General features: G+C 40.6%; 1 pseudogene; it reads left to right on the forward strand.

Moving 5' to 3' along the window:
- Positions 1–9,772: 9,772 nt before the first annotated feature.
- Positions 9,773–141,668, forward strand: LOC143400518 (putative ATP-dependent RNA helicase DDX5; annotated as a pseudogene).
- The last annotated feature ends 118,347 nt before the right edge of the window (positions 141,669–260,015 follow it).

Here is a 260,015-nt window from a genome sequence, read left to right on the forward strand (position 1 = left end):
CTGCAGATCTTCTCAGAGATTGGACAGAACAAATGTTTTGTGGAGGGACAAGAAAGCTGAGGTATTCATCCACCCACTTCTATGAACCATTAGTTCAGGAACCCGGCATACTACTGAGTTCAGAGAAGAACCTTAAGCAGAGAGACATGCAAGTGCTTGAGGGATGAAGCTTCAACCTGTCTGGAAACTGTCTGCTGCAGCTGCAAAAGGCCTGGGGGGTGGGGGGGCGGCTGCTGGAGGTATATGGGCGGGGCTTCCTACAGAGGAGTCTCCCTAACACCAGAAGGGGCCCAAAGGCTCACTCCTGCCAACGTAGTGAGGGAGGGAATGGACAGGAAGTTGGCAGCCCTTCCACTCTGCTCTGCTAGACTTGTATTGAGAAGGGGTAGGAACGGGACCCCAAGATGGAGGGGGACTGAAGGGAGAAATAGTTATGAATCTCTTGGCTAGCTCCTTCTTCTATGTGACTCTGCTCCCAGCAGATTTGGGAGAGATGGTGTACCTACTTTCACTCTGTTGGAAAGAGCAAACCAACTGTGGTTCCAGAACTCTCTCCCAAACCCTCACACATTTTTCTTTGAAACAGAGGATTCTGTGGCGCCACTAAATCCCAAGGGCTGCTGCTGCCACTCCTTCCTCACACCTGTGTCAGCCACAGAGGAGCAGCAGAGCTTATGGAGAGCAGCCACGCGCCATGTGTCTAGGCTTTTGACTCATCAAGTAAATGTTTGCTAGTTCTTTATCTTAGCTGGCAATGCCCTTAGCCTGGCGAAGGGCAAGACGCCATCTTTAAAAACTGAAAATAAAAAAAATAAATAGCCCCACAAACACAGAAAACTTTAGCAATTGGCTGAGGTCAAATTATTTAAATGAAGATCAGTTTCTCTATCATGAAGAAGAACTGAAAATTAAATCAGCCTAATAATAACCATTTGTTTCTCCTTCCATACACACTGGTTGGCAAATCTGCCGTCTGCTTCCAATCAGTACATTTTATTCATTTCTGGTTGCGTTCTTGTCATCTTAGTTCAATATGGAGATTGTTGGCCTGGAGCTAATTAGTTTCAGCTGATATTTACACAGCTTCAGATTTTTTAGAGATAAATGCAAGTAGAACATCCAGTTGGGGCAATGTAGTCTCTTCTTCTGTGTAAGTTTGTGCCATCTTTATTCTCTTATTTTTCCACATTTTTCTAAAGAATATGACAAAGAAAAGAAAACCCTAATCTTATAAAACCTGTCAGCATAAAAGCACAAGAGCTCCACAAGAAAGATAAGAGAAAAAAAAATCATTTGCCAACCCTTAGGGCAGGTTCTGAAGGAAATGTACAGCTTTATATCTATTGCAGGAAGGTGTTGGATGAATGAAAAAAAAAAAAAAAAGAGCCTTCTTTGGCATAATGGGCTATTTGCAGCTGACAGCTTGAGGTATCTGCACCAGAGACCTGAAGAGTTGTCAGTGTTAATAAAAAGTTTTCATGATAATGGTTTTGGTGCACTACAGTGCTTGCATATAAGCATGTGCTATTCCTAGAGCTTGGTTAAAAAGAGACTATAATATGGAATGCATTATACAGAAGAGCCAAAAATAACATCTGTCTTGCAAAGAAGGGGAACGATCTGATTTCATATCTCTTCTTATTTGACGGCATCTTTTTTTTCCCCCTCTTTACTGGAAAATTATAGTTTTGTATGGTTTACAGAAATAACATTTAAACATGGCATGTGATTTTAGACTCAAATGGGATCTACTTAATAAAACATACAAGCAATTAGAGAACTTCTTTGTAATCACTTCTGAAACCCCAGAAGTTTCCCATCCACTGGGCTGAGCTGCTGTCTTTTCAGCCTCTCTCATTTGTGAAGCTTAGTTAAGGAAATCATTGGTCCCCCTGTTATGTACACAGATCATCTTTACCTCGCAGGGCAGATGTTTTTGAACTTCCTCCTGCTACTGCTTGGGCAGATTTCTCATTTCTAGAATGAAAATTATATTCAGCAGGGAGAAGACTTGTGTGGACATAGAAGTTAAGCACGTTTGGTAACTCATCCCAGAGATGATGTTGGGGAGAAAGACAATTAGAAAAGAAATCCATTTTTTTTAACTTTATGTAACAGAGGAGTTACCTGTTTCAGCAGTAAGCTAAGGAAAAAAAATCCTCCTAAAGATATATACTCTTCGTAGGATTGTGATTATGTGAATTTGGCTATTTTGGCAAATGCCTCATGACAACCATGCTATTTACATTAGGATTTGCTTTGCTCTTAGACCCCATTCTGTACTTCAGCTGTTTTGATCAGATGGGCTTCCATCTGATCAAAGAAGCTGGTATTTTAGAAGAAGCTGGTATTCCCTGCTGTCATGTCTGTGCTTGATGAACTACCAACCTTCAATTATTATATTGTTATTGTTTGGTTAGAGGTCCCCAACTCTGATTTCAATGGCCTTATCCATTGGTAGAGTCATATCTTTAAATGCTAAGGAGGAGTCTATTTGGATAAAAAAATAATTTGTCATTTAAACAACTATGGTGGACTGTAATGGGCATTATTGAGGACACACAGACAATAGTAGTATTAATGATGATGGTGTTGGAGATGTTGTGATAGTAGAGCTAACAGTTGTAACAGAAGTGGTAACAGAGGTGGCAATGGGTTTGATAGTAATGGAGATGGTCATGGCAGCAAAAGTGATGGAGATCATGGTATGAATGGGGGTGATGGTGGAAAAGGTGGTAATGTGGTGATGAGATTTTTCCAGGCTCAGTCTTTGGAGGGATTTATAGATAAGAGGCATTGAAAGTCTATTATTAATGATAGTGGTCAAATCTTTAATATTTGAAGTGTGATTCATATACTAGTGACTTTGTCCATCACCCTGAATTCTGTTAGAAATGTAAAAGCCCAGGCTAGATCCCAGACCAAATTAATCAAAATATGCATATAAAGAATATTCCCAGATGATTTGTATGTACATTAAATTTCCGGAAGCAGAAGTAGTAAAGAAGAAGTAGTCACAAACACCTGTGATTTTTGTGGTCCCATATTCCTACCTGGTCTTCTCTCCATGAGGGAATCTCAACCCTTACCTGCTTGTAAAATAAAGGAGGTCAAATTTAACTGGCAACTGATGGTGATCTGGCCTGTACTCCAGGGTCTAAAGTCAGGTTTAAGTATTGATCTAAATGAAAGCTATTCATACTTGGAAATGTGAGATTCCTCAACTCTCTAATCTTCTTTAAAGATTGCCATATGCCTGAAATTCTCATTTTCTTCACTTCTTAAAGAAGCCTAGCCCTTTAACAAGAACAAGACATTTTATTACCACATTGTAATACTAATTATGATATCTGATAAAAAAAATTAGTATCAGGATGGAGACACTCTCCATATGGGTTCCTTAGAGAAGTGTGCAGAAGGTTTGCCTATATACCTGACATATAGCAGCAACAAATGGTGCATGCATACACACACACATACACACACACACACACACACACACATACACACACAAAATCAGAATAAGCATATTACTAGAAATTCCTGGATATATTTATAAACAGTGTGAGGGAAGTAAAAGTTGATTTCCACACATGTAATGGTATATAAAAATTACCCCAATCCTTACAACAACAAAAATCATTTGGACTAGGCTCAGTGAAGACAGCTTATCTCTGCTCTACTTCCCATGCTCTAGGTTGGCCTGATTAGGCCTGGAAGGTGTGCTTCCCAAATGGCTATCCCACCTGATTGATGGGTTGGTGCTTAGCTGGGACTGACAGTTTGGACTGCCAACCAGGTCTTTGATTTCTCACCATATGGCCCTTTTACTTGGGCTTCCTCACAACATGGTGGTCAAGTTCTGAGAGGAAATGTTCCAAGAGACCTGGGCAGGACAGGAGCTGTAGAGTAGCAGGTCCTCCTCCTTTTCCTTTTTTCTCCCTGTGTATTCTTTACTTTGAGACTCCATTCAAGTTTCGCCAGTTTCCATGCTGATGTCCCTCACAGCATAAGTAACCAAGATCACATGTCACAATCATGACTTTTGTATAGCTTCTTATGATCTAGCTTCTGAAGACCCGGTTGTCACTTCTAGTGTGACAGTAGCTAAAATGTCTTCCTCAACACTGACGCTATAAGACAATTTTCAACCTCTGCTGACCAGCTTGCCCAGGTTCTGTAAGATGAAGGTAAAAAGCACTGTGCATATAATAAATAAATAGGATGAGCCATAGAAAACTCTAAACATAGGACAGGCCTGTGAGGAACAGGTTAGTCTGAGGTCAAGAGGGGAAAGATCATGGTGGTAGTCTTTGGCTCAGGGTGAGCTAACAAAGATCAGGTTCCTTTTGATCCAACGACATTTGATCTCATGAGGAAATGACATGGAAATAGTGACCAGGTGAGAGGTTAAGCAGCAGTTCTCCTTGAAGGTAGTATTCCCCAAATGACCATTCCCCGCTCCCCCCACCCCCTGACCCAGCCTTCCCTAGCATGAGAATCTATAATGGCTTCCTACTCCAGGCCTGTCTTTCCAAGTTCCCCATCCGCCGACCTCACAGGAACCGCTCCTCCACACTTCCCACAGTTTCCCAGCATCTTGGGCCCTAACCAGCCTCTCTCTTTTCAAGGCTTCGTCTTATCAAGCTTCCCCATGCCTCTTGTCTTTGCTTATGCTATTACCCCAGACTGAAAAGCAGTCTCTGACATTTTCACCTAATCGAAACCCATTTCTTCGAGGGTTAGCTTCAGCGTTCCTCCTTCCACAAAACCTTTTCTGATTTTCGATAATGGAGCAGTTTGTCCTCTGAACTCTGTTAGTCCTATAAGAAATAACATCAAGAATTGTTCTAAAATCTCTCAAGGTCCATTTCCCCCACTTGAGAGTGTTCCCTTTTTCTTCATTCCTTCTTCTCAGGACTAAGTCTTCCTCTTCGACTTTTCTCTATAGTTCTAATCCAAACACCATAACAAGAAATACCACTCAGATGCAGGTATTTAATAATGCAAAAGGCTCAGAGTATTCTCTTTCTCAGGGATGTTTTCCTTTTAGCTAATGTTTGTACCCTAGTGTGACCTACGTCAAATCAACACACATTTATTGAGTAACTCCTGTTTGGAAGGCCACATTAGAGGTTGTGGAAGTGTGAAAGCAGCATGGTTGATTTCCTCCAAGGAACATGAATTTTATCTGAGAGAGGGGCCTAATCTACATTAGGAACGGGAGAAGACAAGTCAATGCTAAACTGTTGATTTTGAATGCAATGTGTCTTATGAAGGTAGACTCACCTCCAGAAAGAAATGTATGGGGCAGCTGGAAGGTTATTCTTCTGTCCCTACACTGGGCTCCTCGAGACACTTTATGAAGACCCTTCAGTGTTCTGCTTATATAGGCAGAGTGGTTGCAAGGACTCAGAGAAGTGGTGGCAGAGAGATGTTTAGGGGAGATGGCCCTGGCGGAGCCTGGTGGGAGAATTGGTGGAAATTTGGACTCACTCTGCTTGCAGATGCAATCAGGTGACTGGAGACATCCATAGGAGGTGCTAGGACATCTCCTAAGACTTTTCACCTGTAGTGAAATGACCAGGTTTCTCAGATTTCTTTATCATGACAATGTATCTCCTCTCTAAAGCTTGAAGGCAACAGCTCTTTTGATTTTCAGAGAATTGCAACCTGAATGGGTTTGCAACCATATGGGTTTCAATATTCTGAAACCACTGAAAGTCATATCTTCTCTTTGATTCTTTCTGTGAAAACAGGACATATTGTGGTAGGTCAGGAAAGGAGGAAAGAAAGATGGTAGCATGGGGAATCTAAGTAAGAGAAAACAGATCTATAGCAAATGGAAGAGAATAAGTAGGAGAGGAGGCATGTGGCTTACATTTAAACGAAAGTTCGCTATCTTTTAAAACAAACTCTACCAGCTTTTCGTGTCTACAGAGAGACCACACAATGTTTGAAATCCATTTCACCTAGGATATATTTCTGGAGTTCCCAACTCCCTCTTGTTCCCACCCTCTCAAAGAAACAAAAAGAAAGGCAAATTTGAGGGGTGGTGGGCTAAACAACTACAGAAGAATGCCACTAACTTAACGTAGAGCTGCAACTGTGACATTTAACTCCAGGCCAGGCTTGCTGCCAAACCCCAGAGAAAAGCAAATGCACACCCAACATTTTAGCCACAAGTTAACACTGAACAGAGTCCATTAGTGACTTGTGACTCAGTGTGCCTCTTGGTACACTTGCTACCTCTCGTGGAGCTAGGCAGAAGAGGTTCGAAGGGGGCTTATTTATAGCATTGCCAACAGTGGATTCATTCATTCACTTATTTAGTCTTGTCTTTGCACTAAGTCAACGCTCTGTACATATTTTTCTTAAAGCATCTTCACATTCTGTTGTTAGCTTCACCAAATTGACTTTCTTTTCTTCTTGAGAACATGCAGCTAGACTAAATTTTCCCATCGTTTTTTGCTCTTAAGTGGAGTCATCTCGCTGAGTTCCACCTAAAGGGTATGAGTGGATATAGTGTATCCCATCTGCAGTCCTGGCCTAGAAGAACACCTTCCACATAAAATCATTTCTGCTCTTTCCCCCATTTAGCTGGCTGGAATGAAATGAAGCCCAGTGAAATTTTGTAATTTTCTTTTTTTATGGTGTCTTTATTTAGTTTGGGTATTAGAGTTATGATGGTCTCACAAAACAAGTTGGGAAGGATTTTTTTCTCCTCCATTTTCTAAAAGACTTTGTGTAATCCTGGAATTATTTCTTCCATAAATATTTGATAGGATTCACCAGTGAAACCATCTGGGCTTGGAGTTTTGTTTGTAGAAAGGTTTTAAATAGTAAATTAAATTTACTTAATAGCTATAAGGCTACTCGAAACTTTTACTGCATTTTTGTGTCAGTATTGGTAAGGTCCCTGCCCCCGCCCCCCCTCCCCCCTATTTTCTGCTTTCATCGAAGACCTAAATTGTGGAATTTGTTGTAATAATGTTTATCATAATGTTTACCTATTATCTTTTTGATGTTTGTAGAATCTATGGGAATCCTTCATTCATTCCCTGCATTGGTTATTTGTATTCTTAGCGTAATGTTGGAAACCAAATATGGAGATGTTGAAGTCACAAGATAGATTGAAACTAGGTCCTTGAATTTCCTTTTAGCAAAAAGCTGCCAATGTACCAGAAACACCTATGGTTATATGTGCAAGAGATGCCCATCCATTTTATTGTCACTGAGATTTGGAGGGTTTTGGTTTGTGTAACAACTGGCATTATTTTATTTAGAGATTGCCATTGATTGGTTTGTGTGTTTATATTCTGCACTTCTGGGAGCTCCTGGAAGACAGGAGCCATGATAATACTGCCCTTATAATTTGTTCCAATGCTTAGTACAATACTAGGTGACTATTAGATTCTCAATAAGTGTTCTTGAATATAAACGAGTGATTGAAATGGTTTCTACTTACTTGGAATCTAGTTTGCTTTCCCTGGAATGGATGACTCAGTTCCAACCAAAAGCTTCTGAGAACACTTAGTACCCATATATTTTTTTAAGTACCATATTCGGTTGCTTTATTTTTTCTTTCTCTTTTTCCTTTCCCTATTTTTCTCCTTCCTTCTTCTTACTAGTTTCTTAGTCCTGTCTTTATTCAGAACCATGCCTGAGACCTTTAATTAAGGTAAAAACTCTTCAACTCTGATTCCACTGAAAGGGAATTCAGAATTCAGACATGGGCTGGGCTTTTGTATTTGCTTTTGCTTTCTTGACAAAGCATACAAACAACAAACTAACCAAGCAAACAACAACAATGCTCAGAACTCTTTGCAAGTGAATATATAATAATGAATCCCGAGGAAGAACATTGTTGACATTACTTGAAAGAAAAATTTTTATAGGATTCTTCCAGTGACATCAGTTTAATCCCTTTGCATATAAACAGACTAATTACAAATTATATTTTAATTCAAGGATGCAGTGGGTTCATATTTTGCTATATCTTAGCATATATTCCTGTAAAATAATTATATTACAGTATTTTCTAATGCAGACCTTTAATAAACTGGACTAGTTCTCTCAAACAACCACATGGCCTTGATAAGGGACTCGGGATGTTAAGTAGCTATCTATCAACTGAAGGGAATGCCTTTTGCAAATCTTTCAGTTCCTTGTAGGTGTGAATGGAAATGTACCAACAGAGACAATTGGTGAGGCTTTGGCAACCCTTCAAGTGTTTTTCAAGTAATAACAATTGCTTAGAGCTAAATTTTATTTTAATAGTGCTTCTTGTTAATTGCTTGATGACAAGTTTACTACTCTGTTTGAAGCAAATAGATACCATACTAATTCTTATAATATTTGTTCATTGTCTTGACTAATCTACACTACAGCATTTCTACAATGCTCCTTTTCATGCTTCACATACATCCTTTGAAAAGTATACCTGCCTCCTTCAAAACACTCTGCAAATACAGTCTAGCAATGTTTATTATAAAACTAACTTGATATTTCATTACTAGCTGGAGATTTATTCATCTGGATAAAATCTCCCACATATAAGCTGGAAGGGTCTGGCAGGGAGTGTGCTAAAGGGTGCCCCTGAGTGGCATAGGTGGTACCCGAGGAATATAATTCACTTACTCAAATGGAATGGGTCAGAGAGCAGATAGATAGCACAGTAAAACCCTGCCATAAATATTTTTGCTTTAATAATGATGATGGCCAAAACAACTATTATGGAGTATTCACTGTGTTCCAGGTGTGCTGCTATAAGCACTTTTTGACATTAAATCACTGGATCCTTATAATAATCCTATTAAATAAACATTATTATCATTTCCATTTTGTAGATGAAAGGACCAAGGTACAAAAGACTGTAAGTCATTTGTTGAGTGTTTTATACACTGTAATGGTGCTACACCATATATTCCAATATTTCTAGTTGAAGAATCTTCCTTTGTTCAGAGAGTAATGCATATTATATCTATTTTGCTGTGTTAGAGATAAATCATTATAGTTATTCTTGTCTGTACAAGGCATTCACATAACCTGGTCCTACTCTATATTATACAGCTATACTTAATATGTTAACAGAATATAATATTTTACCCAGCACCCTAAAATAATAACATTTTGGTTTTTTAGCTCCAAATGCCAAATTTTAAGTTCTAACTTGATGGAGTATTTTACAAATTGAATTTGGGGTCACCACCTTGATCATAAACTCAGCAGGATTGCTTCTCATTATAACCAGTGTGCTCTCACTTCATAAGGGATATATTACAAAATCTGACAGCAAAAACTTTTGCTAGCATCATGCATGTCGTAAAGAAAAAAAAAATTAAGCCTGCAGATACCAAATGGATGCGATTAGAGAAAGTCAGACTAGAGACATGTGGGCTTTTGAAATTCTCACTGTTATGTCTTCTTTCTGAGAGTTAAACATAAAAATGCATATGGACTCACTTAGAAATGTTAGCCCCTAATCAAATGTTAATAATTTAATTTTATGTTGTATTATATTAAGCACCCCCAAAGTAATATGTAAGCATATTGATTTTTCAGGGGTTCTTGTAGGTTTTTTATTCATATTTGTAAGAGATTAATTTTTTTGAGGTTTAATTCTGCTACCCCTATAATTTTGAATATTTCTATAGTGGATTAATTGCATAGATAACCCCAATTTTTCATCCCTCCTATATGGAGGATATTTTGACCCAACTCTTACTTTAGTCTCTTATTGCTGTTGCTTCTTGGTTCAAACCTCAAAACCATGACCAGACTAGCTGCTGAAAGACTGAGAAAGATGTATATGGAAAACATTCAGGACCTTCGGATGTATCTGCGACTGGTTAGCCTCCAGCCAGCCTACCAGCTAAGTCACACAGGTGAGCCAGGCCAAGAGTGGCTGATCATCAACCAGCAGCAGATCATCCCAGATGACCTACGGACTGCTGAGAAATACAAAGTAAGTGTTATTTTAGTCCATGATGCCTTGGGATGCTCTATCATACAGGAACGGCTAACTGATACAACCGCAACTGAAGCAATGATGTTTATTATGTATGAATAATAATGTTTATTATGTATGGAGCCTCCTCAGTATAGTACTGTAGGTTCCAGAACTAACTGCCTAGGGCTTAAATCTCAGGTTTTTAACTTAAGTGATAACAGTGCCTGGCAATGAGGAAGCCCTATAGACATGTTATGTAAAATACTATGTAGCCAGCCCTGTAGCTATTGTATACACAAATGATCTCTTTCTATCCCTCAGTAACTCTTTTTTTTTAAAAATTAATTTTTATTGTAGGTTGTTCAAAACATTACATAGTTCTTGATATATCATATTTCACACTTTGATTCAAGTGGGATATGAGCTCCCATTTTTACCCCATATACAGATTGCAGAATCACATCAGTTGCACAACCATTGATTTACATATTGCCATTCTGGTGTCTGTTGTATTCTGCTGCCTTTCCTATCCTCTACTATCCCCCCTCCCCCCTCAGTAACTCTTGAAGAGGATATTACCCATATTTAGTAGATGTGGATATTTGGCCTTGGCTCAGAGAAGTTAAGTAACTTGCTCACTCACTGTCACCATCCGGAAGTGACAGAACTGAGGTTATGAACCCAGACCTGACCATGCATTCAGTCAGACTTCTACAGCATCTGAGCCATGGTGACCTTCTTTTGGATATTTGGCTCCAACTTCAGTTTTTTTTAAAATTTTGCCTGAAATAGAATTTCAAAAACTAAGTTGAGAAATCTAAGTGATAGGAGGCAGGAGAGGATGTAATGGAGAAAAACATGGGCTGTGCAGAGTACTCTTTTACATGCCAAAGTGATCTTGACATTAAAAACTTGTTCATATACATCAATTTTGGTCATGAGAAATGAAGACAAATAAGAAACACAATGGTGAGGGTCTCCTTCCACCGTCCATGGAGACCCTCATCATTACACAAAATACATGTATGAAGATGTGAATTTGGTGTCAATATACCTTGTATACAAACAGAGATATGATAAATTATGGTATAAAGTATATTAAGAATTGTAATGCAAAAAAAATAATAAGAGAGCTCAAGTATAATGGCATAATTTGGTGTGAACATTCTTTGTATACAGAATTACGAAAAATTGTGCTTTGAATAGATAATTATGATTGTAATGCATCCTACTATTGTCATGTGTGTAAGAAATAAAAAAAATTCCATTCAGAATTAAAATAAAAAAAGAAAAACACAAAGGTTAAACATCACTTATTTAATAAATTAAACACCTCATTAAACCAGTCTTATCATTGGATGTGAGGATAGACTTGGGGAACAAACTTAATGGAACTTGTAGCATTTGAGTTATGCATTTATTTTTCAAAGAAATGCTATTTTATTTAGGTAAATAATATTTCCATGGCAAAGTTGTTTATAGATTCCTCAGAGAAAATATATGATTATAATTTATGCTCAGCCTTCTTTTCTTCCCTATCCTTTTCTGAAAAATATGGAATAAATTGTTTAAACATAGCTTTCTAGTCTTTTTTCATTATTAATGTAGGATAATCCTAGCTTCTGGATTTCAGAATCTCTGTTTCTTAGACTTTACTATCCATTCATTTTTTTTCCCAAGTGAATACAATTTAATGATATAACCTTTCATGGCTTAAATGAGAAAACATTGATGATCCCAATTGCAACTAAGAATGTGTCTTCTGTAGTAGGATTTTTTAGATACATGATGCAATGAGAATATTTTTTTCAGCACATTTAAAATTAAGATCATTTAGGGCTGGGGATGTGGCTCAAGAGGTAGCACGCTCGCTTCGCATGCGTGGGGCGATGGGTTCCATCCTCAGCACCACATAAAAATAAAATAATGTTGTTGTGTCCACTGAAAACTAAAAAATAAATATTAAAAAATTTTTTTCTCTCTCTTTAAAAAAATTAAGATCATTTAAATTCTACTGTCAAATAAATGTTGATTTTAAAATCATTGTAACCTTTATCAAAAGCATTTTAATAGATTTTTTTTTAAAAGAGGTAAGTCCTGTTTCCTATAGGCAGCCAATTTGCTCTTTGTACTCAGAAAAACTAGAATAGTAGTTAGAAAATGGTTATTAAGGGATGATCAAAAAAATGTCAAGGAAAAGTTTGTATTTTCCCCCAATGATGGTTTACCTAAAATCATATAATTTCCAATTTCTTTTTTGGTCCTTCATTTTATTTTTTATTTTTAAAATTATTATTAATTAATTAATTTAAATTAGGTATATATGACAGCAGAATGCATTTTGATTCATTGTATACAATTGTAGCACAACTTTTCATTTCTCTGCACACAATGTAGCATTGCACCATATGGGCAGTCATACATGTACCTAGAGTAATGATGTCCATCTCATCCCACCATCTTTCCTGCCCCTATGTTCCCTCCTTACCCCTCTTTCCCCTTTGCCCAATCACACTTCCTCTATTCCCCACCCACCCACCCAGTCATGGATTAGCTTCCCCTTATCAGAGAGAATATTCAGCCTTTGGTTTTGGGGATTGGCTTACTTCGCTTACCATGATTTTCTCCAACTTCATCCATTTAGGTCTGTATTCTTGATAACTGCCATTTCAACTGGCATGAGACAAAAATCTTAGAGTACTTTGACTTTCATTTCTCTAATTATTAGAGATGTTGAACATTTTTTCATATATTTGTTGATCGAGTGTATATATTCTTCTGAGAAGTGTCTGTTCAGCTCCTTAGCCCATTTATTGATTGGTTTTTTTTTTTTTTTTGGTGTTAATTTTTTTGAGTTCTTTATATGTCCTGGAGATTAGTGCTCTATCTGACGTGCATGTGGCTCCCAGTATGTAGGCTCTCTCTTCATCTCATTGATTGTTTCTTTTACTGAGAAGAAGCTTTTTCGTTTGAGTCCATCCCATTTATTAATTCTTGATTTTATTTCTTTCACTTTAGGAGTCTTGTTAAGGAAGTTGGGGCCTACTCTAACATGATGAAGATTTGGACCTACTTTTTCTCTGGTCTAATTCCTAGGTGCTTAATCCACTTTGAGTTGAGTTTTGTGCATTTGAGAGACAGGGGGTTAGTTTCATTTTGATGCATATGGATTTCCAGTTATCCCAGCATCATTTGTTGAAGAGGCTATCTTTTCTCCAATGTATGTTTTTGGTGCCTTTGTCTAGTATGAGGTAACCTATTTATGTGGGATTGTCTCAGTGTCTTCTATTCTGTACCATTGATCTATATATCTATTTTGGTGTCAATACCACGCTGTTTTTGTTACTATAGCTGTGTAGTAAAGTTTAAGGTCTGGTATTGTGAGGCCTCCAGCTTCACTCTTCTTGCTAAAGATTGGGGTCTCTTATTTTTCCAAATGAATTTCATAGTTGCTTTTTCTATTTCTATAAGGAATGATATTGGGATTTGAATTGAATTGAATCTGTATAGCACTTTGTGTAGTATGGTCATTTTGACAATATTAACTTTGCCTATCCAAAAGCACGGGCGATCTTTCTATCTTCTAAGGTCTTCTACAATTACTTTCTTTAGTGTTCTGTAGTTTTCATTGTAGAGCTCTTTCACCTCTTTTGTTAATTTGATTCCCAAGTATTTTCATTTGGGTTTTTCCATCCAACATTTGATTGCTGTCACTAACAAGCAACAAACTGAACATGGTAAATTCCTTCCTTGTGTTATCACATGTGCATGTTATAACAAGTAAAAAAAAACAACAACAACAAAACACAACCCCCCCAACCAATAAACAAACAAAAAAACCCAAAGCAACAATAACAAAATCCCTTGGAGTTAATTCTTTGATAGCAGACTTTGAAAAAAAGTATCCTGCATAATCCACAGGCTGAAGAATATGCTTTTGCTCTCTGGATTCTGTTCAGAATGTTCTTTTCCAAGTGCTCAGTTTCTGTTTTCCCAGGTTCTTCTGTCTTTTGTCATGTACATCAGAATCATACTCAAAGGTTTGAGAGCTTTAATTCACCATAGGAATTCAAGATCACTGACTTAATGTACATTGTGACAAATGTCTCAGCTTAGTGGTAGACAGCCTTCAGTGTTGGACCTTACTGTCTGAGAATAGGCTGTTGTTGTATGCACCCAAATTCACATCCCCAGGGATAGGCCAGTGCCAAGTCCAGACTCATGGGCAGATAATTATTATCATAGTAAAAAATAACTTCAAAGAAAGAGTGAAATTCTGTGGCTGTGAGATCACGGTAGATCTGAGTGTAACTTTTGCAGCATTTCATTAGTTTTTCCCTAGACTAGTCCAGGAAGTGGCATGCATGAAGCTTTCTGGCTCACAGATTTTCTGTGCTTCTGGCTGAAAAAAAATTTTGAAATCTCAAGAAATATGTTTATTGTGCCCATATCTTAAGAAACTCTTACTTGATCTTGGCAGGGCCAGTCACTGTTTAAACAATTGAAAACATCTTTTTTAACTGTTTCCAGAAAACATTTGCAAACACCCCAAAGTAAAGTTACATACTTACAATTCAGTTCTAAGCCTCAATTAAGGCTGTTGTTGTATAGCATTTGCTGCCTCTAATAGCCTGACACCATAATAATATTATACAGTATCCCAAGATAATGAGAAGAATGCCTAACATCTGCTTATACTCAGAGAACAAAGGAGAATTGGAAGGATGCATCCTGCAACCCTTGCAAAGCACCGCTTTGGCTTGCTGGAGAGCCAGGGTGGATTTTCCCATAGATTATTTCTCTGCCATCCAGGGACAATGGCATAATGTTTTAGAAAGGTTGGAGAAAGCTACTCAGGTTGGGGGCTCAGCAAGACAGCTGCATTAAGGCAACTGCTTTTGAGCCCCTCTGAGATATTTGTATTTTTAAGTTAGTTTACTAAAATAGAAGGAGCTGGTTTCTGGACACTGAAGAATGTTGTTGAATATGCCCTTTGATACTTTTAGCAGTAGACCCACTCAGAGAGAGATTGAAAATGGAGTTGCCTTATGCCATGCTGTTTTCCTGCACTCATACTTGTTAGGAAACAGGATCTTTGTTCTCAGCCTACATTAAGTGGGAAATTTTGACATGGTGAAGAGAAATAACTTGTAGGTTAAAGAAGAAAATAGCAAAGATGGAAGCATCTATGTGTCCTGATTTGCTAGGCAGTGCTGTACTCTTGTCTGTTTAACAACACAAAAACAAAAACAAAACCATGATTGACTGACTGACTTAATTGAAAAAGAGGAAACATTAATTGAATATGGTGGACATTTATTGGTTAACTTTCCAATACTTTCTACTCTTAATCTTTCTAATAGAACTCTAAACTTCTTCCTTTGGCAACTTATTGAGTTTTGTTCTGGTTTGGATACCCCTGGAAGCAAAATTGACACAAATATTTAAGTAAAAGTAGCAGTTTATTTGGAAGAAATACTGGAGGGAGTGGGGCAGTAAGACAGGGACACGTAAAAGTCAATACAGTCTCTAAGTCTGGGTATAGACAGAGGAGGGGGATAGCTGGGTCAAATGATGGTTTCATTCTCAGTTTTCCAAGGAACCTCCATACTGCTTTCCATATTGGCTGCATCAATTTCTAGTCCCACCAGCAGTGTATAAGTGTACCTTATCCCCCACATCCTCACCAACACTTATCGTGGTTTGTCTTCATATTAGCTGCCATTCTGACTGGAGTGGGATGAAATCTTAGAGTGGTTTTGATTTGCATTTCTCTAATTGCTGGCAATGATGAGCATTTTTTTCATATATTTGTTGATTGATTGTATATCCTCTTCTGAGAAGTTCAGGTCCTAGGCCCATTTATTGATTGGGTTATTTGTTTTTTTGGTATTTAGCTTTTTGAGTTCTTTATATACCCTAGAGATTAGTGCTCTATCTGATGTGTGAGGGGTAAAAACAGCATACTACAGGGACACAGCCATATCAATGTTTATAGCAGCACAATTCACAATAGCTAAACTGTGGAACCAACCTAGATGCCCTTCAGTAGATGTATGGATAAAAAAAGTGGCATATATACACAATGGAATATTACTCAGCAATAAAAGAGAATAAAATAATGACATTTGCAGGTAAATCGATGGCATTGGAGAAGATAATGCTAAGTGAAGTTAGCCAATCAAAAAAACAAATGCTGAATGTTTTCTCTGATATAAGGTGACTGACTCATAGTGGGGTAGGGAGGGGGAGCATGGGAGGAATAGACAAACTCTAGATAGGGCAGAGGGGTAGGTGGGTAAGGGAGGGAACAGGGGGTTAGCAAGGATGTTGGAATGTGATGGACATCATTATCCAAAGTACATGTATGAAGACATGAATTGGTGTGAACATAGTTTATATACAACCAGAGATATGAAAAATTGTGCTCTATATGTGTAACAAGAATGGTAATGCATTCTCCTGTCATTTATTTTAAAAAATCAATTAAAAAATTTAAAAAAGATTGATTTTTGTTGTAAAGATTACTTTAATCTCAATAAACAGAGAATAATGTATAACAAAAAAAAGTCAATACAATCTCAATGTTTGTTTACCCCCATCATTCATAGGTTGAAATCCTAACGCAAGGTGCTGGTGTTAGGATGTAGGACTTTGGGGAGAAGATTAGGTTGTGAGGTTAGAACCCTTATGAGTGGGATTATGGTCCTTATTGAAGAAGCCCCAGAGAGCTCTCTTGCCCTTTCTTGCCCATGTGAGGGTGCAATGAGAAGACCACTGTCAATGAGGAGGCGGGCCCTCTCCAGACACTAAATCTGCGGGTAACTTGACCTTGGACTTCCCTGCCTCTAGAAGTTTAGAAATAAATTTCTATCGTTTACAAACTACTAGGTCAATGACATTTTGATAAAGATGCCTGAATGAACTAAGATATTGTCCTAACCAACCACCATGGGCAACTGGAGCTCAAAACCCCTGGGAACTCTAGGATACTTTGCAGAACACCTCAGAGTTTTTCCAACAAGGAGTGAAGCTGTTGAGGTATATTTATTTGCCAACTTCCTGCTATCCATTAGTTGAGGGCTGCTTCTGAGAACATTGATTCTGGAGCATCTAGCTTGCTAGTAGGTGTTTGCAGTAAGCAGCCTTGGGTGCATAGATTGGGTGCTGAGGGGATGTGTGTAGGCACCAACAGTCATGGCTGCAGTATTTGGCTCTCCCCCATCTCCATAGCTAGGCCTGATTAGCTTAAAGTAATAGTCCTTGGTCCATCCCCTTGGACACTGCCAATGATTTACTGATTGGTCATGTGACTCAAATCAATTTTGGTAGGGAACAATACTCAAACCTCAGGCAAAAACCAACTCCCTTTTCTACCTTAGACACAAAGAAGCTTGAAGTCCTGGAAATTGCTAATAGCCATCTTGGGAGCACATGGGAAGAACCTCCTGAGTTTGCAGGCTGGTAGCCAGGACTGAAGACAGAGAAATGGTCCCAATCATAGAACTCAAACCCTACATGAAGGCCTATCTAAAGCTGCATCAGTTTCTCAGGGCTGCTGTAACACAATACCAGAAAGCTAGGTGGCTTAAAGTAGCAAAATTTATTGTCTTATAAAGGAAAGGCTAAGCTCTCTCTGATGGCCCCGGGGGGAATCATTCCTTCCCTTTTCCAAACTCTGGTGCTTGTGGGCAGCCTTGGTATTCCTTGGCTTGTAGCTGCATTGCCCCAGCCACACAGCAGTCTCCTCCCTGTGGATCTTCGTGTTGCTTCCCTGTGTGCATGCCTGTCTCTTTGTGCACATTTTTCTAGGGTCACCAGTAAGATGGGATTAGGGTCCACTCTCATGACTTCATTTTAACTTAATCACCTCTCTGAAGACCCTACTTCCAAATAAGGCCATATTCCGAGGTATTGGAAATTAAAACTTAATGTATCTATTTCAGGGACAAAAATCTAATCCCAAAGCAGAAGCCAAATCTATTCAATAATGATAGGAAAACAGTTCATTTTTTGACTTAAAGGCACTTGGGTTGAGACTTTCCATTTCCTTTTATGACATCTTACTAATTCCTCGACCTATGGTTATGCATGAAACAAATCTAGTAAACAAACAAACAACTGAAGTAATTTCTGAGGGATCGAATGGCTGGCTGATGACACTATGAGCAACCAACAAGATCAGAATATGCATTGCTTAGGTGCTTAATGAAAATGTTCAAAAAAGGCACTTTCACTCATTGATTCAACAAGTATTTTCTGGAATCCCCTCTCACTGCCCTATTGTGCCAGGTACTGTTCTAGGTGTTGGAAAAAAAACACTAAACAGAAAAGACACACTTTTTTGGCCTCATGGAGCTTATGTCCTAGTTGGGCAGGACAGATAACAAACCAGAGAATGTTGTAGATTGTAGACTATGCTAGATAATAAGTACTACAGGGATGGGAAGCATCAGGGAGACTTTGAATTTTAGAAAGGGTGGACCAAGCACGCCTCACTGGGAAGAGGATATTTGATTTAATAACCAAAGGAAGTGATGCAGCCATTTATGGAGATGAGTCCTGATGGGGACCTGGAACCCGCTGTGAGTCCAACTGACTGAGTTAAAAGCAAGAGAAGCTGGTCCACAGAGGAGAGGCAGTTTACTCCAAGGGGATGCTAGATAGCAGTTTTTGTCTTTTCACCTGGCCTATCTAGGACACCCGGAGAATTCTTCAAACCACTGAGTGTGCAGGAAATCAGCCATGGAAAATGCCAAGTCCAATTCAGAGCCTGTGATGGGCTAAATGTGTCTTTAAAAGCTTTAAAAGATGAGATAATCCTTGCCAGCCATTATGAGTATTCTTTTTAACATCAAAGTTTCAATACTATGAAAAAAGAACAAGAAGGACCAATCTGTTGTAATGTACTCTGGGGCTTATTACTTTTAACAGCAAAATATTGACTTTCTAAAAATTCAAATATACAAGGTGTGACATGAAGACCCAAGACTGATTCCATAATCCCCTACATGAAAATAAATTGTATTTCTTCTAGTTGTAGCCTCTAAGTTCTTATGAATGAATAGCTAGTATTAAACAATGCTTTAGGCCTAGTCAAATATACTGTTTACAGTAAGGACTCTTCATGCTCCAAAATGATGTTGAGAAAGACAGTTTGCTACTTTGGCAATAGATACCACTTAACACAATTTTGTTTTGCAATTCCACATTAAGATAGCCCTCATCATTGAAGAAAGCATTTACTCCAGTGCAGATGGTAAGCATAGTTATACTCTATAAAAACCATTCATTCTTGCTGGATAGTAGATACATGAATATAAATAATCCAGAGTTTCCTATATACATAGTGGTGGTGGTGATAAGTGCTTGGATGCTTGAAAAAGAAATTTTAAAAATGTCCCCTTGTAGGCAAAGTTAAGTTATAGGAATTTTCAATTGATGAAATTATTAAAGTCAATGTTTTCAATTGATGAAGTTAAGGCTTATGTTAGTATGCTAAATAAGTAAAAAAAGAAAGAAGGCAGGAAGGAAGAGGAAGAGAGAAAAAAAGAGAGGTGGAGGGAGAGAGAGGGAGAGAAAGATGCAGAGAATAAACATGAGATAGGTTTGTGTCTCTCTGATTTAACAGTCTGGTCAGATGTGCAGTCGGGATAAACAGGTGGTTCTGCCTTCTAAGGTCACCCAGAAACTAGGTTTTCTTCTGTTTTGTGGTGGTATGGCCGAGTTGTCAACCCAAACTCCTGGAGTTCAGCTACCAAGAATTAAGGTTAAAATAGATAACATAAGACATTAGCTTGGGTAAAAGTGTTGTGGTTTCTCTTGTGAGATTTGGTCTCTAAGGGCTGTTAAAACCTTGGGCACGTAGTCAGTTACTTAACAACCAACAGGTTCTGAATACATGATGTTTTGTTTATAGTCATACAGTTCAGTTGAAAAGATAGGCAATTAAATAGAAATTAATAATGAAGTGTGAAGATGAGATATGGAGAGACATAGAGTACTGCGAGAACACAGGGCAGGAGAACCTAACCTAGTCTAGGGACAAAAGGATCAGCAATGGCTTCCTGGGGGGATTGATGCTGGACTGAGAATTCCGTGGAAGGTCTTGGTCTCATTTGGGTGGAAAGTAGAAATCATTCCAAGGGTGGGAACAGAGACATGGTGTAACTTTAAGGAATCTTCCGAAGACAGAAGTCATTTACAAGCCTGCTGCAAAAAAATCTTAACCCAAGGCAGAAGCAAAGGGAAAACTATGTAGAATCTATCCAGAAAGGAAAAAGGATTACTGAGCTGGAAGGAAATATTCTTGGCACTGGTCTTGTAGCAAACTATAGAATCATGATGAGCCCCAGATTCTGGGTCATCTGCAGTGATTTGAAACATGGACCTGGTTATTGTTTGGCTATAGGCACCAATAAATCGATCAAGCTTTTCAACAAGAATTAGAATATTCCTATAATTCTCCATTAATCACGTCTTTTGGAAAGGTATGAAGTGGTAGGAGTCACATCTGTTTGGTTGTTTGGCACCAAAGTATTAGCTCTCCTAGTGTTTATCTGTTGTTTCTTTACTAAAAAATGTTGTAAGTTGGAATCATGATGAAATCTATTTTATTTGGAGAGTTGCTTTGAGAATAGATAGCAAATAGTCCTTAGAAAGAAGAGTCAGGAAAAAATATTGTAAGATAATGATTGGATAAGAGTGAGGAACTAAATTGAACATTGTTGCTAGTTTGGAATGAAATGTCTTCTTCCTACTTAGGAACAAGATGCGTCCTTTCTGGTATGTGTGTGTATGAATATATGTGTATTTCAATATATATTTCTCTCTATATGAAGTACATATATATGAAATATGAAAATATGTTTTAAATCGAGCATTCATCTAAGTACAGGTTCTGAAGTGCTGCATGATTTCAATTTGTCCTTTCAAAAAATCATTCATTTATAAGCACTGGTGAGTGCCTGCTGTGGTGAAGTGTTGCTTGGTATCGCCAGGTGTTGCAACAATACTTCTGGATGTTGCTAGGTGACAGGCATGAAGTCTATGACAACAAGAAAAGCCAATCCAGTTCATGTCAGAAAACAGGGTTGGAAACTGAGGCACACCACCCTTCATCTTTACTTCTGAAATTCTGGCTAGTTATTCAACCTTTTCCTATCAAATCTCTCACCTATAATATGAATGATATTAGTATTTTTCTTTCCTCTTTTACTCTTCACTCCTACTCGATGGCCAACTCTATCACTACTGGCTCCTTCACTGTGGCTCGGATTTGATACATGTTGGATAAAACCAAGTATAGAACACACTAAAAGATTTCATTCCAAGACTATCTCATGAAAGGTGATTCTAAACATATTTCTCAGGAGGAGGAATTGTCTCCCCATTGTAGATCCTCTAGGTTTTTACTCACAAGAAGCCAGCTTAGGTATCTCTTAGAATTAAATCAAACTGAGGTCATTTCCATGGTCCACTCTACATCAGAGACAGGTTAGACAGAAGAGTAGAATATAGGAAGGTAATTTCTTCCAGTATTTGACAGCTGTAGTGGCATGGAGTGGTTCTTCACATTTATTGAATATTAGTGTGTGTGAGGTGCTGTGTTGAATATAGTCCCTCATTTGGTGTAAGAAACAAATCAGTGGTCATATTATTTTTCCCATGATATGGGAAAAAGGTTGAGGGTCAGAGAGACTGTGTAACATCCGTTCTAGTGTAGAGACAGGATCCAAACCCTTTTCTCAGACTCTAGTGTCCACTCTGCCTTTAAAGTTTTTCCTTGAGCCAGTAAAATCTAGACTCCTCACTGGTCTGGTTGGGTTAGTGCTTTGAGGAATTCAGGTGAATCCCAGCTGTCTCCTCCAATACTGGGCAAAAAAGGATAGACCGAGATGAGAGAGGAAGTTGGCTGGGATATTGTGGCTCAGGCTGCAGTCTTCCTGGCAAGAACAGACCATTTTTGTAGAGCAAAATGATTGGAGTTCATCACCCTCCTTCCCTTCAGTCTGGCCTTAAAAATACCAATAAAACATTTCCATTTCCCCACCCCTGCCCACCCAGGTATTTGGAGTTTTGGAAACATGATTACAAATTTATGTCTAGACCTGGTGTGGGGAGAAGGTGTGACAGAAGTTATCCTTGACCTGTTCGTTGTGTTGTCATTGTCTCCCACGTTGGCTTCCAGAGGACAGGGATGAGGCTGATTCATTGTGGAATCAATTCCCAGCATCCAGCCTGGTGTCTGGCCCACGCTCAGCAAGTGTCCATTGAAATGAATGGGTACTCCAGTGCATCCTGTTTCTAACTGAAGGAATCAAGTTTCAATTAAAATAGACAAATGCCAATCAGGTCAGTTCCAACTGTCTCTGTTCCTTGGGAAAGTGTGAGCTTGGTTTACTTTTAGTTTTACGGGTAGAATTGACGTTGTCTTCATGCCACATCATATTTTATTTAAGGGAAAGCCCTTTAACTGTGACACATGGATTCCAGGGCTACAACCCCTGGTGGTCCACCAAAGAATTTTACAAGTGGGTAGTAACATTTTTAACATGTCCATTTTATCTATGAAAATAACTGCCAACTTTTCCAAGCAAAAAAGTAAATTTGGAGAGAAATTATGGGAAGCCTGTAATGATCTTGCAATATATTAAGTTTGGAGAGCTTCTAAGAAAATGGTTAAGTTTCATTAGCACAGGAAGATCAGAAAGCAATGCATGAATGAGGACAGCTGCTCTGTGGACTGAGAGGGTCTATTTGCATTTTTGCTGCAAGGGTAGCCCAGGCCTTTTTACTAATGTTGGTAATGCTCTGGTGGTTAGTTTCAATGATTTTCTTTATTGTGACTTGCAGATCAATCTTCTACATTGTTGTTTCATTTAACCTCTATTCCCTAGGTTATTTCTTAAAGCAATTTATTGAGCATTATCTTAAATTGAACTGCATTTACTCTCCCTTGACCCAATTACTTAAATGGTCCACATCCATTTGATTTTGATTGTCTGTTCTCTTGCTATTTTCTTTCCCTCTAATTTTACTATCAGTTGCAAAAGAGACTATCTAGTTGTGGAGTCCCTTCCTTCCCAAACCACTCTCTGTGGGAGCAACACAACCCAGAAGGCAGCTCTTCTAATTTGAAAAATCCCAGCTCTTGCATCTGAGTACCGTTCATTTCAACAGTTCAATTCTACAAAGATTTATGAAGTGCCTACCTTGTGCTAGGACTCAGCTAGGAGTCATCTGCTTGCCCCTTCCTCCTCGGAGTGAAGTTGCTGGGCAGAGGTCCCTGATCTTTGAGCAGGGTGTAATAGCTCTGGATCTCGTCAGATTGTTTTCCAACACTGGTTTCAAGTGCTCTGGGTTCCTTTCAACACTCCTCTCACAGCACACAGCAAATGTCCTGCAGGTTAGTTGGCTGTGATCATTTGTGTGTTTGTAACTTCCAATTCATGAAAAAGCCCTGTTTCTCCAGGTGTCCCCCTATTACAGTCCTAAGAGTGGTTTCTACTCCTTTTCTAATAATATTTGTACAATGTGCTTGGTCCTGGTTCATATCTTGAATTGTAAAAAAAAAAAAAAAAAAAGTCAGTATCAATACAATTTGTCATTTTCCATTCTGAGGATTTTCTCTTTAAACTTCTGAACTCAAGGAAGATTCACCATCTTCCTTCCTTTCTCCCAACCCTTGTAAACTGTGTTTTTATTGGCCTTCAAACTTGTTTAAGTAGAACTAATGGTGGGAATGGAAATGACTTTTTCTGGGAAACCTGAATATTTATATTGCATGAGTAAAGACACCTTTAAACAGGGCTCCTTTTTGTCTTCCAGTTTCTACCCTTGTGTGAAAGTGACATTTTGTTAAGCTTTCCCATTATTTGTTAATCCTCACTTCCATCTTGTGAGGTCAATGCTGCTGTTGCCAATTTGCTGTTTAAAACCCTTTACCATCAATTCCCTATTAACCACTGAGAGTGCAGTTGGGGGTGGAATGCCCCTTGCTTGAGGTATCTGACCCTGTAGAGTTTTCACCAGTACAAACAGGATTTGCCCTGTTCTCATGAGACAGAGGAAAGATCTCCTTTAAAGCCACTTAGCTGCTCAATGACTGCAAAGCCAGAAATTCCAGATTTGGGGGTATTTGCCCTGATCACTCAACCATACTGTAGTTCAAGCCACGGGTTATATTTTGAGTGACAGCAATTTGATTCAACCATGACATTGAATAGAAGATTGAATTACCAGGGTGTTGAGTTTACTGAAGGGAAAGACAAAACAAAGTAGGAGAAATGATGGCAGAGGAAAGAGGCAGAATTTGGTGGCAAATTGAAGGAAATGGAATTAGTCTGTTATCTGAAAGAGCTGTGGTCATGAAGATCACGCTCATGGGCCCATGAAGTATATTTTAAAAGCCATGTGCAATTTGGGTTCTCCATGAAATGTTGTCTATGTTCAGCCCAAATAAGGCACTGATTCCGAACCAAAAAGAAAACAAAAATAAAAACTTATATGCTTAAAAATATGACTTGTGGTCTTAGAAATGCTTCTCCTTCTCTTTCTTGTTGGACTTATTCTATGGCAAATGAAAGATTTGACTACTCTCATTTTATCCCTGCCCCCTTTACTGGTGGTGACTGGATTCCACTTGACTCTTAATGGTGTGAGGATATGGCCATTTGGCAAATAACTGAAGAAATAGGGCATGATCTTTGTTTGTTTGTTTTCAGCTGTATTATAGTCCAAAAGGAAAAGTGGTTCTGTTACAAGTTTGCTATAATTTTAACTGTCTGGGTTGTAATACAACTGTGTACAAAAAGCTGATGGGCAGGCAGGGTCTTTTGAACATTAGATGGCAAATATTCTTCTTATGGAATAAGCAGGTTCCCTCCATTGGAGGTTCAAAACTTTGTGTAAAAATGTACTTCTTTACTGCAGAAAGTTTTTTTTTCTTTTTTTCCAGAATTAAAGAGAAATTTCTAATGTAAAGAGTCTAGTGTGAATAATATCATCTTGTCTGTACAAAAATTCTGAAATAGTTCATTTGAAGGTTTTGAGTTTATTTTGTGTGCAAAATACAACATCTCAGAACTTTCCAATGTTCACATTGGGTACAGTATATTTGACGATAAGAGATCAATTTTCCCTGTTCGCTCTGTCAACTGAACACATTTCCCCTTCCATCTATAAGCTTCAATAGAGAGAGACTGGCTACTTTCGGCATTTGGCATTTGTTATAATAGTTTGTATTTTTTCCAGATGACTTTAGTGTATATGTCAGCGCTTTGAATGTAGAGCTCTAGGTTTTTTTTTTTTTTCCAAGCAGAATTCAGTCTAAGTTTTCTATATGGATGAAAATAAAGCCATATGGAAAGATTTCATTTTTCAAATGTACTTTTACCAGACAGAAAACTTTGAATACTACTTTTGTAGAAAGCAGGTTGAGTTTGTTTCGTGTCATCCTCACTCTGCTGACTCTGAGTTTGCACTCAGAGCATTACACTCTTTCTTGGCCTTGCACGTATCTCCTGCCCTTGTTTAGACAGATGTGGAGAGTGAGGGGGACTTGGGCAGATATTTCGGACAGCCAGACAAAGTCAGACATTCTTGGAAGCTGATGCAATCTAGGTTTCAGAAGAGATCACAAAGCCCCAAAGACCTTTATCTGTTCCACAGGGAGGCATTGGGGAGGTCTCAAGCCAAGCAATGGCATCTGCGGCCCCTGCTGGATTGACACTTACAAGCCAACTAAAATGGAAAACGCTTTCCTGAGATAGCTGGACTGCCTTCATCTGGAGATCTTTGTAAAATTTGAAGAAAGTTCTCACAGAATCACGGAATAAAGATACCAGCCAAGAAATGTCCTGGAAGACATTATATATGTCTTAGGCAAGTGTATAACAATCAGCTGTTCAAAAAACAAATATCATATGCAACGTAGCTTGTAAACTATACTTTTCTTGAGAAAGATAATGGTCATGAATAGAAATACATCTGGGTTTCTTTAAAATACCAAGCACCCCACTCATGTATGAATATGTAAATTTTGGTTGCAATCAGCCACAATTGGGTGGCATCTCCTCTCACCTCCAGAGTGGGCGGAAGCAGGTTGGGGATTCTGAGGATACATTATGATGGGTAGAAGACCTAAGAGGGAAAACAGATTCCAGTGAGAAAACCAGTTGAAAAGACAGCCCATAAAAAGGAGCTTTAGAGGCATTTTCTTTACCAGTGAGATGCTCCTGGCTATTTCAATAAGGAGAGGTTGGCGGCTCACACACTATGGAAAAAACTGGCTAAGCATATTCAAAATTGTGTTTCTTAACAAAGTGATTGGCAGTGAAGTATAGATTAATATGAAAGATTCAATAAAATTTGAATTGAAAGCAGCTGTAAAGTTATTAAAAATCAAGTAAGAAAGCACAGTATATTCTTGGTTTTAGCTGTTCCATTTTTTTTCTGGATTCTTTTTATTTTGGTGGTGTCTAATGGTACATAAATGAGACCTGAATTTTCTACTTAATTATTGTAAACAAAATTTAAATGTGTTTTATGTTCCCTTGGTGCTTTTGGTACCTGGTGCTATGCATATTGAATTGTATGTTGCAAATGCTTAGTGAGTAGGAGAATCTGCTTTGGTGGTTTGTGGCCAGTGTGTTTTCTCTTAATACTAAATTGAAGTGTGGTCATGCATTGCTTAATTGTGGGACACATTCTGAGAAATATGTCATGCAACTTTGTCATTGTGTGAACATCACAGAGTATACATATACAAACTAATATGGCTTTGACATCACTGGGTGTTATTATCTTATAGGACACAATTGTGCATATGGCCCGTTGTTGACCAAAATGTCACTATGTGGCCTATGACTGTGTACTGTACACACAGAAAAGTGCATCTATAGTTTGATATACTTTCACTAATTGAACATATTTGTATAACTAGAACCCTAGGGCCTACCTCAGGACTCCTCCAAATCACTACCTCTCCAAAGGCCACCATTGGCCCAACATCTAGCAGGACACATTAGTTTTGTCTGCTTTTGAACTTAGGAAGAATAAAGTCATGTGATACCAACCTCTTTGTGTCTAACATAATACATGAATTAATCTATTTGACTGAAAACAATTGACTGCTCCATTTTATAAATATGTCAGCATTTGTTAACCCATTCTACTTTTGATGAGGCCTTTGGACAGTTTCCAATATTTCATCCTATGAATGTCATTTGTATTTATATTGTTTTTGTAAACATTTGAAAGAATCCCATTGGGGGCCACATGCACTCATTTCTCCTGAGTATATACCTAAGAGTGAAATTGCTAAGTCATAGGATATGGTATGTTCAGCTTTAGTAGATCCTGCCAAAGAGTTTACCAAAGTGTTTATATTAATTCAGAAGCAAATAGAATAAATGGGAAAATAACAGAGTAGAAGGCAAAGGGGGACAGGGATGGAAGACATCATATACCATAGTGACTGCTATAGTTTCTTCAAATGTTTCTTTTAATCACATAGATATTTATATTTATATTAGATCTCAGTATGAAATATACTCCTTTTCTAAGTTACAATAAAAAAAGGTTAAGAAATAATTGTCTAATCTTTAGGTCCAAGTCCAATCCATCATATGGACTGTCTTGCTTCAGTGAGCAAGTGGTCCTGGTGAGAGTAAGTAATGGAATAGGCTTAGTCTGGAGGAGCCAAACCATAAGCTCTTTGAGGATCTGGACTAACGTTGCACAATGCTAATATTTAAAAACAGCCTGTGATAACTAGACAGAGAAATGAGAGCATAGTTTGCATGATGATTTGAGATTTGGAGACAGTCAAAGCAGCCACCTGGGTGATGTCATACCATTTATCTCAGCTGGGCCTGGGCACTGAAGATGAACCTGTGGAGTGTCCTGTGTAAAGGGCAAATTTCATTGTAATAAGGGAAACAGTTCAAATACAACACATATTTGCCTGAGTTTCTGGATCAATCACATGGAATGGTTAGGACTCAATAAAGAATATACCAGGGGCTGGGCAGGTGGCTCAAGCAGTAGTGTGCTTGCCTGGCATGCGCAGGGCGCTGGGTTCTATCCTCAGCACCACATAAAAATAAAGATGTTGTGTCCACCGAAAACTAAAAAATAAATATTAAAAAAAAAGAATATACCAAACCTCATGAGAGAGTAAGCACAGGTGACTTCCTGGAATCATGTCCTGGATCCATTGCTTCCTCCTCTCCTGTGCTCTTTCCTTTTATTTTTCTCCCTCCCTCCTTCTTTTCCTAAATTCTCCCTTCTTTCCTCTTTTATTTCTTTCCTTTTTTCCTTCCTTTATCTCTCTCTCTCTCTCTCTCTCTTTTATGTTAAAGTTCTGATTATAAAAGCAGCACTTATTACATAATGTGTTCTACCTTCCAGGCTTATGTTTCTATTAAAAGTGTACGTCTCATCATGTCATTCCCTTCTTAAATACCCTCCAATGTTCCCATTGTCTTTATGGAAACTTCTTCACACTGCTTTCCAGGCCTGGTGCCTCCTGCTCCTCCTGCCTCTTTGGCCCATTTGTATTTGCTTTTATTCTTATCAAGCTCCCTTTAGTTCTTTTTTGAATGTGCCAGACTGTATTTTTGAGGACTTAGCCTGAATGTCCTTTCCCCTATTTTGTGGCTGCCAATTTCTGCCTGTTTTCTAGGATATTTTCTCCAGCTTTTTCCCATAATGTGACTGACTCATTTACCCTTGCTCCCACTGATTCTTGTTCTTTTCTTAATATGCTATATTGTCTTTGCTTATTCCATTTTCTTCCCCACTGGATATGGACTCTGTTTGAGCAAGGGCAATGTCTCTGAATCTTTAAAACTGTATTTATCAAGTCAATCATAAAACCACAGGCATGTTCTCTGATCAGTGAAATTTCAGATGACTTTATTTTCAACTTCCTATTTTTATGTTGTTACTTATTTTTCTACCTGTGTTGCACAATTATGAAAATGTTACAATGAGTTAAAATATCAAAAATCAAGTAACTGTAGAAAAGAGGATAAAGGAGGTAATGAGTTCATAAATCTTTATCAGTGACTAGTATTTAAAGGGTGATAGAATCTAGGGTTCCTAGCTGCTCCTATCAAATCCATTTTTTGTTAGTAAAATTTAGTGTGGGGATTGCAGGATCCAGCCTATTAAAGGCAGATAGAACCAGAGAGGAAATAATTATAAAGAGGAGGAGGATCGTTTGAGAGAGATGGATGGAACCCTCTGTGAAAGTTCTTTGAAAAACTGGAAGAAAAAAAGAGTTTCAAGAAGAAGAAAAGTAAGAACTGCAGAACTTAGAAATAGGAGGAAAAGCAAGAAGAATAAGATGGAGAAAGTGCATAAAAGAGAAAAGAAGGATAAAGAAAAGAAAAAAAGAAAGAAAAGGCATTGCTTAATAGGGAAAATATATAGGTATCAGAAAGATGTTGGGGAACAGGTCAGGATGAGATGGAAAGTAAGAATGTGGATGGGTCCTACTCAGTGCAGGATATCTGGTCTCCTGCAGGAGGTAGGCCTGCCTCATTCAGCCCTCCAGGCAGGCACAGCCACCCCAGCCACAGGGTCCTGCGGAGATCCCAGAAAAGTCCCCTTTGGGTCGCTTTTTCCTTGGGGAGGTTTTGTCTTCCCAACTTAAGTGCGCTGGGCCTCTGGCGTGAGCCATGTATTTACATTTTGAAACGTGAGTGTGCAGTGTGAACTCTCCCTACCCTGCTGTATCTGTGTGCCTGGGACAAAAGACATGACTGAGCTGTCAGTGCACGGAGGTATGCAGCCGGCTGCAGGTCAGGTCACAGAGCAGAGCTGTTTAAAAAGCATGGGGCTCCTCTCGGGAGACAGCTGTGAGTCCATGCCGCATTTGTCAGCTGTGCTAAAGACGGAACAGAGGACAGCAGGGAACGTCTAGCACAACACTACATGAGTGGAAGGACGCCATAAAGTGTTTTAAACGGGTGTGAAGTCAGGTTTGAAGTGTTGGGGTCAGAGGGTAAGCTCGTTTCCCCCTGGAGCCTCAGTCATTCTCTGGCAGATTTTCAGAAAACTAGTTATGGTGGATGCAAAGTGGCTCCATTGAGGCCCATAGACCTCGAGGCTTCCTGCTAGTTTACCAGGATCAAGAAGATAGATGGAGGTTTTCAGGTAGGTTTTAACTCAAGTACCAAGTCCCACTGATTGACAGAGGCTCCCTGGGGCACTGTGTTGAGAACAATTCTAGGCCAGTGTCCAGTAGTGATCATATTTCCTTGGGCTTAAGAGGGGATAGTGGTCATATTGTATCATTTATGTTCTAGTGCTTCCATAGCTTCTACTTTAAACATCCAACAAATGGTCTTCGAAATGCATAATGTTGACCACTGTCTAGTAACTCTGCCTAATAAAATTGATCTTGAAGTTGAAAAGGCTAATGCAGGTAGTTAAATTGCTTCTGTGATTCCCGGGGAAGAACTTAACAGTCGTGAGTGATGAAATACAATACATGGGACAGCACAGGTTGAGCAGCTTGAAATTTGTTTTACATTGTGGACTTGAATTTATTTATAAGGTGATAGAGGTTATTGATGAGGATGGTTGTTGAATTTGTAAACAATCACAGAAAGTGGGGTTTGACAGGGCTAGATTGACCCACTCGCTCAAGGGACTCCTCTTTTTCTGTCTTTAGCATGCATTTTAGGCAACTGTCTGTTTGCTTTCCCAATTGACTGATTCATACCCAAGGTTATATTCTCCACTTTGAAATCTCAGTATAATATTTTATAACCTATTGTGAAAACTATTTGGCTTGCAGATACATATACTCAAATGAAAAGTATTGAGGAGCATTCACACCTCTGTCTTTGGGAAACTGTTAATATGCTTTAAATCTTGCATGGGTTTTACAGCAAGATAATCCTAGCTTCAATCTGAGCTCAACCACACATTCGCTGGAAAATTTGTAACAAGTTAATTGAGACCACATAACTTCAGTCTGTTTTCTGTAAAATGAGGACAATAATGTCTCCTCATGTAATTGTTGTGAATGTTAAATAAGAAAATGCGTATCTGTTAGTGTTCTTAGTTGCAAGCAACAAAATTTGCTTTAGCTAATTTAAGTAGAAAGGTATCTATTAAAAGATATTAGCTAACAGAGATAAGGGGAGTGCAGAAGGAATGGGCTCTAACCTGGGCTTCCAAAAAATCACACTGTGGACCTGCCTGCTAAAGAAGTGAATCCCAAGTGACTCAGGTTACCTCTGCCCTAATCAGAAATGGATAAATCAAAAGTAGTTCATAAATGCATTCTACTGCCATGTATGACTAATTAAAACAAATAAAAAATTTAAAAAAAACTTATAAGAAAAAGAAAAAAGTTGTCCTTGCTGTTGGCAGTTCTGGAAGAGTCTAATGCCTCCATCTTGGTGCTGACCAGAAAGTCTGGACTCCCTGAATGGCTGGCATATAATTGTGTACTTCTTTCTTTTCTACCTCATCCTGCCATGTTGCTCTTCAAAGTGTTGTTCTTTCTACAAAGATGACTTCCAGATGCTTCGCATTTGGTCCTCCATTGTTCTAGGCAAACTTGCTACCCAGATGACTTCTTTTCTGCTCTCCATTCCTTAAAATCTTAGTAATCTTGAGGACACAACTTAAGTTCTCTGTTCAAAGCTTTCTAACCTTCAAAATTTTGAAATGATCTCTTATCTGATGAGCCTTATTTCTTCCAGTGTGGTCTTTGTCTGTTATCTTAAAATGTGTCATGTGACATTTTTTTTTTTTTTAAAGTGCATCGTAAACTGCTTTCCTCAACTACACTGTACGTCTCTTGATAGCAAGGATACCTGGGTCCATTAGGGACCATGATGGATGCTGTGACCAGCTATCCAGATCTCTCTGAAAATGAAGGATTCTTCCTCCAGCAACTTTATGGCGACTTGGGACAATACCAAAGGGGCCTTCCCAGATTCCGCGCTCCCAGATTCCTCGTCCTGTGGGGCTGGCTGAGGTGTTTATTGAGATGACACTAGCTCAACTTCTCTCTCTTCTTAGCCCTCCTCTTCTGTGCCTTTCCAGCCTTAGATGCAGATCTCAAGGGCTTCCTCAGGCCCACCTAAGGGTATTCTCTTGGGAATCCAACCTACAACAAGAACCTTCTGATAAGATAAAAGCAATGAATAATTTCAAGGTTCTGAGCTTGAATAAACATGTTTGAAAGAAAAAAAGATGATTCAAATTCCAGCAAGGCTTTTGATACCTTGTATTTGAAATCAGAGCCATGAAATTATTATTATCATTCACAAATGAGGATCCTAAACCAAATTAATGAGTAAGCTCATTATTGACAAAGGTGTGTCTTTATATTCAGGTAGGATCTATCACTTTATTCAGAGACTGATGCCCAGATTCACAAATGGAACAGTTTTAACATGTTTGTCTTATTTCTTACATGCAGAAACTATCTGAAAACTACTAGTGAGTCCTTCATGATGGAAACTGAACAAATCAAAATGTTGTTTATCGGAGTTTCCCAAATAATTTCTAGTTTTGAGGCAAAACTAGAAATAAAAATAGCCTAAGCAAATTTGTTTAAAAATTGCATTTTCAAATTTACCATCAATTTTATGTATGTGTGTATATATATATATATATATATATATATATATATATATATATTAGCTTTATTATTTTATAGTGAGAATTATGCATTTGGGGATCCATTAACTGTTATTTTGTAACACTTCTATTTACAAATGGGACTATATTTCTTATGGAATTTGTAATCATATCGCATGTACAAAATTGCTGTTTTCCTTCCTCCATTAATCAAAATCATTGGGCTGGGGATGTGGCTCAAGCGGTAGCGCGCTCGCCTGGCATCCGTGCTGGCGCTCACCTGGCATCCGTGCGGCCGGGGTTCGATCCTCAGCACCACATACAAACAGAGATGTTGTGTCTGCCGAGAACTAAAAAATAAATATTAAAATTCTCTCTCTCTCCCTCTCTTTTTCTCTCACTCTCTCTTTAAAAAAAAGTCTTAAAAAAATCGTATAGTTAGAATCCTAACTTTAGATTCCCTCTGATTAGTCTGTGCCTCTTAGTTTACACAGAGGGGCATAGGAGATGAAAAACCTTGTCCAGACTCCAGAACTGTCTAACAGCCTAGTCAGGCACCTAATCCAAGACTTTCAGATCCCACCTGTTGTGCGTGGTGGTCCTTTCCCTCTGTCTGTCTTAGGGGATTATCTGTGTAAATCATCTCTCCTGCAGGCCTAAAGGATTTTTTTTTAATGCCATGCCAAATAATTTAGGTATTCACAAATCAAAACATTTAAATTCTATAAAATGACAAACAACCAAACAAGTTTAATTTGGCCAAGGGATTAATGTTTGGGGCCTCTATGATGCCCAGCAGGTGTGTAGACAGATGCATTGACTTCTCAAATTACTGTTATACCTGCCGTAGTGACATGTGGTGGCTTGACATGAGCAAACGTGTGGGGGATGGGTCCATCTCCTTCTCTATCTTAATGTAATTAAAACCAGCTCAGAGGTTTGGGCATCAAGAAAGTACATTTTTTAGTATCTCCCCTTGTTCCCATAATAATCTTTACACTCCTACCTTCTACACCTCATGGAAATTGGTGAAACTGTGGCTTGTGCCTTTCAGTTGAGGTTGAAAAAAACTTGGCTGGTTTTGGGCCCTTTGCAGGGCTGTGTGTCTGTCATCATTTATAAACTTGGAATTGTTCTTCAGTCTTCTAGTGGGAGAGAAGTGTGTCTTTCAATTTAGCTAGGAACCAAAGACCGAGCTAGTGTTGAGTAAGTTGTGATTTAACTTTCATTTGGTCACTTTGGTTCTCCATTGATAACCACAGGAGTATATGCAGCAGAATAAATATCTGGGTTATATTTGGCTGTCTTTATGAATTAAATCCATTTGAACAGCAATAACCTGTTCTGCTACTCTGAAAAAAGTGAGGCCTAGCCCCAACTGTTACACAGGTTACCTACAACCTGTGTAACAAAACAAAACAGCAATGACCATAAAAAGATAGGAGAAAAAATGGACATAGTGAATATGTGCACCCTTTATAAGAATAAACCAAACATTCAGTTTCAATAGTATCAGTATGCAAATTTCTTTGTTGGGGTTGTAACATATTTTGGAAAAATAGTTTAGGGCTTGCCTAAAATTATTATGCATCAGATAATGGAAGCTTGGTTTCTGGATCCTGATCCTCTAGGGGTAGCTACCTCAATAAGCACAATTATTTCTTTTGGGTGGAATAAAATGTCAGCTTGAAACTGTGCAGTTGCAACCTGTCTTGGGAAGAGCTCCTTCCCTAGTTCTCACGCCATGATGTTTACAGTTAACCCCATTTCCCAGCACACTGATTACTGGCAGATAGCTCATCCCTGACATGCCAGCCAGATTGTGCATGGGTCTCTGTAGATATTCTTTCAGCCAAATGCAGCCTTCAAAGTTCTAATTTTTACCAATAATACTCCATTATATTAAATGACTATCATTATGCATAGTGGGGTTTTTAGTCCTACTTTTGAACCTCAATGTTATACAAATCACATTTTTAAGGCCAGCTCTTTATTCATACCACTAATACTGCTGTAAACACCATTCATTGACTGTTAGACACTATGATAGAGGCTTTACCTATTTAATTTCTCCTGTAACATTGCAAACTAGGTAATATTATATCCACTTTAGATACATATATTAAAAAAAAAACTATCTTGTGAGAAGTGAAATAGCTTACCTGGGATCCCACACCTGGTTTGTAAGACTTGGAATTCAAAGCCAGTTCTGTTGTATTCAAGCTTGAGTTTTTCATTTTTTTAAATTTTCATTAGGAAAATACTATCTAAGTGATGCAAATAATTTTAAGGTGGATTAACCTGCTCGTTTCTTATGTAATAGTTGAATACAGAAATGTTTTGTTTTTCTGTTTTCTTTTTTTCATGAATGTTGTAAGTCACTGCTTTGCAGGTCCTAACATGGTGGTTGTAATACTCATATCACAAGCCATATGTAGCAGTGATAAAGGACACCTGGGTTTGAATCCCTCTCAGTCCCCTACAAGTCATGTGACCCTGGGTAAGTCATTCAATTGGACCTACAATATGCTGCAGCTGAAATCCCACTTCAATTTTCTTCTGCCCAGAAGCAGGAGAGCTGGCTCCCTCATCAGCCACTCACTGGCTAACTCTCACAAAGTGGAGGGGCAAGACAGCATGCAAAGCCCAGGCACTTTCAGCCCTCTGCACCTGTGACAAGTGGTGCTGCCCATGTCAGCCACAAAAGCACAAGAAACTGGAGGGGATGGCCACAGCATTAGCAGACTAGCTCTGAGCAAAGGACATGCAGAACCCTTGCAAGTCTGAGAATCATCTTGCTCTTTAGATAATGTATTACAGGCATATCCCTGCCATTGGAATGGCTTCTGTGGACCCAGACCTGTGACTTCTGCCATTCTTGAGGACACCTGGAAGCCTTTTCTCTGTGCCTCCTTTTTCTGCCTTGCTAAGCAGTGGTCTGGTGCCCAGACGCCAAGTGTGTGAAGAGGAGTAAGGCAAAGTCTATGCCACTTGCAGAGCCCCATCCTGTGAGGGAAGCAGCCACGTATACAGTTGGCTAACTTAGTTCCTAAAAAACAATGCCACTGAGGCCATCAAGACCTAAAAACACCTTGTTATGGGAGCACAAGAAAAAGAGTAGGGAAGTCCTATGGTGGCTGAGAGGAAAAGCTCCGCCGCAGTGCTGGCATGTCAGCTGATCCATGAAGACAAGTATAAGTGAGATTCTGAGATGAGAAAGAAAAGAGAGGGCATGTCAAATGGAGGAAACAGCATGAGCAAATGCCACGAGAAATGAAGCATGTGGTTTCCCCGGAGCCTGTGACTATGCCCTTCACTACCAGGGATACCTCAGGGGGCTGGGAGCCAGGGGAAGCAGGGCCATAGTGCTGTGGAGACTTTTCACACACAGGGACAGTGCTTCCGAAGCAGTGATTTGATCACCTTGTGCTGGAGGTGTTCTTTGGCAAACCATCCTTATAAATGAATGTAAGAGGAGATTCTAATGGAAGTTTCTATTACAACCCAGTGATGATGGAAGCAACATTCTGCACCAAAGTGCCAGCCCAGGATTTACAAAGCCGGTGGCCAAGCACTTAAAACCTTGACTTCTTCATGCATATTGAGAGCATGCAACGGTTGTTCAGAGGAGCACTCATGAGAAGGATTTGTCAAGAGCATTTTTGGGAAGAATAATTTTCAACCCAAAATAGTCTCCATTTTTCATTCTTTTCAAATAAAGAAGAGGCTTCTAGGGCACCACTTGGAGTTGTATGTCCCCTTGAGCTTAGGAGGTACAGTGGACTCATGTCTGACATCACCCAAGATGTTCCAAATGCAAGAGATCGGTGGCTGGGCACTGTGACCTGAGGTGCTGTGGCTGTGGGGTTGCCTGCACTCTTAGGGTTGTGGGCACAGATTAATGGCGACTCAGTGAGCGATACCTGCCATGGCATTTCCTTAAGTCCCAACCAAAAGGGCCTCTCAGAGGGCCATTCAGACTTTGGCAGAGGAAAACTTGGAGGTACAGCAGGGTTTCTTAGGCTCAAGGAAGGAATAAGCTACTAAATGGAATAGAAATACTTTCTGCTGGTTGCAGATCTGTCCTTATGGAGATCTTCACGGCATCTGGAGACGTGCCTATGGAAGATTCCTCTGTAGACACCTACCAGGTCCAGAGAGTGGCCGTACTAAAGCATCACAATGCCAGTCGAGTGAGAATGTCTCTGCCCTGTTTTCTTTGTTTCTTCCTGGAGTCTAATTCAGAGGCCTCAGGAAGCACATTTAGTAAGCTGGGGAAGGAAGTGCAAAGCTGTGGGCTGTGGCAGAGAAAAGGGATTGTGTTCATCCCAATTTCTGACCTTAAGCTTCTTGCCTATAGTATGTCTGAAGTGTGGGGTAGGAGTGAAGGACAGAGGAAGAAGTCTTAACTTTGTAGCAGGATTGAAGTTTACATGTGATTGTGCATTTTAAATAATGAAATAAGAGTATTTATATTTCCTAAAGGTTATCAGACGAGTCATGGGTCCACCCAATTTTTTTTTTAATCCAGGTAAATTGATCTCCCAATGAGATCCCACTGAATAAGTTGTTTCTTGGGTAAATCCCATGAGTTAGGCTTATTTAATGTAATGGTTACTTTACTAATTTTTCCTAAGATTGTTTCCATGGGAAAAAACTTATCCCATCCCTCAAAGATGGAATATAGCCCATGGACACTCCCTTATCTGATACCATGATGGTTTTAATCATGCCAGCCAATACATTCATGGTTGTCACTTAAGAACCAAATGAATGACTTTGAGGCTTCTAGGTTCATGGCTAAGGTAGAGTGCACTGAGCTGCTGTCTTCAGTGTCCTGCCTACATTGACACCAGCATCATTTCTGTGGCATCGAGTCCAGGGCTCAGGCCCTCACCTTTCTATCTTCATGCTTGGCCATAGACCCTCATTTGGGGGTCCCTTACAGGATACTGATCCCACAGCTTCTTGTCATAGGAAAGGAAAGTGATTTTCCCTGGTAGAGACTTGAGAGACTTCTAGGACTTGGATCAAAGCAATCTAGATGCTAATGCCAGGGGGTAACTGTATTGTCTGAGCTCTTCAAACAACTATGTGCTAAACCTTGCTCAAAGAACCTGAACTTTCTATTCAATTATGCTTAAGTTTTGTGAAGCAAAGTTTTTTTTTTTTTAAAACCAAGGTTGATAAAATTTGTCCATGGAACAAATCCAGCCATCTGCCTATTTTTCTGTGGCCTGGGAGCTAGTAATGGTTTATTATATTTTTAAATCAGAGGGAAAAAATCAAAAGAAAAATAATATATTGTGACATATGAAAATTATATGAATTTCACATTTCAGAGGCCACAAATAAAGTTTTATTGGAACACAGCCACATTCTTTCCTTTACTGATTGTCTATGGCCTACAGTAAGAGTTGTAATACTTGTGACACAGACCATATGGTTCTCAAAGCCTCAACTATTTACTCTCTGGCCATTTCTGGAAAAAAAGCTTGCCAATTTTTGACCTAAACTATTATGATACCTCCTATTCGAAATTTCATTTTGTTCTAAGATGTTCTCTTTTGCACTCATTAACTGTTTTACTTTTGACTTTGATGTTTGGTTAATAGTAATGAGGGGGTTGCTGACCTGGAAAATAAATCTTCTCCTGTTATTGCAGTGTAGTAGAAAGAATAGAGCACCCAACAGGACTGGGACACCAGGCTTGGTTTTGTCATTAACTAAGAGACCCTAGCAAACCATTTGACCTTTGGGGGCTTTGAGAAATGAACCATTTCACAGATTTTCAATCTGTGCCTTGAAGAGTTCTAGTCAGTCTTGGAGTCCTTTGAGGGTCAAAAAGACAGGGGCTTCACTAGCCCACTACTTGATATTCAACCAGGGTCCCCCCTGGAGTGTGGATTTTACATTCTGGTTATTTGCATTTAATGGATAGAAAGGATTGACTGCTAAGCAGGTTTTGAAAAGCTGCAGAATCAGATCAATCCCCAGTGTTCCTCACAGTCCCTGGAGGCAAAGAGGAAGGAAGAGCTTTTGGGATATGATACTACTCAGGTTTAAGCCATAGGCAGGAGATGCTGACCTTCAAATTCTAAATCCAGCTTGTTGGCATGTTATGTAACAGTCCACCTGTTTCAGTTTTCCCATCTGGATAACAGAAGTAGCACATAACTAGGTTCTTTAAAACATGGTGATTATGGCAGAATATACCATTCAAAAAAAGAGATGGTGGCCTAGATGGCTTATTTCCATCTTCAGCTTACTAAAACCTCACTAACGCAGATTCCATCATGGAAACTGAATGGTGAGGAAGCATATTATTTCTTTCATATCAACCTGGAGATTGACAGAGCTTGGATAAGCAAGGGATTTTGATTGGTAAAGTTCATTAGAAAGCCTTTGAATAAGGGTGAACACAATAAGACACCATTTTCCCTACTCCCTAATGTGAACATGAGTGGGTATTTTTAGATGCATTATCGTTGAGTTGATAAACATCTTCAGTTATTATTTCAAGAAGGCAAACTTAACGGAATTTGCACTCCACATCCCTGTGTTTTTTCCCCATTTGCAAATGACCATTCATCCGCCCACTTGAAGTGATTAATGACAGAGGGCAGGCAAATTGCTTAAGATACAGATTTGATTTATTTTTCCTGAATGTTGCTTAATGGTGGTTACATTGGGGAGATGGTACTGATAATTTTTTCTACAGTCAAATTTTGTAAGTATGAGTGAAAGAGATGTTCAAAGGAACAAGGGAAGAACACATTAAATTTTATTTAGATAGCCACACCTAATTTATATATTAAATTTATTGACTACCAAATGCCAATCAGTGTAGTGGATATGACCAATATATTGGACAGAGTCTGCTTGCAAGGGACCTACTGTCTGTAGAGGAGTTCAGGGGAAAAGAGGGGACCCTCTCTGCTTAGCTCAAATACCCCAACCCTTCCTCGGGCCACTGGATATTAGTGATTTGAAACTCAGCTGGAGGAAAGGGTTGAGCTTGATGGAAACATTGCATGACGTGGATAATTCTCTTATCTTTACAATCCTCTTCCCCAACTTTTGGTTTTGACAGCAATGATTTATGTTTCAGATCATCTTCAGATAGGATTTTTGAAGAGGCTACATGAACAATTGCATCCATCTAGCATGAGGTTTGGAGCATTGTCTGCATGGAGCATTTGGGAATAGAATTGTGGATGCTCTGAATCCAAATCTTCCAAATGTGATGTTTTACTGCCAGGGTTCCCCCCAGGACATCCTGGAATCTCATCCTTGGTCTGCAGTTGAGACTGAATTGTTGGCTCTGTCCCTCATTCTGTCACTCCTGGCCAATCACTTGACTTCCTTCTCAGGTTCCTGGATGGGGCTGGGGGCTTGCCCTCCCTCTACTCACTCTCTCTCATAGCATTGTTGGGGTAATTCCCTGGAAGATTGCTCTTAACCACTTGGTTGTCACTGGAAGCTTCCATGACTGTATGTGATCAAGACCGAGAAGACATGGAATGAAGTATCCCAAGATTTACAATCACACTGGGGTGGCTGGAGGAATGAAGGGTGTATTTCAAAGTGTGGTTCAATCTCCTGAGCTGGGAACTTTGAAAGGAACTTGGACTTTGGGGGGTTCAAATTTGTTAGTTCTTGGCCAAGCACAAGTTTCCATTCCTAAGGAAGAAGTCTATAAAAAGGCCATTTGGACTTCAAAGAGATGATATTTTGATGCATTAAGTGTACATATGAATCAGAAACATGTGGATTAAATTTCCCGTTTGAACACGTGGCCTTGAAAATTTTCAGGGGAAAGTGTCTGGCAAAGTGTGCCTGGGATTTGGCTAAGGACAGAGCTTTTCTCATGTTTGGGAAGTTTTATCTTCTTCACATGCCCCCTGTGATGTGATTGACACAGCTCTAATGTAAACCCAGAGAGTGGCAGTGGAAAAATTACCTTGTGATGAATATATATTGAGTTTACCAAAAAGGAAGAGGATATACGAACCTTCACTAGAAGGGTGACTGCAGTTTACAGAAACTCCAAACCCACCAAATAATTTTTTCCTGGAATAAGGACATGGGAAAGCAAGACACCAATTACACTGGCGACAAGTGCTGGGGAACGGTTGGCTCTGTTTAATGACTAGTGTCCTGCCCTTTCAGTCTAAGGCCACCATCAATATTGATGTGACCCTTGCTAGGCAGCTCTTAAAGATCTTGAGAGATAAACCAGTTCTTCTGAGCAGTTCCTTAGTAGCTGGTCTCTGCACAAACTTTGGTTAAGTGTTCATCGGCAGCTCACTGTCTGTAGGATCTATAGGATGCCTTCCTGGGTTCCTCTGGAAGAGACTGTCTGCAAGCAAGAGGAGCTAGAACACTGCATTAATGTCAGCTTCAGTGATACTCTCCAGGGAGCATGAATGAGTCCAAATGCAAACCCGTTCAAGTACAAAAATATTCTCCATCCATCCTTGAGAAGGGTATGGAACCCAAATCATTGTTTGGCTGAATGTCAGGCATGATGTATATTTTTCCTTTTTGTTCAATAAGAATGTATTATTTTCTCTGGACATAAATAATTTTTTGTGAATTGTACCAATTTGGAAAACACAATTATACAGAACAAAAATCCTTATGCCCTCATAATAGTCACCATGATCATGGACAGTTTTTCAGGACATCAACTATTTTCCAAAACATGACTTTTCAAATTCCACAGAACAGATGTCTTAGAATCTACCCAATCTCCAATTGTTGATATTTAGTTTGTCCCCCACCATTTTTTAAGTTTTGCTATGATAATGTGGCGATAAACATTCCTGAACAAAAATCTGTGTACTTATTTTTGATTATTTCCTTAAGGTAGATTCCTAGCAGGAAGATTTCTGATTTAGATGGTGTGAACATTTTTATACATTTTGATATATTATGCCAAGGAGATTTCCAGGAAGTTTGCGTTAATCTATACTCCCATCTGCAGTGTGCTTCAGGGTCTCATCCATTCTTTGAAAGGCGTTGCAGTGTTGCAGACAGCTTCTTTATTCATGAGTAGCCTCACAGATGGGGGTATTTTTGAATCTTTTTTCCTCTAATAAGAATAGCAGTGACCATTGAGGACATGGAAGAGGTGAGAGCCCTGCAGAACATTCAGAAATATCTTGCTGGTTTTAGAGTATCTTGGCTAACATTCCCTTCAACCCAGCCCACCAAGACTCTAGTTATGCCCTTTTTGAATTGATCTAAGATTCTGTCTGGTTGCTTCCCTACAACTAGCTCAGATTGGATGCACAGTAGAGGTTTCTTTTCCAAGCTTACAGTACAGTTTATCTTTGAAAGACATGAGAACTATACCTCTGACTTCCCAATCAAAGAGGTTAAATGGGAGCCAGGATCTAGGAAAATGAGGCAGTATGTGGCCCCAAATCAGGATGCTATTCTTTGCATTGGCTAAGAAGGGTTACCTACTTTTTGACAACTAGACTAGAGTTGAATGAACTGTAATTTCTTATTCATTCCTCCTACCTGCAAAAGTCAACGGGTCTCCAGGAGGATGGCACTCCATATGTATAATAGTCTCTTCATTTAAGTGGGGGATTATCTTCCAGAATCTGTGATCCCAGCTCACTTCTGTGTCATCTCTCCCTTCCTCCATGGCTTAGGAATTCAAATTAGCATTAAAGCTAGGTTAAGTAACATGCACTTTGGGAAAGAAAATTTTCTGTTAAGCAAGCCATCAAAGCCAAATACACAGATTTTGAAGTTATTGTGTTGAATTATCCATGATAAAAAAATCCACTCTCTTCATTAGTCAAGTACTTAAAGTAGACTATGTGGAAATAAAAAAAAACAATAATTTTTAAAAATTTAAAAATTAAAAGGAAGGAAAGAAAAAAGAAGAAAGAAAGAAAGAAAAAAAAAAAGAAAACCCTAAGAAATATTCAATTACTTTGGGTCACATAGCATCTTGACAGGTATAATTAATGATCTAATTTCCTGAGTGTCCATAAGACCTTAAACACACAGACACACACACAGACACACACACACATAACAAAAAACCAAACAGGTAATTAAAGTGCTTCCCATTTTTAACGAGTAAACCCTTCAGAGACCTGGCAGGCAGTATCCGGACTCCACCTCCCACTCTTTATTAACTGACATGTCAAAGAAAAAAGCCATATTATTTTTATGTTCCCATGGCACAGAAACTAATTTTGGGTATTTTAGGCCAGGGAGATTTATAGATCAGCATCAGAAACTTTTCGTGGGTTCCTAAGAGAGTAGTAACATTCCAGAGTTAGATGGATTTAGTATCCGCCTGGTTTAAAATACAGGATCCTGTCAAACCTATGGGTATCCCTGAGTAACCTTCTATTATGGTCCAGCTGTTCCTTAAAAGAGGCCATGGAAAATGTCAGGACACTGTGGCGGGTCTCCCCTCCATTACTGGGTCACCTTAGGGAGGATTGGGTTGAGCAGGAGAATTCTGTGTCTCTCAGGAGAATTGCCTGCCCGGTGCTATTGGTCGGGGCCCCTGGGCTGAGCAGCCCAGGAAAGGGAGAGAAAGTGTACCTAGGAGCAGCCACAGCTCCTTCTCTAGATCAGCCTTTTGAGGGAGCCCCAGGAAGAAGCCAATTGATGTTAAGAGCACATTTAAAAAAAAAAATCATATAAAGCTAAGCAGAGGATTAATTAAAAAAAATTTTTTGGTGTTAAAAAGAAATGTTTGTTGCTCATTTATTGGCCAAGGAGAAAGAAAGGCGTGATTCTCATTTGGCAGGATTAACTTCTTTTCCATAGGCTCCAAAGGAAGGTTTTAAAACTTTATATCCACCTGCAACATTCTCCTCTCTATTCTAATGGAGGTGATAATGAAATGCTTGTGGCTTAAGACCCTTAAGCTGCACAATTGGGTCGGCAAGGAACACAGCACAGTGTAGGTGACTTTGGAATCTGAGCAACTTGCATCTGAATCCTTCCAATCTGTACGACCTGGGACTCACAAAGCTGGGGAAATTTTAGCCTCTCTGGGCTTGAAGTTCAAGCTGAAAGTGAGGATAAGCACACTCATGTTATAAGGTTGGCTCAGGGATTCAACAAGAGAGAGCAGGTGGGTGTTCAGCAGTGTCCGACACCACAGTACATAGAGGCCTTCGGATGATTATTGAGGAACACCAGGGGGAAGGACCACGGATGACTGACCAGATGGAAGCCATGAAAGCTGAGAGCAAGGAGGCAGGAACTGCTCTGTTAAGGAACTTGGTGAAACCTGCTTCCCTCTCTGCTAGCAAGCTCACAGCTGGCAAGTTCGGTGTGTTCTTTTTTCTCCACCATATTTTCCCCACATTGTGGTGCATAGGGTGCGACCACTGGGGGAATAAGAGAGTCAATTAATAGTGAATGAAGACAAAATCCTGGCTTAAGACCCATGATACAAGGAGATTTCCCTAATCCACTTTGATTTTCTCCTGCCCCTGCTTGTGTGTGTGTGTGTGTGTGTGTGTGTGGTGTGAACATTGTACGACCTTGAGTAGATTCTAAACTCTGGAAGGCTGGAGTTCTGTCTTATTCTTCTGTTCCCCTGGAGTGTTCCCCTGGCCTCTCCTCCCCTCTCCTGAAATCTCAAACATCACCGTTGGGCACACATTGGTGACTAAATGTACACACACTGAATCAAATTGGAACACTACGATGCCGTAGTGGAGGGGGAGAAGCAAATGGAGTTATAGATTTATGGGAATTTACACGGTCTGCAATTTGAGTGGAATGTTCTATGCTTCTGTCCCATTCCAAAAGGCTCAGGGTTTGGCCTCCTCTGCAGAATATCTCCACCAACCTGAGCAGGTTTGTCATGGGCTTGAAGTTCCCTTATTGACATCCATGAAACACACTTTCTCAGAAAGGCCTTACTTTAACTTTAGTTGACGCCAGTTTACAAATCTTTGCCAAGAGAGAAAGTCCTCTCTGCTTTACAATCACTGCAGTCTTCCAAGAGGCAACCTGGGAATACGTTCAGTTGTTTCTCCAGGACTTTGGTTTCAAAGTTGCACAGGTATGAGGAATATGACTCCTGTCTGATCATATTTCATGGCCACCACAAGTGGCTGCTAAGAGATTCCGCTTAAGGCTGCAGCTGGGGCTAGTTGGGTGCCTGCCAAGAGTAAGGGCATGATATATTTGTTGGCGTATATGGATGTCTGTTTTCATAGGTATACTATTCATATATATATATATATATTGCTTTGGGGAGTGAGGAGGAGTGGTGAATACTCTGTTTCCCCCCACATGGTTTGTAAGTTTATTCTCCTTTTGGTCTACCTGGCTTGTAACAGGGTGCTGAATATGACAGTGTCCTCAGAAATGGCCAAGAAAATTATTATCCATTGATGGGGCTAGGTAGGTATTGGGCATAGGGGTATTAAGACTTGCTGCTACACCCTGAAGTCATAAATCACCACATAGTTTCCGACATCTTTGCAAGAAACTTCAAGTGCTGTTTTACCCCCACCCCGCCCCTTTATTTGGGGAATGGCCTAAGGCCTGTAAGTCTGGGTGTCTGCATCAAGGAAACAGCTCATGGAAGATTTCCAGCAGATTTCCTTCTTATTTAAGGAAAGTTCCATGGCAAAGATAGGATTTCAAGTATGGTTCAAATAAAGAAAAAGAGAGGCCTTTGTGACTTGAGCTTTTCCTCCAATTCTGTTGCCCAGTTCTTCAACAAAAGTTTGACTTTATCTTTAAAGCACCTGAAAGTGTCTAGCTCAGTTCTTTGTATATATCGAGCACTTGACAAATATTTTTAAGTCTTCATAGGCTTTAATAAAATAATTATATATTGTCCAGAGTTAAACATGTATACTTTTCACAGAATTAGAGTTTACAGGATAGAAGAGACTCTCTCTCTCTCTCTCTCTCTCTCTCTCTCTCTCTCTGTGTGTGTGTGTGTGTGTGTGTGTGTGTGGTGTGCATGTACATGTGACCTAGAATTTGAAAAAACTGTGCATAAAGGAAAGACAGTAGAATAATTTGGACATAGCTTTTCTATGTTCATATATGAATACATGGCCAGTGAAACTCCACATCATGTTCGACTTCAAGGATGGGATCCTAATATAATGTATAATATATGTATAATATAATGTATAATATATGTATAATATAATACACATATTATACATTTATGTATAATATATAAAGAGATACTCTACTCTTATCTAAAAACAAAAATTTAAAAGGCAGTAACAATCATGGTACACTGAGCACTTACTACGTGCCAGGTCTGGAACATGCGTGGGCTTTTGCAGCATCGTCTGATACGTTCTCAAATCCTCACAGTAGCGACAGCAGGCACTATTATGACTCTCACTTTATAGATGAGAGTCTATGAAGAGTCTATTTTCTGTGAGTGTGTATGTGTGGTGTGAACATTGTATGACCTTGAGTAGATTCTAAACTCTGGAAGGCTGGAGTTCTGTCTTACTCTTCTCTTCCCCTGCAGTGTTCCCCTGGCCTCTCCTCCCCTCTCCTGAAATCTTGAACATCACCATTGGGCACACATTGGTGACTAAATGTATACACATTGAATCAAATTGAAGTACTACTTTTGATATTTCAAAAGGAAAATAATCTGTTCAAGGTCAAACAACCAGAAGGGGCAAAGTTAGGACTTGAATTTGGGTTTTTCTGGCTCTAGAACCTGAGCTCTGCTACTGTTTCTGTTTTGGGGTCACTGATAGAGCAAATTCTCTCACAACAGCAACAGCAAAGAGCTGGGGATTCAGGACTATTCACTGAGCCTTTGGAGATGTCCCATGGGCAAAAGCTCCTTGGTGCAGAAAGCCCATGTGGGGCATGATTGAGGACTCATGACTTGGGTTGGCTTTGTCCGAGTGGACCCGCGAATCCCACAGCAGTTGAGCAGCGTGCTCTTTCTCCATCAGTTGGAGTTGTTAGCAAGCTTAAGAGCCATGTGGTTTTCTGGGGCTGCTCTCCTGACCAGTCTGCAGGGACCAGTCCATTATCAGATTCCTGGACCTGGATAGTGGGGGCTTGCCGTAAGCTGGGACTCCCTGAATATCTCCTTGTCTGTCAGTCTGCCTGGTCCTGCAGCTGCCCTCAATCCTTGTTGATGGAGTGGCTGTTTAATGCTGAGCACCCTGTTGGCAGGGTGTCTCTTGAGTGTTTTGGAAAGATGCATCTCCTCTGTGGTGGATGGAGGGCTAGTTGCCTGATAGTGCTTGTACTCTTTCTCATTGTGTCTCTTTTAATTTTCCCTCAGAAGTCTACAGAGCCTGATTTGTTTTTGAGGATGGTGTCTATAGCTCATGGACCACTGATCCTCCCTACTCTTCTTATGCAACCTTATTTACCTGGTTATTCTAGTCCCCTGTTCTGGATCCCAGAAGCATGCCTATAGTCCATATATTTAGAACTTAAACTGTACTGCTGGCTGTAATCATCTTAGAAATAGACCTGGTTCTCATGTTTAGCCTAGAGACAGGAAGCCAGCTTAAATATCTCAAAGAATAGCAGTTAAGTGATTAAAAAAAAAACAAACCACACTTTGCAAACTGAGATCGATATCCCAAGCTCAACTCCCACTTAAAGTCAGACTACCAATATAATCAATTTCAGGAGGCATTATCTTGCTCCATCAAGGAGAACCAAGCCATGTTATCTTCATGTGGGCTGCATACATGATGCGTAATAGGGATTTAAGTAAGCAGAATCTCAAAGAGAAGAGGAATTCCATAAATAGCTCGTCCATCAAAGATGACAATAAAATGTCAACTAGCTTAATGGAGTTGGTCACCTGCTGCTTCCAGGAAGCTGGTTAATTCAATTTGTCAGCTCCAGGAAGACACTAGGGACCCAGCGCATCCCTAGAACTCTTAAGGACCAGTATTGAATTCTGATGTCTTTAGTTTCTTAATTCCTTTCAGCAGCATGTACAACAGTATCCATTGACCCCAAGGTGGCTGCTCTGAACTGGCTAAGAATCAGCTTAGTGCTGAAGAAAATGGGTTAATAGAGGACATGGCATGGTCACCTTGCCACCCTCTTGCAGTTTTGGAGCACCAGGCTTATCAGGCTAGAAGGCTTTTGAGGTGTGTCTGTGTAAAGGAGCCACCAAGGAGTGACGTCTGATCCTTGTGTTTACTTTAGAGAATTAAAGATTCATCTTGCCCCAAGTTATACCACGTTTTTCTTTTGTCTATACCTAAGTTCCTCAGGAAGTCTTCCTTGATTGTGGAAGAAGAGGTAGTAAATTTCCTCCAGAAATTATCCATTCTCAAAAAAATTAATTCCCCTGCTCTTCATGAATACACAATTCCATGGTAACATTTGATTAGACATTTGCCTCTGCAGGATGCTGAGCTTGTGTAAATATCGTTTAGGGACATTGAGAAGATGTAGAAATTAAAAAAAAAAATCAGGCTATATTATTCAATTTGAAACCCAGACTAATGAGCCTGAGCATTGTTTCCTTTCCAGAGGTAGACCCCAGTGCTAATGTGGGCAGCCTGACTTTCTAACCAAAAAAGTGTAAACTCCAGACTGCAGGATTACTATGGGGAATGTCCAAGTCATCATCTGTGAGCACCTGCCCTTTGTGAATTGACCCAAATAGTCTTCTTGGGGTTGCACAGCCACAAGCAATGGTCTAAAAAGCTACCTCTGAGTGCTTACAGCGAAGCAGGGTTATTTAAGAACTTTCCTGAGGCCCTGTGGCACTATTGAATGTCAATAGCCAGTTCCAGGTTGGGAGTGAGGGCAGTGTACAGTTACAGAAGGAGTTAGCATGGCCATTTTACATGTCTGGCCTGCCATCCCAGCAAGCTGCTTGGATAAACAACATCTAAATTTTACAGACTTTTGAACACGTGGCACCATACACATATTGTATGATATTTGAATTGACTGGTAGTTTTGGATAAGCAGGATTGCTTGTTGAGTTAGAATATCCCTGTCATATGTTTTAGATTTTCAAAGCAGTGAACCAGGAGGCCTAGAGCTTCCAGTATTAGGAACCAATCTGAACAATGCCAAAGACCAAAATCTTAGAAAATTAAGTAATCTATGTAACATGGGTAATGCTTATCACTCTAGAGGCGAAGTCTTACTGTGGGACTCTTGGGCAAAGATAATTGGATCCAGCCGCTGCCCTCCTCCTGGACTGGTCACAATCTCAGTAGTGGTTTCATTTCTCACCAGTCTGTAGCATAATTTATTTTATCTTGTTTTAGAAAAACCTATCTTACTGTCATCTTGCTTTTACAATTCTCCAGTTAAATTTTAAAAAGAAAGAAAAGAACCGAAGAAAGAAAGAAAAGAGAGTAATTCCCAATCCCCTCTAGATTAGCAAAGTGGGCCCCCTGTAGGTTTGACTTTATTTAGAGTTGGCAGTAGTTCAATTAGAAGGTGAATCCCAAGCTTTGAAAACCAGGTCAATGGAATGTGGAAGGTTTAGAATTTTCCCATAGTAAACGAAATAAATAATTAGCTTAAACAGCTCCCACAGGCAGTGTAGGATCAGCACAGTACAAACGTGTCTACAAGTCTTTGTACATAAGACGCATCCTAGACAGTCTTGTCATGTGCCTTTCCTCATCCTCCGTCTCCTCCCACAGCCAGTGCCCTGGGCCCTTGTCTGGATTCCAGCAGGACATCTAAAGTTCACACGTTTAGACCTCACACCATCCCTGACTTGTTTTACCACGTTAGGCTTTCTCTTCAACCCAATCACAAGTTCTTCTCTGGGTCACTGACTGGCGTGAGGGGGCCACCATATTTTATCTACTTTTCTAAATCCCAGGGGATCCAGTACCTTGTTGAACACACGGCCATGTGTGATAAATATCAGCTAATTCAATTTGTACCGTATAGTGCAAAGGGACAGAAAGAGGGACCAAAAGAGACCAAGGTTCTGGTCCTCTGGCCTCCATTTTCTCATCAGTGGGATGAGGCAGATGGATTAGGCTCAGTGGCTTCCCAGCTTTATGTTTTGTTTTGTTTAAAACAGGGGGATTCTATCTTCAAGTGTAGTTATTTTATCTAAAGTACCAATAGGCGAGAATTTAACAAAAGTTCTATTTTAAAAGTTTACGGCCATCCTGGTTACCTTTCAGCTAATTGGCATGTGCAGTGAGACTTTTCTAGGAACAAAAACTTTGGAAATCAGGTGCTGTGGTGACAGCTGCTGTCTCCCATCAGTCTCAGCACCCGACTTGTCACTGGGTCTTACAATATTGAGGTTTTACAATAGTGAGAAAGTCCCGATGGACACCGAGGCTATTTGTTAAGGTAGGAGGAGTTTTTCTTTTTTAACAGGTCACCTGGTTGTTGCAGGGAAACTGCCCCTTAAACTATCCAGAAGATTTGAAGAAGGGTGGAAAGACATTTTTAATTTCATATGTAGTCACCGGTATCTTCTAACCCTGGCCAATATTTATTGTCTCAAAAAGGTTAGATGAAAAAGCACCCATGTTTTATGATGTGAAAACTGTATGATTTTAATTCTTCTCATTGTTTTATCTGCTTACCTCTTGGTACACAATCCACAGTAACATTGCAGCAAGACATGCTTAGGACATGTGAATTAATGTTAGTTTTATTAAAATATACACACAAGCAGAAAGTCATTAGAAACTCATGAGAGGTATACTTTGGATTTGTATATTTTATTCAATGCAAATTTAAACTAAAAAAAGGAACAGTAAACAAATATTGATTCTGGTTTAAGACATACATACTGATGTGCTCAGGGGCAAAGGGTACTGATATCTACAATTTACTTTGGAATATATTTAAAGGAATTGAATGGGCTAATGTGTAGATGGGTCGAGTAGTTGGATAGTTATATGGCAAAACAAATTTAGCAAAGTGTTACTTGTTCACTGCTCAAGTCTCTCAAATTTTCTGTGTGTTGACAACTTTTATAATAAAATATTGTAGAAAATGTAACTCAAAGACAAGTCTGTATTTGAAATGAAAGTGTGCATTTCAAACATATGCCATCTTATATTGTCTAAGTTCACATCCCAATTTGAAGTTTTCCTGGTAAACTGATTCTCCAAAACCTGGGCGACTTTAAGCTACTCTTGAGGTTGACAGCCATGCAGCTGCTTCTAGGGATGGCAGTATCACGGGGGTCCCATCACTGTGTGGCATCAGCCAGGGGAATTGGCTGCCGTGTGTCTTGTGGCTCCTGGCATTCCAGGCTGTGTGGGGAGAGCTGTGCTCCATCTCCAGGTCTGAGGTCTCCAGTCTATCTCTGTGACCACCTTTTTTCTTACTCTTACTATCCTTAGATCCCTGGGGGCAACTCTTCTGTCCCCTTGGAAAATGTCAAAATGCTCCCAGGAGGAAACATTGTCTTTCTAAATCCTAGTAGAATCAGAAGGGAGAGATTTGAGATTTTAAAATTCATGGCAGAAACAGACCCATTCATTATACCTTCAAGGGCTGAGATTTCGGCTAATGAGAAAATAGAGTAAGCATGTAAGGGTGGTCTATGCCTTCCTCTGCTGAGTATCAAATACATATTAAGCAGGGAGCAGGCTGGCTCTCCCCAGTGTCTTCTCAACTTCAAACAGTGTGATAATTGTGTTCACATAGATGCAGATGATCTTGACAAACACAACCAAAACAGGGTCAATGCCATCAGGTCTTCTAGAGCTAGAATGCAGTGTCCCTGCTTCAGATCTGAAGAGATGCATCTAGAGGCCATCAAACGGTATGCACAAGTACTTACAACCTGTGTGAACCCCAGGAGAGTGTGTGTCTGGGTGAGCCAGCTCCTATTCACAAGCAACAGTGCAAAACCCCTTTCTTTCTCTGCCCTGTGGCAAAAAGTGAGTCTGTTCTATCTGTTTACAATGACTGCTTTTACTTTCCAGTATAACCATAATCTTGTTTTGTAAATCCTGTTCCTGGCACACCTCAAACCATCTGCCTAGTCTTTCTTGGATTAGCCTGGGGCTATTTGGCAAATGTCTCTCATTACCTGTTAAGTGGAATATTTTTTAGTACAGTACATGCCCCATCTAAAGGCATGTTGCCATGGAGGCTAGGTTTTCTAAATACTCTCCTTTGGTTCTTCCTATAAACCCAATAGGCCTTTAGTAATTTTAAGTATGTATACAATTAAGGTCCGGAGACAATCGCATAAGTGCAATCACGTGGGTTAGAGATTTGAAGTAAGTTTGCACTTGCTCTTAGTCAAATACAAGGAATGGGCTGAAATTTTACTCATATATATTATGTGTTAGTTTAGGAGAAGACAGCCTGTTTCAGATTCAGACTTGCAAAGAATTTTGGAAAAAAAATAGTGATACAATCTAAACAGCAAAACTTCCACCTTGTCTTGTCCTCACAGAGCTGGGCCAGGCTTCCCACCAAGCTGCTATAACCTGTCTCTCCTTCATCGTTTTGCCATGGTCCTCTTCTTTAGAACTAGGGGGGCCTGAGAAAGACCCCAGATCCTCAAAATTCAAAGAGCACAGACATAAATGACAAACCTCAGAAGTGATGGCTCACCTGCTTAGTCATCCAGACCATACAGAATGAAACAGCAGTGAGTTCAGTGCCAGCCCCCAAAATGGTGAAGATTAACACAATGAAAATATTTAGTGAGGGTGTGGGGAACTCTCATGCACCTACTGGTGAAAGTAGAAATTTGTATAACTCTCTTAGAAGAACTTTAGAGGTATCTAGCAAAATTTTTCTGGTCTCATAACTTTGGTTTCACTTCTAAGGCTCTATTCTAGAGAAATACTAGTATGTGTGTATACACAGACACACACAGATATGAATACAAAAAAAATCAATTTATAGCAACATCGCTCATAAGAACTCCCAATTGGAAACAGCCTGTCAATAGGGAAATGGTTTAACATAGTTTAACCATCCAAAGGAATACTATGTGGTCACTAAAAGGAATAAGGCAGGCGAACATCCTCTAACATAAAAAGATTGCTAGATATATTGACAATGAAGGCAATAATTTTCAGAATATTAATGTTCCAATTTATGGAAAAACAATGAGGTCTATAATAAGATGATACAATGAGACTCTTTCAGCTTGGTCCAAGTTCCCCCATATCTAGAACAAAGTAGTTGGCAAGTAACTCATTTCCAAAATGAGCTGCTAGATCCCTTTGACAGGACCCCTTTGAAAAGAGGCATCAACAACAACCATTAGCCCATCACCCAGGTCAAGGACGTAAAAAGGATGAAAATGAAAAAGATTGAGAGATTTTCTTTGTAATACTATGTTGGGATGTAGTGCTGTTTCTGCCTTTACCTCAATCTAAATAAGAGGGGACTCAAGACGATCTCTCAGAATGCAGGAGTTTCTGTTGGCAAGAGATGCATCAAGTTGCAGATGGAAGAGGCTCAGCACTGAGGGAGCTGCCTCAAGGCAGACTGCACTTCTCCTAGCAGTGGCCACAAGAGTAGATCCGTGTTGTCCCAGGGCAGTAGCATGCGGGTGGGCAGCAAGGATCATTTTACAAGGGGCCCCACCTGCAGAGGTGCTGTCAGTGCTGCGCTCATATTCTTCCAATCCGATCTCGTGATCATATTCACACACCTGCTGGAGGTGAGCTTTTCGTCTGGGGCCAGCACCTGCATCTTTTGTCAAAGGATGCCCTCAAGATGTGGGAACCCAGCTTGTGCACAGACAGCCTGGGGACTGCGCAGAGGAAGGAACTGGGAATTATATATATATATATGATCATCCAATGGAGGTAGAACAAAACTGCCTAGCAAGTTTGTAGGAGAATCAGGAGGAAAGTGTTTTCTACATGTACTCTGGGGAGCCCTGCTCTTTCAATATAACGTTGATAGTTACACATACACATCAGAGAAAAGGTCTGGAAGTTTATACACAAAACCAGTTCTGATCTCTAGAGAGCAGAGTGTGGTTAGGGGCTGAATGAAAAGAACTTGGACATTTTATTCTATGCACTTCTATATGGCTTGATTTTTAAGAAAACAAAAGAAAATACTTTAAAAAAAACCAAAAACTTAAAATGCACACACACACACACACACACACATTCATTGTCTAAAAAATCAGAAAAGGAAGAAAAAGAAAACACACAGACTATAAATGTAATTTCCCTCTTCCCAGATCTCACTTCTGTTCATATTGGGAGAATTTTCATTCTTATCTTTTTCTATAATTTGTGTGGAGCAGGCAGACTCTCACTGGGCTCCACTAGCCTCACTAATTAAACAAAGAAGCATCCTAAGGATTGTTTACCACCTTCCCCACAAAGTTCTGTGGCTTTTTCAGCCATGTGAAAATTTGGGTCTAAGTGCAAAGAAAGCTGATTTGACACTTGTGGGTCTCCCTTACTTAGTTCAGAAGATTCACAAAGAAGCTGGAGGTAGCAATCAGCTTGACATTTAAACACTTCCTCTAGACAGAAAGCAAGGCAGAAGGCTAGAAGATGACCATTTACTGCTGCTCTTGGGAAATCAGAAGTTCACCTTCTGGAAATGAGAATTAACATCAAACTTGCCCAGACCCACCAACTGTGTCAAGAAAGCCCATCTGAACCTCCAACACTTTAAAGAAAATTCAAGGGGAGACTTTTTCTCTCTTTTGAGATTTATATAAAAATTGAATCTGTTGCAAACCCATCTATTAATAACCCAAATACATAACTTGAGACATTAGCCTATCAAGTGGTTGCTCTGTGTGTAGAAATCATACCCCTTTTTCGGTCTCCCTGTTTCTCCCGGAGCAAGTGAGAGAATCTGTTTTCTAAACCTTGAAGCAGCATGAACAATGGGCAATTGTTAGCTTAGAAGCAGCAGATGAAGCTTATTACTACACAATGGAAAGTCAACTGCATTGTCCTACGGTTGTGTTTACTATATGGGTTTGGTGGGTAAAATGATCCGGCAGAGGGGGAGGCTGCTGTCCTACTCAGTAGAAAACTCTGAGAAACCCTCTACACCCAGGGCACCATCCAACCGCTCCTTTTTTTCCTCTTGTTGAGTATAGGTTTGGATAATTATATGTAATTTCCTAAGTCTGTCTTCATGAATGAAACTTCTCACCAATTTCCACCAAAACCCTTTACCAAATCAAATGAAGACAAGGTCAACAGAAAGCCAGTACCATGCAAATATATTGTAAAAGGTCTTCATTTTTTCTCATTTAAGTTGGCAAACCTAAAATCTTGAAGAGGCAATTTCATGATCCAGTGAAGTAGCAACAGAACATAAGAACATTCTCTTGGCTTGCAATATAAAAACTTTTTTTTTTTTTTACCCCCAAGAGTAAATTAAATAAAGCTGAAATTCTAAAACCAGGAAAAGCAAAGTGTATTTTTTTTTTATCAGATTCATTGGAAGCCAGTCATATGCTAAGAATAAATCCAAACTTAAATTGATGCTCAAGTCCAGTTTCCTTATGGCATGAAGGAAAGAGGAAGAAAGGAAGAAAAAAGAAAAAAACTTTATACATTTCAAAATGTAGCTTTTAGAACAAAGTTCCTGGGATATTAGGATGTTGGGTGGTGCTTACAAAACAATGCTAACTAGTTGTACATAGTGAATCAAGACCAGACAGGTTCCATTTCCTTTCAAGTAAATGGGTGTCTGGGTGTGGTGGGGGATGCTTCCCAAAGCGTATTTGAGTTTGAGTTTTAACTAAACCACAGTGTTCTGAATAAAAATGGAAGAAATGTCTTATGAACTCAATCTGGGCTTGTTTTCAAAGAGGTGATACTCAGAGTGTCCTGCATCAGGCTTTGGGCTTCAGGAACACTGCATTCATCCTCACTCTTACCTTCACAAATGAGAAAACGAAGCTTGGGGTGCCTGAGTCATCTTCTCCAGCCCATTTAGTCAGTAAGTGACCCTGCAGGGTGTCTGCAGGAGGAAACAGCAGACTCTCACTGTTCTGGGGCTCTCGCTACCTGGGGACCACTGATTACTTTAGCGTGTGTGATTTAATGAAAATTAGGTAAGGCAAGGTGGTGTATGAACCTGATTTAACTTAGGGTCACTTGAAATTCGTGTCATACCTCGAGGTACTCAACTTTGTGGCAGGTCTGTGACAAGTGACCAGCATCACCGGAATCAACTCCTTTCATCTTCACAACGGCCCTGTGAGTTTTGTGACATTTTTGTCCCTGTTTCATAGCTAAGAAACCAAGGCTGGGAAAGGCTAAGGAAGAGGCAGTGCCCTGATCCTAACCCAGCCTGTGTGACTCCTCTGGGACCCAGGCATATGTTCTTACCCACTTCATCAAACTGAAAGTCATAGCCAAGTTCAGGATGGCTACAACTCTGGACCTTAAGCAGCTATGGCTTTGTGAACATCCTTGATGGCAACTTGCCACACATCCAGTCATTCACTCAACAAGTACTGATTAGGTATCTTGATCTGGGAGAGAGAAAGTATATAAAGAGGTAAAAGATGTGTCAGCCCTTGTCCTTAGGAAATGTGTGGCCTAACTTCAAGTCATCCACATCTCTGGTTTACTTCTGGATTTTCCCCTGGCTTTCTCTCTGTTGTCATTTATCCTTTGGATTTACTTAGTATTATTTCTGTCTTTTGGATACACCAAATTCATGGCTGAAAGTAGTTTTCCCCAAGACTAGAGAACCTCATTTAGAGACAAAGAGCTGGGTACCTGAGATCCCAGTGACTCAGGAGGCCGAGGCAGGAGGATGGCAAGTTCTAGGCCAGCCTCAGCAATATTTTTACAAAACCCAACCTGTATGTTTCTGGTTGGGCTACTCTTCTCCAAGTGGTAACAGGTGGGGACCCAGGCTTCTTCCATGCCCTGGCTCCACCATCTGAACAAAATGTTTCATGATGTTGGAGGCTCCAATCAAACAGCAGACAGAGGGAAGAGAGAAATTCAGAGAATGTATGCTCACTCCCAACTGCCTCTGCCCACCTGAATGGCAAGTTAGTCACATGGCTATCTGGTATGTCAATGTTAGCCAGTTTCCAGAAGGAATAAGGAGGCTTAGTGAGCATGCACCCCATATCTAACATACATGCTAATCTCACTACCACTGTGAAGGTGAGGAAACTGTGCTACAAACAAACTGAATGAGCTGATCAATGTTGCTAGCAGACCTTTTCCTTTCACTGCAATACTCTGCCTAAAACATTGATACATTATAAAAATACATTTGCAGTTTTTATTTGCTATCTGATACTTTTATAGAAAGTTTGAAAAGTACAGAAAAACCTAAAGAAGAAAATAACAATTGTTTATACTCTTCCAACAATAGCCATTGCTTGTATTTTGCTAGTCTCTTCCACATGTGTATGTTATTTATCTGTATAGTGCATTATGTTATATATTGTAGTATATGATGTTTATACATAAAATTTAATTGTAAGACATTTCAAACATACAGAATGTAAAATAAAAAACCTATATTCAAATCTCTTAGATTTAACAAATGTTAACATTTAACCATATCCGTTTCAGTTCTTTGTATTTAAAAACAAAATAGATATAGTTCTTCTTCCTAAGACTTACTAAGATTTACTAAGAAGTGCCATCTGAAACAGTGTATAATGCTATGCCTGTTTATGTGTTTTTACTATCTATAAGTAACACAGAAATGTATAACAATGTATATTATTCCTATTTTGCAAAAGTAGATGGTCCCTGCACTTTCGACTTAAAATATTTTCAATTCCGAGGAGTCATTGGACTATCAACTTAAATTAAAAAGACAATTAGAGATTCTCCAAAGAATACTGATGCTTATTTGGGAATAACAGAGTAACACAGTGGGAATACTGTTCCATGGTAAACTGAGTGTATTCCAGGAGGTTTGGGCAGAGGAAAGTTTATAAAGGCAAAAATGAGGACTGTATCAGATATTTTGAAACAGTAATCCTTGGTTGCAACTATTAGTAACAAGAGCAACCTTAGGCTGAGGTTGAACTGACAGGTGCTGGGCAGATGTCATTTTGTGTAATGCTGAGGTGGTCCCTGTATGAGCGTGTCATCTGGCAGTCCTTTGTGATAGTCACCATTAGGCAATCATGCCTTAGAACACTTCCTTTGTCATATCCTGGTTTTTTACTTGTTTTTGCTCAAGGTTGACAATAACAGGTCCATTTTGATTCTGACAGCTCTCATATTCCCAGTAACTGGGAGTTAGTGTCTTGACTGACTTTGAGAAGAAAGAGGTCCTGAAGGAGTAGATCTCAAGGGGAGGCTCACCTGGAGTCCATTGTTAAGTCCCGTTCTATCTGTTCTATAGGTGTTGGATATCATCTCAAAGCCCTGGGCCAGAATGTGTAGTTAGGAGTTGTAGTTCTGCAAAATTTTGACAGGGAACAGCTACAAAGTTTAAAAGGAAAATTCCAACCAAAAACAATGAGAGGATGATTAATCAGAGATATTTCCAGAGAAAAATCTTGTTGGAAAGGAGGGAACGTGAAAGAAATGTAGATTGACAGAATGTAACAGCATCACAAGGCAAGGATTGCATGTCAACCTTTTTGTACCTTTCTTCTTTTAGACAACATTAAGACTTACCCATATAGACACTTGGAGGTCACATTCATTCAGTTGAACTTGATGTAATATTCCATGGTATGACTGAGTGGTATTAATTTACTCATTCTCCTACTCACTTACAGTCAGGTTGTTTCTAATTCCTTTATAATGTAGGCTTGGCACTCCTTATTTGAAATGCTTGGAAATTGAATGTTTTGGATTTCAGATTTTGGGGGACATTTGGAGTATTTGCATATGAATAATAAAATGTTTTGAGGAAGGGGCCCAAGTATGGATACAAAATTTATTTATATTTCATATACACCTTATGTACACAGACCTGAAGGTAATTTTATGCACCATTTTCAGTGCACCTCATTTCAACTGTTACTTATCACAGAGGTCAAGTGTGGGATTTTTCACTTACGGTGTCACATCAGTGTTTAAAAAGTTTTGGACTTTGGAGTTTTTGGGATTTCAGATTAGGGATGTTTAACTTGTAGTTTAAAAAGCCAGATAGGAATGTGTATGTGTGTGTTGGCGGCGGGGGGGGGGGGGGGGGGGCACACCTGTAATCCCAGTAGCTCAGGAGGCTGAAGCAGGAGGATCTTGAGTTCAAAGCCAGCCTTAGCAACTTAGCCCTAAGCAAGCCAGTGAGACCCTGTCTCTAAATGAATTATACAAAAGAGCTGGGGATGTGGCCCAGTGGTTAAGCTTCTGTGGTTTTAATCCCCAGTACCAAAACAAACAAATAAACAAACAACCCAAATTGTCATTAAATTATACATTTTGGTTTGTTGTCTGCCCTTTCTACTTATTGCTAGTGTTTATACATATTCTTTGAGAACAGTATTTTTAACAGCTGCATAGTGTTCTCTCACATGAACATTTACTTAACCAATTCCCTCTAGTGGAACACTTAGGTATTTTCTAGTAATGTACTATATAAATTATCTTCCCACAGACATCCTATTCAGTGGATTTTTGGCACAGTGACAAATAGAAAAGACCAAGAGGTACCCGTAGAAAGGTAAAGTGCTTCAACACTTAGCAGTTATGTTCTGACCTCACGGTCCCTGACTCAAATCCTATCAATGCCACTAAGTAGGTGACCTTAGGTGAATGCCTTATTGTCTATGTGTTTTATAAAATGAGGATGTTGGTAATATTTACCTTGAATCCCATGTCAAGTGGGTTTATATGTTTTGTGTCTTATTATTTCTTTAAATTCTCTTGTAGGTAAACAAGGGCAATCCTACATCTGAGAGTCAAGTTTGCATACATAAAGCAAAGCCTCACTCAACAGGACAGAAAGTCTCATGAGATTTAAATCACCTACTGCAGAACAGGGCCCAGTGCCTGGTAGCATTCCATAAGAAGCAGGTAACATTTCTTTACATATGTGGCAAATATTCATTTGTACACATATGTGCACGCACTCACGTCCACACACACATCTATAACCCCATTATGGTGTGGTTATTCGACGTAGTGCTGTTATGCTTCTTTATCTTCTCCTTATTGTTTTTATCTCATCTGGCACGTTTTCCCATTCTGTTACCTGTGGCTGGTAATTCCTTAGACCCTCCAGCAAGCCCTCCCTTGATCTGACACATTGTATCCCCAGCAAATGTTCCCAAAGCCTGTGATGGACTTTTTGAAACCCTCAGGCCTTCCTTCCAATTCAACCAGGTGGTCTGTCTATCCCAGTATTTTTAAGTGTCACTTCCCATAGTCTTCCCCTCTCTGTTTTATGGATGGTGCCCCACTTCTCGTGGGATGTCAGTGGGCTAAGACCTCAGAGCAGATTACCTTTCAAAGGGTATACAAAGAAATAATAAAGGTCAGAACAAAGAAACTCACTTGATATTTTTAGTCTTTCCAGACATGGCTCAATAAAACTTCACTGGTCACAGGAGACTTCTCCTAATTCAGCTAAACAAGCATTCTTTCCTCTTCTTCTACCTTTAGGAACACTGTGGGACAATCTAATGGGCTTTGAAAAACCTCATAGATTCCTGGACTGGAAAGAGACATGAAAGAGAGCCATGGCTGAGCCATGAAGCTGTCGATCTCAAAGCCTGGCCTCACCTCTGCCATCAGCACTCTCCCAAACTGATGACTACTCACCACACAACTCCTTACTACAATTTCCAAATGATTTAGGATGTTCATGGCACCATAATCTCTGCAGAGCTCAGGAAATACTTGAGAGGCTCTTAATTGTTGAACCTCATTATAGTTAAAACTATTTCCATTACCAAAAATGAGTTCAATTAGCCTCAAAAAAAAAAAAAAAAAGACGTTTCTATAAGATATTAAAACACACATTCAACCATACCACTATGTTGTCAACCCAGTCAAAATGGGGATTAGGTACCAACTCTTCTTCCACAGAGAAATCTAGTGTCTTACTCTCTAGGTATGCGATCTATTTTCCTTAGATACAAGCTTAATTACTCTTCTAACTCATTGGTATTAATTCCTTTTCCTATATAGAACTTGTTCTATTCTAAGGAGTCTCAGCAACAAAATTCAAATAGAGCTTTTCTCTCTGGCCTGTAACAATTGGTACTACTCCTATGAGGCCATGTCTAGACTCTTACAAAAGTTAGGAAAGATGCTATCCTCGTTGTTTGTGGTGTTTTTGAACTCTGGGAAACTAGATGACTCTGCTGCCCCTTTTTATACCCATGGAATTCCCAAATCCAGGCTCAAAATTAAGACAATTAGGAACAAAGTCGACATAAATCTTGTCTACTTCATGATCATGTCATCAAAGATCACACTTTTCTCATAAGTATGACTTTCAGACCTGAAAATTTCATAACCATAAGCAGATGCCTACATATGCCTATGTCATCTTACCTTATTTATTTTCTGAGGTTGAATTTTTTTATTTGTTCATTTGGGGTTTTTTATTTGCAGGCAATTTGCCTTGATTGAGCCATACCCTACATCATCATCCTAACAATTCACTCCTGACCACTTCTTTATCAAAGAAGGAGAAACAGAGAAGGAGGAGGAGATAAAGCAGAGGAGATAGAGAAGGAGGGGAGAGGGAGGAAGAAAGAGAGGAAAGAGGGAAAGGAGAAAAGGAAGGCAGGCAGGCAGGAAGGGAAAAAGTGGCTCATTTGCCATATTATCTGAAAGAAAATGATGTATGGGAATAGAAAGACTTCAGTCTGTACCCAGTAAGTTCTCTGCTCTCTGCATGTTCTTCTTAGAGGTATGGATTCACAAAGTCTGCATCACCCTTAGGATGCTCCCAGGTCCCTCAAATACAGCAAGACTTACAATCTTGATAATGAGTGAAAAGAGCCCCACAGAGCTCCTCAGAAGTGACAATACTGCCTAACATTTAAAATTAATGCAGGCTTACATTTCTAAGCTCTTTTTAATATTGAGAGTTTGGCTGGTACCCAAACAAAATGGATTTCTCTCAACTGAAATTAAATTTACCTCATTGTAACTGGTATAAAGTAGAGGACAGCCTGGGAGCCAGCACATGCCTCCAACCGACCGTCTACCTTAGACAAGACAAGCCATCTGACAACTCAGAATCCAGTTCCTCCTCCATATGATTTACTAGATGACCTGTCAGTGATCTCCCAACACAGAGAAGTCCAGTTCAGTCTTGATAACTAACTCTTAATATTTCCTTTATTAGTAAAACTGAAAAAGAATACCATTCGAATAGCACAGTATGTAGAATACCATAGAAAGTAAAATCACTGAAAAATTATGAGAGAACCTTTACTTCATTCTACCTGGAGGTGTTTAGTCACAAAGTCTGTGAATCACCAAGTTTCCAAGAGTCTATGGTTTGTGATTGTAAGATCCAAGATTTTGCTTCAAGAGAATTAATTACTTGGGATTCAAAATGAGAACTCACTTAGGTTAGACTCATAGTCTTTCCAAGGTAGTTGCCAGCCTTGTCCCAGCCTGGTCCCAGAGGAATCTGCCTTTCTACCCTATTAGTCAGCCTGGATATATCAAGATTTAAGATGGATGGGAGCAGGGAGATAGGGGTTGGATAAAATGAGAGAAACTGGGGAGTCTCAGGACATTTCTACCCTTAGCATTATTCCCACACCTTGACTGTCTGGGACCAGCTGGCTTCTTTAGCATGCTATTATTTGGAGGAACACAGGACAGAAGGCCCCAGAATGAGACATTTTCCTATTGTGAACTCCTGTCTAGCTCCCCCAACCAACTTGGAGGTGGAATGGCAGTGATAACACTTTTAAATAGACTGAACAGAAGAAGCAGAGGACACATCTAGAAATGCAGCCAGAGGTTGTTGTGATATAGACATCCCTCGTGGCATGTGAAACCAGGTAGCCTTAGACAATAGCAATGTGAAGTATGATTCTGAGAAATTGTGACCTACCCTATGTGTGATGGATGTTAGTCCTCCTCCAACATCATGAAAAGGTGCATTAATTGTCGGCTGTCAATTTGTCTTCTGAGGTTGGTTTCTGTCCTACAGGTCAAGTGAGGAGGGGGCAGAAGAAAGGCTGAGAGCAAAAGGGGAAGGTAACCCATATCCACAAGAAATATATCCCATACTGCAAATAACAAAAGAAGACCTGAGTTTTCATGTTGGCAATGGTTGAAGAACAGAAAAGAATGGCCAAACAGATTTGAAATCTGTTTCCAGATGAATTGCACATCATGGAAACACATTTGTTATAGAAATGATAAATATTGCAGTCAGCCAAGAGATAAGAATATCTGACCTATGACCTACAGGCAAATAACACTGTATACAAATTGTCATATTTACAAAAAAATGTTTTTTTCAAATTAGCATGCTGCACCGTTTCTTTTGGGTGGGTGTCAAAGTTAAAAGGTGACTGATACGCAAAGGGAAGAAATACCCAAGGAGGGAGCCAAGCTTCTGAAGATTTAAAGCGGTGCTTCCATTCCCCTCTTGTTAATGCAAAGTTTCTCTACCAAGAGCAAAATTGCAAATTGACAATTGGCCTTCACTTAGGTACTCACAGTCCTACAAGAGCTAACAAACTCATTGAGCCTGCAAAAGTCTTGTCAGAACATTGTCAGATTTCAGACCACAAGGCCTGGGAGAGGTTTGGGTGAGCCACTGAACCTGGGAAGCCAGGCCCATGAACTGTCAGAAGAGTCAACATTTCCTATTGGCAAATTGCTTGGTAAGTCACCCATGGTGGAAATCCTGAGTAGGTCTATGGTGTCATCCCTAGTTTCTGGACCAAGGAGTGAGAATAAAAGTTGAATAAGTCATCCACTTATCAACTGCAGCATCAGGGAGTTGCAGAGCTGGGCCTCGGCCTTGCCTTGTCTCCCAGGCCCACACCCACCACCTGCTCCTGTCCAGTCTCCTAGAGACTCCCTCGAGATCCCAGTAAGCTGCTTGAGCTTCCCTCTGCATAGGTTCACCTCTGCCATCTGTCCCTGTCCTCCCCACCCATAAATGTCCTTTCTAAAAGGAATGTCTCTTGTGCTCCCATCTCAGAGAAAATCCAGGATCAAAAAGCCTGCAATTTCCCTAAGAGTTCCTCTTTGAGGTACCATTTTAATCACGGGTTGTGTGACATGATTTAAAATCTTGATTTCAGACTTTATTACAGAGAAGGGAATGATTAATCATGAATCTCCGACTCTCCCATCTTGAAATAAAAAATTCCAAGTGAGGAATTTCCCAGAAGCCTGAGGAAATGGCCAGGAAAGAGAGAGGTTGTTTGGCTGGGGAATGGAGGTAGTTTTTCATTGTCCAGTTTCTCATTCTCTTGTCCCCCAGAAAGTATCAGAGTGAGGAGTGAGTGATAGCACAACTTGTCCCTCTTTGCCATCCCATTTGACAAGCAGGTGTGGCCAGGAACCAGAAGGGTCTCATTGTGGAGATGGCCCCTTTCCCCAGCACTGGGCTCCAGTGGAAGATTTTCTAGGGGAGGAAAAACTGGAGTTGTTTGTTGTTGTTTCAACTTTTGAGGCAAATTCATATTCATTTTATGCTTTGATGAAATTCTTAGGAAAGAGATGATGAGGACCAGGGCTCCCAGTTTCTCTGGGAGCCTGGATAACAGTCAACTTGGCCAAGGAAAGGTGCTGGTATTGGGCTCAGGAACATACATACACACGCATGGCTCCCTTCTTTAGCCACATGGGTCAAGTTTTCACTTTTTACAGGCACTTTTCATGGGAAAAGGATGAAGGTCGTTCTTGAGCTTTGCTACAACTTAATGAAGTTTCAGAAAAGGAATCTAATCCTTACTGTGACGCTTGGATGTAGTGTCTTGGTAAACAGTGTGGCAAGGGTCCTTATGAGATTTATAAGAATTGGCAGTTGGCAGAGCAAACATTAGCTCCCACTCTGGCCCTATAAAGCTACACTGTTGGCTTTGTATGGCTCTCAAATAATGTTACTGAAAACAAAAGTGAAATCAACACCGTTCAGCCCTGGGCCAGCCAGGGGCCTCCAAAGTTTATCAGCTGGGATTCTCTTGCCTCTCAGAAGACAGAATTTGAGTATGTGTGAACTCCAGCTAGACTGCAGTTATTTTGAGTGCTTCCCCACATCCTTGGAAGGTCATCCCTGAAATTAAAGGTTTGCAAAATTCTCTCACTTACAGATGGTGATGGTGTGGAGATTTTTCTTTGGGAGCAGAATGATTTTAATGAAATGCTCGTTTTCCACATATCTTATCGTGAACTTGATCCTAAGGCTTATTAGAGCCCACACAGTCCTACAGGTAAGTGGAAGCGAGGCAGCTCCACAAGGAGTATCTCCGGTTACCAGGAACCAAGTAATTAATAGGTGGTGGCCAGCGTAATTAGGAGTTTGGAAAGGAAAGAAATTCCTTAGGAATGGGGTTTTGTGTAACAGAATTTAAAATCTTGATTTCAGACTTTGTTACAGAGAAGGGAATGATTAATTATGAAACTCTGTCTCTCCCATCTTGAAATAAAAAATTCCAGGTGACGATGATCTCGCCTTGCTTCTAGAACCTCCTGTGTTCTGCAGGTTAATGTGCCCATGAAGCCTCCGGGGGGCCAGGCCCCCTCAGCACTCCTCACTGTGGGAGATGTGAATGAGGAGCTGTGCACAGGGTTTTGCTGAATAAAAGAGAGTTTGTGCTTCTGAAGTTACAAACAGTGGTCCCCTCTTCCCACCAACCCCTTTAATTGAAAGTGGCTTGTCCCTTCACCCTGTTGGTCTCCCAATGCGTCTCCTCTAACGGTGATAAGGAAATGTCAAGAGGGAGAGAAGTCTCTCATTTATGCATCTGAATGTACTTGTCACACAAAAGAGCCCCAGTGCTGATTTCTTCCAATTGACTCGGGGGGGACACCCTCTGGCCCTCAGTGCCCTGAAGACAAAAGCAGGCTCACAGAAACTCTGCTACAGCTCCTGCCATGGCCCCGTCAGGCCACACACTCATGCCAGCAGTGTGGAATTTCCCTGTCACATAAAACCACCGCAGGGTCAGGAGGCAGATACACTCATCAAGGAGCAAAGCGAGACCTTTCAGTGTCTTCTCTCTGACTGTGAAGATGGGGGAGGCAGAGGTGGTCCTCTGGCAAGTTTCAGGGAAATGAAATATCCAGGAAAGTAACTTCATCCTACTGGAGAATCTCTCAGCAGATCAGCGAAATGATTAATAATAAATAGACGTGTCCTGAAAACCTACTCTGTGTGAGGCACTGAGATAAGAACAGGTGAGGGACACAAAGAAGTGGAGCAGAATGCGGGTGACAGTGGCATTACTAGGCCAGGCACTTATAATTCACCATGCCTGGCAGCACATGCTTGTCCTGTGTGTGACAGTTGTCTGTCCAACCACTGTGCCCTTCTCTCCTGCTAAGAGAACTTTGATTTTGTTCAAGTATCATGTGGATATACATTTTTCCCAAGGTTGAGCTAAGAGAACTTTGATTTTGTTCAAGTATCATGTGGATATACATTTTTCCCAAGGTTGAGCTTCATCACATCCCTAGGGGGTGAATATTGATTGAAAGCCAGTGGCTCTAAATTCTTCCTGCACGTTAGAATTACCTGGGATGCAGTTTAAACATTCCCCAAACTGACCACCCAAACTCTGTATTGGCCAAATATGGGTGCCAGCATGCAATAGTTTTCAGAGTTCCCCAGATGACATTAATGTAGGGCCAGGGTTGAGAACCACTGGATTAAGTCAATAAAATGACTTCAGTCACTCCTTAGGGACTGGCTTAGGGTGGCTCATGCCATTTAGTTCAGGTCAAGGATGTGGCAAGGTTTCTGTTGGGCAGCCTCCAGGAAAAAATTTTGTTTTGAGACCAAAATTTTGTGTGTGGCCTTGTCTCCTCTCCAAGCTTTGGATAGATCATAGGAGGTGCAATTTGAACAGGTATAAGCAATTTGAGACAGGGAAGAGAAAAGTCAACCAGGGCCAACACCCAGAAGAAGGCAGGAGAGAAATGGGGTCCATGGTGACATTGTTTGAGGACACAACCCAAAATGTAGCCTCCCTATCTCTAGACCAGCTGATCTGAAACTTGGTTGTACATTGTAAACCCTTGAGTAGTCTTAAAAATATTGATGCTGGGTCTTACTCCCAGGATCTGATTTAATTGGTAAGTGATAAGGTGTAATTGTCAGGATTTTTGAAATAGTCCCAGTTGGCTATATTGTGCAGCACTGCTCTAAGTTTCATGAGACAGTAAAGTTTTTATGGTGTAAGCCAGTGTTTCTCAAAGTGTGACTCCCTTGACCTACAGCTTCACCTTGAAAAACTTGGAAATGCAGATTTTGAGACCCTACCTCAGAAAATTTGAGTGTTAAGAGCAGAAGTCTGTGGTTTAAGAGGCTCTCTGGGGGTTTCTGATGGGCACAACAGCTTCGGAATCACCGGTTGAAGATTCTTCTTTCCTCCCTGATTAATTTTCTAGCAGCCCAAAGCAGCCAATCTGACACAGCAACTCAGAAGACAAAAGGACAACTTCCGCTGATAAGATTTGGATACATCGAGTGGAAAGGAACAGCACATGACAATGCATCTATGTAGAATTTTTACAGCATGTTCAGAAAGTGTGAGGCGTCGAGGGAGTCAGTGACATTTCAATCAAGAGGGGGCAGGAGTTTCTGGAGTTGAGAAAATAAAATCTAAAAGCATAGATTGGTGCCATATTCCTCAGGACTTTGAGTGAGAGTTTAAAGAGTGTATTTTATCTTGTAGGCAATGGAAAGCCATTGAAGAATTTGAAAGGGGAAAGTTTAAGTGTGTGTGGGTGGGGGAGACCAAAGGTTTATTTTAGGATGATTAAATTGGATGTGTAAATTGGAGAAGTCTCAGTTGGAAAAGGGAAGTCAGGTTCTAGGAGGGTAGTGGGAGACTATCAAGCTGCACCTAAATTCTGGTGTCCCTTTTCAGCATCTGAGATATTCACTCTGAAGCTGAGGAGGAAGATGCATCATCAAGTAGACCCTTGACCTAATTCTGCCTGGAAGTGGGTCCTGCCTATCAGCCTCCATTTGCCCAGGAACCTGAGAAGAAAAGTAGTGAAGAGTTTCCTCCTCTTCACTTGAGTGTCAGTTACCAGCAAGGTGCAGCCTCACTTGTTCCCTTGAGGTGATAAAGATGAGGTGTGCCATGTCTCGGAATCAGATACCTAGTGGGGACAGATCCAGCCTTCTTGGAGTATTTTCCCCAAGATGGACCAGAAATCACCACAGAAATAGAGTTATCTGTCCACTTGCAGGCTGCTATGACTTGTTGGGAGCTGTCACTGTACATGTGAAAGGTGGAATTTGGCCTTTAGATTACATTTCCATGAGCCCTGGAGTTTGACAGCCAGTTCCCAGTGGTAGCCTGCTGCAAAGCATGTGAAGTCTCCAAGTTGGCAAGGCTGATCTCTGACTAATGGGGAAAATGACCCAACGAGAATTAGCAATCTCCCATTGCTGATCAGAATTCTTACGTTACCTTTCATGTGGGGAACAGAACAAGTCTTCCAAAAGGAGTTGGGACTGGTTTTAACATGGCCTGTTGGTCACTGAGATAGAAAATAGTCTACATGACTCAGATTCATTTGGCATATATTTGACTTGTCTTGAGTGTAAAGTTTTCAGGTGTGGGTCTTCTTGATCAGTGCTTTAGCTTTTATATATTGAAAAATAAAATGTGCCCTTTCATTGCTCCTGGGAAAATACCATTGCCTTGATTTTTGGCTTTGTCTTGCTCTTTATTTGGACCAGATATTTCAGCTTAACACTTTTGGAGAAGAAGGGTCTCCCAAATGCTAAGCTAAGAAGACCAGGCCTAGAAGAATATTCCAAAAGAACAGTGTTGCTATCATAGGCTGAATTGATCCCAGATGGGTTCTGGAATGGGAGGATTAATAGTTATGCAAAATGGTCTAAATTAGCATTACACAATAGTGACCCTCTGTGAGACAGCTTGATCCATAGCTACATGTGTTCTTGGACTTGGTGGCTACATGCCATTTATTTTGAACTTTGATTGGCATGAAGTGATTGAAATGATTAAAAAAATGTTAAGTTCAGCTAGTGGTAAAAGATGGCATAGTTTGAGACAGAGTAAAACAAGGTAGTGAACTTGCCTTTCTCATAAATGATGTCAGGAAAGAGAAGCTGAGGGCCACGGTCCAGGACAGATGCGACTTAACTTCTTTATCTTGTCCTTTTAGACTGTGTTGAGAAATCCTCCTTTTGTGTGTATGCTACCATGTCATTTTGGTAATAATAATAGCTGGGCAGAGGAAGATGTGGTGGTGGCTTTTTGACCCCTCTCTAACCAGAGCAATAAATATAATGACAATAATGAAACACTCAGCATGCTTCTTTATTTATCTCTCATGGGAAGTTATAAGATTGGATGGACCTTTCATCAGCAGATTCAACCAGTGGGAAGATACACAAAGAGCTTGGAACCCCTGGGATCCATCCTGGATCAGAGTTTCCTTGTCCGACCCCAGGTAACTAGGATATTTTAGTTTGAGCAGACTATGTGCTTAGGTGGACAACTTTTTCATTATTCTGTTTTTTTTTTTTTTTTATTGCATATATGCTTTTTTAAGGACACAGTTTACAAAATAAGTCAGCTAAGAAATGACTAGGAGCTAAGGTCAGAATGGGGGTGAAATGAGTTCCAGTCCTTCAACCAATCACACTGCAAGCTCCAAGTGGCCAATTTGAGCTGCTCCATGGGATACAGGAAACCTGGGGCTTTGGTAAAACTCTCTCTCTCTCTCTCTCTCTCTCTCTCTCTGTGTGTGTGTGTGTGTGTGTGGGTGTGTGTGTGTATGTGTGTGTGTGTCTATTTCAGCTTAGACCTAGCCATTATATGAATCAGGATTTTGGGGGGAAGATTTCTCAGCCTTAGGTCAGTGGTTCATCTTAGAAAAAAAGACTGCACATTAGGATTACTTTGAAAAAAAAATTTTTTTTTTTCACAGGGGCAGGGTCAGGGGTGAGGAAGAGACCAATTTCTGAGACCAATTGTACCAGAATCTTAGGGTTCTGATAATATTTTAAAGCTCCCCAGGTAATTTTAATGTGTGAAGCTGTGGATTGTTTTCTCAGGTTGTATCACTGAGTTGATCAGGCTGGTTTGTATCTGAGAGGAGACCTGCCCACTCACTACCTGGGGGCCGGGGGAGAAGGTTGACAGATATAGGATGTGCACTTAAATTGGAACTCTAGAGAAACAATGAATCCTTTTTAAAGGAGACATATGTCCAGACAATGTTTGAAGATGCATTTTTGTTTGCTCAAACTGGCAAACTTACTCCAGGGTATCTTCTTGGCCTTGTATACTTGTAAAATGAGGAATGTAGGTATCAGAGATTAAGCAATTTCATTTGGAAAAAATTAAGAAGCAGGTATCACTTTTAGAATATGGTCATTTTAAATTAAAGTTTGGCAAATTCTTCTTCTCTATTTAGGATTTTTAAAATAGTCCGAGTACATATAATTATGGCCAGACCAGCAAACACAATGGTTATTATAAAAGTCCATTTAATGATGTTTATTTGTATTTAAAGGAACTCTTTCAGGTTATATAACAACAGGATGTGGTCTTAGTTTTTGCAGAGATTAGAGCTACTTGATTTTGAAAAGTCCTTCTCATCAATTAATTTCTGCATTTCCTGGTATAGTCTAGTCTGGTTGATTAAAACATTTTCTTTACTCCACAAACACATGGGAATTTGTGTATACTTCAGCATGAAACTTATTACTGTGTATGTGTGTGTGTGCATCTGCATTTGTGTGTGTGACACCACCATAATCTGTAATCCTGGAGTTCTAATATTTTATTATATAGTATACACACATACACAATTGCCCAAAGCCAAGGTAATAGGAATAGAGTTTGCATCTTAAGACATTTTCTGTAAATTGAAGATTCATTAAAGTCAAGATTTTCATGCTTTAAATTCTATAGAATAGAATGAGTCAGATGTCCAGGAAGGTAATTAGTAGTGTTCTTTTAAAAACAATAACATAACTTTTGCAAGGTGAAGACAGTCCTGGTTTTACCCAGCATTAATAACTTGGGTTCTGGACAGCTGTCATGGCTGGTAGAAGTTCTTATGGTTACTAGAGGAAAATTTTAGGAGTTTTTAGACCAAGGTGAATGATACAACACAGTTGATATTAAAAATAGGAGAAATATTAACATTTGAGTATTAAAAAGTGAGTTCTATAATATCTGAAAGAATCTGCCATTTTCTGTGATTTTAATGGCTTGGACAAAGAGAAAATAGAGGCCACTGAGTCTATGGGTTGAAATGCCTTTCTGGTTACCCAGTCTCCCTTCCCCCTTTCCCTTACTGAGTACCACTCTCTAGTTGTTCTCCTCTAGCCAATGGATCCCAGGTGGAGGATGGTGTGTACCAAGCGCCCAGGGTGTTTCCCCTCCCTCAAGTTCCTTGGGACCAGATACCCCAGTAGACTGTAAGAAATCTGGTGGGGGCCCCTCTGGAACCTGGTCCATGAGCCTCTCAAAAGATCCTACTCCTTTCCATTTGTTTCTGTTTCACTATTTGTTTTTCCAGCAAATTCTACTCCAGAAAAATGTTGTTATACAATTCTATGTGACAAGCATTATGCCAAATGTTTTGTATCCATGATCTCATTTAACCTTCAGAATCACCTTAGGAAGTAGGTCCAATTATCTTCAATTGACAGATGAGAATTCTGAGGCCTACAGAAGTCAAATACCCTCCCCCAAGTCACACAGGTGGTAAATGACACTAGTAGAATTTGAATGCAGGGCTCTGACCTGTTTGATTGCTATGCTAAGATACTAGTATTTTAATGAAAGCAGCATCATTATTGACATAATGATGGTTATCCTATGGCAACATCTACTGAGCCCTTAAGTGTGAGGCATTGTGACAGGCGCTTCATCAAACATCTCCTTGGGTTGGGGTCCTATCTGTTCTATAGATTGGCAGGGAGGGATGGGGAGGTGATGCTCAAAGTATATAATTTGGGGTCAGAGAGCAGAAAGGAAGCAGATTCAGGAAGCCAATCCAGAAGTTTTCATCTCAGATCCTTGTATTCCCTCTTTTTTCCTCCTCTTGGGGAGTCTTCCAGCTATTCCTAGTTACAGCATGGAAAGGTTTGAATCCAAAAGGATCTTCCTCTCATTTGCCTTCTCGCTGCCCTGGGTCTTCCCCAAGACTGCAGTGTGGCCGTCCCAGTGTGTCTGACTGTTACTGTTCAGACCTGGAATGTCCCCACAGGCTCACAGGGTCCCCAATGCAACAATGTTCAGAAGTGGGGCTTTTTGAAATGGTTGGATCATGAGGCATCTGATATCATCAATGATAGATTCCTAGCTGAATGGACTGCCATTAGGTGGTAGAAGATATGAGAAGGGGGGCCTACTTAAAGGAGTGAGAGGGAACTATGTCTTGTCCTGGGCCCCTTGGCCCCACTTTCTGCTTCAAGGCAACATCCATGAAGCAAAAAGCTCTGCTGTGCTTTGACACAAGCCTACAGCAATGGTAGCCAACCTGCCATGGATAGAAACCCTGGACCATGAGTCAAAATACATTTTTCCTCTTTTAAGTTGTTTTTCTCAGGTATTTTGTCATTGCAACTAAAAGCTGACTGAGACGCCATCCATCCTGTTAAACGCAGCACAAATGCACCCTGTCCTGAAATAAACTTGGACTGCATATTTAAGTTGGCATTTGCTACCCTTGGAATGAAGCAACCTTTTCCTTGGGCTTCTTGACTGAGGCCTTTGGCAGTGAAGGAATGCTGAAAGAAGCATGTTCCACCTTCCTGGAGTCTGCTGTTATTGACCTGGATGAAACTGTTCTACGAAAATATCAAGTCAAATACTTGAAGAGAAGGAACCTGGTTTTATCAAAAGGAAAATGGTTCTGCAGTTGGTGGCCAAAGATGTGAATCTTGTGAACTTCATTGTTAAAGATGGGAAATTTAGACAGAGATGTCGTGTGTACTGGCCACATGCTCTGGTTTAGGCCTGTTTTATCACAACATAATTAATAATTAGCATTCTCTTTCACCCTCAGAAATGTCCTGGTTTGGACAATAGATCATACACCTGCCTTACCTGGGAGACCCTGAGGTTTGCTCTGAGGTTTGCCATTCTGTCATTTCATTACTAAGGGCCTCCTGAGTACACATCAGTCCACTGGAGATGAGAATTTAGTAGGGGAGATGAACAAATAGCAAGTAAAGGAAGCAATGAATATGCTATTAGACCTTGTTTACAAAGGAGGATGGAAATAGCTGAGAAAGAGAAAAACATGGGAGAGGTGGCCTCCCTGGGGAAATGTCAGCATGGGATTTGGGGTCTGGGAGGAGCCAGCTGTAGGGTGGGTGGCTTAGACTCAAGAGCACGCTGGCTCGCAGGCTGGCAAGTGGGAGAGAGCTCGGCGTGTCCCCAGATTGCAGGACTGAGAGTCAGGACCCACTGTGGGAAGAAGGGGAGGCCTCAGGGACAGGAGAGTTTATCAGTGGACTCCCGAGAGTGCTCAAGCGACCTGAGTTTCACTGGGAAAGAACGGCATGAGCAGGGTCCAGGTGGGTTTACTGAGCAGCAGATCTTCTGTACAATGCTGTGAAAAGGCAGTGGAAGAAAGAACGTTCTGGATGTTGTGTGGGGCTTGATTGGGGGTTGCCATGGTAGTTTCCACTCTGATACTTCTTAGAAGATGGCCTGGGTCTGAAGCTTTGCCTGTGCTGAACCCGGAACTCTGCTCCTTGGTTTTTTATGTCAAAGATCTAATGGGCTAATTAACAATCAAAACTGCTAGTTTGGAGATAGAAGCCAATAGATTTTTCCGACGGGAGAAATGTCTTTATTTCATGTAAGATTCAAGGTCAGAGTTGGGGGTAACAGGAGGATTCATGCCAAGGTACCATCTGATTTAATGCTCTTAATTCTAGTTTGGGCATTCTTTAAGGTATGAGAAAAATATTACTCACATTGCAGTTGCTAAGTTCTGGTCTCCTTTTCCCTGAGATCTTATCAAATTACATGTGGATTTTTGAACCAAATTTCTGATCAATACGTTCTAACTGAGTCTTATGACTGCATTTCAAATGTGAGGTGAGTTCATGTAGATCTGGGTTAAGACTCGGTTTTCTGCATTAAAATACCAATTTATTTCATGGGAGCACATTGGTATTTAGGAAGAATTGAGGGTAGTTTGAAGTATGATGGATCTAATGTCTGTTTCATGCCATCTCTCCCCATTCCCAGGGTTCCTTCACTAACCCATTATGGTGCCTCAGTACAAACTTGAAAAGGCACTGCCTCCCCTCTAGAAAGAAGCTGCCCTGCCCCACAATGCACTGTGGTCAAGAGGAGTGCAGTCAGGATCTCGGTCTCCAGTTATCCTATTGGCTGCAACCTATACAGCAATATATAGCAGTCATCACCACCCACTGCTATGGTCCTAAACATTCAGAAGATCTTAGCTTTTAGCAGAAGGCCTGATCTACCAAGGAAACAGGATTAAATTTTTTTGAGGTCAATAAAAGCCCAAATTCTCTGCTTATAAAGCTCCAAATTTTATCACTTCAGTTTTGGTTTCTTGGGTCACACTTTTCTTGCTTTAGTTTCTGTCTTCAGTAATGGTTTTGTCCTGGGGGGAATGTACAAATTTTCCTTCTAAGGGAATATGTTCAAAAAACCCATATCAAGTTGGAAAAATAAGAAATAAACTTTATGGCTCATGATAATCCTATTTGTGCTTTGCCGGTGTGTAAAGAGCTCCTGGAGACATCAGCTGCACAGACTCTTTGGAGAACTCAAACTTTTCGTTTGCTGTTTGGATGGATAATTCTTTACCAGTCTTCATTCTGTGTGAAGCGCGACATAAAAGAGCTCATCACAGGTTTGGTGCCACTATGCCTTGACAGAATGTTCGGCTTGTCTGCAATCCTAGTAGAAACTCATCTGGTCGTCTGTGATGCACGGCGGGTCTCCCTCCAATGACGCTCATCGCATAGCAAACGGCTGGAGCAATGTGCAACTAAAGAACCACTCACTTATTTCTCCCATGCTCTCGTGTGAATGGAACAGATTCAACTCCAAAATATGAAAACTGTGGCACCCATGGAGCATTCTGACTGGCTTGAATAAGTTGAGACCTGTAAAACATTAGGGTATTTCCTTCCTACCCAGGTTTACAAATAGTAGCCCACCTCCCCGGGCAAGGGTGTTACAGAGAAAGGTTATTGTACTTTTTGTAGAGACTTTCAGCCACTCTAATTTTGGACACATACCTTACAACATACAGGAGGCATGCAGGCATCAGTGCTCAGAAATGCCCTGGCTGACATGGCTCATGGCTTAATTATAGCAAAGCATACGCACAGCACACCAGTGTCTTGAATTATTTCCATAGCAATGTCTACACATTGGTGCACCTCGGGCTTCTAGGCAATTCAGCTGAGAGGTATGTGTAATGTACTGTACAGTGACTACCAATTGAATTTAGTCATCTTGTCAGTTGATTTATTTAAACTCTTTGAGTTGTCAATAAAATTATCTAAAAGTACTACACCTTAACTGTAACCATGGTTTTTTTTTCCTCTCAAACTCCAGCTTGCAAACCATTAGTATATTATAAAATGAATTTGATGGATCATGCTGGTATTTTTGGAAGAAGTAACATTAAATAGAACCATACTAAATATCAAGGTAGATTGTTCATAAGAAAGGTTAGTATAGCTGCTTGAAATTTTACCTCATATTTTTCCCATTTTAAGACATTTTTTTTCATTATACAGTAAATCTCCGAAATAGAGCTGACTCTTCCAATTATAATAGACAACTTTTTTTTTTCTTTCTCAATGATAAAATAATGGTATATCTTGCAACCGATGGTGCCTTGGTTCATGTTGTGTTGCTACAACAAAATACTGAGGCTTAAAACTTTATAAAGAAAAGAGGTTTGTTTATTTCACAGTCCTGGAAGTTCAAGAGCATATGCCAGCTCAACTTCTGGTGAAGGTCTCATGGTGGATATCATCACATGGCAGAGAGAGAGAGAGAGAGAGAGAGAGAGAGAGAGAGAGAGAGAGAGAGAGAGGTGTCACATGGTGAGAAAGAATATAAGAGATGGAATGCTATTGCAACAACCTGCTTCAGGGGACCCAACAACTCTGAGAGACCAGTATCAGTCCCTTCACAGTGGTGGCCTTGACCCCATCACCTCCCACTCTGTCTCACCTCTTAATGGCCCACCACCTTTCAATACCATTGCACAGGAATGAGGCCTTCAAATGAGTTTGGATGTGAATGAACCATGTTCCAACCACAGCAGATGGCAACTGAGTTTTGGCGCATGAGTGCAGTGAGTTTTGACGTAAATGCTATTTATTTTGTGTGTGGGTCTTGGCTAAAAGACTGATTTAGTGCAGCCCTTCGGGGTCCCCTTCTCCACTGGAAGCAAGATGGTTGGTCTTTGGCTGACTGGAGGCTTCGTGCAGAATTTCTGAGCCTCAAATGTCACCCTGTTTCCTGATGCGGAATGGCTGTATTCCCTGCACAGGGAACAATGCCTTCAAAAACCAGTCACCCTTATGTGTTGATGATTCAGCCAGGATGGCCCCAGTGCCTGAGGGCTTGGGCTTCTCTGGTGTTGTCACCTGGTCTACTGTTCCTGCCAGTTCTCCTGGGAGAGACTCCTGGAGGTAGCAGGCTGGGAGGTGGCCTTTTGTGGGTACTGTCCCCTTAGCCTCCTGGGGTTTCTTCTCCTAGCTAGGACTTCCTGTGGCCACTGTCCTGGGTGAGGGTTCACTGGAGCAGTGACCTCCAAGGTCCTTGTTACTTCTCAAGTCTCAGGTGGCTCCTGTTTCTCTCTGAGGCTGGCCTCGCAGCACCACCTGCAGAAGACAGGTTCCAGGTCCCTGCTGGACCCCCTTGCTCAGATGCTGGTTCCCAGATTGAGAAGGGGACTGGCGTGCATTGCCCCAGAAGAACATTTCCACCTCTCATCAGCTGTCCAAAAAGGGAGGATGGATGTTGAGTGTCAGTAGATTGTACAAATGACCTTCCTCATTTCAGCCATCCTGGTAGACATATAATAGTATGTCAGGTGATTTAACCCAAAGAAGTGATGCACTTATTGGAAATTCTAGATTCTATGGCAATTGAGAAGAGGAGGTCTATTTCCCCACCTTTCATTAGGCCTATCCTTACCCCCAATCCTCCCCTTTAGACAATCATCTTATTATTGTCCCCAAATACTACAAACTTACAACTAAGATGCTGCCTAAAACCCTTAAAAACTCTGTATATAACTCAAAATTCTAAATTTATTTTCTGTCTGTGAATCCTACCTGCTTTCCCTGAGTTCAACTGTTACCCTTTTCAAAAGGAACCTCTATTCTGATTCCCAATAAAATAGATTAATTCTATTTGCCTTTGTACTTTATGTGAGATTGTACCAGATGTGCATGGGTATGTGGCTTATTTTATGCAATTGTGTTTATGAAGCTCATCCACACTTTTGAACAGTTTTGCAAATCATGTATTCTCATTGTTCTATAGTTTTGAATTTTTGTGAACTTATTCCTTGTCATAATTCTTGAGGGTATCAGGGTAGTTACTAGTATTTGGCCATTACAAATACAGCTTCAATGGACATTCTAGAACCTTCTGGGATGGGTATCTAAGAGTGGATTGAATGAGTCTAGGGAATGTACATTGGGGTTGGTAGACTTTCCCAGTGAACTTTCATTTTAGTCATTCTGGCAGATGAATAATAGTACTTAATGTGATTTAAAATCTTTATTTAAAAATAGATCAATCTCTATTTGTCTGATGGCTAATGCAGTTGAGAAGATTTCATATGCTTATTATTTGGAGGGTAACTTTTTTTGTGTGTGTGAATCATCAATACCTCTTTCTCCTGTATTCTCTGTTAATTTCTTGTTCATCTGTAGGAGTTTTTCAGAAAACTCGGTAGGTGTAAGCATTGCCATTTCCCACCGAGTGGGCTGTCTTTTTAATGCTCTTACTGAGGTCTTTTGATGAACGATGTTTCTAACCTTAATATCGTCAAATTTATCAATATTTTATTATTAACATTTTTGGGTCCTCTGGAAGAGATCTTTGTGTACTCTAAAGTCATGGGAATATTCTGTATATATACTTCAGCAATTTAAAAACAGAAATGGGTCCAATTCCTCTCTTCCTGTGTGTTTTGTCTTTGCTTTCTTGACTTTTCTTGCTCTTCCCTTTTTCCGTCTCTTCCCTCCTTGATTCTTTTTTCTTTTTCTAGTCCTCTCTCCAAATAAGCATCATACGAAAACCTTTCATCTTTCAATTATGAAAATCACATTATTCCTTTGCTTACAATAGTTTCATATCCCACCAAAGCTTCCAAGGTAAAGCTAAAATTTCTTACCTTAGATTGTAAGGTCGCTAATCATCTTCCCCCAACCTGTCTTCCCTGTTTCCACCCCAAACATACTCTTGATTCTGATCATACAGCAATGTTGAAGTTACTGAGTGTCCTGCTTTTTCATGCGTCTGTGTCTTTGCATGAACTGTTTTGTCTGCCTGGAATACCCTTCCTCCTTTTCCATTTAATTCCCATTCATCCTTCAAAACTCAGTTCAGGGCTGAAGTGTGGCTCAGAGGTGGAGAGCTTTCCTAGCCTGCACCAGATTCTGGATTTAATCCCCAGCACAGCAAAAACAAACAAATCCCAAACCAACTCAGGTCAACCAACCGTTCTCTGGCAGTGTCTCTTGCACACATCTGGTTGAGTTGTATTTTGTTCCCATGGCAACTTGGGCATATCTGGATAATGACACTTATCACATTTCACTGACATTATTGATTCACCTGTCTTTCTATCTCAATGGAGTTGTGAGATGCTTGAAAGGACCATGTTCTATTTGACTTTCTGTGTCCAGTGTCTGATAGGCATATAGAAGGTGCTGAACATGTTGACCAAGTGTATTTAAGGAGCAATGCCTCTCTGTTTTATGGATAAGGAAAATAGAGGCTATAAATAGAGGCTATGATAAACATACCAAAGTACATGATGAGCATACCGAGGTACATCTGGCAGATATGTATTGAAGATGTGATGCACCAGCATTTTATGTTACTAGGACCTCTGGATCGAGAGCTTTTTCATTGTATATTCGTTTTGCTCATAAGCTTTGAACCGGTCCTCTTTCTTTTCTATGGAAGTTTGTGCTTCTTTTTTTGAAACTAACTACCCAATGTGTAAATTCCTGCAAGCATCATTGCATAGGTCTCCTTTCTGTACTCGGTATCTGGAGAGTAAGCTATCCATTCATCTTTATGAAGGAAAGGTAAATGAAACATTTTTTACCATTATTTTTATTATGTTTCTTGTAATGTTTCAGTTATTTGATTATGAATAGAAAGGATACATTTGTATACATGGTTTCATCAGAAGGTACAGAGGGATATAGAGTAAAAAGGTTCTTGCTCACAGTCTCCCTTTGGCAACACAACATTTTGGCACAGATGTTGAGCAGCCAATGGGTACTCTCATATACAGAGTGATGGCAGTATATTTGTACAAACATTTGGGAAAACTGTTTGAAGTAAATATGTATATCTTTACCTTGTGATCTAATTCTCTCCCTGAGAGAAACCTATGTTACCTTTTTTTTTAAAGTTAATCCTTTTAAGGATATTTTATGCTTAAACAAACACATACACATGTATATGTGTGAATATAAACATATGTGTACTTTTTCTATGTTTAAAATAGAGAATAACTTTTAATATAATACTGTTTTGTTTGCTTTCTTTCCCCAACAATCTTGGAAATTGTCATCACTTTTAGGTACATTCATTTTGTTTATTACAACATAAGCAATAGTCTAAAGCATTCTCTACCCTGAACAGAGGAGAACATCATTAAAAAGAGGAATTGATGATGCAGGTGGCAACCAGTGAAGTCATCCCTTAGCTCACTTTCTCAGTGTTAATATACTACTGCCCTGGAACAAAAATAAAAGGGAGTTTAGATTTCAAGTTGATTGACAATTTAAAACCTAACCATTTTAGAAATATCTAATGTTCTAGTCAGAAGGTTTATGTCTGTCATTCTTAAAATTGAAACATGGAGTGACATCTTCATTAAGAAAGTAAAAAAAAAGAGAGAGATGACAGAGTGGTGTCCCAGGAGACACTGCAGCACTGCACAGGGGTCTCCTGACTTTGATAAATTTGCAAATGTCTACACCCCATCCGCAGAGATTTTGATTCTGAGGGGTCTGAGGTGGAGAAGGTATTCTTTTTATATTTTTTTTTGCATGCAGATTTTAAAAATTTTATCCTAATTTGTTATATATGACAGCAGAATGCATTTCAATTCGTATTACACCTATAGAGCACAATTTTTCATATCTCTGGTTGTACACCATGTAAAGTCACACCATTTATGTCTTCATACATGTATTTAGAGCAATGATGTCCATCTCATTTCCACTCCCTTTCCTACCCTAGTACCCCCTCCCTTCCCCTCCCTTCCCCTCCCTCCCCTGGGAAGGTATGTTTTTAACAAGTTCTCCCAAGTGCTAGGTCCATCTCTTGGTCACTGCTGTGCAATTTAGAGTTAGTTTCTTAGTTTCATTATAACAAAATGCCACAGACTGGGAGTAACTTAAACAACAGACATTTATTTTATCACAGACTGTACACTAGATATCCCAGATCAAGGTGCTGGCCAATTTGATCCCTGGTAAGAATTCTCTTTTTGCTTGTAGAAGTCCACCTTTTCTGCTGAGTCCTCATAAGGCCTTTCTTCTGTGTGTACATGAAGAGAAAGAGAGAGGAAAGAGAGAAAAAAAACTTTTGTTCCTCTTCTTCTAAGGATCCCATTGCTACTGGATTAGGGCCCTTCTCTTTTGACCTCAATTAACCTAAATTACCTGCTAAAGACCTCATCTCCACACATATTGGAGAGTCCATCTGTAAATTAGGGGAGACACAAGTGTGTCCACAGCGGTTCCTAAACCTCTCTGAAATCTTATTTCCACATGGATGAAATGACGATAGCTTTGTTTAGTGGAAGAAGAATCGACTAATTATACTGGTATGTCCAAGTGTCTGGTGTATTTTGTTTTTTAAATATTTTTCCTCTGGAGAGAATAATGAGGGTGAAGAATGTTTTGAGGCTGTGGTCCCGTGTTGGTCCTAGTGACAGAATCCTCAAGTCAGAAGGTCTCACAGAATCTGAACAACTCACCCAAGGTCACCTGTTGAACAAGTTACAGAAACTGGACTTCGCCCTTGGTCTCAGGACCCGTGGGCCTGTGGGATGTTTCCCCAGTTGACAGGAATGGGCGGACTGCTCAGCAGGCTTAGGCGTGTCTTGGGTATTTCACCGCAGTGCTGCTCTGAGGCACAGGCAGGCATTATGGGCTGAGTGGAACGCTATGTGACTGTGTAAAGCTATCCACTCATTGGATTAGTGGGCTGGGGCGGCCTCCTTTGCTATGCACAAGTCTGGCCTCTCAGTGTCTAGTTTCAGAAGAGCATGGTTGGCCAGCATGCAGGTCAGGGAGAAAATGTTCTGTGGGGGTCACCAGTGTCCTTGGGGAGAGGGGATCGTGCCTCTTGCTGGGCATGAGGCTCTGCACCAACTGCATTATAAAGAGCACCAGCTGAAGCAGCTGAAATAATTTGTCCTACAAGGGATTTGGGTTTTTGAGGGGCAATATCGACCGTGGAATGACTCTCTCCAAGTGACCTCCACAGGGCTCCAGTTGCCCTGATCATTCCAGCCTGCATAAACATTCTCGCTCCAGCCAGGGGTAGCTGGGTACATAATACCAGCTGGCAGGTGAGAGGGGGAAGAATGTGCTGTGTCCCGAATAATAGGATTTAAGGGGCGATGGCTGGGGCCTTCGTCCTCAAAGATTTCTCCGATGGCATGGCTCTGTGCCTGAACTCCCAGGATGAGCAACAAATTTCTTTGTGTGTTGAGGCCTTTGGGGTCATGGGAGTCCCTCTGTAAGACTTCAGAACCGATGCTGAGGATGGCAGGAAGCCCCGTTGTGAGTCTTTGTTACTCAGGGGCTGGAGGAGACTGTGTGGAGGAGAGACAGAAGACACTGAGCAATGGTATAGGTGGGAGGCACCCCTCCAGGAGGTCATCTAACCCCCTGATTAACAGTCAAGGAAACCAATGGAGCGAGCGAGCATTGTCTGATGTCACATAACTGGTTATGGTAGAACCACGTCAGAGACTCAGACTTCTGGCTTCTACTTCTGTCCTGTTTATTTAGTATAAATGGGGATGAGGGAAACAGATCTGCTTCAGAAAGGCAAGCCCCAGCACACAGGGGATGGGGAGACAGAGTAACCACCTCCCAGCTGTGCCCAGGGCCGCCTGGTGTCAGCTCTCCCCGCAGGAAATCCCCTCTTATAAACAGTCACATTCCGAAGGTTCACTCACATGTTTACTTCTCAAATTGTGGGGTTTGTTTTTCTGTGGACATAATATTTTAAATGTTCTAAATGGTGGATTAGATTCACCAAGATCCACCCACAAAATTCTGTGTCACAGAGAAAGTGGCCGACGAGGTATTAGTGTCCATAGGAATATTGCAATTAACCGTACCTGGTGCTTACTATATTAATCTTTATCTGGGAGTATAATAGAGAGTTTTAAATCATGTTAGGAGATGTTGTCACCTCCACAGAGCAGGGTGGCTGTCCTGGAACAGAATCTGAAAGTCAGGACAGGTGGGAATTAGGAGGACCAGTTTGGAAGGTAGACACCCTCTCTGAACCTCAGCTCTAAAATAAAGACAGTAGGAATAATCACCCTGCCTGCTTCCAAAGGCTGTGAGGACTGAGTGAGGTATCTGGGAAAGTGTTTGAACAAGATGTAAAGAAAATATTTGTTGAAGATAAGCCCTTTCCTGGTCGAGCGCTCCCTCCATGATTTGGTGGGAGAGCTGAGGATAGATGCTGGGAATCCTGGAAGCATTGTGTGTGTGTGTGTGTGGGGGGGGATCTGCTTTATTCTAAGTAATATGGAGTAAAGCACATCAACATCTAATCAGCCGAAGGCCTCAGGAGAGAAGATGGAGGTCCCCAAGGAAGATGGACTCCTGCCTCCCGACTGCCTGCAGACTTGACCTACAACCTGAACTCTTCCCTGGGTCTTCAGCCTTCTGCTGTGCCCTGCAGATTGCAGACTCGCCAGCCCCAGTGACTGTGGGAAACAATTAAAATAAGTTTCCTCCTTCTCTCTTTCTCTTTTTCCATCCGAGCATGTGTATGCGTACACACACACACACACACACACACACACACTCCCCCAACTTACAATGTTTCCACTTTTATTTTTTCTGGGAAAGCGATATATAGTACAATGCTCTCTCATGATACCCAACTGTAGGCTGATGGCAAATGTAAGCATGTTTAAGGTGGACTAGACTAGTTATGATATTGGGCAGGAGTATTAAATCTATTTTTAACCTAAGATGTTTCCAACTTTTGATGAGGTTACTGGAGAACAATCCCACTGCCAGTCAAGGATCATCTGTGTACACATGTACACACACACACACACACACACACACATACACACACATACCTTATGGCTGTATTCCTCTGGAAAGCCCCATTTAACAAGAGAAGAAACTAAAACAGGTTGAATAAATAACTTTCTCAAATAAGCTGCTAGGACTGACAGAGGTTGGCCAAATTATTTCCCTTTTCCTTCTGGGTACAGAGCTAAACTACATTTCCCAGCCTCCCTTGCAGTGGGTGAGATTATCATTACTGCTGGGTGAGTGATAGACACCCCCAGTCAGCATCACTCTTCTCTGATCCAAGGCTCTGGGGGCCGGCAGGGTCACAAAATGGCAAGAGGTCATTTGTGTCCCCAAATGACAGCATGGAGCAGAGCATCTCAGCCTCAAACATGCTGCCCAGGGCCCAATGAGCATAATGTGTGTTACGCTTAGTCTCTGAGGCTTGAGGGTCCATGTTTTTAATTACAGCACTTACTCTGACAAACACAGTGATGGAGTTAGATCCAAATCCAGGCCTCAGTCTCCAGAGTCCAAATACCTCATCTCTGTGCTGCCAACCATCCCTTGCATTCACTATTAAGAGCTGGGAATAGGAATTCCTATTCTTTACCTTGTCCTGCTCCTTCTGGAAACCAAGGCTCCCTGAGCGGGCAGAGCCCCACACCTGGGAGCTGAATGTTAAACACCATATTCTTGGATGCCCAAAGCCACAAAGAGGAATGTGTGTGCCCTGGGTGTGTGAGGAGTCGGTGAGGTGTCCTTGACGGGGCAGGAGAGGAGGAAGGTGGTCCAAGTCTGCTTTCAATCTCTTTTCCCTGGATGTGGCCTTCTTCTTCCCCAAGCAGGGTTCCTGGCTCTTCCCCGAATAACAAGTGTGGTCTGTTTATGCTGGAGTAGACTGTGGAAATAAATAGACAGTCCATTCCGCGGCTAACTTCAACAAAGGAGGGAAGCGTGGCTGCAGTTCTGTTCACAGAGGCTGGCGCAGATGCATTTTTCCACATAAGGGGTGTTGTCTGGGCTGTGGTTGGGGGCCTATTTGATTTTCTTTTCCTGTGCATTTTGGACTGTGTTGCCACTCTTACTTGTGCCGGCTACCCTGTTCTGTCCAGGGCAGTTATCCTCTTGGAATTTGTCTAGGGTCAGGAAAGCCTAGGTTGAAAGATAACAGATTGAGCCTGTGTGATGGAGTCCACAGAACAAAGAAATTCCTAAGGGGAAATTTTGGATTAGAAAGGGATATGTTGGTACCTGTGTGCTTCCATCAGAGCCAACCTGGAAACTCAGCATGCACTAAATTCTGTATCAAGAGATCACCTTGTATGCAAACACAAGTCAAAAAATCCAAAACTTGATGTATGTGTTAGACTGAGACTGTAGGAAGAATGTGTTTGGTTTAGGAAAACACAAAGTTAAATTCACTATATCCAACACTATGTGAGGTCAAAAGAGTATGACAGATTTTCTTTTCTTTTCTTTTCTTTTTTAATGTTAAACAAGTATCAGTTTAACTCCAGCTTCTGTTTGGACTTTTATTTTAAATAAAAAATTGGTCTTGGTTTAGGTTGAGCGCTTAGTTTATTTTTATCTTATAGAACACTGGCTACTTTTGTTTAAGTAAATCAGGGGTTGATTTCCTATGGTGTAGCAGAGCTTGAATTTTCAAGCCAGTATGTCAGAATTTTGGGGATGGGGTATGTGGTTTGACAAGGCTCCTTTGGTCCTGCTTATCTTTCCTACTCTGCGCCACCTCCCCGCCCCCTCCATTAGAATCCCTGTGTGGGGATGAATTGCTGGGCATTCACTGGAGACAATCAGGTTTCTTGATTGCAATCAACAGAGGCAGATGCTAACTAGCATTAGGTAATCAGAGACTTATTTATTTTATTAAGAGTCACCAGCTTTGATAAGAGCCTGGCAAACTAGGCTGGGGAATGAGAAGAACCGGGGAATTGAAAAGCAGAATTCACCTCTGGAAGTAGGCAGTGGGAAACACAGCAGTGTTTCTAGCAGAAACAGAGGGACTCTGAGCAGGAACAGAGTGGTTAGGGTGTCATTGCCATCTCTGCAATGAAAAAGATGGCCGGGTGCCCTGCCTGTGGCAGGCAGAATTCAACAGAGGCCTGTAGATTCCTCTCCCTTGTTTAGTGAGTACCACGCTCATCTAGGTACTGATGTGGAAAGATTTTGAAAATGTATTTAAAACCCAAGGTCAGTCAACCTTAAGATATGGAGACTGTCTGGATGGGCCTCTCAGGAATGAGCTTGGAAGAGGAGCCCGAGCATCAGATGAGAACCCAGCCAGCTAACATCTTGTGAGACCCTGAACAAAGAACCTAGACTTGACATCCCAGAATTCTGACCTACACAGGTGAGCAAAGAAATGCGTTCTGTCTCAAGATGCTAAGCTTGGGGTGATTTTTAATAGGTAATTAGTACAATAGGTAATTAGTACACTGTGTCCTGTGTCACTTGGGAGATACAATCTAGAAGACAGTGTCCTATTGAGTGACCTTAGGCCACATATTGGCCTTTGTACCAGGGGAAGGCTCCTGGCCATAACTATACACCATGCAAAAGAACTGGCTTCACAATTTATTTAAGGTGTGGTTAAACAAAGGGACAGGTGGCAGGTAGCTCTGATAAATGTGTATTGTAAAATTCTCCTCAGTAATTGATCTTGTGTATCTCCTGCACCCATGTTCTAGTACATTTCTTATTATTTGCAAAGAGTTTTTTTAAAAAAAAAAGAAAGAAAAAAATGAATGCTGCATTTTGTCTTACATGCTGAAGTTTTTGCTTACGAAAATTTAAGAGGTGGAGGCTATAGATTTGGGAGTATGGGCATGTTGATTTTAATGCTGGTGTCAGTCTGTTGCTATCACAAAATACTAGAGACTGGATGATTTATAAAGAAAAGGAATCTATCTCTCACAGTTCTGAAGGCTGGGACGTCCACTATCAAGAGGCCAGCATCTGGAGAGGGCATTTGTGCTGTGTCATGTCAGAGTGGAAAGTGGACAGGCAAAAGGCAGAAGAAGGAATCCAGTAGCGTAGTACATGCTTGCAATCCCAGGGACTCCGGAGACTGATGCAGGAGGCTCACAAGTTCAATGCCAGCATGGACAAGTTAGTAAGACCCTCTGGTCTAATTCCTAGGTCCTTGATCCAGTTTGAGTTGAGTTTTGTGCATGGTACTGACAACATACTTTTATACTTAGAGGATCCAAAAAAACACCACCAGAAAACCTCTAGAATTAATAATTGAATTCAGCAAAGTAGCAGGCTACAAAATCAATACCCCAACCCTCTGAAAGAAATTAGGAAAACTACCCCATTTACAATAACCTCAAAAAAAAAAAAAAAACCAACTTGGGAGTCAATCTAAAAAAAGAGATGAAAGACTTATACAATGAAAATTAAACAAAGAATACTAAAGAAAGAAATTGAAGTAGACTTTAGAAGATGGAAAGATCTCCCATGTTCTTGGATAGGAAGTTTCAATATTGTCAAAATGGCCATATTACCAAAAGTGTCTCACAGATTTAATGCAATTCCTATTAAAATTCCAACAACATTCCTCATAGAATAGAAAAAGCAATTGTGAAATTCATTTGGAAAAATAAGAGACCCAGAATAGCCAAAACAATCCTTAGCAAGAAGAGTGAAGCAGGAGGCATCACACTACCAGACCTTAAACTATACTACAGACCCATAGTAATAAAAATGGCATGGTATTGTCACCAAAATAGACACATAGACCAATGGTACAGAAGAGAAGACACAGAGACAAACCACATAACTACAAGTTATCTCGTACTAGACAAAGGTGCCCAAAGCATACATTGGTGAAAAGATAGATTCTTTAACAAATGGTGCTGGGAAAACTGGAAATCCATATGCAGCAAAATGAAATTAAACCATACTCTCACCGTTCACAAAACCCAAGACCTCTTGAAGGACCCTTCTCCCAACACTGTTGCATTGTGATCAAGTTTCTGACACATAAACTCTGGGGGATGCAGTCAAACCTTAGTACCTAGTTTTTCTGCTGAGTCAGTTTGGGCAGTCACTAAAATCCTGTGGCTTTAAGTTGTCCTCCATGAAGGGGGAAGGGGCTGGGACTAATGACATCTAAAACCCCTTCCACCTGAGAGAACCTCTGTGATCTGTCTTCAATTTACTCAATTATTGAATAAGCATCGGAGTTGACTAGTCAGATTCTAAGGATGTAGCCATGAGTGAGGCCGGCAAGCCCCTGCTCTCCTGCACTTTCCATCGTAGTGATGGAGAGAGTTGAGGCAAGTTTTGATACATGCTACAAGGAAAATAAAAACACAGGATCAACATTACCAACCAATTAAGGAAAATCCCTAAAGGCAGCATCTGAATGGCCCTTGGGACCTGAGATTGGGTCTATTTCATTCCGGACACCTACATTTTTCCTTCCCTCCACCCCCCATATTACCCCTTCCTCTCCTCCACTGGTCTCCTACTTTCATGAAATCCATTCCTGTCTTTTTTCTCCTTCTTTCTCTCTAGTTTATACATAGAAGAGAACACATAGGACCTTTGACTTTCTGAGTCTGGATGATTTCACTTTGCATGAGGTTCTCCAGTTCCATCCATTGAGCAGTAATGACATAATTTCATTCTTTTTTATGGCTGAATAAAACTCCATTATGTATATATATATCTGCCACATTTTCTTTATCCATTCGTCTGTTGATGGACACCCAGGGTGTTTTCATAATTTGGATATTCTGAATTGTACTGCTATGAACATGGGTATGCATATGTTACTATAGTAAGATGACTTTAAATCTTCAAGATAAATACTAAGGAGTGGTACAGCTGGGTCTTATGGTGGTTCCAAGCCTCGTATTTTGAGGAAGATCCATACTGATTTCCACAGGGGTTGTACTAATGTACAATTCCACCAATAGTGTAAAAATGTTCCTTTTCCCTCATATCCTCTGAAGCATTTGTTGTCAATTGTATTCTTGATGATTGCAAATGGCTACATTTTTAAACAATAATATCAGTCTCCACATAGTATCTTCAGGTTTGGCTCCAGACTCACAAAGTATTTTCTCTGTGGATCTTTAGTATAAAGTTTGTCCCTCCTGATCTAGATCTGTGGCTCTGATATTTTAGGCTGCATCTGTCACTTAGAGCTAGCCTCGCTCTCAGAGTTTCCAGAATGTTCAAGTGCTACGGATGCTGGTGATCTAAACAGTGTTTCCCAAATTTAGGTCCTTGGAGCTGCCAAATCACCTTGAAAACTTGTTGATAGTGTGGGTTCCTGAGGCCCCAGACTTAGTCAGAATCTCCAGTGGTGAGGCCCAAGATAATTCTAATATGCAGCCAGCTGGAGGGAGGAACTATTAGTGTAGTTCAATTATTTTGGTCAGGAGAGCAATTGATTTGTGATTAGATTGATTACTTGAGCCTCACCTATCTGTGGGAGACTCTGGCAATTGGAGAATCCTGTTGGTTTTGTCAAGACTTGTGCTGAAGGAAAATACCATCAAGAAATGTATGGTCTGGATCCTTCCAAGGCCACAGATCTTTGTTTAGGCTGTTTCCCAAGTAATATCGTCAATAAAATGGCTTAGTAGCTCATGAGGAAAAAGAACATATCAACTGTAAACTCAGTTGGAGCCAACAACAATTTGAGACATCTGCCGAGAGACTTCTGGGCTGCCTAGAGAGTCATTTAATGTCCAGAATTCAGAAGGTAATGTCCCTTGTACTCTGGGCCCCATGGACTGGTGGCCAATTAAGCACACTTTAAGAGGGATACAAATTGGAATATTTCCAGGGGAAGGAGATGAGGGGTCTGGAAACTGCGTTCAAGGAAGAAGGGTTGAAGGAGGACTTGTAAAATGCTGGCCTGCAGGCCCATCTAGCCAGTCGTGCTGTGCTGGACAGTCCAGTCCTCGTGGCGAAGCACATTTTGAGTTTGAGTGCCTCTGGGCAAACCTGAACTTCCTCCAGATGGGAAGCTGTCTGCTTCCTTTCACTTTATACCAACCCAGTTCACAGAGCTTTGTTATCTGCTTGCTCGCTGTATCATCTGAACACTTGGAAGGAATAAAGATATATATTCAAGAAACAGAAAACTAAGAAGAGAATACTTGCTATTTTTAACCATCTGAAGGCATGCGCTCACATATAATTGGTTACATTTTTTAGCTACTAGTATTGTTAAATGTGAACTAATAAGAAATACATATATAGGTATCTGCCTCGGTTCTTACACAGAGCTCTTGCGACCCTCATAGACGGGGGTGCTCCAACTTTTGTTGCGGTGTTTGGTCTTGGACTCTGGTTCCTGACATAGAACTCCTAATGTCTTGTAACTTCCATAGTGGTGGGGTTATCTGACGGAGCTGCTAAATCGCTGGGGATTTCCTGGCTAGTAGAAAGTTCTTTTTAGATGAGGGGACACTTGCATGGTGTGCTTCTAGATGGGGTGGGGTCACTCAGAAACACCAAGACGTACATGCGTAGAAGCTTGGAAACTTTCAGTACTACTCCTTTTTCCTCCCGGGAGGGAAGAGAGGCTAGAGTTGGAGTTAATAATTAATTGTGCCCTTTTGATGAAAGAATCCTCCAAAGGGTTTGGAGAGCTTCTGGGTTGATGGACACATCCATATGCCTGAAGAGTGGCATACCCCAACCTCACAGGGAAAGATGCTCCTGTTCTTTGGACCCTTCCAGAACTCACCATGCACATTTCTTTGTTCATTTGTACTTTTTAGAATATCCTTTGTAATAAAGCAGCAAGAGTAAGTAAACTGCTCCCCTGGGTTCTGGCAAATTATGGAACCTGAGAAAGTGACCATGGGAACTTTTGAAAATTGTAGCCAAGTAGGACAGAAGTTGTGGCTAACCTGAGGAGGGGGGGGGAGGGGTTGAGCTTATGATGGGTATCTGAAATGCTGGCAATCTTGTGGGACTAACCTCTTAAACTAGGGGTCTGTGCTAGTTCCAGTTAGCATCAGAATTGAATTCTAAGATCCCTCAGCTGATGTCAGAGAATTGGTCAGAATTGAGGAAAAAACCCACAACTCCACATATCTTAGATATCAAGATGGTGTGAATATAGAGGAAAACTAGGGTGTTTTTAAAATATCTTATATGAAGCATAACATGTCTGAATCTGGATTGGGTTTGCTGTGTTTTGAATGCCATAATGTGCCAACTATGGTGCCCGTTGCTGAGGATGTAGCTGTAACCAATTCAGATCAGTATGGCTCCTCTTAAAGCTAACAATCTCTCATTAAGAAGACATACATCAAACAATTGAAAATCGTGATCAGCACTTTGAAGAAAACAGCAAAGGCTTAGGTAGAGAACAAAAGGGGACAACTTTGGATGGTGTAGTCAGAGAAGGTGCAGGTTCTTCCAAAAGTGGGCTGTGGCATGTTCCCAAGTGATCCTCGAGGTGCAAACTTGGTCCTCAGGGTGGCAACGTTGAGAGGTGGAGGGACCATTTAGGGGTGAGGCCTAGTGGAAGGTCACAGACTGCTCTCTATTTCTCATGCTGGCTTCCTCTCTCGACATCTGATTTCTTCCTCCTACAACTACTTCTGCCATGGAGGTGCTATCTACCATGAGGGGACGCAGCTAAGGAGGTCCTCATCAGAGCCAGCAATCTTCTGTTGGAACTTTCAACCTCCAAAACTGTGAGCTAAATAAACCTCTTTTCTTTATAAGTACCAGTATCAGGAATTTTATTGCAGTAATGAAAAAAAAAAAAAAAAAAACCCCAATACATAGGGGAAAATCTATCAGGTAAAGGTGAAGTGTATTGTCTTTAAAGAATATTTAAAAAATCCTGAGGGAAGTTTTGAAAGGGAGATTTTAGTTCAATATAAAGGGGAAAAATATTTGTAATTTGAGCTCTCCAACCATGCATGAAGGGGCCTGGTGAAGTAATGAAGTTCATGACAAGAAAAGTGACGGAGCTAACCATAGATTTCCAGTGGATGGAATTGTGAAAGAAGTGTCATAAGAGGATTCCTTCATCTCCAAAAATGATTACTTGTAATTCTGAAATTCTCTGAAGTGATTTGATCACCACAATTTAAAATCAGAAAAATCTTATTTTAGGCTCCAATTATTCATAATCTCTTTTGGGGTTGTCTTTAGATTCCATAGGCAAACCAAACGCAAACCTAAGGAAGGATATATGCTCTTGTAGGCAGAGAGCAGAGTACGCAGAAGATACAATAAGATCTTAACTTGGAAAAATCCTGAGACGCTCAGGTGATGTTAGGAAAGTGATCAGGAATAGTCAGTGCATTGTTACTATTATCATTACTCTAATTATGGTTTTTCTGAAGGAAACGAATGTAAAATGCTCTGGTGATGGTACAATTTCTCAATTTCGATTATCCTTAAAAATCATACATTGAGCCATGTCCAGCTGATGGAAAATTCCGATAGTCATTCTGAGTTGCTTGCTTGTTTGTTTTGTGGGTGTTAAGGCACCTCTCAGAATCAGACCTCTGGAGCCATGGAAGGGTTGCATTAAAACAACAGACAGCGTCGGAGGTCACAACCTTCTGCCAAGGTGCTCCTGGGCTGGTTGCTTGGCAACACTAACACCTCCCTCTGAAGAGACTTTAGCTCCCACCGGCTCCCACTACCTCCCCTCAGACAGTCTCTTCCCTAACAGCAACCAATGCAGCAGCTGCCCAGGAGGGCTGCTTTGAGCCAGACCTCAGTGCTGCCATTTTCTTTGATGTTTCATGTCAATTCCTTCTCCTTTTGACTGGTGAGGAGATTGAGGCCCACAGAGTGAGGGATTACAGTTCCAGCTACAGAGCAACTCACAGCCACCCATGAGCTTTGAATTTAGGTTTGCTGGGCTTTTCCATCAGGCTGCCTTTCTTGACCTTGAAGGAGGTTCACTGAAACTAGATTTCACTGTGATCAAAAAGTAAGAAATCCCCCTCAGGCTGGCTCTGACAGAAACCAAGTATACTGAGAGGCTAGAAGGAGAAAACTCTCAGGTTGTGTAAAAAATTTATTTCTTAAGGGATCCTGCTGCATTTTCAAAGTAAAACTTTGAGAGGTTACTTAATTTCATGTTGCCTTTTGTTCCCTTGTGTTGTGATGTCATGTTCTCATAATCAATTCAATATTCTGGATAGAAAATAGAATCTACATTTTAGGGTGTATATTTTCCTTCATGAGGTTGGATTTTTTTTTCTTTTTTCCTGTTTTCATTATTGAGATATAATTTGCTTATGGCAAAATATAAACATCTAAGTGCACAATGCAAGGGCTTTGACAAAGGTATAGGTGCAGCTGTGTTACCATTAATTTTTATGACCCAGAAAAGTCCTTGGTACCACTTTATAATCCCTTCCCTTTTTCTTCCAGAGGCAAATTCTGTTCTAACGAAATATAATAGGTTTGCTGATCCTTGAGCATACTGTAAGTAGAATCAGTATGTACTCTTTTAAGCCTGGCTCTGGTCTCTCAAAATATTCATTCATGGTATTGTACATATCTTTAGTTCTTTTTTATTACTATAAAAACTCCATTGTGTGACTGTACCACAATTGAGCAATTGGGCATCTGGCTTTTACAGCTTTGGGTTATCTTGACTAAAGCTGCCCTAAATATTTGTACACAAGTCTTTTTGTAGGCATATGCTTTCATTTCTCTAACTTATATTCCTAGGAGTGAAATTATTGTGTCATAATGTAGGATATGTATAAAAACCTGCCAACTGGTTTCTCAGAGTGATGGTTTCTTTTTACATTCTCAACAGCAATGCATGCGAGTTCCGGTTGCTCTACATCCTCACCGACATTAGATATAGTCAGACTTTCACTTTAGCCAGGTGGTGATATCTTAGTATGGTTTTAATTTCTGTTTCTCTGATAATGTATAATATTAATCACCTCCTCAAATGTTTATTGGATATTCATATACTTTTTCTTGGGAAATATATGTTCAAATCTTTCTTCCTTTGTGATTTTTTTAAAAAAGAATTATTGATTTATAGAACTTCATATATTCTAGAAATGAATTTCTTCTCACATATATATAATGTAAATATTTTCTTATAACCTATAGAGTTGTCTTTCTTCCCCTTTCTTTTTAAAAATTATTTATTTATTCTAATTTGTTATATATGATGGCAGAATGTAATTCAATTCATAGTACACATATAAAGCACGATTTTTCAAGTCTCTGGTTGTACACAAAGTAGATTCACACCATTTGTGTCTTCACACACGTTCTTAGGGTAATGATGTCCATCTCATTCCACCATCTTTCCTACCTCCATACCCTCACCCTTTTTCTCCCTCCCCTTTGCCCTATCTAAACTTCCTCCATTCCCCCCATGCTCCCTCACCAGTCTAAGGAATCTCCATACTGCTTTCCAGATTGGTTGCACAAATGGGCTGTCCCACCAGCAATGTATGAGTGTGCCTTAGCCCCTGCATCCCCGCCAACATTTACTGTTGCTTGTATTCTTAATAATTGCCATTCTGACTGGAGTGAGACGAAATCTTAGAGTAGTTTTGCTTCCCCTTTCTTAATGGCATCTTTGGTGAGCAGAAACTTTTAACTTAGTAAAATTAAAATTGAACTTCACTTTTTTCACTTAGTGCTTTCTGCATTGTGACAAATAAAGTCTTTAACTGTCCAAATCATTAAGATATTCTTTTGGGTTTCTTTCTAGAAACTTTATAGGATTTTTGTTTTGTTTTGTTTTTGCATTTAGATCCATGATCATCCCAAATAATTTTTTTTTTGCATATTATATTATAGGGGATCAACATTAGCTTTTTCCCATACAGATGTTCATTTGTTCCAGGAAAATTTGGTGTTACAACATTATTGTTATTTCTTCATTGAATTACATTGTATTTTATTGAAAATAAATTATATGCATTTGGGTCTTTTATAGACACTATTTGCTTTTTCTCATGTTAATATACTCTTTTAAAATTTTTATTTATTTATTTTTTATTATTAGTTGTTCAAAACATTACAAAGCTCTTGACATATCATATTTCATACATTTGATTCAAGCAGATTATGAACTCCCATTTTTACCCCGTATACATATTGCAGATTCACATCGGTTACACTCTTAATGCAACTTTATAAGTCTTAAAACCTGCAAAGGAACATGCCAGGATTTTGATCAAAGCTATGTTTAATCTATATATTAATTTGGGAGAATGGATATGATGAATCCTCCAATCCTTGAACATAGTATATCTTTACACTTATTTAGATCTTATAAAATTTTTTTCTTTTCTTTTCTTTTTTTTGGTACTGGGGATTGAACCTAGGGGCACTCAACAGCTGAACCATATCCCCAGCCTTTTTTTTGTATTTTATTTAGAGACAGAGTCTTACTGAATCACGTCATTTACATAATTATACTGCTTGCAAACAGTGTCATTTCTCCTTAATCTTTATGCCTTTTGGTCTTGGTTTTACATCACCCTTAATTTATGATACACACATTTAAAGCTATAACTTTCCCTCTAAGCACCACTTCAAATATATCTCACAAGTTTTGATATGTTCTTGTTTAATGATCATTCAGTTAAAATTATTTTAAAAGTTCTATGTAATTTCTTCCTTGACCCAGGACTTATTTACAAGTGTGTGGCTTAATTTATAAATATTTGAGATTCTTTTAGTTATCATTTTATTATTGATTTCTTACTAGAATGCATTTTGAAGAAAGAATATGCTTTGAAAGTTCTTGTTACAAGTATGTTAGATCATTTGCTAATTACCCACATGTCTCTGATGCCATATTTGATATCTTAATTCTTTTTCTTTCTCTACTTCATTTTGGCTCTTTTATGTTGAACTTTCTTGGCATTCCTGGTCTTTTTTTGTTTGTTTGTATCCCCTGCTCTTAAAAGAAGTTTATGGCAGTCATCAAGAATGCAAAAAATAATAAATGCTGGAGAGGATGTGGAGAAAAAAGAGCACTTTCACGTTGTTGGTGAGACTGTAAATTAGTACAATCACTAGGGAAATCAGTATGGAGTTTCTTCAAAAAGCTAGGCATGGGACTACCATATGACCTAGCTATACCACTCCTTGGTGTTTATCCTAAAGAATAAAAGTCATTCCACTATAGGGATACATGCATACCCACATTTATAGCAGCACAATTCACGATAGCCAAACTATGAAACAGGCTTACTGGTCTATAAATGGATGAATAGATAAAGAAATGTGGTATATTACACAATGGAGCTTTATCCAGCCATAAATAAAAATAAAATTATGTCATTTGCAGGAAAATGGATAGAACTTTAGAACATCAAATTAAATGAAATAAGCCAAACTCAGAAGGTCCAGGGTTATGTTTTCTCTCATCTGTGGAAACTAAAGTAAAAAGTGAAAGCATGGTGGGGAGGAATCTTATGAAAATCAAAGGGAGATTACTAGAATAGAAGAAGGGAACAAGGTGGAAGAAGGGAAGGAGGGAAAAAATGCTGTGGAGTAAAATTGACCAAATTATATTGTTACATTGTGCTTATGTATGAATATGTGACAAGAGATCCCGTCATTACATTCAACTATAACGCACCATTAAATATTGTGGAAAAAAATTTTATTCATTGCATTGTTTTTTGTTTCAAAAATATCCTATTTTTACTATTCTGGAATTTCCCTGTAGGTCTTGTTTAGAGCTTCAGTTTCTGTGATGACGTTCCTCTCTATTCACCCATTATGTTCATCTTTACTTCCAAATTCTCTAGCATATTTTAGAGAGCTCACCTATTGACTACAGATCTGGTCACCAGGGGCTCTGCCTCTATTGGCTTTTTATGGTTTTGCTTATGAATCACATTTTTATTATTGTTTGTGTGTTTTATAATTTTTATCATATGTCAAACATTTTAAATAACTTACTAGTAGAGAATAAATTAGATTCTATATTTTTATTTTATTTTTCATAGAAAGAGTCTTCCCTTTTCTAGGTCCAAAACTTGGAATGGAGATTTTTATTGAGATCCTAGCCTGAGTCTAGCTGAGCCGGAATTGCAACAAAACTTTAATTATCTTCAATTTGCATCTTTCCAGTGATATTATGAAGATTTCTTTTGGCCTTTCATCCAACCCCCAAACTATTTCTATTGTGATTATTAATGCACATAAATTGTACATATTAATGGATTTCATTGTTATTCCCACATATGCATATGTCATGCTTGGGTCATACTTACCCTCCATACTAGCCTCTCTTGTCCTCCTCTATATCACCTTCCCTCATAAAACTAAACTTATTAATTATAATTTTTAACACATATTAATTGTGTAACTTAATGGTTTCATTGCAACATTTACATACATGCATTTATCATGCCTTGAGTGTACTCACCTTCTCTTCTACTATGTCTTGCCCTCCCCTCTCTGCCCACTTCCTATAGTCCCTGTCTTCTTCCCTAATAGTCCCTCATCTACTTTCTGGTCATTAGTTTTTGTTGTTATTTGTCTCCACATATGAGAGAAAATATGTGATACTCGTCTTTCTGTGTCTGGCTTATTTCTCATGACATGGTGTTCTCCAGTTCCATCCATTCTTCTGCAAAAGCATGATTTCATTCTTCTTTACAGCTTAATAATATTCCACATTTTTTTAATCCATTCATCTGTTGATGGGCAGCTGCACTGATTCCATATCTTGGCTATAATGAATTGTGACACAATAAACTAATAAACTTGTGTTTAAACTAATAAACTTGTGTCTGTTTAAACTAATATGTTTAAACTAATAAACTTGTGTCTGTTTTGTATGATGATTTCATTTCCTTCTTGTATATGTACCAAGAGTGGTATAGCTGGATCACATAGTAGGTCTTACTTTAAGTTTTTTCAGGAACCTCCACTCTGTTTTCCATAATGCCTGTATACTCTGTTTTCCATAAAGCCTGTATAGTCTGTTTTCCACAGTGCCTTTCAAAAGTGAACTAAGGGATAGTTTTTCTCCACATCTTTGCCAGCACTTGTTATTATTTGTTTTTTGACAATAGCCATTTTGACTGGATAACCCCCACATTCTTGCTTTACCTGTGGAAGGCAGATCTCTTTGGTCTTTTCAAGATTTGCCCCAGAAGATATTTGGTTGCAGCTCTGGTTAGTTTGATTTCATCTTCACATTCAACTCCAGAAGGAGTTGTGGAGCTGGAGCAGCACAAGGCCTGGGGAGACTTCTCTCTCCTCCTAGTTCTGTCCCAACTGCTGCCGCTTTGGCAACGTTCCCAGGGGGAGAATTGTTCTGAGAAATTTATTTTTGTGTTTGGTACTCTTCCAGATTCCAGCCTGTTAGCCCACACTGTTGTTAAAGTTCAACTGATTTCTCCTCATCCTAACAAATTCTTCTGCCTGTGTCAGGGGTGCTTTTCCACCTGTTTCAGACTGGGCACTTTGTCCCAAGTATGAAAATAGTCACCACCTATTGCTTTTCCTTGTTAGGCATATTCATCTCTGGAGTTAGTTTATTTACACTGTGTGTGTGTGTGTGTGTGTGTGTGTGTACTGATCTTTAATAGCTTTAAAATTTTAATTTTAAGCTTATATACTATTTTCTTTTGTTATAATGCAAGTGACTATCTTTAGGCCTTTCTGTATCTTAACCAGAAACAGAATTCTATAGTTTCTCAGAGGTTTGTCTTAGTTTATCTCTACGAGTCAAGTGTGAGACCTCAGAGCAACAAAAAAAATATTCACAATTCTGGATTTAGACTTAGAATACCAGTTGCCTGAGTCATGAGAATTATTTGGTCTTGTGAAGTGAGTGTTGTTGTTGTTTTAACCCTTTCTCTCCCCCAGTCCAAAGCAGTTATTTTTATTGCATATGCCCCTTCCATATGCCTTTTTCCTTTTTAATGGATTCAAAGGCCAGTAGCTTATCCTTTGATCTGTCTCCACTGGCACCACCATTGTCAGATAACAGCAATAGCCGATTCCTGATATTCTAGCTGATTTCCTCTTTTAATCAGCCATTTCACTGCTCTGACTAAACGACCCGACTAGCAGCACAACTGTGGGGGAGGAAAAGTTTATTTGAGGGCTCAGTTTCAGAGGTTTTAGTCCAGAGAAGGCCAGCTCCGTTCTTAGGGGCTCAGGTGAGGCAGAACATCACGGTGAATGGGTGTGCAGAGAAAAACAGCTCACTTCATCAGGAAGCAGAGAGAGCCGTCTCTCCACTTGCCAGATACACATACCCCCAAAGCCACGCCTGCAGTTCGCGACTCCTCCAGCCACTTCAGTTACCACTCAATTAATGCCATCGGGTGATTAATTTATCGATTGGGTTTCAATCATTACTCCTTCTGAACCTTTTTGCGTTGTCCCACACTGAGCTGCTGGGGGACACCCCATGTCAACCATCACATTTCACCACCACCCCTCTGGCCTCGTTCTAGTCCAGTCCCCACACTGCATTCAGACTGATGGTTGCAAAACGAATGCTGGCAATGTCACCCTCCTCCTTACACCTTTGCGATGACTTCCACTGCTCATAGGAGGCAGACAAAGCCGGACATACATGTTCTTCAGCTCTCTCCTGGGCCTTCTCCTGCTCCCCAGCGTTCTCTTAGCTGTCTTTATTTCCTACATCCTTGTATGATACAGTCTTTGGACAGGCTGATCCATCTCCTGGGGATATCATTTCATCCTCTCCTTGGTTCATTCCTTGTCCAATGTCACCTTAAGAATCACTTTTTGGAGAAGGTCTTTCTTGACCTCCTGGGCCATTTCACTTCCATTCTGTTTTTTCTCTCATTTATAAGCACTTGATTCATGATGAATTTTATCATGCTAGTAATCTAGTTATTGGCATTCTCCTCCATTTGATTAGAAGCTTCAGTGAGAGCAGAGAAAGATATTTGTTTTCTGGATCATCATTTCCTCCCCAATGCTTAGAACACTGACATTTAATAAAACATGTGGAATGAATGAGTGAAAAAAATTAATGGATGTGAAAGAAACAAATGTATTTTCTTTCTTTAACCTGGACTCTACTCTTAGAGGGCCTCTTTGTATGTGCCTGCTATCTATCTATCTGACATCTTCATCTATTTATTTTGTTTTCTAAAATCTTTAAAAGAAGGCCCTTGGATAGGAAGTTTCTTTTATCAGATTTAAGCATACGGCTACTAAGTAGGAAATATTCCTACTTTTAAACTCTGAGTTGACAGTGCTGCAGGTGTCATTTAATACACCGCAGCTAAGGAATATGTCTCAGAGAGCAATAAAGGGCTTCTCTGATTTCTCCCTTTGCTGACTGCATTGACATGTTTGTTTTTCTTGACCTAGATAACTTGACTGGATGGGAATTGAACATTTGCCAATTAATTTAGCCACTTAAATCACTTGTGAAAATGGCTGTAAAAACCAATTCAAGCTGACATAGCTGGCTCATCAGACTCCATGTAAACATGGTGGTGTTTTCTTTTTTCTGTGGTTGTGTCCAAGGAATTGTGGTCAAGATTTAAGATCATTTAAGACCTCGCCCATAAAGCTCTTCTCCAAAGACTGGGTTTCGTTACCTAAGCTATTCTTAAATTATCTCCAGGTTTCCAATTCCATCCTCATCAGTCTTTCGATGCAGGGTGCAATTACTGGTATTGAAGATGGTGGGATGGTAAAGGATGCATCCTTCCTCCAAAAGTCAATAGGATTGAGTTTCAAACTCACATGGGAGTAATTTTAATGTTTTGGCTCCCAATAATTTGTTGGCATAACGTCTCAAAAGCCACTGTTATCGCCATGATGACTCAGGGTCCAGAGACTCACAAGGGTTTTTCTCTGTGGCCTTGCCCTAGAACGGGAAACCTCAGGGAAGGCAGCACACGTGGCTCTACCTTCTCTCACTAGGTTCCGGATCCTCTACCCCCCTGCCCTTTTATACCTAGTGGAGAGTTTTGCTCGAGTAAAAGCAGGAAGACATAATGAGACTGTCTGGTGAAAGGGAGGAAGCAGTCAGATGCTTCCTGCCATATCTTTTTTTTTCTTTCTTTTTTTAAAAGAACAAGTAAATAAGTTCAGGAAGGACCAGATTGCATCTTTAATACTTAATTTTCTTGACATTTTAATATGATTAACTGAAATTGAGCCAATCTGGAATGGTTTAAAATGTCAAGAAATGCTTGTTTGTGGTTTGTGTGTGTGAGTGTGTGTGTGTGTGTGACCACACATGAATGCATGTTAGACATGCTATTAGAGGATAATTGCTCTGTGGACGAACATGTTTCCCAAGAACACAGATATCAAGAAAATAGGATTATTGCTCTGATCGTCTCCTAATTTGTAAGCATTTGCCCTCTTTTTTAGCATCTCTCTTTTCAGCATGTATATAAATATGTGCTGATCATAGGAAAAATGATAAGCCAGGAATCATGAATTAGAATTTTAATACTATTTTATTATTGCTCTCTTCCTAAGGAATATTATTAGTGAAGTTTCAATTCCAATATTCACCTTACATTGAATCCTCAGACAGAAAGACAATATGATTTCTTTATATGCACTTATTCAACAATGTTTTGAGCGTATGCTCTGTACAAGGTATTATGTTGGTGCTATTGATTATTTAACATGGAAAAATTATAACTTTACTTAAAAAATACATTTAGTTTCCTTTCCCCTATTTTCCTTGCATCCTGATTACTCCCATTAGTAACTACTTGGCCTTTCAATGAAGGATAGACTTTTGTGTCTTATAATATTATGAAAACAATAATAAGACAATTACTAAAAGTTATGTCGTTTTATATGCTATATAAAGTCACTATGCTATATGTAAGTCACTATGCTAAGTGACTTACATCCATTATCTCATTTTGTCCTCATAGCAGCCCTATGAGGTCATAACTATTATACCTATTTTACAAATAAAGCCACTGAGGCAGAGTTCAGACAACTTGTCTGAGTTTACACAGCTAATAGGTGGCATAGCTGAGACTGGATAAACTGATGTACCACCAAAGATACCCATCAAACCTGTTGAGGAGATCTAGTATGTACAAAACAGACTTACAGTATATAGGACAGGAATGACTTCTAGAACTTCTAAGGGCAAGAGACCAAGGCATCTTTAGAAGTCCCAGGTTTGTTCTGTTGATTCTAAACATTTATATGAACCTTTTAAAAATAAAAGTAAACTGACTGGTCAGTAGGAGAAAACAAAAATTCTCAAAACAGATCCACAAATAGATAAATATTTAGAACTTCTCAAAAGGTAATATCTCAACAAGAGAAATAGTAGATCAATAAATAGTAGTAAAAGCAATGTCAAACGATTACTATGTGTTGGACACTATTAGAATTCTTTTTTTGTGTTTTAATGTGTCCTCTTTAAGCCACCCTACAAAGTGGGTACCATTATTTTCATTTTCAATTCTGTAGATGAGACCTGGAAAAGATGCCTAATTTTCAAAGGAATAAATCCACTAGTCTGTCTCCAGAGCTGGGAATTTTAACCACCAGATTATACTACATCAACATTAGGAATCCTACTTAGCCATTTCAAAAAAGTAGAGTTATGGCCTAATCTCACATGTTAGAAGAAAATAATTATATATAATTTAAGTGTTTAACTAAAGTAAAATATAAAAATACTAAATATACTGGAAGAAAATATAATTAACAACTGAGATTATTTGGTTTGTGAAGGTTATTTCTAAAAAGAAATACTTTATAATTTTGATCACGCCAAAATTAGAATATATATATGTGTATATATATTATATATTATTCTATATTCTATACTTATATATATGTAGAGTTGGAGGGAAAATGAAAAATGAGGAAAAAATATGACACATGATGGACAAAATTTTAATGCATAAAGATGAATAGCCAATTGAGAAACGAATCATAGCTTGTCAACAAATGAGTAAATATTAACAGATAAAAAAATTAAAATATCAGTGGCTAACTGATGTGAGAGTAATATTGCCTTAAATAGTGCTCAAAAAGACATACATTTGAATAATGAGATGTCGTGTGCCCATTGAACTGGTGCATGGTGTTATTTGTTGGTGAGGTAGGTGATGGAAAGCTACTGTTGCTCTATATTGCTGCTGGAAGTATAACTTTGCTGAAGGGCAATTTTGCAAGATATGTAAAACCTTAAATTGTCTATATGTTCTTTGATTTAAAAATTCAGTTTTTAGTAATTTATTCCAAGGTCACTTATTTTGTTCTTTTTCAGGACTGGAAATTGAACCCAGAAATATTCTACCTCTGAGCTACATCTCTAGCCCCTTTTATTTTGCTGTGAGACAGGATCTCACTAAGTTTGCCCAGGCTGGCCTCAAACTTTGTGATCCTCCTGCCTTGGTCTCTTAGGTAGCTGGGATTTCAAGTATATGCCACTATGCCCAGCCTTTTAAAATCATCTTATGTGCAAAAATTGATGTACAATTGTGTTAATTGAAGTTTATTCTGATAGTGAAATGGTGCAAACAGCTGGAAAAGCCCTAAGAGGAGAATGGTCAAATAAATGAAGTCAAATTATAGTTGCATTGAAATCTGTCCATAAAAATTTAAATCTATCCATGAATATTGGAATCATGCCCTAGATGTCATTTTATGATCATACTTTATTTTCCAGGGGCTAGCATGGTTCCGTGTTATGGCTTACATCTATTGTTTGCTTATAAGCATAAATTTCCCCTAATTCTTGATAATGACATCCCTTTAACTCTTCTGGGAAATCACCTCTTCCCCATGTGGGTTAGAGGGGCTAACCTTTTCCTGCCTCCACGGATGGAAGCTGGTTGATTCAAGCAAACAACCCTAGGGTACCCTCCTGTCCACAGAGATGAGTTTGGAGGTGGACATCCCATAAGCATACTCCTAGGAGGGTGTACTTCATGACTTGCTGGGGACTGCTGGGACAAGACTATCTTGCTTCTTTTCTGGATGTTAATGTGAAAGCAAGTGGCTACAGAAGCTCTTGTCTGCCACCTTGGATCATAAGAAGGGAGCCTGAGAAGGGGGCTGGTGGACCTCAGAAGCAGAGCTGAAAACCGGTGAGAGAGAAACCAGGTCCTCTCCACATCCTTGAAGATTCTCCACATGAACCCTTGTCTAAAGAAAGCATTATTCACCTCATCAGACTCTTTGGTTTGAGCCACTAAATTCTCTTACCCTACATGTGTTTTAAAGGCAAATTTGGGTAGGGATGTCTGATCCATGCAATTGAAAGGATCCTAACAGATCCACGTTTCTTTGTCTTTTAAATACAATCCATATACATTCAGGATACAATTACTACAGTCCTGACTAAAATGCAGATGGCTGAGGATTAAAATATGTTTTCTCTTCAAGCAGAGATGATAGTCAAATATCATATTTATTGAAAGGACTGCTGGAATAGAAGTCTGAAATTTTATGCAAATATTCACGTTATTTTAGTCTCAGTATTAATATCTAATAGTGTAAACTGGAAATTTTGTCATAGTGTTAGAACAGTAAAGTAGTTTCTCAGAGCTTTCAACTGCTAAATAGTTCTTGTAGTTACTATTCTGCACATTTTCATACTAAGAGGAGAGTTGCTTTCAACTGGTATATTTAATAATGGCACTAAACATTTGTGTACAACAGAATATAATTCAGGAAAAGTTTTCATATATGTGTTCTGAAAGGAACTTCATACTCAAGATTCATAGCTTTAGCAAATTTCAAGAATTGTTTATCTTTAACTGCCAAAAATGACTGGTCGCTATGGAGATAATTTTAACCAAGCTTCTTTATTTACGATAATGATCATTAGGTTGAAAGTTACTAATAACTGTCATTGTGGAGAGTACTTATGAAGTTGGTAATTTTGAAATTGGATTAGCAAGGATAAAAATGTGTCATATGTGTCAATTTTCCTTTAACAATTTGTTCTATGATTTCTACGTTTTATTTCTAATTATTTCTGGCTAAAAGACCATGATTATGAATATAATGGTCCATGATTGAGGATTTCTTTTTCTTTTTTTATTTGTTTGTTGTTTTTAGATGTACATTATACATACATGAAGTACAATTCCAGTTAGGATCCCTATCTTGTGGGTGTATATAATGTGGAGTTATACAGGTCGTGTATTCATATATGAACATAGAAAAGTTATGTCTGATTCATTCTACTCTCTTTCCTATTCCGTCTCCTTTCTCTTCACTCCCCTTTGACTAATCCAATGAACTTCTATTCTTCCCTCCCCTACCTACCTTTGTTATCAATTAGCATCTGCCTATCAAAGAGGACATTTGGCCTTTGGTTTTGGGGGACTGTCTTATTTCACATAGTATGATATTCTCCAGTTTCATCCATTTACCAACAAATATCACAATTTCATTCATATTTATGGCAGAGTAATATTCCATTGTGTATGTATACCACATTTTCTTTATCCATTAATCTGTTGAAGGGCATCTAGGTTGGATCTACAGCTTTACTATTATGAATTAAGCTGTTATAACTGGGTCAAATGGTGGTTCCAGCCCAAGTTTTCTAAGGAATCTCCATACTGCTGACAGTTTTAATTTGCATTTCTCTAATTGCCAGAGATGTTAAGCATTTTTATTATATTTTTGACTATTTATATTTCTTCTTCTGTGAAGCACCTATTCAGTTCCTTTGCCCATTTATTGATTGGGTTATTTGTTTTTTTGTTGTTAAGTTTTTGAGTTCTTTGTATATCCTGGATATTAAAGCTTTATCTGAAATGCAGGTAATAGAGATCTTTCTCCCACTGACCTACACCCATAGCCCCTTATTGATGGGCTTTTTATAGTATCTTCAATTTCATTGAAATTGAAACTGTTTGAATGCTTGAAATTGAACTGTTTAAATTTTCTATGTCCTCCTGATTCAATTTGTGTAGGTAATATGTCACTATCAATTTTTTTTGTATTCATTATATTCTATATTACTGAAGTATAGATTTTCAAAGGAGTTTCTGATTATCATCTGTATTTCAGTAGTGTCTGTGGTGATATTTCCTTTTTCATCATGAATTTTAGTGATTTGAATTTTCTTTTTATTTGTTACCTTGGCTAAGGGTTTATCAATTTTATCTATTTTTTTCAAAGAGCAATTTTTTTGTTTCATCAATTTTTTGTTTCACTTTTATTAATTTCAGCTCTGATTTTAACTATTTCCTGTCTTTTACTATTGCTTTTGGTGTTGATTTGTTCCTTTTTTTTTTTTTTTTAGGGCTTCATGATGAATGCTAGTTAGGTCATTTATTTGTTGACTTTTTATTCTTTTAACAAATGTGCTCAATGCAATGAACTTTCCCCTTAGCACTGCCTTATAGTGTTCCAGAGATTTTGATAAGTTGTGTCACTATTCTCCTTTACCTCCAAATATTTTTTAGATTTTTGCCCTGATTTCTGCTACTATAATTGGTCATTCAATAGCATACTATTTAGTCTCCAAGTGTTAGAGTAGCTTCTGTTTTTAATTTTATCATTGATTTATAATTTCATTCCATCATGATCAGATAGAATTCAAGGCATTCCCTCTATTTCTTTTGTTTTGCTAAGAGTTGCTTTGTGACTTAAGATATTATCTGTTTTAGAGAAAGATCCATGCACTGCTGAGAAGAAAGTATATTCAGTCATTAATGGATGAAATATTCTATATATATCTATTAAGCCTAAATTATTAATTGTATTTTTTTATTTCTATAGCTTCTTTTATTTAGTTTTTATTTGGAGGACCTATCCAGTGATGAGAGAGGTGAGTTAAAGTTACCCAGTATTATTGTGTTGTGATATATTTGATTCTTGAAATAGAGAACGGTTTGTTTAATGTACATGAGTGCTCCACTGTTTGAGGCATAAATATTTACAAAGATTATGTCTTGTTGATGTATAATTCCCTTAAGTAGTATGAAATGACCTTCTTAGTCCCTTCTGATTAACTTTGGTTTGAAGTCCACTTTATCTGATATAAGGTTAGAATCCTGCTTGTTTACTAGATTTATGTGAATGAAATGTTTTTTTTTTTTCTCAGCCTTTTACCTTCAGTATGTAGATGTCTTTGTTTATGAGGTGAGTCTCTTGGAGACAGCATATTGTTGGGTCTTATTTTTAATCCAATCTTCCAGTCGGTGTCTTTTGATTGACAAGTTTAGGCCATTTACATTCAATGTTATTATTGAGATATGATTTTATTCCCTGCCATTTTGACTTATTTCTGCCTTTTAATTTGAATTGTTTCTCCTTTGATTGACTATCCTTCTAGTGTAGTTTCACCTTTGCTGGCTTTCGCTTTTACTTTTTCATTTCTTCTTCATGAAATATTTTATTATATTTTGTAGTGCAGGCTTTCTAGTTGTGAATTCTTTTAACTTTTGTTTATTGTGGAAAGTTTTTATTTTGCCATCAATTCTGAAGCTTAATTTTGCTAGGTATAGTGTTATTAGTTGACATCCATTTTCTTTCCAAGCCTGATATATATATTATTCCCAAGACCCCGCCCCCCAACCCCCAGCTTTGAAGGTCTGTGTTGAGAAATCAGCTGAGATCCAGATTGGTTTCCCTCTAAATTTGACTGATTGATTTTCTCTGGAAGCTTTTAAAATTCTATCCTTATTCTGTTTGTTAAGTATTTTCATAATAATGTGCCTTGGTTTGGATCTGTTGTAATTTTGTATATTTGGGGTCCTGTAAACCCCAAACCTGTATTTGGTTTTCCATTTTATTCTTAAAGTTTGGGAAATTTTCCAACATTATTTCACTGAAAACATTGTGCATTACTTAGGTTTGTATCTATGAGCCTTCATCTATCCCAATAAATCTTAAGTTTGGTTTTTTCATGCTATCCCCTATTTCTTCGAAGTTCTGTTCATGGTCTCTTAACATTTTTTCTCCATGGTCAACTTTATTTTCAAGATTATATATTTTGTCTTCATAAAGCCTAAAACTCTGTCTTCTACCTGGTCTATTCTGCTGGTGATTCTTTCCAATGAATTTTTAATTTGGTTTATTGATTCCTTCATTTTGAGGATTTATAACTGATTCTTCTTTAGGATCTCTATCTCCTTGTTGAAATGATCTTTTACTTCTTGTATTTTCTCTGATTTCATTTCTTACATCATCTGTTATTTCATAGATTGGTTTAATCATGAACTTTCTGAATTCCATCTCTAACATTTCCTCCACTTTTGTGTCAATGGAGTCCATTGTTGAGGTATTCTGTGTTTCGGGGAAGGCTTGTTGCCTTGCTTGTGTGTGTGTGTGTTTGTACTGGGGATTGAACTCAGGGGCACTCGACTCCTGCACCACATCCACAGCCCTTTTATGTATTTTATTTAGAGACAGAGTCTCAATGAATTGCTTAGCACTTCACTTTTACTAAGGCTGACTTTGAACTCTCGATCTTCCTGTCTCAGCCTCCCGAACCATGGGGATTACAGGTGTGTGCCACCATGCCTGGCCTTGCTTTTTCATATTGTTTGTGAGTGTGGGTGGATTTGATGCTATAGAGTTTCTATTTTATGAGTTTATAGAGTTCCTCTATGTTACAATACTTCACAGTTTTGGAAGGGAGAGCCCAATGATAGCAACAATTGATGCAAACAATATATAGCTATAGTATATATAGTATATATATGTAGTCTAGTTCCTTAGTTCCTGTTTTGATATCTAGTGTTAGTTGGTACAACATGTAAAAAGTAGGATCAGCAATTTCCATCAGTAGAAACAGTAAATAATCATGCATTATATCTGGCTTAAAATCAAAGAATAGGTGTTGTCTATGACTTCTGCTGTATTAATTATTGCTGTGACATTGGTGGTATGGGCAGACATTGTATACCTCAATTAGTATCTTGAGATGCTAAGGATAGAGTTAAGTATGAGGAAAACAGAAGACACAGAAGAGTAGAAAAGTGTTTGCACTTTTAAAGGGTGAATAGGGCAGATGCAGTGGTAACTTAAGATATATTGTGAATATGAAAGGGGAAGAAAAAATAGGAGAATATAAAGGAGCAGAGAGACAAGGGAATATGGGTGTCAGCAATAGAAATAAGAGAAGAAGGCAAAGAAGATAGAGTAAGATGATACAAAACAAAATCAGGACAAACTGATCAAAAACCCTAACCCTCAAAATACAGAGTGTAGGAAAATAACACCATGTAAAAAGGAAAAAGAGAGAAAAAGGGCTATAAATGAGGAGAGAGAAACAAATGTGTATATGTATAGGAGTCCTTGAATCAATCAGTACACAGTCAAATGAAACAAAACCCAATATGGAAAACCAAAAACAAAAAGCAAAGCAAAACAACCACCACCACCAAAGGAAAAATCTGGGTGAAATGTTAAGAGATTAAAGAGTCATTTCCACTATGGTGGACAAAATAGTCACTGAGTATGTGTTTTCACAGTCTGTGCCCAGCTGACTTTCTTTCCTTTTCTTCTTGAGGTAGGAATATATACCGTGGGTTGTCGAATCTCTTCTTTTTACTGTGTTGTTCACCAAGTTGAGGGTTGGGGTTTAGGACTTCCCGATTTCCCTTGTTGGGAGATTAGTGTGGGCAGGCTGGGGGTGAAACCGCTGGCTTGGTCAGATGGGCCTGGCGGTGAAGTGACATGCCAGCTGACTTTGATTGTGGGTGTGTGGCAAAGTGGCTGGCCACATTCAGGGGGCCTGGCTTGTCACATCCAGGGGGCCTAACTGGCTCAGGTCAGGTGGATGAGGGGTGGGCACTGGGTCCTGTGGGCCAGCAGCAAAGTGGGTGCTGGGCCTGGTAAGCCTGGCAGCTAAGTGGCGTGTGGGGCAAGCTGGGTTGCAGGCGGGCGGCAAAGCAGCTGGCCACATCTGGGGGCCCCAGCTTGCCTGGGCCAGATGGATCAGGGCCAGCTGCTGGGACCCGTGGGCCAGTGGAAGAGCTATGTCGGGTTTATTTTTCTTCTTGTGAAATTTTTAAATGGTTCTTTTTAGTTATAAATAACATTAGGATTTGTTTTGACATAATTATAAAAGTATGGAATATAATTTGTTCTAATTCAGTCCCCAGCACTTCCCCTATTCCCTTCTCTCTGCTGCTCTACTGGTTTTTCTGCTATTTACTTTTAATTTCTTTTCTTTTCTTTCTTTCTTTTTTCTTTTCTTTTTTTTTTTTTTTAGTTAATGTCTTGTGGATATTCGTGAGAGTGAGATTCACTGTGGCATAGTCATCTATGTGAACAGGAAAACTAGGTCAGACCCATTCCCCTGTACTTCCCTTCTCCCGGCCCTTCTCCCTCCCCATCGTCCCCTTCTTCTAGCCACTCATCTTTCTTCTATTTCAATGGAATCCCCTCTTTTCTTCTCTCTCTCTCTCTCTCTCTCTCTCTCTCTCTGCCCCTTATTTTGGACTGATTTTCTAATTCCACAGAAAACATTCAAAGGCTCAGACCTTTGGCTTTCTGAGTCTGGCTTATTTCACTTAGCATGATAGGCTCCAGTTCCATCCATTTATGTGCAAAAGACATAATTTCATTCTTTTTTTTTTTTTTTTGGCTAAGTAATACTCCATTGTGTATTTCTTGCGAGGTTTTAGGGTAGGGGGGTATACATGATAATTTAAATTCATTCTCTGAAAGGGTGAAAAATTCTAAAACATAACTGTTTCTTAAAAAGAAAACCCTCAAAGTCAAATAGAGTAAAACAACAGAAAACTAGTCTGTGTTATGCTATCGTTTAAATTTTTATAACTATATTTTAGTTCAAAAAGGATATTATGGTCTTCTTCACCTATTTAGCTAGTGAATGTGTCATGGATATTTATGTCAATAGTTTAGTATCAGCAAACTATTTTTTTAACCTTTGAAAAGTTTCTAAAGAACATTTTAATGCAAAAAATTAATAACTTTTGGGGCTGGGATTGTGGCTCAGTGGCAGAGCACTTGCCTCACACATATGAGGCACTGGGTTTGATCCTTAGCACCACATAAAGAGAAATAAGTAAAATAAAGGTACTGTGTTCATCTACAACTAAGAAAATACCTAAAAACTTAATAACTTTTGTAATCATTCTGTTATTGTAGCATTTTACTCTCAAAAATAATATATACATTTTTTTTGCAATATCTGTATCCTTATATAATTTCAATATATAAAGTGCATAAGGAGATTTTCAATTCAAGTTATATTTATGATCCTTATGTGTATTTTAGGAGCACATTCAGATATCAACTTGGAATCTGACCGTGTCTTGCATACAATACTGACATGATTGCCAGTTAGATGTGAGAGTGCACTGCTCCCCAACAGAACCACAGAACAGGTTCAAGACTGACAGATAGTAATGAAGTTGGCATTCAGCAATTCCCCTTGCCAAGGCCAAGGCCAGAGATGAAGCCAAAGAGCAGGTTTCAGACAAACAGAGAGGTCAAGGCCCAAAGACGGTGCGTCACAGGTACATCATTCTTAGTGGCTACATTTCATGACTAGCAGCAGTTACTTAACCAATCCCCTGTGGAAAAATGTCTAAAAACATGTGCCCCAGGATGATAAGCAGTGCTTATCTCTAGGTGGTACAATTACAGAAAACTTTTGTCTGTTGCTTATCAGTATTTTCCATTTTTTTCTACTATAAATATTTGTTCATTACTTAGGTAATAGAGAACACATGAAAGTCTAGAACCTTGAAAATTTAGGATGAATAATACTACAACAATAAACAAATAGACAAAGAAACATCACATTTAGAAAACCTTTGGAGGGCTGTGTTGTAGCTCAGTGGTAGAGCACTTACCTCACAGGCGTGAGGCCCTGGATTTGATCTTCAGCACCACATAAAAAATAAAGAAAGAAATAAAGAAAAAAAAAAAAGAAAGAAAGCTTTTGGAGGGGCATACTGGGTAACCCCATCTGGTGTGAATTTGCATGGACCTGGGAGAGTCAGAAAGTTTTTCCCAAGATAGATCCTTGATTAACCTTGCCGTTAAGTAAGCCCTTTTAACAACACAGGGCAACTGCTGATCTTCATCTAAATTTACCTCCACATAGATGTTCTATTTCCATCCCTCTGTCTTCACATTTTTTTATCCTGTCCTTTATCTGCACAATTGTAGAACTAAGAGTCAAGGAAGAAATTTCTCCTCCAAGAACATGCTCCTGTGGCTTCAAATATCATCGTCACAATAATTTTTAAGAAAAGCTTGTTAGGCCAGGAATGGTGGTGCACACCTGTAATCCTCAGTGGCTCAGGAGGCTGAGGCAGGAGGTTCAAGAGTTCAAAGCCAGCCTCAGCTAAAGCAAGGTGCCTTTGTCATTAGGCTTAGTCCAAGAGACTCAATGAGACCTGTCTCTAAATAAAATAGAACAAAAGTCTAGGAATGTGTCTCAGTGGTCAAGTGCCCCTGAGTTTAATCCCCAGTACCCCCTCTACCCCCTAAAAACTAGTTACTTAGAAATAGGTCTTGAAGCTCCAATTTCTAGAAGAACCTAGCAAATAAATGAAGCCAGAATGATTAGCACCGTTCTATTCTCCTCTATTTTTGAAAGCTAGAAAAAGAGAAATTCATTTGAGGTGGGGGGAAAAAAACTCCATTAAACAATTAAACATAACACACACACACACACACACACACACACACACACACAGAGAGATTGTTTTCCAAATATATTTTTTTCCATGTTCCCTGCCCCCAAAATGCAGGAAAAGTCATTGTCAAATCATGTTGAGCTGCTCACTGCAAGGAAGCACAGCCTTTTCTTGGGATAGAAACAGACAATGAGGACTATGGGGTCTGACATATCTTTACAAGAAAGGTGGTGAGTTATTCATGGTCTGATCTGCAATGTGGGTTCAAATGTAGGCACAGTGGCACAGGCCTGTATTCCCAGTTGCTCGGGAGGCTGAGGCAGGAGGATGGCAAGTTCAAGGTCAGCCTGGGCAATCTAGCTAGACCCTGTCTCAAAATAAAGAGGTCTGGGGGTGTATCTCAGTGGTAGAGCACTTACCTAGTATGCAAGAGGCACTGGGTACAATCCCTAGAACTACAAAACAAAATCTAAAAAGCAAAGTAAATTGGGAAAAAAAATTCATCATGAAAGGTGACCAATACCTTTTTTACCAATGCTGTTTTCAAGTGTGAACTTCAGAGCTGAGCTTCAGGAAGGAACTGTGGATCCCACACCTGATCCATCCAGACAGCTACCACAGTGGGTATTTGTGATGAATTCCTCTGAGTACACACAGTCTGCAAAGGAACTGTAAAATTATTATAGGTGTTTCCTTGGAGTTTGCCTCTTTGTCAAATCCCTGATCTTACAGAGACAGATGAAAGTTTGGCCAGCAGGTAGGGGGCTGACCAAAGACCTGCTGATACATTCCTGACCTAACTACACGGAGAAAGTAAGAAGCAAATGCCAAAGGAACAGTCGAATCAGTGACCCTGTAACTGTGGAGGGGCATCAGGTTTTGCCAATGCATATTATGCTTCTACTGATGGGGTTATGAAATGGCTGCGGATCTAAATCTAAGTCATAACTTTATTTGAAATATTAGAATAAGCAATTCTAAAGAGAAGAATCCTGAGTGCAAAAGTTACACCAGAGAATCCCGTGAGTTTGCTAGGCATACACACTGGGTGACTTCACACCAAGGTCCTTTCCTTCTTCAAAACTGGAATCGGAAACCTTTGAACACAACTTTAAAAGAACTCAGAACCCTTCTTTCCAGTTCTTCCATACATTGTTGTTTTTCTAAATTTATGGGGAAAGTATAAAATGTATTAATTTAAAGCTGCAATTTAATAGATGTAAGCCAGCTGTTGGGTCTTGGAAAATATAGTATTCTGAGCTTTCTCCTTTCCTGAAGCTTCAGGCTTGGTGCAGAAGCAGTGGGAGTGGAAAGGAAGATGGATTCATCCCATTCATCGAAATTTGATTACCATTTTGCCCAGAACCTTCTCTCCAAATGAATGCATTGGGTTGTCATCAGCCAATGGGTTTGGTCCCAGGATGGGCTATGCCCAAAGATGGAGCTAAGGGCTGAAATCCAAAAACACAGTGGGATGGTAGCCAGGAACTGAGCTCCTCATGCCCCTTGAGCTGGCATTGTGACAGCTCTTGTGGTAACTGCTGCTGTCTAGGACCCTTGGCTTATTAGTGCGACCAGGGCTGAGCAGAGCAAACTGTTTGTGCCTTTGCCAAGAGCGAGGTGGTTGCTCTGGGAGAGGTAGCCTGAGGAGGGGCTCCTGGGCCTGGCTTCTGCAGAATCTTCTGAGGGAAAGCTGATTAGAGTCGACATACCATTGTCCTCTGGAAAACTAATAGGACACACATTTTTTCCAATAAGTGAAACAGTTTACAGAATCCATATTCTTTACCTACTCAAAAGGGGATCTTGCACACATGAGAGAGTAAACTCATAACTTATATCCCTTTGGGGGGGAAATTGTATTTTCAATTACCATACTCACATGGTCTTTCACTTAATGTTGAATACTATTGTCGGAACTGGGCTGGAGGCCAGTTCTCAAAATAACATAAATGGGAAATATTTAGGCAAGCCTTGTGATTAACACTAGATATGTTTGGTTATTGTAACACGTCTCCTTTTAGTGCTTTCGAAATATCCATGATGGATGCTGGGGTTTGAGATCATTAGGGTAGGTGTCACTTCCCTTAGATGATGTGGCAGGGCTGGAGGCCACAGGAACCAGAACTTTCTACTAGCAAATCAGGGTGGATAGATCTCATTTGAGAAGTGTCCTCAAAAATAATGAAGGCTTCCAGTAGAGTAGGACACATAAAGACACGTCAGCTGTAGAATAAGAAGCTTGATCTTCAAAGCTATCTATCAAAAAACAGATAAATTTCCAACCTGTTAATTTCAGATTGTCTGTGAAACAGGGAGTACAATGCTCACTACTTTGGGTACCAGCCACAGAGTCAGCATGAGATCGGATGAGCAGTCTATGATAATTACCCACACTAGTGCCTGGTACTTAGGAAGGTCCAGACAGAGCAGAGGCTATGACTGCTGTTTTTATTGATATGTGTTTTGAGATGTCCTTAAAACCAACAGTGATGAGCCTGTGCTTTCCATTCTACCCACAGAGTTTCACCGGCAACCTAACAGAAAGTAGAAATTTCTTTCAACAATGTTACCATTGCTCAGCTATCCCCAATTTTTCTCTCTAGCAGGGGGACAGTCACTAGTAGAATTAAAACCAATTGGGAAGATGTTTATGAGCTAACATGTAAACAATAAAGGGCCGTTTGAATATCCAGCCCAAAGTTTGGGGTTGGCTGTTGCTAATATAGATGCTCCATGTTAAAATCTCCCCAATAGCTATTCATTTTAAAATGTAGGTTTTGTTCCTATCCAGTGTGGCGAAGACAGCATATCGGTAGGTCGATGCTATTGAAAAGATGGCTTGTCACTCACAGTCCCCAAGAGGAGGGGCTCACCATGCCACCCAGGAGGCAGGAAGAATGAGGGGAAAGCAAGCACAATGGGCGTGTGTGTGTGTGTGTGTGTGTGTGTGTGTGTGTGTGTGTGTGAAGGAGTGGGCGGGGCACAGTAAACAGGCCAGGCAGGCCTGGATTGGCTGGTAGGAACTGCCTGTGGTTGCCTGGGAACCTGGTGCTGGGTAAGGGGACAATGAGAACTTCATAAGGAGCCAGTTAGTGGACATGGGCTCTAGGTCCGTCTGTTTGCCTAGGAAAGTGGACTCACCTCTAATCTCTTGGTTTGTTTCCTTAGGGAAGTGTGTCTCTGGGAGGAGCAGCCTCTCCAGGATGGCAAGACCCCCGATGCCAGGGCACAAAGAATGCAGATAGCAAGAAAATATAGGAAAAGATACCAAAATAAGAAGACACAGTCTGTATGCCCCTTCCTGTGCACAGGCCAGGGGAGTCTGGGTGAGGACGGGAATAGAAATCCCCGCTGGGTGAAAGGCCTCTGATCCTTCCAGTCTCCTGCACTCATTGTGCGCTCCCTGTGAGCAGAAAGGATGAGTGGCAGTCAGATGGAACTCCCCTACCTGGTCCCGACAGGTGCTCCCAGGCAGCCCCCGGGCCTCTCCACAAGACTCTACCTGTTCAGCTTCAGGAAGGGTGGGGAGCTGGAGTGTGCAGGGCTGTGACCTGTGGCACAGTGGGCACTGGTGCCCTAGGATGGGCAATGGCAGTTCCGAGTTTCTCCCCATGGCTTTGAAGGCAGGTGTAAGAAGTGGGGACCAGAGCAGAGTGAGGACAATGAAGACACAGTGAGGAATCTCTCTGGGCACTCCCAAGGGCGATGTGGAGGTCCACCCGAAACCTGTGACCTTACCCTGAGCCCGGAGACAGGCCATGCCGCAGAAGGTGGCAGGGCTTTATTTCAGGACTTAACCATTACAGCATCCGTTACAGCAGAAAGTTTGTCTTATTTTATAGCCCCTCAAAATATGGATCAGTCCCCCAGATTCTCCCAGATCTGGTGCTGATGCCTGGATCTGCCAGACACCAAGAAAAGATTAGATGTGCAAGGAAAAGAAAGTCAGAAAGAGCCATTGGACTGAATCGCAGGTCTGGCTCTTGTAGAAGGAGAGAGAATTTGGGAGAAATGGCTGGGAAGACGGAGATGAGAGCACCAGTCCCAGAAGGGATCAGCCTTCATATCCCACCAGGCTCAGTCATGGCTGGAAGGCACATGGTGAAGTGTGGTGCAGGGACAGCAGCTGGGGCCATCTGTCAAGTATCCTCCCAGTAATAGGAGATTTGAGTGACATATTTCCATTGCCACCACATCTGGGATCAAAACAATTTTGACTGCTTCCCATATCAAATTTGGCTTGAACATCTGAAGATTTGCTACCATGGGAATCGTTAATGAACGTTCCATAGGATTTGAAGGCAATCCCAGAAGAGCCGTTGAAAAGAGATCACTTGGGATTAGCATAGATCTAGTAAGGCCACTGAGCATGGTGGAGCAGGTCGGGCACTACACAGAGCAGCTGAAGAGCGGGCTGAGTTCTGGCCCTTGGTTTGCTGATTAGGCTGTGTGCTCTCAGTCAGGGTTGCCTCTGCCGAGAGGTTGCTTTATCTCATTTGAATAAATGTTAGTCCTGGCACCTGGTCCCAAGGCATTTGTTCAAAGTCCAGCCACATGTACTATAGAGACATTTGTAGAAAGCAGGACATCTAAGTCTACTTTATGGAAACCTGTTAAAAACTTCTCATTCACCCACAAGATCAAAGGCCTAGGCGCATCCATGAAAGAGACACAGGCCTCTCTTTACCTACTTCCTAATTCAGAACTTTTCCTGGCTGATGGAACATCTCCCATGCCTACTCCATCACATGCCCTCTTCCTCTTTAGCTCACAGTCGCCCCCCTGCTGGTCTCATATAGAACTGCTCTATGGCATCAAGTTTTCTGGACCAAGACTTGTGTTGCAGCCCATCCTGCACCAACCTGGATAGCTCTGCACTAGAGACAAATGGGACCAATAGCCTCACCAGGGGGCTGAAGACCGGCAACAGCTGGCAAGGGAATGGCAAGAGACCACGTTTATCCAGTGTACTTTGTGCGAGGTGCTGTGCCAAGGGACTTCATTTCAAAGGCACACAGTGGTGAAGAGGTTTTATTGTCCCCATGTTTTCAGGAGGAGAACCGGGCTGGGGGTTAAATACCTGCTCAGTAAGTGGCAGAGCTGGGTATTGACAGGTATTTTCCCTGTGGATTCCTGTTAGTCAGTGGGCAGACTGCTACAGCAACGGGACCTCTGACAGCGCCCTTTCTACACATCCAGAAAGAGGAAAAACTTCTGGAAAAGAGTGATTTTGCCCGATGCGATTTACATGATGTCACATAAATCAGTATTTTTCAAAAGTTGTTCAAATAATATTTTTCAACCAATTGAATTGATCATGAGCAATATTTGAAAAATAAAAATACAAGTAAAAGAGATGAAAAATATGGGAGGAAATATCAGAGGGCTCTGCATATGCAAAAGGTAAATGTTGTTGCCTGCAATTATCTGTTTTATATTTGTGCATGCATTTGCTGGTGTATTAGCATACATATTTGTGTGTGAGTACCGAGCTCTGTCAAACTGCGCGGATAATGTATTCTTAACCAAGGGTCAAGGTCAAATGAATTAGTCTCACACCAACATGGGTGGTGGAATAATCTGCTTCCTTATTTATCTGGCCCTGGTGAGAGAAGAGAACTACATGGATGGTTAGCCTGGCTGGAGCTCACCCCATTCTGCTTCTGGTTGCCGTCCTGCTAGGGGAGCAGAGATTCTGCAGGCAAAGTAGTGCTCCCAGCAATATTCTCTCCCTTTCCTCCTGCTTTCTCCCTCAAGCACAACCTGAGGGCAGTATAGAAACTTGGACCAGACTAACCAGGCTTTATCCCTGAGAGCTGCCACATTTACAGTGCACAAAAAATGAGAAATCGTTCCTTTTACAAAGATTATGTCAAGCACAGTGGCTCATACCAGTAATCCCAGCAGCTCGGGAGGCTGATGCAGGAGGATCACAAGTTCAAAGCCAGCCTCAGCACCTTTGTGAGGCACTTAGCAACTCCGTGAGACCCTCTTTCTTTCTGAATAAAATATTACCCTGGGTTCAATCCTCAGTACCAAAAAAAAAAAAAAAAAAAAAAAAAAAAAAAAGATTATGCAATTTAAATATCAGTAGGATTCTCATGTTGGCAGGCAGCATGGAAACCTCTTTAGGAGATAGGAACAGCTATGTTAGACCTAGTTAGCAAATAGAATTAGTTAAATAGAGCACAGGATGACATGGTCATTATATCCAACCAACCTGTGAGCAGTAAAGTAAGTTCCAAAGTAAATTTGAGGGATCATGAGGCACTTCTTCTCAAGCATCAAACTCCTAGTTAGCAATGACTCCCACAGTGCTGTGTCTGGCCAAAAGTCACGAGGACTAATATTGGTAGTACACGGTAACTTAAGAAAGGAAAATAACTTACCAAAGGAAAGTAAGCTCTTTCCCATAGATAGATGCATGTATAATTCTTATAACAACCTGTAGGATTTTCTTGTCATTCCCATTTTGCAGATAGGAAAATTGAGACTGGTAGGTTAATTGAATAAGTTTGTCATGATTGTGCATCTAGAACAAGCCTATAGCAAGCTCTGTAGGTTGCTGTGAGGGTTGGACTGGAAAAATGGCCTTGCTTCTTCCTCACCTGCATAAACACTCTGCATGGTGTGACTTTGCCACTTTCCCATAGAGGGGTGGGGTCTGTTTCCCCAACCCTTATATCAGAGCTAGACTTGTATTTTCTCTGGCCAATAGACAGGATAGAAATGACGGGGGGAGGTGCCTAGACCCTGGCAGGTTCTGCTTTCTCCTAGAGTCGCTACCTCCAATGCAGGAACAACCCAGACCTAGACTGCTGGAGGACTGGACCGCACAGGGAGCTGAGAGGAGGCAGCCCAGCTGGGGCCACTCTAGACCAGCTAGTACCTGACCAACCCACCAACTGACTGACTGCAGACACCTGAGCAAGTCCAGACAAGACCGGCTGAGCCTGGCTCAACTTCGAATAACTATCCATGGAGTCATGGAAAATAATAAATTGGGTTTTTGACCATGGAATTTTAAGGAGATAAATTGCTCCTTATAGGAACCTATATAAGATTGAGTTGCCTACCATGGTCACTTCTTCTCTTTTCTTTGAGGACAAGTCTGCTGCTCATGACAGAGGTTTAGTGTCCTTTGTTAACTCGTCAAACTTCCTTTGCAGTTGGAATGACCTAGCTTTTGCAGATATACAGGGAAGAAGTCAGTCTGGGGAAGGTAGGGAGGTGGAGTAAGGTAGGGGGTATCCAACACAGTAGGAATGGCAAATGGAAAGCTGAAAAGAGCCTAGATTTCTGAATACATCATTCACCTGTGGAAACAATTCTGGAACTACTTTACCTTCTGACTTCTTCACTATTTAAGCTATCGTGTGGTTATTCTAAGTGACAAGGTACAGTAAACAGAGTCCAATCCTATGCTATCTAGTTTATATCCATTATGCTGTGTACTATGGAACTCTGAGTTACCATTAAGATGAAGATGAACAAAACTCTTGTAGAGACCCAAGTGAGTCTTGATTGTGGTCATCCACAAGGCTTAGTGCTGGTGAGCCCAAGAGTAGACTCTACTGCTGGCCAATCATGGGCTTGAGCGGTTATTGGCAAGGAGCCTCAGTCTCCTGGATGATGGCAGATCCAGAGCAGGACTTTTCAAGAGGGTGTCAGAAGGATCCCAAAGCTTTTGTAAAGGATCAGAAACAGCAGGGTAGAGGGGATCCACAAATGCATTATTCATGCCCCAAGCCACCCTAGTCCCTCAGCCTGATTTCCAAGGATTGCAGAAACTGTTTTAAGCTCATTTTAAATTTTGAAATTTCTTCATATTGATTTGATTCATTACATTTCCATATTTTATAATGTTTTTGAGTTATATAGACCTAATAAATTATGAAATGCAGACACTGCCTATACTCAGAAAAACCTGAATTAGACTTAGAACTAGGTCTCACGCTCACTGGTTTTACTGCCTCTTCAGATGCTTTGTCTGACTGGCACTGTTCTGTGTCTCCCCTAGTTTTTGGGGTCCTGTGGACCAGGATCCCTTCTTATTTCTCTGGAATCCAGTTTCTAGTGACTCAGCCCCATCTATTCCACACAGACACCTGTCTAATCCCCATTCCTTCTTGATCCCCTCCAGTCTACTCTGTATCTGACAACCCTGGTGTTTCTATTAACCGCCTCCCATCTATCTCTCCTCTTGTTGCTAGTGGGAGGAAATCTTAGGTGGATGGAACATAGTTTTTCAACTTAAAACATAGCCCTTCAATTCTCCTTCTTTCTCATGCCTGACCCCACAACATGCACAAAACTCCAGTGTGAAGATTAGAGGCAGAGAAAGTGAGAGGATGTCCAGATGGATGTACATTTTTTGGAAAATGCTTAACTCCCTATGTTTATCTTCTAGTCAGCCAAAGGACTTCAGAGTGCTGTCACACACACAGATATCAGCACCAGAGATTAAAATCGGAGTCTTTCCTACAGACTTTCCACCTGCCTGGAAAACCCTTGTTGATTTAAGTAGGAAGGACCTCCCAGACCCTGAAGAGCTCCTGTCTTGTGGCTGGAAGACCTTTCAGGAGTACGACTTGGGTGGGCATTTGGAAGGGATGGTTCCTCTTTTCTGTTAAATGCTAATTGGCTTGCAGAGACCAAAATGCTCGATTCAGAGGCTTCAGCTGGAGTTTTTCTAAAAAGAAAGAAAAGAAAAAGGTGGGAGGAACACAAAATTGCAGACTACTGGCTCCCCAGTGGCTGCACACATGCTATTGACTCAATTTTGGCATTGTAGTCACCCTGTCAATCACAGGGCATTTTCTCTTGTAAAAAGGGACTCTACTCTCTGGGGCCATGTGTAGGGCTTGGGAAGGACATCCACAAGGCAAGTCAGCGTAAAACATACCTGACCTTTCCAAGCTGTTACATATTATAACAAAATATTATAGATAATACGTATAATACAGAATATATTATAATATATAGTATCATATATACTACAAATTTTATGTAAGAAGAATTGTTGTGGTGGTGGTTGGTCTCACCAGGGAAAGACCAACCTGTCATAGTTCATTGTCTCCCATGAAACTTAAAGGACTGGTCGTAATGCATGTTGCTCTTCTGATACATTGTGTATTGATTTCAAATTTCAAAATGTTAAGAACACTTTGATTCTGGTCTTTTTCAAATTTTTGGAGAATACCGAGTACTTCCAACTGGTCATCCTCTGCCTGGAGGGAAACACGTGGGCTGCTCTGTCCCCTCATTCTAGTATTTTCCTTCTTTGTGGTTCCATTTTGTTTTTGAGTCTTTCCACAAGTTCTGCAGATTCATGGAAAGATCCGTGTCTCTAATGCTTCAAGAGCTGGTTGAGATTTTCTACACCCACATGCAGCTAAAATAATTCAAGGATAATCAATGGATCCACCGGCATTTCATTTCTATCCTTTCTGCAACTCAATAATTAATCTTATTCAAGTCTTGATGCTTTTCTGTAATATTCTTCTCTGAACAGTTTCCAAACACGTTCCATTTTCCTCTAGCCCTCAAACCAGCTTCTCTTCCTTCCTCTCTCATTGGAATATTAAAGGATTGAACAAGAGCTTTCATGTCCATAAATTTCCATCATCTGTCCCTTCCCTTTATTCTCAAAGGAAGAAGAGTCCCTCCTCCTTCCAAGTACCAATCCCGCAATTTGTGCCCTGGATTCCATATTTTTCTTAGTTTTTCCAAGACATTGTTTTATTATTTGACTTCCCCCCTCATGAGTTTTCCATTACTCCTTCCTCAGGGGCTCCTATTCCTCATCTTACAAATGCAGGTCTTTCCCCATTTAAAAACAAAACAAAACAAAAACAACAACAACAACAAAAAAAAAAAAAAACACAACTCTTTTTTTTCTTCACCCTTTTCTGTTTTGAGTTAGCATCTTACCTCTCTATCCCAGCCTTTCAAAGTGGGAGCTACTTGCCTTGCCCCATCCCCTGCCTGCGTTTTCTTCCTTACCACTTTTGGTCTGCCCATCATGCCGTGGCTCTTCTGATTTGTTCTCTTGAGGAGCGGAAGAGGGAGAAAAGGGGGAGACGAGTTTCATGTTGTGTTTAAAAGCCAATCTGTCGGAATCACAAATTTCATTTAGAAAACAGGTTTATGAAGAGCAAGGTAGGACAGAAAGTTCTGCTGCGTAGTGAGCTGGAGGACACAATTAGTAAGTTCACAGGGTGAGACAACCTCAAAACTGCTGGATACATTCAAATTTATGAGTGTAGCTTCCCCATTTACTACACCAAGCATATTCTAGCAAGAATCATTTTATAATAAACATAATGTGCCCAGGTATAATTTTACCACAAACATGTAGAGGAAGATCTGCACTTACCGTAGCTTTGTAGTTGAGGTTTACATTCCAGGGGAGAGAACTATAAAACTTGTGGTTAAGGGTAGAAAATCACAGGAGGGCTCCTTGCCTTTTTCAATAAACAGTTTGATTTTATGATGACAAGGTACAGAGTATGTATAGATTTAACTTAAACAGGAACTTTCCCCCACCTGCCTGATACTTATTCTTTATGCCTGATGGTAACTGGTGTGTAAAATTCTCTGATTGGACTTCCTTATTTTTACAACCAAAGATAATTCTAATCCAGGACACTGAGAGCTTTAAAGCATTTTGGTCAACAGTCTTCTTCTGACTTTCAAATTACTCTTTATTATTTCCTACTTGTTATTTTATAAACAAGCTCAGGTCTTGTCAATTTTCAGAAGACAAAAAATTCTGTTTCAAGCCGTGCTACCTCTGTCCTTAGCGTTTTTGCCCACCTTATTAATTCATGGAGTTCAAGGCTAGGCCATTGAGCTCCACCCCAAGGTTTCCTATAAATTACTGTGGTCTGCAAAATATAGATGAAACAAGAATTTTAAATGCGACTGAATCGAAGTTTTAGGCACTCATATTTTTTTTTTTTCTTTTATTTTCAAAGAAGTAACTTTATTCAGCACCAACAGCATATCAGTTTCTTTGTATATGCTGTATTGCTAAATAATCATACTGGTACCATTTCTTTCATTGAGTAGTTTAGAGAGAAGTTTTGTAGGACAATCCATGACCTGGTGACAGTTGTGCATCTAGCACTGTGGAGATGGGGTTCAACAGTCGGGGTCCCAGCTGCAAGCAGTAGTAACAGGGCCACTGACTGCAGTAGGGAGCACTGGACTGTGTTGTCAGGTAGTGCTGAATCCCAGGGAAGTCGAGAGACATAGATTGAGCTGTCGGTGATCCTCAGTCAGCCAGAGGTGGACAGGTGAGGGCGTTTCTGGCAGCCCTGGGCTTGATAGCTTCCATCCCAGCACTGCCAGATGGACCCTGGATGCCCTCACCACATCATCACACGGTCCTCAATTCCTGCCACCCCCAGGGAGAATCCCTTGACTTCCCTTCCCTGAGGTAGGGTATCTGACTGGCAGGGTCCAGCTCACGGACCTGCACAGAACCTTAGCTGAAAGCAAGTTTCTGGAACTTTCCATTTCTTTAGAGGAAGATGGGTTTTGTTTCCCTTTGAGAATCATAATGTTTATGTGTGTGTGTGTGTGTGTGTGTGTGTGTGTGTGTGTTTTATGGGAGACAGTGAATATTCATTGTCAAATAAGGGAAGCTACCAAACAAAAACAAAACAATAGACCAATAGCCTTCATGAACATCAATGAAAAAAATTCTGAACAAATACAAGCAAACCATAACATTTAAAAAGATATATATTGTTATATCAATATATAACAAAATATTCAATAATATCCATCTTTTTATATATCATGACCAAGAGGGTCATGAATATTTGGTAGAGTATTCAAAATTTAATCAATATAATTTACCACATTAAAATAAAAAGGAGACCGCATTCATTTCCAGCTGTCTCTGGTCATACAGCTCCAGCTGTCACTGCTGTCCCTCTGCTGCTACTGCCTCTGCAAGTCTTTGTCATAGCCGAGGCTACTGATAGCAACTAGTTGCACCCAATTCTCTTGGTTCCCCCCCCCCCCAACCACAGCCATAGACTCTCTGTCAGATTATTCTAGTGACAGAGACCATGGCGGGATCCAAGGTTTAGTGCATCATGATATAGAAGAAGTAGGGCAGGGGTCCTATCTGGAAAGATGCTTGGAAATCCTTGGAGAAACTGGTTAAAAAGAAGTAGAATCTTGATTAGTTGCCCAAATTTAAGAATGATTTTTATAAGGTACACCCTGATTTGGTCAGTTGCATAGCACAAGAGGTAGAGACATACAGAAGAAGCAAGGAAATTATAGTTAGGGGTCACAACTGTTCAGAGTCAGTTCTGAATTTCTATGAGGTGAACTTCCCTGCAAATATCATGGGTGCGATGGTGAGGCAAAACTTCACAGAACCCATTGCAGTTCAAGCTTGGGAATGTCTCTAAGTGGAATGGATGTGGTTGGAGTAGCACAGACTGATCTGAGAAGACATTTGTTGCCTGCCATAGTCCTCATCAATCATTGGCTATTCCTAGAGAGAAGGGGTGGGCCTATTTGCTTGGTGCTGGAACAGGCCAAGCAGGTGCAGCAGGTAGATACCAAATACTGCAGAGCTTGTCACTTGAGGTCTACTTGCATGTATGGTGGTGCTCTGAAGGGACCACAGATACGTGATTTGGAGGCAGATGTGGAAATCTGTATTACAACACCTGGAAGATTGTGGCAAAAACAACCTGAGAAGAACAACCTACCTTGATGAAGCAGACAGATCCCCAAATATAGGGGAAAGATTGTGGATCAGATAAGATATGATAGGCAAGCCCTAATGTGGAGCATGACTTGACCAAAAGAAGTAGCACAACTTGTTGAAGATTTCCTGAAAGACTATATTCATAGAAACATGGGTGCACTAGAACTAAGTGCAGATGACAACCGTCTTCCAATTCTGGATGTATGTCATGACCCAGAAAAGGATGAAAACCTTCTTTGTCTGATGGCATCGATCACGAGTGAGAGGAGAATATAAAACCATTGTTTTTGCTGAAACCAAAAGAAGATGTGGTGAACTTACCTGAAGATGAGGAGAGATGGGTGGCCTGCCCTGAGTGTCCGTGGTGACAAGAGTCAACAGGAACATGACTGGGTTCTAATTGAATTCAAACATGAGAAAGCTCCTACTCGGATTGCTGTAGATGTGGTTAGATGTGGAAGACATGAAATTTGTCATCGATCATGACTACCCTCACTCCTCAAAGGATTGTATCCACCCAATTGGAAGAACTGCTCACAGTACCAAAACAGGCACAGCGTACATAGAGCAAATGAGCAACCTTATCTCTGTGCTTTGTGGAGCTAATCAAGCAATTAATCCCAAGTTGCTTCAGTGGGTGGAAGACAGAGGAGGTTCAGGTCATTCCAGGAGTAGAGGAGGCAAGAGGAATGACCATCAGGACAGATATTCTGTGAGTAAACATGGGTGGATTTAATATTTTTAGAGACAGGGAAAATGTGACAGAGGTTACTCTAGTCTGCTTAAGAGAGATTTGGGGACAAACACTCAGAAAGGTGTTTGTAGTGCTTCAAATTATCCCAATGGGAGCTTTGGAAGTAATTTTGTGGCTGCTGGTATACAGAACAGTTTTAGGATTGGTAATCTAACAGGGACTTACCAGAATGGTTATGGTGGCCCTCAGCAATTTGGAAGTAATGCTCCAAGTATGTGCAATGGTATGAACCAATAGGCATATGTATATCCTGCTACTGCTGCAGCACGTATTATTAGTTATCCAATGCCAACAAGATATTCTCAATAAGACTCTAAAGTATACATAAATGTCTGTTTTTCACAGTTGCTCTTTATATTGTGTGTTATGGACAAAATAGTTATTTAAGAAATATGGAAAATGCAGAAATGGTTGCAGTAATTATGGCACAGCTTTTCACTATTTATGTTCCTGAAACAATTTTTAGGGTGTGTGTGTGTGTGTGTGTGTGTGTGTGTGTATATATATATATATATATATATATATATATATATATATATATATAAAACAAGCAGTGTTTTCTCAAAAGTAACTGTACAATCATTTGAAATACAATAAATGAAGTCAATGCATGTCCTCCCAGTAAAAGATATTTGAAGACTGAAAAAATAAAACAAAAAGGAAAACCTATGTGATGATACTAATAGATGAAGAAAATTAATTTTATGAAATTCAACATTTGTTCATGATAAAAAGTCTTTGCAAACAAAGAATAGAACTTCCCCAAAACTAATAAAAGCATTTACAAAAAGACCTAGTGCTACTATAATGTATAACTTGATAGGGAACTATTGAGTGTTTTTCCTTTAAAGCAAAAAAAATATTTCATCTCTTCAACATTGTACTGGTGATGATTGAAATATTCTAAATCTTGCTCAGGGTGATGATTGCACAAGTCAAAATTCATTGAGTTGAACATGAACATTTATGAATACTCATTTATACTAAATATGAATCAGGTACTCCTCTCATCAAAAATCAAAATAAAAAAATTTACTAAAAAAACCTTCATTGTAATATTTCTGAAAAATTGTATTGAGGTATAATGACAAATAAAAACTGTATATGTTTAAAGTGTACAACTTGATATCTGGAACAATTTTTTTTACATATATTTGAAGGTATCTGGCTACTACCCAATGCCTTGCCTGGATCTGATATTCTATTTCTTTTTTAATTTATTCTTTGTAGATGTAGAAGGACACAATACTTTTATTTTATTTATTTATCTTTGTGTGGTGCTGAGGATCAAACCCAGGGTTTCACACGTGCTAGGCAAGTGCTCTACCTCTGAGCTACAACCCTCGATCTGGCATTCTTGAGAAGACTTGTTACTCTTAGAATCTTACAGACATTTTCACATTATCTCTGGCATTGATGTTGGTATTGTGAAGACCAAGGTTAATCTGATATTTCCTCTCATGAAATACTGGTTTTGGTTCTGTTTAGATACCTGAGAATTCTATCCTTTATCCTTGAAAATCATTGTCTTAGCAATATAAGTGGTCTCCACTAATTGTTTTTTAAACACAGTGTAATATGGTCTGCAGGTTGGATTATTTTCTCATTCCAGTTAAATTTGTATTGTATCATTTATCATTTTTTATTTCATTTGTGAAATTCATTTAAGAGCACTAATTATTATATAGTATCAATTTTGTTTTATCTATTAGTCTCTGATTACCTACGTCTCTTTATGTTTTATTCTTTTATCTTTTGAAACTGCACTTACTTTCTTATACATTGGTAAGTTTAGACTTAGATGATTCTAGTCCATTTCTTATAGTCTTGAGTTTAATCACTGAATATATTTGTTTTCTTAGTTCATAACTTTCCTATTTATTCTATTTAATCACCTTGATAATGGGCAATGGGCAATTATTGAGCTTATCCACTTATTAATTTACCTTTATGTTGTATTTGTGAAGAATTTTCATCTGATTTGCAATTGCTTTACATGTAAATTGTTTTTTTTTTTGCCTTCTAGGTGTGTGTGTGTGTGTGTGTGTGTGTGTGTGTGTGTGGTTGCCAGGGTGCTAATTTTCGTCTTGCACAACTGTCTTTGGGTCCAGACTTATTATTTGACCTGAGTAGTGTAGGTATCTGTTTGTCTTCCTTGTCTTTGGGACACATTGATTTTCCTAATAAGCCATAATTTTAAAGCCTGGTTTTCATGTTCTTTCCACTTTTTAATACAGTCTGAGGGCATGGGAAAGCAGGGCAGAGAGAGCCCAGCTGAGGAGGCGTGCAGCTTTGGTAGAGTAGCAGGACTCAGTCTCCTTTCTGAAGTTTTGTAGGAGGGCTTTCTTCCCTAGTTGGGGTTTGCATTCTGGTCCTAGGGGACACCCTCACACTTTGAATCTGCTTTCAGTTTCATGTTTAGTTTGAGGGGCTTCAATGCCACTGGAGGGGATGTAAGCCATTGTTCATTTCCCGAATGTTTCACCATCTTCTAGGGCTTTGTTTTGGAGAGTCGGCTTCCAGTGAGTTTCTCTCTCAGTTTTGGGATATCGGTCTGCTGTTCCTGGATTTAGTTGATACGCCTCCTGAGGATGGAGGTAGAGTTAGTCACTTGCCATGGTGAGCTGTGCCTCTCCACTGCAGAATTTTTCTGTCTTTCTTGAGCTAATGCTTTTTTTGAAGTTAATGGCATAGGCTGTGCCTTTCTCTGCTCTGGTTTCTGCTGCAGAATTTTTTTTGGGGGGGGGGGGGCTGTGTTTTTAGAAGTATCATTTTGTTATTTGGGGAGTATGTAAGGAAAGGGCTTCATCTTGCTGGGGCCACCTGGAAGTCCCACCTCCTCTTTCCTTTTTTAGGCTTTCTTGAAAAGTTATTTTCCTGCTCCTAATGGCTGTTTCTCACTGTTCTCATCCACTAAGACATTTTCAGAATCATTTGATCCACTCTTATTTTCCCATCTCTTCATTTCCCTTCTCCTCCCATCTCTTCTCTCAATATACTCTTTTATAACCTCTTAATTCAATTCTATGCCCCATTAGTAGAGTTCAAGCAGATATTTCCCAAAATTTCTACTTTGGGCTCTCATCTGTCTTCTATGAATGGGTCTTACTCCCTACTCTCTTCTGGATGTCCTAGTGGGTGACAATCCCACCACAATCTGAAGCTTGAAATGTCAAAAGCTTCCTGTCTCCCCATCCAGGCCCAACACTTGGAGTCTCCTATGATTCTTTCCTTTCTTCACCCCTCTATCCAATTAGTTAAGTATGGCGCACTTCTTTGTTTCCACACAATTCTCTAGAATACATTTGTATTTTTCTCACTTGAACCTAGTAATAGACTTTCTTGGTCCCCACCTTCTTCTGCTCAGTGCTTCACACAACTCCCAGAATATCTTTCTCTAAAACCTTCCATGGGGACTTAACCCCTTTTTCTGGTATTCAGGGGCCTCCATATTCTGAACTTGATTTATAATACAATGCTTTATAATACAGTGTTTTCCACTGAACCCCTTCAAAATGTCCTAAATTTCAACTAAAACCAATTGCCAGACAACTGCAAAGCATGCTGTGTTCTTTCCAATCATGAAAGAATATGGAATGCTGTCACCACCATCTTAATCTCTTAAAAACTTTGCCAGTTTTCCAAAATCTAAACCTAATTTTGCTTCTCTATGAACCCTTCCTAATCTACTGAAGTGGTGGTGCCTACTCTGAACTCCCTTTATTCTTTATCTCTCCACATATGATCCTTTGATCATTGAGTCTTAACTTGCCCCAAGTCTGTCAATTCCTTATGGAGATGGAAAAAGGTTATGGGAAGTCATAATACTTACAAAAAGCTGTGATGTAGTAGACTTTGACTTAAGATTGGAATTCATGATCAGTTTGCCACTTTGGGAAGTGAGGAGAGTCATTATTCACCCTCTCTGAGATTTACATTTTGTAGGGGGGCATCCCACAGATTGAACCATGTGGGGGTGTTAACCACTGAGCAACATTGACAGCCCTTTTTATTTTTTTGTTTTGATTCTGGGTTTTGCTAAGTTGCTTAAGGTCTTGCTAAATTGCTGAGGCTGGCTTTGAACCTGCAATCCTGCTGCCTCAATCTCCTGAGCCATTGGGATTACAGGCATCTATCACCATGCCCAGCTGTTTAAAGAGGTTGTTATAAATGTTAAATGAACATGTAAGAAAGTGCTTTATAAGTGTAGATTTCTGTATACAAACACACACATATGCATATGTATATAAATATATAGGTAAATAAAATGTCCAACAAAGTATAGCTTGTTTCTTCAAATTCCCCACAGTATCAAGCTTGATAGTTTAAACATAGCATGTCAATAAATGTTTATATGTAGCTGCAGTGATGCCTGCAGAGCACAAAGGAGATGCTAATGGGTAAGGATAAATGTGCAGGAAGTTGAGTTTGTGTGGTTATGCCAGCAATTTGCGAAGCTGGAGATGATTGTGTACATAGTCTTAAGATTTCATGCATGGTGCAGAGGCCTGCCTAATAGAGGCAAACAGACTCGATGGTTTGTGCCAGTACATCTAGCCCTTGACATCTAGTCTTTCGCAAAACAATAAATAATAGATGTCATATGTTAAAGTGTTTATCAGTAGCTATTCTATATACATGCACACACACATATATACATATGCAACTTCGTATGTAAGTTTATGCTAAATGTACTTCATGTAAATATCAACTTTTATCTCCTTGAATGTTTCCTTATATGGTCTTTGTTGCCATTCATTCAATCACCATTGTTGATGTTTTCCAAACTCCCAATTTTCCAGAAGAGCTCTGTTTATAATCAAAGGTACCAAACTGGTGTATCCTCATCAAAGTTGGATAGGGAGTGACAAAACAAGTACATAAGAATGGCCATTAGTATTTCCCTTAATAGTTGAGATCATCTGGATTGAATCCTGTGTATGTTCAGATTTTCCATGCCAGCTTCTGCTTTTTCTCCTGAGCCACATGGTCAATGTTTTAAAAATATTCCAATTTTGAATTATTTAAATCAAATTTTTGTAGAAAACTGTCCCCCTGAGAGGCGTCTTAATAAAAGCCAAATATGTATTTTGAGACTCTGCTTGTGAGGTGATAGATTTAAGACCGTGTTTGCAATGTCTAACTGAATATTCACATTCATTTTGCTTCTGAATTGGGCAAAAAATGTGAGCAACATTTCTTGTCCCGGGCTGAATACCTTGAACTGTGCCCCTCATGGCACTATGTGCATAGGAGATGAGGAACATTATTTCCTGAGAATTTATTCTAAGGAGAGAATGAGGCAGGACAAACGTGGTCACTGAGAAGCCTCCTCCTTTAAGTGGCTCAGTCCCTCTGTGAAATCATGTCTAAGTTCTGGGACAGAAGAGACTGGGAGTCAAAATTCTGGGAGACAGTGGAGCGAAGCCATACTGTGCTGCAAGGGCAATGTTTGGGAAACCTCACCACAGGGAAGCCCTGCCACCTCCAGAACCTGGCTGGCTGTGGAAGCACCCAGCAGGAGTAGCAGCAGCACCATGTGGTGGGAGCAGCTCTAGCAGGAGCAGAGTTGTGTGGGGAAATGCTAGACCCAGCCAACATGCACAGACTCAAGTGTGTGCATTACAGGGACAGGGCTCTGTGCACTGGAGGTGGTGCGAGGTGCTGTAACATAGTGGCCTCAGCAGGGATGGCAACAGCAGTGTCTGAGTGGTAGAAGAGAAAAAAAGTGTCCAGAAATGCATATTGCTTAGAAAAGCGTCCACAATGTCTGCCACAGATGTTTGTGAAAGTTTATTCGGGGACAGGAGAGAACACCATTAATAATCTTTAAAGAAGTTCATCGAATGCTTGATGATTTTCATTTCATTTATTCTTCTAAACAATGCCCTTGTTGAGAGTATGAAGTCTCCCATAAGGGCACGAGTTGCATGGATTTGTTATTCTGATTAAATGCACCACAAGCTATTTATTGAATGTTTTCAATGAATATTAATTGAAATTTAAAAAAAATCAAGTTCTTGACTTTGAATTTCCTAAGTAAAAAACGGGTTTTTATTCAGAAAGTTGCTATTAAAGACATCTTAAATAATTTCAAGTTTTAAAGGAAAAAAATTCTTACTGTTGTTACCAAATTATAGGGCTGAATGTGTCCAACCAGGAGTGAGGAGAGGTGGCATGGTTTATGGGGAAACAGAAGGGAAAGTGAAAACAGGGGAAAAATATTATCAAGATGGACAAATAATAAAAGAGGAGGGTTACTACTTCGAGTTCTTCAGTACAGCAACTGGACAACCTCAGTCTTCTCCAGGTGGTACCACTTATCTGTGTGACCATGACCAGTGGCAGTCCCCATTCTTGGGCTTTAATATTAATCACCAACTCTTTGTCACTAAGGACTAGTGGAAATCCTTGGCCAATTGCATTCTGGTTCACTGCACAGAAAACCTGAACAGGTAACATGAACAGGATGTGTGAGGGTTAGGGTGATGGGACATACAGGATGTTCAGGAAGACAGAGGAAGGGTGCTGTATGAGGTGGGAGTTCAGCGTGAGTCTTACAGGGTGAGTGGTGGTTAGGCAGGCAAATAGAGGTGGCAAAGGCATTCTGACTACAAGAAATAGCAAGAGCAAAGCACAAGTGCCTGGAATCTGACGGTGAATCCCAGGGTCAATAGATGCCACCGAGGCTGAAAACACATGCTGGAAGACAAACGAAGGGGAGAAAAACTACATTTGGGTTGACGGTGTAATGTGCATTAAAGCCTGGCAAGTCACCTACTTCTATATTTGTCTCATTTTTCGTGTCTCTCAAGAAGATGTATATACAATGTATACATATAGTGATATGAATCTGTATCATGAAATTTTGTGATTATATATATTTATATATTTGTTGATTTTATATATATATATACAATTATAGATTATATATATGATCACTAATTTTATGACATATACTATATACCTTTATGCTTATTGCATACTTACATATATAATCACTAAATTTGTCAAATTAACTTATTTTAGGTATGGAATAGAGCAATGGGCAGCACCCTATTTGCAAGTCAGTAGTGTTACTTTTTTTATGTGTTCTTTTTAGATATACATGACAGCAGAGTGTTTTTTGGTGTAAAATATATGCATGGAGTATAACTTATTCTAATTAGGATCCTATTCCTCTGGTTGTACATGATGTGCAATTACCCTGGTCGTGTATTCAAATATAAGAATAGGAAAGTTATGTTGATTAATGCTACTGTCTTTCCTATTTGCCCCCTCCTTACTTCCCTTTGTCTAATCCAATGGACTTCTATTCTTCCCCTTCCTACCCTCCCTGTTGTGGGTTAACATCCACATATCAGAGAGAACATTCAGCCTTTGGTTTTTTGGGATTGGCTTATTTTACTTAGAATAATATTCTCCAGTTCCATCCATTTACTGGCAAATGCTATAATTTTATTCTTCTTTATGACTCAGTAATAATGTTTCATTGCATATATACACCACATATTCTTTATCCATTAATCTGTTGAAGGACACCTAAGTTGGTTCCATAGCTTGGCTATTGTGAATTAAGCTGTTATACATATCGATGTGACTGTGTCACTGTAGTATACTGATTTTAAGTTCTTTGGCTATATCCTGAGAAGTGGGATAACTAGGTCAAATGGTGGTTCCATTCCAAGTTTTCTAAGGAATCTCCATACTGCTTGGAAGAGTAGTTGTACCAATTTGAGCCCCACCAGCAACATATGAATGTACCTTTTTCCTCACATCCTTGCTACTTGTATTCTTTCGGTGGTGTACACCTGTAATCCTAGCACTCAGGAGGCTGAGGCAGGAAGATGGTAAGTTCAAAGCCAGCCTCAGCAACTTAGTGAGACCCTAAGCAATTTAGCAAGACCCTGTCTAAAAATAAAAAATGAAAAAAGTGCTGGGGATATAGCTCTATTACTTTGTAATGGTTCAAGCAGTGTTTTTGCTTACATGGGCCTCACTGTTTAAACACATACATGGATTATGTTAAGTCTATGTTGCTTTTTGTTTTTTGCTTTTGTTCTTGCATGATTTTTACTTCCTCATGTATTCCTTCTTCTGGAGCAGCAACTACTGTTGGGAGGTCAGAAAGCCTGGTCCTCATCTATGCTCTGTCCCGATAAGTCATGGGCCTTGGAACAGTCTGTGCCTGTTTTCTCATTTCTAAAATGCGAACTTTGGAATTAATGGTCCCTGAGAACCCTTCAAAAGTGGCACAATCTGGAGTCTGGATGATGTGACCAGGACCTAGGACTTGTAGTTGTCAGGTGTGACTCTCCCCACTGTGACAATTGACATGTGGGTTGGGACTCAGTTGATCCTCTGTTGAATGGCAATAATGACATGCAGGCAGGAGGAGCACAGGTGCCCTGCTTGCTTCATCATGAAGATTAAAGAGGTCGTGCCTGGGAACGTTTGTTAGTAAGCAAGTACTTTGCAATATGAGTTAAGAATGGTGCTACCCCTTTCTAAAATTCTGATACCAGATGCCCATGAGGCTAAGTGACTTTCCCAAAGCCTTGCTGCTCTAGTTCCTTTGCTTCTTTGAGATGAATGGTGTTAATACATTAATATGTATGTAACATATATAACAATGTTTATATAGTAACATTCACTCTACAAACTTATTAGCAAACCACAATGTCCAACACCATTTCCAGGAGTTGACGGGGTCCTTCCTATATCAGTTGCAGTGTGGTTTAGTCAAAAAGACAAAGCACAACTGTACTTGCTCTAGGTAGCAAAGCAGAAGAGCTTTAGTAGGGTCTTTTGTGGTAAGAGCCACCAGAATAAATAAGTGAATAAATAAATAACATGTCACTTTCAGAATAAGGGTCACCTATGTACCCTTGGACCACATGAGTGGGGAGAGGTGAGACTGACTCAGGAAATTAAATTAAAAAATAAATAATGGCAAACCTTGATCCCATCATCATTTCTCACCAGACCCAATAAGACTTTGAAAGGAGCCGTCTGCAGAATTCATTTTGAGTCTTGGAGAAACAATATGGAATTTAAATATCTGCACATAAAAATGCTGAAGTGGACGGGTGGGTCAGGAGATGTCAGACAGCGCCGGGATCACAACCTCGCCCCCCAGACCTTTCCCTACTAAATACAATTATATGTGGTCAGCCCTGATGGTGACAGTGCTATGATTGGCAGTTCCTGGAACTACCTATTTGGGGAAGCTTTTTCTTATGGAAGTGGCAAACCAAGCTTGTCAGTATTTTTCAGAATTTATTCACCTAGCAGAAGAAATTATATTATGTTTGAGTTTGACTGTTAGTACAAAGACTTCAAGTGAAAAGCTCTCTTTTAAAAAAAAAAAAAATAAGTGAACAAGTCCCAGAGAGGTGAAGAGTCCTATCAGACCACCCCACTGACTAGGAGCCGAGTGGAAAATTGAAATGCTAGGTGCCGTTGGTCGTCAGTCAGTCCTTTCTTTCTTCCTTCCTTTGGTTCTTCCTTTCTTTCTCTCCCTCTTTCATTCCCTCCCTCCCTTCCCTCTTCCCCTACTGTATTCAGCTCCTATATTATGGAAGGCACTTTATCAACCCTACAGGACATGGGCTAACAATAAAACTCCTCAAGAAGCCTCCAGTGGAGACAAGTGAACGAGTAAACCATCCAGGGCAGGTAGGATGGACTCACTCCCAGTCACCCAAATAGTCTACTGTGGAGCCTAAAGGAAAGAAGGAACCCGGCTGGTGAGGCTTCATGGGAGAGAAGAAAGGCATTTCAGAAGAACCTAGAATGGTGGCAGAATTGTGAAAGGTAAACAGGGCTGAGTGGGAACTGATAATAAGTACAGAGGTGTGAAGGCAACTCATCTTTCCAGTTCAGCCAAAGAGTGAGAGATGAGTCTGGAGGAGCAAGGTGGGACCTTCCTTTCTTCTTTGTTTGTTCTTCTTAGTTATACATGACAGTAGAGTATGTTTTTACATATGTACACAAACATGGAGTACATCGTATTCTAATTAGGACCCCAGTCTTGTGGTTGTACCTGATGTGAAGTTTCACTGGTGGTGATTCATATATGCACATGAATTCTCATCCCCTCTCCCTTCCCTTCATTACCCTTTGTTTAACTTCCTGAACTTCTATTCTCCCCACTCCCCTTTGGTGTGTTAGCTTCTGCATATCAGAAAGAACACTGGACCTTTGTTTTGGGGGATGGGCTTATTTCATTTAGCATGATAGCCTCCAGTCCCATTCATTTACCGGCAAGTGCCATAATGTCATTCTTCTTAATGCTTGAGTAATACTCCATTGTGTATATGTACCACATTTTCTTTATTCATTCATTCATTGAAGGGCACCTAGTTTGGTTCCATAGCTTAGCTATTGTGAATTGAGCTAATATAAACATTGATGTGGCTGCATCAATGTAGTTTGCTGATTTTAAGTCCTTTGGGTATATATCGAGGAGTGGGAGATAGTGGAGTCAAATGATAGTTCCATTCCAAGTTTTCTAAGGAATCTCCATACTGCTTTGCAGAGTGGTTGCACCAATTTTCAGTCCCACCAGTAATTTATGTGTATACCTTTCACCCAACAACCTTGCCAACATTTATTGTTACTTGTGTTCTCGTTAATTGCCAATCTGACTGGAGTGAGACGCCCTCTCAGCGTAGTTTTGATTTGCACTTCTCTAATTGCTAGAGATGTTGAATGTTTTTTCATATATTTGTTGACCATTCATATTTCTTCTTCTGAGAAGTGCCTGTTCCGTTCCTTTGCTCCTTTATTGATTAGGAATTTTTCTTTCAGTTGGTGGCCAACTAGAGGCCACTGAAGACTTCTGGGAAGGGTTGACATGATTGCAGGACTGAGTGGAAAGGGTGAGGTCAACATGGGAATGATCTGGGACCTTGGTAATGGGAACCTGAAAGGAAGGGAACTACTTAGGATCGTTGTGGAGACCCAATCACCAGGCCACGGCATATTGGTTAGATATATTGGTAGATAAACAAGAGGTGTATTTAGGCACAAAATGATAACAAGAGAACGGCCAGACATAAAAGGAATATACTGACAAATTTTGAGTGCATTTGGAAAGTGCTGCAATAAGAAACCCCCGAGAACAAGGCAGATGCCAGGATAGTGAACCACAAGCACCGATACAGACTCGGTTTTCTCTGTGAGACTCAGCATCCCTCAAAGAAAAATGGAGAATAAAGAGTCTGGGGATTTCCCAGAATCAGGAATTAGGACAGGACCATGGAAGATTCTAGAGAGCTGGGCAGGACTTTGTTGAAATAGAGTTCAAGCTGGACAGGGATAGAAATAAAAGCTGAAGGCTGAAGAGTAAGAATGGTGAAACAGGCAAAGGTGTGGTGGGGAGGCTGGGCTCAGGGGGATCAGAAAGATGGCAGATGAAGAGGTGGTGGTCTGCAGGGAGAGCCCCGGGGCTGGAAATCCTGGTGGCGGAAATGGTTGGAGGGATGAGAGGAACCAGGGTGGCACTGGGCTGTGTTGCCCTGTGCAAAAACCAGAATTGTGGGTGTCAAAGAGCTGAGGCTGAGTTTAAAAGAATAACCCACAAAAATTTCATTAGAGTTTGTAAAAGACACATGTGGAGTTTATGTGTGTGTGCACATGCTGGGGAAGAATTTCTGTATTATATTGTCTGAATTGATTGCTGCCTCCTTAGTTCTTTATGAATTGGACCAGTGTGCAGTTGACTGCTATTGTATAGAACCCATGTGTTTATTCATGTCTTTGAAACATGCTGGATGTGATGTTTTTTTTCGTTGTTATCGTTAATTCTGTTCCTGGGGAAACATCTTTTGTGCTGTCTTCTGCCAATTTATACATTTTTTAAATTAATCTTTGCTATGTCTCTGAGCTTAATCTAAATACCTTCCGCCTGGCCAGAAATGTCCAATGTGACGTTTATTCCACTGGCTGAAATAGTGAAGGACAAGGTAGACAAGAAGGAGAGGCTTCAGGTGGTGGAGGTGAGGAAGAAGGCAGGGGAAAAGAGTTAAGCCATGGTGGATGTCTTGCTCATGACTGCAGCATTTTAGAATTATATCAAGCCCAGGGTTGCTTGGTTTGTATTTGGTTGTTTTCTTCTTTTCTAAACCCCCTGCCCCTGAATGATCTTATGGGGTAAAGGCAGAAGTTTGTCTGGACAAGGATGTAAATTTTTAAGAGGAGAAAAAGAAAAGCAAAGACTTCTTGTTTTGCTTTGGCTCTCCGTTGCTGAAGCTGGACTCACCTGCTGCTGGACTAGAAGCAAGAGATGAGCACCTTGTCTAGGTAAACAACATGAGGAATCCTGGCACCTCCCAATCCCTTTTGAGGTGGTTTCAGACCCTCTGCAGCCACTTCCTTCCCCCACTTCTGTAGTTTTCCTGGTAGCAGTGGTGGGTGAGAGTTCAAGAAAGCCCAGGACGATTAATGAAGCCAATAACCATACTTATAATAGCAAGCTGGCCTCACTCTGCTCAATTTCTGAACTCGATCCTATTCTAAATCCCCTGGGATGATTTTGTTACCTACCCTTGTGAGAAATAGAAAGTTCAGTGGTCCATTTTCAGAATGTAGAATTTAGCCTTCATTGGGATATAAGATCCAATTGTAGCCATTTTAACCATAGCCCACTCTGCTTTTAAATTTAGCTAATCACACAGATTGTAACCTAAGCTCCTCCTGTTAGGGATAAAATCAGGTGCATTTCCCCACCCAGGTGCGCTTTCTTGCTGAATTTTCTTTGGTATCATGCGCTTATGCAGAAGTCGTTTGTCTTGCTGAGCTGCGTCCAAGCACACCTTTGATTCCTTGCACATCAATGTTTATAACACCCTCCCCGGAGGTTCCCTTGTCACTCAAATCCAACAGAACACACTTGAGTGGGGCAAAACAGTGCAGAAACTTTACTCTGTGGGTACAAAGAACAGAGAAGGGAGAACTCATACTCTAAAGACACCTGCTTCTCAATGTGGGTCAAGAGGGGCTTCTCTTATGGGGGAAGAGGCCCATGGCATGAGTCGGGCCAAGCAAGGAAAAGGAGAAGCGTATGCAGATCCTCTTCTTTTGCTCTCAGGGTCTAGTCACACAGGGCCACTTTTGTGCTTGCCTCCCAGCTGCCACCTTGGATTTTTATGGTTTGGGATGGTTTTTGCAGGCCTTCCGCCCTGGTTCCTGTCGAGCAGGCACAGCTAGGAGAGCAGTTAGGCATGGCAGAAGCCAAGGAAGAAATTCACCAGGAGCTGTTTAGGTGACAAGAGGGGAATTAGAATGACCGTAGGGTCCCACTCTCATTTCTCCAGCTTTGTCCTGGTAATGCCCGAAGGGTGAAGCTGTTGATTCTTAGCAAGTGACAGCAAAGGAGTCCCTCCAGAGGGTGGTGGAAGCATTATTGCTAGAGCTGCCGTCCCAGTACAGCCTTCATCAAGTGGGTGAATCACTGGCTGAAAGCAAAGAAGCAAACTGATGAGAGAGAGAGAGAGAAGTGGTTTCTAATGAAGAGACCTTGGCAGGTGGAAACACTCAAAATCTGGGCCTGGAACTTCCTGTTTTAAACTTATATTCTGGCTTTCACAATTAAAGTCTTAGCTTTGAATGCAAGTAAAAATGCAATGCAATTTTTAACAGGGTGAGGTGCATGGAGGCAGAAGCTAATAAATAGCTTCTAAAATATGCAACAGGACGCGGACTTAAACCTCATTGTTTAAATTCTTTAAAAACAATTTCCCCTTACTGAATCCAGGATTAGGTGGTGGGGGGGGTGGATATTTTGTTTTCTTCTTGTGCTTCACGCTAATGAAATATCTTTCTATTTATCTTTCGTAAGACCATGTTTCATCACTTGTAAATGGGATTTACTTTGGTCAGATGAATTTGTATAAGTTAGCCAACCTTTGAAAGGTGGAGAAAAACCTTTTTTTTTTTTTTTTTTTTGAAGAAAACCTGTCCTGGGCTGTACTTACACATGCACACATGCTACTTTTCTTTTACCTGGAGACCACCAAGATTGTGTAGATGGTGGGGAGCTGGTCTGGTTTTTGTTTGGATTGGGTATTTTTATTTTTAATATTTGTCTTCTGAGTCAGAAGTGGTTATCTCTTAAAAGAAAAATTTGAGGGCTTGAAAGCTGGGTGTTTGCGCTTTCCCCTCTGAAATGTTAACATTTAGGTAGCCTTCCCTGTGCTTCAAAGTTAGCACCCCACTAAGATGAATTAGTGACCTGCCCCCCACCTCCTCCCTCCCCCAGGCTGGCGTGATTACCTCCCTGTGGCAGGCTGCAGCCCCCTCTGGCCTGACATGGGCAATTCCGTAGGAGACCTGTTGGTCAAGCTGGGTGGCATGAATGCCTGGCCAGGACAATGGTGGCTTTTCATGAAGATTTAGTAATGTGAAGAATGCAGCAGCCTGTCCTTGAGAGGAACCTGCTTCTGTTGATATGTTTATGTGGTTTCCGGAGGTGGCGGGAAGCAGAGGGCCTGGGAGGGGAGTGGGGAGTGATATGTGGATTGCCTGGAAATTTACAAGTCAGTTTGAATCTGATTTATTGAGATTTTATGGAAACTTTTTTTAAAAGTCACTTATCCAGTTTCCTGACACATTAAGTTAAAGATTGATGAAAACGGGCTTTTCTGTTGCAAACACTGACCTTGATTACTGCAAGACCCCACTGCTGTATCCAGTATACAGGAGTTTGAGCATCTTTTTTGTAGAACTAACTTTTCTTTCTCAGTTCTCTGCTGATTTAGAATTCCTCTTGGTGTCTATTCTGTCATTCTGGATGTTTGTGGCTTATGTGGCCTATTTCAGCAATGGTGTCAATGAACCAAGGCTAGTGTCTGTTACCTTCTTTATCTACCACCAGGCCCCCCTTGTCAGGGGTGCTGTAGAGAAGAGAGTGAGTGACTCTGTGCACATCTATCCTCGCTGCCTAAAGTGCAATTCAAATCAGATGACTTCTTAGGAATGACTGCAGCACTGTCTCTATGCCTGCATGACTACACTTGTCTCTGCTATCCTAATACAGCACAAATCAACATGCGTGCTATTCCAGGCCACCGGCGGGGACATATTTACTATAGGAAGCTGCAGGCACTGCCATCTCATGGCCTATGGAGCTGGAGAGAGCTGGGTTCAAATTTCAGTTCAGTCAATCACCTTCTCTGAACCTCAGTTTTCTTACTGAGAAAAAAAATGGAGATGTTTGTATCTCATGAAAGAACTGTTCTGAGCTTTAAGTGTAACAGGGGTTTCTTTAAAATTGGGGATTTAAAGGAGGATTTCATTTTTGTCTTAACTCCGTTTTGTCTCTCTAACCTTTTCTCTCTTTGAATCACTTCTCCTCCTCAGTCTATCTCAAATTCTAGGAATAGTTAGCTTTCTAGGGACCCCCACCCCTGAGTGGTGACCAGAAGTGATACGTGTCCTTCAAGCAGTAAGGCCCCCCTGTCCCCTGCAGGGTGCTATGTAACCAGAGCTGAGATAATGATCAAATACAATACCTTTTGACCAAGACTGCTTTCAAGGCCTGCACTTCTTGCCCCCTGCCCTGGTTCTTCAGATGTGTCAGTACTTCAAAGACAAATCTCAGGTTCCTGGAACTCTGTTCTTCCCAGTGTGGCCACACTGATATGAATGCTTTTTCTGCTTCACCTCCACTCATTTTCTCTGTTGTTTGGATCTTCTGGGGTGAGTGGCTGGACCTGGTCTTTTGGGATACCCATGTGCCCAGGCCTTTGGCCTAGGACTATAGTGACATAAGTGAAATAACAAAGTGACTCTCCTAGCATAACTCTGGGCAAACAAGTAGGTGCTAGGTAAATCTGAGACCAGCATGATTTGTAATACATTCAAGGCACAACTTTACTTTCGCTTTCCATGGTGCTTTGAACTTTTGGGGAGGAGATGGAGCTAATGAGTTTCCCTTGGCCCAGATGGAAAATCAGGCAGGCCGGTCTATGACTTTTATGCTCCTTCCCAGAAAAGTAAGAAGGTGAGTCTTTCTAAGTCATATAGTCTTGAATAAGAAGATAAAATACCTACACTGATAACAATAAATATTCTACCTGTGATCTAGCAGTAGATCTCCCCTCCACCTTGATGTCCCCTGTGGTCCTGTGGCCATTCTGGCCTTGCTCTCTTGTTCCTCCACTCCCCAATGACTTGTTCTTTTCTCTTGCCAGGTTGGTGGAGATGGTGAGGATGGAGAAAGAGGTAGGAGGCAGGACAGTTCCTAATCAGATTCCTGGGGCTTGGCTTTTCCTCGTGAGCATGTTTTTGGGGGATCTGTGGTGGCTCCCTGTGGGGCTCCTCTTTCCCTCAGGTCCCTGGACCCAGATGGCGCCATTTGTGACTGGGTTTTGTGCTGCCTTCGTTGGTCCAGGGCAGCAGGCCGCCCACCTTGACCTCCTTCCTCCGATGCCACCTTGCTTCCTCACATCCTCCTATGGGCTCCCTTTCCCTGTGGCCCAGAGCCCACCCTATTTGCAGGGACACATCAGCGTCTAGGAAGGGAGTCCAGGAAAGACCCTTGGGAAAGTGGAAAGATGTGTTGAAAGCAGATTTCTTCAAATCTCTCCTTACAAAATTCTCTTTTCTCCTGTCTCTGATCCCTGTTTTATGCTTCAGATTCTTAGTCATTCCTCTGTGTGTGTGTGTGTGTGTGTGTGTGTGTGTCTGTGCGCATGTGAGATGGTGAGAGAATCTGTCTCATATCTGCCTTGATATCCTGATATTTATCATATTGACACCTCAGTCTAAATTGAGGCAGGAAATTCACCCCTTCCCACATAAACACTTTGGTCATCATTTATCACAAGGGAAACTTTAATTGATGGCAGTGATAGAGCAATTCGGGACATTAGCAATGATTAAAACTCAGTGCCCCTAGAGGTGACAAAGCACAAGTTTAGGGCAATTGAAAAGAAATTGGTATTTGATATTTCAAAATAACATCAAAGTCCCAATGATGAAAAAATAGAATTTGGTTGGATTTCCTGTAATTCATTGTCTAGTTTTGTTTTTATTTTGATTTCCATGAATGCTGAGGGAGAAGCACAGCTTGGAGGATCTGTTCAGATGCTGAGTGCTTGAGAAGGTTCAGGAACATTTCTGGGGGAGGTTCTACTCGGCCAGGGACTTGGTTCAGGTCAACCACACCTGCAGAGTATCAAGTGTACCAACCACGTGGTTAGTGTGAGGAAGAGTGAGGCAGGAACGGTCAAGCTGTCCCCTCAGCGCGTGGCTCATAGGACACTAGAACCTTAGCAGAGATTCCAGGGGGCGTTGAGAAGGCAGTGGGTTCTCTGGCCCTCACCGCAGGGGATTCCAACCCGTTTTTCACAACTTCCCCCAGAATGTTTCATCTGTGTTCACCTCTCCCTCTGCTCTGGAATTTTCTTTGTTTTCCACAGTGAGTATCTGCTCTGGTTTAGGTAAGGGAAACAGCTGGAGTAAGAATATGTAGGGTCAAACTCGGGTTCCGCCATGGACTAACGGTGTGTACCTGGGGAAGTCATTCGCCTCCCTGGGCCTGTTTTCCTTGTCTCTAAACTAAGGGATATTAAGGGTGCTGCGGCCTCACGGGTGCTGGGAAGATCCAGTGGGTTTATATGTACAAAGAGCATAAAGCAGGCTGGGCGTGCTGAAGTCCCCAAATGTGTTAGCCACTGTCAGGTCTCCTTATTTGGGGAGCATTTATACCCTGAGGATGTCTTACAAACTATTAACAAAAATTTGAATTCTTTTAAAAATGATCTTCATTAACTACTTATTTCTTAAGTACAAACCAGAACTATGAGCAATCCAAAACTTCAGAATTGTAATAATTGTTATATTTTAAATAATTGCACGTCAAATACTAACAATTATGAAGCAATTTAAAAATCTAAAACAAGATGGAAATTCCTGCTCCAAGTAGCTCTCCGGTTCTTAGCTTGCTTTCCCCTCATTTAAACTCTTTCACCACTTCAGCATAAGTCTTCTTTCTCTGTCTTTAAATGGTAGCACCTATAGGTTCATCTTTAAACCTTTTTAATGTTACCTTTTAAGTTTAATTTTTACTAGTCCCAATTTAAAACATAATTAATTCATTTTTTTTTTAATTTGAAGGTGAAGAAAAGTTTTTTTTTTTCCTTAATTGTTTTGGTTATACTTTCCTACAAAAGCATCATAGAGGTTACAGAAGAGATTTTCACTTTAGAGTAGAACTAAACAGGGCTTAAACAATGCAAATGATTTGCTTTGTTAGGTCTTTTTTGCTGCCCAAATCCATAAAATTCTAACAGGCTGTAGAACTAAGTCAAAGTCGATTTATAATTGAGTTTGGTGTCTGTACTTGGAATCCACAGCCTGAATTTAAGATGCTGTTATAATTAAGAATAGTGAGCATGTTGATTTAAAACATCTTTGCATATTCCCTTCATTATTTCTTTAAGACAAATAATTACAAGTAGAATTACCAGATCAAAAGTTATGTCTTCTATGTTTATTGCATATCACCAAATTGCATTCACAAAAATCAGAACTTCCAAACTGGTTCACACAGATGAATCATTCTGGGGGAAGTTGTGAAAAACAGGTTAGGCCAGAGAGCTGCGGTGAGGGCCAGAGAGCTCACTTGCCTTCTCAATGCCCCCTGGAATGTCTGCTAAGGTTCTAGTGTCTCCTACGAGCCACGCACTATCATGCCCTCACTAACAGCGTGGAAGACACTCTTACACTCTCTAATAACACTTGCTAATATCATTTGCCAGCTTTTATAAGTTAAAATGGCATCATGTTGTCCATGCACGAGGTTGAACATTTAAATCTATTCCTTTTCCAGTTTTCTTACCTTCTGACTTCTGTCTTCGTATCCTTTGACCTTTGACCATTTTTTTTGTTTTCCTTTTTTAAAAAGTTTTAAAATTCTTTGCATATTTAAGAATTAAATAATCTCAAACATCACAAATATTATTCTTATTTTCTTTTCTATCTTTTAATATAGTCAATATCTGTTGATATATTGTTTTCTGGATATTTAGAAAGTTAGACACATTTGTAACTTAAAATTTTCCTAGCCAGGCACGGTGGTGCATGCCTGTAATCTCAGCAGCATGGGAGGCTGAGGCAGGAGGATTGTGAGTTCAAAGCCAGCCTCAGCAATTTAGCAAGGCACTAAGCAACTCAGTGAGACTCTGCACAAAAAATAAAGTACAAAATGGAGCAGGAAATGTGGCTCAGTGGCTAAATGCCCCTGGTATATATATTTAAAAAACATGATTTTTTAAATGATTTTTTCTTTTATGAAAGGCCTTATTACTAACCTTCAATTTGCTTAAGTATTTTTAAAAAATATGTTAAAATTTTTTTAAAATATCAAACTCTTTGCTTTTGTTTGCTTTGTTTTTTATTTATTTACTTTGATCTTTCAAGTTGCCAAACACTTATCTCAGTATCATGTATGAATCATATATGTGGTACATAGTAGGAGCTAAAAAATGTTTGGAATTAATACATAATTCAGTTACCATTCTTTTTGAGGAATTATTTTATTAGAGTTAAATCTAACATTTACTTATATTTAACAAATGAAGAATAAACTAAAATATTCCTGTATGTGCAAAAGATCACTAACCTTGAGGAAATTGTCATGTATGCAGAAGAAACTAGAAGTAGATAAATGGATTTCATGGGGTCTTTTGTTATGTGACCAGAGCCACCAGCCATACAATACTCTACCCCCTGTTACAAATGCTAAGAAAAATGGGACTCTGTTGACCGGGATGGCAGATCCTGTTGTCTGTCTGTCCAATGACTACTATTCCCTACATTTCCCTTATTAATAAAAACTCTGAGTTTATTTAGGTCTGGATCAGCAACATGCTCAAGAAAGGTGGTCCCAGGACAAAAATCGTGAATTATCTAATCATATAATGGAATTCTTCATTAATCTTTTGCAGCAATTGGTTTAGCAGTGGGCATGGAACTCCATTCTGACTAATGGGGAGGGAAAGCCTACCGGTGGCCACGAGGGAATATTTACTGTGTGAGTGTGTGTGTGTGTGTGTGTGTGTGTGTGTGTGTGTGTCCTTCTCATCCTGCTTTTGGATATTGTCACATGAGAATGGAATACCCCGACCTTTGAGCAACCATCACTGTGACGCAAGGGAGCTCTGTGTCCAGACTAGCGAGTTGAGTTTCTGAAATAGTCCACCATCTAGGCTTATTATGTGAGAAAATTACACTGTATTTTAAAAGTCATTTTTAGTGGTTGTGGTCTTTATTTTTTTAGTTATGTTTTCCAATTCTGTTCTCAGCCTTTGGAGTCTTTAGTTTCCATGAAGTAGTGAGCTAGAGGGTTGCCATGGTGCTCTCCAGGTTGAAAATCCCACAATTCCTGTTAATTTCTAGTTACCCTTTGGAAGTCTTTCTCATCTTTATTCTAAGAGAGAAAGTCTTTAAAATCCTGAAATATAGAGAATGATAAAACCTGTAGAGTAACATTTCACGCACTATCTCTCGTAATCTTTGAAAACAGCTCTGAGAAGCAGGTATACCCATTTTGCAGACGAGAAAGTCAAGGCTCAGAGAGACTAATGACAAGTCCAGGGTCATCCTGATGGATACGTTGAGCCAATACTTTAACTCCACTTCTCCGGTTCCCTTCCTCCTGGCCCTGTGCCTCCCAGCTGCAGACACCATTATCTCTGGTTGGTTTATAGCAGCAGACAAACCTCTAACGTGATTAATTTCTCCCTGCTGTCCAGAAGATCACTGATCACTCCAAGAACAACTCCACAAACAGCCAGAGAGTTGAAAAGGAATGTTACCACCCACTAGTGGATTCTTTTTTTTCTCTTCTTTTTTTTTTTTTTTTTAATGAACTTACAGGGTCAGGCTCTGATGTTTATATGAAAGGAGATAAAGCACACCTGTTCTTTTGGGAATATACTTTAAGGAAAGGAGAATATATGACTTATTTTGGATAGGATATTTATAACCTACTAATCTATAAACTAAATGATGGATTACTGAAAGTCAGGGGCCTGCAGGTCCAGGCAGAATGCAGTTTACACGGCGATCATGCAGTCCCAGCCCTGAGTGGAAAAGGAGAGAGAGGCTATGACAGGTGGGGACCGGCTCTGGGCTCACGGTGACCTGTGGCTGATGAGTAACTGCTGCGGAGGCTTGAGGACATCCGCCTGCCGTCTGTCGCCAGCAGGAAGGTTCACCTCCTCTAGGAAATCACCTTTATGGTTTATACCCTCAACATCTAGCTCAGAATCTGGCTCATAACAGGCGCCTAGTAAGTATTTTCTGCATCCTGTTGTTGATTAATGAAATTGAACTCTGAAAAGGTGAAGTTACTTGTTCAGACTAAAGTAACCAATAAATGACAGGGCCCAGACTTCTGGTCTCCTCTCATCTAAAGAACTTCACTTCAGTAAAACTGAAAGTATGGACTCTGTTGGGAGGTCAAAAATATCGCTATACATGGGAAAATCATTTAAAATTCTGCCTCGGAATATCTGGCTTCCAATATAAATAAATCTTTCATTTAAAAGAGAGGCTACATTCTTCTTGAAAATGGGCAGAAAGACTGCAGTAGCTCTGGGAGCATTTGGTCATGAAAATACACCTGTCCCCTGGGGCCACCTAGAGGGCCCAAGGTAGTCTCTGGTCCACCTGAGCAATCTTTTTTCTATGGCTGGCATGGCCTTGGCCACCCTTAGAAAGATGCCTGTGGGTGATAGACATAGCTTTCTTACCAGTACTTCAGTCGCTAAACATGTGTTAAAGGCTTAAATGTGGCACAGTAGGCCATCTTAAAGGAGAAGCAGAGGAGCTTACTGGAAGCAGATTCTGAAGAGATTGTGTCAAAAGGGAAGGGAGGGGTTCTGACACTTTGACTTGGTAATGAAGGAGAGGTAGAAAAAAAGGAAAAACTATTAGCTCCTTGACAGCAAAGACTGAATAATGATCGTTGTAGCATAGCAGGCAAATATTTGTTAAGTAAATGAAAATTGCAGCCATATACTTTAACTCCATATATATATTTATATATATAAATATACATATATATTCATATATCAGATATGCATGTATAAATCATCAATTGATAGAGCATAGTTGATCTTTCCTACTCTTTACTATCTGAGTTGCTCTCCCATTGCACTGGTTTTCATAGTAAATCAGGGCTCCCCAAATATGGATCCTGTTGCAACTGGCCGTTGGTCCCCTTATTTGGCACTAATAGAGAAGATAGAATACATAAATGTCACAGATGTTTTCTTAGGACTACTGGTGAAAAAGTTTCTTAACTCTTCTATAGATACCACTTGAAGAGATTCTTTCTGGTAGAAAGAGCCATGGCTTTGTAGAAATTCAGGAGGTGAGATTTGTATCATGTGTAATTCAATTCAATGATTGGTATACCCTGGAGCTGTGCAATATGGTGGTCCTGTCATATGAGTGAACATGAGTGAGGAAGTATGTATTCCCTAGAAACTTCTGGCAGCTATTGTACAGTCATCGGGAAGCCAGCTTTAGATCTCAGTATAACATGTGGACAACATGTGGACAACAGGGAGGAAATAACAGACTGGAACTGGACCTATGGTGGCATTGTTGAGCAAGTGGAGCAAACCTTGCTGGACCATCCTACTTCATTGCTAGGTGGTACTGCATTTCTTCCATTGTCAAAATCTGTTTCATTCTAATTTTATATTTATTGCAACTAAAGCATTCTGAACGGATACACACAGAGCAATGGATATCTCAGATCTGTAGCATTAGTGTCATCAGTGTAGACGCCCAGGTCAGACCACTTGGATCTCGGGGACTATTTTGTCCTGAGTGTCCAATTTCACACCCTATTTATAGTCCCCAGATAATTACCAAGTGTCTATTTCAGCTTGGAATAGACATGAGAGCATCTGTACACATTTACCAATTCTCTTCAATAAACTTTTGCAAAATTTCCTTCATACAGCAGCATTTTGTTAAGTATAAGTTCATAACACATAAATTAAAAAGGAAAAAAAAAACCCTAAAAGAACCTGTCCTTCAGAAACATGTCATTTCCTGACAATCAGGGGTTGTCAGGAAGGTAGGAGAAAAGAGGCCATCGGAGCCTCTTGTAACATAAGGCCCATTGTTCACTGTTGAAAGTGAAGGTCAAATACCTCAGCCAGGAGGGAGAAAGTAATTCCAAGCTGGGGCATCAGTAAAGGGGTCAAGAATAAGTTTGTCTATGAGCTGGACTTCAAGAATTCACAGAATTTCCACAGCCAGAAATGGGGATAAGGGCATCCCAGGCAACAAAGAGTAAGCACAGGTCAGGAGGCAGGAAATTACAGATGTATGAACTGGAGCAGCCTATGCCGGGGTGTGGGAGTGGAGTACTAGAGGATTAGGCCAGAAGGTGGGAAGGAGCCGGGGTGTAGCTGGAAGAGCTTTCCAAGGAGTTGTACTTTTCCTCGTAATAGAATATTTTTAACACAAACACAAGTAGTAAACATTGATGGTTCTTATTTTGTTGCCAGGATCCAGACTGAGAAGTTCCTATGCATTAGCTGTTTTAAATCTTTACAAGCACGTGACGAAATTAAGTACCATAATAATCACTCCCATTGACAGGGGAGAAACCCGAAGCACAGGGAGGCTGTCTAACATGTCCAAGGTTGACTAACACCGCTAGAAAGTGGTGGAGGTGGGCGTCAAACCCTGGGCAGACTGGTTCCAAGAGATGAGTACACTAAGGTGCTCCAAATAGTTACCGTGCGGTTGGTGGTGACTGACACGACTGGGGAACAAATGGCAGGTGGCTGTCTCATAGCTGAGGTGAGAAACAAGGGTCTGGTGAAGTCAGAGGCAAAAAGAATAAAGGAGATGGAGCTGAGAGAGACACAAAGGAAGGAGACGCCACCACACAGGGTGATAGAACAGGACATTGGCCTGTGTGGTTTGCTCTTGAGTCTTTTTAAGAATTGAGCTTCTGAATGCATTTTGATGGCAGACACACTCTGTTTCTCCAGGATCACACCCAGACTTCCACCATTCCCCTCTCAAGCCTGACTTTCAACAGCTAATACATGTATGAGCCCCGTTCCATAGGATCTGGTGTTAGAGATAAATAAAATGAGTCAGTCATGTCTAGCTTAGATGATGGGACAGTATGGCACAGGAAGAGGCCAGGAGGGACCAGAAAGATTTGTAGATGGCCAGTAGGATCATGGAAGTATGGCCTGAAGCTTGGGATGAAATAACAAGGAATGATCATAGTCAATGGGGTAAAGAAACTAGTTAAAGTCACACGAGGGCTGGATCTGCAGGCTTGAAAAGGCTGAGTCTTGAGCATAGACGGGAAAGTCTTTTCTTGAATGATCTATGTCATTCAGTTAGAGACTATCAGACTCAGCAGGCTTTAATCTACAGATTTAGTCCTTCACAACTCTAGCCCAGTGGTTCAGATCAGCCTGCACTTTGAAATCACCTAGGGAGGCTCCCCCTCTCCCTGCACAAGAATTAAATTAGAATCACCTGGACCTAGGTATGATTTTAAAGCTCCCACGGTCCCAACAGGCAAGCTGACAGGTTAAACAACACCTGGAAAGTTTATCAGTGGGTCAAAAGCTTTGTGTGTGGTACAGAAAACCGAGTGGTGGTGCAGCTGTGCAGCCATTGTCTTGCCTGGGGCAAAAGGAGCCCGACTTCTGGCAAAGCCAATCTCTGGGGCTGAGTGATGTCTGAGATGGACAACGGGAAGGAGGATGGCTCAGATCCTAAATGCTGCACGGGGGACCAGTTCAATCCTTTCTTCTAAATCCAGGATGGGCCCCAGGACTGAAGTGGGACGGACGGAGCTGCAGACTCCAGGCAAGGGGTCTGCTGTAAGAGGAGACGGGAAGGAGATGCCAAGAAACTGCTGGAACATTCATGGTTTTTAATGAGTACATGGTGAACTTCACTCATCTTCGATATAGAAAAGTTAAGCCAGCATCAAAGTAAAGGCAAATAAAGGGACAAATAAATAAGAATGTTCCTGGTGATGTTAATGTGAAGCCAGGTGATAATTCAGAAGTTGACAAAAATGATATAAAGAAAATAAAAATACTCCAAGTCTTGCTATGTGGATGGTGGTTGTGTCGTACTCTTGTTTCGATCTCTCCACGGTTGACCTCCTGCTCTTTATAATTTTATATAATTGTACTTTTCATTTGACATCATGTAGCCTAAGTACTTTCCGAGTCTTTGGACACTTAATTTCAAATGACTCCATAATTTTTAATTTCTATGGCTGCCACATAGCTTACTCAATCACTTCCAAATCTTTGAGCACTTAAATCTTTTTTTTAAAAAAAATATTATAAGTGGTCTTGATATATTATTTGTGCCTAAATTTCATATTAATTCCTTAGGTTCGATTCCTAAGATGGAAACAGCTGGTCAAGGAGTATGAACGTTTTAAAGATATCATTATTGTTTGGATCTCAAATGTCCCCCAAAGGCTTATGTGTGGAAGACTTGGTCACCAATGCAGCCATGTCCGGAGGTAGGGTTCTTGGGAAGTGAGTGGATCATGAGGACTCTGACCTCATCCATCTCATTCACCGATGGGTTCATAGCTGATGCCTCTTGGCGGGTGCTGGAAACATTGGGAGGCGGGGCCAACTTGGAAGAAGTAAGTAAGTAGAGAAGTGTCTTTGAAGGGTGTATCTTGTTCTTAGTCCCTTGCTCGATCTCTCTCCTTCCCTTTCTGGCTTCCTGGCTGCCATCAGGTGAGCAGCCTTCCTCTGCCTCACCTTTCTGCCATGATGTTCTGTTTCACTTCTGGCCCAGGTGGTGGAACCAATTGACTGCAGACTAAAACCACTGAAACCATGAACCAAAATAAGTCTTTCCTCCTCTAAGTTGATTTTCTTAGGTATTTTGTCACAGCGATGAAAAGCTAACAAAGACATTTTTGCAACTCCGACTAGTTATGTAAAAATGGGGATTATTGGGAGGGGCGAGGATGCTGAATCTCTGTAAGTAGAAGAACATGGTATATAACCAAACATTAGGGAGGGGGAGTCCAGGCAGCCCTTCAGGCTGTCTCCCCACTGCTAGGAAGGTCACAGTCTGGACCAGTCCACACATGAGGTTCACACGCAGGGCCATCAGAGAGGCACTGTGAGCAGAGCAACCACCTCAACCTGGGTCCACACAAACATGCCTGGAAAGGGAACCCCCTAGATCACAAGAGTGTGGATATTTTAACAGTTCTTGCTAGAAATGTCCAAATTTCTTGCCAATTTAGACTCCCACTGGTCTGTGTATTGCATCCTTATACCTGACATTGTTTATTTTATACACATACATAAATTATAAAATTAAAAATGCATGTAATTAAATATATATTTAATTCCTCCAAAATTTGATAGGAGAAAAACTCAATCTTACTTTGTCATTTTTAATTTCCTTATTTTTTTTTAATACTAGGATATCTGAACATAGTATTGACTAGATAGTTGTATTTGCCCTTCCGTGAACTGAATTTTCATTTAGATCACTCGTGGAGGCTGGCTATATTGTTATTATTTTTATTAAATATTTATTTTTGAGTTATAGGTGGACACAATATCTTTATTTTATTTTTACATGGGGCTGAGGGTCGAACCCAGCACTCCATGCATGCCAGGCAAGCATGCTACCTCTGAGCCACAACCCCAGCCTGTCTTTCTTCACACTCTTAAAATTTCCTTTGGTGTGCAGAAGCTTTTTAATTTGATGGCATCCCATTTATTGATTCTTAATTTTGTATCTTGAGCTTTAACGGTCTTGTTGGGGAAGTTCATGCCTGTATCAATATGTTGGAGTGTTGACCCTAGGTTTTCTGTTAGGGTCTATAAACAAGTCTGGATGGCGCCTGGCATTTTGCCAGAGGGAGTGGTTTGTGAAGTAACGTCAGAGAGCCATTAAGTGTGGAGATTCCTTATTGGTTGACTGCTGTATCTAGTTTATGCTAATTAAGATAAGCTGTGTGTAATGTATAAATACCTCTGTTGTCCTACAATAAAGGGCTCCCACTCCTGCTGTATCAATGTACACAAGTTCAAGTTGCTCATCAGCCCCCCCCCCCCGCCCCCGGCTATTTTGCCCAACCATCTGGGCTGTGGCAGATGGTGGCCCATACCGGGAGCCCCAGGACACTCGGGGGTAAGTTGACAAAGAAAAGCTGCCCGTCCATAGATAGAACGGGAGCAAATCTGCTCGTCCCTAGATAGGGCCAGAGGAAAAATGACCATTTTGAGAAAATGGAGAAGATTGATACAGTATGTTTGTGTCTTGTTTTCTCAGTGTATTGTATTGTCTTTGTGATGAAAATATGGAAGGGGTGTTAGGTAAATTGATAAGGGAAAGAGGCACCCCAGTGGAACCAAGAATAGTTAGGGCATGTATTGATGGAAGCCCAGGAACTCTAGTCAGAAAAAAAAAAAAAGTTCAGAGGAGGAAGGATTATCAGGAAAAAAGTTGCAGCAAAAGGCTATTACTGAAGACTTTTTGTTACCAGAGGGTGCGTGAATCGGCATGGCGGCTGCCATGTGCGTGAGCTGGTCATGGCACAGCAAGGACTTTCCAAGTGGCAGCAGCCGGCTCTTCCCTACCCCCCGCCCGGGGAGCAGGATGCCACTGCGAGAGCCCAAATCCAAACCTGACCCGGAGGCACAGTCTCACAGGCTTTTGCTCCCCTCCCTGTGCCCAGTGGCAGTCGGAACACTCCCGGACTCTCCCTGGGGCCATCTGGGGCTGCCCAGACGCTGTAGGAGGGAGACAGCCACGTCCCTGAAGTTTGATCATTTCCAAGGCCAGTAACTACAATGGTTCTCCCACACCTGGAAGCTAATGAGTAATGAGCGCCATTAAGGCATATTTCAAATGCAAAAAAACCTTGAGATAATGTAGTAAATTGTTCAGAAGGTTGTTTTCTTAGTGGAATGCTACAGGATTTTCTTTAGCCAGCATTGCCGGAGTTCCTGCCTTGTCCCAGTGCCAGTGAGGACGAGGGTGGAAGAATTTCCAGTGTTGCTGAGAACCGAACGAGACTTCAGATCAAGCTAGCTGCCTGCAGAACTTACCTGGACTGTGAACTTACCTGGACTGTGATTTACCTGGACTGTGAGTTAATCTACTGAGACACTGCTTTATCTGGACTGAGACAACAAACTGTAATCTACAACAAATTGTAACTCAGTATCTTTGCTAATGGAATCATTGCTGGTATAAGTTTTCCAAGGGCTTCTTGCATGGAGCCATCAATTGGCTTGGTATTGTGGCATTTTATAGCAGATTATTTATGGTGTTTGTGTAAAAACCACTATGGTTGTTATTTAAATTAAACAAAATGGGGAAATGTTAGGGTCTGTAAACAAGTCAAGATGGCGCCTGGCATTTTGTCAGAGGGAGTGGTTTGTGAAGTAACACCAGCGAGCCATTAAGTGTGGAGATTCCTTATTGGTTGACTGCTGTATCTAGTTTATGCTAATTAAGATAAGCTGTATGTAATGTATATATACCCCTCCTGTGCTACAATAAACGGCTCCCACTCCTGCTGTATCAATCTACACAAGTTGCTCGTCACCCCCCCCCCCCCCCCCCCCGGCTATTTTGCCTAGCCAGCAGGGCTGCGGCAGTTTTCTTCTAACAATTGCAAGGTTTCTTGTCCAAGTCTTATGTTTTTATCCTTTCTAATTTATCTTTTGTGCAGGGTAGCTATGTTATTATTAATTGTGAATTATTCCAAAGCACTTTTCTGTATTCGCTCACACCAGAACTCCTTACCAGGTTCTGAAATAGCCCTATCATTGGGCAAAAGCATTTGTTTCCTTGAATAATGCAAGTTTCTACTCTGTGTTTGCCCCATCAGTGAGCCAAAGATTCGAATCTTGTTCCAAATGAATGTTTTTGAAAACTCCAAAGCTCCATATAAAACCTTAAAGTTTCCCCACTATTAAATGTAATTTAAAGGACTTGGATTTGCAATGTCTTAAAGATCCCTTTGACTTGTTGTGGGAGTTAGGACCTGAATTTCCCTAGCTGCTGGCTGTTTAGTACTTGGAAAAGAAAAACACCTCCTTCATGTAGGCAAAGGAATAAACCTATCAAAGACTGGCCATCAGAGTGCACGGTCGGGACTGTTTAGGGTCAGGTCAAGGAAGATATCACCATTATGGGTTTTTTAATGATCACTAAATAACTCTTGCTTTGCCAAGTGGGGTCTTCAGTTTTATGTTTTTAAAGAACAGTCATTAGAAGCTAAGCAGCTTTTGGCTCCTTAAACTTGAGATCACCACCTTAATCAGGGTAAAATCTGTTTTTTTTTTTTTAAAGGATATAATTAATGATTATTTCATTATATCAGCAAAAGCAAAGGGAGGCATTAAGCATCAAATGGAAACAAGACCAAGAGATCCTCCCTGCAGACCCTCTCCGTCGGCTTTTTCCTCCACACTTACTGTCAGGTCCCATGGCCAGATGTTTCTAATCCCTAGTGCTTATCGCGAATGTCCTTTCTGCAATAGGTTTGATAAGCCCCGACGAGGACCCAAGAGCATGGAGTCTGAAGTCTCAAAACTTCCCTGGTGGAGTCCTGATGAGCTGGTAAAAGGCCTGGCCTTGTGGGGAGCATCAGAGACCCAGGCTCGTGTCTGTCAGGTCCCAAGGGTGGATATTCCAGCTTTTCAGACTGGAGCAGGGAAGAGGAGCAGAAGGAGAGACAGAGCTACACTTGGGACTTGTCCTCATTAGCCTGGCCCACCTGGACTGTCCTAAAGATCTGAGGTGGGGTGAGTCAACTCCATGGACATTTTAATTTGCAATATTAATAAATTTGAATTAATATATTTCTTGTATTACATATAAGTAAAAAAAAAAATAAATAAAGCCTTAAGGAAAGCTTCAGTGGCTCAAGGATATCATTGAGTATGCATGTTCCTCTGTTTTTGCTCTTTGCTACCCTGTTTATGAGCTACATTTTTCTCATGGCCACAAGATGGCTGCAGGGCCCCCCAAATCATGTTCTCCACCTGTCAACTTCCCAAATGGAAAAAAGAAAGAGTGAGCAAAAGATTTTCCTTCTATGCCTGGCAACTGTCTATTGGGGGCGGGGGCGGGGGGTGGTGGAAATCTTTCCCAGAAATCCCCAACTGACTTCCTCTTAAATCTTATTCCAGAACTGGATCACCTAACTCTCACTGGCCTCACAGGCAAAGTTGAATAGTCCTGCCATTGTCTCACTTATCTTCAGGGCTGAGTACATTGCTACCAGGACAAAACCGAGGCTCAGCCAGCAAGCATGCTGAAGGACTGGCTGCTGAGAGGCAACCTCCTGGGACAGTCCTGGCACTTACTGTCACACCTTCCACTGGTAAATTGCTTTTCAAAGCAACCTCATTGTGGCGTGATTTCATGTTATACATTCAAGAGCAAACTAGGAGAGAAAACACCCCAGAAAGCCATGTGTGTGGCCTTGTGGGGGTAAGGCTAAGAAAAGGGAAGGTCTTGTGGATCAACTCAAAATAGAAACCCAAATTTTCACTAAGTATCTGTTTTGTGCCTGGCAGAGTGCTGGGCATCTGTCAGCCCTATGAAGGTGGAATGTGGGCTAATCGGCAAGGAAATTGTAACCAGTAGGTAGGGATAGACCGTCCTGCTATCAGGGAGAGAGCCAAAAGAATGAGAGCATTACTCGGGGCCAAGATGTGAGGTGGAGAAAATAATACCCAGGGGAGGTGGCAGAGCGCAGATATTATTGCAAATTGATTTCTGGCGAGGGCTTTAAGGAAAGCTGAATTTGGGGTCTTGAAGGGTTAGAGGAGCAGAGAGGAGAGAAGTGAAGTGGAAGAACACTGCAGGCCTGGGGGCAAGGCTCATGCAAAGGCTGGACCAAGAGCAACTGCTGTGGAGACTGAGAGATGTGAGTTCACGCCTGTGATCCCAGTGGCTCAGAAGGCTGAGGCAGGAGGAACCCGAGTTCAAAGCCAGATTCAGCAACTCAGCGAGACCCTGTCTCTAAATAAAATATGGAAAAGGGCTCGGGGTGGGGTTAAGCACCCCTGGGTTCAATCCCTGGTACACCTGCCAAAAAAGAAGTGAACCTCAGAGCAAACTGGTGTCTGACAAAATGAGTTTTGCTTTGTGAAATTTCCTGAGGGAAGAGTGATGTCTTTTTTGGGAGGTGGGGGCAGTCTCTGATGTCCTCGGGTACGTGCCCTGCGTTCACTGGTAGAAAACAGTTCTGGTGGGGGTGGGGCCGGGCTGCCTCCTGCCCAGGACAAATGCCCATCGGTAGGTTGCTCACAACTTGCACAGATTCAGATATCCCTGCAGTTTGGTCCTTACACGCGTTGCTTTCAGAGAAACAGACATCCTGCTGCAGCCTTCCTGGCAGGGCGACACTCATCTTTATTGCAGACTTTCTTAACCGGTGCCTAAAAACTTTTAACCGTCCTGCCTTGATCCCAGAGTTTCCTCTTCTAGGAGCTGAACAACCTCACCCAGATAACATGTTCCTGTCCTGTCAACACCACCCATCGCTCCTGCCCATCACAACTTTCCCTGGAGCCCACTGCCCCTGTGTGCATATGAAGATCCTTAAGTATAGACCAGACCCCACAAAGTCTTCTCAGGAAAAAAGAGTTGGATTCTGGCCTAATAGGGCTGGCTGCAGGGTCTGGGGGTGGGAGGGGTGACCATAGACTCACATCTGTACACGCACACACACACACACACACACACACACACACAATATTTTGCCATGTTCTTCCCTGGTCCATCAACCTACAGATTTACATTTTTAAAATATATGTAAAACATAAAATATTTGTGTATACATAGAACATAAAATGTTCCCTTTTGACCATGTCTAGGTGTGCAATTCAGTGACATTGGTTACACTCACACAGTTGTGCAGCCATCACTACCATTTCCAAAACTTTTTCATCACCCCAAACAGAAACACTATACTCATTGAGCAATAGCTCCCTAGTCCTTTCTCCTCCACTCCCTGGTCCCCTTTAAACCATGTTATGTTCTATGTATCTGAATTTGCTTATTCTAGATATTTCATATAAAGAGACTCATACATGATTTACTCATCTTTTGAGGTGGCTTCTTTCACTTTCATCATGTTTCTAGAGTGCCTCCAAACTACAGCATGTGCCATAGCTTTGCTCCTCTTCATGGCCAAATAATATTCCATTGCATATACATACCACTTATTGTTTATCCATTCATCTATTGGAGGACCCTTGGGTTGCTGCTATTGTAAATAATGCTGCTGTGAACATGGGCATACAAATGTCCCTCCGAGTCCCTGTTGCCAGTTATTTGGGGTATATTCCTAGGATGGAATTGCTAGATCATATGGTGATTCTGTTTAATTTTTTGAGAAACTACCAGATTCTTTTCCACAGGAACTGCACCAGTTTATGTTCTCACTAGTAACATTCAAGGGTTTCAATTTCCCCATGTCTTGACTAACTCTTGTTTTTCTGTTTTTGTCTTTTTTTTTTTTAAATCATAGCCTTCCCAGAAGATATAAAGTAGTATCTTATGGTGTTTTTGACTTACATTTCCCTAATGACCAATAATGCTAAATATTTATTGAGTTCTTGTTGCTATTTGTACATCTTTGGAAAATATTTATTCAAATTCTTTGTCCATTTTTAAATTGTGCTATTTATCTTTTTGTTGTGGAATTACACTTTTTTTCATATTATGGATATTAAACCTTTATTAGATATTCGACTCACAAACATTTTCTTCCATTCTGTTGTGTCTTCACTCGCGATAACCCATTAAATCCCAGGTTTTCAATTGTGTGAAACAAAATAACAAATATTCGGATATTATTTTGAAGTTTTCCCCTGAGTGGTGTAGTTGTTGTTCTATTTTTACAGGTGCTCCACATCTGGGCTGATGGCACCACATGGGTTTAATAATCTTCTTTGATGTACAAGAACTTTTGCTTAAGTCCAATTTGTCTTTCTTCCTTTGTTGTTTGTGTGTTTGGTGTCTCATTTAAGAAACCATCGCCAAATCCAGTGAAGTTCTGGTTGAAGTTTTCCCCTCCATGTTTTTATAGTTTTTAGCTCTTAAACTCAGGTCTTGGGTCCACTTGGGTGGGGTACGATGCGAGGGTCTGATTTCATTCCTCTGCAGGTGGCTACCCCCGTTTCCTAGCACCTTTGGCCAAAAGTCCATCCTTTTCCAATGGAATGGCATCAGTGCCCTTGACAAAAATTAACTGACTGTGGCCGTGAGGGTTTATTTCTGGGCGGTCAGTTCCATTCCATGGGCTTCTATGTCTTTCCCTGAGCCAGTGCCACTCTGCTTTGATCACTGTAGCTTTGTAGTGAACTTTAAAACTGAGGATCTACAGGCTCAAAATGCAAAGAGCTTCTCCGTTGGGGAGTCAGTGCTCTCTCTGCTTCTTAGGAGCTGTTCCCGCAGCAAGTGTAGACCTGCCTGCCAGCCTGCGGTCTCTCTTCCTGTTCCCAGACGGGTTCTGGTGGCGGTCACCATCCTGGCAGGAAAAGCCCTTAATTTCTAAATGTCTTGGCAGGGGCAGGACTAAGTGAAAGCTCAAAATAAATGCTTTGAGGTCTTTCCAGAGAAGCTAGGTTCCTTGGTTTGTGTTCCCAGGCAGGGTCAAGGAGTGGGGAACTCAGAGCCATCCCAAGTAAAGAGCGGATGTTAGGGAGTCGGCCTGAGAGTCGGCCGGTTCTAAACAGGACTCTAGACACCACTTCCAATGTCACCACAGAAATAATGAATTCAGGGAACAGACACAAAGGGATGGAGAAAAGGAGAAGAACAAAGAGACAAAAAATAGAGACAAGCCAAAGATGGGAAAGAACAGGAAATCCACTGGCACTCCCTAAGGGACATGGGCAGAGGGAAGAAGCAATGTCACCAAGACCTCTGGGCCAAGATCACCCTGCGGAAGATGTGAACCGTCTTCTAGATGGCAGGAGCTGGGACCCCAGGAGAGAGGGGGCCTATGCCAGCACTGTGCCCCCTGATGCATGGACAAGGGAGAGTGGCCCTGGCTTCTCCCTCCCTCCCCTTGCCCCCTTACCACTGGCTGAATCACTATGAAGTCATCTGTCCTGGGAGCCCCAGGAAATGCAGTCTCCCCATTCATTCTGTCTGCCTTCTCTTCCCACCGGTGATGGACAGTGGAACAGAGGAGATGGAATGGAACTCAGGCCAGCAATTATACACAAGAAAACCAGAACACCACTCACGCTGGAGTGCAGGTTTGAGATGGGCCTGTTAAAAATTCAGTAATGAAGCCTGGCAGTGGTGCACACCTATGATCCAAGCAGCTTGGGAGGCTGAGGCAGGAGGATCAAAGCCAGCCTCACCACGGTGACGTGCTAGACAACTCAGTGAGACCCTGTCTTTAAATAAAATACAAAATAGGGCTGGGGATGTGGCTCAGTGGTTGAGTGTCCCTGAGTTCAATCCCTGGTACCTGCCCCCTGCCCCAAAAGAAAACAATAATGACCACAGAAATACAGCTGTGAAGACAGGAATGAGTGAGAGGCCAACATGTTATGAAGTTACGCTGAAACTTTCTGAGAAATCGAGGCAGCGCAAAGACCTCCTCTTCAAACTCTGATTCTTGCCATCAAGTCAGAAAGATTTCACATGTTGCTCCGAGTAATAGGGATGAGTTTACTGAAGGAATAGGAAAGGGAAAAGGAGACACTCTCACGGAGAGAGTGGGTCCTCTCCTGCACTCCAGTCTTATTGGGGAGCCCAGAGAAGTTTCCAGAGAGTCCCACCCGAGTCCACCTCTTGACGTCTGACCCACAGCAGGTGACATTAGAGTTTCAAGTCCCCACTGTCATTGTAACTCTAGGTCACCGTGGCCCAGGCTGACTGACTCTAATTGGATTCCTAACCATACATTTTTACAGATTTTAGTGTTAGGAGGAACTATCCTTATCTCCCAGAGTTTCAGGATCTGGTCAGAAAAGTCTCCTGGGTCCCTCCCAGTGACATTATCTTGGGCCTGCCTTTCTCCTTACGTGAACAGCAGTTTGCTGAGGAAGGTGGCATATTGTGTCTACTTAAGCCAGGCAGGGCTGCAAGTAAATTGCTTCCTGGAAAAGAAAGTATGTGGGGGTCAGCACGGTGCGCCCATTTTATAGAACTGTTCTTTTAACCTCATGTTCCCACCACCCTCATCTCTTCCTTCACATTTATGTGTTATCAGATTTGAATTCTTGAAAAGGCCCAGAGAGAAGGAGTTCTGTTAACTGGCCAGAAAGGGCGATCTGGGTTCATCTTTCTCCCCTTAGTCTGTACTTCTAACCCCGATGCTTGCTGCTTCTCCAAAGAAAACCACAGTCTAAAGTTCTGTGAGACGACTGAAAGAAGTCTGCCTGTCACAGCACCATTTCCCAGCTGCCCGTGACCCTGGAGGGCCATGGGAATGTGTGATCTTCCCTTAGCCAAAGTGCCGTGGAGAAGACGGGAGGAAAGGGGTCAGGAAGGACAAGAACTGCTCCCAGGAGAACCCCCCGGTGTCCCTCAGGACCTGGCACCAGGCTGCAGGTGTAGAAGCTCTGAGGGGTCCTGAGGTGCCCTACATGGTGCTTGTCCCATCTGCTTGGCTTCTCCATGCCCATCCCTCTGCGGTCAGTCCCCTATGTAGAATTTTCCTGGATTCCCTCAAGAATCGTTAAGGGATGAGATGAGCAGATTCATCAGAGATGCTCAGGGCAAAGGGAGAAGCTCTTGTCTAGTGAGGATGTCAACTAGAGACCACTAGATCCGCTACCCACGCCCAGCCCTCCACCCATCTAACTTCATTTTCTAGCACTCTCTCCTGGTTCACTTGCTCTAGCTACACTGATTTTTTGGCGGTTTCTTCTACACACAAGGCATGATTCTGTCTGGGGGCTTTTGCTTTTGCCATTTCAACCACATAGAAGAATTTTAACTTATTTATCTGCTTCTTTCTCATCCTTCTCTCTTTTGGATGCTGCCTCAAAAGTCACCCGTATCACTAAGACCTTCCCTAATTACTCTATTTAAAATAACGAACATCCTTCTCTATGACAAAGTTCCCACTTCCCTGTCTTCTCCACAACTCTTACCACCTACACCAAATCTTTCAAACTCCTGCAAGTAGCAGAGTCACCTGGCATGGGGTGGGGGGCAGTGGAATATGTTAAAACCCAGATCCCTGGCCCCATCCCCGGCATCTGGTTCCATAGGCCCTAGGAGGGGCCTAGGAATGTGCATTTGCAGAAGTTCCCAGGAAATACTTGTGTTCCAGAATCACATTTTAAGAGCCAGTGCTACGTAACCATCCATATACAAATTATTTATATATAGTATACACATAGAGATCAATTTTTGTTGGCACTTAGTAACTTTTTTTTTACATTTTTAATACTAATTAAAACGTGCTACTTCTACAATTATATTCTCTTTTCTTTATATATTTGCAATCACTCCCATACCTGGTAATGAGTTATATGAGCTTTTTATAAAAAATACTTTTTCATTATCCACTTTCTCCTTGTATTTACATCCTTTGTCTTATTTTCTTTCCTCTTGATACCTTATGTATGCTGCATCATTTCTTACTTTTGTAAGTTCAAGAGTAACTTCATTTTCTATCTTTCTTGGTTCACTTAACATGTATTTAAAGTTTTCTGTTGTCTTCTTGACTCTTTGGTAGAACTCCAGTGATTTTGAAATGGCACACTTTCCTTTGACAGAGATCTAGATTTTTAATAGTGCTTCTGATTTTCTTCTGAAACCAAATATTAACTTATTTAGGGTTTCCAGACAAGGAATTTAAAAAAATACTATCATTTTTGGGGATTCCTAATTTTATGGCACTGTGGTCAGAGAACTTAGTCTGAATGATGTTGGTGTCTTTCAAGGTCTTAAATCTTTTCTGTAATGAAGAGCATGTCCAATCTTTGCAGTTTCATATGAACATGAAAAAAAGATAAATTTTGTTTGTTGGGAGTGAAAGAAAATATATATATAACAGCACTTATTTATCATGTAGTTCAAATTTTCTAACATGTGGCTGTTGGTTGCTGTCTGGTCCACTATTTTTTTTCCATTCATTTCATTCATTTTTCATGGTACAATATTTTTAAAATATGTTTTTGTATGCAATTTGGCAGAATTTTATTGAGAATTTTTGCATCAATGTTCATCATGGATATCGGTCTGAAATTTTTTTTCCTTGATGTATCTCTGCCTAGTTTTGATATCAGGATGATACTAGCTTCATAGAATGAATTTGGAAGGGTTCATTCCTTTTCTATTTCATGGAATAATTTGAGGAGTACTGGTATTAATTCTTCTCTCTAGGTCTTGTAGAGATCAGCTGTGAATCCATCTGATTTCAGGCTTTTCTTGGTTGGTAGGCTTTGATGGTGTCTTGTATTTCCTTGCTTGAAAGTAATCTGATTAAATTGACTAAGTTTGGGTTGATAATATGCATCTAGAAATTTGTCAGTGTCCTTGAGGTTTTCTATTTTACTGGAGAATAAATTTTCAAAATAGTTTCTAATTGTCTTCTGTATTTCAATAATGTCTGCCATAATATTTCCTTTTTCATCACAAATTTTAGTAATTTGAGTTTTCTCTCTCATTCTATTCATTAGGGTGTCTAAGGTTTTGTCAATTTTATTTATTTTCCAAAGAACCAGCTTTTAGTTTTGTCAATTTTTGAATTGTTTCTTTTGTTTCAATTTCATTGATTTTTACCCTGATTTTAATTATTTCCTGTCCTCTACTAATTTTGGTGTTGGTTTGTTCTTCTTTTCCTAGGGTTTTGAGATGTAATGTCAAGTTGTTTATTTGTTGACTTTTTATTCTTTTAATGAATGAGCTCCATGCAAAACAAAACAAAACAAAAACCTTTCCTATTAGCATTGCCTTCATAGTGTCCAGAGATTTTGATAAGTTGTATGGGAGTTTTCATTTACCTCTAAGAATTTATTTGTCTCCTCCCTGATGTCGTCTGTTATCCATGTGCCATTCAATAGCATATTAGTCTCCAGATGTTGCAGTAGCATCTGTTTTTAATTTTATCATTGATTTCTAATTTCATTCCATTATGGTCAGATAGACTTCAGGGTAGTATCTCTATTTGTTTGTATTTGCTAAGACTTGCTTTGTGGCATAACATATGGTCTATTTTGGAGAAGGATCCACGTGCTGCCGAGAAGTGTATTCGCTTGTTGATGGATGGAATATTCTATATCTGTCTCTTAAGTACAAATTATTGATTGTATTATTGAATTCTATGGTTTCTTTGTTTAGTTTTTGTTTGGAAGATCTATCCAGTGGTGAGAGAGGTGTATTAAAGTCACCAAGTATTATAGTGTTGTGGTCTATTTGGTTCTTGTAGTTGAGAAGGATTTGTTTGATATACATAGATGCCCTATTGTTTGGGGCATAGATATTTATGATTGTTATGTCTTGTTGATGTATGAATCCCTTAAGCAGTATGAAATGTCCTTCTTTATCCCTTTTCTCAGTTTTCCTCCTAGAGTCTTATTAGAAAGATTGACATCTCTATGTCTTTCTTCTATATCTCCTAACTCTCCTCTCCTTCTTTTCCTCTCTTCCTCAATACTTGGTATCTATTGGGATAATTCTTCAGCCTGAAAACCCAGCTTGCAAATTCAGACCTGGTATCCCTCCACTCACCATTCACACATAGAGACTTTGTTGTTTCCTGGCCCACAGTAAGGATGAGGTAGGAACTGTGTCAAAGAATGTGGGGGAGAGAAAATGATAAAAATTATAAATTCTCCCCCAGAGGCTGTGCCCTAGGTTGACCCCAGTGCAAGGTTATTATCTCCCTCCCCTCTTACCCACCCCTTCACCTAACTGGGTTCCAATCAAGACTGTCCCTTGAAATGTCTGTGTTACTTACTTGAACACACTTATGATCCATCCATCTCCCCATCTTTTCTATAGAATCTGCAGCCCTGGATTCCATATGAGAGTCAGTTGTCTATGAATAATCATCCTGGTTTATCTGTGGGTCCCAATTCTCAGTTTTTGTAGCCATTGCTTGTCTTAATTTTGTTCTTTTCAAAACAATGCAAGGAAAAAAATATGAAAACGTTTGGGATCGTTTTATTAGCAACAAATGTCTGTCGATATTAATTTATCCCATGTGTGATATATGAGTGAGACAAATGCCAAACTCTTAAATTCAACTTAAATAACAGGAATGGCAAAGAATGAACTGAAATTCTTGGCTAACAGAGTCTCCACATTTTCCCAAAAGACCTGACCTGCTGAAGTTCAGAGGTCAGAAGTAAAAAACTTTACAGAGCAACATTGAGACCAGTACTGAATCTGGGGGAATAAATTTCTCAGGAAAAATTCTCCAGGGTTTTAACAGAATGACTTCTCCATTGGGCTGCTTAACTTAGTAAATAAAAATGGAGGACACCCAATTAAATTTGAAAAGTAGCTCTAACAGCCACAGGTTTCTAATTTGTTTTTTTAAAAATAATGGAATGCAAGGACATCTGACAAAGAGAATGCATGACATGACAAAAATCACTAAATACAGGGCTGCTCCTGTCTGTCCACATCGCCTGGCAACTCCACTTCTCCACTGACTGGTGTTACTAGACTTGCACAGGCCTAAGGCTTGCTCACAGCCATTAGGAGACAGGACTTCCTTCCAGAGTGTGAACCATGACCACTAAGGGAGAGCATATTTGAAATTGTGACTGTTCAGGAAATTCCAGAACAGGTATTTGCATTGACTCTACTTAGTGGAAATACTCAGTCCTAGATGTCTACTAGCATCACCTGGAATTGCTAGGTGAAATACAGGCTGCTCAGTTAGATCTAAACTTCAAGCACAACCATTTCTATGCTATGTATAGAATATGCATAGTGTTTATATATCCAGTAAAAATTATTGTTTATATGTAATTCAAATGTAACTGAGAATTCATTTGTTGCCAGCTCCTACATGGAGAGTTTTAAAAACATATCTCCACCTGGGCCACACCTAAGATAAATTAAATCAAAATCTAACATCAGGATGCACTTATTGGTCCACTTCAGAATTCCTCTAGATGATTCCAATGTGCCACCAGGGTTGAAAGTCCCTCCTTCGATGTTCAGAGCTTAGCTTCCACATCCATAGGTGTCAACTGGGATTTGTTTGAGCTCAGATTCAACACCCAAGGTGAGCCTGCGTGTTTCTAACAAGCTTACAGGTGATGTGGTCCTACAGGCCATAGCACTGTATGTTGATGAAATATTTATGAGCACCTATGGGTAAGATGGTGCTAGGCAAGGTGGCAGAGAGGCCCTCGATAACTGGAAGAGTATAAGCTCCCCTTTCATCTTTAGACTGCCCACAACAGGTGTTTGGTGAATTTTTCAGACCTTTTCTTTACTATCAGTGTAGTGGAACCTCCTGAAATGAGCAAGCCCTTGGTTCAACTTGTCTTGTAAGCTCCAAATGGTCCTTTTTCTGTTGTTGTTGTTATTGGGGATTGAAATCAGGGCACTTAACCACTGAGTCACATTCCCAGCATTTTAAAATATTTTATGTAGAGACAGGGTCTCGCTGAGTTGCTCAGAGCTTTGCTAAGCTGCCGAGGCTGTTTTTTTTTTTTTCTTTTGTAGTTGTAGATTAACACAATACCTTTATTTTTATTTGTTTATTTATTTTTTAATGGTGGTGCTGGGGATCAAACTCAGTGCCTCACACATGCTAGGCAAGCTCTTTACCACTGAGCCACAACTCCAGCCCCACTGAGGCTGGTTTTGTACTCACAGTCCTCCTGCTTCAGCCTCCCAAGCCACTGAGACTATAGGCATCTACTGCGCCCAGCTCCAAATGGTCTCCTTTCTGAATAAAGGATGTCCCTCAGGTGCAGAGGAAACCTAGTATTTGTCTTGATTTGGGTGTGTGTATAGTCCTTGTCCCTGAAAGCTACACTCTGGGAACAGCATCTCCCAGGAGGCAGAACTGACTGGCATGGAACAGCAGTCCCCTGTGGCAACAGCTGGCACGCATCTTCTCTCTTTGGGCCTGCAGGAGTCTTCTCTTGGCCTGATGGAAGCTGAGGTTTAATCCTAGGAAGAATCTGATCCAGAAAGTGTTTTAGACCCCCTTACAGTAGCCACCATACCCCTCCAGAAAATCATGAGCAATCATGGTGCAAATATGGAAACAGATGGTGCAGGGTGGATGTAAATATAGCCATGGCAGGGGAGCCTGTGAAATAAATTAGACGGGATCTATGGCACCAGGGAGTGCACTTGAACTTTATTCAGCTACTGAGTGAAGTTCCAGAGGTCTTTTGTTCTTCTACCAGCCAGCTGCATCTTCATGTTCATTGTGGAATATCTCTCTCTCTCTCTCTCTCTCTCTCTCACACACACACACACACACACACACACACACACACACTTTCTTAATTCAAATCTTAGGGAAAGTCCAAAAGCTATCACTGTTAAGATCACCAGGAGCATGCTGACTTGTTCTTCAGGGACTGTTAACCCAGGTGACAATCTTGAAAGGAATTTGTAGGAGTTGGTTGATCGCTAAGGCTGTCAAGTGTGGAAACTTTCAAAAATCATCCTGCCAGCTCTCAGGTGTCACCCTGCACCAAAGCCACTCTCAAAATACTCTGCAGAAGTGGCACAGAGTGGGCTCCTGCTTCGCTGTGGGCAGATTAGTTGGAACAGTAACATTGCTTCTGGAACGAGAAGGTCTGCTTCCCATTTCGGTTTTGCCTCCTAATGGCAGAGTGACTTCAGGCAAGATGCTTGAGTGGTTTGATCTCAGTTTCCTACTCTAACGATTGGACCAGTACACTCAAAGGGGCTCCTGGGGACTCACTGAGACAAGATGCATGACAGCCATTGGCACAGGGGACCACTGATCCATGTCAGTCAGTTCTGCCTCCTGGGAGTTTCCACTACAAGGCCATGATCTTTGCCTCTCCAGTTTTTGTTCCCAGACACTTGCTCTGTGTCAAGAATCAGCAGAAAGCAGCAAAAACTGCAGTTCAAAGAGAACTGCAAAGCCATGCGCAGCTTATGTTTATAAAGAATGGCATTTATAGCTGAGCATTTTCCAGGGTAGCATATTTCAATAACACAAAACAAATCACACAAAAATACCAGCACACACACAAACCCCTTAAAGAAAGTATTTACTATTAATTTTATGAGAAGTTGACTGAACTGTTGAAAGAATGTTGAAATGAAAAGCCACTTCTAAAACACCCTCTCATGCTTTGAAACATTTTGGTATACTGTTAGTATTATTCTTTCTAATCTGGAGGCTCTTGGCTGCCCCCGCCTGTGTGACTGAAGGAGGAAATGGTCCAGTTTAATGATCAGGAATACTACTGGTTATGTTCACTGTGAACATTTGTTGATTTCAAGGGAATCATCACCTGTGAATATCTAGAAATGCCCTTTACCTCTTACACCCAACGAACTGTGTTCAGTGAACTATATTATTACATAAGATGCAACAATTCTGCAGAGATCAAATTGTTTTCAGAGACTGGAATGCCCTGATTTTCATATTAGTTTATGATTGAAAACATTAATTCAACTTCTTTTTTAAAATGCTACAAAGTGCACACATCAAGAAGAGAATTTTATTTTCGTTTTGACCAACATGATCAGACATAGATTATGATGTTTTTGTAAATAATGACCAAATGCACCTTAAATATATTTTGGCCTGTGTATACACATACATAGTTATACATGACAATATAAATAACATATATGCATGTGTTAAGTACCTCATAATATGTATAGTTTCCCTGTGTGTAAATATGTATGTATGTGTGATTACTATTGTACAACACCAAAAATTGAGGCAATTACAGAATATTTGATAACTAAGCTGAAAAAAGTTATGAAACAATATTATGGTATGATTCCCATTTTGGAAAATTTATATGTGCACACACATATGTAAAACATATGTACAAAAATTAGTATATATAACAATGTGTAACCAGTGGCTTACATATGAGTGGCTGGATTACTGGTGATTTTGTTTTTCTGTATTTTTTTTCAATAAATACATGTTGTTTTTTATAATCAGAAAGAGATTCCCACAACAAATGTTATTTTTAGGAAATGAAATCTAAAGGTCCTGGTATTGGCTGGGGATGTGACTCAGTGGTAGAGCACTTGCTTAGCATACACAAAGCCCTGGGCTCCATTCCTAGCACCACAAAAAATAAAATAAAAATTTTAAGAATCAAAGCTCTGATTTCCTCTATGGCTGCCTCCTTGCCTTCTTGGTTTTCCCGCTGAGGCTTCATGAATTTCTTGGCTGGGCTGGCAACAGCTAAAGAGAAAACCCTTCAGCCAGATGGCAAAACTTGGAAAGTGACCCTGGCAGCCTTGCTGCTTCCTTGGAGGAAAAAAACAGGCCTAACTGCCGAAGGGTTTGTCCCTGAAGCAAAGCCATCCTGAAAGCCAGGGGTTATGCCCGCAGAAGGTCCTGCACTTGGCCAATGCTCCCTTCCACCATATTGAAAGTCTACCTAAATTTTGGACAAGGATCCCTATTTTTATTATTCACTGGGAATCGGAAATTATATAGCTAGCGTTGCCTAAAACACTGACCTCTCAAAAGCAGCTTCAAAAACAACAACAACAACAACAACAAAAAAAAAAAAAAAAAAACAGTATTATAAGAGCTTAGCTTTCTTCTGCTTCAAGTATCCCATGTGCAAAAACACCATCTAGGTTGAATTCACCTGGAACATTTTATATCCTCCATGGCGTTTCACACTCTATCTGCTCACAAAAATACAGCAAAGCGACAACCCCAACCTTGCTGCAGGATGGTTGGCATTGACTTGGACTCAGTTTACACATCAACTTTTTATCCTTTTAAAATTATGTCTGATCCCTAGAGTTCAGGGGAGTTTCCTGGCCAAGAGTTCCCCTAAACGGGGCTGCCATGGCATGTATACATCCCTTCTCTCTCCAAAATGCAGTTATTTCCAATTTGCTTGGGTTTTGGCAGCCCCTGACAAAGGGTCTGCTGATTTCCAAGCTCTTTGGTCCTAGGACTTGGGCCCTGAGACAATGTTTTCTTTCTTTTTCTAAACACACCTATAGAAAGTACCATCAGTAAAATTCACCTGCCTTGTTGAGTTGATGCATACTTTTTTAAAAAAATTAAAAATTAAATAAGTCTGCATTTCACTCTGAATGACTTAAGAAAACCAAAAATTTAAAACAGAAGACAAGCAACAGGAACATGTTGGCTCTTTCATCCTTTGGAAAATAAGAGACAGCCATTTGTAAACACCGCTCCCCCGCCCCCCATGTCTGCTGATATTTTTGGTTTGCTAATTATGTAAACCTGTGCTTTAGATTTTTTTTTTTTTTTTTTTTTTTTATGGAACAAAACAAAAGCCTGCAGCATTCAACATCTTGCACTGGTTGCTTTCTGATGTTGCTCTGTTTAGCTCCAGGTGTTGGGTTCCTCGCTGAGCTGAGGTCTCCTCCTCCTCCGCCTGGGTTAACCTGCTGGGAGCGCTGGCCGCCCCGACTAGTCTTGGTCTCCCTGGACCCTGTCTCAGGAGCAGCTTCTCCCATTTCAGTGTCATCCTACCTAGGCTGTTGAAATCTGGTCATTTCGCACCTGCTTCCATGAATTCTGAGTGCCTGTGTTCTTGATGGGCTGCCCACTTCATAAATTCTCCCCTCTCCAGTTATCAGCACTCGGTCTCCACTCAGGCGCGTCTCCACGCAGCCTCCTGGGCAGCACCAGGAGGAGGCTGTTTTGAAAGCCTCCGCTTCCCTTAAGATGACCAACTCTGATGTTCTTTCTGTCTGAAAACTTGCAATGACGTAATTGACAGAGGATGAAAATGAGATCCACAGCTTGATCCCTGTGTGCCAGCAGGCTGTCCAGATCCCGCAAAGTGTAAACTCAACTTTTCCTGAAATTAGCATAAAAAACTCTCTCACCTTTTCGACCCTGTTTAGGGGTTTGCTTGGTTGTCCTTCCTTTGTGAACTCATTGCCAGAGGGGTTTTTCCCCCCCTCGTTAAGGGTTTTTTAAATTTTTTAAGTTGTTGATGGATTTTTATATATATATATCACCCAGGGCCTCCTGTGTGCTAGGAAAGCACTCTATGTTGCTCTGCTATGTTGCTCTGTTTAGCTCCAGGTGTTGGGTTTCTCTGTTGCCCTGGGTTCCTCTGTTGCCCTGGCAGCATAGTTCTCCTTCTGGTTCCCCGCTGAGCTGAGGTCTCTCCTCCTGTGCCTGGGTTAACCTGCTGGGAGCGCTCGCCACCCTGATTAGTCTTGGTCTCCCTCCACCCTGTCTCAGGAGCAGCTTCTCCCATTAAAGTGTCTCTACCACTGAGCCACAACCCCAGCTCCTTTAAGGGTTTTTAAATGCCCTGAATTGCTGGAAACACCACAAGGCCAGGAGCTTCTGGGCCCTTCTAGCCTTTGGGGACCAGCTCACACCAGGAAATACTTTGAGTTTGATCAGGCAACCTGATCTCTTCAGGGTCCTGGACAGACAGCTTTGGTACCTGAACCCTCACTGGAGTTCAGAGGACAATGCCCCTTTTTTTCTTTGTGTCTTGCTGAAAAGTAATCTGCCCTCAGGTCTGATTCAAACAAATTCCTAGCCACTCAGAGAAGCGCTGGCCATCTCTGTGGTCTCTGGTAACTAATGATTGATGATGTGCATCTATCGGTGGGTGTCTGTTTATCTGTGTGTTCAGGCTGCACTGAGTGTCTGAGAGTCTTGCAAATAATCACTCCCTGGATTTACACCGTTACCCTACTGGGGAATTCAGAAGGTAAACAGTAACACACCCTGGACTTCTACTGATTCACAGACCCAACCATTAAGAGCTTGGGGACTCCTTCTGTGCCTCTGAGATCTTTTGTCAGCTTCTTCCACAAAGAACCCACTACCTGTGAGGAGTATGCCCGGCTTGGTAAAAGCTCAGTCCAGAGTGCCTCTTCCCCAGGACAGCCCTAGAAGCACCATGGAGCAGTCTCCCCAGGCCTGGCTGTGCTTCACCCCTTGCACTGTGGCCTCACCTGCCAATGACTAGAGTACCCATATATTCTTGGATTCACAGTCATTGCCAGGGGATCTTCATTTGTTCAATCTCGGCTCCCTCTGGCTTCTGACTCATGTCTCTGACCATTCAAGGTCCGGCATCTGCCCTTTAAGGATTCAACCTTCTGAACTTCAATTTCTATGGTGGGATTTTAAGCTCAGAGTCACCTCACTGGCTTTTTTTTTTTTTTTTTCAGTTGTAGTTGGACAAATACCTTTATTTTATTTATGTATTTTTATGTGGTGCTGAGGATCAAATCCAGTGCTTCACAACTTGCTAGGCAAGCGCTCTACTGCTGAGCCACAACCCTAGTCCTCACTGGCTCACCTTTGGAGGACCACTTTGGGAATTCTGAATCCGTCCTTGGCTATTGCGCTTGGGACAGGATTTTGGTCACTTATGCAGGATTCAGAGAAAGAAGATTAATTCCTTCTCCAGTATGAGAAAGAACTACTCTCTTCTTATTACTGCTGCTGCCAAAGGTCACTACTTAGGAGATGATGTCCTCCTGCTAACAGCTGCCCAGTTATCTTCTGCCCTACTGTGGCCATTCCCATAGGATACTCTATAAGGAAGAGCTACCTAATGACCACGATGGCTCCGTTGGTGGGAAGTATAATGTGAGCTAGCAGAAGTGGCCCCTGGCTGTGATTCCTTTCAGGCCTCTGTTGCTGTGGCCAGAGCAACAGTAGGGACATGTTGGCATGTCCCTACTGGGGAACTGAACATAAATCCCTGAGGGGCACTTGGGTCTATGAGTCTTGGAACTCCAGAGAGGAGACCAAGAAGATATTTAAATGGTTACAGCCTGACTACATGAATGAAATTAAATATTATCACAGCATGCAAAGATGAGATTAGTTTTTCCAGACTTTTTATGTTTGGGTGGTCTGGCTAGGATATGTACAACAGCCACTTTGGAAGCCCCAAAGAGAGGCCATCAAGGAGGTGGACAGTCATCTTCCAGATACACTGACATAAGTGGAAGAGCCAACTGGGGGAGAAGTGCCATTTCTATTAACTTACCATGGACAAGGTGGACAATGACAAGTGTTGGTAAAGAGGTGGAGAAATTGGAACCCTCACATATCACTGGTGGAAATATGAGATGGTGTTGGTTCTGTGGGAACCAGTTCAATGAGTCTCCAAAATGATAGTCCCAGAGTTATCATACAACCTAGCAATGTACTCCTAGCTACCCGCCAAGTAAGGTTAAAAAAATAATACCAAAGTCTTTGATGTGAAGGTTCATAGGGTCATATTCATAACAGCCCCAAAGTGGAAATGACCCAAATGACCTCCAACAGATGAATGAATAAAAAAGTATGGTACATAAAAAAATATGGTACATAAAAAAATATGGTACACTCAAACCACATTATACCATATTATTTAGAAATGAAAGGAATGAAAGGAATGATACCTTCTACTACCTGGATGAACCTTGAGAGCATTATGCTAATTAAAGAAGTCAGTTACAAAAGACCTTAAGTTGTATGATCCATTTATATGAAAAGGAAAATCTATGGAGAGGGAAATATTTGGGTTGAGGTCAGTGTGGATGCAGAAGAATTGTTAATGATTGGGAGGTTTCTTTTTGGACTGATGAAAATGTTCTAACTTTAGATAACAGTGACAGCTGCATAATTTTGAATAAACTAAAAACCACTCAATTTTACTTGTGTGTGTGTGGGGGGGCGATGCCAGAGATTGAACTCAGGGGCACTCCACCACTGAACCACATTCACAGACCTATTTTGTATTTTATTTAGAGATAGAGTCTCACTGAGCTGCTTAGTGCCTTGTTTTTGCTGAGGCTAGCTTTGAACTCGCGATCCTCTTGCTTCAGCCTCCTAAGCAATTGGGATTACAGGCATGCGCCACTGTGCCTGGCTAATTTTACATTTAAAATGGGTAAATTTTATGATATGTAAATTGTATCTCAATAAAGCATTTTGTTTAAAAAAAATAGCCCAATGTAAATCCATGATTAAACATCCACATAAGGGGACACCTAAGTAGCAAGTGTGGGTTTGCAAGTGTGGAGCTGGGTCCAGTGGTCAGAGATTTGGCCAAGTAATCAAATTCACAGCAGGTCCAGGAGAGTAAGCTATCTGGTGAGAGTCTTCCTGAACTGAGAGGCTTCATGTCCCTGAGCATTTGGACCCAGTGTTCCTGTGCATAACTGCAGCCCCAGCACACACCCCAGGGTGGATTCCAGCAGTCCCCACTGGAGCCTGGAGTGTTTTGCCTTTGGCACAGGGAGGGAGCTATGATCCAAAGTGGATCTTTGTGAAACTACATTTCTTGTATAAAAACCTTTCCATTTTGAAAAATAGTTCCAGGTCCATCTGCATTTGTATCTTTATTTGGGTCACTTGGCTGCAAAATGGACAGAATTTTTCAACATGACCATTTTACAGCTTGAATGATAAACTTCTTTTTTTTTTTGTCTTGCTTCAAATATTCTACTTGTTGCTAAGATTCTGTCAGAGGAGGTTGAACTTCGCCTTTAGGATTGTTTACACTGTCTTCTATAACTCACTCTGGATATTGTCATAACCTTAGACATGGAACTTCTAATTCAGCAACTTCAAACTCAACGGAGGTGTAGCAACTTATTTCTGTTCCATCTCATGACACTCCCATACTCCTCACCAAAGAATCTGGAATAAGGGTCTGAGTTCTTAGCCACAACCTTATCACTTATTGAGAAAACAGTCAATTAATTTAGCATAATTAATTTACAATGAAATCTCAGTACTGGATGGGATGTTAGGGAACTCATGATTTAATATCCTCACTCTACAGATCAGACCAGGTTTCTTTGGGAAGTTGTGACCTAGTTACAAAGCTCGTTATTTTAGGCCTCAATTTCTCCGTTTGCTCATCTCTAAAATGGGGTGGATAATCTATTATTATTATTATTATTTCACTTGTAGAATTTTTGTAAGGTTGAAGTAACAACATCTTTGTAGATGTGTTTTTTTAAAAAAACTTTACATTTGCTAGATAAATAGTACCTTTAATAAACACATACAAACTCAAAGCAGGGTCATGTTGCTGGAGAGGGCACATATTGCCCCTGTGTACAAAACATTGTCTGACGAGGACAGAGAGTTAAATCAGTTTCCTTGGAAGGAGAGAGGAAACACAATATGCTGTGTTCACACATATCTTTTAAATATTAATCAACTCTGTAATTTCTCACTGAGATTAGTTTATAAGAATTGGAGCATCGAGCAAAGGTTTGATGTGATTTCCTAAATAAGAAGAGGGCTTGGAGGGAAACTGCATTGATTTGGTCAGGGTCAGAGCTATCTTGAATCAATCACAGGAAAGGGTTTCAGACAAGGCAGAGAGTTGGTTCCAGAAAATGCTACTAGAAAACTGGAAACAGATGCAAATTGTTGATTTGAATATGGGAAGATGGGGCAATTCAGATGTTGTTGGTTTTGATTCTAATCAAGGATTGTATGAGTTATGGTAGCAATGACAGATTTCCAAGCCAATGCTGTTATCTAAATGTGTCAAAGGCAACCATAACTGTGTGAGGTGATGTGTCTTAGGAGGGAAATCAGGCTGGAAAACTGTGGAAATAGATAAACTCCGAGGTACAGTGTATGCATTAAATTGATCATGATTGCAGAGGAATGCACTCCTCTTATTACATCCCTGAAAAGAAAAATCAGGTGCTCTGCCATGCTCACCAAGACTCTTTTGCCTTAGAGGATCAATCAGGTCTCAGAATGAATGGCAACTCTGCCTCCAGCTTTACAGATAAATGCATTCATTCTGGTTTGTTTCTGAAAAACTGAGTCGGTTCAGGACTGGAATATTGTCTTTAGAATCACATTTGAAAATGTCATATTTGAAAAGCTCACATTTCAAAGTGCTTTCTGTTTGGTACAAATGAAGAAGAATCTTAGTGTTGTCTGCCCGATCCTTGGTTTCCATCTCTGAGAATGTCCTCTCCCCATCCATAGGAGCAGGCTCTTCTGGTATCTCGACTCTGTAACTCTCTCTCCTTCATTGTCAAAGCGGATTGGATCGCTGGTGGTTACCCAACCCAGAATGAACCAGTCAAATCTTTTTCCAGAATTCTCAGATGCTGACTATATCCTGCTGAAATTTTGAGCCAGACCATGATGCAAATTAGACCTTTGGCCATCATATGCAAGATAAAGCAGAACAGGCTGGTGTTCAGAAAGGAACAAAAGAGAAGGATGTGGATCAGAAGACAAACACAGAAACAAGAAGCCACATGGCCTCAGAAAGATGGAGGAATACTGGATCTAGCTTTATAGCATCTGGTCTAATATGAGGCCCAGATACACTTTCTGTCCTGAGATGCACACATGTGCTTAAGCTAGTTTCAGTGAGTTTGTTATTTTTTTTAATGTAACAAATCTTAACCAAAATCTCAGGGACATTTGCAGATGAGAAAAGATTGGATGTCTCTCTTTCATTACCTTCTTGACCTTAAAATAGTTTTTCTTGATATTTCGTCTTAGGGAACCTAAAGGTAAAACACATTTACTTTTATATCATTTTAAAATCATCCACATTATTATGTACAAATGCCACTGTAGCCAAGGAAGGCATGATACTTAAATTTCAGCATTGTAGCTGCTCACTAAACAGTGAATGAATGTTTCTTTGAGAGATGTTTACCAAGCATTGTTCAAGTATTGAGCTAAGTACTACATTTCCCAAATTAATAATTAATGTTCTTGGAAGATTGTTGTGCCTTTCATCAAAGCATAAACGAAGCATTTTTATGGATTTGCTAAAACACATGGCTTACATATGCCATGTAGTTATATCTTCATTATTTTCATATAAATGATTTATGGCCTCATAATAGCAATTAGGAGAGGAAAAATGGTGTTGGGGCTTTGAAGACATAGTTTATACAAAGAACCAGTGGTTGAATTTTTACATGCACAAAATTTAGTGTGAAATCTACTCATTTCCATGACTGAGATACTCTGTAGACAACCTAAATGTAAAGTAAAATTTCTATTCCTTTATTTTTTCTAGTCAGACCTAGAGTCAAATCTTCTTCAGTGTCTGGGGAGAGGAATTCACTGCTTCTCTAAATTGCATGACATTGTTTTCAGAATTACCTTGAAATTGTTTTGAACATACTATTAAGAATGATCTAGTCTGCTCAGGAGGAGAAAATCTCTGTCTTCCAAATATTTTACATTAGCAAGGACTCCACCTTAGGTCAATTTATAGGGCTGTGGTTTATGAATCCTTACTGACTGAAGGAAATCACAAAGACAATTTATTTTGCTTTTTCTCTAACATGCAGTTTCAAATTCTTATTTGGTCCTGCAGATCCCTAAGGAAATTGGTCTGTATTTTAGAGCTAGTCATGGCACTGAAGGTGTGTATGGAAAAATGTGGAGAATTTCTCTGTATCAGGAACTGTTTCAGTTACAAGTAACAAACCTCCCAAACTGTGGCTTATAAATACTAGGGGTGAATGGTACAGGTTCCCTAATTCTTTCCTCCTTTTAGGGCCACCAAGAAAATGATTTTCACTCCTCTGGGCCACACTCTGTCTGTGGGAGGTGCGGGAAAGTGTGTTGGATTTTCTGCTGGTCACACTGCACTTCCCCACCAAGTTAAGGTTGGTGAGAAGGTGGAGCAGGTGCCCAGCAGGTCGGCCCTACTGTCACCCCCAATGGAAGGGAAGGAACAATGTCCTCATACCTCTTGTGGATGTCTCACCCTGAACACACCTGAAACTTGCTTGCTTGAATTTATTTATACTTCCAGCCAATTTGCCTTTTGAGGGAACAGTCAACAATGTTAGTAATAAACTTGAAAGTAGTTATTTATAATGTCAGATGAGGAAGAACACCGTTCCCTGAGAGCAACAAGGGGATGGGTAATACTTGGAGAGCCTCCCTCCCTACCTGCTCCTCTGTCCTTCACACACAAACCAGTCATGCACAGCAAACGTCCACCAAGCACTCTCTGTGCACCTGGAATTGTATGTGCATGTGTGTGCATGCACTCATATGATAGTCTCTGTATGTTATGATGTTTTGACATCTTAAAAGTTCTTTTGGCTGGGGAAAGATTGCTGGCCTCCAGATTAGTGGATTCTTAGAGATAACACAGGGCTCCAGGGCAGGGAGCATGCCTCTGAGATGTGAACTACTCGATCCAGAGCCAGGTCCTCTCTCTGGCTCCAGCAACCAGGAAGCAATATCCACTTGCTTTAATCATCCCAGAGCCACGCGCCAGACAATGAGGGACCACCCCTATGCCTCACAGCCTGCTGGAAATTTTCAAATTAGCCAAGCCAAAATTATTCACCCTGCCTTACCGGTCTTCCTTTGGAAGCCCCAGTGAAGGCTCCTGTCCTCTGCCTTCTGACAATCCTCTTGTCTTTGCACGTGGCCCTGTGTGGCCTGCTGTCTCTAGGACCTGTGAGGATAGTAGACTTGTTTCCCAAAGCCTCTTCTGAGTCTCCTCCTCTGGCTGTACGGAACTTACCATCACATGAAAGATGCACAACAACCAGACTCTGTCCTGGGTCCCTTGACACTCCCATTAGTCAACTTTCCTAGTTTCAGCTCTTCTCAAATTCTCAGTGTATGATAATTTGTGGTTGAACTGAAGCAAGAATTTAAATCCTACATATGCAGGAATGAATTATTTTGCAGTGTTTCTTAAGTTTTTTTTTTTTCCATTGGCCACCTGCATCAAATCACTTGGGGTTTTTGTTAAAAAATGCAAATTCCTAGTTTCAACCACATTTTTGAAGTCAGAATCTCTGAAGGACAGCTGTGAACATCTGCCAGAGTAATGCATGCTCAAGAAGAGCAGTGTTTTCCCTCCCTGCTGTGTCCCTTCTGCATGTCAGAATGCCTGCCATGAAGTTAGCACTCAACAGATAATTGGTGGATGTGTCTAAATGTACAGCCATTCCTCTGTTTTGGGCATGGTTCTAATGGCTTTCTACTCATTAACTCTATTCATCTGCTTAGCAACCCTTTGAACTAGGCACTGTTGTAATTCCCATGCATAGATAAGAAGTCTGAGTCAAAGAAATTTTAAGACATGCCTGTTGCGTTTTAATCTGTTTCATTGGTATAACAAACTACCAGAGATTGGGTAACTTATAAAGTAAACAGGTTTATTCAGCTAACAATTGTAGTAGTGGAGGAGTTCAAACATCATCATTCCAGTGTCCTGATGAGGGTACCCCTGTCCGCATTCACAACATGGCAGAGAAGTGGAAAGGGAACCAGCCATGGGCAGAAGGGAGAACGAGAACACATGGTGAGACAGAATGCAAAAGAGAGGTAGCAGGCTCACTGCTTTTATAACCACCTGCTCCCTTGGGAACTAACCCACTCCTACCAGACCTGAGCTACTTCCATGAGACAGCATTCATCCATTCGTGTGGGTGGGGGCCTCCTCTTAAAGGTCTACCATGTCAACACCACCCACCTGGGGACCAAGCTGCCCGCACAGACACCTTTCTTTTGTGGAACAAACCATTTCCAAACTACAGCACAAACTCTCACAGTTTGTGAGTGACAGAGTTGCAGATTGAACCTAAGCAGCCTGAATAAAACTGGGGATCAACACGGAACCTGGAAATAGAAGTAAAAAGAGAAAATAGTTCTAAAACACCTAGGGATCTGTGACAGCCTTGGGATGCATCTCTCAAGACTATCGGGAGACAATTATGATACGCTGAGTAAAGGGGGAGGCTACACCTACCTACAGGGTAATCACAAAGCCACGTGGCGTGTGCCAGGAGAGGGGTTGGCGCAGTGTGTGCTGGGAGCTTGTGGGAAGCCAGAGGGAGGCTTGGGTAGGAGGCTTGGGTAGGAGGCTTGGCGGAAGCCATGGAAGAGTTGAGTCTGTAAGTTGGCAAGAGCCTGATCCTGAAGATGGAGTCATTTTCCTTGAGGATGCACATCGAGTAGCAGGGCCTATCCAGAGCAGAGCTGGGTTTCTCCGAGCTTCTGGAGGGAATGGAACTGAATCAGAAGCTGGATGAGTTCAGGAGCATGTATTCACCTGTCTCCAGCCATCCTCGTGAGCATCTGTAACACATCTGTTGTACGTGCCCGGGACAGCACTGTCCTAGTCCTCACAATGCTAGGAGGATGTCATTCCCCATTTTACAAACCTGGGAAAAACAAAAGAACAACTGAATCTGCCGTTTGCAGGAAGAAACTAGAGAGTTCACAGTACAGTACAGAACCTTCAAAATAGCAGAAAGGAAATATCTAGAAAAAGCTATTCCTAAGGAAAAAATAAACGGTGTACTAAATTTGATGCAGCTGTCACTTTCAACAGGATCTTTCTGTTTGTCAGGGCCCATCTTCTGAATGTCAGTATTACGAGCATTTCATGATTTGGTCACTTCTGAGCACCGTCCAAAGCTCAGTATTTCATATGTGAGTGGGATGGCTCTCCCTTAAGTGCCTTTTGTCATAGATGAAGTGTCAGATGGGGAAATCGAGTCTGCCTGAGTTCGAGTGTGATGTCACAAGGGCAGATGCTTGTGTGTGCGTGTGGATCTATCTCTCGTCAGCACACAAAGAGGTGCTGGGTATTGGTACATGAAGGAAATGTGGGTAAACTACTCCCTGTTCCGATTTCCCCACCTCTGATGCCAAACTTTTATTTTTCTTGGATTTAGTAAAGATTGTGGACAAAATCAAGCACACCTTCTTTTTGAAAGTAGAAAATGACTTTATTATTAACAAAATCTCTTGAAATTCATTCAATACGGAAAAAAAAAAAAAAGAAATAACTACATCACAAAATATAGTTAACTTTAAAAGGATTCCAGCAAAACATGAACTGGTCTCAGCTCCATAAGTGATTAGGATAAGAAAATTTTAAGCAAACTGATAACTTAAGATGGCTTTGAACTCCCACTCCTCCTGCCTCAGTTTCCTAAGTCCCTAGGATCAAAGGTGTGTACCACCACACCCAGCCACAAACCAATAATTTAGAAAATTTATTCAACTGATCAATGTCGATGACGTTAATTGATTTCTGGAGAAATGGGCCTAGGATTCGGTTTATGTAAATCATTTAGAATTAGGCTGTATAGCTTGAAACAAAACCCACAAATGACAGTGGCTTAGGGCTTAAGATAGAGGTTTATTCTTCTCTTTTGGAAAAGAAGTAGGAGGTAGGTGATGGGGGCTATTGTGGATACACATAAGATCCTCAGTCTTCATGGCTCCTTCTGCCCTTCTTGATCCTCTTGGGACTGCCTTCCACCTGCTAGATTACTCCCATGGGCCAAGATGGCTGCTGGCACTCCAGCTGTGACTTCTGGATTTTAGACACAATGTAGGAAGAGGACGAAAGAAGGGGGCAAGACCAAAAAAGGCATGTAATAGCTATCTGTCCTTCTTTGAGAATTTTCCCTTGAAGTGTCATTTGAGAAAATGTCACTGATATCTCACAAGCCACACCTACCTGCAAAAGAGGCTGAGAAATGCCATCTTTCAGCCGGGCACATTGCTTCCTGGAATGAGTTTGAGTTTGGTAAGAAAGAGATAATGAATGGGTAGACAGACTCAGCTGCATTTCTGATTTGCTTCTGGACATCCGGAAACACATTTTAAGAGAGGAAGCACAATGCTGTTCTTTGGATTCTTACAAAAATGTAGTTTCCAGGTCAGTGGCCTGAGAAGGGCACCTGGACAACCCAGCAGGCAGCCATCCGTCTAAAACCACAGCAACCTTTTCCACGTGATGCACGTCCACATCCCAGATATCTGGGATCTGCTATGGCTCTGAAAATAGGTAAGCACCCCCCGCTGGGAGTCCCCAACTCTGTGGCACACACTGACTTCACAGAGCTGGGACACACTGAATGATTCTTAGTAATCCATTGGGATTTGCTTGCCTCCTTCCAGAGTCTTTGGGTTGTACCTGCTCCACTCACTCAGTCCCCTCTCCCTTCATTTTCTCTACAGCTAGAAACTTCCATCATTCTGATCTTTGCTCCCAAATCACCAAAGGCTCATAGTTCCCTGAACACACTCCAGACCAAGCCCGAGTGCGTTCTCTGAGTCGAAAGAGATTTTTTAGTGTACCCAGAATTATGCTGAATGTACTTACTATTAAAACAGAATGGAAAGGTCGATTCTTGACAAGGTGGCTGGAGAGGAAAGGCTGCAACACGGGGAAGAGAAGTTGCCCGTGGTTCTGGGAGCCCCCGGGGCGGCTGTGGAGAGGGCCAGGAGTGAAGACTGGCTGAGGAACCTGGGCGCCCTCTCAGTCAGAAATCCCAAGCCAGGGATAGGGCACTGCCCCTCCTCATGGTCCCTTCATGACCCCTGGGTCCCTGGACCAGAGGCTGCCTCCATGCAGAAACCTCGGCTGAGGCAAGGTGGACGATGATGGCAGGCCTTGACCCTGGGGCTGGGAGGCTGGTGGTGAGTGGCCAAGACAGTGGTGGGAACAGAAGGCAATCCCACTATTTCTCGGGGTGACGGAGAGGAGTGCTGTGCAATAGAAACAGAAAAAGAACAGGAGCCCCAATTTTTCCTGTAGCCACGTTAAGAAAGTAAAAAGATACAGGTGGAATGAATTTGAATAACAGTTTCCTTTAACCCTATGAGGCCAAAATGGTATTGTGTCAACATGTAATCAAATAAAAGTATTAAGGAGTTACTTTGCAATTTTTTTTTTTTTTTTTTTTTTTTTTTAGTACAAAATCTTCAATATCTGCTGGGTAATTTGTACTTACAGCTGATTGTGGTTCAGGCTAGCCACATTCCAAGTGTCCAATGCCATGTGTGGGTAGTGGCTGTACTAATCAGCACAGTTCTAGGAAGACCCTTTGCTTTAATATATCAAAGCTGCTTTCAACTCTCATTCCCACGTCCCTCTCTGATCTCTCCCTTTCTTTCTACTTTCTCCATTCTTGCAACTCATGTTTTAATACTCTGCCCTTTCTCTCTCCTTTCTTTGCATATAGCAATGACTTTCTCATTAGAAATGAGAAGAGTCAGGACCAAAAAGAAAGGGAGGAAAAAGAGTTTAATTTTGTGGTCAACTGGAAGGGATAGAAGGGCTCATGCTATGCAGTCGTAGCCCAAACCATATGAAATCAGGCTCCAGAAGGAAAGACGATTTCTAAGTGGATTGTGTAAGCAAAGCAAGTCATTACATTTATTTCATTCATGATAAAAAAAATGCGAATTTTTCTGATTTAATTACTCCCTGCCCATGTGTGTCAGATTTTCTTACAGTAACCATCCTGGATTTCTTTCAGTAGCACAGAATCTAGTTCAGGCTCAATCTTTATGCATCAGAGCTCAAACAGGGGACACAGGAGGCCTTCTCAGAGGCTCTGCTCCTGTCCGCCACCCGAAGCCACTACAACTCATAGCCCTGCTTCTTATAAAACAGGAATGAGGAAATAGTTTCTCTCCCCTCTTCTTCCTCCGTCCTCTTTGATGTTTAATAACCCCAGGGGATCATGTAAGGAGGCAGTTGACTCAAAACTCTGAGCTGTGGGTTTGGGAACTGAGTGCTGCTCTTCAGTCTTGAACATTTGAGAATCCCGGCTGGGGCTCTGAGAGATGTTGTGTTTTCTCTGAATTTCCTTATTTCTCTCTGGTTTGATATTGCTATTATACTGTTAACTCCATCAAAGGTCATTTTTGGTCCATACTGCGCTCTCTTCTTGATGATCCCAACTTCTTCCTCTCATTAGAATGCATGATATGTATAAAGAGCATTCTTACACTCTGGATAGGGGGCTTTAGGGACAGGCTCCTAATCCATTCGGCTAGAATGAGTCAAGTCCATTGTCCAGCTTCTGAAATAGAAATTGTTTGTTTAATATTTTGCCTGCTCACCTCTGCATTTTGACATGATTTTGGTTAGGCTGCCCTTTCCTCCCATGCGCTAGTTCAACACTAAAACACTTCAGTCTTTAGCTTTTGCTCACTGGCTAGGCTAAGCCAAAGCTTTTGTTGTTTTCTGTCTAGCTTATCTACCACCCACTTTATCTGACCTTATAAACATGTTTAAATAGATTTCCCGGATAATGACCATTTTAGCTAGCAACTTCCCGTTTTGATATTATAGCAGGCACAGTGCAAATTAGAGGGCAGAGCAAAAGCACTAAGAATCATGAGACCCTGGATAAATATAGTAGAACTGCTCAGCCGGGGTAGGACAAGGCTGGCTTCTAGTCCCAGTTTACCCACTGACTCAGGGAGTGACTGGAGAACGCAGAATAAAACAATCATCGGTTTCATCCACTGCTGACTCAGTCATGTTGATCTGGATAAATGGGGGCCAAAGAATGAGTCTGCTGTCACAGAGACACCTCATTTCCACCCCGGGTGTTTCACTGTTCCCTGGGCTTGTGCTGAGTTCACTCGGAGGAGAACAAAGATGCCCTTTATGCACTAATACAGGCCAAGCTCTGCTCATGGGGGCAATGAGAAGAATGTCTTAAGGGTTAGTGGATGGGCAAATAGGAAGTGTTGCTTAATGTTAAAGATTGTCTTTCAAAGTGTTGTCTTGTTTCAATATGTTTCACTGCTCTGGACATCACTAATATCTCAGTCCACAAATGATATGAACGTGCAGCAAGAGCCCCGGGTTCCTGCTCAGCACCTCGTACAGCACTCTGCACAGTTAGGTGTTCAGTGAATGTTGAAAGAGTGAGAGGGCAAACGGAGAGCAGAAGCAGGTGGAGTTACCTTGGAAACATCTCACTCACCTTCTTTGACAGCAGCTGTTTATTTGTGGACTTGATTTTCCAAGTGTCAGAAATGCCAAATCTTCCTCAAGTCTTCTTTCTTTTCCTGACATTTAGAGTAAGGGTTGATTTAAAAATTATGTTCAGTTACTCTGTGGGCATTTGATGAGTCTTTTAATTTAGCTACTGGAAGGAGATTTTTGTGCCCTGGAGGGAAAATATTTTGGATAGGCTTTCACTAATCTTTATTAAATAAGCTGATCCTAACCCTTCCTCATTACACAGAAATGTATCTCCATGTTTTTTTCAGTAGGATCAAAGAAATAAAAAAGTAAATTCTGTACTGCTGTTCACCTGCTTGATGAACAGGTAGATTGATTTTTTTTTTTCAAAATGCAGAAAATAAACTTGTCTATTAGAAGGAAAAAAACATTTGCAAAACAAATTACAAAAAAGTAAATAAATCCATATTTTTCCCTTTGAGAGAGAAGCAACAACTTCAAACGGGTGAATGGTATTATTATGGATTAGTTAATAAACCATCACCTTATATTATATAGTTTATGTACTTTTTTTTGACAAATGCATTTATGTCCTCTTAAAAATGATCTGAGGCAAGTGCCACAGGTGCACCATTCTCTTTGGGCAGAGGCAGTAACAGCTTTGCAGGTCAGCCTTCTCCTCTAAGGTCACACAGTTTGAAACTGAACTGAAACTGGAAACCAAGAATGCTGGATCAGAGTTCAATGTTCTTCTCCCTGAAAAGGAAGGCAAGTTGAATGCCCAGAATGTACATGGAAGAAGAGCAACCCGTAGTGAGGCATTTGAGGTAGGGTCTGCTTGAAAGCCAAATGGCCTCCACAGTTTTCCCCTTGATTGACTAAGAAGTTGGAAAAATCCATCTATATTAAAAAGTTGGAAAAATCCATCTATATTAAAAAGTTGGAAAAATCCATCTATATTAAAAAGTAAATATCAAAGGACTTTTCAACAAAAAGTAATCTTTCTGCATATCTTCTCTCCGTGGGTGGGGCCTAAGTCAACTTCAAGTTGGACATGTGGGATAACATGAGTGGGATTCACGTTGACTGAGCACAGTGAGGAATCAAGGGTGGGAGCAGTGCTTCTGTGTGACTTCCAGCCCTCCATAAAGAATGAGAACACGGCTGATAGAGCTTTTGGAGTTGAAGGGACTTTAAAGACCATCTGGTGTAGCTCCTTCAGCTGGAGCACAAAGGTATGAGATGCCTGCTGATGGCCTCATGGAGGCAAGAGCAGTCCTGATAAGAAAAGTAGACTTTTGTTCCAGTGTTCTTCCCTCGGCACCACCTCCTGCCTGCCTGGTGAATGTATATGTGTATGAACACACATATACACATTTATATCTATATCCATTTCTGTGTCTATACCTATATCCCTGTCTACCTTCAAATGGGCATGTCATTTAATAAAATTTAGTAACATGAAAGTCACGAAAATTCAACAAGAAGGGGTACATCTCTTTCAGAGTCTATTGTCAGGGAAACATATTTTGGGTTGGCACCTGGTCAATAATTATCATAAGCAGCTTTGACAAACTCATCCAATGGTAAGTGTTCATTAACCCCCTATAGTGGGTTGTAAGACAGTTTGCTGAATGTTGGAGGAAGGGGTGGAAGGGGGGAAGATGTGGGAGGCAAAATCCCTGCCTTCAAGGATCTTGCAGTCTATTTGGAAATTGAGATGTATGCAAAAATGAGTAATATGGGGCAGACTTGGGGCCCCTGTGATATAACAGGAGTTCAAGGCACAGTGCTACCACCTCACAGTATCTTGCAGCAGGAGAGGGGGGCGGAGGTGGGGTGTTGATGCAATCAAAGAACTGTTAAAGCTAAAGCATGTGGAAAAGACTGACTTTGGTGGATCAGAGCTGCAGGGAAAGAAGCAAAATCAAAAGGCAATACTTCTAATGTTTTCAAGATTTCTCAAAATATTTCCATCAGACCCATTTTCCAGCATAGATGGTACATGGCACTCTGCCTGAATTGCTGTATAGACCTTGGTGAAAATGAAAGTTTCTGAGACAAGCATTGATAGTTACAGAGCGACCTTTGCCCAGAGGACACAGCATCTGCCCAGGAGGGTAGTGCACACTGCTCTGCTTAGCTCTCCTCTGATGCAAGTTACCATTTTGGTTGCCCTTGCCCTGGGTTCTGTGTGATTTCCCTTCTGGGTTCATACTTGAGACTCTCTCAAAAGGAAGTCAGTGCCCTCTTCACCTGAAAACCTGAAGACCAGAAGCATCTTAGGGTTTATTTCTCCCTGTGCAGTCCTTCACCAATGACTGACAAAGGAGACTGAAAGCCCAGACCCTCTGCCTCAATTTCAGATAAACTGAGAGATGGGATTCTTGTTCCAGAGTTCCCCTGTGGGATCAGGCTTCCACTCTTTGTGGAATTTCTCTTAAATCACTCTCCTGCTTGACTCTTCTTCTCTATCCATAATCCATCATCTTTCCTTCCTTTTGAAACAAATGTGCATTTCATAGTCTGCATCTGGATAAACTGCCCTGAGGCAGGCACTGATCTTCCAATATTGCTCGGCTAATTTGAGCTAAAGTCTGTAGAAGAAAGACCGAGTGAAAGGGCGACGGTGTAGCTAAGGCAGAACGGAGTCACTTCCGATTTCACAGCACAGAAGACTCCGGCCCGTGTCCTTTCTTCCTCTGGTTCCCAGGAGAAAACAACAGAAGTCAGGAGGTGGTAAACTCTGATAACTGTCCCCTGAAGAGAAAATAACAAGCCCTCCCCTCCATCCTCAGCATCCCCAATACAATCGGTGTTCCTAAGATGCAGTTAGGAGCGGATGGTGACCAAAAGCACCATCATAACCACAGCCCTGTGTCAGTGCTCTGTACCCACACATCCTCTTGCTCACCCCAGCGATGTGTACCAGAAGGCGGCTTGCCAGAAAGGACACCAGCTGTGGGGGCCGCACAGTTCCAGGAGCCAGCCCACCAAGAAGGCATTTGTGACTTCTTAGGGCGTGGGGGTGAAGTGGAACAAAAGTGGTGTCTGTTTGCTTGCGTCAGGGAAGCAGGATTGGAGAAATTGCAACTGACCAGCCAATGCCAGTTGGTGGAGCCCAGATTTTTGAAGTCTAACTGGCTGCTCAACAGGAAGGATATCTGAGGAATGAACCCCATCACCGTGACGCTCTCCCTCTCTAAGCCTGATATTTTTTTTTTTTTCCAGGAGTGCACTCATGTGATGATTACTGTATTGTGCATCTGTTGTCACTAACGATGTGCAGACTCTCCAGAGTTCAAGTGCTTTATAATTTTCCAAAATGAATACCAAGAGCATTTCTGGGAAGAGGAAGTGAACGACTGTGACATATGAACCAAATCAGATGATTCATCGGAAACTGATCAGCTGAATCTCTACCTCCACGACAGCTTTCTAATCCCAAGAATTAATCATTGTCACATTGTCTGGTAACTTGCACTATACCTGCATGATAAGGTAAGTGAATTTGCATGTCATTCCTTTTGGCTTATTGAGGAGAAATTCAATCTCAGTAATGATCATTCTTGTTAATTAGTGAGGACTGAATGTTTTGTGCAAAAAAAAAAAAAAAAAAAAATTCTATTGGAAAGCATGTAACCCTAAAAGATGTATCAAATACTTTGATAACATTAAGATACAATATGTTTAGCACTGCCCTCCCCCACCATTCCAGGAGAAAGCACATTAAAATAAACAAGGTTATTTTGATATAGTTTGTGATCTTCTTCAATTCCTCAAGGATGACTAAGGAATTATTACAAAATCACAGCTGAAGGAGCCTCGCCAATTCACAGTTAAATGAATGAATGAAAAAAATGTGATGTCATTGATCCACCCACTTATTCATCATCTTCTCACCTCTCTTTTTAGAAATGCTTCTAATGGTTATTTATGAGATTCTTGTAAAGCAAAGATGAAATTCAGTTTAGTCATTTTCTTATCAAAAATACCAAGCTAGCAAAGTCTAAATTTATGAGGTTTGACAATTTTATGGGGTTGACATCTACAGGACAGGCAAATGGGACTCCATAGGATCCATGGGACATCTATGGGTTGTCCAAACAAAGAAAAAGCTGCCTTTCCTGTGTTTCTTTTAATCTGCAAGAAAACCATCTCAGAATCCCCTCAGCATGTAAACCAGTCACTGCTGAGAAAAATGGCTTGATAGTAGTTACTTGAGATTAGCTTGGATTTGCTCCCAGAGTCATGCAAAGATGGGGTGAGGACCCGGACAAAAGGAAAAATGAGCAATGACCAAGGAACCAACAGTGTCTGCTTCCACTTCCTCTCCAGGAGTCCAGTGTCTTCTGCAGTGGCAAGATATGATTGGGGGATGAGCTATTTAAAAAAGAAAAAAGAATATAAAGATGGCCAGTGCTTGTAATCAAAGATACAAAGGGCATTAATATATGATCAATGGATGAACATTCTTACCTTCCTCAAGTTTTTCCACTTATGAATCTCCAGAAAAGTTCAACCTTGTTCCTTTGGCTTGTTTCATCCAGAATGAAAGTATCTATCCAAGAGCATATATAATTTTAGAATGATATAACACAGTAAGTAAACACTTTGGCAACTCTTTTTTAATTAAGCCCAAGAGCAAAGTGCTATGCTAGGTGTTGTGGAAGATGCATGAATTCAACACAAGTGGCCCTTTATATTGACAGTCTATTAATGAGAGTGAGCTATATGTACCAAATCCATACTAGAAAGTGATGCTATAGCTATCTGGCTGGTTACTGGAGTCCAGAGGTAGGAACTATAAATTCTGATTGAGAAAGAAAGGAGAATAGTAGAAACCGTGGTATTAGAGTGGGCCTTTACCTGGAGCAAAATGATGGCACTCTATGATTGATAAGACAAGGGACAACTCCCAGAGGCACATGATGCCAGGATAAGGAGTTTGTCACATATTACAAATACAGAGGATCCTTCAAGGGTATTGGAAGGAGGAACTGATCCTCCTCTGGAGCTGTTATTAAGAAAATTGTTTCAGTTTTGATGGGGAGTGAAATTGCATGGAGGAAGGTGATAAGATACTGTGGCAGTGGCAATGACAGTCATGTATCTATTATTTAAAAGAACTTAGCAAATCCAACAGCATTTGTACATTTTGCTATTTTCCATGATGAAGAAAAGATGAAATATTTCAGAACAAGTAACATAGAGAACTTCAAGCTCACACAAGTCACTTCATGAATTGTCTTGGACATCAAAGAGACACTGTAAAGATATCAGGTCCTCTAGGGAGTTTGTGGTAGGTGCAGAGATTGGGGTGAAGTCCAACAGCTGTTTTGACCAGGCCCAGCCTTTGGCCCAAGGCTTCTCCCAAGCACTGCCAGGTTTTGTCATCCATGGGGACTGCGTTCCCAACCACTGTTTGTGGTCCCTGGCATTCCCTGAATTGGCAGCAACCTGTGCCCAAAAATGCCCTCTGTTCTTCATTTTCCAAATGACTCAGAATATCATTATTCGCGTTGCCTGAGTTGGTTTATGAAATCCTAATGTGATAGATGAGACCAAGTTTCCTTGGGGAGTTTTATTTTTTCTAGGTAGTTTTCCATTATGGCAGCTACAATTACATGTGCATTTCTGCCAACAATACTTAGTTATTTATTTTGTACTTCAGAGATTCTTGGCAGCAGGTCCAGAGTTCTGGAATTCACTCTCCCAGCTATTTTGACTATGTTTGAGTAGAAGTTCTGGGAGAATATGCCAGGCTATGCTATCCATGATGGGTTCTCCTTGAGGAGTGGGAAGTAGAGATATTGCAAAAGCCAAGGGCTGCTGCTGGCTGCAGAAATGGTGGTGAGCCAGCTGATTCAACCCACCTGCTAGGCGGACTCACCTTTATTAATCTATCAACCTATCATCTATCTATTTATCAATCATCTTTCAACTAGCATTTCATAATTTTAGGGCAAGTTTCCATCACGAAGCTATTAGCAAACATGTTTATTCAGTAATACAAAGAGTCCAAAGAAACACAGTCACTAAAGTATGAAAGTTGAGAAAAGTACAAAACAGAGGGAAAAACAGCTTATTCAGAAAACTTTAACCTTTAACTTAGCCACTCTTGTGTTGATACATCCTGTGTTAGATATTGAACCTACTGGTGATTTTGTGTCTACAGATAAGTGCTAACACAAAGGTCAAGGAGGAACATAATGTAGTTCTGAAAACTTAGGGGTATATTCAGAGGTTCCTTTGGCTTATGGAACTTCCCTCTCAAGAAGAGTTGACAGTGCAGTACATTCAGAAAAGTGTTGGGGGAGGCATATTACCATCTAGATGGGTGTATTCATCTCCTATAGTGGCTGTTAAAAATTATCACAAAGTCAGTGGCTTAAAACAGAACAAATTTGTTATCCTAAAGTTCTAGAGGTCAGAAATCTTGATTTAGTGGTTGCAGATCAAGTTGTTGGCAGCTTTGTTCCTTCTCAGGAGTGCTGGTGGAGGATCTATTTCCTTCCCCTCTTAGTTTTAGTATTCTCCTGTATTTCTGGGCTCATGGTCCCCTTCGACATCTCAAATCTGCAGTGGCCAGCCAGGCTGTTCTTACACTGCATCACTCCAACACGATCTCTTCTTTCTCTCTTGTACGCTAAGAGGACCCTGTGATCACATCCGGCCAGGATAAATTCCCCTTCTCAAGGTCTTCAGCTTAATGACACCTGTTAAGTCCCCTTCGCCATGAAAGATAACATTTTCAGGTTCTTTTTTGTGCACTTTTTTTGTGGGGTGGGGAGGTATTCTGTTTACCATAGTGGGTTTCTAAATGTCCCAATAATCATCTTTTATATTTGATCTCAGACAACGCAGTCTGGCTGTCATCTCCATCCTGTCTTCTCTCTGAAGTTTGCAACTGAAAGACTGGTTTGTTCCATTTGTGGGAATGACTTAGATGGTGAAAATGAGTTAGAAGATGCAAATGAGTATGAAAAATAGAATAGATGGAATAATGAAAAGTTGGAAATAACTATGAAAAATGAAAAAGTTAAATTGGTCTAGAATCAAAAAGTATTTATTTCTTAATTCATTAGTCAAGAGATTTTTTGTTTTTCTAGTGCTGGGGATTAAACTCAGGGCCTCACACATGAGGCAACACTCTGCCACTGAGCTGCATTCCCCAGCATCCAATATAGTCTATGCTAAATTTTGTGGGCAACAACAACAACAACAACAACAACAAAATAGAAGAAAACATGAGCCTTACTCTAAGGAGCTTCAAATCTTGAAAGCAAAGCACATAGACAAATAACTGAAGTTGTATAGTCAACCATCATTTGCTTGATGAAATAGACTTTCTTGTACCCTGAAGATCACTGTTTCACTCGCACTCCAGAGCATGTCTTGGCATCTTTTCTGGGCTTTCTTGGTGGGCTTTTTTTGTGGGGTGGGGAGGTATTCTGTTTACCATAGTGGGTTTCTAAATGTTACATTCTTGGTGTGGCCTGGACCCATGGCCATGTCCCAGAAGCAATGAATAAGTTGATTTGGCTGAAGCTGAGGGAGCATATCTCCCAGAAAGTGAGTTGGGGAGGGGCCCAAATGTTTGTTTGAATCAGGAGGAGCTGGCATATTAATGACCCACCCGGGAGTCTCTTCTCCCATCTGTGTTGTCCCTTCCAGGGTGGGTGATCTGGTCAGTACTAATGCTTACAGCTAAGTTTCACGGTGACATTTCATCGCTACCATCTAATAATAACCAGGTTATCTAACAAAAACCCAGCTTTTATCAACTTGGGTAAAACAGGGAGAGGCCTTGGCCACATGGGTCATTTTGATGACAATTCCTTGGACATGTTAACATTTGGAAATGCTTCAGCTTCAGCTTCATCATCTTGGAGAAACATTTCCATTCTCCCAGTGTCATCGATTATGTTCTTATTACCCTTGATGTCATAAATAGTTGCTTGTCATCAATGCTTCAAGAAGGTCCTTCAAGTAGGCCTAAGAAAACAGGATGTGTGTAAACCTTAAAGCAATAAAATAGCACAAACATGGAAATTTTTCTAAGATACAGATAAAGTGGCCCATGAGCAGCGACTTTGGGAGTGGGTAGGAGGGTTCTTTTTCCCCTGCTGCCACTCTGTATTCCTAAGCATGCCTCTATCTCCTCATTCTTTGATGATTTAAGATGAAAATGTTGGTATATATCTCATTGTTTCCAGTTCAAATGCTAATGCACAACTATGTCTTAAATTTTCCTCCCAGAATTAGAAATATGCATGCTAAAATAAAAGGAAATGGATAGGAAAAAAAAGAATAGATGCATTCTAAAAGAAGTTACTTGAGAATATTTACAAAATAGAAAAATTCCTTGCAAGTTAAAATAAAAAGAAACAATTAGAGAAGAAAAGCATAAATGAATTCTAGAACTGGTTCTTTGAAAATGTCTGCACGATGGAAAAATGAAAAAAAAATAAAAATAAAAAAATAAAATTCTTTGCAAGTCTGGTTGAATTTAAAAGATGATGCCAAAAGGTTAGGAATGAGGGGTTGGGCAGCAGCACAGTGGTAGAGTGCTTGCCTCTGACACTGGGTTTGATCTCCAGCACCATAAAAAAATAAATTAATAAAAGAGAGTGGGGGAAATGGTTAAGGATGAGAATAGAGGCGTATACAGTGTCAACAAAATTAAAGTAATTGTAAGGTAACTGCCCTTGGTAATAAAGTTGAAAACAAGAAGTAAATAAAAAACTGGTTTTGTTTATAATATGGACAAGTGAGATATTATTAGGCCAATCATGAATTATAGACAAAAATACAATTCCTTGAAGGCCCTGGAAAGGCAGATTCTGGAGGCAGATTCTGAATTGACCCTTAGAAGAAAGGAACAGCATAGGGCAAGCTCCCTTCCTCCCATCTCAATCCCAGAACAGGATTCATATATCTATATCATATAGGGTTTCAAAAACTATGAAAGAAACCCTCAAGTATATTGGCTTACCGAACCAGAGAATTCAGAATAGCCATAGCCACAAAAATTAAGGAGATCTTTGGAGAAAGCCAGAAGGGAAGGGCTCCAAATTCTGTATATAAACTCTGCTCAAACCTCTGGCTGAACCCTAAACTATACGTACATAGAGCAGATTCTGGGAGTCTCAACTAAGGGAAAGATTTGAGATCCAACCCAAGAGATAGAGTCTTTCATTGGAATCCAACCAAATTAAAGGCCTGCTAAAATAAAAACACTTGCAGTCATTGGGGGTATATAACAAAATGCAAAATGTCTACAACTTATCATTACAGTGTTCAAGACACACAAAATTACTGAACATAAAAAGAGACAGGAAAATATGACCCATTCTTGAGAGAAAGAGGGATCCTAATATTCTCAGATATTAGAATTAGCAGACAAAGATTTAAAGTGGTGACCATAAATGTGTTCAGTGATGTAAAGGAAAATATATTCAAAATTAACGAAAAGATAGGACATCCCAGAAAAGAACTAAAAATAACTTAAAAATGGAAAATTTAAAAATTTGAAAAAACAACTTAATGAATGAGATTCAGAGTCAAATGGTAATGACAGAGAAGAAAACCAGTAAATTTAAAAGGTACAGCAATAGGAATCATACAATCTGAAGAATTAAAAGAAAAATAATCAAAAAGAAAAAGATTCTCAAGAACTTATCTGGCAATTATCAAATGGTTTGTGTGGATTTGGAGTTTCACAAAGGGAGCAGTGAGAGAATGGGCTTCTCAAAAAAATAAAAAATTGAAGAAACAGTGTCTGAAGTGTTTCCAAACTTACCAAAAGTAAAAAAGTCTGTCTTAAACTCAATTAACTTCATGTAGGCTAAATACAAAGAAAACTGTGCCCAGGCACACTGAATGTCTGAAAACTAAAGGTGAAGAGAAAATCTCAACACTATTCCTGGTAAAATGACACATGGCATACAGAGGGATAATTTTTCAGATGATTTCTGTCCTTTCTCCAGAGATTATGAAGATAAGAAGACAAAAGAATGGCAACTTATCAAGCCAAAACTCTATTTGCAGGGAAAGTATTCTTTGAAAATAAAGGTAAAACAAAAATATTTTTTAATTTTTTTAGAGTTTTTTAAAAAATATTTTTTAGTTGTTGGTGGACCTTTTTTTATTTATTTGTATGTGGTGCTGAGAATCGAACCCAGTGCCTCATGCGTGCTAGGCAAGTGCTCTACCACTGAGCCACAACCCCAGCCCCCAAAAATGTTTTGAGACTAGAAGTAAACTAAGGTAATTTGTCACAGTAGATCTGTTCTTCAGGAACAAACTAGTTTGTTAGGCTGAAAGGAAATTATACAGGAGGTGAACTTGGCTCTTCAGGAATTAATGAGAAACATAAGAAGTTGTAAATATCTTGGAAAATATATTTTTTTAGTCCTAATTTCTGCAAAAGACATAACTATTTTAAGCAAGCATTACAAATTTGTACTGTGTCCTTTAGAACGAACATATAGATGCAATAGATACAATGACTATAGTATAAAGTACAGAGTGGGGGAAAACTCACTTAGATAGTTGCAACATACAGTATTAACTCCATGACAACTGTGAAATATTTATTATATGTACCTTAAAACATACAGCAGCCACTTAATCACTATGATAACGCAAAGAGGCATAGCTTAAAAGCCCATAGTTAAATTGGAATACAATTCTAGAAGGATGTAAAGTGTCCAAAATAACCCAGGATCAGATCCAACATTTGTAGGGAAGGTTTAGTATGAGGACATTAAGGAAGTGATTAAAATTTTCCACTAAAATGTTTTTAGGACTAAATGGTGTCACAGTGGATTTCTAACAAGCCTATAAAAAAGGAAACAATTCCAATGTTATTTACATTCTTTGAGATCTCAGCAAAAGAAGGAAATCTCCTCATGTATTTTCTAAGGCCAGCCCAACTTCACACAGCTGATTTCGGGGTCTGGCCACCCCTCTAGGAGCTGATCTATGGTGGGCCTCTCGTGTAGGCCATTTCTTCCTTGCTACTTTGAGGATTTGCGCACTCACCTCACCCCGTTATAGTGTTTCCATAAACATTTGCATTCCAAATACAGAAATCACATTTGATACCTCATTGTTGAAAAGGCTTTGACGTCTAGAGGAGCTGATGGCCTTGTTTGCCAGGAGGGAAAGGAGGAAAGAAAGGAGAGGGCAGGGGAGAAAATAATAAGCACCGATCACCTACCATGTGCTTGCAGATTCACCCAGTCTTCGTTACCTCCCCTGGGAGGGGGATAATAATATTCTTGCTTTTACACATGTGGAAACTGAGATGCCTTAAATGAAATACAGGAGAAAACATTCTGCCTTCTTCCATGAGGCCATACAGGTAATTAATGACAGGTGTGAGATGTGAAGCTAGAGCTTCACCCAATCTCACAGTATGTGCTTTTCCCCCCCAACTTCCAGAAAGATTTTTTAAATCATTGAATTGAAACTTTTCTTTGTATTCTGTTTCTTCTAGAAACTTGAAGAAGAATGTTCTCAGTCCTAGTGTAGGCTCTGCCCATCTTTCTGACAGATCTGTCCTTTCCTGTTAGAAATGGCATTAGAGCCACCAGCAGCTGAATTTTCTAAGAAGTGTGATTTGTTTGTCTTTAATACCCTAGAGCTTTTCCCCACCTTTATACCTTTCAGCCTCTTGTCCCTACCTTATCTCTGGCTCTCACCGAAGAGTTTAAAATCACCAATACCTTTATTTTTTTTTTCAACAACAAAAGCAACAACAAATTTGTAGGTTAAATATTTTTGTGTATGCCAAAAGCAGTGGTCAGCATGCTGTAGTTCTTGACCTGCTGGGGCTTATGTTTGAGTGAGACACAACAGTTTAATGCCAGCTACACAACAGGAATACTTGAAAAGTTCATCCTTAACAGTAGAATGAATCAGACATAACTTTCCTACGTTCATACATGAATATACGACCAGTGTAACTCCACATCATGTACAACCACAAGAATGGCAAGTTATACTCCAGGTATATATGATATGTCAAAATACATTCTACTGTCATGTATCACTATAAAGAACAAATAAAAAATAAAATAAATAGAATCAAGGTGGATAATTGGACCAGGGGGAAAAAATAAGAAAAAAAGTTTATCTTTTATGCTTAGGTTCTTCCTCATGATCCTAATTTTGGGGGTATCTGGGGTGAAGACTGAGCATTAGCATTATCTTAACGTGCACCCCCGCATCCCAATAAGCCATACCAATTTATTGTGTTACCATCAAAGGGATTAATAAAAGGATGTTTGGAATGGTTGTCAAAGGAATATATCCCAGGCACATAATATCAGTAAGGCTTTGGAATAAAGAAGATACTTTGGAGCTGAGAGTTCTTCCCACTACCCCTAAGTTCATGCCGTGTGGCCACTGAAAGCTCTGTCTATGGCTATAGTCAACTTGACCCCTTTTGTATCAAATTCCCCACCCTGATGGCAATCACACAGTAGCCTTGTCACCATTCACTGAGTGCTGTTAGTACACTGTCCTATCTTGTTCTTACAGTGATCCCAGCAAGCAGGCATGATGATTTTTACTTCACAAAGGAAGAATCAGGAAGGGTAAGTAGCATGCTGAAGGCCACATAGCCACAGCTCTGCTGTTACCCACAGCACTGCACTCCAGGGGCCAGGAGCTCAGGTGCTGAGCAGACCTGCTGTGGAAAGGGAGGGAGGAATAACTCAGTCCTAGACTCACTCTGCCCATAGACGATGCACCTGTGCTGCAACCTACCTCCGGCCAGTTGCTCTTGCCTCTAGAATCGTGCTAGGCTAAATTGAAATAACGCCCTTCCTCCCTTCTTCTACATGAGCGCCCTTGGAACAGGGCAGCATTTCCTTTCTTCCCCATCCTTTCAGAATAGAAGTTGAGGAAGACTGTTCTTTACATCTTCCCTTGCCCCTTTTTCTTGCTCTCAGGCTGCTGGAGGCACGTCGGGCTGGGTGAAATTGGAGAGTGTTGGATGTGGTCTTTGTCATCACCCTCCTCTCTTGCACTCTGTCTTCCCCTTTGTGGAATCTAGAACTTTCGGCCTTTTAGTCAAAACTTTCTTGGAAAGGATAGGACAGATCCATTGAGCTACAGTGTGAGTGACTGATAGAATTTCATGTGCCACCTTTCTCAGGGACAGTCACATTTTAACAGGGGACAAAGAGTTCAATCTGGGATTCCGATAAATGTGGATTTGAATCTTAGGCTGTCTAATGGTTATGTAATGCTTGGCAAGTAACCTAACCTCTCTAAGCTTCAATTTCCTCATCTCTAAAAAGAGAATAATACTTCAGAGGGTTGTGACAAGGATTAAAAAGATTTGAGACTGTGGCTAGCTTGGTGTCTGGCACGTAGTAGGCAGCTGTTAAATAAAGTTTGTACCTTTTCCTCTCACTTTGTGGCAAAATACCTGCACCAGGCAGCAGTTAAATTTCTTTGGAAATACGTTGTTTTGGAAATTTCTCAAGAGCACATGGTCTCCCACTTCCTCTACTTCATAGTCTACATAGGAATTGTTAAGGAACACATGGGATTATGTTCATGAGTGTGCATGCGTGCACATGCGCGCGCGTGCACACACACACACACACACACACACACACACCACTCTAGGACCTACTGTTGTGGGTGGGATACAGGCATTTCATGCAGGAAGGTCATGACTCTATTTCACATCCAGGCTTCTTGTCAGCCTGTCCTCATAAGACCCAGCCTCCTCTGAAACAGATGCAAAGGTTAATATCTACTCTCCCATGTATGAAACATTTAGATATTGCCAGCATTTGGGCAGAAAGAGCTACCTTTGGTCTTTCCTTATGCAAAGGTTGAAGTGCAGTTCCTCTGAATGAAAAACTGGAGCCTGTGCTCACAAGCTGGGTGGCTGAAATGCAAATATATTTCAGAGTTTGTGCCTTTATTCCGATGCATTAAGAAGGTGGCTGTTATTAAAGAACAATGCAAAGCCGTTAATTACCAAGCTTTCAAGGAAGCTTTGTGCACAAGTTCGACTTTTATTATCTGTCTTTGTCAGCCTTGTAAAACATCCCATTAGACTTTCCACTAAGGCAGAGAAACCAGGCTGACAATGGAAACCAAGTTATTTAATTGCAATTACCTTTGAAAGTTTGAAGTGCATTTTTTTTTCCCCTTTCATAATGGTTTCAGGGAAAGAAGCTTAAATTTAAGATGGAGGTTAGATAAGCTAGGGATGGAGATTTAGCCCATGGTCACATCAGAACTCTTCTGCTGTAGCAGACCCTGCCCAGCTACAGTTGGGTGCTGATTAAACCTGGACTGGGTCGACAGGCCCAGGCTTGAAGCCACAGAGATTTGGGTTCAAAGTCCAGCCAGGCCACTTGCTAGATGACAGACCTTGGCCAGCCCTGTAATCTCTCCTCGGCAATGACCTCATCGGTACAATCAGCAGAATGACAGGACCTCAAAGGGACTCTGTGAAAGTGAACAGCAGAATTGATGTAAGCAAAAGTAGTTGGTCCAGCGCAATCAGAGTTGAGAAAACAAAGTGGGCATCAAGGGCAGCACAAAAAAGAGCAATCATAGCAGGAAAATACCTTCGTGTGTGTGTGTTTGTGTGTGTGTGTGTGTGTGTGTGTGTGTGTGTAAGCCCATCTTTGAAACTCAGAATATAAAATACAAAAATTCCAATGCATCTGGATAGCACCTCAGGGCAAGGGGTGCAAACATGGACCCCAACACCAGTATTAGTAAGGGGGTCCATTTAGTCTACCTGGTGATGTTAGTTCCCATCAAACATCAGTCACATTCACAGCAGAGGATTTGATGAGTTAATTCAAATCAAAAGGCATCCTTGCAGAATATAAGAGGGTAGCTCATTTTTAAGACTTGTTTTCTGGGATTTTTTTTTAACTAGTTTTTCCTGGCTCCTGAACACAAGCTGTCCTCATTTATTTCCTAAGATAATCCATTATAAATTATGACAGGCTCTCCAGCCTGGCGGGCGGCGCAGCCTGATGAGCTGCCCTGGTCTCACTTTTCTGTCCTGGTCATCTCCGACAAGTTCCATGCGTGACTGGTCAGGAGACGGCTAATTCGAGTCCGCACATTTTTCAGATGAGCTTTATTTTATTTTTAATTTCCCCACAAATGCACACCAGGCGCAGATTTCGTCAGTTACAGACATAGCTCTCTAATCTGTGCCGCCCTTCCGTAGCTCGAACTACCAAATGAATTAAGGTCCAGTTACATATAAAAGTGATTATGATCAGCGAAATGTCTACCCAGAGCGTCCTCCCAAAACAGAGAGACGATTTGAGGCTCTGAAATTCCTCTCTGGCCATCTTGAGGCCATGCACTGTCCAATAAAAATGACCCCAACAACCACCTTCTAAAACCTACACGGCCTTCAGAACTGACAGCTCAGCGCCTCAGGCCATCATCATGCAGCAGAGAAATAAATGACTTTTGATTGAGGTAAAATTATTTGTTTTTTGTTTCCATCCAACAAGATTTCCTTTTAAGAGAACTGATTTCATCCTTTTGAAAGCTTCCTATTTCACCTTTGCAGCATCTGACTTTCGCTTAAAGGGTAGAAACTTCTTCCAAGTTCTGACAGTGGAGGGGCAGGATTCTGCGTCTTCTTTGGGACTGGTGTGAGGCTCCCCTGGCATTTCTCAGGATGGCGCAAATCTGTGTGGACTCTATTTGCCCCTCAAAGCGGGTCAGAAGCACGAGTAGGCCCTGTGCAGAGACCTGTAAGGTTATATCAGACCAGGCAGCAAAGTGACAGAGGCCATCCCCTCTGCTGCTGAAGAGTTCATAAGCTAACTGGGGTAGTGGTGGTTGGGGGATATTCGCAAGGACACATTTGCTTATGGCAAATTATTATCTCCATAAATTAACATGATATGAATAAGACTGAGAAAACAAGAAATAACACAGCTGGAATAATATTAGGAACCACCAAAAAAAAAAGTAGGTGATCTTGTATATTTCAGTGCCTCTCCTTGGGCTTTTGACCCCAGAAATACAAAATCTAGAAGATTCTGGGCTTCTATGAGAAATGGCAAAAAGAACTCGGGAACTCAGGAAGGTGGTCTGCCTTTCCATTTGGTGTTTCTAGAACAATGATCACAAAAGCACAACCAGGCTTACCCCAAGGGGGTCCTCAAAGAAGCGCACCCCCGCCCCGGCCAGTCAGGCGGCTTAATGTGGATTTTTCCCAGCTTTCTTTGCAGACCACAAGGTAGACAAGGGACATACATTCAAGCCCTTTGATGTGGTTCTTGGTGGGGTGGAAGCTATCTCAGAGAAGGTCCAGCAAATTCTCCTGGACCTGAACTCTCTGCAGAGCCAGCGGGGGTAGGGGGTGGGGGGTGGTAGTGGCCAGGCAATGCTTCCCCAACCGGCAGGAGCCTGCCTTACACTTGCAACCCCACCGCCCGCCAGGCTGGGGCCCAACTGCCCTCTGGGACAAGCCAACCTTGGTCGTCACCCAACCTGAGAATCTTTTGAGCTCTTCCTGTCGCCATGCCCCACCCCGTCCCATTCCACCCTCTCCTCTTCTTTCTGCTCCCTGGCAGCCGCTCTGTTTTCAGATGTTTACCCAGAGGAGGACAGTCATGGGGAGACCTGGGGGCAGGGAGGTACCCTGAGAGTGAGATTGCTTCTGGAGGCTTCTAGGGCACACGGGATGAATGCCTCCTCGCCCTCTGTGTCCTGATGGGCTCTGTGTTAGTGTGCATCTGTGTGTGTTTTCACTGGGTGACTGTGGTCTGCGTCTCTGGCTTGCAATGTCATTAACCCCAGATCAGCCCAAGTCAAGTGCCTTTTTCAGGAACATGGGTCTCATCTGTGCTCTGAGTGCCCCATCTCAGTGGTCCCGATTTGACTGGGACATCCGGATTTTGTAGCTTCATTTTATAACTGCTCCCCCGACCCTGATTCCATCCTTCAGAGCTCTGAGGACATGTAACTGGAAGCCACTCCAGTTACTCTCCCCCTCTGCGGTGGACCCGTGTCACCTGCCGCCCTGGCATCATCACCCAGGCATGCACTGTCACACTCCCAACCGGAATGTCAGCTTGCTGTTTGAGATTCACACCGACACTGGGTCCCCAGAGGGCTCCTCCTGGAGCCAGGGCGGCCTGCGCTTGGGAACACATAAAAGCACAGGAGTCCCCTCGCTTCTTGGCAGCACTTCAAGCGCCAGCCCAGTGGAGAGATCTTGACAGCATACTTGTAAACTCCACAGGCCCCAAGGGCTCAAACACCACGATATTTATGCTCGTGGGGTGGAGAGCCAAAACAGTTGGGTTGTTAGGCACACACGGGTCTCTGAGTGGGACCAGCATTTCTGACACCTGTTAATTGGCATTTGAATTAACTGAGCTGAGGGTGGGGGTGGGGGCCTTTGGAGCCTCTGCCAACCTGTACCTGAACGTTGGGGAGTCCAGCAAGGTTTTGGCCCCCCCCAGCTGATCACAGATTCCCTTGGAGGGAGGGATGAGCAACGGAGTCCAGCAGTTGCCAGAAAGAATAATCAGAGAAGGAAGAAAATAGGAAGGAGGGTGAGAAGAAACGCAAGTGTCCAGGAGAGGAGGGAAAGTAAAAAAAAATAGAGAGAGGGTGAGTATTTTTAGATTTGCTAGCACAGGGCTCTGTGCTATAGGGCCTGGTCCCTGTGTGTGAGGTGCAGGAGCTGCCGGTGCAGACTGGGATATGCACTCCCTTCCTCTGGGGGCAAGAGGGCCCTCTCCTCTTTAAAGGTCAGCTGTAGGACCTCGCTCTCCAAAAAGCCCTCTTGGAACACTCCAGACTGCTGAGCTAGCTCTTCCTTCTGTAACTCCTATTGCAACTCTGTTTAGCATTTCACTGACCTCCCTTAAAATTACCTCTCCCTCCCCATAAGTTTTAACTCCTTGGGATCATATGAGAGACTTTTTCTAGTTCACAGTGCCCAGTGCAGCCTTAGACTCCAAGTAGAGTCTCCGCATCCACGGTTGATAGATTGGCTTTCTCTCTCTCTCTCTCTGGATGTGTTTTTCTCTTTTTCAGTTACAGACACCTGCCTTCAACAACCCCAGTCTGTCCTCACGGAGCCTCAAGCTAACTAAGAGGTTTCTGTGAATCTCTTTCCTGCATTTCAAAGTTTGAATGCCCTCCTCCCCTGTGCTTACTTGATCTTAGGCAACACCAAGTTGAAATTTAGTAAAAATGGCTTCTATATTTCATTATTAACCCTCAAAACATGTCCAGAATTTCCCTAGTTGATCTGACTTGTGTTGCAAAAGTCAACTTGTGTGTTAGTTGTTTGCATCTGGAAGTCCACAGAAACATTATAAATGGATGCATTCCCTCATCCATTGAATATATCTTAAGCATTAATACAAGGTGGCACTATTTGAGGTGCTGAGGAGTCTGTAGGAAACAAAAATATAAAAACCCTTGTCCTCAAATATCTTATATGCTGGTCAGAGAGGCAGACAACCCACAAATCAGGAAAATATCTCATATCCTAAATGCCAGAGGAGGGAATAAAATAGAGAGGGGCAGTAGGGTACTGGTATGGGTGGGGATTGAAGATAGGTTGACCCAAGACATTGTTTGAGGGAGCCCTGAAGGAGTGAGAAAGTAGAGGAGTTTCAGGCTCGAGGCAAGACGGGGCTTGGTGTGTTAAAAAACAACAGGAAAGGCAGAGCCGCTTGAGCCAAGAGAGCAACCTGGAGAGCAGATACTGATTGCTCTCCTCCACGTGCACATTGGTGGTCTACTGAGCCCATGGAAGTCTGAACTGGAATTCTAATTCCACAATATCATTTACAGAATGCCTGTTAGTATGACTGTCCTTAGCCATGGTTCTGTAGAAATGTCCCCGAGTATCATCCGGGCTGTGCTACAGACATACAGCGCCCACTCAGTATAGTACAGGGGTCCAGGCAGATAAGGCATAATGCCTAGTAGATAAAAATCTCCTTCCAAGGGACCACTTGGAACATTGGAACCATCTCCTGATTTGCAGCCTAGGGTGATTTGTTGCTGACTTTTGTTTTTTGTCCTTGGACAAGTTGTATAACCTCCCTGATCCTTGATTTCCTGAGATAATTGAATCTGTTTTACTTTTGTTGTGAAAATTAAACAAGGTTAGAGTACAAGAAAGAGCCTTGTTCAACCCTAAAACATCTACTGATCTGAGTTGTCATGATTTTAGGTGAATTATTCTCTTTGTCTTCTATGTCAAGGAGTTAAGGGAAGAGGGCTCAGAAATAGGCATCTCCCAGGAAACCTTTCATATGTAGAAGTTGCTGATAAGTTAAGCTGTCTAATCTTTTCAGGAAGAGGTGATAGGGCTGGGCATTTTAGGACCAGTGAATAGCTCAGCTAAAAGATATAGATAGAAAATAAACAATGAATAATAAAACTGATGACCCTAGTGGAGTGGAATCTGAAGAAAGGTATACAATTTGTTTCAAAAACAATAAGCAAGAGGACAGACCCACACACATCACTACACAGGTAAAATCACATTTTCCGTTTGGATATGATTCTTTTCTCTGCCTTCCTGAATTCCTCAGAGCTCATTTCCCACAGTGTTTAAGTTGCCCAAATAGCCCAGACCCCAGCCCTCCAGTCCCTCCCCAGACTGCCTATCTTCCTTCCAAAGCCCTTTAGGACAGGGGATTCTGTGCAGGAAAGAAACCTTTTAATGACAGAGAACTCACTTTCTCATTGTAAGGCCGGCTGTTCATTCTGGAGAGCCCTTGCTACTAGAGAGTTCTTCTGTATAGCCAATCTGTTTCCCTGTGATCTCCACTGCTGTCCGGGGTCACTCTCCAAGGTACTCAGAGGAACTCTAACTCAATCTTCTTCCAAGACACAACTCTTCAGGTATCTGAAGATAAGTCCCTATCCTACTCCCTAACCCCAACACATTCGGTTTAAGAATCTCCTTAGCCTTTGTGTTCTTTGATTTCACTATGCAATAACCAGGATTTATGTTGTTGTTATTTTGTGTTTTGTTGCTTTTTATTCTTTCCTGGACACAGTAGGTGCAGAAGAAAAGCACCTCAGGATTCATGACCTTCTCCAGTTCTCAAAAATTTCTAGCCATTTCTTCTTTACCTATTAGTTCTCCCTTAGTCACTAAATCTTTTGCTGAAATGACTAGACATTTCAATCTATCTTCTATGCTTCCCACTGGACTTTTATCTCCATCTCTTTGAGCTGTGTTCTGAATGAATTCATCAGAATCATCTTCTGATTCACAAATTCTCTCTTTGACCATGACCAGTGTAGTGTTTATCCAATACTGTTTCATGCAATTCTGTTTATTCACTTTAATTCCCTATTACTCCACAGGAACGGAATTCCAGTCCACTTTATCTGTAAGGCTGTAGGCCAGTGGTAAACCATGCCTTGACTGAGGTGAAGTCAGGACAAATTCCAAGTAGGAAGAACAGAAGTCATCAAAGGCCAGTTGAGAGGAGCCAGGAGAAACAGGAGGGCCATTTGTGCTTCAGCTTTGGAGGTGATTATGTTCAAAACCTTCCAACAGCAGAATCAGCACCTGCCTCCTCCACCAAGTGTGGGGTACACCGGACAAATGAAGCTCCAGGCTGAGAGCAGCCCTCAGAAGGTGGTAGGTGGCTGGCTTCAGTGGATACCTAACCCCTTTCCTGCAAGGGCAGGCATGTCTCTACAAATTTTCTAGCCACTGCCAAAAAAATTATCTTAAATACTATTTATTTCAGCAATGAGAAAACCTTTTGCCATGTTTTATGCTGATTAACCAACTAAATCTGAGAAACTGAAGTCTTTTCTATTTCCTTCTCTATGGTGTAAAGTCCTGAATAGGTGTCTCCCAATATTCACTAACACAGAGCACAGTTATTAACACAGATTACAGTTAACTTGCCCACACACTTACACGTACACCTCAGGATATCCACACTGGAGGAGTTTAAGGGAAGTTACAGGCAGTATAACAAGACAGGCAGAATACCGGAGAAACCTGTATCCTTCAAATAAAATCTAGAGACAGGGGTGAATTGCAGTCACTTGTTTAAACAGAGGAACAAGCAATGCTTTTTCAGAGTTAAGTGATTCCTATTTCATGGTTTGTTTATTATGATTCCATTTTTGGCCCCAAAATGACTCAGTTCCCACTCAAATTTGCTCATTCCACCACCCACTCAGTCTTCAAGAGACATTTCCCCTATTAAAAAATCCTCTTTAGGCTTGAAACTTCAGAGTTAGAATAGAAGAAATGCATAAAACCATGAGATTATATACCTACATCTGTATTTCTTTCAAATTCTAGTTTGTTTAGTGAGGTTGGATCCCTAAACTCGTTCTAACTCTCCCCATTAATTTGACAGAAAGACCCTGAGCTTCATCAGTAGGCATGTTTTGAACAAAGTATAGAGGTAGGGGATTGGGAATGAGGAAGCCAGCACACATGCAGGCCTACCATAATAACCAAGGTGTCATTAGCATGTGTAGACATTACCCTTCTTCCTGGTATAGCCAAACAACCTCCATTTTATTTTCCTGCTAAATGCATGAAAATCATAGGAGATTAAGGGCTAAATGCCTGAATACAAACTTCTACTTTCACTTACCTAGCTAGGTGTGTTTGGTGAGTCACCTGAAATCTCTCAAAACCCATTTACTAATCCATCAAATAGGGCTAGTGAGTCCACTCTGAATCACAGGGTAGTTGTTGGATCAAATGGTAGATGGAACAGATTTTGCTTTGTGAACTCTAAGCATTCTAGGGCATAAAGAGGCATTTGTATTGGCCATGCTCACACACTGGAATATTTCTTGTGAACAGAAGACTTTCCAAGTGGACTTGAGGATTCTAGGGAGGGAATGCTACAGGCTACATGTCTTCATGATGCCAAACACCATCCCTCAGACCTGCTGGCCCTGAATGTGTGAATGAAAAATGAGATTTTTTTAAAAGGAGAAGGTGGCAAAACTTGGTTTGATGTGGCACAAGGTGCCTTGAAAAGAGACTTCAACCTCACTTATTCTATAAAAGTTATTGAAAACCTGCTATTTTCAATGTTTTGTGTTTGAATGATGAACAAGAAGTAGTCTCTGCCTTTAGGAAATCCAGTGAATAAAAGGACTAGCAGGACAATCTATATTGAATACAGAGAAGAGGTTGCCATTTCTACCCTGTGGAGAGTTGAGGGTAGAAATGAGAAGAAGGAAGAGTTTGCTCAGAAGCGGATGCATGAACTGAGTCCTGAAAGCTGAGAGTGCTGTGGTCTGCATCCTCCCCAAACTCACAGGTTGAAACCTAATCCCCAGTGTGATGGTATTAAGAGGTGGGGTTCAGGATGTGACTAGGTGATGGGGTGGAGCCCTTATGAATGAGGTCAGTGCCCTTTTTATGTTAAAAGATTTGATGAGCTTGCTTGCCCACTCCTTAGTGCGAGGATGCTCTAAGATGGCGCCATCTATGAAGAATTGTGTCCTTACCAGGTATTACTGTGCCTAAATCTTGGACTAGGTGAAACTAGAAAAACTCTTTTCCTACTCTTCTTTTCTAAAAAAGGGGATTTTTTCCCCCCAATGCACAGTTCTGATTTTTCTCTCTACTGATGAAGATGCAGCGGTTACCCTGTTGATCCATTAGAAGAGAATAGTTGGGCAAGTTCTGCTCAGCCCTGTCCTCCTTCTTCCTCTTGCATCAAGAATGTCTACCTCATGGAAGCCTCTGCTCCTCTGTGCCCCAGGCCAAATGCCTGGGACAATGGGTAACCTGCCTTATTTAGTGGGTCAATTGGCAGGTGCATTGGGCTGTCATACTAAGCTGTGATCTCCAGTTTTTCAACGATGGGGCTGATTTTCTACCCCTGTTTACACCCTTTGTTTTGCACTTGTGCAGAGCCCACATGCATTGGATCCCCCACCAGGTAGAGGAAAGGCAGAACAGGGAAGAGTTTGCCCGGGATCTTGGAATCACGTGGTACAAAAGGTCTCCACTTCAGTGAGGGTGGGCAGAGAGGTTGCAACAGCACACGATGCCCACAGCCTTTGGAGGCTGAGCGTGGGTCTGGTGTGGAGAGAAGTGGGAGCCAATCTCAGCTCTGTCACTTGTCACTAATCATCTGGATGATCATGGGCAAGTCACTTCAACCTTCAGGACTCATCTGCAGAGTGAATTGCTTTATGAAAACTTTGAAGGGTCTTCTCTAACTATATAATTTTTTTTAAAGGAAGGATTTCTTCACAGGGGGAAGTTTTGAACTTTGGGGCAGATTAAACACCGAGGCAGATTCTGGGATTTCTTTCCTTTGAGATCTGGGAAAAGCAGTTGGTTTAGCATCCAATTTACATGTACAATTTAATTCATATATGATGGGTACTGTTATGACCATACATGCACTATACCTTTCATCCTCATGCCAATCTATGAAATGGACAGGATTGCCATTCCTATTTTACAAAGAAACCAAGTTTAAATAAATAACCTGCCCAGGAGCCTACACAAAAAATGGCAGTGCCAGGCTTTGAACCTTGGCAGTCTGGCACCACAGCTGCACCCTCCAGCTCCACACTGTGTCACCTCCTCTAAGGGGCAGCTCTAGGTCCTTTCCCAAGAGCCCATCACGATCCATGGAGTCTCAGGAGGGACCCAGTTTGCAGCTTCTCAGACACGTGCAAAAGGCAGGTGCTTGGCTAGTGTGAGAAACCAAACTCTTTTGGCTCTCTCTTAGCTCAGTGCCCTAGGTTTTGACATTCAGGGGTGAGAAGCATTTGTTTGGCAATTAATAATGCACTGCCTTGTGACATCTCTTGCATTGATGTCTTTATTTTTGTTCGGTTTCAATGCGCCTATGATTTTTCCCAACCCCTGATATTGATTGCATACTGACCAGGTGTCAGCCACTTTACATGTTTTATGTTTATTTCGCTCAATACTTACAGCAATCCTTCAAGGCAGGCACTATTATTATTTCCAATTTACAGTTGAGAAAACTGAGGTATAGAGTGAAAGATACTTTCATAGGACTATGACATTTGACAGCATATACTAGGTCCTCAATAAATATTTGCAAATAGATTGATTGAATCAAGTTACTTTGTTTCAAAGATATCCTTGCTCAGGTCCTTCCGTAGTCTTCCATTTATTCTCCATTTTGTTCTATCCTTCCTATATTTATTTTACAAACTGGGTCTAAAATGCTGGTTGAAGGATATATACAGAACTCCAAAAACTTAACACCAAAAACTCAAATAATCCAATTAATAAATGGCAAAGGAAGAGAACAGGTGCTTCACAGAAGAAGAAATGTGAATGGTCAACATATATATGAAAAAGTGTTCAACATCAGCAGCAATTAGACAAATTGCAAACTGAAAGTACACTGAGATTTTATCTCACTCCAGTCAGAGTGGCAATTATCAAGAATACAAGTAACAATAAATGTTGGCGAGGATGTGGGGAAAAGGTACACTCATATATTACTGGTGGAACTGCAAATTGGTGCAACACTCTGGAAAGCAGTATGAAGATTCCTCAGACAACTTGGAATGGAAACACCATTTAACCCAGTTATTCCACTTTTTGGCATATAACCAAAGGACTTAAAATCAGCATTCCATAGTGACATGGCCACATCAATGTTCATAGCAGCTCAATTTGCAATAGCTAACCTATGGAATCAATCTAGGTGCCCTTCAATAGATGAATGGATTAAAAAATGTGGTACATATACACAATGGAATATTATTCAGCCATAAAGCAGAATGAGATTATGATATTTGCCAGTAAATGGATGAAACTGGAGGCTATCATGCTAAGTGAAATAAGCCAATCCCCAAAATCCAAAGGTGAATGTTCTGATATGTGGATGCTGACTCACAACAGGCCAGGGGGAGAGAAGAGTGGAGGTTCACCAGATTGGCAGAGGGGAAAGGAGGAAGAAGGTGGGAAGGAGAAAGATAGTAGAATGAATCAGACATAACTTTTCTATGTTCATATATGAACACACAACCAGTGTAACTCCACATCATATGCAATCACAAGAATGGGAAGTGATACTCCATGTATATATGTCAAAATACATTCTAAAGTCATGTATAATTAAAAAGAGCAAATAAAATATTACTCTATATTTTTAAAAAATGCTGGTTGACAAGCAAATCAGCCACGTAAGTGTGGGTTGTTCCTATGTGTTTATTCTAGAAGGCCCTGGAAAAGCCATAGGAGCTCCCCAGAATAAACCCAACTTCATGTACTTAATAATTGTGCACCAATCAACTAACATACTGACATTGTGTTGGTTGACTAGCAGTCTGCTGATAAACATTTGTGCATTCTTTTATGAGGCCTGATATGCTGATGCTTGCTTTTATTGTTGTTTTTCTAATTACCTAACTTTTGACTTTTCCTGTTAGTAAGAAGCAGAAATAAGAGAGACTAAAATGATCAGAATGAGGGTTGCATGAAGAAGTCATGTTTTTCTGAACCAATGTGTATGTATGTGTGCATGCGTGTGTGTACATATACATACATAATTTTTGAGGTGGGTTGGGGAACTTAGGAAAAAAAATAACTTTTTCTCTCTGCCTCTTGAAAATTCTAAGAACTGTATCACAATTCCAAAATCACAATTTCCATTTTTATTTTAGGAACTGAAAATGAGAATCTTTTTTTCTTTTTCTTTCTTTTTTTGTCTTTTTGTTGGGGATGCAGCCACTTTGGACATGCCAGTCAACATTAGCATTGCACTTTGCAAACCAACACAACCTGGCTGTAGCTAGGACAACAACCTGTAATGACAACATGCCCACTGTCTCTTGTGGACAGAGATAAACCTATTGTGTACAAACTTAGTTGTCAGTAGGAAGAGTTAAAGAAGAATTAACACAATAAGCTTCTTCTCTTTTCATGGTTGACCCTTCGTTGGTGAACACTCTGCTTCAAACTGCAGTCAGAGAAATTTCAAATTCAGCCTTGGTCATGTTTCCTTTGGCTTCACTTGTGACATGTCTCTAAATAAATGTCGGCATTTTGCAACTTTGAGAAAAACCCAGGGATACGCATTTCTCCATAAATCCTAAGAAATTATAAGCATTAGAGCATGAACCATAACTCCCTGACCCTTTATGTGGAGGATTAGCATGCACAGCCTCTCTGCAACGCATGCTGAGGCCCCTCTAGATTGGGTGGTGCACATGGCCATCAGAGAGAAGCAGCATCAGCTTAGTGACAACTTCTGGGGGGAAACTGAGCTTCAATCCTCTGAGGGGAGACCCACATTGTTGATGGGGCATTGCCCCAGGATGCACAGTCATGTCACCTGCACTGACTGGTAGGAAGAAAATATGGACATGTATACTGAATGCAAGAAGGAACAGTGACACTCATAGAATCTTGTGTCACAATTGGGAGCTATGTTATAAATTCCTCAAGAGTTCTATTCACAATGGTGAGAGCTGGTGAGGCAGTCTATGATTTTCTTGAGATAAAGAACAATACAGTTCACCCAAGTTAAAACTTGCAGGCAGGCACATAATATGAAGAAGCAAATTCTCAGAGAGGGAAACACAAATGGTTACTAAAAATCTAATAAAGGGGGCCACCATGGTGATTACCAGGGAAATGAAAATGAAAGTTATGCCAGGTACTATTTCATGCCAACAGGTGATTAGGCATTAAACGTCTAATACTAGTAAGTGAAGATATGGTTATTGAATGATGGGAAATGCCCTGTTAGTGGGAGAACACATCAATTACTGGGCAGAAAAATTTGGCATCATTTAGTGAATGTCAACATGCCCACTTTCTCTTGTGGACAGAGTTCATTCCCTATGTTCCAGGTAGTTTTTCAATAGAGCAAGCACACAGGGGATATGCATATAGTTATTTGGAATGAAACAAAACAATGCAAACAATCTAATGTCTATCAGCAATCCATAAATAAGTGATGACACTTAAATAAGTGATTTTATTTATTTATTTATGTTTACATACAAAGGTGAAAATGAGCAAGTGCTATATGCATCAATAAAAGTGAAGCTCATGGGCTGGGATTGTTGCTCAGTAGTAGAGCATTTGCCTAGCATGTGTGAGGCCCTGCATTCGATCCTCAGCACCACATAAAAATAAGTAAGTAAATAAATAAAATGAAGGTATTGTGTCCAACTACAACTAAAATATAAAATATTTTTTAAAAAGTGAAGCTCATAAAATGTTAAAGAAAAAAAATGCTACTTACAGACTACTAAATGAAAAATGATACCACTCATATACAGTTTAGGACTGGCCCAAACTGTTATATATTCCCTATATCCATATATAAAATAAAAAGCATGAAGAAATGTATGGGAGTGAAGCACACCAAATCCTGGATGGCGTAAGCTGCTGGATTGTGTGAAACACAGTGAAGAAAGAGAAGGCAAAGGGTTATCTGTTACACCGATAACTTTTATTACTTTGGCTGGGTAAGTATTCACTATAGTCTTCTTTATCATTTCATATGTCTTATATATAACATATTTAAAAATGTGCTTTTAACATATTGAAGAGTTTCAGAGCTAACAAAGCCCTTAGAAATAACATTGTTCAACAATTATGCACATAATGAAAAATAACCAAAATCAGAAATGAAAGAAGAAATATGAAGGCACAGAAATACAAGGAATTATAGGAGATTACTACGAAAATGATTCACTAACAAAACAAATGCTTTACCTAGAAGAAATAGATAAGTTTCTAGTAACACACATCCTACCAAGACTGAATCATGAAGAAATAGAAAATTTGAATAGACAGGTATTGCATAAGTTGATTGAATCAGTCATCAAAAACCTTCTGACTAGGAAAGGCCAGGATTTAGACAGCCTCACTGGGGAATTCTAACAAATATTTAAAGAACACTAATGCCAATCCTTCTCAAATTCTTCTAAAAAAAAATTGAAGAGGAGGGAACACTTTCAAACACATTTTATGAGGTCAGCATCACTTTAATACCCAAATCAAGACGTACAGTGCAAGAAAAGTATAGAACAATATCTCTGATGAATATTGATGCAAAAATCCTCAATACAATACTAGCAAACAGAATTCACCATCACGTTAGGATAGTACACCATTGTGGGTTGCAAGGATAGTTAACAAAAGAAAATCAATTTATGTTATTGTTATAGTTTGGATGTGAGGTAGCCCCCATGTGTGAGACAAGGCAAGAAGGTTTAGAGTTATGAGAAGGTTTAGGTTTGGGTTATGAGAGCCTTCACCTAATCAGTGAATTCATCCCCTGATGGGATTAACTGGTAGTAACTGAAGGCAGGTGGGTTGTGGATGGAGGAGGTAGGCATTGGGGGCCAGCCTTTGGGGTATATATTTTGTATCTGGTGAGTCTACTTTTTCTGGCTGCTTTCTGATCATCATGTGAGCTGCTTCCCTCTGCCACACTCTCCCACCATGATGTTCTGCCTCACTTTGAGCCTTGAGAAATGGAGCCAGCTGTTCGTGTACTCATATCTCTGAAACTGTGAGACCCCAAATAAACTTTCCCTACCCTAAAATTGTTCTTGTCAGGTTTTTTAGTCACAGTAGGGGAAAAGCTGACTAAAACAGTTATACACCTCATTAATAAAACAAAGGGAAAAATCACATGCTCATTCTGATTGCTGCAGAAAAGACATTCAACAAAATGTAACATCCTTTTATGAGAACAACACTCAACACACCAGGAATAGAAAGAAACTGTTTCAATCTACCTAAAAAACCCACAGCTGGTCTGGGGATGTAATTCAGTGGTAAAGTGCTTGGCTAGCATGTGTGAGAGCCTGGGTTCAGTTCCTAGTACTGGGGGGCGGGGGGGGGAACAACTCTTAAGACAAAATCCCAGAGCTAATGTCAGACTAAATGATGAGAAAATTTAAAAGCTTTCCTTCCACGACTAGGAAAAAGGCAAGGGTACCCACTCATGCCACTTCTGTTCAACGTAGTTCTGAAAGTCTTAATTAGAGCTATTAGATAAGAAAATGAAATGAAAGTCATCAATTGGAAAGGGAGAAGTAACATTATCTTTGTTCATCTTATATGCAGAAAACCCTAAAGATTGTAATCACACACAATGTTTTGAACTAATAGGAAAAAAACTCCAGCAAAGTTGTAGGATGCAAAAGCAATACTCAAGAACTATCTGCATTTTTATGCACTAACAATGATCAATTCAAAAGGAGAATTAAGAAAATTATCCTCCTTACACTAGCATCAAAAGGAATAAAGTGTTAGGAATAAATCTAACCAAGGAAGCAAAAGACTTGTATACTACAAAACGTTGCTGAAAGAAATTTTTAAAAGACATAAACAAATGACGAGATATCCTATGTTCATAGGTTGGAAGACTTAATATTGTCAAAATTTCCACACTAACTGAAGCAATCTAAAGATTCAAAGCAATTTCTATCAAAATCTCAATAACATTTTGAAAAAAAAATGGGGGGTTAATCTTGAGAAAGATCAAAGCTGGAAGCCTCCCACAGTCTGATTTCAAAATATATGGCAAAGTTACCATAATCAAAACAGTATGATATGGACACAAGAATAAACATGGACCAGAATGAAAGACTCATGTATATGGTCAAATGGTCTTTAACGAGGGTTCCAATGCTACACAATAGGGAAAGAAAGCCATTTTCAACAAATGGTGTTGGGAAAATTGCACTTACAAAAGAATGAAGATGGATTCATTTACACCATTTGCAAAACTCAACTCAAAATGCATTAAGAACCTAAATATAAGATCCCAAACTACAAAATTTCTAGAGGGAGACATGGGGGAAAAGCTCCATAAAATTGGAATAGATAATGCTTTCTTAGATGATATCAAAAGCAAAAATTGACCAATCAAAGTTCTAGGTCAAACTAAGAACTTTGATGCAACAAAGATAGCATTTGGCAGAGTGAAAAGGCAAACTGGAAAGGAAGAAACATTCACAAACTACATATTTAACAAGAGTTTAATATCCAGAATATATAAAGAACTCCTAGAATTAAATAACAATAACAGCAACAATAACAAAACCCAAATAACCAAATTTAAAAATGAGCAAGAACTTGGAAAAGTGTTTATCCAAAGAAGATATACAAATGACCCACTAGTATATGAAAAGATGTTCAACATCACTAATGGTCAGGGAAATGCAAGCCAAAACCACAGGAGATATCACCTTACATTATTAGGATCACCACTATCAAAGCATCAGAAAATAGCAAATGTTCATAAGGATATGGAGTAGCTAGAACCCTTGTCAATGTTGGTGGGGTTGCAAAAATGGTGCAACATGAGGAGAAACAGTGGAGAGTCCTTTGAAAATTAAAAATAGAACAACCATATGATCAAGCAACCCCACTTCCAGGCATATAGTCAAAAGACTGAAGACACAGTCTCAAGGAGATATTTGCATACTCATATTCATTGTGGTTTTACATGTAGTACCCAAAGTGTGGAAGTGACCTCATTGTCATTGGCAGATGAAATGGATAGAAACAATTGTGCTGTACCCACACAGTGGAATATTATTCTGCCTTAAAAAAGAAGGAAATCCTTGCATCAGCTTAACATGGACGAATCTTGAGGACATTGTGTTAAGTGAAATAAGCCAATCGCAACAAGGCAAATATTGCCTTATTCTAGCTATGTGAGTTATCTAATGCAATTCTAATGCAATCAAACTCAAAAATAGAAAGTTGAGTGGTGGTTTCCAGGGGCTGGGTGGAGTGGGGAAAAGCGGGGCTGCTGTTGAATGTGCACAGAGCATCCGTTATAGATATAGAAACATGATGATGGCACTCAGTTGTTCATCCTGTTAGCAATATTGTACAATTAAAAATCATTGAGAGTCCAATTATGTTATGTGTGTTGTTATTGTTGTTGTTTATAACAACTTAAACAAAAACTCTGATAAAAGCAAGGCCAGAGTGCAGCGTTATGTGCTCAAGATCACAGAGCTGGTCGGTGCTGGGACTAGAGTTGGGCTGGCTGACGCTGGCCACTGGTGTTTTTCCTGCACTTTGACTCCTCCCCTTTTCCTGAGTTCTGCTGCCTCTGTTACAGCATTTCAGAAATAGGAGATGGCCTTGGGAGAGGACTGCTCGGGAAGAGAATTGATTTTTGTTGATCAGGGCTGTGTCCACATTAAATGTTCACCTCTATCTTTGTGAAGTCAGCCCATCAAACTTCTACAGCCTTTTACATTGAGTCTGTGAGTTTATTGCCAGCCATTACACAGCAAGACTGTGCTTGGCCTTCGCTAAGTTTCAGATGCAGGGCTCAAGGTCCTTCTGAGGCAGTTAAAATTCATGATTTGCTTACTGGATGAAGTGGCAGTTATACTGTAGAGAGAATAATTTGAATCCTAAAGGTTAAAGGACTTTCCAGCATTACAATACACCTTTGAAGGGGAACAAGCTTTGTTGTAAGTTCAAATTACTTAAAACTTCTCCAGCCCCCGAGCCTGCTTCACAGGACATTTCTTTGCTGCATTCATAGCAGTGGAGAGTGATTAAAATGTAGAAATGTGGAAGTTTTAGTACCAGCAGGTCCACCTTTTGCCCTTGGAAATGACTTTCTCCCTGCTAGCCTGTATCCTACTCAGCTCTTAGGGGTTTAGTGAGAAAGGAATGGAGTGTTTGTCTGATTCTATGGACATCTTTCTGCATATTTTCATAACTTCAGGGTGACTAAGACTTTAGAAAGAGTTGGCATGGGAAACAGTTCCCAGAGGGGAGTTTCAGTACGCTGAAAATGAGAAGCCCCTTTAAACACCAGTCAAGCCAAAAGGCCCCCTGAGTCTAACTCAGGCCTTGCTGTGGCAGTCATATTTCCTGAGCACGTCCTGGGTTCCCAAGGACAATTATGACTTCCTCCTCAGGCTATTTACCCATGACAGGGCACCAGTAGGCAGACCAGCCCCTCAGGGGCTTGGGGCTGGGCAGCTGGTTAGCTGGATTCCTGCCACTCAGGTTCTCATTTAGGAATCAGAAGCAGACCAGTCATTCCACCGTCGTTCCTGACGATTTGCTTCCCCCTCAGTGAACTTGCTTTAGCTGGCTTCCACGGTTTGCTAAGTGCCCCTTTGCAAGACACTGAGAGGCAGATGATTTGTACCAGGGGCTGGGGTTGGATGCTTCTCCAGAATCCTGCCCCCTGACTGTGTGTGAGTGGCATGAAGCTCCAGCCCTGGACCTCTGAGGGGCACTTGCTGGGCTCCCATTTGACCCAAGGGGCCTGACAGTATTGGGGAAGCTGTGCACCCTGATGGCTGTTCATTTCTTGCCCTCGGTGTTTTGCTTCCCCTCTGGGCCTCAGCCTGACCTCTAGGTCCTGGGTGTTAGCCCAGATTTATGACCCCGAGCTTCTTTTTATCTCTTGTGGAAGTAAACGTTTAGGTTGGGAAGTTTTTCAATTTCCTCCTGGCCTGGGCTAAACCGCTCAGATTTCCAAGGGCGAGATTCCCCTTTCCTTACAGCCCTCCGCACACTGAAGTGTAATCAGGAGCTTCATTCCACCTGCAGACAGGCCTCGGCCAAATGCTCTGTTGGTAGTGGCAGTGACAAAGTCAGAAGAGACAGACTGTTTTGGCAGATGGAGACACAAGGCCAGTCCCTTGTGGGCCCAGTCCTCTGATTCCACAGAGGAAGAGACTTTTCCCAAATGTATTTGGGGATAGGGGTGCAAACTCTGGACACTGAATGGCTACTGATCACCTTTCCCCCTTGTGCCCCACACGCCAATCATGAACTCTCCCAGATCCCAATCTCCCAAGAGAGGTCCAGAAACCAATGCTCTGACCACATACCCCAGGCCATTCCACACCTCCCAAGGTTAGAACCACTGCCCAGAGACTATATCACAGATGGAGGTGGGTTAAGTGAATCTCAGCCCTCTGGTTTGCAAGGCCCCTAGAACTCCGTAGCAGAAAAGAGGAGCAAACCCAGACAGTCTGACATGCCACCCCTGGGGCCTCACCCAGAACACTGCTCCTTTTTCTTTTGGGCCAAGCATTTTTCTCCAGTTGCATGTGCTCCCTCCTCCCAGCTCCCATACTCACCCTCCCAAGCAGATTTCCTGCTTAGCCTCGTCCCCAACACGGTGTCATTTGAAAGTCAGGAAAAGTAGTAAAGTCAGGGCATCCCTTTTATACCTTCGAGAATATCTTCCGTTTTGATGGGCCCTTTTATCCTGAAAGGCTTCGCCCACTTTATATCCCAGCATAACTTCACCCACCACTGAAGTACCGCCAGCCGGCTCAGGAGGGTAAGTGGCAGCTGTCGCCCTGTTTCGGGCAGGAAGCGAAGAAGAACATGATATTCAATTAAAACTGCAGGGGGAATTCAGTGAGACAGCAGGGTCTAATGGAGACGGATGGCCTGGGAGAGCAGCCGTCTGAGTTCTATTCCCATCTCTGCCGCTGGCTCGCGGGGGTGACCTTGGGTCTGTCACTAAAACTTTCTGGGCCTCCGTTTCATCTGAAAAATGGTAGTGATGATACCTGCATCCTCACAGGAATAGTTATGAGGATTAGGGAGATTAGAAAAATACACAGAGCCCTTTTGATCCCTTCAAAGTCAGCAGCAGAGGATGGATGGATGCAGAAAGCGGTCTTAGGCTGAGTTGAGGTGGCTGCCAATTACAGGATATGATTGGAGGTGTCATGAGGAGTCAGCTGGTGCTGAGAACTCTCCCCTGCAGCCTGGAGGGAGCCAGGTTAAAATCAAGTGTAGAACTGGGGGTGTAGCTCAGGGGCAGAGCGCTCGCTTAGCATGGGTGAGGCCCTGGGTTTGATTCCTGGGTATCACAAACAAAAACAACAAAGTGTGCCTTTCAGGAGCAACAGCACACCACAACCTTTTCATGATTTAGTTAAAGTAGTTCACAGGTTTCCCAGGAGAAAGAGGGCACTCTGAGTGATTGAGGATCTCAACCAGGAAAATCTGGAGGGAAAATTTAGATGCAAAGTAGAGAACTCAAGATGAGAATGGATGTGTTTAAGGACATTGTAGGGAAAGGGTGGTATTAGTAATACTAGAGCCATGAGAAAATTATTTACACAGCTTAACAGATCCCATAACAAGTGTTAGATTGTCATGATACGACTGTCTTCCAAAGAGATAGTGTCTGATGTCTGAGGTCTGTCTTCTCTGCAAGACCCTGTATGCATCGGTTCCTACTGACCTTTGCTCTTCATGAAACCAGTTACGTTCTGCATGTATGTTCATGGCACCAAGACGGAGCATACACTGCTGCTGATTGCAGCTGTGCTGACCAGCACATTTGAATTTTAGCATTAACATTATGTCAATATCAATGTTTGTTAGGTGTTAGGCATCATGCTGGGGGTGTGATAGAGAGCAGCAATACAGGATTTGGAGTCCGGGAGGTTGAGTTAGAATCCTCACTGTTATTTTGCTTTTTGACCTTGAAAACTTAAGCTTCTGGGACTGTTTCATCATCTAAAAACTAGAATAATGGACCTACCTGACAGCACTTTCCAGAGGATCAAATGAGGTGGTGAGATGTGAAAAAGGCATGTTGGATATAGCAAAATACTGTATAGAAGTGAGCTATCGTCTCAGTCAGGATAAGCTGGGTTATGCTGCAGTAACAGGTAACACCAACATTCAATGGCTTAAAGTAATGAAGGTATGTTACCTATCTACGACAGGTAAGCTCAGGGAGCTCTTCACGCATGGTAAACACATAGAAATGCAGGCTGATTGAGTAGCCATCTACTGCTAGATCAGAAGAAAACAAAAAAATGTGGCAAAGTTTGCATTGGCTCTTGAAGCTTCTGCCTATATTTCGTTAGCCAAGACACACAGCCACATCAACTTCAAGTGGGCAGGGAAGTGCCATGTTTCAGAGGAGAGAGTTGGAATATTTATTCACAGCCCTTAACCAGTCCAGATACCACCTATGAGACTTTGCAAACTGTGGAACTGACCTGCAGCCGCTTGGCAGGGTTTACCCAAATCATTAGCCAGAGGTCTCTGAAACAGCTCCACAAGAGGGTCCCCACTTCCTGTTGTGGACCCCAGACTCCACACGAGCTAGACACCACACTTCCAGCACATTGACACCTTTGCTGCAACCTCACAGGCTTCCCTGGCCAGTGCTGCACTGGCTGCCAACAGTTCCCAAAGCCTCTCTTACTGTGTCTTCCCTTCGTCCTTCACCCAGACTCTGAAGAGAGGTGCCCAGGTGGCAGGGTTCTAGACGACCCCCTAGGCTGCAGCTAATTGCACCATGCTTGACTGCAGATGGTGAGAACAGCCCTTCACTTGCCTGGAGCTCTTCTTGTGCCAGACATCTGCTGACCTTCCCCTGGCCCAAGCTCAGGTCTGTCATTCTGCCTTTAGGGAAGACATGGGCAAACTCAGGCCAGTTTCCTCTCCCAGCCTCGGCTGGAACCATTTTCCTGCTTTCTTGCCAGAGCACAGATGTCTCTGAAGCCCACTTCCCCATCATGTGGAGACTCCTGGAAAGACCCAGGACTCACCAAGGACTTTTCCCTCCTTCCTCTTAAGTCATATCCCTTCCTTGGATACTTTAGTTGAAGGCCTGAGAAGGAAAACAAAAGGGTTTGATTCAATACTGTTAGTGATAACTAATAACACATACAATACCATATGCTGGGTCTGTTATGAATGTTTTACATATATTGACTCATTTAATGTTTGCAACAAGCCTGTGAACCGGGTATTATTAACACCCCCATTGGAGAAATGTGGACATAGGCCCAGAGAGATTAAGTAATTAGCTGTCTCACAGCTTAGTGAGTGGCAGACCTGGGATTTGAACCCAGGATGTTTGACTGAAAAGGACATTCAGATCTATTTTTAATCATGGCATTATCTATATGGTGGTTGGGAGAGACTGTAGAAGTTATGGATTGCAAGGGCATACTGGTTCCTTGGTACTTATTTCACAGATCCAGCAGGACAGTGTTCCTGGTGTATTAGGAGGCCGTGCCTGCCCTCTGCTGGTGGAGAGGGAGCATCGCCACTCAAGAGTGAGCTGGGAACCCCAGCAAAGCGCTTGGGAGCAAACCAAGGAACTTGTAGCTCACGTGCAGCAAGGGCACATTGACTATTTCTTCTCTCTGGTTTGGTGTGTTTTACATTTGTTTTTTTGTTTCTTTGTTTTGTTTTGTTTTCCTCCGGGGGGGGGGGGGGGAAGAAGGGGAACAAAAAGCACACAGGCAACTCTCCACCTCTGAGGACAAGCAGAAGAAAACCACAAATATGCAACTATCAAATAACAAGTCTATGTGTTTATTGTCACGGAAATCATTACGCAGCGCTAGATGCCCATGAACTATCATCCTAAACAGACGCCAAAGCACATTTTCAGTCGTTTATAACTAAGTTGGGGTAAAAATGTTTTTCTAAATTAATCAGGGTATTCTTCCACCATCGAGTGTTGCGTGCAAAAAGATTCTAAAAGTTCTGCTGTTTTGCATTATCCATGTTTGAATAGAAATTTTGGTAATTCTTCTGTTTGATGTAGAGGATGAAGGTGGCTGTCTCTGACTCGCCTGTACTCGGCTTGGCCTGAGAAACAGTGCTTCAAGGACCCAAGGCTCTTGGGCTTAGAGTAACCTGACAAATTTTCAGGGGACAACTGGGCTTCTTCAGAATCCCTGAGCCAGGAGGACCCTTCAGAAGTTGATCCTGCCCCTCAGATCTTTCTGGGAGGTAGAGAGAAAGGGGAAGGGAGCACTACCACAGAAATCCAAACCTGGAAGCTGTCCCTGGGGTCACCCAGCCAAAGCCCCTGTAGCAGGTGGGTGACCTGGGAGTCTGGATATTGAATTTTCAGCTGCCAGAGAATCAACATTTGTTGTTGTTGACACTGACATAGTAGTAATGCTGAAATTGAAATAAGGCTGGCAAAGTCAAAATATTCAAATTATTGGGGGAGGCAGCTTTGAGGACAGAAAATTGAAGAACTTAATTTAAGTGATTAACATGGAAAATACCTGTTTTATTTTTTTCTTCTTGATTTTTTTATTTGAGTGTTCAACTGGAATGATCAGTTTTAGTGACAGAATTGAGAATTTAGATTTATAAACTCCGAAGTGACAGCGTTTCCTGTGTATTTACGACTTACTCATTTGGTACATGGTAGTGCTACTTGTAAACAAGGAGGACTTGGACCTGGGCGGATTTCACTTCTTTCAGATTTGATCCCTCAAGTCGCAAGGAATGATGGTAGCGTACCTACAGCACTTAGAGGTCTTTTCACTACTGATGAAAAGGGAATCCAGAGGCTATTTACGAGCCTCCTGTGAGCAGAGCAGTGAATGAAATGCCTTGCTTGGTTCAAGTTTTCCAGTACACAGGCAAATATGGAAAAGTCTGTCACATTGATAACGTAGCAGTCAAACAAAAATCCTTGACCAAGCTAAAAACAAACAAAAAAGTACTTTTGATACTTTTGTTTGTTTTTTATTTCTTTGGGAGAGGGTACTAGGAATTGAACTCAAGGGTATTTAACCACTGAGCCCCATCCCCAACCCTTTTAAAAGTATTTTATTAGAGATAGGGTCTGACTGAGTTGCTTAGTGCCTCACTAAGTTGCGGAGGCTGGCTTTGAACTCTCAATCCTCCTGCCTCGGCCTCCTGAGCCGCTGGGATTTATAGGTGTGTACCACCATGCCTGGCTTGTTTTTGATATCTTTGAAGCCTAATTTGAAAGTTTTAATAAACTTCACCCAATATGATGTTAAATAAATTAATAAATTCCAGATCTTGTGATCATGTGTCTGACTTAAGTCAAGCTGTCATGTCAGAGAGTAACAACAGATAAAGCCACGAGCAGCAAAATGACTAAGTTGGACACACTAAAGAAGGCCTCTGTGACAATTCCCCAAGGTCACTCCTACTTTTCTCTAAAGATAACTAAAGACTATGACCAGGGTAACTGGAAACTAGGGAAAGAGATTATTGTGACCCTGATTCTATGCTAACAGATTTTTAGACATTGAAAATGCAGCTTATAGGGCCCGAGTGATGAGTGATGTTTTGTCCAAATCCACCTCAAATAATGGTTAGTGAGGTAGGTCCCAAGCACATTCTGGTTATTTCACTAGTCCCCAGGTATATAGTTAAAATTAACATTTCTGATAATCAGATCCTATCACCTATGGAGTAAGATAGTTCATGGTAGGAACAACCCAAAGAAGAATTTTGGAGAACTCTACCAAAGTGACCAAAATACAAATACAACCCAGGATCCCTGGAAAGGGGAAGAGAAAGGCACTCATAGAGTTTTGTTACTTGAAAGATGCAGTGGTGATGATTCTTCAAAATCAAGACAATAATATTATTTATCTCATAAAGACTTTAGCATAATTAAGTGGGTTAATGCATGTGTATAACAAATATTAATCACTTAATAAATGTTAGGCTATAGTTCCATAATTATGAATAATTGTAAATAATCCCATTTAACCCTGCAGAGGGGTGCACAGAAGGCAAGTGATCTTGAACAATTATTATGGGTTATTTTATGCTTACTCAGGTAGTGAGAAGATCACAGGATCTGTGCAGTAGAAATTAGCAGGTATTCTAGAGTCAGAGAATGAGAAATAAATCCCCCCCAATTCAAGGGCTCTCCACCTCAAAATTCCCTCAAGGGTTCAACAATTTGGGGCATATCAGCACTAACTCCTCCAAAATGAAAAGCAAATCAGTACTTTCTTTACACCTCCTACCAGGAGGCAAAATGCCAGGTGGGCCTCTAGATTTGGGAAGTGATGAGAGTTATACTTTCATTGGATTGTTCCGAATTGCTTTTCAGCTAATTTAAATTAGTGCAAAGCCCTCAAGCAAGAGCTAGCTCTCCACCTGGTCCAAACTTGACAGCAAACAGCAAGACCACTCAAGCTTCTGATTGAGATCAATGTATATGGAAGTGTTTGCAGCAGTTTGACTGCCTGTGTAGAGCCTGTGTAGAGCCTCCTAACAGGAGATCACAGCCCAGGTCCTTGGACTCTTTGAGCAAAGCTGTAATGTTTCAACAAATGACTGTTATTTTTTAAGGCTATGAAATACCAGGTGGCCATACAATGGGCTGCCTACCATTAACTAGCTGTTTTTTTATCTAACCAATGGTAGACAGGTGTGTGCGACACAGATGTTGTTGCACTCTTACACGCAAGTGGGAGGTATGGAGCCTGGTCTGAGCAGGTTCTAGAGAAAGAAGGAAGTTGTAGAAGTCAGTGGATTATACCTCTGCCTTGCTGGACCACCCTTAATACACACCTCTGATGTGGTGGGGTGCCCATCAATCAGGTTACTGAAGGAAAAACAGATCATTTCAGACCTGGTGTTCAGGTTGTGCAGGCCCTGGTCATATGTGGATGGCTGAGGCTACCAATCTCCACTTGGCATGGCCTTGGGAACAATAGAGAAGAAAAATCTTTCTGGAAGAAAAACTTAAAGCTCTACATAACCTTATTGTTTATTTCCCCCTAAAGGGCGATGGCTTGAATCACAATGATGGACCAATTCATGAGCAGCTCCTCAACAAATTCACAAAGTCAGTGATTTGTCGGGTGATTAAGACTTGAAATGTGCAAGATTGGAAGATTGGTAACGATAAGTTGGAGATGCATCTCCTGGATTGGGTCCAGACCCTGAGAATACTTGTCTCTCTCTCACGTTAACACTCACTAAAAATTCTGCCAGTGCTTGTTTAATGGTCTTGTGAACTTAGTATCCACAGCAGCAGGTTTGGAGTCTATGCATGTAAACCCTGAGGGGCATCTGTGTCCAGGTTGATTACACCAATCCTTAGGATGATGGGCAAGCTAGTGATTTCTCCTCACTAGAATAACATGCTTTTCTGTATTTGCATTTGCTCCTCTTGATGGCTTCTAAGCCATCTTGATCCTGCCAGTATCACTATGAATGGACTCACTTAATGACTCATGTTATCCCACGCTGTAGTGCTTTAGACCAAAAGGAAGCCACTCCACAGTGGAAAGGCAAGCAATAACAGATGTTCCAAGGACTCTCCACTTGTGGTACACTGGAGTTCTCCCATCTGTTTTCATATAGAGGCATATATATATATATATATGAATCTTGAAGGATGTTAAACACGAAGATGCAGGATAGTCTGAGATTACTCAACGCGGCAACTGCTCAGGTTGGAGTCCAGCAGCAGTGGTGACCAGTGACCTACTGTGTGGCATCAATGGCAGAGTATTAACTACACTGTTTCCATGGTGAGAGCTTTGCTGTATTCTTCGCTGTCTTTTATTCATTCCTGAATATTTTCTAATCCTGGTGGTTATGGTTTGAATGTGAAGTGTCCCCCAAAAGCTCATGTGTGAGACAATGAAAGAAGGTTTAGAGGAGAAATGATTGGGTTATGAGAGCCTTAACCCAATCAGTGAATTTGTCCCCTGATGGGATTAACTGATAGCTGAAGGCAGGAGGGTGTGGCTGGAGGAGGTGGGTCACTGGGGGTGTGGCTATAGAGTATATGTTTTATATCTGAGAGTGGAGTCTGTTTCTCAGCTTCTGATCATTATGTGAGGCGCTTCCCTCTGCCATACTCTTCCGCCATGATGTACTGCCTCATCTCAAGCCTCGAGGAATGGAGCCAGCTGTCTGTGAACTGAGACCTCTGAAACTGTGAGCCCTGAAATAAACTTTTCCTCCTCTAAAATTGTTCCTATCAGGTCTCTTAGTTACAGCAATGAAAAAACTGACTAAAACACGGGGTTTCCAGACTTTTCTTTTATTCTGTGAGCTACTTCATAACCTTTCCCTAAAGTTCTTCTTCAAAAAATATTGATGTAATCAGTAAATTTTCTGACGTATAGCACAAAACTACACTTCCACCTCTGTGCCTGTTTCTTTAAACTGAAATAAAAATATTTACACACTCTATTTTCTACATTATACATATTAATTCAACCATTTAAAATAGTGATTCCTAATTTAATAAAGCATTTTCACAAACATTATGTCATTTAAACCTCATTGATGGTACAAAGTAGGAATTAATGCCTTCATTTCACACAGTTCTGAAAAGCAGAGATTGAACTCCTAACCCGACCATTTCACTCAAAATCCCAGCATTCTTCTTTACCTTTTGCTTGATCCTGGAGTTCTGGCCAGCCATAGATCGTAACTTTCTAAGTCTTTTCTCATTGCCAACTAATAGCATTAAACATGCAAACTTCCCTGTTTTATACAAAGGTACAGAATAACAGATTATCTGTGATGCCTTTTTTATATGAAATAAAGGGGAAAACAACCATTTTATTCCTCTGGCTTAGGGAATGTGGACGATCATGTTCTCAATTTCACAGTTCATTGCGTGTACATTTATTAGATTAGCACTGGTTTAGAAACGCACCATGGAACCTCCCAATAACTTGGCAGTTACTTTTTGATTGCTTTTCGGAATTGTAGGGTCTTGTTCTCCCAAGATTCTGACCAAGGTTTAATGGCTTAAAACTGAAATGCTACAGACATAAATTGAATCCAACCCAGCCAAGGCTAAAGTTATTACTTTTCTTCACCTGATTATTACTTGGTTTTCCACTGATGCCCCTTCTTGTCTCAGGGGATAATGTCAAAGAAGCAGATTCCTCTTTTCAGCTAGGAGACCAACAGCAAAACTTGTGCCCTCATTTAGAGGGGTGACCCATTCTATAACTGTATTGTTCCCCAAACACCTGAAAATATAGCTGCAGTCAGCTCAACTTATGCTTGACTAGAAAACAACAAACAAACAAAACAAAAAACAACAATTGCTCCATTGCCAGATATATGAGAGGCTATTTGAAGGATACTGTAAAGGCCCAGGTTAAATGTCATTTCCCATATCACCTCACTTAGTTTACATTGCAATGGATGCCTAAAATCCACCAAGAGCCAAGTCATTTTTTTTTTTCTTTTCATCTTGGTTTATAAATCACAGGTTCCCGGAGAAATTTAACATGTTGATCTCATCTGCTTACCTGATTTTATTCAAATCACTTCTTTGATCAGTTTTGATATTCAAACTTTAGGCACACTTAACTACTACCTGATTTTGCTTCCCTAATGTAGGCAAAGAATTTGAATACTGCCTGTACATAATAAATCCTCAGTCAATGGTAGTAGTAGTTGTTTTTGTTAGTCTTCTTTTGTGTGATCTGTGATCGGTCACCCTTGAAATAATTTTAAGGCTAAATGACTAACTAATAATGACCAATATTCATTGAACATGTACCATACTAAGTACTATTCTAGATCTGTAATGTGTCATTTATTCCTTGCAACCACTTACAAAGTATCTACTATTATCTGCCTCTCTTTAAATATAAAGAAATGGATGCAGGGTGGCCACTCTCCCACTGTTACAGAGCTGGATAGTGAGAAAGGCAACATTCAATGGTCAGTGCCCCAAATAGTGGAAGAATTGAAGGGAGAGGGCAGGAAAAGGGCAGAAAGAGGACTCTAGCCACCTACCTCAATAAATGCTGGACGATGGAACTGGCCTTAGAAACATTTACCTGAATTTATTGGACAAAAGGAAAAAATGCAAAGACCTGTGCTATTGAGCAATAGTACAGACTTTCTTTCTTCCAGGAACTTTCAGAGTAGAATACATAATATCTACCAAGTTCTGAACTAGAGAAAGAAGATGGACTGGAAATAGGGTTTTTGACCTTTATGTTCCCATCAGATTTATATGGTAGATGACTCCCGAGGACGTGTGCTTTGTTTGTACACAACTCCCAGCCTTGAACTTCACATCTCTCTTTTACTCCTCCACTCTGGAAAGCATATTAGAAGTTAAAAAAAAATGAAAGTGACATCTTAGAACCACACAACTTTGGAGAGCATTATTCTGACAGCTTCAATGGGCTTTCTCCAAGGGCTTCAAAGCAGCCTCCCACCCCTGACCTTCCTGTGTTCTCTGCTGGATATCTGTGGGCACAGTCGTGTCTGTGGCTCTGACTTGGGAGTTGGAACACTTCTTGAATAAGGAAAAGAGAAAAACAGGAATGAGGAAAAAGACAGAGGGATAACTGGGCAAACCAAGGTCTTGCAAACTTGGACTCTACATGGTGGGAATAAAAATGGTCTTGTCATCTAGCCAGCTCTGCACACCAGACTAGCCCTGAAGAAGGGATTCCAGTTCAGCCAATGGTCTGCACAGGGGCTGAGCTTGGGCTGAGCTTAGGCTGGCAACCAACAGCAATGCAGTTTTGGGGCCAACATCAATTTCCATCTCTGGTAACTGGGCTAGCATTTCTCTATCCCAACTTTTCCTCTTTCTTCACTTTCTTATCCTGTCTTTCTTACTTATATCATCTTTCATCTCAATATCCACTTCCAATGCTATTGGTAGCAGGGACAGAGGGAGCCCATATTCGCCATGTGATATAATTTGCCAAGTTCCACTATGATGTAGAAAGTGGGCAGTAATCAAAACTGACTATAATGTGCTACATGAAATACAGAAGGACCTGAAATCAGCTATGTAAACAGTGAATTGTAACTGAGAAGGGCAAGACGGCAGAAAAAAAGGCACTTGGCATTTGCTGCCTTCTCCACAGGATCAAACCAAAACAAGGGGCATTGTAGCTACTTGTGGTGAGCGGCTGTGGGAGAGTGCTAGAGCTTAGCTGTAGAGAGACAGCAACCTGATAAGATCCAGAATGGCAAGATAACAGAATGGCAAGAGAAACAAAGTGCCCGGTACCTATCATCTGGCACCTTGGTAGGACAGACTCCCCCTGGTGGGGGTATAGGTGAAAGAGAGCCCCAGCATGCTCTGTTAGTGAAGAAACTGTCACCTAGCAGATGTACAACCTGCCTAGGTAAGAGACCTGGGGTCTGTGCAACAGGCTGGCTTTAGAGAAGTTCACTGCATATCCCAGTGAATTCTCAGGGTGCTGGTCCTGGGACCATCTTGAGAAGCATTCTATTGTTTGAATTTATGCTGCTCTGGGGCTCAGAAAATCCATGCATATTCTCATCTTCAGGAACTAGTGGACATTTTACTGCACTGCCTCAGTGAGTGGCCACCTCAAAAGACTATCTTGGCTCTGGGGGGTGACTTTGACATAAATCTGCTATGAGTTGTATGCTGTGGAAAATGTAGGCTGCGATACAAAGGGGAGTGGAGGGTGCTGCCCTCTGGAATGGACAAAGCAGGAATCTGTCCTCTCTGAGCAAAGGGACATAACCTGTGATACATAGTTTCCTACAGGTTCCAGGACTGAAGACACCAGTAGCAAGGGTGACAGATCACAGAGCTCCCACCACCCCTCTCCCAGTGCAGAACACTGTGGTTTGGGAAACCCACGGCAGCACCAGCTTCTCCCCTGCCCCAGGGGTGCACAGCCTAAAAGCTCTAGAGAGAATCTGTGCCTGGTGCTCCCTGCATTCTGTGCTAGTTCATACCCATGTTCAACATTGCTGAGAGGATCTTCAACCAGCTTCAACTGCAAGTCACTCACTCCTGATAGATGCCTGGCAGGTACCATAACTGAAAGAATGGGGGCGGGGGATGAAAACCCTGGCCACTGTTCTGCCCAAGAGACATACGGTGTAAAACCCAAAGAGAAGCTTTGTTTGGCATAGGTTGTGATCATCTGCCCTTGCTTTCTCCCTTGAACACTTAGGTTGGAGGAAATATTTGTTTTTTAATTCAAAATTTTTAAATTTAATTTTTTTCTTTTTATCCTTTTGATTTTTAAAAATGTTTTCTTTCTTTACTGTTGTTGTTTTTGTTTTTTTCTTTACTTTTTATTTTTCTTGAGATGTTGAGGATCAAGCCCAGGTCCTCACACACATGGGGTGGATGCTGTGCCACTGAGCTTTACTCCCCACCCAATTGAGGGGAACTATACCCGGCTTCAGCCATGTCCCAGTCCCACGTGTAGCTTGGAAGACCCTTCAACTTAAAGAAGAGGGTAGACAAAAGTTCCTGGTTGCCAATCCATCCCTAGGAGGGGGAGGATTGGCAGAGGGAATCTGAATCCTCCTGCTAGAGGGGGTCTGAGGTCCTTTTCCTGGGTAAACTGCCCACAGTAGCAGCAGAAAGGGATGACTCAACATTAGCTGCCACTGCACCTACCCAAGTCCTACATTGGTCCTACCTGTGCCCTGTCAGACGGTACATTGCTGACAAGGCTGGATATGGGTGCCAAAGGTGGAAAGCTGAGCCTACCTCACCTCTCCCTGTGAAGCACTGAACACCAGGATCTTCACAGGTGTTGAACCAGAAGACACAAACTTAAGGCTCTTTACCACAATTGGTCCAACCAATTCAAAATCTCTTTCAAGTAACTCAGTCAATAGCAACAGTGCCCTTGGGAACCCCCAACACTCGATAGTGGCCACCATGTTAGAGTAAGAGTAAACAGAGAACGTGCACCCCATGTAGTCTGCTTTCCACACCATGCCTGCCTAAATCTCCAGTGTCTGCTCTTGAGAGACCTGAGGAGACAGTGGGTTCTCAGACTCCAATACAGTAAGCATGGATCCAAGCCCACAATCACAACCAAAAAAGCAATGAGGAGCTAGTGCTAACGTGGCCAGTTGGAAATAAACTTGATCTTACACAACAACTGATGCCCCAGACACATCACCAAGAGAAACTGCTTACCCAGAAGGTCATCCCATGATAGTTGAAGAGATATTCATCCCCAAAAATGAGCACAAATGGAAACACAAGAAATACTAGAAAACAGGGCCAAGCGATACCTCCAAAGGCCCGGAACTCTCCAGTAACAGATTCTAAACATATTGACCTGGATGAAATGCCTGATAAAAATTAAAAAAAAAAAAAAAGACTTTTAAAAGATATTCTCAATGAAATTCAAGATAAACACTTGAATAAATAAAGAAGACAATTCAGGATATGAATAAGCAATTCAGCAAAGAGAAAAACATCAAACAGAAATATTGAAAATGAAAAAACTCAGTAAGTCTGAAAATTTTCAGTTGAAAGCCTCAATAACAGACCAGGTCAAGTAGAAGGAAGAATGCTAGAGCTTGAAGACAAGTGTTGTTTGTTTCCATTCAGGTATAGAAACGAGAGAGAGAGAGAGAGAGAGAGAGAGGGAGAGAGAGAGAGAGAGAGAAATGGCCCTAAATAGAAGAGGGGCTATCAGGGAACAGGGGAAGGAGACTGGGAGAGAAGGGAATACAACAGGGGGCAGAAGAGAAGGTGGACATGACCAAGATAAATATGTACATGTACATAAGAGTCACGGTGAAATCCATGAATTTATACAATGTATTAAAAGTTTAGTTGTTATGCATATTCTTAGTCCAAGTGTGTGTGTGTGTGTGTGTGTGTGTGTGTGTGTGTGTGATGTGTGGACACCACATAATAGAGAAAGGCATCTACCCTACATGAGGTTATTCTCTCAATTCCAAATCCCTGGATTTTCTAACGAGAAATCTCTGTTCTTTCCCTTTCTGCCTGGGTTTCCTGTGTGCCTTTCCAGGGTTCACAACCATTCTCACCCACCCACTTCCCCTTCTTTCCCTTCCATCCTCTCCACATTTCTCCCTTTTCATACGTTCACTCTTGCTTTTCCTTATCTCATCCTTCTTTTCTAGCTACCATATGATGGAATGTGAAACCAAAACTCTAAGTAAAAGTTCATTTCTTCCCCCTCCTAACTTTTTCTTATGAAGTTAGAATATGCATGAAATTTTTTTCTCCTCTCATACCGTTTGCACATTTTTAGTTGGAAATGGTGACATGCCATAGCAAAGCTTTGATAAGCAGAAGCTATTAACTGAGCTCCTCAATTATCTACAAATTCTGTGGTGCTCTATTTTTAGGGGAAAGTTAAATGACAAGAAAGCAAGAATAATGAATTCTGAAAGGATACCCCTGTATAGTTAGCTGTCACCACAAAAGTGCTGTACAGAAAATGACCCCAAACTCAGTAGCATAGTCATTTGTTTTTGCTCATGCAGTTGTGGGTCAGATGAGTGGTGGCTGATCCAGGCTGAGCTCATCTAGGCTCTAAGCTACAAGTCACTTCTGGTTCTGTTTTGAGTCCCCCTCCATCCTCGGATGAGTGGGATTCTTGTAGAATATTCTCAAAGAGAGAATAAATGCACAACCCAAACCTCTAGCTGTAGCACATCTTCTATCACCCCACTGAGCAAAGCAAGATACATAGCCACGCCTAAGTCAAGGGGTAGGGAAGTACACTTTTATCTCCAGTCAGAGAAAACGCAAAGGAATATGAAAAAAGGGTGAATATGGGGAGGGATGAAGAACTGAAGCAGTCAATTTCACCTACCATGCTCCCAGTTCCTGATGATAGACCTGTAACATTTTAAGCCATGTACTACCAGCACCCTCAGATAAAACCTTCACTTCCATTAACCGATGGCATAGGGCGCCCTCTGGAGGCTGAGGCTGTGAAGTGCGAGGCAAAGCAAGCGTGAAGAATGGCCCATGGTAATGGGACGCCGAAGGAACACTTCTCTTCCCACAAGGGATCGCATTTCAGGGCTGACTCTGGTCTCCTTCATAACTATGAGATTGTTCACTTTGAGTCTCCATTTTCCACCAACAGGATGGGCAGAGAGGAGTGACGAAAATTAACTGCATGACCTCAGGGTCCCTTCAGGTTTTGAAGGGGTTAAGATATTGTCAATAAATAAATAAAAATAAGAACTTTGCTTATCTCCCATGATTTATATTCATGGAATGAGATCTTAACCTACCTTTCTACTTAAAAGGCCACACCTAGACCCAAGCAGGTTCAGTATTTCTGAGGGGAGTCAGCTTGCGTGTATGTGTGTGTGTGTGTGTGTGTGTGTGTGTGTGTGTGGTGCTGGGTATTGAACTCCAGACCTTGTGCATGTGAGGGAAGCACTCTACCAACTGAGCTATATCCCCAGCCCTTCAAGAGGCTCTTAACTGGCCAAACAGCCCTCCTGTGCTATCCTAATAAGTGCACTGTGAAACTTATCTCCTCTTACATTCACAATGCTTCTTCACCTCACCATCATCAGATGATCTTAGCTTGTAACTTCATAAACAATAGAGAAATAACCAACATTTTAAAATTCCTCATTTTCCTACCAATTCCACCAACTGACACACAACTCTATTTGCTTGTTTTGTCCACAGCTAACAGGAGCACCCACAGTTCAGAAAGTCAGATAAACACAAGCAAGAAACAAACCTTTGTGTTAGAATCACAAGTTTGAGTTAGATACACATATCCTAGTAAAATTTCACTAGTTTGTGTTATGCACATAGCCTAGTGAAATTTGACTAGTATTCTTTTTCCTTTTAGTTTTATCAAACTAATACATACAACAAAGGCAATTTGACAATTAAAAGAATTCACAGTCTAGATTAAAAGTCAATTGACATCTAGATCTGACACTGGACTTGTTACCTTGGATAAATCACTTGACTTTTTTGGATTTCATTTTCCTCATTTTTAAAATTGGAATTAACAAAATATCCTGTTTTTTGTCTCACCATTTTTTTTAAAAAAATATTATAACCATTAACATTGCTGCCAATTTTAGCTCTTACTATTGAACTCTCACCAGACCCTGGGGTTAAGCATCTTCTCACCACCATTTCTTGAAGTAGGTAAATTAGTCCCATTTTACAAACTTAAACCTCAAGGCCTTAAAAATCAAGATCTGCCCATGGTCATACAGCAAACAGAATTGGACACAAGATGTTTGCTGAGCCAAGATGTACAGAATTAAGCAAGTGTATGCAATCAGGAATGAGGGGGAAATGGATTTATATTAAATCTCAAACTACACATCTTAGAAATGTAATGTTTTTAAGATGAATTGATCGTAATTGGGATAACACACCAGCATCGTGCATAGTTGAGAGCTATATACTAAGTTTGATGATTTCTGGATTTACAAATATAAAAGTACTATTGCTCTTAGCCACCAGATGGCAACCAAGGCCAGCAAGAGCCAACACATGTTGGCCAGACAGTCTACACCTTGCTCAGACTAGGGGGCCCAGACTAGAAGAACCAAAGAAGAGCATCCACTGGAGTTCCAGCCATCTGATCACGGAGATCAAGACCAAGACCACATTTGGACACTTTTCCCATAAATTTGTCAACATTTTTCCAAATTAAGTAAATTTGTCTTGAAAACTTTGATCAAATCTTTTTAGAAATTCTGGAGGTCCCCCACACCTGCTTGCCTCCTGTCAAGATGTATTCTTGCAATTGTTGCCATTTTAATGCAGTAAAGGGGATATTTGGTGTGACTAAAATTTTTGAGTTTATTGTTACATTAAAAATCCATTATACAACTCAAGTGTGGCCTATAGAACAGCAAAATCTGATCTCATTAGAAATGCAGGATTGCAGGACCTTCTCTTGACCTATTGGACCAGAATCTGCATTTGACATCCCTTAGGTGATTCACAGCATATCCAAATTTGAAAAGTAAAAATGATCCAGGGTCTCCTAAGTGAACTTCCAGTAAATCAAAATAGTTTTGCAGTTCCACTTACATGAGGGACCTAACAGTCACATTCAGAGATTCAAAGAATGAAAAGGTGGGTTCCAGGGGCTGCAGGACACGGGATCAGGGAGGTGGTAATCAATGGGCATCAGGGTTCAGTCCAGCAAGGTGGAGGTGCTCTGCAGATCTGTTGTGCAACATCCTTCCTACAGTCAACAAGTAACATATGACACACTTAAAAAAATTTTAAAGTGTATACCTGTGTTAAATGTTCTTACTGTAATTATTTTAATAAGTGTTTTTCCCACAGGCAGATTCAGCCACAAACTTCTGAGCACAGCTGAATTTAGTCCTCTGGCATTTGGGGACAAGAACTCTTGTGAGAAGGTTTAATCTGCCCATTACATAGCAACCCTGAGTATTGATGGATGGTTTCTGCATATTCTCTCTCTCTCTGTGCCCCCTTCCTTCTTTCTCTTCTCTCCTCTCTCTCTTATAACCAATTGTCATTGTCCTCTCTCTGCATGGGTATATATCCACAGATCCACCATCACATACATATGTAACATTTGTTTAATCAGAATGATAACTTATCTCACAAATATGTCAGTGAAAGTCACTTTTCAGTTTTCATCTACTTGGAATATTGATGTCACATCTATCTCCTCTGGTAAACAAGAGTTGGTTATATTCTGAATCCTGGGATAAACACATACCCACTTGCAAACTCGGCACTGCAAAACGGAAGAAAAGCATTGATTAATCATCCATCTCTTCTCCACCATACTCACATCCACCCAATACAACTTGCGTATTTCTTTAACTGCTTCAGAATCTTGTATAAAAAAACAACAGTACATTCTTTAGAGTTCTCTGCTTCAATTTTCATCTTGTATTCCCTAAGCCTTTCTGTCTGTGTTTGGTATCTGTGGAACTAATTTAAATCCTCCTGGAAAGCTCTGAGCAGGGCGGGGCTTCCCGTTTGGTTATTCTGGGCTTCACTTGTCATGGCCAGAGCCAAGTGTCACCTAAAAGGGGTGGGGTGACAAAAGGATGAGTACAGATCTGGAGGATAAAGAGGCACAGATGGGGAGAAGGAGGAGCAAGAAGGAGAAAGATAGAAGAATTAAAAAAAAATGAGCAAAAGAAAAAAAAGGAAGCTGAGAGGACAGAATAACTATATTATTAATAATAATTATATTACTATTGTTAGGGTCTGTAAACAAGTCAAGATGGCACCTGGCATTTTGCCAGAGGGAGTGGTTTGTGAAGTAACGCCAGCGAGCCATTAAGTGTGGAGATTCCTTATTGGTTGACTGCTGTATCTAGTTTATGCTAATTAAGATAAGCTGTGTGGAATGTATATATACCCCTCCTGTGCTACAATAAAGGGCTCCCACTCCTGCTGTATCAATGTACACAAGTTGCTCGTCACCCCCCCGTTATTTTGCTGCAGCCGGACTGCGCAACTATAATGATAATAATAATCTCAAGCAGAATTAAATCCACAATCCTCACCAGGGCCCATGGCCTGCTCCCTTTGCATTCCTCCACTCCATTGTATCTCCCACCAGCCCTCATGCCTGACCTCCCCTTCCAAGGCCAAGCTCATTCTCACCCTGTCAGCAGGCTCTGGCCACAGGGACCTCGCACTTGCTTTGACTTGTGTTGAATGATGACTTCCAGGATATCTGCTCCATCCCTTCACAAAGTTTTCTTATTATTTTCAGCCCCCCAAGTGGCTCTGCACAAAATACCTTAAGCACCCCTCCCACCCCACCCCTTAACCTGCTTCATTTTCCTTAACAGCCCTTATCACCTCTGGACATCTTATATGTCTATTTGCTTCTTTGTCTGATTTGTTGGGTCTGAATACCCACTCCAGGAGGGCAGGGACTCGGACAGTAACTGACACCTAGTAATGACAATACACACTAGCAGGGTTGGATGGAGGACTCTCCATGGGCCCAGCTCTTTTAAATACATTATCCATGTTGACCTGTTTAATCCTCACTATAATCCTATCAACTGTAGAGAAAACTGAGGCACACGGAGAGGGCTTGTCCAAGGGTTCTTTGTTTAGGTTATCATATATGTCTTTGCATCTGTTTCCCCTCATGTAATGTGATAATAATAATAGTAGTAATAATAACAATGATCATAACCCTTGCTAAATGCCAGGCTCCATTCTTGACATTCTAATATAAAATGACAGGGTTGGTACTCTGAGTTAATCTTTTAGGATGTTCATAGACACTCTGATTCTGTCCTTACACCACTTATAGGTAAGTGCAACAATGGGATTTGGTGAATGCAGATTGGAGGAAGTGATGTATTTAACTTCTCACCAAACTTCGATAGTCTATGCACAAATTTCCACATTCTCTTTATTCATCTTTTTGCTCTACCATGGCAGCCAGAATTATTCAAGAAAGTGATGCTGTGTCAGCCAGGTCTTAGAGTGTGGACAATGCAAAGAAGAAGCTCTGATTGTAACCTCATGGAGTATAAAGATTAAATATACCATTTTTAAAAAGCCACTAAGATTTAAGGGTGTTACTGAAGCACTGACAAGACCATTTTGATTAATATGACACCCACTAAGACCCAAACTCTACAGTTTTAAGAATACAAGAAAATTATTTCTCAGGGGTAGGATCTTCTTTGTTTTTGCCATGGGAAGATATTAGTTACCTGTGATGTGGACAGAAGGTAATAGGTGACCTGTTAGGTATACTTAGAGTATAGAAAGGGGGAAGGAGAATAACAGGCTCTTCATTTATTTTTTATTATAATTATTAATATATATTAATTGTATAAATTAATGGGCATCACTGTGGCATTTACTTACATGCATGTTTCAGGCTTTGATCATGTCTACTTTCCTCCTGCCCTCTCTTTCCCTCCCCTCTCTCCTGGCTCCCCATTTCCCCACACCCTCATCCTCTTCCTCTCCTTAATACTCCTGCTACTTTCACATCATCATTTATTTATTTTGTTTCCACATGTGAGAGAAAACGTGCAATACTTGTCTTTCTGTGTCTGGCTTGTTTCATTTAACATGATGACTTCCAGTTCCATCCATTTTCTGCAAATGATGGCATTTAATTCTCCTTAATGGCTGAATAACACTCTATTGTGTATACACACTCTATTTTACCCATGCATCAGTTGACAGGTACCTAGGCTTATTTCATGCTTTGGATATTGTAGATGGTGTTGCAATAAACATGTCTACCCCTCCCCGCTTGGCATTACTAGGGATTGAACCTAGGGTCTTATACACGATATACAAATGCTCTATCACTGAATATATTCCTAGCCCTTTCTATTTTATTTGCCAGGGTCCTGCCAAGTTGCCTGGGCTGGCCTAGAACTTGCAGTCCTCTGACTTCAGCTGCCAAGTAGCTGGGGGTAAGTGGCAAGATGCCAAACTATTTTTAGTTTTGGATGGAATACCCATATGGTTTTCCATGGTGGCCATGCTACTTCACATTTCCACCAATAGTGTATAAGTATTCCTATTTCTCTGTATCTTACCAGCATTGTTTTTAATAATAGTCATTCTCATAAGGGTGAAATGGAATCTCAGGGTAGTTTTGATTTGCATTGCCCTAATGGTTAATGATATTGAGCATTTTTTCATGTATTTAGAGGCCATTTGTATTTCTTCTTTTCAGAAGTGTCTATTCTTGTCATTTGCCCATTTTTTAATTGGCTTACTTGTTTTTTGTTGTTAAGTATTTTGAATTCTTCATACATTCTGTGTATTAATCCTCTGTCAAATGATCAGCTTGCAAAGATTTTTCTCCCATTCTTTAGCTTGTCTCCTCACTTTACTGATTGTTTCCTTTACTGTGCAAAAGCTTTTTAATTTGATGTGTTCCCATTTGTCAATTCTTGCTTTTGTTTCCTGAGTTACTAGACTCCTAATCAGAAATTCCTTGCCTATGCCAGCATTTTGGAATGTTTCTCTGTTTCCTTTGAGTGGTTGCAGAATCTCAGATCTTAAATTAAGTTCTTTGATCAGTTTCTTGTTATGGGGTGAGAGATAGGGGTCAAGTTTCTATCTTCTACATGATAACATGTTTTCCTGGTACCATTTATGGAAAATGCTTTCTTTTTCAAATGTGTGTTTTTGATGCCTTTGTCAAGGATCAGTTGGCTGAATAAGTGTGGAATTATTTTTGGGTTCTATATCCAATTCCATTGGTCCCCATATCTGTTTTATGTAGTGCCATGCTTTTCTGGCACTATAACTCTGTGGCATATTTTCAGATCAGTTATTGTGATGCCTCAAATATTGCTCTTTTTTCTCAAGCCTGCTAGACTATTAGGGGTCTTTTATTTCCATATGAATTTTAGGATTATTTTTTCTACTTTTGTGAAAAATATCCTTGGTAATTTGATGGGGATTTCATTGAATCTGTAGATTGCTTTGGAAAGTATGGCCATTTTAACCATATTAATACTCTCAATCCATGAACATGGTAAGTTTTTTTGTCTTTTGGTATCTTCTTCAATTTTTTTCCTACAGTGATATGTACTTGTCATTGTACAGATCTTTCACTTATTCATCTAGGTTTATTCCCTTTTATCTTATATTTTGGGGTGCTATTGTAAATAGGATCGCTTTCCTGGTTCCTTTTTCCTCAGTGAGTTCACTTTTGGTGTTTAGAAAAGCTACTGATTTTTGCGTGCTGATTTTGGATCTTGCCACTTTGCTGACTTTGTTTATCAGTTGTAAGAATCTTTTGATGAAATCTTTAGGATTTTCTAAGTATAGAATCATATCACAAATAAGGATAATTTTATTTTCTCCTTTGATCTCTCTTTTTTCTTTTTCTTGCTTACTTTCTCTGGCTAAAATTTGCAGAACTATATTGAATAAGAGTAGCAAGAATAGACACTCTTGTCCTGTTCTTGATCTTAGAGGAAATGCTTTGGATTTGTCATAGATAGGCTTTATTATGCTGAGGTATAATCCTTCTATACTTAATTTACTCAGGGCTTTTATTATAAAGCAATGTTGACTTTTATCAAAGGGTTTTTTTGCATTTATTGAAACGATCATCTGTTTTTAATCCATAATCCTATTTATATGTTATTGATTTGCATATGTTGAACTATCCTTTCATCCCTGGACTGATACCACCTTGATCATGGTGTATGATCTTTTTAATGTGCTCTTGAATTCAGTTTTAAATATTGTGTTGAGGATTTTTACATCAGTATTTGTCAGGAATATTGGTCTGTTGTTTTCTTTTCTCTCTTCTTATTTTTCTTTTCTTTATGTTTTGTTTTGTTTTATTATTTCCTTGACAAGTTTTGGAGGCAGGATAATACTAGATTGGTAGAATGAGTTTGGGAGGATTTCATCTCTTGCTATTTTATGGAAGAGTCTCAGGAGCATTGGTATGAGTTCTTCTTTAAAGTCTGGTAACATTCAGCAGTGAATTCATCTAAACCTGGACTTTTCTTTATTGGCAGACATTTTATTTCTGTTTCAATTTCATTGCTTGTTTGTGATTTATTTAGGTTTTTTATATCCTCTTGATTCAATTTTAGAAGGTCTATGTGTCCAGAAATATGTCTATTTCTTCTAAACTTCTCAAATTATTGGCATATATTGGGCTGGGGATGTGGCTCAAGCAGTAGTGCGCTCACTTGGCACGCGTGCAGCCTGGGTTCCATCCTCAGCACCACATACAAACAAAGATATTGTGTCCGCCAAAAACTAAAAAAATAAATATTAAAATTCTCTCTCTCAAAAAAAAATTATTCCCCATTGGTCCTTTGAATTTCACTGGTTTCTGTTGTAAATTTCATTTTCCAACTACAATTTTATTTACTTGGGTCTCCTCTCTCTCTCTCTTTCTTTTTGTTAATTTAGCTAAGGCCTTGTAAATTTTATTTATATTTCCTGCCTTTAAATATGACTTAAAATTTATTGGGCATAGCTTTTAATATTCTTTCTTTGTCTTGATTTTTGCCAGATTAACTACATGTCATGTAGAGGTTCTTTTCTGTCTATTTGGGGTTGTAAAGGTCTCCTGTACCTGATTGTCCATGTCTGGAAGTTGATTGGAATCCCTCTTAACTATTTTGCTCACTGGGACAAATTAGGGAAGAAAGTAGAGCTCCTCAGGTAAAGATTCTCTCTAGATCTATTTAGGCTGTGCACTCCCAAAGGAGGATAGATGCTGAGGAGGCAGAATGTCAGTGAATTAGGGCAGAATGCAGAATTCCCCAGTGACTTTTTACAGAAATTTTTGTGCTGTATTCTCCAAGGGCAGAGGTAACACTGGTTCTGCAGCATGACTACCCCACCCCACCATCACCCTGCTTACCTCCAAGGGTATGGAGTCTTAAATCAAAGATCCATGGTGGGGGTATGTAGTGAGTTCTATGCAATCCGCTGCCCATGATTCTGGTGTTTCCAGCCCTGGCTTCTGCGAAGGGCTTCGAGGGTGCTCTACATATAGAATTCAGCATGAGCATGATCCAGGCCATTTTACCAAGTGGCAGCCTTTTGAGTCCCTAATCTCTTAGGAGCATCTCACTTCTCATGCCCATGAAGTTCTACAGGTTATAGGCCAGATTTCCAAGGCTAATTTTCTGGGGTCCAGGCAGAGAGGTGTGGGGACTCTCAGTGTTATGGTTTAGATATGAGGTGTCCCTCAAAAGCTCATTTGTGAGAGAATGAAAGAAATTTCAGAAGTGAAATAACTGAATTATGAGAGGTGAAATCTAATAAATGGATTAATCCACTGATATGAATTAACAGGGTGATAACAGTAGACAGGTAGAGTGTGGTTGGAGGACAGAGGTCCCTGGGGACTTTGTGGTTTCTATGTTGTCCCTGGTGAGCAGAACCATCTCTGCTTCTTTGTTGCCACATCCTGAGCTGCTTTCCTCTGCCACACTCTTCTACCATGATGTTCTGTCTTGTCTTGGGCCCAGAGCTAGAGTTGGTTGACCACGGACTGAATCTCTGAAACAGCGAGCCAAAATAAAGTATTCCTCTTCTATGTTGTTCTTGTCAGGTGTTTTAACGGCAATGAAAAGCTGACTAAAATACACTGGCATCTGAGTGAGTGGGAGGAGATAGATAATGACTTTGAATTTTTTTTTTATAGGAGACAAAGAAGTCTCCAGGGCTAGGATGGGAAAAGAGGATTTGAAAGTGTCTGAATTCCTACTTTGTTGGAGGGAGCTAAATAAGGAGGAATCCTCCTGGAAAAAGTTCCAAGAGTTGGGACAATATATTTCAAAGTGCCTTAAAGAATAGGACATCTGTTTAACACATCACAGAGTTCAGAGGAATGGAAGGTCTTTCTTGTCTAGGTGATGTGATTTCCTTCCAATGTGCTTTCCTTTATTTTCTTTTACTTTAAGCTTGTACACTCAGTGTTCAGACTACTGTAACAAATTGCCATAGATTGAGTGGCTTAAACAATGGAAATTCATTCTCAAGTTCTGGTGACTAGAATTCCAAGGTCAAGACTGAGTTCTTGATGAAGGGCACCTTGTCTACAGATGCCCATCTTCTTGTTTCCTCACTGAGTAGAGAGCAGAGAGAGAGGAACCAAGCTTTCTCCAGAATTTTCTCATAAGGACACTAATTCCATCCATGAGAACTCCACCTTCATGGCCTAAATACCTCTCAATGCCTCCACCTCCCAATCCCATCACAATGAAGGTTATAAATTTGAGGACACAATCATTTAGTCTATGATAATTAACAAAGACAAGTGCTATTTTTTGACAAAATTAACTCAAGCATACTGAAAAAAGAGGTGGCAACATAAATATACACTGTACATATATCATTAATTATTTTCATTGTTATGATGATGATGATAATTACATATATACATATAATTATATTATCACTTAAAATAAATCACTTATACTAATTATTGATAACCCTAAGAATTAATGTGCATCAGCCATAGCATGGAATAAAGTCATCTCTCTCCAGATGTGTGTCTAATGATAGAAGATATTTCTGGCATCCAGACCATCACAACATATGAGCTTCTTGTGTCCAAGAGTTTAGCATATTATCATAACATCTGTGCTTGGTATATTCAATCCCTTAGTAATTATTAACTGAATTGAAAAGCGCAGTTTGATATCCAGCATACCTCTGGTTTGAGGCAAGGTTTTTATTACAGAAATTCATTTCCCTGACCCACTAGAATTACTTTGATGTGTCCTGGTTTAAGATTTAGAAACCTAAATGCTACCCAGGTTTCTAAGCTTAAAATCTTTGTAATATCCAGTGTATCCATTTGAAAATGTGGACTTTCAAATTAATCAGGTTTTGCCTTAGTTGTTTGAACTTACAGTACATCCAATGTCAAAGAGAAGAAGTTCTATCACATCTGAAGGCTGGTGGGATTTTTAGCCCACATTATTTTCTGTTGGGGGCAGGATTTATTTATTCCAGAAAATACATGGAAAAAAATGTGAAAAACATCCATATTCCACGTCTTTTCTTCCTTGTTTACTCAACGTCCTCTTTCCTCTGTTTCTATGATTCCACAAATGTGTTACTTACAGAAGCTCTGTAAAGTACTTAAATATATGGGTTAAAGGAAAGACTTCATATGAAATGAAGCCACCACACATGAATCTGTAATATCTCAATGGGGCCACTGGAGCCCAAGGAGCATAGACTTTAATATCAAATGAAAACAAAATAAGCAAAACATTTTTCAATTCTTTAGAAAAGGATTTCCCATTGTATCCCTGAGGTAGGAAAACACATTTAGTTTCTTCTAAAAGATGAACCAGAAATTCAAAAAGAAATATTAGATCTGAAATATTAGTACTTCTATATTTGGGCCTATAGACAGACTCGACTTACTTACAGAATGGGAAAATTATATCTAGATATGTCACTAGGGAAAGATCCAAGCTCAGACCCTGGTCTCATTCTCAGCCAAGTATTAGTTTCAGTTGACTGTATTGTCTTGATGTCTCTCTAGCAAGGGAATGAGCTCATATGACTTTTCCATTAAGATGTGCTCCACTGGGACATCAGAATTTAGGAGCCATCTTGACGTAAACCTTAGTAGACATAAGCTACCTTCTGCTTGCTTGAAGTTGTATTAGGAGAATAGGAAAAATGAAAACCATTCTGCTGGCTGAACCTGCTTGAGGAAAACAGGAAAACATGAGGAGCAATTATGAATACATTAGGATGTTTTGAGAAGCACTGATATGAAAGCTTTGATTCAGGCTCATGAGCATTTCCAAGCAAGTTTTTCATTTTCCCAGTGCTACCTCTTCAGAAACGGAAATGTTCACCAATTGGATTCCATTTCAAGGTTAAAATTCCAACGTGATGAAGTTGAGCTGAGGATCTGAATTGATTTTATTTTATGGTGACCTAAGTTTCCTATCGATGCCAACTTTCTCCTTTTTTTTTTCTTTCCTGCTGAATTAATGATGCCTTCTTGTTTCCCTAAAGCATCATATTTAACTGTTCTATTGCCACTGTCTAAACATTCTCCAATCAAACAGTCCTGCCTAGCACAATACCTCCTCTCAGAGAGTCAAAAACATAGATATGGAGCAAACAAAGTGCAACTGTGTAAAGTTGTTTAATAGCCCGCCAATGTGCGGTCCACCAACAAAGAGGCAGCAAGGAGGCGGTGGGGTGGGGAGGAAAGCATGGACATCCAAATAAGGAGCAACAGTTTTGCCTTTCAAGACAAAGTTAAAGGACATCTTTGTTTAAACCATACTTGGGAGAAGAATGTAAAGTGTGACCTAATAATATAGGCTCAGGCATCAACACTCCTCAGGAAGAGAAAAGTGTCTCATCTGGAAGAGTTAGGCAGATGGATGGCTGTTGCAATGGAGATCATTAGTTGCCAATGGGACAGCTTTCTGAGAGTCTGACATTTTGAGGTGCCCGTTAGGTGGGTGTACCTTACCAATCCAGTAAGATCCAAGGAGTCTCATTGGCATGGCCAGAGATTCTTAATGTCCTGAATTTGTTTCACATTATCAAGAGGTTAATTCTTCAGTAGTCAGGAGAAATAAAAGACTCTTGGTTGGGGGCAGGGGAATATAGAGCTGTCTGGCAAAAATGGCCTGAAGCTGAGGAAGAGACTTTTTAACAATAAGCCATTGATGATGAAGAATTTCAGAGATGAGGCAGAGAAGATATTAATGGAAACCATGGCTGGGTTGTGAGGGAAAGCAGAATGGGATCAGATCAAGAGCCTCAATACAAATAATGTTCTGGCTTTTCATCTTTAGGCTTCTATGGAGATGTATGCTTCCGGACTCTCGCATGTGCAAATCAGCAGAATGTCACAGAAAGAAATGTGTTCCCTCTCCTATTGAGTTCTGTGAGACACTGATGGAAGGGTGTTTTGAAGTGAAGCTGTAACCTCTCATTTGGTAAAATTCACTTATTAAAAATGGCAATGACATTGGACTGTAATATGTTGCTGAATCGTGTTTCAAGAGTGAAAGCTGAAGTCTTCGAGATTTAGCTGGTCACCCAAATTATGCTCCTACTTTGAAGGAAACTTGCATCTAGATTTTTCCTTTGTTTAAGTATCTTTCCACATATTTAATGTTGAAGGGACACACACATATTCAGGACCCTTCCACTGGCTTCATATTTCTGATCCAGGACCAATTACTAAGAGACCAATTGTGTCTCTTAGTAATTTTCAAATGTTGGACTACATAAGGACCCACCAAAAGACTATTATATTGTGGATTCTTGGGCTCCATTTTCAGAGATTATGATTTAGATATGGTGGGACCTAGGAACCTGTATTTTGGCAAATACTGTAGATGATTCTGATTCTGATACAGTTGGTCTACCAGCAGTACTTTGGAAAACACTGACTTGCCTCATCCCCTTCCGCGCCCAGTGCTCCTCTGCCCTTCCTGCACTTCCTTCAGTTCCCATGGCCAGATAGGACTGTCCAGGGTCCACATTGAAGAGAAATCCAAGTGCTTCAGGCTTTTTTCAAAGCCCACCCTGGCTTCAACTCTCCCATCCTTTAGAATCAGTCTTTAATTTTACCTGTTCTAAAATGTCATAGCTCAGGCAAAGTGAGAAAGAGATTTGTTTTGTTTGTTTTAAAGCAGATCACAATACCTCTGTAATGCCTTGGTCCAACAGTATAAAATGAGACAGGAAGGATTAATGGTTCTTGAAATTGTATGGGAGACAGAGTATCTAGAAACCTTGAAATCTTGGTGGAATGCTATAGAGTATGGAACAATTTACTTAATTCCAGCATATGAATCAGAAAAAACTTTAGTAAAAAAAGCCTTGGCCATGCAATATGAAATCACTGACTACATGAGAGGCAGATTATCTTTCTCATAGATGGCCATACTCATCCATGTATCCCACCTCACATATTCTTATGATGTGACTGACACTCCACTTATTAAGAGGTGCATTAACTGTTCCCTCCCCTTGAATCGGAAGAGGAACTTGTGACTTTTCTGATCCATGGAATGTGGTAGAAATGATATTTTATGATCTCTAAGCCTAGGTCATAAAAAGAATAGATCTTCTACTTGTCCAACCCACCACTCCACCTTTCAGTATGCTTGAACTTGAAACTCAGCCTTCATGTTATAAGGAAGCCCAACAGCCACACCACACCACACAACCTTTCTGCTACACAGAAAACCATGCCACCTAGGTGTAATGGATGGGTTCTGAGATGAGGAATTTCTGCTCTGCCAGCATTGGGGCAATCACTTATTATTTCTACCTGTTCTGCAGAGCTTAGGAGTTTTCCACTCATGTCCATTTAGGGGTTTTCCATAAAAGACCTGGCTACAAACAAAGGATTTTGGATTTTATTATAAATGCAATGAGAAACTGTTTAAGACGAGAAAAAGCATGCTGCTGTTTGAGTTTTAAGAAGATAGCTTTGACAGGTTCCTGAAGAATGATTTGTATAGAGAAACATGGAAGCTGGGGGACTTGCAGGGATTATTTTAGGAAATAAGTCATAATGATCTGGGCACAAATAGTATCATTAGGGATAAAAATAAGTGAATAGATTTGGGATATGCTTTGGAGTGAGAATTGAGAACATTTTCTAGTGGATTTATTGTGAATTTGCCAATGGAAAAAAGAACTTTCTTATTTTTTGACTTGAGTACCTACTTGGGAAAGAGAGTCATTTTCTGGGATGTTTAAGACAAAGGAAGGAGTAACGTTGGGCCAGGCAGATGGAGGAATCAGTAGTTATCTTCTGAGATCCTGTTAATCATCTGAACAGATGTCCTCTTAGCCTTCATCAAATCCAAAGAAGGATGCAAAAGGCTGGAGTTGAGGAGAGAAGTCAAGACTAGGCATGTAGATACGAGCATCATCTGAATATTGCTGCTGTTCATTGACAGCACCTGGGTTGCCCTTGGCTGTCATCTCTGTAACATATTAACTGTGTGGCCTTGGTCAAGTTCCTTAGCCTCTATGATGCTCATTTGCTTATGAGTAAAGCAGGGAAATTTTGGCCTTTTTGTGAGAATTGAATCAGAGAATGTACATGAGCATTCATACTTTATAATTGAAAAAGAGACATTGAATTTGCTGGGGTTTAGTATCTTTCTGTTTTGTAAGGCAGCATTTCCGAGAAAGAGAGAGAAAGAGGGAAAGAGAGGAGGGAGGGAAGAGATGGAAAGAGAACGGTTTTGAAGGCTGGAATTGTTTTGTAGTTATGGAAAACATCTGATTACTGGTTATAGTGATGAGTCAATTTCAGTTAAAATAATCACAATAAATAGTTGACAGTTTTTCTCTCACCTCACTTCCAGTGGTTTCCAATATCTGCACCACCAATACCTGTAGAACAAGCTAAGGCTGCAGATTACAATATGTGGCAGGAAAGAAAACAAAAAGGAGATTTTGGATAATTCAAATGCTGAGCCATCAACCCCTTAATCACTATGAGTTGGCTTTTTCTGCTTCATACAGGTAAGTAGGCTGCCCAGTCAAGTGGACGCAGCCATCAGGTGGACATGGAGTCCTTGATTGGACACTCAGCCAGCCTCAGGCACTCACCTCTCTCTTGCAGAGCCTGAGCAGAAGCCAGAGCGTTTGATCATGGCTTCTGAAAACCTAAGCTCACCCTCTCCAGGCCCGTCTGCTCTGCCTTAGGTGTGCTGTGTGTGCTCATTGCGGATGCTTCATCCATGTTTAAAAGCTAAGCCTGTCATGCTCTAATGACAGAGGGAGAAATGGGGCCACCTGTCTGCAAACATCACTTACTTGAAGCAGAATTAAGAAAACATTTCCACTGGTGTATCTGAAAAGGTGTCCATGGGATGCTTTTTAGGTTCCGCCTTTAGAAACAAGCAATTGTATAATAATTAAGTGAGATCTATTTAGGTTTGGGGGGTTTGTTCTGCCACCTTGGATTCTGAATAAGCTGATATTTGAACCCCCCAAAGAATCCATTAGAGAATGAAAAAGAAAAGGGCTCTCATCTTTGTTTCATTCTGGATGCTACTGCAACAGAATAAACAACCCTGTCAATCAATGCTTGTGGTGTTAGACTGTGATTTCTTTTACTTTCCAGCAGAAACCACATGCCAGGGGGCTCATTAGTACAGGGCAGACGCTGATACCTTTGGAGGAGAGCGTGGCAGGGAGAATTAAGTGTTTTCTGAGAAAAAATGGAGTCAGCAGCATCACATCATGTTCAGATCCCCAGCCCTTCTCCGCCGTCTGCTAATGGAGAGAGGTGGTTTTCCCAGCCGTCCCTAGTGTCACGCTCCTCATCACGCAGGAGGTGAGGAATCAGCACTCAGTTGGGGTGAAGCCGGGAGTGGTTTTCTTAAATCGTTCGAAGTATTGGTGTGAGACTGAAGATTAAAAATTTCCCCTAAACCCAGCCCATATCCCTTGTTGGCGGGGGGGTGGGGGGTTCCTCACTGCTCTGTCCCCAGTGAATTCTTTTAATTTACGATGGATCAGATCACGGGAGAGGTGGCACCTTTAGAAATAGCAAAAATGAATGTTTAGATGGATTTGCTGGTCTGTCCTCAGGCACGCAGGAGTACAGGGCGGACTGCCGGGGGCTAAGAATAGGGCAGGACACAGGCCCTAGCTATTTGAAATGGAGCAGGTGTGTTTGCTAAGAAACAAAGTCTCTTGCTTTTCTGAAACCTAATGCCCAAGGCAGATGGCTGTTCTTAGGGTCTTGGCTCTGCTGTGACTATAGATGTTCCTGAGATCAGAAGCACACAATGTCTATGCATTAGTTTATGAATTAGCTTATTAGCTTATTGCTAAGCATTCAGAATATAAAAGAGTCAATGACCAAAGGCATGGACTTTATTGTGAGTCTTCAAAAGAGCCCATGCTCTGAACCACTCTGTCCTGTGACCCATCATCTGTTATTTCTTATAACACTATCAGGTTCTGCCAAAGTTCAGAACAAGACAGGAGAAATGCACACACAAGGGGACCAGGACCATCTTGAACAAGTAGTGTAAGTGAACCTTTGTCCCAGAGTCTGGGTTTTAAAAAATGATTTATGATACCAAGAAACCATTTCTTTGGTGTCTAAATGATTTAATTTAAATTCTTTTTTGTAAGTTTCATTCATATAAAACTATTCAGTTAAAATCAAAGTATTTAGAAAAGAAGCTCATTGATTACAGAGGAATATTTTCTTTCTGAATACAATACAATAAGTACCATCTCAGGGCTGTCTTTCACTCTCTTCAATCACAAAGGCTCCAAGACAAAGACTGTAATCATTTACCAAGCCGTTACCCTTTTCTTTCTGTACACAGAGCTACGCTACATTTCCCCAACTCCCCTGCAGGTAGGACAATACTAGGACTGAGGTCTGGTCTATGACTTGTCCTAAAACCTCTTTTGCTATTTTCCAAGTTCCCTTTGTTGTTGTTGTTGCTGGCTGGAAGTAGAGGTTCCAGGGGAGGAAGGAGGCTTTAGCCTGATGTCCTCAAACTCCAAAGAACTCCATTTATAGAATTCAGGGGATCTGAGACCTCAAATGGGAAAAAAATTGCATCTTTAGGTTTTTCTAGCAAGCTAAAATTTCCTTCAATTATGAAAGAAAGCAACAAACAACAGTTGAATTTATGATATCTGTGATTTTGTCACCATTAAAAATAATAGGTATTTTCACGTCATGTTATTGTCATTACTGAGATCACAAAATGCTGTACAGTCATCACCACTGTGACACTGAGCTAGTTGTTATACCACCTATGGATCTTAGATCTTAAAATATTTAGGTGACTATGTTTCAATATTGTTAGCTTTGTAATAACAAGTAATTCATGGTATGCATTTCAATTTATTATTATGAGGACAGTCCTTAAACTTCACCTGACTGCCACTAAATGGATCTATTAACACAAAATGATTTGAGTCTCTGCCTGTCTGGATCCCTGAATAACTAATTGGATCATACCTCCTGGCTTCCCTCTCCTCTGGTTCCAACTGTGCCACCAATCCCCACACTTGTGACATGGGTGAGAAATAAACACAGATCCAGAATGGATTGTTTCAGCATTCTCCAACAGCTCCCACAGGAAGGTAACTAGGGAGGAAGTTGACATTCACGTTGAGTTGACATTCTGAAACTCAGTCTCTTAACTCTAACTGGCAGGCATTTACCTGCTGAGTTTCACCTTTGGTTGTCCGTGACAGCTTTTTAATGGTTCAGCAGAATCAAAGCAACTTACTCCCCAACATCCTCAGACCTAGTACTCCTACAGCTGTTTGAAAGTTCAGCCTGTGAAGGGACAGGAACAATCAAGCTGCTGTGGTTCAACAATAACATGTTCAATTGTTCATAAAGCTGGCATGGAGTCGGATCTGCCTACATACACCACAGCTGTACAAAAAGACAGCTAACTAGCCTTGCCAGAGAGCACTCAAGAGATCTTTATTGTTTCCTTTCAAAATTAATATGTCCTTCAACACAGAAGCCATAACATCGACAAAAATGTGCATGTATTTTAAAAACTGGTTTTAAAATTAGAAAAACATTCCAAGGTGGTCATCAAATTTAGTAATTGAATGAGTTAGGAGAGTGTGATTACCAGGGGACACACATATGGTTCTTATTAAACAAGTTTAGCTGGAAATTACTTTCTTATTTCTTTTCTTTTTCTGATTTGTCTAGAAGAACATTCTCCTATGTTTTTCTTTTAATAGATTTTCTTCTAATGATGTTCTAAGCATTCACTTGCACATTATCAGAAAGCAATGAATTTATAAGCTCAATTGGGTTGATGGTCATAGAAATTCAGAGCAATATCACATCTATAACATACACTTCTTTTGTATTTTCAACTTATCATTCAGTACCTAATACATTAATATTATTTGACTTTTAGCCTTTTACATTTTGTAAAGGCAGACAAACTACAATATTCAGCAGTATAGGTTTTCAATTCTTAGATTTCAAGGAATTTTTTAACAACCTAAAATTAACCTTGTTCTTGAGGCTCCAATATCTTAAGGGTAGCTTAACGTCTACATTTTTTTAAAATTTAACTTATTGTATGAATAGATAATTTAATGTGTATAATGTTGAAACAAGAGTATCACTGGATATTGTATGCATCTAATTTTCTCTCTTGCCTTCTAGAAACCCAGATTCCTTCTCTCAAAACTACTGCTATTGTCAATTTCTTAAATATATATTCCTTTCATGTGTATATTAATTTTCCACAAAAATATGACATTATATTATAATTATTCTTTGAAACCTTTCTCTCTTTTTTAACTTACTAAGCTCTTTCCTAGCAATACATAAAGAACTCCCTCCCTCTTTTTTCCCTCTCCTTATTGTATTCTGAATTTTATGGCTGCATCATGCTCTGTTTAACCAGTTCTTGTTAATGGATGTGTAGATTGTTCCCAATCTCTCGCTATCACAGTGTTTCAGTGAGTTATCTTTTTTATCCATTCCTCTAATGAAGGGCATCTAGGTTGGTTCCACAGATTAGCTACTGTGAATTGTTCTGTTATTAACATTGATGTGGCTGTGTCCCTGTAGTATGCTGTTTTTAAGTTCTTTGGGTGTAGATTGTGGAGAGGGATAGCTGGGTCAAATGGTGATTCCATTCCCAGTTTTGCAAGGATTCTCCATACTGCTTTCCAGATTTGCTACACCAATTTGCAGTCCCCACCAGTAGTGTGTAAGTGTACCTTTTCCCCCACATCCTCGCCAACACTTATAGTTGTTTGTCTTCATAATAGCTGCTATTCTGACTGGAGTGAGATGATATCTGATTTGCATTTCTCCAATTGCTAGAGATGATGAACATTTTTTTCAAATATTTGTTGATTGATTGTATATCACCTTCTGAGAAGTGTCTGTTCAGGTCCTTGGCCCATTTGTTGAATGGGTTGTTTTTTTGGTGTTTAGCTTTTTGAGTTCTTTATATACCCTAGAGATTAGTGCTCTATCTGATTGATGTATGAAGGGTAAAGATTTGCTCCCAGGATGTAGGCTCTCTATTCACCTCACAGATTGTTTCTTTTGCTGAGAAGAAACTTTTAGTTTGATTGCATCCCATTTATTGATTCTTGGTTTTAATTCTTGTGCTATACACAATGGAATATTACTCAGCAATAAAAGAGAATAAAATCATGACATTTGCAGGTAAATGGATGGAGTTGGAGAAGATAATGCTAAGTGAAGTCAGCCAATTTAAAAAAAAATGCCAAATGTTTTTTTTTTCTCATATAAGGTAAGAAAATTCATAGTGAGGTGGGGAGGGGGAGCATGGGAGGAATAGATGAACTCTAGATAGGGCAGAGGGGTAGGAAGGGAAGAGAGGGGGCAGGGGGTTATCAATGATGGTGGAATGTGATGAACTTCATTATCTAAAGTACATGTATGAAGACATGAATTTCTGTGAACATACTTTATATACAAACAGAGATATGAAAAATTTTACTCTATATGTGCAATAAGGATTGTAATGTATTCTGCTGTCATGTATTTAAAAAACAAATGTACATGTAAGAGTGCCTAGCTATTAAATAAATACCAAGGAGCAAAAGTTAAGAACATTTAAATCTGATATGTACCACAAGGTATTATGATTATATAATGATGTGTTTTTCATTGACCCGTGTTGAATTTCTCTATTAGAAAGGAATTCCTCCAAAGAACTTGTAGTGATGCAGAGACTCAGTAACTTGCTTGACCTCTCTGGTCCTAGTTAAAGGGCTAGGTAGAGAAAATAGCTTAGACTTAAAGATGGTGACCAAAAGCAAATTTGCAAGATGCAAATTTTTTTGTGAAGTGAATAGGTTTCTCAAGCCTATTTGTAATGGGTATGTGTATTTAGGGTGGGAAATGAGAAAGGAGTGAGAAAGGCTGAGAAGAGATGCATTAGTGACATTAAGAGTGTATTGGTGACATTAGTGAGGCCAACCTGGCTGAAGATGCCAGGAAATGCACAGATTAGAGGAGAGCAATACATGGAGAAGCTCATTGTGCAACTGTGGTAAAACAGAGACTATATGAAAATTAGGTTTGAATTCTGCCTCCAGCACTTTCTAAAACTGTGATCTTGGGTACACTAGGATAGCAACTCTTACTTCACAAGGTTGTTTTAAGAGATAAAATGACAATGCATGTGAAAATGCCTGGTAAAGAGTATGAACTTCAAAAATGTGAGTGGAATCCAAGTGAATTTAGATCTCAACAAGTTTAGGCACAAAAGAATACCACTACCGAAAGCTCCCCAGAGCATGAACTCCACAAGATCCCAGGCTAGGTCTGCCTTGTCCTCCCTAAGTCCCCAGTGCTTAGGACTGTAACTAACAAAGAGTACATGCCCAGTGATTATTTATCAAATGCATGAAGTTCAAGTTCACCTTTATAAAACTGGAAAAGAATAAAGAACTGCAATGAAATAGGCTGGTTGAGCCTGAAGATATGGTTTAGGGAATCATAAAAATAGTCTTAATCATTATGAGGGAAAAGCTAACAATGTAGATAGTCGATGAAAATATGTCAGTTGAATAAACGTGAACTTTTCATAGTGCTTTCAGAAGTTATTTTGTGAAGTGAATAGGTTTCTCAAGCCCTTGTGGAGGAAAAGGAAAAAGTATTTTTATTTGAAATGTATGTACTATGGTGATGTGAACTGTTGACAAATGTATCCCTTATTTTACTTTTCTGTAGTTTTAAACTATTTTTGACCCATGTTTTGATTGGCATAGATTAAAGTGTTCTGGTTCCCTGTGGTTGACCACATGGTTCTCAGGCCTGCTTTAAGTGTTAATGTACTTTATGTCTCAATATGGAAATTCCTCAAGCTTTCTTGATCAGGCATGAAGTTTTCCCAGTTAAATGAGAGAATTTGTCTTGGATGAATGAACTTTTTTGTCCTAAAAAATTGTAGAATATTGTCAGTCAGTGAACACACAAGGCAAAGGGTCAAACAAAACAAAACAAAACAAAAAAACAACCAAACAGAAAAATAGGATCTCGATGTGATCAAAGCCACACGTCACTTGGAAGGTACCATAAACACCTCACATTTATGGAGTATTTGCTGAGGGCCAGGTTTTGCCTACTTGTTTCACTTAATCTTTACAATCCCTGTAAAAAATGTTGTTGGAAATTCTGCCTTGTGTCCAACAGCTGCAAAGGAGGAGAACTTTCTAAGCTAATACCATGTCCCACAGCAGCAAAGTTGCCAACAATAATGGGCTTTGTAAATGTAACTGCTGCCCCAAATCAAAGGACCATCACCCACTGAGTTGAAAGGGGCATTAATCTGGGAATGGTCTTGCAGCAACAAAGACAGGCTGAGATAAGGTCGTGTTTGACTCTGAAGGCCAAGGTCTGTATGACCGTAGCCTGAGTGGTTAAGGCTCCATTGAGCAGGGCTTCTTGTTTGACTTTTTCCCTCTAAAGGATCAGTTCTCACTTCCTTCATTGGTGACACTCTGACTCCTTTCTATTTTCTGCTTCAGTTGTGAACTGGCCCAGGCAATTTGGAAGTATCCAATTTCTAGGTTCTTGTTATCAATATTAGATGTACACTAAGAGTCAGAGGTAGGTGAAAACCATAGCTCTCCAAGCCATGACCCCATGATAGTAATAAAAGCATGACCCAGAAAAACTCTGCTACCTCACATTTATTAACAAGCAGATATAAAAGCATGCAACTTGGCTCCAGGTCTTTGCACTTTTATTTTATTTATTTACTTATTGGTACCAGGGATTGAACCCAGGGACACTTAACCACTGAGCCACAGACCCAGCCCTATTTATTTATTTATTGGTACTGAGGATTGAACCCAGGGGTGCTTAGTCAATGAGCGATATCCCCAGCCATGGGAAGGCAGCCAGTGCCTGGTTAGAGGGTTCTTCTTCCTGCTCAGGAGGGTGTATGTCACCTAAGAAATCAAAGTCTAGAATAATTAGTGAAAGACAAAAGACAAAGTCAGAATTAGTTTTAAAGGATGGAGCACCAGATAGGTTCAGTCCACACGGGAGATGGAGATAGACAATTAGAAAATGACTCTATGGTGTATTTAAAGGGGTACATCAAAGGCAGGGATAAGGTTTTGGGAGTGGAGTCTTGCTTCCTGATGTCTTGCAGATTGATTGGCATCTTGGAAGGTCACACCCATCTCAGAGGAGCTGTGCAGCTACAGCAGGTCATCCCATTTTGGGTGCTGTGTGGTGGGACTTTTGGCAGAGCTTGTATAGGGCTCACAACGTGTATGGGCAGTCAGCCAGAGGAAGTGTCCACTGGAAGTTCCCAGACACCAGTTTATCCTATTTGTTAAGCTGCGATGCCGATGTAGTCCGCATACAACCCACAGGTGGCTCTCGACACCCAGTGCTTTCTTATATTGTATTTGGATACAGGGTCTTGCTAAGTTGCTCAGGGCCATGAAGTTGCTTACACTAGCTTGGAACTCACAAACCACTGGGATTACACCACCACACCTGGCTCTTTGATCTTTTAGATGTGTCAATCACTCCCTGTTTGAAGGATACTCCCGGGCCAAATGCAACAATATCCTATAGGCAGTGTTCAGGTAACCTCATGGTTGCCGTCAGTCAGGTTAGTAGAATTTTTCAAAGCAGCAGAAGACTTTTTTGGAACTTTTTTATTTAGGAACCCAACCTTGGGAACCATTTTGATGTGCCAAGGAATTTATATTCTCCAATCCTGTTCATTCAAGGACAGGCTGCATTTCTACGCTACTCTGTAGAGGGGGTTGGCAAATCGTGAAACAGGCCAAACACAACCTGTTTCTGTTTTTATAAATAAACTTTTATTGGTACCCAGCCATGCCAGTTTATTTACATACTGCCTACAGCTGTCAGTAATTGTGCATATCCCCCAAACCAAAAAGCCTGGAGAGATTTGGGGGAAAAGTCATTTTGCAAAGAAGATACAAAGTTAACTTGATCTCTAAGTTGCATGTGGACTGAAGGTGAAATTACTAGCCTAAAATGAAGAAATTGTATTACCTAAGGCTATTCAGATAAAAATAAATTTTAAAAAGCCGCTTCCCTCAATTCTTCTTGCTGAAAATGAAAAAGTTAAAGGTTTCACAATTTCTGCACCATGTAATCCGATCTTGGTGCTGTCAGTGTCTTAATAGTGTATCGATTGGCTCACACTTCAGCTATCTTTAAAGAAGCATTATTACTCTGTTGGGCCAAACATGAAAAACTACTCTTAAAGACCTTTTTAAGGGCTTTTTGATTTTTCAAAAGCTTCTTCGGGGCTTATTGAGCTTCTCCGGCTGCTGGAATTAACTCTACAAAGCTCTTTCTCTATTTCTCAGACAGTAAATTCATCTGAAGCTGGCAAATTGTCAATGACTCACAGGGGAAAGATAAGGGGCCCTTGAGATAAATTAATGTGGTGATTAGTTACACGTACACCTGTATTTTTAGGCTCTAAGTAAGAGCATTTTTGCTACCATAGCATTGGAAACTCATGATAGTTATCAATAGTCATTAAAAATATGTGAAGTTGACTCCAGTACTATGGGGCAGGAATTCAGGAGAAAAGAAGATGGATAGTAAAAGTTAAAACTTTTAGTGCATAAAGTAACATTATACTGCTTTTCAATTGTTGAAATGACTGGAAAGCTGAATAAGACAAAATCTTCATTTATAGTTTCCCTTGATTTATTCATTGTCTATATCTCATTTAGGCAATTATTAAAAAAGCATCAGAATAATTTTTATTGAATGCTTAGAAAAAGATCTGTTGTTCATGCATGAAAATGTTTGGGTGATGGTGCTGTGCTTGTAACTTTTTTCTTCTTTTCAGAATCTGTTTCATTCATTTTCTCCATTAAGTGAACATTTCTTTGGAATTGCTTTTGCTCCTTACTATGTTCTAGGAAAAGTCACTTCACCACCCAGACCTGATTCTGCCATCTCAAAACGAAGATAACAATAGGACTTACCTCAAAAGGCATGGGATGACTAATACTGGACCATTTGTTTTTTGTTTTTTGTTTTTTTTTTGCCTGTGAAAATGGCAACAATGAAATGACTCAACATAAATGAATAAATCATGAATTATTCAACATTTACTTAAAACACTAAGTAAATGTTTAGTATTGTGCCTCACAAATACTAGGCACTCAGGAAATATTAGCTATAAAGGAATTCTAAGAAAATACAAAGAGAACAAATTTAGAAATAGAGAAAACAGAATGTACAATTTTTAAAAGTCAGGTTTATTGAGGTGTAATTTATGATATTGTGGAGTTTCATAGAGTTTTACAAACCTATGCAATTGGGTGACCACAGTCATGGCCTAGAACAGTGCTATCACTCCCCCAAATCTACTGGGCCCCCTTGTAATCAATTCACAGAACCTGGCACCCACTAATCTTTCTTCTGTCTTTGTAATTTTGCCTTTAATACGGATCCCCAAGTATGTTCTTTTGCCTCTTCCTGCTGTGGACAGACGCTGCCCCTTCAGAGGCAGAAGGTATCCTCATCCCTCTGACCAGCCCTGGTTCAGTTACTTCAGGAAAAGCCCCTTTACACTAACTCCCCGTGACAAGTCTTTGGTCCTCCTCATTGTTTACTGAATGAAATCTGGACTCCTTTGCTTGGCAAATAAACCCTTCTTCACCTGAGCCCATCCACATTTGAACAGTATAATTAATAAAATTCAATAATTGGATGCACATGAAACCCATACTCGCCAAGTAGAGAACCTGGATCCCTTGCAAACACAGGTCACTTGTTAGCCTTAGAACACATTCCAACAAGTTCCAAAGCATTGGAGAGAGGCGGCTTCACATAAGTGGAAAGATCCATATGCTTCGAGACTCCCTGACTTCGTTTGTATACTGACCAGATTCCTCGTACCATGGCCCAGTTACTTGACCTCTCTGTGCCTCAGTTTCCTCACGTGAGACTCGAGAGCTTTTGGTGAGGAGCACTGTTGTTCCTCAGCGGTACCATACTCCCTGCAGCTGCTGTGCCTTTGTGATTGCTGTGTCTGCTTTTAGACCCATGTTTGTCTTCTCCATGCTGGTCCACCTGGAAATTCCCATCAACCATGGTGTCTCAGAATCAAAGTCTCGATTTCTTTGGTAGCCCTTGGGCTCCCTCTGCCTTTTTGAAAGACAGAAAATCTATCTGGTAACTTTATTGTATGGAAGTTAATGGGATCCCCAACTTCCCACTGTGACTCTCTGAATAGGAATAGCATCTCACTCTTAACAAGTGTTACTGAGTATTAATGCATTTATTTCCATAACAATTCTGTGACCTGGGTACTGTTATTTCCCCCATCTTACAGGTAAGGAGGAGATGAAGGCACAGAAGGTTGTGTAATTTGCCCAAATTCACCAAGCTACAGAATAGTTAAGATAAATTTCAAATTTAAGAATTCTAGTTTTTTTTTTTAAAAAAAAAAAGAATTCTAGTTTTAGTGTCCAAATTTTTATCAATATGCTGCAGTAAGAGTAGCTTGACTAAATAAAAGCCATAACCCAATGCTTCTCGATGTAACTGTGTGTACGAATCACCCGGGGACCTTGTGAAGCTGCACACTCTGATTCAATACTTGTGAGGTTCACCAAGATCCCAGTCAATGTTTCTGGTCTTGGGACCACACTTCAAGAAGCAAGGCTCCAGATGAGTGGTTCAAAGCTTTGCGGAATTTTGTCTTAAGACCCTTTTACACTATTAAATATTATTGAATATGTTTATGTGATTGTGTTTGCCAAAATTTACTGTAATAAAATTAAACCTAAGAAATTAAAAAAGTATTTTAAATATTTAGCTGGGCACGGTGGTGCACACTAGTAATCTCAGAACTTGGGAGGCTGAGGTAGGAGGATTGCAAGTTCAATGCCAGCCTCAGAAACTTAGTGAGCACTTGTCTCAAAATAAAAAAAATAGAAAGGGCTGGAGATGTGGCTCAGTGGTAAAATATTTCCGGGTTTAATCCCCATTGCCAAACATATACATGTATATGTGCATATATATGCATATATATATATATATATATATATATATATATATATACATACACGTATATGTATAAACATGAATATATATACCTATTATTTGTATATAAACATATATACATATATGTGTATAAACATACACACACATATGTACACACACATTTAAACATATATACATACACATATATATTTAAAATATTTAAATATATATATATTTAAAATATTTAAATATATATATATTTAAAATATTTAACCAAACCCAATTATACATCAACATTAATATGTTTTATTAAAAACTACATTTCCAAATAAAAATCAGTGATAAAATTTTCATTGTTTCACAGTTCTAAAAAAAATTAAAATATCTGGTTTAATAGAAGATAACTGCATTTTCAAATCTGCTTCTTTTTTAATAGATTTTTAAAAAAAATAAATGACAGCGGAATGCACTACAATTCTTATTACACATACACAGCACAATTTTTCATATCTCTGGTTGTATATAAAGTATGTTGATACCAATTCGTGTCTTCATACATGTACTTCTGATAATGATGTCTCTCACATTCCACCATCCTTGTTAATCCCCTGCCCCCTTTCTTTTCCTTCCACTCCTCTGCCCTATCTAGAATTCGTCTGTTCCTCCCATGCTCCCCTTCTGTACCCCACTCTGAGTCATCCTCCTTATATCAGAGAAAACATTCAGCATTTGTTTTTTTTTGGGATTGGCTAACTTCACTTAGCATTATCTTCTCCAACGCCATCCATTTACCTGCAAATGCCATGATTTTACTCTCTTTTATTGCTGAGTAAAATTCCATTGTGTATGTATGCCACATTTTTTTATCCATTCATCCACTGAAGGGCATCTAGGTATAGATGTTTATAGCAGCACAACTCACAGTTTAGCTATTGTGAGTTGTGCTGCTATAAACATTGATATGGCTGTGTCCCTGTAGTATGCTGTTTTAGGTCCTTTGGGTATAGACCAAAGAGTGGGATAGCTGGGTCAAATGGTGGTTTCATTCCCAGTTTTCCAAGGAATCTCCATACTGCTTTCTATATTGACTGTACCAATTTGCAGTTCCATCAGCAATGTATGAGTGTATCTTTTTTCCACATCCTCGACAACACTTATTGTTGTTTGTTTTCATAATAGCTGCCATTCTGACTGGAGTGAGATGAAATCATAGAGTAGTTTTGATTTGTATTTCTCTAATTGCTAGAGATGATGAATATTTTTTCATATATCTGTTGATTGATTGTATATCCTCTTCTGAGAAGTGTCTGTTCAGGTCCTTGGCCCATTTGTTGATTGGGTTATTTGTTTTTTTGGTGCTTAGCTTTTTGAGTTCTTTATATACCCTAGAGATTAGTGCTCTATCTGATTGATGTGTGAGGGGTAAAGATTTGCTCCCAGGATGTAGGTTCTCTGTTCACCTGACAGATTGTTTCTTTTGCTGAGAAAAAAAATTTTTAGTTTGAGTTCATCCCATTTATTGTTTCTTAGTTTTAATTCTTGTACTACAGGAGTCTTATTAAGGAAATTGGGGCCTAATCCCACATAATTAAGATTAGGGCCTACTTTTTCTTCTATTAGATGCAGAGTCTCTGGTTTAATTCCTAGGTTCTTGATCCACTTGGAGTTGTCAAATCTGCTTCTTTATTCAGTCTCTTTTTGATACAACATGACCTGGAGTGTCCTTAAAACTCCATCACATACCCAAGAGAGAATTCAAGTCCCCAAAGCAGACAACATTATTGTATTATTATAAGAAGGGTTTTAATCCTAAACACTCCTCTGAAAAGTTCTCAAGGTTCCCACCAAGTGTTGCCAGACTTCACTTTGAAGACCACTGCTCTAGACCACTCTAAAGAATCAATCCTACCATAACCTGAGAATTGTTACATTCCTTGTAGAATAAGGCCTTGGTGTTTTTTCCTTTTCTGACTTGCAAAATTCTGTGAGAATACTCTTTCCGAATCCAGAATAT

This window comes from Callospermophilus lateralis, chromosome 5, assembly GCF_048772815.1.
Source record: "Callospermophilus lateralis isolate mCalLat2 chromosome 5, mCalLat2.hap1, whole genome shotgun sequence".
NCBI classification, from domain to species: domain Eukaryota; kingdom Metazoa; phylum Chordata; class Mammalia; order Rodentia; family Sciuridae; genus Callospermophilus; species Callospermophilus lateralis.